Genomic DNA, 288,358 nt, shown 5'->3' on the forward strand with positions numbered 1-288,358 from the left:
TGCGGGGCACAAATCCATCTTTAGATGGCATTGCCCTATAGAAGCCTATGGGATTCTATTGCGTTTCCTCACTGAGAGAATCCAACCGGACCCCTCTCAGTACCCCCCCCCCCCCACCCGCAGCGCACACATCAGCCCACGCATGTGCAGATAGGACTTTGGGTTATAATCCCGGAAATCGTATCATCACAAAGCACAGCTCTTACCCTAACAGCTACCCTTTGGGATTTTCTTCAAGCATACGGCATTAATGAACACTGTTATGCTTACGAAGAGTGGCGGGAACATCGCAAGGAAAATGTGATGCATGATTCAACCCTTGACGCATTTTGATGGAGCGGACAACATGCCATGAAATATTCATAACATGTTTATTTGGAACCGCTACTAAATTACTATATATGCAAAGTATTATTGGTCTGATTTATCTACGAGTTTTATCATACGCAAAGAGTTTTAAACAGAAAGGGAAAAATGTAAAGAACTGCGCTATTCCTGTAAATAGCTCCTTAAACTGGTTACTGCTCTTGAACAATAGGTGGGTGTACTATAGAACCCCACTTTAGAAGATACCCAGATATGATAGCAGAGAAAATGTTCAGCGCACCCCTGGCTTAAGTTGGGCAATATATGTGTCATAATCACTATGTGTAATATATACCATTAATGATTTGCACACTAAGCAGTGTTATGGATAGAAAATAATTTTATTTAAATTTGTATTAAAAAGTTCATACACTTCATATACTTTTTGTTATACTAATCTAGTACCGGTACACACAACAAACACTGAACATATAGACTAACATACACAAAACAAAATCACAATTCTCACACCTGTGGCTACACTTATATAGCGGTTTACCCCACTTTGATATTAGTCTCTTAAACCCTGGGCTTGGGAAGAGCTTTTAGAGTAAATGTGTTACGTCTCTGCAGGGGTTAATATTGTCCCTGCTGCTCTGGTGGGAAACTGACACAATTGTAGTAAAGGTAGGACTTTTGTTCCCCCTACCATGTTCTTCCACCATGTGGAGGTGCCCATGCAGGGGGATCCTCCCACTCGTTGGCGGTGTGGTGGTGATGACTGTAGTCTGCTGGCAGACTCCCGCTGATCCGTGTCCCGCCCTTGCGGTCACTTCACGGGATTGATTATAACGCAATCAACGCGTTTCGCCTAGGTAATAGGCTTCCTTATTCATTTCATATCCTGGCTGCCTTTCTCTTGCTCTGGCGTGGTAATGATTACCATTTAATGATTACCATTTTGACTACCGTTGATTGCGGAGTAATCGATCCAGCGAAGTGGCCGCAAGGACGGGACACAGAGCGGCGGGAGTTTACCGGCAGGCTACAGTCATCACCACCACCACACCGGCAACAACCGGGAGGATCCCCCTGGACGGGCACCTCTACGGTGGAAGAACACGGTACGCGGAACTAGGGAAGCCAATCCAGGCCATTTTTTCAATCCCGGATATCAGGATTGAAAAATGGTCAATCTTGGGATTGCCTTTTAATTATGTGGCTGCCCCCTCACCCCGGGTTGGAAACTCCACATTCTCTCTCCCCCAGCGGCGACTCACGCTGAGCCGCGGGAGCTGGAAGGAGGTAGCCAGGCAGTGTCTGAGCGTCCTGTGGACGCTCAACGCTGATCCCTTAATCCCTGGGATTTGACCTTCCAATCCCGGGATTGAATCCCGGAAATTTTTGGCCCTAAATAACGGGATCCCGCCAATCTCGATCCCGTCATTGGCCTCCCTAGGCGGAATAAAAGTCCTACCTGTACTACAACTGTGTCAGTTTCCCACCGGAGCAGCAGGGAAAATATTAACCCCTGCACAGACTTAACACATTTACTCTAAAAGCTCTTCCCAAGCCCAGGGATGAGGGATTTACCCACAGGTGTGAGATTTGTGCTTTTGTTTTGTGTATGTTAGGCTATATGTTCAGTGTTTGTTGTGTGTACCGGTACTAGATTAGCATAACAAAAAAGTATATGAAGTGTATGAACAATGTGAAATATATATATATATTTTTTTTATCCATAACACTGCTTAGTGTGCAAATCATTAATCATTAGACATAGTGAATATGGCACATGTATTGCCCAACTTAAGCTAGGGGTGCGCTGAACATTTTCTCTGCTATCATGCAAAGAGTTTTAAAACTCATTGCATATGATAAATGGTGCTCCAGCCAATCAGCTGCCAACCCTTCATATATTTGAAAAATGACAGTTGGGAGTTGGGAGCTGTTTGGATGGAGTACTATTTATCAAACGCAATGAGTTCAATATGTGGGCAGTACAGATGGTGAGCAATACTGCCTCGCAGTACTGAGGTCATGGGTTCAATTCCCACCATGGCCCTAACTGTGTGGAGTTTGTATATTCTCCTCGTGCTTGCGTGTGTTTCCTTTAGCGTACTACAGTGTCCTCCCACAATCCAAAAATATATCGGAAAGTTAATTGGATCCCAACATAAATTAACCCTAGTGTGTAAGTGTGTGTGTGTGTATACATGTGTTTAGTGCAGACTAGATGGGCCAAGTGGTTCTTATCTGCTGTCAAATTCTAATGATAAAACTCATTGATAAATCAGCTCCTATATAGCTTATTTGGCAGACACAGTCTACCAAGAAGAATCTTTTTCCTTTCCACTGAAATAGGTATCAACAGTGCTGTGACTTAGGGAGATGTACTAAGCAGTGACAAGAGTGGAGAAGTGATCCAGTGGAGAAGTTGCCCATGGCAACCAATCATCTGCTCTGTCTAATTTTATAGTATGCTAATTTTGAATGTTACTTCAATGCTGATTGGTTGCCATGGGCAACTTCTCCACTGGCTCACTTCTCCACTCTTTTCACTGCTTAGTACATTTCCCCCTAGGGATGTGCGAGCGTTGCCGCCACCCAGAGGGCATAGCACTGTGGGCAGCACCGCCGCTTACCCACGGCTGCTGCATCCGGCTAACTCTCTAAGTACAAAGCATCTTTTTTGTACCACAGCTGCATACAGTATAAATCTGATAGTAGTATAGTGGGTTCTTCATATTTGTGCTTTAATTGCAATTGCAGCAGTGTAAATTCACATTCATTAAGTACTATGCTGAGTGGGGGGATGCATATAGCGGGGCTCAGTGATTTCGACCCTGGGTCTTGTACCTTTCACCCAGATTAGCGTCCATGTGACCAAATGTTGGATCAGCCAAAGACAGTAGTGAAGTCTAGGGTGCTTGTTCTCTTTGACACATTTGCAGAGCGAAATAGAGGCATATTCAGTGAAATATTGAGCAATGGGACTATCTGACGTACCAGAAACTTGTGCTTTGAGGACAGGTTAGGTCTGAATAACTGCATACAATACACAGCAGTGTAATAGGCCCTACACACCTGGCGATTTGACTGCAAAATATGAACGAGATACCGTTCATATCTTTCAGTGTGCAGGCACCAGCGATGAACGATGCGCAGCCCCACACTCGTTCATCGTTGGTGCCCCGTCGGCTGTGCATGCAGGCCAATATGGACGATCTCGTCCATATTTGCCTGCACTTCAATGGAGCCGGGTGACGGGGGGATTGAAGAAACTTCACTCCCCCCGTCACTGCCCTCCCCGCCACCGGGTCGCCCGTCGCCCGTATCCGCCGTCGGGCAGCTCGGCGGCGGATCGCCAAATGTGTAGGGCCCTTAAGAATGGACCTATGTAGGTGGTCCTTTCATGTTCTTTCTGGACAAATTTTGGAAAAGCATAATAATATGTCAGTAAAAAATACTAGCTGGCAGTAAAAATATTTTCAATGCTGACAGGCTGCAGAATTAATTATGATATGTTAGAATATGATTGCCGTCTTAGTAAAATTGTATATTTAGCAGTATTAAATCCCCTTTCTTGGAGATGCACAAATGGAAGCATTAAATTGGAAACACATTATGAAAGGACAAAGATGCAAGAGTCAGGGGTACATGGGACATTCACATAAGGAAGTCTGGACTATAACCCCCACCATCAGCAATCTTTGTGAGGTAACATCTGGAGTGTGGTGGTGTCTAGGGAGCAGACACCCCTTTCTGTGCATCCTGCTGAACCTTCCCACCATAAACCATGACCTCTGTGGTTTCCTGAGGAGAAACAGACAGAGGCACTGTTATTCTGCCTGATGTGGCCTGTAATGAGGAATCCAGGACACTTCCTTAAATAAGACTGGTGCTAGGTACACACTGTGCAATCAGCCAATTCTCCACTGGTTGGTCCAATTATTGCATGCAGCACACAGGGCCGTCGGTCGTTCGCAAACCCACTATCAGTAGTGCCGCATGACCTTCAACGGTCCTGACTAATTAATGCTGTGTAGCAAATGCAGCATGTACAGACACAGTGTCGGACTGGGGCATATAGGGCCCCCCGGGGGAATGCAGTAGTATGGGCCCATGTTAGGGGTGTGGTCAGTCTGCAGAGGGGGTGTGGCTTGCCACCTCATTGGTTTGACTAACCATTAGAGAGTGCAACGTCTGAGCCCCTTCATAAATATATACAGTAAATTCAGCTGCTGAATGCATGATAATGTACCAGATTAATGACAGCAATGCACTGTAGAAAATAAACCATAGTCCTGTATAACATAACATATGTATAATGTATAATTCAAGTGCACAGTCTGGAACCTGATCCTTACAGCATGAGGTGGGTCCCCAAGTAGTGGGGGCCCACCGGTGGATTCCCCTTACCCCTGTGGGCCAGTCCAGGCCTGTACAGACATCACCTTGAAAACTGCATGGAATATTAATATCACCTCCAGATATACATCACTCACACAGGGATGATATAACTGTGTAGTGTATATTAAATGAAATGTTCTCTAGATCATTCCTCTTATCATTAAGGTGTGCACCTAGCTTAATACTGGACAGCAGAATCCCATTTAATAGTAGTGATCACACATATATTAACACATGCTGTATGTGCTATATATGCAGGGCATGCAAAGACTTGTCGTTTTGCAAAAGCTATGTGAAGCTGACATGATATACTGTATATCTGTCTCTATTCCTAGTGAATACGAAATGTTAAGCCAACAAAATGTATTTAGCTCTGCTACAAGGCTGCAGAGGACTGACTACTACAAAGACCAGCAGCACAGCACTGTATACACTACCAGCAGTAAGTGTAACACAGACAAGCTGAACTGGGGACGTCACTCTATCATGTGACCCTGGTCATCCCGGAAGTGGGGCACACTACAGAAGTTTGCAGTGAGTGTAAGCATGCAATCAGTAATGTGACTTTATGTTGCATTTTCCCCCTGACACCGAGTACTTAGCAATGATAACCTGTGTACTTTGTATTTACTATTATGTGAGCCTGAGGGGAGATTGGCTGCCTGTCTTATATCTGGTTACATTGTGTCCTTGTGTGTCACATTGCAGGTCAGAGTCCTGGGGACAGATCTCTGCAGCTATGGCTATCAGGCTGTGCTCCCAACACGTTCTCAGAAGCATCAGGCGTGGATCCCAGTGCAGGCTCTTATCCCTGACAGCCTGTGCCAGCCATCCTTCCACCCCTGATGCTGGAAGTGCACTGTACACCCCGGAGCACAATGCAATCAGGGAGTCCCTGAGAAAGGTACAATGGCAGCTATGCACAATATTACAAACCTGACTGTGGATGCACTGGGTGTACTTGGCTCATGCATTTCATTTAGCAACTTTATATTTGCAACTGATATATTTTTTGTTTGCATCACAAGTGTGGGATAGTAGAAAGTCTGCAGTGTGTAAATAATGTGAATAACTATAGAAAGCATGTAACTAGTGTGATAACGCTGCTCTCATACCCTCCAGCATTTTACACATAAAAAGAAGTACAAATTTGAAAAGGGGGCGTGATCATGGGTAAGGGCCACGCCCATTTTCTTATAATTTCAATGGAAGTATGGAGAGGCAAAAATCGGTACAGACCATAACAAAAAGGTACAGCTGGAGGGTATGTGATCTGTGGGAGAAGTGATTTGTTAGCTTTGTATCTCCACTCTTGAGTCATTACTATAAATGTTTTATTGCGGCAATAACAAATATAGGCATACCCTTCAACTGTACTTTTTTGGCAGGTACAGTACCTTTTTTTTATGGACTGTACCGATTTTTGGCTCTCCAAACTTCCATGGAAAGTATTGGAAAAGGGGTGTGGTCACGCCACTTTTTTGAATTTGTACCGATTTTTTTGCCCAGATTTATCAAGCCTTGTAGAGCACTAAATACCACGGCGATAAAGTACCAACCAATGAGTTCATAACTCACATTTTTCAAACACAGTCTGTAACATGGCAGTTAGATCTGATTGGCTGGTACTTTATCACCGTGCAATTTATCACTCTCTCTGGCTTGATAAATGGGGGCCATATGTGTAAAATGTTGGAGGGTATGTATAGGTATGTCAAAATGTAGTAAAAAAAACATGCAGGGACAGGGGCCCAATCCTGAGATGTGTGAATGTAAACTGGTCACGTTACTTTTTGGCTTCAGGGGCTGGCTGTGTTACTGCGCATGCTCTGTTGGTAGACCATGCGTGTGCGAGCATGCACCGATTGGGGATGGATCCTATTTAATTCACCAGCATAGGGGTTCCCCTACCATAGGTCAACCTAGGAATGGCCATCGGTGTGCTCTCCATTGATGGTGAACCTGTGGGGGTCATCGATGGAAACAAACTATGGTTTCGATGGTCATTCCTGTTCTGTCAATGATTGGCCCGCTGGCCAATCACAGCCTTGGGGCAGGGCTGTGTGGGTGTCGGGGCCGAACAAAAAAAAGCCATCGGATGGTTCTCTACCATCGATGGCGGGAGACCATTTGATTCTCCCCCATTGATGGCCAAAGTATTTTATATCAGGCATAGACCATCAATGAGTTTGAATCTCGATGGTCAGTGGTCAACCAGGCCTGGCCAGTCAGGCTGTATTCCCTAAGGTTTTGCATTTATCCATGTTGAACTATTAATCCTAGCCTGCATTAGATTCCTTAAAGTGTTTGTGTATGCTGGTGCTTGTAGTACTACAAGAGCCAGCATATCCGTTTGTGGCAGTGCATGCTGACAAAACCATCAGAGCTAAACATCCACAGCCTGCCGGGTCCTTCTCCTCTTCACTCCATGTAGATATCTACAGGTTCAAAATAAAAATCAAGGAAGCAAATCACTTGACTAAATTTATGTATATAATGTAGACTGTGTATATGGGGGACATTTACTAAGCAGTGATAAGAGCGGAGAAGTGAGCCAGTGGAGGAGTTGCCCCATCAACCAATCAGCAGCTCTGTATAATTTTATAGTATGCAAATTATAGATAATACTTCAGTACTGATTGGTTGCCATGGGCAACTTCTCCACTGGCTCACTTCTCCGCTCTTATCACTGCTTAGTAAATATTCCCCTAAGACATTATTTCAGAATAATTGTAATCCTGTTTGTATAATAATAGTAGAAGTAATAATTATAATAATAATATTATTTATTGCAGTACACCCAGTATAGTTATTCATTGGGGTGTGGGTCATGGGGTCGAACACACTTAGGTCGACAGTGTCTAGGTCGACCACTATCGGTTGACAGTAACTAAGTCGACACCCAAAATAGGTCGACACAAGTATTAGGCTGTTGTGTGCAAGGTTGACATGACAGAAGATCGACATGAGTTTTTAGTTTTTTTTTAAAGTTGGTGTAGTTTTCTCCGTAGGGTGACCAGGAACCCAAATTAGTGCACCGTGTCCCCTCGCATGGCTCGCTTCGCTTGCCATGTTTCGGGCAAGGTGCTTCGCTCCAGTCCCGCTGCGCTCGGCATAGGTTACCATTCTCAATTGTAGTCCACGTGGATCGTAAAGCATGAAAAAGTTCAAAGACTGGAAAAAATTGTGAAAAACTCATATCGACCTAGTGACCTTGTCGACCTAATGATTGTCGCCCTAAGTGTGGTCAACCTAGAGACAGGATACCATTCATTGTAATCATCTTAGGGCAGCACGGATGGTGTACTGGTTAGCATTACTGCCTCATTGCACTGAGGTCATAGGTTCAATTCCCACCATTGCCCTAATTGTGGATGGCTGCCTCTGGCCAGGATGTTGGCCTATTCATAAAGGGTATATCATATTAGACAGGTGTCAGTTTTCCCATGTGTACAGCTTATCTCCCAAAGTGTAACCTTTTCTAGTGCGCCCGAAATGGCCGCCTCGCCTGGTCCGCTCGTGCATGGGAATAAAAATACATGGAGCTGACGGATTTCTTGGGACTCTCCTCCTAATGTTAGGATGCCGCAACCAACTATTTTTGTGTTATCTCTTCTAGGGGTAACCTATTCCGCCCAGGGTAATCCTACGTAGTGCGCCCAAGATGGCTGTCTCACCTGGGTGGAATATATAACCCGTGGAACTTTTTAGCCAAAATGACTGCACAAACCCTGTGTTATGCTTATTGAGCGCTCTAGGTTGGCTTTATTTTGTCTCTGTGGCTTTCTACTTGCAGTACTCTGAAATACTGTGTACTTTTATGTCTGTAAAGGGACTTTGAGTCCTGCTGGAGAAAAGCGTTGTATAAATAAAATGATTTATTATAACATAAGAAAATGGAAATAAAAATTTCTCATGGAAGTTCTTGCTCCTTTTGGAGCCTTCGACGCGAATGAGGTAGAAACTGCGTAACAGAAGACCTCACCCAAGGTCTATGGCCACACGTCACACCATGGGTAATCCCCACTCTACTACAGGTACACCACCGATTTTCCGGCAACCGATGATCTGGAACCTCTTTTAATCAGGACTATTTTGCTTTATCCGGATTAAAGGGGGTTAGGAATGATTTTTAATCCAGAACATTTTCTGCGCATGGGCGTAACACGCAGTACGCGCAAGTGTCAGTGGGTACAGCTTCCGCGGACACTGTAGGTGACGCAGCAAGCATCAGTGATGCTGTTATGGCGTCCAAGGTCACAGCAAATCCCTGATGCCTGTTTTGCTTATAAACAGTTTTGCATACACTACTGTGTTTATTCATGAATTAATATTATACTGTAGCATATATTTTAGTATTTATTGCTTTCTCTATCGTCCTAGTGGATGCTGGGGTTCCTGAAAGGACCATGGGGAACAGCGGCTCCGCAGGAGACAGGGCACAAAAAGCAAAGCTCTTTCCGATCAGGTGGTGTGCACTGGCTCCTCCCCCCATGACCCTCCTCCAGACTCCAGTTAGATTTTTGTGCCCGGCCGAGAAGGGTGCAATCTAGGTGGCTCTCCTAAAGAGCTGCTTAGAAAAAGTTTAGCTAGGTTTTTTATTTTACAGTGATGCCTGCTGGCAACAGGATCACTGCAGCGAGGGACTGAGGGGAGAAGGAGTCAACTCACCTGCGTGCAGGATGGATTGGCTTCTTGGCTACTGGACATCAAGCTCCAGAGGGACGATCACAGGTACAGCCTGGATGGTCACCGGAGCCACGCCGCCGGCCCCCTTGCAGATGCTGAAATCAGAAGAGGTCCAGAATCGGCGGCTGAAGACTCCTGCAGTCTTCAAAAGGTAGCGCACAGCACTGCAGCTGTGCGCCATTTTCCTCTCAGCACACTTCACACGGCAGTCACTGAGGGTGCAGGGCGCTGGGAGGGGGGCGCCCTGGGAGGCAAATGATTACCTATAATGGCTAAAAATACCTCACATATAGCCCTAGAGGCTATATGGAGATATTTAACCCCTGCCTAATGTTTCTAAATAGCGGGAGACGAGCCCGCCAGAAAAGGGGCGGGGCCTATCTCCTCAGCACACGGCGCCATTTCCTCTCACAGCTCCGCTGGTCAGGACGGCTCCCAAGTCTCTCCCCTGCACTGCACTACAGAAACAGGGTAAAACAGAGAGGGGGGGGCACATTTATGGCGATATTTGATATAACAAAGCAGCTATAAGGGAGCACTTATTATAAGGCTATCCCTGATATATATATAGCGCTTTTGGTGTGCTGGCAAACTCTCCCTCTGTCTCCCCAAAGGGCTAGTGGGTCCTGTCTTCGTTAGGAGCATTCCCTGTGTGTCTGCTGTGTGTCGGTACGTGTGTGTCGACATGTATGAGGACGATATTGGTGTGGAGGCGGAGCAATTGCCAAATATGAGGATGTCACCCCCTAGGGAGTCGACACCAGAATGGATGCCTTTATTTATGGAACTACGGGATAGTGTCAACACGCTAAAGCAGTCGTTTGACGACATGAGGCGGCCGGACAATCAATTAGTGCCTGTCCAGGCGACTCAAACACCGTCAGGGGCTGTGAAACGCCCTTTGCCTCAGTCGGTCGACACAGACCCAGACACAGGCGATGACTCCAGTGGTGACGGTGACGAATCAACCGTATTTTCCAGTAGGGCCACACGTTATATGATTTTGGCAATGAAGGAGGCGTTACATTTAGCTGATACTACAGGTACCACTAAACAGGGTATTATGTGGGGTATGAAAAAACTACCTATAGTTTTTCCTGAATCAGAAGAATTAAATGACGTGTGTAATGAAGCGTGGGTTGCCCCTGATAAAAAGCTGATAATTTCAAAGAAATTATTGGCATTATACCCTTTCCCGCCAGAGGTTAGGGAGCGCTGGGAAACACCTCCTAGGGTGGACAAGGCGCTAACACGCTTATCTAAACAAGTGGCGTTACCCTCTCCTGAGACGGCCGCACTTAAAGATCCATCAGATAGGAGGATGGAAAATATCCAGAAAAGTATATACACACATGCAGGTGTTATACTACGACCAGCTGTAGCGACTGCCTGGATGGGCAGTGCTGGGGTAGTTTGGTCAGAGTCCCTGATTGAAAATATTGATACCCTGGACAGGGACAATATTTTACTGTCGTTAGAACAAATAAAGGATGCATTTCTTTATATGCGTGATGCACAGAGGGATATCTGCACACTGGCATCACGGGTAAGTGCTATGTCCATTTCGGCCAGAAGAGCTTTATGGACGCGACAGTGGACAGGCGATGCGGATTCAAAACGGCATATGGAAGTTTTGCCGTATAAAGGGGAGGAGTTATTTGGAGTCGGTCTATCAGATTTGGTGGCCACGGCTACAGCCGGGAAATCCACCTTTCTACCTCAAGTCACTCCCCAACAGAAAAAGCCACCGACTTTTCAACCGCAGCCCTTTCGTTCCTTTAAAAATAAGAGAGCAAAGGGCTATTCATATCTGCCACGAGGCAAAGGTAGAGGGAAGAGACAGCAACACGCAGCTCCTTCCCAGGAACAGAAGCCCTCCCCGGCTTCTACAAAAGCCTCAGCATGACGCTGGGGCTTCTCAAGCGGACTCGGGGACGGTGGGCGGTCGTCTAAAAAATTACAGCGCGCAGTGGGCTCACTCGCAGGTAGATCCCTGGATCCTGCAGATAATATCTCAAGGGTACAGGTTGGAATTAGAGACAGATCCACCTCGCCGTTTCCTGAAGTCTGCGTTACCAACGTCCCCCCCCGAAAGGGAGACGGTTTTGGAAGCCATTCACAAGCTGTACTCTCAGCAGGTGATAGTCAAGGTACCTCTTCTACAACAAGGGAAGGGGTATTATTCCACTCTTTTTGTGGTACCGAAGCCGGATGGCTCGGTAAGGCCTATTCTAAATCTGAAGTCCTTGAACCTGTACATAAAGAAGTTCAAGTTCAAAATGGAGTCACTCAGAGCAGTGATAGCGAACCTGGAAGAGGGGGACTTTATGGTATCCTTGGACATCAAGGATGCGTATCTCCACGTTCCAATTTACCCCTCACACCAGGGGTACCTCAGGTTCGTTGTACAAAACTGTCACTATCAGTTTCAGACGCTGCCGTTCGGATTGTCCACGGCACCTCGGATCTTTACAAAGGTAATGGCCGAGATGATGATTCTTCTTCGAAGAAAGGCGTATTAATTATCCCATACTTGGACGATCTCCTAATAAGGGCGAGGTCCAGGGAACAGCTAGAGATGGGATTAGCACTGTCTCAAGAAGTGCTAAAACAGCACGGGTGGATTCTGAATATTCCAAAATCCCAGTTAATACCGACAACTCGTCTGCTGTTCCTAGGGATGATTCTGGACACGGTTCAGAAAAAGGTTTTTCTCCCGGAGGAAAAAGCCAAGGAGTTATCCGAGCTTGTCAGGAACCTCCTAAAACCAGGAAAGGTGTCTGTACATCAATGCACAAGAGTCCTGGGAAAAATGGTGGCTTCTTACGAAGCAATTCCATTCGGCAGATTCCACGCAAGAATTTTCCAAAGGGATCTGTTGGACAAATGGTCAGGGTCGCATCTTCAGATGCACCTTCGGATAACCCTGTCTCCAAGGACAAGGGTGTCTCTTCTGTGGTGGTTGCAGAGTCCTCATCTATTGGAGGGCCGCAGATTCGGCATACAGGATTGGATCCTGGTGACCACGGACGCCAGCCTGAGAGGCTGGGGAGCAGTCACACAAGGAAGAAACTTCCAGGGAGTATGGACAAGCCTGGAAACGTCTCTTCACATAAACATTCTGGAACTAAGAGCGATATACAATGCTCTAAGCCAGGCAGAACCTCTGCTTCAGGGAAAACCGGTGTTGATCCAGTCGGACAACATCACGGCAGTCGCCCATGTGAACAGACAGGGCGGCACAAGAAGCAGGAGTGCAATGGCAGAAGCTGCAAGGATTCTTCGCTGGGCAGAGAATCATGTGATAGCACTGTCAGCAGTGTTCATCCCGGGAGTGGACAACTGGGAAGCAGACTTCCTCAGCAGACACGATCTTCACCCGGGAGAGTGGGGACTTCATCCAGAAGTCTTCCACATGCTGGTAACCCGTTGGGAAAGACCAATGGTGGACATGATGGCGTCTCGCCTCAACAAAAAACTGGACAGGTATTGCGCCAGGTCAAGAGATCCGCAGGCAATAGCTGTGGACGCGCTGGTAACGCCTTGGGTGTACCAGTCGGTGTATGTGTTTCCTCCTCTGCCTCTCATACCAAAAGTATTGAGAATTATACGGCAAAGAGGCGTAAGAACGATACTAGTGGTTCCGGATTGGCCAAGAAGGACTTGGTACCCGGAACTTCAAGAGATGATCACGGAAGATCCGTGGCCTCTACCTCTAAGGAGGGACTTGCTTCAGCAGGGTCCCTGTCTGTTTCAAGACTTACCGCGGCTGCGTTTGACGGCATGGCGGTTGAACGCCGGATCCTAATGGAAAAAGGCATGCCGGAAGAAGTCATTCCTACTTTGATTAAAGCAAGGAAAGAAGTAACCGTGCAACATTATCACCGAATTTGGCGAAAATATGTTGCGTGGTGCGAAGATCGGAGTGCTCCGACGGAGGAATTTCAACTGGGTCGATTCCTACATTTCCTGCAATCAGGATTGTCTATGGGTCTCAAATTGGGATCTATTAAGGTTCAAATTTCGGCCCTGTCGATTTTCTTTCAAAAAGAATTGGCTTCAGTCCCTGAAGTCCAGACCTTTGTTAAGGGTGTGCTGCATATACAGCCCCCTGTGGTGCCTCCCGTGGCACCGTGGGATCTCAATGTAGTTTTGGATTTTCTAAAATCTCATTGGTTTGAACCACTAAATAAGGTGGATTTGAAGTATCTCACTTGGAAAGTGACCATGCTTCTAGCCCTGGCTTCTGCCAGGAGAGTGTCAGAATTGGCAGCTTTATCTTACAAAAGCCCATATCTGATTTTCCATTCGGACAGGGCAGAACTGCGGACTCGTCCGCATTTTCTCCCTAAGGTGGTGTCAGCATTTCATCTGAACCAGCCTATTGTAGTGCCTGCGGCTACAAGTGACTTGGAGGACTCCAAGTTACTGGACGTTGTTAGAGCGTTAAAAATATATATTGCAAGAACAGCTGGAGTCAGAAAATCTGACTCGTTGTTTATATTGTATGCACCCAACAAGATGGGTGCTCCTGCGTCTAAGCAGACGATTGCTCGTTGGATCTGTAGCACAATCCAACTTGCACATTCTGTGGCAGGCCTGCCACAGCCTAAATCTGTAAAGGCCCACTCCACAAGGAAGGTGGGCTCATCTTGGGCGGCTGCCCGAGGGGTCTCGGCATTACAACTTTGCCGAGCAGCTACGTGGTCAGGGGAGAACACGTTTGTAAAATTTTACAAATTTGATACTCTGGCTAAGGAGGACCTGGAGTTCTCTCATTCGGTGCTGCAGAGTCATCCGCACTCTCCCGCCCGTTTGGGAGCTTTGGTATAATCCCCATGGTCCTTTCAGGAACCCCAGCATCCACTAGGACGATAGAGAAAATAAGATTTTACTTACCGATAAATCTATTTCTCGGAGTCCGTAGTGGATGCTGGGCGCCCATCCCAAGTGCGGATTATCTGCATAAATTGTACATAGTTATTGTTAACTAATTCGGGTTATTGTTGAAGGAAGCCATCTTTCAGAGGCTCCGCTGTTATCATACTGTTAACTGGGTTTAGATCACAAGTTGTACGGTGTGATTGGTGTGGCTGGTATGAGTCTTACCCGGGATTCAAAATCCTCCCTTATTGTGTACGCTCGTCCGGGCACGGTACCTGGCTGGAGTCTGGAGGAGGGTCATGGGGGGAGGAGCCAGTGCACACCACCTGATCGGAAAGAGCTTTGCTTTTTGTGCCCTGTCTCCTGCGGAGCCGCTGTTCCCCATGGTCCTTTCAGGAACCCCAGCATCCACTACGGACTCCGAGAAATAGATTTATCGGTAAGTAAAATCTTATTTTAGAAATGTTCCAATAATGCGGGCGCAGTTCCAGATGCGATCAGAAGTCCCATGCAAACATTCGCTTTTATTTTGAATCGGACTCTTCTATAAAACGCCCCCCCCCCCCACCTCTGCTCACAAGGGGAGCCAACATCACTGTCATCCGCTGTCACGCCAAACCCGTCCCCGGTACAGGAGATCCGACCGAAATAGGGTGGAACTCGGCATACGTAAATCCCGGAATAGGGCGCAGCTTTATTCCCAGTTTATTCTACATGCAGACGCGCCATTGCCACACAGTAACATCCAGCCGCAAGTGAGACACAACCAAGATGTGGACAAATGACAATCGCTCTTAAGTACATTAAGATGCGTAAGCAGCCTGCGACATAGGCGCAGTTTGATATAAACCATGTGATGCATCCGCATTCAGATTGCATGCGTATCAGCCCCAGGCACTTAATGCGTGTGTCATGCCATTAAATGAAATAAGTACTCATTTTATCTCTGCATTTTGAACTTAAATTTCTTTTTCCACTTCCATTAATGACCCTTTGTGTACTCTGATCGTGGCAATATATTAGTTAGTGACCCCCAAAATATTTGCTAGGGTAGGCAATGCTGTAGCCGCTGTCTATTTAGAAGCGCTGGTTAGGGTAAACGTGGACTGAGACTCCAGCGTATAATCTGTAGCTTTGAAGTCTCTAAGTGATTTGGGGACATTTTTTGCCATTCTTATCACTTTCATTGGCACATCCTGAGTTTCTCTGCAGAGGAAGTTGGCAGGATAATGCTCTTCCCCATGTATATAAATCACTGCACATAATGTATACAGCTTGCCACAGCACTTATTATTACAAAATTGAGATGCAAAGCTTAGCTGGCAGATGATAAGCTGTAGGGTGCTAAGAGCTTCAAACAATAGACATGGGCCTAATTCAGACCTGATCGCAGCAGCAAATTTTCTCTTACGTCCTAGAGGATGCTGGGGACTCCGTAAGGACCATGGGGTATAGACGGGCTCCGCAGGAGACATGGGCACTATAAAGAACTGTAGAATGGGTGTGCACTGGCTCCTCCCTCTATGCCCCTCCTCCAGACCTCAGTTAGATCCTGTGCCCAGAGGAGACTGGGTGCATTACAGGGGAGCTCTCCTGAGTTTCTCTGAAAAAGAATTTTGTTAGGTTTTTTATTTTCAGGGAGCACTGCTGGCAACAGACTCCCTGCGTCGTGGGACTGAGGAGAGAGAAGCAGACCTACTTAAATGCTAGGCTCAGCTTCTTAGGCTACTGGACACCATTAGCTCCAGAGGGTCGGAATGCAGGTCTCACCCTCGCCGTTCGTCGCGGAGCCGCGCCGCCGTCCTCCTCGCAGAGCCGGAAGATAGAAGCCGGGTGAGTATAAGAAGAAAGAAGACTTCAAAGGCGACAGAAGACTTCAGATCTTCTCTGAGGTAACGCTGCGCGCCATTGCTCCCACACACAACACACACTGCAGGCACGGATGGGTGCAGGACGCAGGGGGGGCGCCCTGGGCAGCAATAAAAGACCTCTAGGACTGGCTAAAAGGCATATATAAGCTGAGGTGGCAATATATATTAAATATCCCGCCAGTATTAAACAAATTGAGCGGGACCGAAGCCCGCCGCTGAGGGGGCGGAGCTTGATCCCACAGCACTAACCAGCGCCATTTTTCTCCACAGCACATGCAGAGAAGCTGGCTCCCCGAACTCTCCCCTGCTGAACACGGTGACACAGGGCAAAAAAGAGGGGGAGGGGGGGCACTTGTAAGGCGCAGTGAGTGTATAGGTATATACAGATAATCATAAAAGCGCTGTTATCTGGGAATTTTGTTCCAGTGTCAGTTGGCGCTGGGTGTGTGCTGGCATACTCTCTCTCTGTCTCTCCAAAGGGCCTTATTGGGGAACTGTCTCCATATAAATATATCCCTGTATGTGTGGGGGTGTCGGTACACGTGTGTTGGCATGTCTGAAGCGGAAGGCTCATCTAAGGAGGAGGTGGAGCAGATGATTGTGGTGTCTCCGTCTGCAACGCCGACACCTGATTGGTTGGACATGTGGAATGTTTTAAATGCAAATGTGACTTTGTTACATAAGAGATTAGACAAAGCAGAGTCCAGGGATAATGCAGGGAGTCAATCAACGGCTTTGACGGTGTCACAGGGCCCTTCAGGGTCTCCGAAAACGTCCCCTATCCCAAATAACAGACACTGATACCGACACGGATTCTGACACCAGTGTCGACTACGATGATACGAGGTTACACCCAAGGGTGGCCAAAAGCATTCATTATATGATTATTGCAATAAAAGATGTTTTGCATATCACAGATGACCCCTCTGTCCCTGACACGAAGGTACACATGTTTAAGGAAAAGAAGCCTGAGGTAACCTTTCCCCCACCTCATGAGCTGAATGCGTTATTTGAAAAGGCTTGGGAAACTCCAGACAAGAAACTGCAGATTCCCAAAAGAATTCTTATGGTGTATCCTTTCCCTGCACAGGACAGAGTACGGTGGGAGTCCTCTCCCAAATGTGGACAAGGCTTTAACGCGCTTATCCAAGAAGGTGGCGCTACCGTCTCCAGACACGGCAGCCCTCAACGATCCTGCTGATCGCAGACAGGAAACGACTTTAAAATCAATATATACACATACGGGGGCTTTACTCAGGCCGGCGATAGCATCGGCATGGGTATGTAGCGCAGTAGCAGCATGGACAGATAACTTGTCAGCTGACATTGATACCCTAGATAGGGATACCATTTTATTGAGCTTAGGTCACATTAAAGGCGCAGTCTTATATATGTGAGACGCTCAGAGAGACGTTGGGCTGCTAGGATCGAGAGCCAACGCCATGGCCATTTCTGCTAGGCGAGCGCTGTGGACCCGCCAATGGACGGGTGATGCCGACTCAAAAAGGCATATGGAAGTTTTGCCTTACAAGGGTGAAGTTTTATTTGGGGATGGTCTCACGGACCTGATTTCCACAGCTGCCGCGGGTAAATCTACCTTTTTGCCTTATGTTCCCCCACAGCAAAAGAAAACACCACAGTATCAAATGCAGTTCTTTCGGTCGCATAAGTCCAGAAGAGGTCGGGGATCTTCCTTCCTCGTCAGAGGTAAAGGGAAAGGGAAAAGAATGCCTGCTACGGCTAGTTCCCAGGAGCAGAAGTCCTCCCCGGCTTCTACTAAATCCATTGCATGACGCTGGGGCTCCACTGAGGGAGTCCGCGCCGGTGGGGGCACGGCTTCGACTTTTCAGCCACGTCTGGGTTCAGTCGGACGTGGATCCTTGGGTGATGGAAATTATATCCCAAGGCTACAAGCTGGAATTCGAAGATGTGCCTCCTCGCCGATTCTTCAAATCGGCTTTACCAGCTTCTCCCCCAGAGAGGGAGATAGTTTTAGCTGCAATTCAAAAGCTGTGTCAACAGCAAGTGATTATCAAGGTTCCCCTAAATCAACAGGGAAAGGGGTACTATTCAACCCTGTTTGTGGTCCCGAAACCGGATGGCTCGGTCAGACCCATTCTAAACTTAAAATCCTTAAACCTGTACTTAAGAAGGTTCAAGTTCAAGATGGAATCGCTCAGGGCGGTTATCTCAAGCCTGGAAGGGGGGGATTTTATGGTGTCACTAGACATAAAGGATGCATACCTTCACGTTCCCATATATCCTCCTCATCAGGCATACCTGAGATTCGCTGTACAGGACTGTCATTACCAGTTTCAGACGTTGCCGCTTGGGCTTTCCACGGCCCGAGGGTTTTCACCAAGGTAATGGCGGAAATGATGGTGCTCCTGCGCAGGCAAGGAGTCACAATTATCCCGTACTTGAACGATCTTCTGATAAAAGCGAGATCAAAGGAACAGTTGCAGAAAAGCGTGTCGCTCTCTCTGAGAGTGCTGCAACAACATGGCTGGATTCTAAATCTACCAAAGTCACAGTTGGTTCCTACGACTCGGCTGTCGTTCTTAGGCATGATTCTGGACACAGAACAAAAGAGGGTTTTTCTCCCGATGGGAAAAGCCCGGGAACTCCAGAACATGGTCAGAGACCTGTTAAAACCGACGAGAGTGTCAGTACATCAATGCACTCGAGTACTGGGGAAAATGGTGGCGACCTACGAGACCATCCCCTTTGGCAGGTTTCATGCAAGGACTTTTCAGTGGGACCTTCTGGACAAGTGGTCTGGGTCCCATCTTCAAATACATCAGAAAATAACCCTGTCCCCCAGGGCCAGGGTGTCTCTCCTGTGGTGGCTGCAGAGTGCTCACCTTCTAGAGGGTCGCAGGTTCGGCATTCAAGACTGGGTTCTGGTGACCACGGACGCGAGCCTCCGAGGATGGGGAGGAGTCACACAGGGAAGGAATTTTCAGGGACTATGGTTAAGCCAAGAGGCTTGTCTACACATCAACATACTGGAATTAAGGGCCATATACAACGGCCTTCGACAAGCGGAAAATCTTCTTCGCGACCTACCGGTTCTGATTCAATCAGACAACGTCACAGCTGTGGCTCATGTAAACCGCCAAGGCGGGACAAGGAGCAGAGTGGCAATGGCGGAAGCCATCAGGATTCTGCGCTGGGCAGAAAATCACGTAAGCGCTCTGTCAGCGGTATTCATTCCGGGAGTGGACAACTGGGAAGCAGACTTCCTCAGCAGACACGATCTCCATCCAGGAGAGTGGGTACTTCATCAAGAAGTTTTTGCAGAGATAACAAGTCTTTGGGGACTTCCTCAAATAGACATGATGGCGTCACGCCTCAACAAGAAGCTTCGGAGGTATTGTGCCAGATCACGGGACCTAAGGCAGTAGCAGTGGACGCCCTGGTGACACCGTGGGTGTTTCAGTCGGTCTATGTGTTCCCTCCTCTTCCACTCATCTCAAAAATACTGTGAATCCTAAGACGAAAAAGAGTGCAAACAATACTCATTGTTCCAGATTGGCCTCGCAGGGCCTGGTATTCAGAGCTTCAGGAAATGCTCACAGAAGATCCGTGGCCTCTTCCTCTCAGAGAGGACCTGTTGCAACAGGGGCCCTGTCTGTTCCAAGACTTATTGCGGTTACGTTTGACGGCATGGCGGTTGAACGCCGAATCCTAGCTGGTAAAGGCATTCCGGAAGAAGTCATCCCTACTCTGATAAGGGCTAGGAAGGAGGTGACGGCGAAGCATTATCACCGTATCTGGAGAAAGTATGTATCTTGGTGTGAAGCCAAGAATGCTCCTGCGGAAGTTTTCCATCTGGGCCGTTTTCTCCACTTTCTACAGACAGGAGTGGATATGGGCCTAAAATTAGGCTCCATTAAGGTACAGATTTCGGCCCTATCGATTTTCTTTCAGAAGGAATTGGCTTCTCTCCCAGAAGTCCAGACTTTTGTAAAGGGAGTGCTACACATCCAGCCTTCTTTTGTGCCTCCAGTGGCACCATGGGACCTTAACGTGGTGTTACAGTTCCTGAAATCTCACTGGTTTGAGCCTCTTCAAATGGTGGAATTAAAATTTCTCACTTGAAAGGTGGTCATGTTGTTGTCCTTGGCATCTGCAAGGCGGGTGTCTGAATTGGCGGCTTTGTCTCACAAAAGCCCCTATCTGATTTTCCATGTGGATAGAGCAGAATTGCGGACTCGTCCTCAATTTTTGCCTAAGGTGGTTTCATCGTTTCATATGAATCAACCTATTGTGGTGCCTGTGGCTACAGGGGTCTTGGAGGATTCCAAGTCCCTTGATGTAGACAGGGCCTTAAAAATTTATGTAGCCAGGACGGCTCGGGTTAGGAAAACAGAGGCACTGTTTGTCCTGTATGCAGCCAACAAGGTTGGCGCTCCTGCTTCTAAGCAGACTATTGCTCGCTGGATCTGTAACACGATTCAGCAGGCTCATTCTACGGCTGAATTGCAGTTACCAAATTCGGTTAAGGCCCATTCCACTAGGAAGGTGGGCTCTTCTTGGGCGGCTGCCCGAGGCGTCTCGGCATTACAGCTTTGCCGAGCGGCGACTTGGTCAGGGTCAAACACTTTTGCAAAGTTCTACAAGTTTGATACCCTGGCTGATGAGGACCTACTGTTTGCTCAATCGGTACTGCAGAGTCATCCGCACTCTCCCGCCCGGTCTGGAGCTTTGGTATAATCCCCATGGTCCTTATGGAGTCCCCAGCATCCTCTAGGACGTAAGAGAAAATAAGATTTTAAACCTACCGGTAAATCTTTTTCTCCTAGTCCGTAGAGGATGCTGGGTGCCCGTCCCAGTGCGGACTATCTTCTGCAAGACTTGTATATAGTTTTTGCTTACATAAGGGTTATGTTACAGTTTTGATCAGTCTCGGGCTGATGCTGTTTTGTTTCATACTGCTAACTGGTTCGTATATTCCATGTTATACGGTGTGAATGGTGTGGGCTGGTATGAATCTCACCCTTAGATTAACAAAAATCCTTTCCTCGTACTGTCCGTCTCCTCTGGGCACAGTTTCTCTAACTGAGGTTTGGAGGAGGGGCATAGAGGGAGGAGCCAGTGCACACCCATTCTAAAGTTCTTTTTATAGTTCCCATGTCTCCTGCGGAGCCCGTCTATACCCCATGGTCCTTACGGAGTCCCCAGCATCCTCTACGGACTAGGAGAAAAAGATTTACCGGTAGGTTTAAAATCTTTTTTTTTAGCAAATGGGCAAAACCATGTGCACTGCAGGGGGGCAGATATAACGTGTGCAGAGAGAGTTAGATTTGGGTGTGTTATATTGTTTCTGTGCAGGGTAAATACTGGCTGCTTTATTTTTACACTGCAATTTAGATTTCGGTTTGAACACACCCCACCCAAATCTAACTCTCTCTGCACATGTTACATCTGCCCACCCTGCAGTGCACTTGGTTTTGCCCAACTGCTAACAAATTTGCTGCTGCGATCAACTCTGATTAAGGCCCCATGGGGGTCATTCCGAGTTGATCGCTAGCTGCCGTTGTTCGCTGCGTAGTGATCAGTGGAAAAATGGCTAATCTGCGCATCCACCGCAATGCGCACGCACGTCGTACAGGTACGAAGTCCATTGTGGTTTTGCACTGGTTCTAGCGACGATTCCAATCGCATAGCTGAACGCAAGGAGATTGACAGGAAGAGGGCGTTTCTGGGTGTCAACTGACCGTTTTCTGGTAGTGTTTGGAAAAACACAGGCGTGGCCGGGCGTTTGCTGGGCGGGTATCTGACGTCATTACCGTGTCACTCGTCGCAGCAATCATCGCACAGGATAAGTAACTACAGGGCTGGTCTTGTTTTGCACAAAATGTGTTTGCAGGCGCTCTGCTGCACAGGCGTTCCCACTCCTGCAAAGCAAATATACGCTCCCCCCGTGGGCGGCGACTATGCGTTTGCACGGCTGCTAAAAAAAACTGCTAGCGAGCGATCAACTCTGAATGACCCCCCGCCCCCATGTGCAGTGCAGGGGGGGCCGATATAACATATGCAGAGAGAGTTAGATTTGGGTGGGTTATTTTGTTTCTGTGCAGGGTAAATACTGGCTGCTTTATTTTGACACTGCAATTTAGATTTCAGTTTGAACACACCCCACCCAAATCTAACTCTCTGCACGCTATATCTGCCTCCCCTGCAGTGCACATGGTTTTGCCCATTAGCTAACAAATATGCTGCTGTGATTAAGTCTGAATAAGGCCCATGCTTTGGTACAAAAATGCATTTGTTATAGCCCGAGTTCAGGAGATGAAGAGCTAGGCATAACATTAATACTCATCCCTGTCCCTCTCTCTGCCGCCCCCCCCTTCCTTCTCTGCAACCTCCCCATCTCTCTCTCTCTCCCCTTCTGTCTGGCCAAATTCCCCTTCTATCACTCTCTTCTCTCTCACTTAGGAATGGCCATCGACCACCGATGATTCCTAATCATTGATTGTTTATGGCCGATGTCGAATGCTTTTGCCATCAATGGGAGAGAACCAGTTGGTTTCCCTCCATCGATGGCCCATCATAAATATTTATTTATTTGTGTTTGCAAGTTGCCAGGACTCGAATAATAGCCCTGCCCCCGGGCTGTGATTGGCCTGCGGGTCATTCTCTGAAATAACAGTTATGACCATCGATGAGTGAAACCATCAATGGTATCCCATAGCATGGTTGGTGACCATCGATGGCAACTATCAATGGCGAACATACCGATGGCTATCTCTACTCTCACTCTATTCACCGATGGCCATCTCTACTCTCACTGCATTCCACTGTCTCTCCAGTGACTGAGTATATTTATAATGCATTAACAATTTTATACAGGACATGTTTTTATTTCCTGTTATATAAATGTGTAATTCGCTTCATCAATCTAGTTGCCTCTTAGAGTTGTCATTTTCCTTTTGTCTTATACAAGGTGCAGGATGTGTTTTAATAGTGATAAAAATAAAAGAGCCTTGCTTAGATTTTCTAATTTGTATGTAACTGTAGCATGTTTTTTTAAAGAGGTGTTTCTTTTTTATACAGACAAACCTTTCTCTGTGACAGTGGTTCCCAAACTTTCACGGCACCCTGAGGCCAAAAGTTTGTTAGTGATTTGGAGAAAAAAATGAAATGAAGTAAATTGCACCTACCTGTCATCCTTGGGTTCGATCACGTGGTGGTGCACAGTTGAGCTTCTGATTGCCCACATGGTTTATGATGGACAGCCACTAACACTGGTTTTGCTTATTACAGCAAATGCAGATTTTGCTAGTTGTCCAATATTTTTTTTTCTTTTTACATTTGCATTGAGCAGCCCTCCGGGCTCCAGATAGATTAAGGGGCCTTCTTTGGAGCTTAGGGGTCTATTTACTAATCCGTAGCTGAAGATAAAGTACCAGCCAATCAGAATCTAACTACCATGTCACAGACTGGGTTTGAAAAATGACAGTTATGAGCTGAATGGCTGTCACTTTATCTGCATCTAGGCAGGGGTGGGGAACCTTTTTTCTACCAAGGGCCATTTGGATATTTATAAAATCCTTCGGGGGCCATACAAAAATGATCAACTTAAGAATTAGCCTGCCCCGAGTAGATATGCCTCCAGTAGTTATGCCCCCAGTCAGTAGTTATGCCCCCCCGTAGATATGCCCCAGTAGATATACCCCCAGTAGATATGCCCCCAGTCAGTTGTTATGCCCCATTAAGTATGCAACCTTATAGTTATGCCCCCTAGTAGCGCCGCTCACACACACACACACACACACACACACACACACACACACACACACACATTAAAAGAAAAAAAAAACAACACAATACTCACCAGCCCCGCTTCTGCTTCCGGACTGCTACCGTCCGCCTGGCTGCTCGCTCCTCAGAACTATGGGAGGGACGTTATGACGTCTCTCCCATAGCGACGCACACTGCCATAGCCGGAAGCCGGAGCTCAGGAGTGAGCTCCTGCCTCCGGCTGCTGCTGATGAGAAGGAGTTGGGCGCCCGGCTGGTAACATAATAACAGCGGGTGCCCGGCCTCTCCCTCGGTTAGGTGAGCCTTGCCGGGCCGGATCAAGTGGCTTTGCGGGCCTCATACGGCCCGCGGGCCTGAGGTTCCCCACCCCTGATCTAAGGCTTAGTAAATAGACCCCAAAATGTAGCGGTGTGGTACTGTAGCTTTCACGCTACTGTTTTTTCTGTACTTTGTACATTAACGATAGAACACACACAAAATTAATTTGGAAGGCAGAAATAAAAGTGTTAATTTTCATGGCTTTCATTACTTTTTTCCTCATTCAAGGGATACATGCAAATATAATCTAAAGACCCACATACATCTAACCCCTAATTCCTTGACCCAACCGGAATCCACGGCCATCGATGATTGGCGATCCGTCTGGGAATCTGGGAAATTCTTAATTTTAAAAATCCCTTATTTGACAATCAACTGTTTTCGGTCGGGATCCGGGAATCAAGATATTTTATTTAATATTTTCAATTACCCAACCCAGCCATTGAGGATCAGGACATTGCAGCGATATATCGGTAATGTATTGGGCCCTTTAGATGGAGAATCAGTGTATATTATTAACATACTGTAGCATTTTTTGTGGCATGGTTAGCCTGCAGGAAGTGGTAAGAACTTAAATTCGAAATTTAAAATATGGGCCCCGTAGGATGGCCCTCATCGTTCATGTTGGAAATTGCAGGGAGCACAGCAGAGAGCTGATTTTCACAATAACAGTGTATGCTAATAAGGTACATTTTCATTTTGTATTTAAAATCGGTGGAAATTTATCTAAAAATCGATGTTGTGTCTCAAGAGCTAAAACACATTTATTAAAAAAATAAATCTGTTAGTAAATGTGTGTTTTAGCCCCTGAAACACAGTATCGATTTAGATCGATTTCCACGGAATTGAGATTGATGAAAATTGACATTTAGTAAATATACACCTAAGTGTATATTACGTTACTGGTTATGCACATTTCTGAAGGCTGCATGATGGCTACACTTTAAACACTACATACGACAGGTTGTTTCCAGTAATAGTAATAAGACTAGGCCAGGCGTGTGCACAATGCATTGGTAGTGCTAAGTAAAAAGTGAAAGGTATGCATTCACTAAGGTGTCCACTGTGTCATCATTCATAATGGGGCAACCTTTTTGTAACCCGAGTTACACACTTAGGTGTCTATGTACTAAGCCTTGGAGCAGGGTTGTAGCGAGGGTGGCTCCAGTAGAGCACGAGCTCCGGGCGCGAAAAAAGTTAGAGGGCGCAGATGGGGCGCACACTGACTCGGACTCAGAGACTAGGTGGGAACAGGTCAGGCCAGTGGTGACAGCAGGAGACACTGACATCCAGCACATGCCGTAGCTCTGCCCACCCTTTTTACATGTCTCACTGTCTGCTTGTAGCTGTGCAGCCGGGTTACTTTTGTCCTGCAGCCTTCACTGCTGCAGCACCTCTCTCTGACCCGGATGCTGCGGCACCTCTCTCTGACCCGGATGCTGCGGCACCTCTCTCTGACCCGGATGCTGCGGCACCTCTCTCTGACCCGGATGCTGCGGCACCTCTCTCTGACCCGGATGCTGCGGCACCTCTCTCTGCTTTGGCTGCTGCAGACCTCTTTCTGCCCCGGCTGTTGCGGCACCTCTCTCTGCCCCGGATGCTGCGGCACCTCTCTCTGACCCGGATGCTGCGGCACCTCTCTCTGACCCGGATGCTGCGGCACCTCTCTCTGACCCGGATGCTGCGGCACCTCTCTCTGCCCCGGATGCTGCGGCACCTCTCTCTGCCCCGGATGCTGCGGCACCTCTCTCTGCCCCGGATGCTGCGGCACCTCTCTCTGCCCCGGATGCTGCGGCACCTCTCTCTGCCCCGGATGCTGCGGCACCTCTCTCTGTCCCGGATGCTGCAGCAGCTCTCTCTGCTTTGGCTGCTGCAGACCTCTTTCTGCCCCGGCTGTTGCAGCACCTCTCTCTGACCCGGATGCTGCGGCACCTCTCTCTGACCCGGATGCTGCGGCACCTCTCTCTGACCCGGATGCTGCGGCACCTCTCTCTGACCCGGATGCTGCAGAAACTCTCTCTGCCCCGGATGCTGCAGCACCTCTCTCTGCTTTGGCTGCTGCAGACCTCTTTCTGCCCCGGCTGTTGCAGCACCTCTCTCTGACCTGGCTGCTATAGCATCTCTCTCTACATTGATGATGCAGCATCTCACTATGCCCCAGCTGCTGCAGCACCTTTATCTGCATTATCTATGTATCTTTTGCAAGTCTGGGGACGCACTGTCTCTGTTTTATACTTTATGGGGGGGGGACTTGCCCAGGGGAAACTTTCACCCTGAGCTCTGCGAGGTCTAGAACCGGCCCTGTGACCAATTTACAATTTTTTTTATATTTTTTCTTTTCAAATATAACATGCCATCACATGTTGGTCAGGCCTCCAATTCAGTACAGGGGAGGGGGCGCTGAAACATACCCTTGCTCCGGGCACCATGGCACCTAGCTACACCTCTGCCTTGGAGAGTGATAAAGGGAAAAAAGGTAAAGTACCAACCTGCCAGCACCTGTCATTTTTCAAACACAGCCTGTAACATGGCAGGTAGAAGCTGATTGGCTGGTACTTTATCTCCGCCCACTTTATCGCTCTTCAAGGCTTAGTACATAGGGGTCTATTCATAAAGCAGTGATAAATATAGAGAATTAAGCCAATGGAGAAGTTGCACATGGCAACCAATCAGCTGCTACGTATAATTTTATAGAATACACTTTATAACTGTTACCTCAACACTGATTGGTTGCCACGGGCAACTTCTCCACTGGCTCACTTCTCCACACTTTTCACTGCTTCATGAATAGACCCCTTAGTTACAGGCCTATTTATCAAAGTAACTGGGTCTTTTGTAAAGCTGCAGATTTGGCCCACAAAATTTAAAGTGGCACTAATATTAAGTGCAAAATTTACCGGGATTTGCACCAAATATTAGTACAGTTTTACATTTTGAGGTCAACACCTGCTGGGAAGCGACAGTTTGCCCCCTGGACACTGTTCATAATAAAGGTGTAAAGCTGTATACACACTATAAGATTATCAGTCCAATCTTCCTGGTTGGAACAAAAAATGGATGTTCATACAAATTTGTTAAATCTATTTGAATTAACCAGTTTATCCATACAACAATCATTGTCCATTTTCCAGCTTTTGAGAGCAAATTGTTGATCGTCATTTGCTCCCACACATTACTAGATTTTCGTTCCAACCAAAAAGTTTGGAAATCTTCTAGTGTGTACTTGTTTGAATAGAGATAGGAATAGTGAGATAGCTATATAGGAATATTGTAAGCTATTACTAAGTTGTCTGTGATTACGTTATTGAATGAAACATTTGAAAGCACTGATGTTCTTATAAATGTTGAAATTATATTTATATATTAGTAAATAGTCACCTCAGCCCTCCCCTGTCCCACTTTATGTACCCCCTGTTCCCGGTAGAGAGGACCTCCTCTCGGGGTGGTCTGTCCCAACGTTGCATTGGGGAAGTCATTGGAGGGGTTGTCACACCTGCGTCACCTTCACCGGCTTGCACTGCGCATGTCATAAGCAGGACAGACCAATGCTGATTTATACATAGATTCTTGTGCACATAACCATGGCCAAATTGCAATTGTCGGGTTGCGGGATAAAAACACAAAAATACTTTGTCATATCCTTCAGTGCATGTTGTTTGTGTAATTTCAGCTGGGGGGAAGGTCCTTGCCTCTCTGCTGGGGAGTGGTGCCACAGCAGAACATCAAATATCCCCCTTGCATTATTGCTCTGCTGACCTGTAACCACCACCCACACACATACCCTAACCACACCAGGGTACCACATCAGCACCCATATAATTTTAATTCAGTGGGTGAGTGGGGGTGGTTATTTTCACCTTACATTCTAAATGCTTTATTATTCTGTATTTAAATATTATCACAGAATTGCACAGAGCTTTATAGAGAATATTTGTTCGGAATATGAGTGAAAAAGTGCTGACAAATCCAGGGCCGGCTCTACCGTTAGGCAGCTTTAGACAGCTGCCTAGGGGCACCGGCCCCTGGAGGGCACCTCTGAATTTATCTAGCAAAATAATGAAGGATGCCTTTCTATGCAACCTCCTCCTTTTACACTGAGCTGACCATTGCTGTGGGTCTAATCAGGTGCTGCCGCCGCTATCAGGCTGTACCACATAGCGCCACAGCGCTTCCTTCCGTGCAGACACATGTAACATCAAGTCATGTGAAGGCACATAGGAGGCATAAGTAACTATGGCTACTGAGGGGCGCCGCCACGGCCTCTTCTCATAGCCCTGATGCATCTCCTCCAGGTCCCTGGACCCCGGCTCTCCAGCAGCAAGCAGCACCTGACTACATGTCTGCACCCGCAGCGTCGCTGTAATGCTGCTGCCGCCTGTATGAGGAATCCTGCTAATGACGAGTGAAAAGCAAGAAAACAACTTAATGTAAGTAACCCATGGGGGTTTCCACGGGACCACAGACAGTACAGATCTTACAGCCCGGTGGGTGGATAGTACTTGTAACAGCATAATAAGGAAAACACAGATACTGGGGCACAATACAGTACAAATGGATGTCGGAGGGGGGTTAGTAATGAACTTACAGATGGAAGGATGGAACACAGTGAGGTGCATACAAATATATGTATGTCTCTGCGTATATATGTATGTATACACATACAATTAAAGGGATGTAGTTGGCATACCAGCGGACAGGATGCCAGCATTTACCAGTGCACTTTATAAATTTGAGTGTTGTCCCTTTCTCTGTATACGTATAATGATGCACCACTTCTCTGGAATTCCCTACCTCTCCCCCTCAGACTCTCCACCTCTCTACAAAACTTCAAACGGGCTCTCAAGACCCACTTCACCAAACCTAACCAACTCTCCTCCTAATCCTCTGTTCCACGCTCTCTATGTACCCCATCTGTGTCACCACTGTCTGTCTACCCCTCCCCTTTAGAATGTAAGCTCTCACGAGCAGGGTCCTCTTCCTTCATGTGCTTATCCTTTTTCTTACTTTAATAATCTTCAACTGCACCAATTCCATCAGTCTTCTGCCACCTGATACTTATTCCAGTGTCATCTGCTGATGTAGCTATGTTTATTTACCCTGTACTTGTCCTATATTGTCGTCAACTAAAAGTTGCTGTTTTCCTGTTTTGATTATTTGTTTATGTACTCTGTAATTGGGCGCTGCGGAACCCTTGTGGCGCTATATATATAAAGGATAATAATAATAATAATAATGCAATTCACCCCAGCCCACCTAGTTGCCACCTGTATCTCCCCTCCGGGAGGTGGTGGGGAAGAGGTTTTGCAGGTTATGGGGCGCTAGGCTGAAGCTTTGCCTAGGGTGCAGAGAGACCTTGCATCAGCCCTGGACAAATCCTTTTTTGTTGTTTTCTAAGTATTTCTATAACAGACCCTCCAACATGACCCCTTCCACCGGGCACAAAATGCTCCACTCCTGGACTTCCCTCTTCATTTATGACCACAGTTACCTGAGTTGAAACACTTTTCTCATCATTTTTAACTAGTTCATCACAAATTACTGCAGTCGTAAATGAAGAGGGAAGTCCAGGAGCGGAGCACGTTGTACCTGGTTGAAGGGGTCATTTTTGGAAGGTCAGCTGTAATATGAATACTACCACTAGTGATAACATGAATAATAGGAACTGTATAGAAATCGCAGCAGAACGCCATTATTCACATAAGCAGCAAATGATCAGACGGTTTGCAGTTCCACGCTTCTGTTAGTCACTGGCGATGTCCTTAGTGAGATTGTCGTCTTAACAGCATAGCGAGGAATGGTGAAGAGAGCAGGCTAATGTGGTTGTTTGGTGAGGTGATTTATCTGCTGCGAATAAAAGGATGTGAGTCACTATGGAGGCATAGGAGCCTGTGATCACTGAGGAATTTCCTGTCTCAGAACTTGCCATAGAAATAATAACAATAGAGATGAAGGAGAGAGAACTGTAGTTACACATCGTAAGAAAACACAGAAGTCTGTCAGGTTTAGCTGCTGTATGGAGCCCACTCTGCTGTTACCTGAAGCCGGTGCTTTATTATTCTGCTTTTGTAACTTTCTCTTTCGTTATTGGTTCTTCTAACTGGCTGGTGCAGCATATGTTATGTCAGGACCATTATTTTCCACCTTCATGTGGCTTTAGTGTATTGGCTCATATGTGCCTCACTGCCACTTTTACTAAACACGGTGGGGGACCATTCAGTTGTTAGTAGCTCTCATCTAAACGGGAAGCAGTCAATATACTAATGCTGAGATCCTGATGGAGGACAGAAAACCGGCGTCACTATACCGACACCAAATGGGATGCTGGCATCAAAATGCCGACAGTCAGCATCCCAGTCGTCCTATGAGCAGGACGCACTGCCGTCCTGCTGCGGCGGGGAGGGGGGGGTTAGGTTCAGGCTGCAGAAGGGGGGTTAAGGTTAGGCTGCAGTGCCGGAAAGGTTTTGGTTAGGCACCGGGGAGGGAGGGTTAGGGTTCAGACAATTAGAGGGGGAGGTTAGGGACAGGCACAAAGCGGGGAGGGTTAGGTTTAGGCAGCGGGGAATGGAGGGTTAGGGTTAGGCACCACGCTGGAGGGTTATACACCCCTAAGGGAGGGTTAGGGTAGGGAAAAGTGAGGGTTATGGGGCTTCCTTGGGGGCTGTCGGGATTTGGATGGACGGGATGCCGCTGTCTGTATACAGATCGCAGGCATCCCGTCCATAAGCAAATCATACTGATCCCGTCTAAAGTGCACGTTGAAAAGAGAAAGATGCACTCTGGACTGATCAGTATCTGCCTCTCTCAATTTGGAACAACAAAAATCTTTTAATAAATCAGCATTAAATATAAAAGATTTATGTTATAAAAAAAAATAGAAATAAAATATCCCCCCTCCAAAAGAATATATATTTACAGAAGGAGCCTCGCTCATCTAGCCTTCTCTGGTGCGCCATGGTGCACAAAGGATTATTAGCATAAACCTTTCGCCTAATGGGGGTAATTCCAAGTTGATCGCAGCAGGAAATTTTTTAGCAGTTGGGCAAAACCATATGCACTGCAGGGGGGGCAGATATAACATGTGTAGAGAGAGTTAGATTTGGGTGGGTTATTTTGTTTCTGTGCAGGGAAAATACTGGCTGCTTTATTTTTACACTGCAATTTAGATTGCAGATTGAACTCACCACACCCAAATCTAACTCTTTCTGCACATGTTATATCTGCCTCCCCTGCAGTGCACATGGGGGGTAATTCCAAGTTGATCGCAGCAGGAATTCTGTTAGCAATTGGGCAAAACCATGTGCACTGCAGGGGAGGCAGATATAACGTGCAGAGAGAGTTAGATTTGGGTGTGGTGTGTTCAATCTGCAATCTAATATGCAGTGTAAAAATAAAGCAGCCAGTATTTACTAGTGATGAGCGAGGTTCGGTTTTACTCGGTTTTACTCGGTTCTCAAAACGGCATCTTATTGGCTATCCAAAACACGTGACATCCGTGAGCCAATAAGATGCCGTTTTGAGAACCGAGTAAAACCGAGTAAAACCGAATCCGCTCATCACTAGTATTTACCCTGCACAGAAATAAAATAACCCACCCAAATCTAACTCTCTCTGCACATGTTATATCTGCCCCCCCTGCAGTGCACATGGTTTTGCCCAATTGCTAAAAAATTTCCTGCTGCGATCAACTTGGAATTACCCCCATTGTTCTCAGCTGCAATACAATACAGAGAGAACAATACAGCAAGGGATTAAGTCCGACAGCACTGGCTCAGTTAACCCTATTAAGGGGATAGATGAGCAGGGCTCCATCTGTATATATATGTGTGTGTGTGTGTGTGTGTGTGTATGTGTGTATATATATATATATATATATATATATATATATATATATACACACACTATGTATGTATGTATATATTTGTGTGTGTGTGTGTGTGTGTGTGACATAGGGGCCGTGGACTTAGTACCAGCCAATCAGCTTCTAACTGCCATGTCACAGGCTGTGTTTGAAAAATGACAGTTCGGAGCTGATTGGATGGTTCTTTATCACCGGCCACTTTATTTCCATCCACGGATTAGTAAATAGACCCCATAGTCCTATCATACATTGCATATACTTCTGTAATATCATTGGAGTGATTCCTAAAGAAAAGTATAATCTTATTGTACCGGCCAGTGGTGTAAAACTGACGTGTAGTAGTAATCAGGGATTAGGCATTTTTGTTGGATTTATGGTGGAGCTGTATATGGCAGATACTAAATAAAACAATTTCAGTAATCGGTGTATAATATCAAAATGTCCACTGATTAAACGGCAGTTTCTGATATTTTTCCTTTAAGGATAAGGCTTAATTGCAGTGAACAGCGACACAAATACTTATCTGTACTTTGTTGAAATGTCACATTCGTGACGACCGGCAATCAAACTTTCAATAACACAGAGTTCTGTCCTGACTGCTGTGACTGCATCAATTAGAATTCATCCATGCCTTAATGACCAGTGGAGTGAAAAGATGCAAGGACTATTGAACAGTTGTTCCTGTCACACAGTGGGGGAAGATGTATCAGTCTGTGGAGAGAGATAAAGTACCAACCAGCCAGCTCCTAACTGCTATTTTTCAAACACAGGGGCAGCTGTAGTAACCTGGAGAAGGCATAATGAAGTGATAAACCAGTGATATGTGCAAGGTGATAAAGGCACCAGCCAATCAGCTCCAATATGTAAATTAACAGTTAGGATCTGATTGGCTGGTGCGTTTATCACCTTGCGCATATCACTGGTTTATCACTTCCTTATGCCTTCTCCAGGTTAATATATCTGCCCCGCAGTCTATTACATGGCAGTTAGGAGCTGATTGGCTGGTACTTTATCTCTGTCCACTTTATCTCTCGCCAAGGCTTAATAAATAGACCCCTGAGTTTGAAAACGGACAGTTAGGAGCTGATTGTTTGGTACTTTGTCTCTCTCCACTTAGTCTCTCTTCAGGCTTTGATAAGTCTCCCACAGAGTGTCTTGGGGCCCGATTCAGAACGAGTTGTAGATGTGCAAAAAAACGCAAATCTACAACTCTTTTCTCAGACATGCGTGGGAACGCCCAGTAAAGGGCAAGTCCGCCCCGCATGCTGGGTTCTGCTCCCCCATCCCCGCAGACATGCAAAAGTATTACACAATGGCAATGCTTTTGTATGTTTAGGGTTGCCCTCTGCCTACGCAGCCTAGCTGCAAAGGCATATGGCTACCTGCCATCTTTTGGCTCGCAGCGGCTGTGTGTGATGTCACGCAGCTGCCACGGCCCACCCCGCAACTGGTCCGGACATACCTGCGTTGTCCGGACCGATGTCGCCCCGTGAACGCCTCTGCCTGTGAATTAGGCAGAGGCGTTAGCATATGCGAGATGCTGTCACATGAGCGCATGGCTTCCCATCGCATTTCACAGTGTGTGCACGCGCAGTGAGGCTTCTGCACATGCTCACACTTCAAACTGCTTCAGCATGCGAATGCTGTCGTAGCAGCGTTCCATGCTGAATCGGCCCCTTAGTTCAAACAAGCATTAGCTATAGTAAAAACAAAATCAATGGAATTCCAGGCTTGCACTCTTTTGCCTCTTAATACCACAAGGTGATCACCTTTACCCGTAGTGTATACAGTCACACAATACAGCACGGTAAAGCTCTACTAGTGGTGGGGTGATATTTAAACGAGTGTTTGCGGTCTCCGTCTAGTCAAAACCAATCAGAGCTCCACCTCCAGGCTCTGTATGACCATATGGAGTCCAAGACTGTCATTGGGGTCCATATGGTTATACAGAGCCTGGAGGTGGAGTTCTGATCGGTTTTGACTAGACCGGAGACCACAAACACTGGTTTAATTATCACCCCAGCAAATCTGGAATGCGTATCCTTCTGGAAAGCAGTCAGGATCCCGGCTGTCAGTATCCCAGCAGTCAAACTACCGACGCTGGAATACTGACGCCCTTCTTATTGCCAACACCGGGGGGGGAAGGTTAGGTTTAGCCTGCAGGATGAAGGGTTAGGTTGCGGCTGCATCCCGGGGGGTTAGGGTTAGGATGTGTGGAGGTGGAATAGGGTTAGGCAGCCCCCTCAGAGGGTTAGGGTTAGGCTGCTGCGGAGGAGAGTTAGGTTTAGGCAGCGGGGATGGGGGGTTAGGTTTGGGCACCTACAGGGGGGGGGGGGGTTCGGGTTAGGCGCATATGGGTGGGAGGTTAGGGTTATGCTGCGGGGAGGGAGGGTTAGGGGTTTGGGCAGAGGGGGGAACATCCCTTACTTAAACCTATCGGCTTATGAACACTCGGGATCCCGGCGTCAGTATTACGAGCGTCGGGATCCCAAGCACCGGCTACTCATACTGATTCCATCCTTCCACCTCACTAAGGGCGGGATTTACTAAAGGGAAAATGCGGTAAAACCCACGTTTTACCGCATTTTCATATGTACTAACTCCCGACCGCCGCGTTTTCGCCTCATAGGGTATCGCCATCTTTTTATGGTGATACCCTATAGAAGCCTATGGGATTCTTGCTGCCCACGCCGCATCCCACCGCTGCATCCCACCGCCGCCCCGCGCCGCTCACGACGACCCCCCACTCCCCCCCCCTTCCCCCGGCATACCTGAGCTGCTGCTGCCTGCTGGTGCGGCCCCCCTCCTCCTCCCCCGCATCACAGCCTTGTCTCCTTCCGGCTGCAGGGGGGAGGAGGAGGAGCCCGGGGACTCCCTGCCCACGTCACCTCCCGAGTTTGGGAGGTGATGGAGACCCCCGCTGACCCCCACCGACCCCCGCAGACCCCGGCAGACATCATCGCGGGGGGCCTCCTATACCGCATTGCAATACTAATCGCATATGTTAGTACATATGCGATTAGTATCGCTGCGAGAGGCGGCGATTGCTTATAGTAAATCCCGCCCCAAAGCCTTATGTAGCTACACCTGCTCCAGTATTGGTAGTGATACCAGGCAATGCATACAGGACATACGGGGTGAAAAAACAAATAACTGCTTACAAAGCGCCTCTGAAATAGACTAAAATGATAAAAGATAATAGGGAGCCGCCGGGCTGGTATGTTAGATTGAGACCGCGTGCTGGTCTCAATCTAACATACCAGCCCGGCGGCTCCCTCCATCTCCTCGCTGCATAGCATCAGTGGGCAATGCAGGACTCCTAACCGGGGACGCTCGGTTCTGGACCAGCCCACAGGAGAGGTATCTATTACTATTCTTCTCACCCAGCTTGGTGACGGCAAACCTGAGCTACACTTGGGACCGCTCTGCTACATATTGCTTTCAAGTGGACTTATGAGTTGAACTTTCTCTCAGTGATTGCAGACATTCACTCAGACAATTAGTACAAGTTGCTCCATTGATTGAGATACCTGTCGCATATGCAATAATCAAGGTGTGCCTATTAATGTATTCTATTGCAAACATTATTTATTGGTCTACTTTTATTCCAGTGCGTATGGTTAATAAATGAATCTTTTTTATTATACACGTCGGCTCTCATTCTTTCCCTGTTATACTGCGCAGCCGTTTCTCGTTCTAATTTAGGACATGCGGGGTCCCTGAATAACTGCGGTCCTCAATGATGACCCCGCTGATTTTGATCATACCAGTATTTGGCATGTTAGCAGACTGGTATGGAAGATGACTGCTACTGGTACGGGATGCGGTCACCTTTCAAGCGTGCATACAGACCACAGTTACTCCGGCAGCAATATATAGGCGCTCAGCTGCAATTGCTGGATATTTTCCGGTATGGCCATCCTTGCACCAGGCAGTAGAGCGAGCTTGGGGCCATCATTAAGGCTTAAGACACAGAATTTGGGAGGTTTTATTTTAGCAGTGATGTAATTGTAATGGGAAGTACAACATTCTTACTGTCTGTTAAAGTCCTTGCCCCAAACAAGAGCAGCAGTTGTGGATTCATCACTGAATATATAAATCTGTCAATTATAGTTTTAATTCTGTTCAAGGTGTGCTGTCTATGGGGTATATTCTATTAGGGTCGGATCCATTCCGACATGCATTTGTCGGAATAGATCCGACAACCCTATTCAATCCCATCTCAATTCGACTTTAAAAAAAGTCGAATTGAGATGAGACCTGCGAGCGGAGGAGAGGGGGGAGACCAGTGGGGACAGCCGCGGGCAGACGGAGGAGAGCAGCGCTGCAGAAGGATGTCTCACAGCCGCCAGATCTCACGGCAGTGTCCACCCGGCTCCAGCAAGCGTGACCTCACTTGCTGGAGCCGGGTGGATGCTGCAGTGAGCGACACGTGTGACACATCCTCCTGCAGCACTGCTCTTTAGCGCTGCTCTCCCCCGTCTCCTCCTCTAAGGTCCCTCATCTCAGTCCGACATTTTTTTATGTCGGACTGAGATGGCCGGAAACAGGGCTAAATCCTGTTGAATTTGTCCCCGTTTCCCTCAAAAGTACGTGAATCGGCAGATATACCGCCGATTCATGTACTATTCGACAAGTCGAATTCCCTGACTTGTCGAATAAAAATGCTCGGGACTGAATAGGTCGAATCACAATTCGACCTTAAAAAGTCGAAAACTGCCGTCTTTTCGACAGACGGCAGCTTTCAACCCTAATTGAATATACCCCTATGTGGTAAACGCATCACGGTGCACAGGAACACAAGTGTGTGTAAATATATATATATCAAAACAATCAGCCCGGCACTCCCACAAAAGTAACGACATGCCCCGGTGCCCTCAGCATACAATGGCATAAAACAGAAAAAACTGCGGCACTCGGGGACTGGTGAGAAAATTAATGTACTAGAAAATACATATCATACATCAACGTTTCGGGGATTTTAACCCCTTTCTCAAGATGTACCCATCTTGAGAAAGGGGTTAAAATCCCCGAAACGTTGATGTATGATATGTATTTTCTAATACATTAATTTTCTCACCAGTCCCCGAGTTTTTCTTGTTTTATATATATATATATATATATATATATAATTTATTTATTTATTTTTGTGTGTATTTGTAGCCTAAAGGTGACTATAGAGGGTGCAACGTATCTGGGCTATGGCCAGCTAGGTTATTGTGCAGTATATTGCTGCAGGTTTAGGCCCAAATAGATTGGCGCTCCCAATCTACATGAGAACACTATTATTCCAATGTTAAGCTTGTGGGCTAGGAATTGCAGTGGTACTGGCTGCATGCAGCAACATACGTGGCGGTCCTTCATCCGACCAATGTAACTCTCTATTATCTGCATACCTGGCCAGAGGGGAAAACATTGGCCACACATACATGTACATGTACAGTGAAATCTGGACAGAGGTGCAGACACCGGATGTTTGGGCTGAGATGCCGAATTATGTTGCATGTGGGCACCCAAAGCTTCTCAGCGTTCATAACCAATTTTAGGGGCTAATTGGATGTTACGGTATATCTATAGCATAGGTTCTCAAACTCGGTCCTCAGGACCCCACACAGTGCATGTTTTGTAGGTCTCTTCACAGAATCACAAGTGAAATAATTAGCGCAACCTGTGGACCTTTTAAAATGTGTCAGTGAGTAATTAATACACCTGTGCACCTGCTGGGTTACCTGCAAAACATGCACTGTGTGGGGTCCTGAGGACCGAGTTTGAGAACCTATGATCTATAGCATGGAGCCGACCACAGACATTGTATGGTAATGAGTAGTATATGATTAAATACATGTAAGAAAAAGAAATGTAATAAATAAATATATATGTTATCATTTTATATTTTGGAATTATATATAAAAGTAATGGAATAGAATGCACTGTGTTGTGAACCATAACCCACACACCAACCTCTCAGAAACTGCCCCCTTACACTTAGGTTCTATGGCTTTCATTACTCCGCTCATAACAGTCTTACTACACTCAGAAGAGTCAGTGTTCCGGACATTTGTTCTTTATGTATCCTGCCTTTATTTCAGCAGCATGGTATCACCCACTGACCACAGAAGCTGCCATGATGATTCATCTTCAAAACTTTGAAAGTATTATTTAATTTGAAGTTAGTTTTACGTTTGGTTTACTCGGCATGTTGACGGATCCTCCTGGACACTCGTTGTATACAGTTGTTGTTCTGATTGTCTACCTTGGGAACAACTCGCGGATTCCTTATGACAACATTTGACTTTTGGTTTCCAGCTATTTTCCTCTTGCCTTATGAATACTGCAGTGAGAATGGGGCAGATGCTTACGGAGTGGAAGATCACTTGTCAAAGGAGACAAGGTGAAAGACGACAAGGGAAAACATGGAAAAAAATATGCAAAATTCATTCTCTACCATCTGCATGGAATTTCTCGTACAGGGCGTTCTTCTGCTGCATCTGCCGTATCAGCACTGAGGCTTCAAATGTCTTTCATTAATCCTAAACATGCGAGAAACGCAGCATTTGTACGTGCCAGCAATTGCAGTGTCCGGACGTGTCCTGGTGGCCGCACCTGTCAGAGTTCACTTCTTGGCTCCATCAGATTTTATTCTCATTACTTAATTAAATCTTCTGCCCTTTCTGAAATATTTTTGCTGAACATTATATCCCCCTTGATTTATAGGTTACTTAAGGATTTTTGACTGCAGCCAAAACACATTTCAAATATAGGGGCAGATGTATTAACCTGGAGAAGGCATAAGGAAGTGATAAACCAGTGATAAGTGCAAGGTGATAAACGCACCAGCCAATCAGCTCCTAACTGTTAATTTACATATTGGAGCTGATTGGCTGGTGCATTTATCGCCTTGCACTTATCACTGGTTTATCACCTCCTTATGCCTTCTCCAGGTTAATACATCTGCCCCATAATGCTGTTTAGACCTTGCGGCGTCTCCCGCCGGTCTCTGTCGCCTGCGGTCTTTACGTTCAGTGCCATGAGTCCTCCAGGCGAGGGGATTCTAGATTCTTAGGAACCTTCCAGGGACTTGAAAGCTCTCCATTACACTGTCCGGATAGTCTATTTTTTTTGTATTTTGGTTTGACTCCTCTTTCCATACTAACCTCCTAGCGCCAGCTGCCCAATATGAGGTATATTTCATATCGCGCTACAATTTCTTCTGAAGAGTAGCATACATTTATAATTTTATTTATTAACAGTTTCTTATATTGCGCAGCAAATTCCGTTGCGCTTTAGAATTGGAATAAAACAAAACTGAGTAATAACAGACAGACATAGAGGTAGGAAGGCCCTGCTCTGAAGCTTACAATCTATAGGGAAATAGGCAGTGATACACAAGGATAGGTGTTATCTACTGTATTGCATAATTGTCCACCAGATTGCAAAGGTTCTGGTCTGTAGGATATGGCCACACAGCAATGCTGAACCGGGGTCAGGAGGATGGGAAAGTGAAGAAAGAGAAAATATGTTAGGTTATGTGTGGGCTTTACAGTGGGGATGTAATTGGATAGGAAAGCTTTTGAAGGTTATGTGCGCAGTTCTGGAATTTGATAAGCTTGCCTGAAGAGGTGAGTTTTCAGGGAACGTTTGGAGACCAGAGAAAAATCTTATTGTACGTGGTAGAGCATTCCACAGAGTGGGTGCAGCTTGAAGAAAGTCCTGCACTCGTGAATGGAAGCGAATATGGAGTGTGGATGAAGAGACCTAGATCTTGTGAAGAGCGGACAGGTCGGGTTGGGAGATATTTTGAGATAAGCGAAGAGACTTATGTTGGTTAATGGCCTAGGGTGTGAGTAAAAATGTTATACTGAACACGGTAGAATACAGGTAACCAATGGAGGGACTGACAGTGGATTCGCAGACGATGAACATCTAGCGAGGAAGATTAGCTTTGCAGCTGCTTTCAGAATGGATTGTAGATTGCAAGCATGGCCCTCTTACCTCTCTGTCTTATTTCCTAGTCCTCTTCTATCACTGTTTTGTTCCCTATTGTAAAGCGCAACAGAGTATGCTGGCTCTTTATAAGTGATAAAGCTAAATTATTTATCTTATTTAAAACCCTTTAAGAGGTCTAAGAACACTGTACGCTATTGACGTATGGAGTACCGTAAGGGTACGCACGTTGCGTAACAATCGCTTAGCCGTAGTCGAGACGCTCAAGCGTCACGTTCGCTTACGGCCAAGAGATCACAGGCAGGCACGCTATTGGCTGCCGGCTAACGTAATGATTCGCTACAGCGTAGCGGACGCTCGGGACCACGAGGAGATCACCAGCGGCGCAGACGCTCACAATGTTAAACCTTTATAACTATACCATAAAACAGTGTATTATGCAGTAAACCTTGGTGTAGAGATAGAGTGTGGATGCAACACAGTGTAACCTTAAAAGCGCTCTGAGAATACTTAACACTATAAGAAATACACAGATACCGTGATTAGGGTCTAACGCCTTATATGAATGTTATACTTGAAAAAGAATAATACAATACAAGTCATACACTACAATATAACATAGACTAACTAACCAGATAACTACACAGTAAATACAATACAATACAATTAAGTTTAAGGGAAAATTAGAGAAAAAGGAGAAGAGAGAGAGAGAGAGATATGGCCCATAATAACAAGAAAGACAATATGATTGCGGAGAAAACTTACGCACAAAGGGAACGATCGCATGCGCCTCTGGACATCCAGCTCCCGATTATCAGCAATGAGAACCGTTGAAGAGTGAGCTGGATGTGATCGGCTTGTCTATTTATGCCCCACACACAATACAATTCAATGGTCCCTACAATCTCATTGTTCATTGGACACAGGAATTCCTCTTCGCATTATAACAAAAGGTCATAGGTTGATTCATACAGGTGGGCTGTGACGATTTCCAACTGCTCAGGTGGGTGGGAAACTAGGTTTCCCGCCGCATGGATAAGTAAGTGCAAATAATAGTAAATGGACATAAACTTCTTATGTCCATAACTATTCGCACGAGCGATTAATCTGTTTCAAACCAACACCGGAATATTGCTAATTAAATACTCTTCCGATGGATACTAAACACCACTGTATTACTCCTGTCTGACCCTTCGTATCAAACAAAGAGGGATCTCTCTGTCCATGAACATGCTACATTAACTAAACTTTCAGATTCTATCAAAGGGACCATAATCTACAAAATACATTATATGGTGAAAATATGTTATGAACGAGTCGCCCGCTAGACGCATACAATCTCTACCGTAAATGCGCATACCGTGCGCCTGCGGGTGCCCGCAACAGCGAGTATGCGCACGCACGGGAGAGCGCACGCATGCGCAGCAGGGACACATATGAGGTGCAACTAAGGCAGTGTGCATCGTGATATTTTTCTGACTTTGACAGTCCACCCTTTGGCAGTCAATAATAACTGCCACTTCCTAAAACATTTCAAAAAGAGATAAATATATGTCAAGTGTAAATACATTTCTATGGTTGGGTAGGGGAGGAGAGGAGAAGGTAGGAAAAGGGTATGACCTAGTGAGATAGCAGAATCATGTGTGTATGAATCCGTGTTTGGGGGTCATGTATCATCGTGCCGTACGTGTTTTAAATTAAGCTTCGAGGTATTGTGAAGTATACATTGGAATTCCTTCTTATCCCGTGGTACGGGTCTGTGGATGGGCTGTCAAACTTTACCGAGCTCTCTTTGGCTGTGGTTGTAGCAAAATGGGGAGCACATTTTAGTTGATGATACATGAATGGGGGAATATGTGATTGCTGATATCTGTGCCTGTATTCCCTATCGACTATGTGTGTAATTACCTGAAGGTTGTAGAGATGAAGATAAAGAACACTTATGGTAAAATGCAGTGGTATTCTATGTCAGGTTAATGAACATTTGTCGGTTGAAGTCTTGTTCGGTGTCTGTTGAATGCAGTCTTCTTTGTGCTTTTGCCAAAAGGCGTGTGGGCAAAAAGCTTTGTCAATGTCCATAGACTTACAAAAGTGTTGGGCTAGCGTAATTTTAAAATTTCTAGGGAAACTGGGGGTCTATGGCATAGTTCATCAAATCTCTGTGTATAAGGTTGTCAAAACTTCTTCTTTAATCCATCCGTTGTCTGTATACAGGATCATCAAATTCCTCGTCAAACGTAGGTCTTGTTACCTTGGAGAAACCGGAAAAACAGGTGAAAGAAACGGACCGTATAATCGCATTTTCATCACATCATTGTTTCTACAGTTGGGTCATAAATCAAATCCATTGGAATTACAATTTCCTCACTCCTTAGACTCATTACCCTGGTACTACGTTTGCACTTCATTAAAGCCTGACCGCATCTAAATATCAAGCCAATCGTTATGACAACACCTAAGATACATAGGAGAAACTTCCCAACATCCATTATGACTCCTTGAGCCCATTCTCCTAAACCAGAGAACCAATTTCGCGGGTTCAACCAAGACACCCAACTAGTCAGCTCATTACTCACAGCAGCAAGGGTGAGATTGTGTCTCCTGCGAAATTCCCACTTCAATTGGAGAATATCGTCCATCTTTTGGTCTATGACCTCGACCGGGTCCTCGGTACTATTCGTTATATATGTGCAGCATTTCACGCCGTACTGCGTTGCCAGTGTGACACAATATCCACCTGTTACTGCTGTGAGATAATTAAGAATCATTCTATGCTGAACCAGTTCTGTTTTATAAGCTTGAAGTTCTCTTCCAGTATACCTAAACGTGTCATCATACATTTCTGTGATATTATCTAACAAATTTGCAAGCGCAGATATGTATCTATAGTTCAGCACTCATCTAGCGGTGCGAGTGATGTCTAACGCGATTAGAAACTGAATCCCGGTGGATTCATGGATCATGTCAGAGGCCGGATGCTCTGTTCTTTCTATCAGGTGCCGTTTAACTACGTGCTCGTAATGAGTATGAGTATAAGGAGCTTGGGCAACACGGTGAATATCTTTCATTTTGGCATGTGATACAGTCATTACTTCAGGCAGTACTTTTCCAATATAACATAATCCTTCTGAGTTCGGGGCAAGCCACTTATACGCCTTCCTCCCGCATATGAAATATGCATCATCGGGGAGAACATATGGGACGGAGTAGGACATAACCATATTACACATCTTCCATGTGAAATCTCCTAACCCTAATTCTCCCATCTGTCTAGTACACGTATCAGCTTGTACGATATGTGCACAGTATCCTGGTGATACCTCTCCAACTCTCGTAATCCTACTTCCTAGGGTATACCTATATCGGAAAGATTTTCCTCTACTGGCTATGTGGCGTATAAGCTCTGTATCTGTAGGCATTCTATCTGCCCTATATGAAAAGGTCATGGTTTGGTTACTCCATGACACTTCCCAATTTCCCGGCTTTCGGGGATTGGAAATGTTAAAACATATTAGGGATCTATCCACATGATATTGGTGGAGCTTCAAACTAGGAGGACTGGAGATATTAAACCTCCTGTCCACCGGCCTCCCACCACTTAGCTCAAGTACCTCCCCTATCGTTAAAGGAAATGGTACTAGTCCTGATTTGCTATGACCTTGAGGTACTTGAGAGCATACCCAACAATCTGTCTGATTTAACACATTACCCACTAAGGAGTGATAGTCACTCAAGGGATGCCGGTCCATGTGGATATTAAAACTGAATTGGCATTTCTTGATGCACCCATCCTCAACTACATTGTCACAGAGCCTACAGATACAGTTTTCTTCAGCTAACAATCCTTCACAATTCCTTCTATGGTCTATGTTATCGGATCGTTTTCTGATACTCGCCTTTACTTGTTGGTTAAGTTGTTCTTGGAAAACTACGCCTCCATCTCTGTCATCAGAACCCATTCCAGAACCTCTCTCGACCTCCATGGTACTCTCACCGGAACAGACTGCTCTGGTCAACATCATGGTCAACAGGAAAATCCGGATCACAGTCTCTTGGGGCAAGTCCATCTTATAGGAGGAAACGAAGAAGAATGAGAAGGGGGAAAAATAATTTGAGGGAGAGGGGATGGGAAGTGGAGAAAAACAATAAAAGGGAACAGGGAATCGACAACTGCTTTTGATCTTGTGATTCTCGATGCTCAGGTGCCGCCTCAGTCCTCCTGGAACAGACACTCCAGTGATACAACTTCCTCTACCGTCTGTTCCTTATCACGGGACCTCTCTGGATCAGCAACCTTCTTACAATGGGACGAATGAACCCAAGTCTCTCTCTCGGCAACTTTCAATGCTGTAGTGCTAGTCAATAAGACTTGGTATGGTCCTTCCCATCTGTCAATAAGGCAACCTGAGCGTAGAAAATTCCGTATCATTACATAATCCCCAGGTTCAATGTCATGACAATTACTATCTGGTAAATCAGGAATCACCAACTTCAGATTGTCATTTTGATTCCTTAGCTGTTTACTCATATTAACCAGGTACTTTACAGTCACTTCATTGTTACACTTCAAATCATCCTGAGGGTTAATCATAAAATGCGGTTGTCGACCAAACAAGATTTCAAAGGGAGACAGATTAAGAGGGGACCTGGGAGTGGTTCTGATGCTGTACAGTACAATGGGCAAAGCTTCTGGCCATGTCAATCCTGTGTCTGCCATAACTTTGCTCAGTTTATTTTTAATAGTGCTGTTCACTCTTTCCACCTTCGCACTCGCCTGTGGACGGTATGGAGTGTGCAGCTTGCTATCAATTCCCATCAACTTACACATTCCTTGAAAGACATCACCTGTAAAATGGGTACCCCTATCACTTTCGATAATTCTAGGGATACCATATCTACATACAAATTCCTGCACAATTTTCTTAGCAGTAAACATAGCGGTATTTGTGGCCGCCGGAAATACTTCGACCCAATTTGAGAATACATCTATACAAACAAGTACATATTTCAAATTTCGACAAGGGGGTAATTGAATAAAGTCAATCTGTATTACCTGAAAAGGACCGCCTGTAGGTGGGATATGAGATGGTTCTGTTGGTATTGCCTTTCCGATATTCTTTATCAAGCATGTAAGGCATGACATTGCTCTCTTACTTGCATGAGATGAAAATCCTGGGGCGCACCAATATGCTCTTACCAACTTGCACATTCCTTCCTTGCCCAGATGAGTCAGCCCGTGAGCTGCCTCAGCTAAACATGGGAGATATGCTCTGGGGGCCACTGGTTTACCTTGTCCATCCGTCCAGAGTCCTGAGGACTCCTGGCCATATCCCTTTGCCTTCCAGACTGCCTTCTCCTGTGTGGAACACAAATTTTGCATCTCACACAGCTTCTGTGTGTTGATGGTATTAAATACCATCAGTTGTGTGGTGTCTGTCTGTCTGGGGGTACTAGCTGCTAACTTAGCTGCTTCGTCTGCTCGGCTGTTACCAAGTGATACTGGGTCCTGGCTATATGTGTGTGCTTTACACTTGATAACAGCCACTCTGTCGGGTTCCTGTATCGCTGTTAGAAGCCTTTTTATGTGAGCTGCATGCGCTACCGGTGTACCAGCTGCCGTCATGAAGTTTCTGAGGCGCCATAGGGCTCCGAAATCATGGACTACCCCGAATGCGTATCTAGAGTCGGTGTAGATATTGGCTGATTTTTCCTTAGCCAATTCACATGCTCTGGTTAGGGCGACCAGTTCAGCAACCTGGGCTGAGTGAGGTGGGCCTAGCGGTTCTGCTTCTATGGTGCCTTGGTCATCTACGACTGCGTATCCAGTACACAAGTCTCCCGAGTCTGACTGTCTGTGACAACTACCGTCCGTGTAGAAAGTTAGATCTACATCTTCCAGTGGGTTGTCACTGATGTCAGGCCTTGCCGTGAAATTTTGGGTCAAATATTCCATACAATCATGTGTGTCTTCCTTTGTATTAAATCCTCCTTCCCCACCACTCTCATCCTCCACCCTTTGTGCCTGTCCAGGCACACCTGGGAGATATGTTGCAGGATTTAATGCACTGCATCTCCTTATGGTGATGTTTACGGGGGCCATTAGTGCCAATTCCCATCTTGTAAACCGCGCTGATGAGACGTGTCTGGTTTGGGCAGAATTTAGCAAGGCTGACACTGCATGTGGTGTATGAATTGTGAGGTTGTGACCTAGCACTACATCTTCGCTTTTCGTTACTAGCAATGCTATCGCAGCAACGCTTCGCAAGCATGTGGGGAGGGATCGCGCTACCGTATCTAGCTGAGCGCTGTTGTATGCTACTGGCCTGCTGGCATCACCGTGCTTTTGGGTTAGGACGCCTGCTGCGCAACCAGCACTTTCTGTTCCGTACAGCTCAAAGGGTTTCCATAGTCTGGCATACCTAATGCTGGTGCCTGCGTTAGGCACTGTTTAAGTCTCTCAAATGCCATCTCGGACTCGTCTGTGTGCGAAATCCGATCAGGCTTGTTTGAGGAAACCATCTCCTGCAAAGGTAATGCTAGAATGGAAAATCATGGGATCCAGTTACGGCAATACCCACACATTCCTAAAAACGTTCTGATCTGTTGCTGGGTTTGTGGCAGAGTCATGTCTCTAATTGCTTGAATTCTATCAGCGGTCAGGTGTCTCAGTCCTTGTGTTAGACAGTGTCCCAAATACTTTACCTTAGTTTGGCATAATTGCAACTTGTCTTTTGAAACCTTGTGTCCAGTGTCTGAAAGATGAAACAGGAGCTGTTTCGTATCCTTCAGGGATGCTTCCAATGAATCAGAACACAGTAGTAGATCATCCACGTACTGTATTAATACTGATCCACTCTCTGGTTGGAAAGACTGTAAACAATCATGCAAAGCCTGGGAAAATATACTTGGACTGTCTATGAAACCTTGTGGTAATCGAGTCCATGTGTATTGGACTCCTCTGTATGTAAATGCAAACAAATATTGGCTGTCAGGGTGCAGAGGTACCGAAAAGAAAGCGGAGCAGAGGTCAATAACAGTGAAAAATTTCGCAGTGGGAGGGATCTGCATAAGGATGACAGCTGGATTTGGCACTACGGGGAACTGACTCTCAACTATTTTGTTAATCCCCCTTAGATCCTGCACTAGCCTGTAACCCCTCCCCCCACTCTTTTTAACAGGGAAGATGGGACTATTGGCAGTGCTGGATGTTCTTACCAGAATGCCCTGTTGTAGCAAGCGCTCTATTACTGGGTAAACTCCTAACTCCACCTCTGGCTTCAGAGGGTACTGTGGGATTTTTGGAGCTATCCTACCATCTTTTACTTGCACAACTACTGGAGCTACGTTTGCCATCAATCCAGTGTCTTGTCCGTCTTTAGTCCACAGTGACTCTGGTATTTGGGATGTCATTTCTTCTACTTGGGATGGAGTCCTATTTGTCATAACGGTATGTGACATTAATTTTGATGGGGAGTCTAACATGTCTTGCACTTCCTGAGCGTGATTCTCAGGTATGTCCAAGAATACACCTTCAGGAGTACAATAAATGACGCACCCCATTTTACACAATAAGTCTCTTCCCAGGAGATTAGTCGGTGCCGATGCAGCCAGCAAAAAGGAATGCTTGGTATGTAAAGGCCCTACTGTAATCTCGGCTGGTTTGCTAACAGGGTAGTGCTGGACTACTCCTGTTACTCCCATGGCTGGAATTGTCTTACCAGTGGTTCTCATGCCCACTGTCGAATTTATCACTGATTTGGCCGCCCCTGTATCTACAAGGAAGTTTAATGTTTTACCAGCTACATTAATTGCAATTTCAGGTTCACTCCCAAGACTTGCAATCAATTTTACTGGCTGCAGATTACAGGTATGGCCACACCCCTATTGGGTATGGTGACCTCCCTGAATCCCGCTGGCAGCAACTACTTGTGAAGGGGTTAAATGGGAACTACCAGAGGCTTGCCAGTCTCTGTTCGGGGGGTATCTTTTTGTTTCCCCTGCATGTGGCTCATAACTCCGTTTCTGCGGACCCTGCTCCCAGTGTCGTGTGTCGTGTCGTTGTCTAGGGGGTTGATATGAGTTTTGTGAATGTTTCACTCTACAGTCTCGTGCCATGTGTCCCTGTCTATGACAAGAAAAACAAGTTACCACATTTGACTTACCCACAGGGTTTGGTGATTTATACAAAGGCTGCCTTGTGGTCAGGGCCTGTATACTTACGGCCATTAACTTATCACCTTGTGACTCCCTGTGTCGGGTGATATTCCGGTCGTGATCAATAGCAGCCTCTCTCAAAGTAGCCACCGACAGACCTCGCCAACATGGTTGCGTGGTCTGTACCCTTGTCTTTAATGTCTCTTTTAAACCATCCATTAGTACAGATACTGCTACTTCTCGATGGTTTATGTTTGTTTTAATGTCCTCTATACCTGTGTATTTTGCCATTTCTAGTAATGCCCTGTGAAAATATTCTGCAGCAGTTTCTGACTCTTTCTGTTTAATGGAGAAAATCTTGTTCCACTTAACTACCGCTGGAAAATACTCCTTTAACTGTAAATTTATTCTTTTTACATTGTCTTTGTTGTACACATCTGTAAGAGGTACATCCTGATCCAATCCACAGTCAGCTAAAAATTGAGCTGCGTCGACATTGGAGGGTAAACATGCCCTCAGCAATATCTGCCAGTCTTTGTTATTGGGCTCTAAAGTGTTCCCTAGGTCTCTGATGTATTTTTGGCTAGCAACTAAGTCTTTCCTAGGGTCAGGGAATTCAGACACTATGGTTCTTAATTCCATTTGGAAAAATGGGCTGTACATGGCAATGTTCCTAACAGGAGTGATTCCTGTGGTGTCAGTTTTCCCATTTGGCACTGCTATTACCCTAACAGGATTAAGTCTACTAACATCATTCTGTGTAGGTTCTACAGCCTGTGGTGAAATGGTTTCAGCATAGTGTATGGTGCCGTACTTACCCGTAGATACGACCTCACCTGTCCCTCCGCTAGGGGCCTTTGTTACTAATCTTATGGGTTGGGCCGTGCCTACTGTTGTTTCTGATATGGTGGCTGCTAGAGAGAGCGCCGATATTGTTGCCGATTCGTCCTCTTGATCACACTCCTGGGGAAAGTTCAAAACAGGGTACAACTTGCACGGGTTAATACTTGCATTGGTTAACTTATTAACATTTACACAGTTGCTAAGTGTTTGTTTGTTACACCCTAATGCGTCATTCTCCGCAACCAATTTCTCTCCTGATATGTATGGTGGCGGCGGGGCCGTGGCTACCAATTTCTTGATAGGATTAGATCCCACCGCCAGAGCCAATCCTCTCTGTATTTCACCCTCCTGTTGCCATAACTGCAAATAATCATAATGTTGGATTCGTCTCTTTGTTGATTTAATGAGACATATCCTCCTCCTTAAATTTTGCAACACTTCTGGGCTAAAGCTACCTACTCTTGGGAATTTCTCCCCGTCATGCACTGTCATTCTCTCCCATTCATCACATAAAACCTCTGTATGTGAACCATATTTTTCACACATTACGTACCTTGCCGACCCGACTGGTCGGTTTACTGAATCAACCCGAACCGAGGTTGATCGCCCCCTTCCTGAACAATTGGCCCCCATAACTTGCAGGCGTTGCTTTCACCACCTCTGACCTTCAATCAGGGTCTTCAGCGAACCCTTACAAAAACCAAAATGTTCACGATAGGCTGACGGTGGCGGTTTACCGAGTACCCCACTCACTCGCCCACGCCGACCAATACGACCTACACACTGCCTTAGCGCTGGCGTACTCGACCCAGGGCCCCTATGAACCTCTATTTACTGGAACATGCGAGGGATATCCGCAGAACACTTACTCTTTCCAGTAACTATTGGTTGTTGGACAATTCCTGAGTGACCAGCGAACTTCCCTTCAGAAAATAAAAAATTACACAAATCACGTCAGAATGTACAAATAGTTTTTATGACCGGGTTCGTACACAAATGGTACTGGTCAGACTAACTGATGCACACAATTACGTGCGGTACAATCGTTCAGCACATAAGCAACTAATCTTATGTGCTGAGCGACCAGTGGAATCGAAAATTTCGGCTGCGAATTCCTTCAGCCAGAGCTTTATTGGCCTATATGGGTTTTGCACCAACCCCCTGGGTTGTGCCCTTTTCTCTTATTTATAGCAGACTTCTTTGTCTGCTGTACCTGGACCTCCTGGTCTGTAGTATGACCTCCTGGTCTACTGTACTCTACTGCTCAAATTTTATATTTAACAAGGGATGCCTCCCTCGCCACCATGTACGACACTTACATGCATGTACCTCTGCGAGAACTCGACTTCTTGTGGTTCAACCTGGAAAATTGTATAAACTTATATATACAAAACACTCACTCACCACATGTACACTTTTGTTTCTATTTCTGCGCAGAAATTTTCTTTAAACCAGATGTGTTGTGAATTTGGAGAAGGATCTGTTAGTCTAAATTTCGGACACTAAAATAAACTTGCGCTATTTATCGCGTTGCCACCTTTTCGCCTGTTACGATAATACTACCGTGTGATTTGAGTTACGTGGGCGTACCCGGGCGCTCCGTTGCGTAATTTACGCTGCGTGCGTCGGCCTTTGAGTTGCGTACGCGAGTCTCACCCTTTGTTAGAGACACGTGTACGCAAAGCAAATATCCACCGTAACACAACTAACACGTTTATCAATGTAGATGATCCTCGATCGTCTACCGCGCAACACACCAATCTCTCCTTATACCTTAGGTAGAGTTGCGTGTGGGCTTTACACTTTATCCCTTTATATATTACTTTTACACTTTAACTATGAAATAGCGACAAATCTCTCTTAGCACGTTTTATCAATTATAAAATGGCAAACAGGAGAGTGATATGAAAATACACGAATGAAAAAGAAATGCAGATATGTGCGTGCATACGCAAGACAGAAATAAACAGTTTTAAAAGACACTAGCGTTTTGTTCTTACCTCCGGTTCCGGATTCCTTCAGCACCCTTTACTAAGCTAAGCAGACGCTTATCCAAACAGCACTACGAGGAATATGACCTCCCGCCTTTTGCTGCTGGATAATGTCTGCTGAAATTACCTAGCAGAGATATGTGAAGGACGGACGAGCCGCCAATTGATAAAGCTAAATTATTTATCTTATTTAAAACCCTTTAAGAGGTCTAAGAACACTGTACGCTATTGACGTATGGAGTACCGTAAGGGTACGCACGTTGCGTAACAATCGCTTAGCCGTAGTCGAGACGCTCAAGCGTCACGTTCGCTTACGGCCAAGAGATCACAGGCAGGCACGCTATTGGCTGCCGACTAACGTAATGATTCGCTACAGCGTAGCGGACGCTCGGGACCACGAGGAGATCACCAGCGGCGCAGACGCTCACAATGTTAAACCTTTATAACTATACCATAAAACAGTGTATTATGCAGTAAACCTTGGTGTAGAGATAGAGTGTGGATGCAACACAGTGTAACCTTAAAAGCGCTCTGAGAATACTTAACACTATAAGAAATACACAGATACCGTGATTAGGGTCTAACGCCTTATATGAATGTTATACTTGAAAAAGAATAATACAATACAAGTCATACACTACAATATAACATAGACTAACTAACCAGATAACTACACAGTAAATACAATACAATACAATTACGTTTAAGGGAAAATGAGAGAAAAAGGAGAAGAGAGAGAGATAGAGATATGGCCCATAATAACAAGAAAGACAATATGATTGCGGAGAAAACTTACACACAAAGGGAACGATCGCATGCGCCTCTGGACATCCAGCTCCCGATTATCAGCAATGAGAACCGTTGAAGAGTGAGCTGGATGTGATCGGCTTGTCTATTTATGCCCCACACACAATACAATTCAATGGTCCCTACAATCTCATTGTTCATTGGACACAGGAATTCCTCTTCGCATTATAACAAAAGGTCATAGGTTGATTCATACAGGTGGGCTGTGACGATTTCCAACTGCTCAGGTGGGTGGGAAACTAGGTTTCCCGCCGCATGGATAAGTAAGTGCAAATAATAGTAAATGGACATAAACTTCTTATGTCCATAACTATTCGCACGAGCGATTAATCTGTTTCAAACCAACACCGGAATATTGCTAATTAAATACTCTTCCGATGGATACTAAACACCACTGTATTACTCCTGTCTGACCCTTTGTATCAAACAAAGAGGGATCTCTCTGTCCATGAACTTGCTACATTAACTAAACTTTCAGATTCTATCAAAGGGACCATAATCTACAAAATACATTATATGGTGAAAATATATTATGAACGAGTCGCCCGCTAGACGCATACAATCTCTACCGTAAATGCGCATACCGTGCGCCTGCGGGTGCCCGCAACAGCGAGTATGCGCACGCACGGGAGAGCGCACGCATGCGCAGCAGGGACACATGAGGTGCAACTAAGGCAGTGTGCATCGTGATATTTTTCTGACTTTGACATAAGTAACTATGAATAAGTTGAATTCATAATTCTAACATCTATTTAGATATACCACGTCTGGCTCTGAGAGGCACACATGTCTGTTTGTGGCCGCATTCGGAAAGTGGGATGCTAATGCAACGCTACACACATCTTCTTGCGTGGTGATACTCCGAATGGGGCCCACTATATTTACACTAATAATGTGTGTAATACATAATCCTGATGAATACAAGGCCAGCTCTGATGCTTCAGCATAACTGGAGAGCAGGGCAATACAGTATAGCTAACCCCAAACACTCCGTCTAAGCATATACCGAGGTAGCAACCTTGCCATACAGTAATTGTCTGTAAAGGGCAGCGTGCATCATCTCAGCTGATAGCTACTTCCCATCAGATTCTGCTTTCACTCTGGACTATTGTCTATTGCAATTAGCCTTCATAGAAGGAGTAATTGAATTTCTCAGTGCAATTCAGAGATAAATGGAATTAATGTAATATGAAATTAGGGTGATTTAAAAACAATAATAATTTTAACTAGAAGTCTAAACTAGCATACCGTATGCGGCAGATTTAGTGCTTTTAGAATCAAATTGGATTGTGGCATGAACAAAAATATGCCATTACTCAAAGTATCTATTCATATAGCTATCACACTATGGATCTCCTGTAAGACCAAATCTTCGGCATGCATGCAATTCAGCTCCCTCCCACTTTGCATGTGCAGGAAAACAACGTAGACTTTAGAGTTTTGAGTGAGATACATTTGCTGCTCTATACACCTGGAGAAGTGGATTAAGCAAATGTATTTTGCAGATCTGCAGATATGCTTTTACATGGATTAAAATCTCCATATCCTCCAACTGTACCTTTTTGGCAGGTACAGAACCTTTTTTTTTTATGGTCTGTACCGATTTTTGGCTCTTCAAACTTCCATTGAAAGTATAGGAAAAGGGGCGTGACCACGCCACTTTACCTGTGGCCACGCCCCCTTTTAGAATTTGTACCGGTTTTTATGTGTAAATTGTTGGAGGGTATGTATCTCACCTAAAAACACTGATGCACTGCAGGTGGAGCAGATTTACATAGTGCCGATAGATCCTGGAAGAGGTGTGTTCTTGCTTCATTCCAATTTGCGGGGTAAACACAAAGCCACCCAGGGTAGTTTGCCACATGGAAAAGCGACCTATATTTTCCCAGCATGCACAAAAACTTCATGCATCTGCACCCCTTCCATTACAACGTGGTTTGTTCCAGGAGCAAATTACTCCTGATTGACCCCCTGTAACCATCCATGATTGGTTTTCTATCTATAATTTCATACCAACAATGGCGCCATCAATAAACCACTTTTGCAATAAGTATGTGTAAAGGTCTGCATCAGAATGCTGATCACAAGGTGTTTGGAGACACGTTATGTCGGCAGTCATAGTCTGCCGACTTCATAGGCCAAACCCTTCAAGGTAGAGGAAATTATTTCCTTTTATACCATGGAGCTGTAGTCTAGTCGTCAAGGAAAGTCCACCTGCGACCATGCCAGGCAAGTGGGTAAATGTTTTGTAACACTAAATACAGTTATGTTAACAGGAACTAATGAGATATTCTTTCCCCACCACATACAGATCATAGACACTGAAATTAACCCACACGTGGACCAATGGGAAAAGGAAGAACAATTCCCCGCTCATCACGTGTTCAAAATCCTTGGACGTGCTGGGATGCTGGGAGTGAACAAACCGACCGGTAGGATATTTTATTGAGGCAAAAGCTATTGTGTAGCGTTGCTTGGTTTTCTTTTTTACCAATTTGCCATTGATCCAATATGACCGAAACTCTGTTAACCCCAGGGCCAGGCTTCCAGTGATTTCTCCATGTTACTTCTTGGAAACTAGATGAAAGGGAATATAGAGTCCACCAAGCTCATAGATGCGTTCCGAGCTCTGGTTTGGGTCATGCTTATTATGAAACTAGTGATATGGAACGCAATTTTCAGATGTTCCACTCCTTCATCAGGTGCTATCCATTACATGTACACAAACATTATATAGGGGTGTTAAGTGGTGTCACATGATCTTTTGAAAGCCAATCACAATTGTACAGTTTAGAAGGACTCACACAGTATAACAAATGCAATTTAAAGCGCATCGAATGTGACAATCTAACTTTGAGTCACCCCCGAAGCTGACAGATGCTTTCCTCATTGCTCGTACATATACTAAATGATTTTGTGGGATTATTTTAGACGTTTTTGCTAATTTTATTTGTACACGTGAAGGCAGATTTCACCTGCTGTATCACAGATGATGATTTTATCTGATCAAACCTAATGGTGAATGGTGAAATAAATGTTTCAAAACATTTCTTATGCATATGACTGATTTGAGTGTATGTGTATCTGATATACCCGTAGCACACTGCTACAGGTGCAAAACTGGGTAATCCTTGCGGTGCATCTGGCTCAGCATATAAGGGCGAATAAGTCCCTCTGTGATTACAATCAAACAAATGTTTAGCTAGAAAGGACTTATATTTATTTTAGCACCAATGGATTGTGGTTTATCATGTTTAGAGGGAGATTTATCAAACCTTTCTATAGAGTAGGGGTGTGCACTGGGCCATTTTTCGGGTTTTGTGTTTTAGTTTTGGATCTGGATCTCCTTTGAGTTTTGGATCTGGATTGGTTTTGCCAAAACCACCTTTGCGGGTTTTAGTTTTGGATCTGTATATTTTTGGAAAAAATTATAAAAACAGCTAAAATAACAGAATTTAGGAGTCTTTTAGTTCCTACAGTTTGATTAACCTCATTAACATTCATTTCCACTCATTTCCAGTCTATTCTGAACACCTCACAGCTCACAATATTGTTTTTAGGCCAAAAGGTTGCACCGAGGTTGCTGGATGACTAAGATAAGCGACAGTAGCGGGCAGCACAAACACGTGGCCCATCTAGGAGTGGCACTGCAGTGGCAGACAGGATGGCAGTTTTCTAAACTATGCCCAAAAAATGCTCCAAAGAGCACATAATGCAAAGAAAAGGTGCAAGATGGAATTGTCCTTGGGCTCTCTCACCCACCCTTATGTTGTATATATTAAACAGGACATGCACAGTTTAACAAACCATTCATTTCAGCAACATGGACTGTCACTTGTGGCTGCAATGATTAGTTTGTTTGGACCCCCACAAAACATCCAACATCACAGGTCCCTCTGTACTTTTTGGAGGTAAATGCTGGTAAAGGTCTTCCTCGTGGAATTTGTAATTCATTTTGATGAACATCATCTTTTCCCCTTTTTGGGGAAGTAACCTCCTACGCCGATCACTGACAAGGTTCCCGGCTGCACAAAAAACTCTTTCTGAGTACAAACTGGAGGGTGGGCAACGTAAGTAAAACAAAGCCAGTTTGTGCAAGGGCCTCCAAATGTTCTCTTTTTTTTCCTGCCAGTATTGAAACGGACATTATACATATGCTTCATACAGTGTCGCACAAATGAGTCAGAAATATATATTTTGCTCTGGATCACACACAGAGGATATATCATATATAGCAGTAGTGTACTTCAGCCACAGTATTAGTAGTCACTGAGTGATGCACCAATAGAAATATATTTTTTGCTTTGGATCACACACAGAGGATGTATAGCAGTAGTGTATGGCAGCCGCAGTACTAGTTGTCAGAGTGACGCACCAACAGAAATATATTTTTTGCTTTGGGTCACACACACAGGATATATAGTAGTAGTGTACTGCAGTACACAGCACCTTATAGACAGAGAACAACACCTGGTCCCATACACAGCCACAGTATGCTATATGCAGTGAACTACTATGCAGAGCCCTAACACAGTGACAGCACACCTACACAAGCAGCACCCCAGGTTAACTCAACTCTCCAGCAACCCCTCCGCTCTCTTCTGCCCCCTTCTCTAACTACAGCACAGAAGGAACACGTCCTTACTGTGCACTCTCCAAATCCGGAGTGAAGATGGCGCCGATCACTGGGGCTATATATAGAATCCAAAACCCGCAAGATCCGACAGCGAAATGATGACGTTTTGCCTCGTTTATGGATTTGAGTCATGCACGCAAAACCAAGCCTGACTCTGACCCAGGCTCGGATCTCCAAGTTCGGTTCTAAGGGAACCAAACCCGCTCACACCTACTATAGAGGACAAGAGGAGGTGTTGTCCGTAGCAACCAATAACCTCCTAGGTATCATTTTAGAGAAAGTACATGATAAATGATGGCTAGAAGCTGGTGGGTTGCAGCATTCAAAGGCGTGTACATTTGACATTCCCAACAGAAAATGGGAAGGGGGTGGTTCGGGTGCTGGACTTGATGATAAATGTAACAGGTGTTTCCTATTTGTACAGTATAGTATGCACAATGTCATTTCCACAGCTCCCCATGAGGTCTGTCTCCTATTCTCTGTAGTGATATATCTTACTGTACCACTGTAGAAGGCAGTAAAGCAGATTGTGCACAGAGGGCAGGTCTGTATTTTATGTGGCACTGACACAAAGACCGTGTGTGATGCGTCTTCAGAACCGATTAGATCCAACGTTCGTGGTTTCATTTCTTTTCACTTACTTTGTGGCTTGAGAAGGATTTTGTTTATTTCCAGCTGCTGCTGTTCCAGGTACCTGTGTAATGAGTCTCCTGCTACCGATGTCACCCTATCAGCAAACACATTAGGCTCACAAATCCAGTTAGATCCCGAAGCCCAGCTGCTTGCAGTTGGCAGAATGCTGACAAAGCTAAGAGCGCAAAAAGATTATTAGACAAAGAGGATTACACGGAGCACAATGTTATAGGGAGAAGAGTAAACCGGCCCCCTGTCTCTCCAACATCGCACACACGTCTACTCACTCTAGTTGTATACATTTACTTTTGTATATTCACACACGTGTATCTATATATTATAGTAATGATGTCAATTTTGCTATGGCATTTCTTTAATAAAGAAAATAAAGGTCAGTTATGGTATTATTGACTGGTCCTGCAAATGTTTCAGCAGATGTTAGAATGTAATGTATGTACCAATGTAGCCACGCGCCTCTATGCTGCCATGCGTACGTATCGTGGCACGGATGGCACAGGTAGTGTGCCCACATTCATACTCATGCACGCGCCCATTCATTCCTATGGGTGAACGCCGGCTGCAAATAGTCACAGCATGGAGTTGGCAGCGTCTTGTCGCAATGCATATACCCGTACGTACGTATCGCAGCAACATCTGTACCATTACCTTTTACTTGTCCCATTTTAAAGCATTTCTCAGGATGTGCTTATTAATATGCGGAATGGGGTCATTAGGTTGACCACTATTGGTCGACATAGTCACTAGGTCAACATGAAAAAAGGTCGACATGAGTTTTTTTAACTTTTTTTGGTGTTGTTTTCTTCGTAAAGTGACGGGGAACCTCAATTAGTGCACCGTGTCCCCTCGCTTACTATTCCCAATCATAGTCCACGTGGATCGTAAAGTATGAAAAAGGTCCAAAAAAAATTATTTATTTAAAAAAAACGCATGTTGACCTAATGACTGTCGACCTAAGTGTGGTCGACCTAATGACCGTATCCCACAAAATGTGAACCCTTCCCTCTGCACTGTGCCCTTTACTGCACCCTTCCCTCTGCACTGTGCGCTTCACTGCACCCTTCCCTCTGCACTGTGCGCTTCACTGCACCCTTCCCTCTGCACTGTGCGCTTCACTGCACCCTTCCCTCTGCACTGTGCGCTTCACTGCACCCTTCCCTCTGCACTGTGCGCTTCACTGCACCCTTCCCTCTGCACTGTGCGCTTCACTGCACCCTTCCCTCTGCACTGTGCGCTTCACTGCACCCTTCCCTCTGCACTGTGCGCTTCACTGCACCCTTCCCTCTGCACTGTGCGCTTCACTGCACCCTTCCCTCTGCACTGTGCGCTTCACTGCACCCTTCCCTCTGCACTGTGCGCTTCACTGCACCCTTCCCTCTGCACTGTGCGCTTCACTGCAATAGTGTATGTATCTATCTATCTATCTATCTATCTATCTATCTATCTATCTATCTATCTATCTATCTATCTATCCTGTCTGCCGTATTGTGTAAAAAAGGAGACGCTGTTTGCCGTAATGTGTAAAACTGGGGACTGTCTGCCGTAATGTGTAAAAAAGGGGACGCTGGTTGTCGTAATGTGTAAAAAGGGGGACGATGTCTGCCATAATGGGTAAACAAGGGGACGCTGTTTGCCACAATGTGTAAAAAAGGGGACGCTGTTTGCCGCAATGTGTAAAAAAAGGGGACGCTGTTTGCCGCAATGTGTAAAAAAGGGGACGCTGTTTGCCGTAATGTGTAAAAAGGAGACGCTGTTTGCCGTAATGTGTAAAAAAGGGACGCTGTTTGCCGCAATGTGTAAAAAAGTGCACGCTGTCTGCCGTAATGTGTAAAAAGGGGACGCTGTCTGCCGTAATGTGTAAAAAAGGGGACGCTGGTTGCCGTAATGTGTAAAAAGGGGGACGATGTCTGCCATAATGTGTAGAAAGGGGGACTATGTCTGCCATAATGTGTAAAAAAGGGAACGCTGTTTGCCGCAATGTGTATAAAAGGGGACGCTGTTTGCCGCAATGTGTAAAAAAGGGGACGCTGTTTGCCGCAATGTGTAAAAAATAAAAGGGGGACGCTATTTGCCGTAATGTGTAAAAAGGAGACGCTGTTTGCCGTAATGTGTAAAAAGGGGACGCTGTTTGCCGCAATGTGTAAAAAAGGGGACGCTGTTTGCCGCAATGTGTAAAAAAGGGGACGCTGTTTGCCGTAATGTGTAAAAAAGGGGACGCTGGTTGCCGTAATGTGTAAAAAAGGGGACGCTGGTTGCCGTAATGTGTAAAAAAGGGGACGCTGTCTGCCGTAATGTGTAAAAAAGGGGACGCTGTTTGCCGCAATGTGTAAAAAAAGGGGACGCTGTTTGCCGCAATGTGTAAAAAAAGGGGACGCTGTTTGTCGCAATGTGTAAAAAAAGGGGACGCTGTTTGCCGCAATGTGTAAAAAAGGGGACGCTGTTTGCCGTAATGTGTAAAAAAAGGGGGACGCTGTCTGCCGTAATGTGTAAAAAGGGAAACGATGTCTGCCGTAATGTGTAAAAAGGGAAACGATGTCTGCCGTAATGTGTAAAAAAGGGGAAGCTGTCCGCCGTAATGTGTAAAATGGGGATGCTGTCCGCTGTAATGTGTAAAAGGGGCTCTACCTGGTGTAGTGGCGCTACTGTGCAGCGTAATTTGAATAATGGAGACTACCGTGCACCGTAGTATGAATTGGTATTATTTTGTGGCCACGCCCCTTCCACGTGAAGCCACGCCCCTATATATTTGCACTGCCCCTATCTTGCATGGGGAAGGGGGGGGCGCCAATGCCATTTCTTACACACAGAGCTAAAATGCCTAGTTATGGCACTGCAATCCTGTACCAGTGTATATAGATTTTCTATTTCTCCGTCTCTTCTCACAAATGTACACGGTATATAGGCCCTCATTCCGAGTTGTTCGCTCGCAAGCTGCTTTTAGCAGATTTACTCACGCTAAGCCGCCGCCTACTGGGAGTGAATCTTAGCTTCTTAAATTTGCGAACGACGTATTCGCAATATTGCGATTACACCTCTCTTAGCAATTTCTGAGTAGCTCCAGACTTACTCGGCATCTGCGATCAGTTCAGTGCTTGTCGTTCCTGGTTTGACGTCACAAACACACCCAGCGTTCGCCCAGACACTCCCCCGTTTCTCCGGCCACTCCCGCGTTTTTCCCAGAAACGGTAGCGTTTTTCCGCACACACCCATAAAACGGACAGTTTCCACCCAGTAACACCCACTTCCTGTCAATCACACAACAATCACCAGAACGATGAAAAAGCCGTGAGTAAAATTCCTAACTGCATAGCAAATTTACTTGGCGCAGTCGCACTGCGGACATTGCGCATGCGCACTAAGCGGAAAATCGCTGCGATGCGAAAAAATTTACAGAGCGAACAACTCTGAATGACCACCATAGTGTACCTATGTTAGTGCTCCTTTTTTTTTTTTTTTTTTTTTTTTGATGCTGCTGCTTTTAGTACTACTGTGTAATTTTCATCTGCCATTGCAGGACACTCCCCTGAGTGGCAATAAATATGCCCATAGGTAGAGCTAGACACGCCCTTTGGGCAGAGCATGACACACCCCTCAACGTCACAATCTGCTCCCACCTGGAATCTCCCTGAAACTAGTTTTCAAAAGTAGGCAAGTATGCCCCAATGGGCCTTGACCTGGCTCCATTTTTGGGACCTGCGATCTCCCAGTTGATGAGCTTTATTAATAAGGACTGCTATCACTAACATAGCAGAGGCGGCTATTTTTCCCCATTAACTAGTATAACTAGAATTGATAGACTGTATTATTTAGCCATTGTGCTGCGGACAGGGGCCACTTTAAAAAAAAAAAAAAAAACTCTGCAAAAGTACTGTTAAGTAGAGGCTAGTTGAGTCGTGCGCAGAAGTGACATTGCACGTTATTGTGCTGATACCCCTGCTCCCCCATGTATTACTGTGGAGACGTGCCGCTATGCGCCCCTGTCTGTATTGGCACTGCTGTCTACAAGATAGCACGCCGATAAGCCGGGCAATGTATGAACGGTCAGAAGCACCGACCGTTCCGACACCTGCAGCTGTTGAATTCAACAGCTGCAGGTGTCATTGCCCATTCACCAAAGCAGGGACAACTCTGTCCCTGGATGTGGCAGCTGCCTGCTTCGGGCTGTATGGGAGATCTTGTGATAATAGCGAGAACTTGCGCGTGTCCGGTTACCCGGCCAGGGATGAGACACAGCAGTGGGAGGTCTGACAGGCATCACTCTTCGGCAGTTGAGATGTTAATACATCTCGGCGCTAGTGCTTCCTGCTTTGGCTGGTAAAGCTGCACTATGCTCTGTCGCCTCCATTCTGGCCAAATACATGTGCTGCTCATCAGACTACGGGGCATATCATCTACTACACCTTGGAGAGAGAGAAAAAGTGGAAGGAGATAACACGCCAGCCAATCAGCTCCTAACTGCCATGTTACAGGCTGTGCTTGAAAAATGACAGGAGCTGATTCGTTGGTCTTTATCTCTCTCCTAGCTTTGATACATATGTCCCCTAGGCTGAACCTGTACAATGTAACATAAGACGGTGAAAGCTGGCAAAAAATAAATAAAAAAAATGCGTTTTCATTTTCAAGTGCAGATTCTGTTATGAAAGCGTATGTATAGAATACATCTTTTTGCGGTTTTGGAATGGTGGATAAATGCCACAAAGTATTTCTTTGTAATGTGTAAAAAATACGACATAACGTAGAGCAGGGCTGGACTGCCCATCTGGCAAATGCCAGAAGGGCCAGTCTGGTCCACAGAGATCCGGGAACAGCCACCGGCTCTCTGATCAGTGCGTTTGCATTGAAATGGGGGCATACCGCGAGCCAACACCCCCTGACTCGCGTATCTCATACATGCCTCGCGTATCTCATACATGTCTGTACCTGCTGTAGAGTACATATTTGTTTGAGCATACCTCCCAACATTGCAGCGCAGCAAGGAGGGACACTTTCACGCGCCCGAAATCAGGGTGTGTGGCCTATTGGAAAGGGGCGTGGCCTCGCTGCAAGTGCCGCAATCGCAAGCCACGCCCCTGTTTTCGTTATTATGGGGGCATGTACAGCGCTCAGAGAGCTGCTAGTCATGCCCCCTGTCCCTCTCTGCCGTGAATAGACACTGTGCGCATGCGCACAGCATCTATTCACCACTGCTCTGCTCAGAGCAACGAGTGACAGGGGGGATCTCCCAACTGCCCCTCCCCCACCTGCGGGACACTGCGACCCGCGGGTAGGACAGCGGGACATACCGTAAAAAACGGGACTGTCCCACCAAAATCGGGACAGTTGGGAGGTATGGTTTGAGTGCTTTTCTCAAACAAGACCCACTGTGTTCCTCAGGGACTTCACTAGTTCTTAAAGACTTGGGGCCTAATTCAGAGTTGATCGCAACAGCAAATTTGTTAGCAGTTGGGCAAAACCATGTGCACTGCAGGGGGGGGGGGGCAGATATAACATGTGCAGAGAGAGAGGGTGTGTACACACGGTGAGATTTTTTTTACGATTCTGGCTATATAGTCAAAATCGTAAGAAAAGTTAGTGCAGATCGCAAGCTGAAAGTCACCTTGCGATCCCGATTCAATGCCGATGCGCGGTCGGCATCGCAAGAATAGATAGTCAGTATCGCAAGCACATAACAGTCTATGTGCCGACCTAGCCCCTGTCGCATAGTTTGAATCGGGCATAGCCGAATCTCACCGTGTGTACGGGCCCATAGATTTGGGTTGGGTGTGTTCACACTGAAATCTAAATTGCAGTGTAAAAATAAAGCAGCCAGTATTTACCCTGCACAGAAACAATATAACCCACCCAAATCTAACTCTCTATGCACGTTATATCTGCCCTCCATGCAGTGCACATGGGGGGTAATTCCAAGTTGATCACAGCAGGACATTTTTTAGCAGTTGGGCAAAACCATGTGCACTGCAGGGGGGGGCAGATATAACATGTGCAGAAAGAGTTAGATTTGGGTGGGTTATTTTATTTCTGTGCAGGGTAAATACTGGCTGCTTTATTTTTACACTGCAAATTAGATTGCAGATTGAACACACTACACCCAAATCTAACTCTCTCTGCATCTGTTATATCTGCCACCCCTGCAGTGCACATGGTTTTGTCCAACTGCTAACAAATTTGCTGCTGCTGTGATCAACTCTGAATTACCCCCTTGGTAGGGAACCTTCTCCTAAATATTGGTTCAACCCAGAAAACGGCAACCTAATGTTGTAGGTAAACTATACAGTTCAGGTAGCACAGGTAGCCCTGCACGTTTACACCTTGAGTTCTATCATTTGACTAAGTGATCGCTTTGCTTTGTTGCAGACTATTTCTTGATAGAGATTTTAGCTTGGAACGTGGTTTCATTGTAGTAAAGAATTTCACTGGCATCCTGTGATGAGAGAAATATGTTCTCTCCTTGCTTCACATTATCAGGCCTGATATTCTTGGCTGCTGAATGTGCTCATCTTCTTGTTGTTTGTAGCTGCTATGTTCTACTGTCAGGTGTCAAAGTGTGGCAGTGTGTAGCTACCTTTTATAGTTCGGTGTCAGAAAGGTTTTTGATAAAAGGAAACATCTGTTGGCTATGTAATAAATTCTGAGAACGTCACCCCTCTTCCAAATCCGCTGTCATAATTTATTCAAATAAATAAATCTGTGAAATTATTGTAACCTCTGTCACTGGGCATGAGATGTATGGGTAGGTTGTGTGCAGGTTTGGACTGGCCCACATGCGCGCAGGGGAAAATCCCCGGTGGGCCCACCACTCCTCCGCTAGTCAGTAACTTGGTGGAGCAAGATCAAGGATGAACTTGGGTGCTTGGTTTTATTCTATTGAAACTACACCAAGATTAGCCCTCCTGCCAATCAAAGTGGGTGGTCCTGACATCCCTGTCCCCCCTCCTTTATAAAGAAGCCCGGTTCTTTGCATGTCCTCTCTAAAGGTTGACCAAGTCCCTCTGTGATGGCTAGTCACACCCCTTAAGCGTGGTCCCCTACCACTGCTTTCCCTGGTGGGCCCTTCATGCTCCAGTCCAACACTGTTTGTGTCTCTCCTTTCTGAAACTTTCCTCTGCCCTAACCAGGGTGAGGCAAAAAGTGACTAAGGTGGTCAGATATCAAACTTTGTAATGAGGACAGATGGGGTAGTTTCTTGTAGCAACCAGTCATTTTCTATTATTTTATGGCATGTACTTGATAAATATGTGTTTTTGGTATGGTTGCTATGGGCAACTTATCTATCTGTCCTTTTTAGAAGGTTTGATACGTCTCGCCCTAAGGCTCACACAGGTTTTACAGTTAAATAGTTTCACAGTCTTACACAGGTGTTGTTACGTGGTGATGCAGTGCTACAGGCTGGGCGCCTGCCCATCTCTATTGCGCAATATATTCTCTTTATTCCGACCTCTCCTCCTGCTCATATACGGTTATAAAAATCTAAAAAAATAATGTACGTTGTTCCTTCCACCTTCCTGCACAATCTTGCATTACAATATGAATTCCACCTCACTCTCCTACTCCTCCTGCACATTCTTATGATGAACACAATGTTACAGTGAAACCCATTAGCTCAGGTCTGTTTTCCTCTGTCACAGGCCCCAGGTATGCACCTTCCTCCCCCCACAGGGATTAGAATTAGGGGCTAGGAATACTCACTGACGCAAGCACTGCTGGAAGTCCCCATCACCTGACCGCCAGACTAGGAAGCCACCGCTGGAGCCGCCGGATCAGGTAAGCCACAGCTAGCCCCCCCCCCAGGGATGTTTTGATGACATTCTTATCATGTCAACATTTCATCAGTGTCAACATGATGACTATCAACAAAATATACAGACACGCCATTCCCCCTGTTCCCCCCCACCAAGATGGTGCTAGCAGCTCACTCTCCCCTCCACATAGACCTGTGTGCAGTCTGCTGCTCTTTGCACTCTTCCAGGAGTTCAGTCAACAGATGCTTTCACCCCCTCACCTACACTTACAGTAGGAAGTCGGCGGTCAACACCACAATGTCGTCATCAAATTGTCAACATAATTCTAACTGTTGACAGGCACCAAGTCAACATCATCAAACTGTTGACAGGTTCAAAATGTCTATACCTGAAATGCCGACAGTTTCAGGATGCCGACGGTTAGGCTACAGGGCAGATCTGGGTCAGGCTGCATTGGGATGGGGTGTGTGTTATGGTTAGACATTAGGAGAAGGTTTAGGGATAATGGTAGAAATACTCACCGGAACGCTGCAGCATTACAGGTCAGCGCGGGAAGTGACTGCCACAGCACCGCTGGAATCCGGAAGAAGATGCTGGAGCTGCTGCTGTCGTTGGGAAATGGTAAGAGACCAGTAGGCCACCAGGAATGGTTTGTTAACAGGTCATCATGTCAACATATCATCCAGGTAGACAAGATGAATGTCAAAATTTGACATTCTCATATTAACCTGATGCCAAGTCATACCACAGCCCATGTGTGGCCACATTATGATGTAGTGCTAAGACATACTCCCTACCAAGCACCCATTCAGTGCCACGCACATCAGTGTTGTGCAGAGCAACAGTGGACAGAAGACAATGCCATACTTTGATACTTTCCTAACCGGGAGATGCTGCAGGTTCCTGGAGAGTATGCAAGTGTAGGTAACGCCCAACTGTGTGACCCATCAGACAAATTTGTCCGAATCGGAACAGTGGGACAGGTCCCTCAAATTGGAACTGTGTTGCCTAATGGGCCCTACACACTTGCCGAGGTGCCCACGGACGACGGGGGAGGTGGGGGGGGGGGGTGGTGACAGAGGGAGTGAAGTTTCTTCACCCAGCCCAATAACCCTGCACTCTAATATGGACTTGCATGTTTAAACGAGCCGGCACAAACAATGAACGAGCGCGGGGCCGCGTATCGTTCATCGTTGATGCATACACACTGAGCGATATGAACGATATCTCGTTCATTAATGAACAAGATTGTTCATATCGCTCAGTGCAATCGGCAGGTGTGTAGGGCCCCATTAGTCAGACAGTTGGGAGGTATGCTATAGCTCCACCTATAAGATGGACTATTTTTTTTTTCTTACAACAAACCACTTCTAAATGCCCCAAATCTTCCATTTAATTGGGCACTTTCTATTACAGTGCTTTTTTCTTTCAATCTTCTGCTCTGATAAATGAATTTATTTCTACAGTACACCCAGAGATGACTCTGCACCTTCCAACCCTGGCTGAGTGTTTAAGTCTTTTGTACACTATGCAGTAGACGAAACACAAGTTAATGATGGTCACCTTCTGAACACCCAATATATTGTTATTATTATTGTTTTTCAAGTTCTACAGAATACTGATAGGACATCATGCTTGCTTTGCTGCCACGCATGATGCCCGAATCTCTTGTGATGTCCCAGCATGTGTTGACAGATTTGGTTAACGAACCCCATCTATATATGTGGATTATCAAACACTATATATATATATATATATATATATAATGTGTCTATCCTATTAAATCCTATTAAATTGAGCAGTAATTATCCTGCTGGTGTGTCATGCAATTAACTAATTTACATCTCGTTCACTTAAAGGGCACAGCATATAGTTTTCATTGCAGGCTAATTTAATGGTGATTGCGCTAATTATCTTGTCTTTACAACAATGAAAAGGGAAAGGTCACATTTTGCAAAGAAGAACTGATTCTTCAAAAACTAATCCCCTTTAATACATTTTTAATGTCAAATACAAAGTTTTGTAGATACTGCAGTTCGCCCTCATTTAAATGTAGAACACGGCTAATTTGCTTTTCTTTCAAAATTAGCTAACATTACAGGTATTGGTTTATGAAAAAAGATTTTTGTAACATTTGCAAATAGGCATGTCTCATATGAATACACATGGACAATTTATAAATATTCGATCTTTCTAAATCTTACCTGTTTACAAGTAATATTTTTAAAAATGGGGTGGGGGGGTTGGTTTATGTTATAATTAGGGAGGCCAATCCCGGGCCGTTTTTTCAATCCCGGGATTCGGGATTGAAAAACGGTCAATCCCGGGAATCCCGGGATCCCGGGTTTGCAGTAGGGATCAGAGAAAGTTGTAGGGAGCAGCGCTGGAGGGAGGGTGTAGGTAGCGGTGCGGGAGGTAGGGAGGGTGTAGGTAGCGGTGCGGGAGGTAGTGAGGGGGTGTAGGTAGCGGTGCGGGAGGTAGGGAGGGTGTAGGTAGCGGTGCGGGAGGTAGGGAAGGGTGTAGGTAGCGGTGCGGGAGGAAGGAAGAGTGTAGGTAGCGGTGCAGGACTCAGGAGGGAAGGATGTAGGTCGCGGCAGGGAGGGTTGGTAGCGGCGCGGGAGGGAGGAAGGCTGTATAGGGAGCACTGACTGCACGGAGGGAGGGTGGGTGTAAGTAATAGTACTTACTATGAGACGGGCGGCAACCATTAACACACTGAACGCGGCGGCATTTCAAATGAAGCGCCGGCCGCCAGCCAACCAGAGCTGGCGGACCGGCAGCCAATCAGGGAAGCGGCCGCAGCAGTCGCTCCTGATTGGCTGCCGCTTCCCTGATTGGCTGGCGGCCGGCGCTACAATTGAAATGCCGCCGCGTTCAACTTGTTCATGGCTGCCGCCCGCCTAATATTAGTAAGTAATATTACTTACACAACCACCCTCCCGCCGCCGCGCATGCGCAGTATAATCCCGTGAATCCCGGGATTGGATGCTCCAATCCCGGGATTCAAATCCCGGCATTTTTGGGCCCAAATCCCGGGATCCCGCCGATCCCGGTCCCGGGATTGGCCTCCCTAGTTATAATGCTTTAAAGTGCCACTGTATCCAAAATCATGAAGGAAACACATTTTGATGAAAATCCTTAGTGATAGATGTATTGTGTAGAATATACTGTAGGTGTATCTTCCTATTGGCGAGGGGTGCCATCCAGAGGTGCCACCCGCGGGCAGTAGGGTCTGTAGATTCACTTTTAGAGGCAGCAGCTATCCCCCCCACCCCTGTGAAGTTCCTCATCAGCAGGGATGCCCAGTAACGATCACAACATGCAGCAGCGGCTACTGGGAGGTGTAGTTTACAGTATGTAGAGTTTCTTGTCTGTATTGTGGTGCGGTGCTGGACTCCAGCGCCAATTACAGTGGCTGTTGCTGCATTCTTTGATCATTAATGGGCATCCCTGCTGTTGAGGAACTACATGGGGTGGGGGGATAGCTGTCGCCTCTAAAAGTGAATCTACCTAAAAGTGCTGCCTTTAATAGTAAAATCAACATAGGGGCATACGTGTATCTGGCACTGTGGGGCATAAGTGTATCTGGTACTGTGGGGGCATACCTGTATCTGGCACTGTGGGGGCATACGTGTATCTGGCACTGTGGAGGCATACGTGTATCTGGCACTGTGGGGGCATACGTGTATCTGGTACTGTGGGGGCATACGTGTATCTGGTACTGTGGGGGCATACGTGTATCTGGCACTGTGGGGGCATACGTGTATCTGGCACTGTGGAGGCGTTTGAGTGTCTGGTACTGTGGGAGCATACTGTATGTGTATCTGGCACAGTGGGGGCATATGTGTATTTGGCACTATACTCTGAGGCATTATGTGTATCTGGCACTGCACTACTGGGGTCATTATGTGTAACTGGCACTATACTGGGGGACATAATGTGCTTCTGACACTATACTCGGGACATTATGTGTAAGGAGAACTACTGTGGGTATTGTGTGTAAAGGTGGGTACACACTGGAAGATATATCTGCTGATCAATTGATCGGCAGATATATCTATGGACGGATCGGGCAGTGTGCTGTGCATACACACTGCCCGATCCGTCGGGGACTGACGTCATGAACTGGGCAGGCGTGTACACTTTCCCAGGAGCGTGTACGCCTTCCCATATATATGGGCACTTCTGTGTGGCATAATGTGTATAAGGGGTAGTACTCGGTGGCGTATCTATAATGGGTGCAGTGTGTGCAGTGCACACGGGCTCCTGAGTCCAGGGGGGTCCACACCGCACACACTGCACCCATTTCTCCTATACTTACCTTTCCAGAGTCCATCGCTGACTGTGGTCCGCCTCCTCTCCTGTAGTCGTCACCACTGCTGCTAGCGAACTGAGGACTAGAGACTCTGACACAGTGCCAGAGTCTACAGCGCATGCGTATGACTTCGAAAAAATGGCACGGTGGCCATTTTTCAGAGTCCTGCGCATGCACTGTAGACTCTGGCACTGTGCCAGAATCTACAGCGCTCACAGCGCTAGCAGCAGCGGTGGCGGCTACGAGAGAGGAGGAGGCCCAAACATGGAGTCTGCACATGGGTCCCCTCCTCTCTAGAGACGCTCCTGGTACTACTGTGTCGCATAACATGAAGAATGTACTGTACATTACTGTGCTGTGTATTTTGAATTGGGGTGCTATTGAATGGCCACGCCCCTTTTTGGCAAACGTGCCTTCCCTATTTCAAATACAGGGGGGGCACCAGTCCTTTACTTTGCCAGGGGCGCTCGGACCCCTAAATACACCCCTTGACTGTAGGTTCTCAAACTCTGTCCTCAGGAACCCAAACAGTTCATGTTTTCCAGGTCTCCTCACAGAATCACAAGTGTAATAATTAGCTCCACCTGTGGATCTTTTAAAATGTGCCAGTGATTAATGACTACTCCTGTGCTCCTGCTAGGTGACCCAACTGGAAAACGTGAGCTGTTTGGGGTAGTAAGGACAGAGTTTGAGAACCACTGGTGTAGAACTTGTGAGAGCTGCTTGTCCCCACCTACATTTCACCGTCTGATTGTTTAGAATGAGTGCTCTCCCCAGGGATTCCATAAAATAATTGGAATAAGACCACCCTGGGAACACGTCCTGAGGATTACATCCAGAGGCCAAAGTTGTGAGCGTGATTGAATATACAGTTGAACTAGCGCTAAAGAAATGAATTCAAGTGTCTCCTAGGCAGACTCCTCAAATGGGCGAGCCGGCCAAATAATGGGTGGGATGAAAGAAGTTAGTGACTGACCTCTTTGATTCACAAACAGGACAACAGAAGATTCTTTTATTTTCAAGGTCTGAAAGATGCGAGCCGGACCTTGATGACAATGGTGAAGCCTAAAAGAAATTGATTGGCCGGTGACAGTAGTGCTTGGAGATGTCGTCCTCTCCAAGCACCCACTGAATGCCAGAAGACCCAAGTCACTGGAAGACCTGGGTCTGGTGTGAAGGGTGACAGCCCGGGAGTAAACTGGGTCGTCACCCATGTGTGAAAGGGGTAGCCATGGCTTGAAGCCATGCTCTGTGTCCCCGGTCCGAGCTGAGTTGAAGCCAAGTAATTGTGTCTGAAAGGATTATTAGAAAAATGTAGAAAGGGCCACTCACATTCATAGTATGACAGAAGCTTACCCCTGGGCAGCACTGCGTGTCTGTGGTGACACTAGTTTCTAATGACTTAGTAGGATAGATTTTCATGAATATTGCACCAATCAAAAGATTTATATGTCCTCTAATGTAAAATATATTTGTATACCTGGTTCCCTAAACCTGTATTATCAGACTCAAATTACCAACATGCACATAGATTTTTCCATGTATTCCAGGCAAACCAGTTTGACTCCATGGAGCTGACCCCATTGCTTATTTTGTGTGATTTACTGCAGTCATTTTATAGTGTGGGAAAACCGCCGGTGCAGCATAACCCTTCGTCCTTATCACTCTTCTCGTTGATTTCCACTGTCACTGCGGTTATCTGTGGTCTCCAGAATGTAAAACATGAGGTGTAACATATGAAACTGCTGCGTTCTTCTAATGCTTCTCTAAGGTAGATTGGAGCTTACCTAATCACGTGGCGCTTGCACCAGGTCACCAAGAGGCTAAAAGCCGTATACATGGTTAAGCAGTTACAACTTTTTCATGCTATTGCACCTGCCTTATTTTTTGTGTTAATATGATGCTGAGATCTTTATGCAAGCAGTTGATTTCACTATTGACCTATGGAAAATGCTTAAATAAAGATACCCCCCCCCCCCCTCCTCCAAAGAACAAATCAGGTACCCCTAACCCCAAATGCCTAATACCTTAACCCTAGAGGGCAGACTAGATTGGCCATGTGGTTTTTATCTACTGTCAAATTCTGTGTTTACAAAATAGTACAGACAAGAACTTACACGGGGCATATCTCGCACTGGGGGGACATGTGTTTCTGGCACTGGGGGCATATCTGGCATATCGGACACTGGGGGGACATGTGTATCTTACACTGGGGGCATATCTGGCACTGGGGAGATGTGTATCTGGCAGTGGGGGCATATCTGGCACTTGGACATATATGTATCTGGCACTGTGGAGGACTATATGTTTCTGGCACTGTGGGGGCATATATTTATCTGGCACTGTGGAGGAATATATGTATCTGGCACTGTGAGGACATATATGTATCTGGCACTGTGGGGACATATATGTATCTGGCACTGTGGGGACATATATGTATCTGGCACTGTGGGGGCATATATGTATTTGGCACTGTGGGGGCATATGTATCTGGCACTGTGGAGGAATATATGTATCTGGCACTGTGGGGACATACATGTATCTGGCACTGTGGGGACATATGTGTATCTGGAACTGTGGGGACATATATGTATCTGGCACTGTGGGGACATATATATATTTGGCACTGTGGGGGCATATATGTATTTGGCACTGTGGGGGCATATATGTATCTGGCACTGTGGAGGAATATATGTATCTGGCACTGTGGGGGCATATATGTATTTGGCACTGTGGGGGCATATATGTATTTGGCACTGTGGGGGCATATATGTATCTGGCACTGTGGAGGAATATATGTATCTGGCACTGTGGGGACATATATGTATCTGGCACTGTGGGGACATATATGTATCTGGCACTGTGGGGACATATATGTATCTGGAACTCTGGGGGCATATATGCATTTGGCACTGTGGAGGCACCCATTTTTTGGTGTTTTTATATGTATGTGGCAAGTAGGGAATTGAGATAGGGTGACGAGTGCCTGATTTTGGAGATATTGAGAGTGTGGATGCAGCAGGATTTTAAGAGGTACAGAACGTTGGGGGAGAAAAAGAGAGGATAGCAATCTTGAGGCAGCAGGTAGTGGGATTGAGATTAAAGAGGACCCAGGCAGGGGGGTAACAAACGATGACTTCAGTTTTAGTGATAAATTTAAGGAAGTGCTGGGCCATGCAAGTGGAGATGGCCAGCAAACAGCCAAGTGACACAGGAGAGTACAGATTGCGGAAGACAAGTCCATTTAGGTTACAGGTGATACTGGAGGTCAGTGGTGCTAATGAGATCCCAGAGGGAAGAGATGTAGAGGGAGACGAGAAGGAGAGCAGAGGACAGAATATTTGGGGACCTCTCTAAGAAGGTGGGTGTAGATGTTAGACAGAGAAGGAGCAGTTAGACAAGTAGGAAGTAAGCCATGATAGCTTTATCTTAAATATTATTTCTCTAACGTCCTAGAGGATGCTGGGACTCCGTAAGGACCATGGGGATAGACGGGCTCCGCAGGAGACATGGGCACTTTAAGAAAGACTTTGACTCTGGGTGTGTACTGGCTCCTCCCTCTATGCCCCTCCTCCAGACCTCAGTTTGATACTATGCCCAGAGGAGATGGGTGCACTGCAGGGAGCTCTCCTGAGCTTCCTGTAAGAAAGTATATTTGTTAGGTTTTTTATTTTCAGGGAGCACTGCTGGCAACAGACTCCCTGCATCGAGGGACTGAGGAGAGAGAAACAGTCCTACTTCTCTGAGTTTCAAGGTCCTGTTTCTTAGGCTACTGGACACCATTAGCTCCAGAGGGAGTCGGAACATAGGTCTCACCCTGGAGTTCGTCCCAGAGCCGCGCTGCCGTCCTCCTCACAGAGCCAGAAGATAGAAGCAGGGTGAGTATGAGAAGAAAGAAGGCTTCAAAGGCGGCAGAAGACTTCATGATCTTCACTGAGGTAACGCACAGCACTGCAGCTGTGCGCCATTGCTCCCATACACCTCACATACTCCGGTCACTGTAAGGGTGCAGGGCGCAGGGGGGGGCGCCCTGGGCAGCAATATAAACCTCTTCTATGGCATAAACACGTATATACATGTACAGCTGGGCACTGTACATGTATATAAAGAGCCCCCGCCATGTTCTTCAATATTTTGAGCGGGACAGAAGCCCGCCGCCGAGGGGGCGGGGCTTCTCCCTCAGCACTCACCAGCGCCATTTTTCTCCACAGCACAGCGCTGAGAGGAAGCTCCACGGACTCTCCCCTGCTTACAGACGGTTACAGTGGGTTTTCAAAAGGGGGGGGGGGACACATAATTGGCGAAAAACAAGTATTTCAGCGCTACTGGGTAAACATACTGTGTTTTTCCTGGGTTATATAGCGCTGGGGTGTGTGCTGGCATACTCTCTCTTTGTCTCTCCAAAGGGCCTGGTGAGGAACCTGTCTTCAGAAAAAGAGCTTCCCTGTGTGTGTGGGGTGTGTCGGTACGCATGTGTCGACATGTATGAAGTTGAAGGCTCACCCAAGGAGGAGGGGGAGTGTATGAATGTCAGGTCTCCGTCGGCAGCGCTGACACCGTACTGGATGGATATGTGGAATGTCTTAAGTGCTAATGTGAATTTATTACAAAAAAGGTTAGACAAAGCTGAGGCTAGGGAACAGTCAGGTAGTCAGACCATGCCTGTCCCAATGTCACCGGGACCTTCCGGGTCTCAGAAGCGCACATTATCCCAAATCATTAACACAGATACCGACACGGATTCAGACTCCAGTGTCGACTACGAGGATGCAAAATTACAGCCAAAAGTGGCTAAGGGTATTCGATATATGATTATTGCAATAAAAGAGGTTTTGCATATCACGGAGGAACCCCCTGTCCCTGACACGAGGGTTTACATGTATAAAGGGAAAAAGCCTGAGGTCACCTTTCCGTCCTCATATGAGCTGAGCGAATTGTGCGAAAAGGCTTGGGAATCCTCAGACAAGAGACTGCAAATTCCCAAAAGGATTCTTATGGCATATCCTTTCCCGCAAAAGGACAGAATACGATGGGAATCTTCTCCTAAGGTGGACAAGGCTTTAACACGCTTATCAAAAAAGATAGCGCTGCCATCACAAGATACGGCTACCCTCAAGGATGCTGCTGATCGCAAACAGGAGGTTACCATGAAGTCCATTTACACACATTCTGGTACAATTCTTAGACCAGCAATGGCGTCGGCCTGGGTCTGTAGTGCTGTCGCAGCATGGACAGATTCCTTATCAACGGAGATTGAGACCCTAGATAAGGATACCATTTTAATGACCCTAGGGCATATAAAAGATGCTGCGTTATAAATGAGGGATGCTCAAAGAGACATTAGTTTACTAAGTTCTAGAATAAACGCTATGTCTGTTTCTGCTAGGCGACTCTTATGGACCCGGCAGTGGACGGGGGATGCCGACTCAAAACGGCATATGGAGTCGTTGCCTTACAAAGGTGAGGAGTTGTTTGGAGAAGGCCTCTCGGACCTCGTCTCTACAGCTACGGCAGGTAAATCGAATATTTTTGCCTTATGTTCCCTCGCAGCCTAAGAAAGCGCCTCATTATCAAATGCAGTCCTTTCGTTCAAATAAAAGCAAAAGAGTACGTGGATCGTCCTTTCTTGCCAGAGGTAAGGGCAGGGAGAAAAAGCTGCACGCAGCTAGTTCCCAGTAACAGAAGTCCTCCCCTGCCTCTGCAAAATCCACCGCATGACGCTGGGGCTTCCCTGAGGGAGTCCGCTCAAGTGGGGGCACGTCTTCGAATTTTCAGCCACATCTGGGTTCACTCACAGGTGGATCCCTGGGCAATAGAAATTGTTTCTCAGGGATACAAGCTGGAATTCGAAGAGGTGCCTCCTCGCCGGTTTTTCAAATCGGCTCTGCCAGCTTCTCCCTCAGAGAGGGAGTTAGTGTTAAATGCAATAAAAAAATTGTATCTTCAACAGGTGGTAGTCAAGGTTCCCCTTCTGCAACAAGGGAAGGGATATTACTCAACCCTCTTTGTGGTCCCAAAACCGGACGGTTCGGTCAGACCCATTTTGAATTTAAAATCCCTGAACCTATACTTGAAAATGTTCAAGTTCAAGATGAAATCGCTCAGAGCGGTCATCGCCAGCCTGGAAGGGGGGGATTTTATGGTTTCCCTGGACATTAAGGATGCATACCTTCATGTTCCGATATTTCCTCCTCATCGGGCGTTCCTGAGATTTGCGGTACAGGATTGTCATTACCAATTTCAGACGTTGCCGTTTGGGCTTTCCACGGCCCCGAGGATTTTCACCAAGGTAATGGCGGAAATGATGGTGCTCCTGCGCAAGCAAGGTGTCACAATTATCCCATACTTGGACGATCTCCTCATAAAGGCGAGATCTCGGGAGAAGTTACTGGACAGCGTGTCACTGTCTGTAAAGGTGTTACAGCAACACGGCTGGATTCTCAATATTCCGAAGTCACAGCTGGTTCCTACGACGCGTCTGACCTTTTTGGGCTTGATTCTGGACACAGACCAGAAAAAGGTTTTTCTTCCGATGGAAAAAGCTCAGGAGCTCATGACTCTGGTCAAGAACCTATTGAAGCCAAAACAGGTTTCAGTGCATCACTGCACTCGAGTCCTGGGGAAGATGGTGGCATCTTACGAAGCCATTCCGTTCGGCAGGTTCCATGCGAGGACTTTTCAATGGGACCTACTGGACAAGTGGTCCGGGTCTCATCTACAAATGCATCAAAGGATCACCCTGTCTCCCAGAGCCAGGGTATCTCTCCTGTGGTGGCTGCAGAGTGCTCACCTCCTAGAGGGCCGCAGGTTCGGCATTCAGGACTGGATCCTGGTGACCACGGACGCAAGCCTCCGAGGTTGGGGAACAGTCACACTGGGAAGAAATTTCCAAGGTCTTTGGTCAAGTCTAGAGACTTGTCTCCACATCAACGTCCTGGAGTTGAGGGCCATATACAACGCCCTACGTCACGCGGAGGCATTACTTCGCGACAAACCAGTTCTGATTCAGTCAGACAATGTCACCGCAGTGGCTCATGTAAACCGCCAAGGCGGCACAAAGAGCAGGGTGGCAATGGCTGAAACCACCAGGATTCTTCGCTGGGCGGAAGGTCATGTAAGCACACTGTCGGCAGTGTTCATTCCGGGAGTGGACAACTGGGAAGCAGACTTCCTTAGCAGACATGACCTGCATCCGGGAGAGTGGGGACTTCATCAGGAAGTCTTTGCGCTGATCGCGAGTCGGTGGGGACTGCCCCAAGTAGACATGATGGCGTCCCGTCTCAACAAAAAGCTAAAAAGATATTGCGCCAGGTAAAGAGATCCTCAGGCGGTAGCTGTGGACGCCCTGGTGACACCATGGGTGTTCAGGTCGTTCTATGTGTTTCCTCCTCTTCCTCTTATACCCAAGGTGTTGAGAATAATAAGACAAAGAGGAGTGAGAACAATCCTCATTGTTCCAGATTGGCCATGAAGGACTTGGTATCCGGATCTGCAGGAGTTGCTCACAGAAGATCCGTGGCCTCTTCCTCTAAGACAGGACCTGCTGCAACAGGGGCCCTGTCTGTTCCATGACTTACCTCGGCTGCGTTTGACGGCATGGCAGTTGAATGCCGGATCCTAGCGGAAAAAGGTATTCCGGATGAGGTCATTCCTACGCTAATAAAGGCTAGGAAGGACGTGACATCAAAACATTATCACCGAATATGGCGAAAGTATGTTTCTTGGTGTGAGGCCAGGAAGGCTCCTACGGAAGAATTCCATCTGGGCCGTCTCCTTCACTTCCTACAAACTGGAGTGAATTTGGGCCTAAAATTAGGATCTATAAAGGTTCAGATTTCGGCCTCATCCATTTTCTTTCAGAAAGAATTGGCTTCCCTTCCTGAAGTACAGACGTTTGTGAAGGGAGTACTGCATATTCAGCCTCCTTTTGTACCTCCGGTGGCGCCTTGGGACCTTAATGTGGTGTTAAGTTTCCTTAAGTCACATTGGTTTGAACCACTCAAAACAGTGGAGTTAAAATATCTCACTTGGAAGGTGGTCATGTTGTTGGCCTTAGCGTCAGCTAGGATAGTTTCGGAATTAGCGGCTTTATCACATAAAAGCCCTTATCTGGTTTTTCATATGGATAGGGCAGAATTGCGGACTCGTCCTCAATTCCTACCTAAAGTGTTTTCATCTTTTCATATGAACCAACCTATTGTAGTGCCTGTGGCTACGCGTGAGTTGGAGGATTCCGAGTCCCTTGATGTAGTCAGGGCTTTGAAAATTTACGTGGCCAGGACGGCTAGAGTCAGGAAGACAGAAGCATTGTTTGTCCTATATGCAGCCAACAAGGTTGGCGCTCCTGCTTAAAAGCAGACTATTGCTCGCTGGATCTGTAACACGATTCAGCAGGCACATTCTACGGCAGGATTGCCGTTGCCAAAATCGGTTAAAGCCCATTCCACTAGGAAGGTGGGCTCTTCCTGGGCGGCTGCCTGAGGGGTCTCGGCATTACAGTTGTGCCGAGCAGCTACTTGGTCGGGATCAAACACCGTTGCAAAGTTCTATAAGTTTGATACCCTGGCTGAGGAGGACCTCCTGTTTGCTCAATCGGTGCTGCAGAGTCATCCGAACTCTCCCGCCCGTTTGGGAGCTTTGGTATAATCCCCATGGTCCTTACGGAGTCCCAGCATCCTCTAGGACGTTAGAGAAAATAAGATTTTAAACCTACCGGTAAATCTTTTTCTCGTAGTCCGTAGAGGATGCTGGGCGCCCGTCCCAAGTGCGGACTACTTCTGCAAGACTTGTATATAGTTATTGCTTAAATAAGGGTTATGTTATAGTTTAATCGGTTTCGGACCGAAACTATGTTGTTTTTCATACTGTTAACTGGTTAGTTTAACACAAGTTATACGGTGTGATTGGTGTGGCTGGTATGAATCTTGCTCTTGGATTAACTAAAATCCTTTCCTCGTACTGTCCGTCTCCTCTGGGCACAGTTTCTTTAACTGAGGTCTGGAAGAGGGGCATAGAGGGAGGAGCCAGTGCACACCCAGACCTAAAGTCTTTCTTAAAGTGCCCATGTCTCCTGCGGAGCCCGTCTATCCCCATGGTCCTTACGGAGTCCCAGCATCCTCTACGGACTACGAGAAAAAGATTTACCGGTAGGTTTAAAATCTTATTTTTTACTATTGTGGATTTAGAAGGTGCCACACAGTGCTGTATAGAGGGGAATACAGAGCACATGTAGTTAATAAGTACAGCATGGAGGGTCCAGTTTGAATGTTTATTCCATTAATCGGACAAGTCTACTATTGTACATTTGAGGTCCATGCCATACGCCTCTTCCAACCAGTCCATCTTAGAGTAGCTGTCATTTACCGCCCCCCTGGCACTGCTTCCAAATTCATCGACAACTTTGCTTCCTGGCTTCCTCACTTCCTCTCTTCCGACATTCCCTCCATTATCCTAGGCGATTTCAACATCCCTATTGACATCCCCACACAATCCCCTGCCTCTAAACTCCTTAACCTCACCTCTTCACTTCTCTCCCAGTGGACCTCCTCACCCTCCCATGTTAATGGGAGCTCACTGGATCTGGTCTTCACTCACCGCTGTGATATTTCTGATTTTTCCAACTCCCCATTTCCCCTCTCTGACTACCACCTGCTCTACTTTAACCTATCTCTCTCGATTTCCCCATCTCTACCTCCTAAGGCTACCATCACTAAGCGTAACATTGAAGTTATTGACACCACATTCCTTTCCTCCCTGTTTGACTCACTTCTCTCTCCTATTCTCTCTCTCTCTCATGCCCTGAACAAGCCACTTCCACATACAATGCTTCCCTTACTTCTGCTCTTGACTCTGTTGCTCCACCAACCACTATTCACCCTCGCAAATGAACACCTCAACCCTGGCACACCAAATGCACCAGATATCTGCAAAAATGCTCACGTACTGCTGAGCGACACTGGAGGGAATCACGCTCTAAGGCAGACTTCCTCCATTTCAAACTTATGCTCTCATCCTTCAGTGCTGCCCTTTCTCTTACTAAACAGTCATACTTCAAGAACCTCATCTCCTCCCAGTCTTCCAACCCCTGGCGCCTCTTTGCCACTCTCAACTCACTCCTCTGCCCACCTCCACCTCGTCTCCCTTCCTCACTCTCTGCTCTTGACTTTGCCACTTACTTCACATCCAAAATTGACTCCATACGTCAGGACATCACATCACACCAGACCATCAGTAACCAGCTTTCTCCCATCCCTTACCAACCCTCCCCATCCCTCGCACCTACTCTGACATCTTTCTCCCATGCATCTGGAGAGGAAGTCATGGCCCTCATTCGTTCCTGTCCCCTCACCACCTCCCCACTTGACCCTATCCCCTCCCGCCTCCTCCGCTACCTCTCTCCTTCTGCTTGTTCCCATCTTTCCCACCTTCTCAATCTATCCCTCTCATCAGGCACTGTCCCCTCTGCCTTCAAGCATGCAGTCATCTCTTCTATTCTTAAAAAACCTACCCTTGATCCAAACACTCTCTCCAACTACCGACCCATCTCTCTCCTCCCTTTTGCCTCCAAACTCCTTGAGCGTATTGTCTACAACTGCCTTACTTCCTTTCTTTCCTCAAACTCACTGCTTGACCCATTCCAGTCTGGCTTCCGTCCTCTCCACTCCACTGAAACTGCCCTTACAAAAGTATGCAATGACCTCCATGCTGCTAAATCTAAGGGACACTACTCTATACTTATTCTACTTGATCTCTCTGCTGCTTTTGACACTGTGGACCATTCTCTCCTACTGCAAATTCTTCACTCCATTGGTCTGCGTGACACTGCCCTCTCTTGGCTGTCCTCCTACCTTTCTGACCGTTCTTTTTCTGTCTCCTCTCATGACTCCACCTCCCCCTCACTTCCACTAACTGTAGGGGTACCCCAAGGTTCTGTCCTTGGTCCTCTTCTCTTCTCTCTCTATACGTCCTCACTAGGTAAGCTCATTAGTTCTTTTGGTTTCCAATATCATCTCTATGCTGATGACACCCAAATCTATCTTTCCTCTCCAGACCTCTCCCCTGCTCTCCTCACTCGTATCTCCAACTGTCTCTCTGCTACCTCTTCCTGGATGTACCAGCGCTTTCTTAAACTTAACATGTCTAAGACCGAGCTGATCATCTTCCCTCCCTCCCGCATAACCTCACCTCCTACAATCTCATTATCTATTGATGGCACTACTATCTCCTCTAGCCCCCAAGTGCGCTGTCTTGGAGTAATCCTTGACTCCTCCCTCTCCTTCAAACCACACATTCAGCACCTCTCACAAACCTGCTATTTTCATCTAAAAAATATTTCCAGGATCAGACCCTTTCTGACCCAGGATGCTACTAAGACTCTTATCCACTCACTGGTCATCTCCAGACTTGACTACTGTAATCTGCTCCTGATTGGCATTCCTGACAGATACCTCTCTCCACTCCAATCTATCCTCAATGCTGCTGCCCGGCTCATCTTCCTCACCAAACGCACTACGTCCACCTCTCCTCTCTTACTAGACCTTCACTGGCTCCCCTTCCCTTTCAGAATCCATTTCAAGCTTCTCACACTCTCTTACAAAGCCCTCACCCACTCCTCTCCCGTCTACATCTCTGACCTTATCTCCCTTTACACTCCCACCCGTCCTCTTCGCTCTGCTAATGCACGCCGACTCTCCTGCCTACGGATTACTTCCTCCCACTCCTACCTCCAAGATTTTTCACGTGCTGCACCACTTCTCTGGAATTCCCTACCTCTCCCCCTCAGACTCTCCACCTCTCTACAAAACTTCAAACGGGCTCTCAAGACCCACTTCTTCACCAAACCCAGCCAAATCTCATCCTAACCCTCTGTTCTACGCTCTCTGTGTACCAGATCTGTGTCACCCCTGTCTGTCTACCCCACCCCTTTAGAATGTAAGCTTTCACGGGCAGGGCCCTCTTCCCTCATGTGCTTATCCTTTCTTACTTTAATAATCTTCAACTGCACCAAATCCATCAGTCTTCTGCCACCTGATACTTATTCCAGTGTCATCTGCTGATGTAACTATGTTTATTTACCCTGTACTTGTCCTATACTGTCATCAACTGTAAGTTGCTGTTTTCCTGTTTGATTATTTGTTTATGTACTCTGTAATTGGGCGCTGCGGAACCCTTGTGGCACCATATAAATAAAGGATAATAATAATAATTGTTCCCAGCAAGCACAGAGGCTGTTTGTAGATAGTTTGCTCTAAATTTTCCAACACAATTGCCATGCGTATCCCTAGCTTTCTAATACCACATTGGTCACATTTAAAATCCACAATAGTATATTACGCCATGCTCCTATTTTTGGCTCTGTAGTTCCTAGTTATATAATTTATCATCATAACTTCATGGCAGCAAGATGGTGATGAATGATGTGGTGCATAATGTTCCTGACCCTGGTACGATGAGCTAAGCAGATTGGCAAATGATGATATTTTAATAGGCGCCTCTGCTCTGCGTGTCGGCATAGCTTTCAGTTACTGACTTTAGTAGTCCTCGCTTAAATGTATCAGTCTGTTTAGAGTCACACTTTACAATGTAGTTTTATATTAGTTAGATGATTGTCTAACTGATTATTGTTAGATTGCGTTCTAAGCAAAGGATGTTTGCTAGTGATTGTAATATTCAGTATATTCACAGATGCACTTTGAAGGAATTCAGTATGATTTACCGGCGGGCAGGATGCCCACTGTCAATATCCCGTCAGCGGCATCCCGTCCACCAGATTGCCGGCAACGGGGCGAGCGCAAACAGTCCCCTTTTGGGCTCGCTGTGCTCGCCGCAGGATCTATTCCCACTCTATGGGTGTCGTGGACAACCACGAATGGGAATAGTCCTGTTGCTCCGGGATTCTGGCCGGCCGCACAGTCGGCTGTCTGGATTCCGGCGTCGGTATCCTGACCACCGAGATCCCGACAGCCAGCAAATTAAACGCATCCCCTTTGAAGCTACAAAGCTGGACATTAGATAATTGATTCCCTTAGGGGGTCTATTTACTAAGCCGTGGACGGAGATAAAGTACCAGCCAATCAGCTCCTGTCATTTTTCAAACAAAGCCTATAACATAGCAGTTAGAAGCTGATTGGCTGGTACTTTATCTCCAGCCAAGGCTTAATAAATACACCCCTTAATGACACTGATCATTTACAGACTGGGATAAATTTGTTGGTACTACCTTACAAAAAAAAAAAAAAGAACAACCCATATTTTTCTCTGAAATAACTTGAAAGTGACCAAGAAATTGGCATCCGTCATTGCTTATTCCATATTTAATATAATTCATACTTTGCATTTGATTCAAAACAATATTTTAAATAATAAAATAGATTAAAACGGTATAAACAAAAATGATGGAACCCTTAACCTAATATATTGCTGCATAACCTTATAAGCAATCGCTGCAATCAAGCGATTTCTATAACTCTCAACGGGACCTACTCTGCACATGTCACCAGGTATGTTTGGTTTAATCTTCCTGAGCAAGCTCCAGCTGTCTCAGATGTGGTGGGTGCCTTCTCCAGACTCCATGTCTCAGCTCTTTCCATAGATGTTCAATAGGGGATGCGGTCAAGATGCCGCTGGCCGGAATCCCGGCGGTCGAAATACCGACGCCGGAATCCCGACCGCCACAATCCCGACATATTCTCCCTCCGTGGGTGTCCACGACACCCATAGAGGGAGAATATAATAGTGCCCGCAGCGTGGCGAGCGAAGCAAGCCCGCAAGGGGCTGCGTTCCGCTCGCCACCCCTGTCGGGATTGTGTGGTCGGGATTCCGGCGTCGGTATTTCGACCGCCCGGATTCCGGCCGGTGGCATTTAGTACTGATCCCGTTCAATAGGATTCAAATCAGTGCTCATAGAAGGCCACTTCCGAATTGTCCACTCTTATGTTATTAAACATTTTTGGGTGCTTTTTGGAGTGTGTTTAGGGTAATTTAGTTTGTTGGAGGACCCATGACCTGCAACTGAAACAGCGTTTTCTGACACTGGGCACTGTGTTTCACTCCAGAATGCCTGCATAGTCATGAGATTTCACTGTGCCCTGCACATATTCAAGGCATCTAATGTCGGTATCCAGTCTTTAGGTAGACCAATATTGGTCGACATGCATTAGGTCGACATGGTCTATATGTCGACACGGTCACTAGGTCAACATGGAAAAACGTTGACATGAGTTTTTCACATTTTTATTTCTTCATTTTTTTTAAACTATTTCATACTTTACGATCCACGTGGACTACAATTGGGAACGGTAACCTGTGCCGAGCGCAGCGTTAGCGGCGAGTGGACACGTTGCACTAATTGGGGTCACTTTGCGACACACAAAAAACATTAAAAACCCATGTAGACCATACCCATGTTGACATAATGACCATGTCGACATAGTCACTGTTGACCCTATGATCCACACCCCTAGTGTCAGATGCAGCAAGATAGGCACAAAACATAACCGAGCCTCCTCCGTGGTGTTTTTGAAAACGTAATTTTGTTTTAATTTTGTTACCATAGAGCATATGTTTTGACTCGGCTGTTTAAATGACATTGTCCCAGAAGCATTGTCAATATGCATTTTAGCAAAAGACAGTGTGTTGTTTTTAGGTTGTTTTCTTCAAAAAGTGGGATCCTCTTGGGTCTTCTTCCATTGAGCCCACTGTCTTTTCTTGGAGCCCACTGATCGTTGGTGGTGTGATCAGACAATGACGTACCTTGACCTTGGAGTTCAGCTTGTATCTCTGGAAGTTCACCTAAGCACTTTTTTTTTTTTTTAACCATTCTCATTATCCTTCTGTTTAATCTTGCTGATTTTCTTATTGCAGCCATGTCCTGAGAGGTTGGCTACAGTCCCGTGGACTTTAAACTTCTTAATAATATTTGCCACTGCAGCCACAGGGACATCAGGCTGCTTGGGTATGGTCTTATATCCTTTGCCTTTAATATGCTTTATATACTTTTCTTTCTGATCTCCTTAGACAGCGCTCTTTTTTGCTCTCTCTGGCCCATGTTCGTTGTGGTGCCCACGATAATACCAAACAGCAGAGTTGCTATTTTCTCAATTTTTAAATAGGCTGAATGACTGGTTAGAAGATAAAAGATGTGTGTTGCTAGTTCAAGAAAGCAGTTAGTTTGAAATATCAAAAAGCAGTTAGTTTGAAATATCACTATAATTCAATTACTATTATATTTTCTAAGGGGTACTAACAAATCTGTCCAGGTCATTTGAGAATACCTTTCATAGAATAAGTAATAATGTATCTATTTTTGCAGTTTCTTTGCTTTAGTCTATGACATAGCAAAGGAATGCAGGTATACATGAGACAATAGCTTCTAATATCATCACGTTTAAGGAGGAATGAAGCATTAATCCATGAGCTGTTAGGGTACCAACAAATTGGTCCACGTCTGTATGTTTTTTACCAGTAACGGGACTTTACATGTGACATTATGTACGCGTAAACATGATTACCTAACTTTTATTAGGTTTAATTATATATATATATATATATATATATATATATATAAAATGTATGAATTTCAAATCTTATTTTGCATACTTTTTGTTCTTTTCTTTTTATATAACAGTTTTTCTCAGAAGAGATCAGAACACAGATGTCATTTACTGCACTTTAGTCTTAGGCTAATTACATATTATTCATTTGTAATGCAAACGAACCCTCGCGAGGCACTAATTGTAGTGTGAATAATACATTTTTGATTATTGTTAAACTCTAGGAATTTCTACCCTAATTCATAATCTGAAGGGAGATATTGGATGTGAATACGTGCTTGTCGTTGTTAATGTTTTGCCTTTGACTATATATAAAACTGCCTATAAATCATGTTTGCTGTTCCTTTCTGAAATTACTACCTTTTTTTCCTTTTTGAACTTGCCTTCTGCCTTTCCTCTTGGCATTTCCTGCAAATGAAGGGAAGAGACAGAATCAACAGTTTGCTACTGGTCCAAAATGAAGGATGATCTTTGCGCTTTTAGGAGAGAATTTCCAAAAAGTTCCTTTCTCCCAATGAAACAAATTGTTTTGTTTGATAGTTTTTTTTGTTTTGTTTTTTAAGTGCAAGTGCGTGTCTTTTTGTAATGCACGTGGGGAGTGATTCAGACCAATCGTAGCACATCTACGATCAGCTTCCCTGACATGCGGGGGGACGCCCAGCACAGGGCTCTGCCCCGTTACACAAGTACAAAAGCAATTTTGTACTGTAGGAGTAGCTCCCCACCAGCGCAGCTCCTGCGCGCTGACAAGGAGCTACACGTTGCTGCTCTGGTCGCAACGGCCCGACCACCAACGGTCCGGGCACCCCTGAGTTGGCTGGACCGCGCCCTTTAAATGGCGGCCAAGCACCGCCAGCCCACCCAGCGACCGCCTCTGCCTGTCAAACACGCAGTGGTGATCGCTGGGCTAAGACAGGCGTCGGCTGACTGGCATGCACCGGCGCACTGCGACGCCGGCACATGCGCAGTTCAGATCTGACCGCTGCTGTGCAAAAACTTAAATGCGTAAATAGACCCCTAAGGGAATCAATTATCTAATGTCCAGCTTTGTAGCTTCAAAGGGGATGCGTTTAATTTGCTGGCTGTCGGGATCTCGGTGGTCAGGATACCGACGCCAGAATCCCGACAGCCGACTGTGCGGCCGGCCAGAATCCCGGAGCAACAGGACTATTCCCACTCCTGGTTGTCCACGACACCCATAGAGTGGGAATAAATCCTATGGCGAGCACAGCGAGCCCGCAAGGGGACTGTTTGCGCTCGCCCCGTCGCCGGCAATCTGGCGGATGGGATGCCGCTGACGGGATATTGACAGTGGGCATCCTGCCCGCCGGTAAATCATGCTGAATTCCTTCAAAGTGCATCTGTGAATATACTGAATATTACAATCACTAGCAAACATCCTTTGCTTAAAACGCAATCTAACAGTAATCAGTTAGACCAGAGGTTCCCAAACTGTGTGCCGTGGCTCCCTGGGGTGCCTCGGGACACTTGCAGGGGTGCCCTGTGTTGGTGGTCCAGGACCAATTGAAATTATTCATGTTCAATATAATAGGCAAAACCAGTGCTGGTGGCTGCCAGTCATAAAATATGTGGCCAAACAGAAGCAAATCTTGTCCCTCACCACACAACTGACCCTAAGGATGACATATAAACGCAATCTACTTAATGTAATATTTCTTTCTAAATTTCTCAATAAGAAATTTTTGGCCTAGGGGTGCCGTGAAAAAAATTCTGATATTCTAGGGCGCCGTGATTCAAAAAAGTTTGGAAACCACTGAGTTAGACAATCATCTAACTAATATAAAACTACATTGTAAAGTGTGACTCTAAACAAACTGATACATTTAAGCGAGGACTATAAAAGTCAGTAACTGAAAGCTATGCCGACACGCAGAGCAGAGGCGCCTATTAAAATATCATCATTTGCCAATCTGCTTAGCTCATCGTACCACAGGGTCAGGAACATTATGCACCACATCATTCATCACCATCTTGCTGCCATGAAGTTATGATGATAAATCATATAACTAGGAACTACAGAGCCAAAAATAGGAGCATGGCGTAATATACTATTGTGGATTTTAAATGTGACCAATGTGGTATTAGTAAGCTGGGCATACGCATGGCAATTGTGTTGGAAAATTTGGAGCAAACTATCCACAAACAGCCTGTGCCCCTTGATACGGGAATATGCTGGGAGGCTGTGTAATTGTGGGTTACAGTTTTGTATACGGCACCCCATAATGATTTTACATACAGTACCTCTTTTGATTTGCCATCGAGGCCAAACATTTCATTTTTAAAACACTTATTTGTCTTGACTGTGATTTCTAAGTGAGGAACATCTCAGATCAGGGAATTATTCTTCCCACCATTATTTTAGAACTATTGTGAAACAAAGTTTCTAATTTTAAATTACTAATCAAAACATTATATTTCTCTTACGTCCTAGAGGATGCTGGGGACTCCGTAAGGACCATGTGGATAGACGGGCTCCGCAGGAGACATGGGCACTAAGAAAGAACTTTAGGTATGGGTGTGCACTGGCTCCTCCCTCTATGCCCCTCCTCCAGACCTCAGTTTATTACTGTGCCCAGAGGAGACTGGGTGCATTACAGGGAGCTCTCCTGAGTTTTCCTGAAAAGAAAGTATTTGTTAGGTTTTTTATTTTCAGGGAGCACTGCTGGCAACAGACTCCCTGCAGCGAGGGACTGAGGGGAGAGAAACAGACCTACTTTAATGTTAGGCTCTGTTTCTTAGGCTACTGGACACCATTAGCTCCAGAGGGAACGGAACGCAGGTCTCACCCCGCAGTTCATCCCAGAGCCGCGCCGCCGTCCTCCTTGCAGAGCCGGAAGACAGAAGCCGGGTGAGTATGTGAAGAAAGAAGACTTCAAAGGCGGCAGAAGACTTCAGATCTTCACTGAGGTAACGCACAGCGGTAGTGCTGTGCCCCATTGCTCCCACACAGCATACACAAACGGCAGTCACTGTAAGGGTGCAGGGCACAGGGGGGGGGGGGCGCCCTGGGCAGCAATATGGACCTCCAAAGGTGGCAATGAACTTATATACAGGCTGGGCACTGTATATAAGAGAGATCCCCCGCCATATTTTTTATTTTTAAGCGGGACCGAAGCCCGCCGCTGAGGGGGCGGAGCTTGTTCCTCAGCTCTCACCAGCGCCATTTTCTCCACAGCACACCGCTGAGAGGAAGCTCCCCGGACTCTCCCCTGCTTACACGGTGAAAGAGGGTTTTAAAGAAGGGGGGGGGGCACATAATTTGGCGCAAATAGATAATTACAGCGCTACCTGGGTAAACATATCGTGTGTTTTTTCCTGAGTCATTAGCGCTGGGTGTGTGCTGGCATACTCTCTCTCTGTCTCTCCAAAGGGCCTTTGTGGGGGAACTGTCTTCAGATGAGAGGTTTCCCTGAGTGTGTGGTGTCGGTACGCGTGTGTCGGCATGTCTGAGGTAGAAGGCTTTCCTAGTGAGGAGGTGGAGCAAATTAATGTGGTGTCTCCGTCGGCAACGCCGACACCTGATTGGGTGGATATGTGGAATGTTTTAAGTGCTAATGTAAATTTATTGCACAAAAGGTTGGACAAAGCCGAGTCCAGGAATTATGCAGAGAGTCAGGCCCTGCCTGCCCCTATGTCGCAGGGACCCTCTGGGTTTCAAAAGCGCCCACTATCCCAAATAGTAGACACTAATACCGACACGGATTCTGACTCCAGTGTCGACTACGATGATGCAAAGTTACAGCCAAAATTGGCTAAAAGTATTCAATATATGATTATTGCAATAAAGGATGTTTTGCATATCACAGAGGAACCCCCTGTCCCTGACACGAGGGTACACATGTATAGGGAAAAGAAACCGGAGGTAACCTTTACCCCTTCTCATGAGCTGAACGAGTTATTTGAAAAGGCTTGGGAATCTCCAGACAAGAAACTGCAGTTTCCCAAAAGGATTCTTATGGCGTATCCTTTCCCGACTAAGGACAGGATACGGTGGGAATCCTCCCCGAGGGTAGACGAAGCGTTGACACGCTTATCCAAAAAGGTAGCGCTGCCATCCCAAGATACGGCTACCCTCAGGGATCCTGCTGATCGCAAGCAGGAGACTACATTAAAGTCCATTTACACACACTCTGGTACCTTACTCAGACCGCCGATAGCGTCGGATTGGGTTTGTAGCGCTGTAGCAGCGTGGACAGATACCTTATCTGCGGAATTGGATACCCTGGATAAGGATACCATTTTTTTAACCCAGGGTCATATTAAAGATGCTGCCTAATATATGAGGGATGCTCAAAGAGACATTGGCCTACTGGGTTCTAGAGTCAACGCTATGTCGATTTCTGCTAGACGAGTCCTATGGACCCGGCAATGGACAGGTGATGCCGACTCAAAGAGGCATATGGAGGTTTTACCTTACAGGGGTGAGGAATTGTTTGGGGAAAGTCTCTCGGACCTGGTCTCCACTGCTACGGCAGGTAAATCAAATTTTTTGCCTTATATTCCCTCACAGCCTAAGAAAGCGCCACATTATCAAATGCAGTCCTTTCGGTCACATAAAAACAAGAGAGCACGAGGATCGTCCTTTCTTGCCAGAGGTAAGGGCAGAGGGAAAAAGCTGCCATCCACAGCTAGTTCCCAGGAGCAGAAGTCCTCCCCGACCTCTACAAAATCCACCGCATGACGCTGGGGCTCCGCTGAGGGAGTCCGCCCCAGTGGGGGCACGTCTTCGACTTTTCAGCCACATCTGGGTTCACTCACAGGTGGATACCTGGGCAATAGAGATTGTTTCCCAGGGTTAAAAGCTGGAATTCGAAGAGGTGTCTCCTCGCCGGTTTTTCAAATCGGCCTTACCAGCTTCTCCCCCAGAAAGGGAAATAGTCTTAAATGCAATTCAAAAATTGTGTCTTCAACAGGTGGTGATCAAAGTTCCCCTGCTTCAACAAGGGAGGGGGTATTACTCAACCCTATTTGTAGTCCCGAAACCGGATGGTTCGGTCAGACCCATTTTAAATTTAAAATCCTTGAACCTATACTTGAAAAGGTTCAAGTTCAAGATAGAATCGCTCAGAGCGGTCATCGCCAGCCTAGAAGGGGGGGATTTTATGGTGTCCCTGGACATAAAGGATGCATACCTTCATGTTCCCATATATCCACCTCATCAGGCGTACCTGAGATTTACGGTACAGGATTGTCATTACCAATTTCAGACGTTGCCGTTTGGGCTTTCCACGGCCCCGAGGATTTTCACCAAGGTAATGGCGGAAATGATGGTGCTCCTGCGCAAGCAGGGGGTCACAATTATCCCATACTTGGACGATCTCCTAATAAAAGCGAGATCACGAGAGCAGTTGTTGAACAGCGTGTCACTTTTACTGGAGGTGTTACAGCAACACGGCTGGATTCTCAATATCCCGAAGTCACAATTAGTTCCTACGACCCGTTTGACTTTCTTAGGCATGATTCTGGATACGGACCAGAAAAGGGTTTATCTTCCGATAGAAAAGGCCCAGGAACTCATGACTCTGGTCAGGGACCTATTGAAGCCAAAACAGGTGTCGGTGCATCACTGCACTCGAGTCCTGGGAAAGATGGTGGCATCTTACGAGGCCATTCCTTTTGGCAGGTTCCATGCGAGGACCTTCCAATGGGACCTACTAGACAAGTGGTCCGGGTCACATCTACAGATTCATCAGTTGATCACCCTGTCCCCCAGGCCAGGGTATCTCTCCTGTGGTGGCTGCAGAGTGCTCACCTTCTGGAGGGGCGCAGATTCAGCATTCAGGACTGGGTTCTGGTGACCACGGACGCGAGCCTCCGGGGTTGGGGAGCAGTCACACAGGGAAGACACTTCCAAGGTCTTTGGTCAAGTCAAGAGACTTGTCTCCACATCAACGTCCTGGAACTAAGGGCCATATACAACGCCCTTCGTCAAGCGGAGACTTTGCTTCGCGACCTACCGGTTCTGATCCAGTCAGACAACATCACCGCAGTAGCTCATGTAAACCGCCAAGGCGGCACAAGGAGCAGAGTGGCTATGGCGGAAGCCACCAGGATTCTTCGCTGGGCGGAAAATCATGTAGGCGCACTGTCAGCAGTGTTTATTCCGGGAGTGGACAACCGGGAAGCAGACTTCCTCAGCAGACACGATCTACATCCAGGAGAGTGGGGACTTCATCAGGAAGTCTTCGCACAGATTGCAAGTCAGTGGGGCCTGCCCCAGATAGACATGATGGCGTCCCGCCTAAACAAAAAACTACAGAAGCATTGCGCCAGGTCAAGAGACCCTCAGGCGGTGGCAGTGGACGCCCTAGTGACACCTTGGGTGTTCCAGTCGGTCTATGTGTTTCCTCCTCTTCCTCTCATCCCCAAGGTGTTGAGAATAATCAGAAAAAGAGGAGTACAGACAATTCTCATTGTTCCAGATTGGCCACGAAGGGCCTGGTATCTGGATCTGCAGGAAATGCTCACGGAAGATCCGTGGCCTCTTCCTCTAAGACAGGACCTGCTACAACAGGGGCCCTGTCTGTTCCAAGACTTACCGCGGCTGCGTTTGACGGCATGGCGGTTGAACGCCGGATCCTAGCGGAAAAGGGCATTCCGGATGAGGTCATTCCTACTCTGATAAAGGCTAGGAAGGACGTGACAGCTAAACATTATCACCGTATATGGTGAAAGTATGTTTCTTGGTGTGAGGCCAGGAATGCTTCTACGGAGGAATTCCATCTGGGCCGTTTTCTTCACTTCCTACAAACTGGAGTGAATTTGGGCCTAAAATTAGGCTCCATTAAGGTTCAGATTTCGGCCTTATCCATTTTCTTTCAGAAAGAATTAGCTACTCTCCCAGAAGTACAGACTTTTGTGAAGGGAGTGCTGCATATTCAGCCTCCTTTTGTACCTCTGGTGGCGCCTTGGGACCTTAACGTGGTGTTGAGTTTCCTTAAGTCGCACTGGTTTGAACCACTTCAAACAGTGGAATTAAAATTTCTCACTTGGAAAGTGGTCATGTTGTTAGCCTTGGCTTCGGCTAGGCGAGTGTCGGAATTGGCGGCTTTGTCTCATAAAAGCCCCTATCTGGTTTTCCATATGGATAGAGCGGAATTGCGGACCCGTCCTAAATTCTTGCCTAAGGTGGTTTCCTCTTTTCATATGAACCAACCTATTGTGGTGCCTGTGGCTACGCGAGACTTGGAGGATTCCGAGTCCCTTGATGTGGTCAGGGCTTTGAAAATTTACGTAGCCAGAACGGCTAGGGTCAAGGAAACAGAGGCGCTGTTTGTACTGTATGCTGCCAACAAGGTTGGCGCTTCTGCTTCAAAGCAGACTATTGCTCGCTGGATCTGTAACACAATTCAGCAGGCTCATTCAACGGCTGAATTGCCGTTACCAAGATCGGTTAAGGCCCATTCCACTAGGAAGGTGGGCTCTTCTTGGGCGGCTGCCCGAGGGGTCTCGGCGTTGCAATAGTGCCGAGCTGCTACTTGGTCGGGTTCAAACACCTTTGCAAAGTTCTACAAGTTTGATACCCTGGCTGAGGAGGATCTCCTGTTTGCTCAGTCGGTGCTGCAGAGTCATCCGCACTCTCCCGCTCGTTTAGGAGCTTTGGTATAATCCCCATGGTCCTTATGGAGTCCCCAGCATCCTCTAGGACGTAAGAGAAAATAAGATTTTAAACCTACCAGTAAATCTTTTTCTCCTAGTCCGTAGAGGATGCTGGGCGCCCGTCCCAAGTGCGGACTACTTCTGCAAGACTTGTATATAGTTTTTGCTTACATAAGGGTTGTGTTACAGTTTTCATCAGTCTCAGTCTGATGCTGTGTTGTTTCATACTGTTAACTGGTTCGTATATACCCTAGTTATACGGTGTGAATGGTGTGGGCTGGTATGAATCTTGCCCTTGGATTAACAAATCCTTTCCTCGTACTGTCCGTCTCCTCTGGGCACAGTTGCTCTAACTGAGGTCTGGAGGAGGGGCATAGAGGGAGGAGCCAGTGAACACCCTTACCTAAAGTTCTTTCTTAGTGCCCATGTCTCCTGCGGAGCCCGTCTATCCCCATGGTCCTTACGGAGTCCCCAGCATCCTCTACGGACTAGGAGAAAAAGATTTACCGGTAGGTTTAAAATCTTATTATTACACATACATACATACGTAAGTAAGTGTGTCCCCAATAAGAGTTTTATCCCTATAAAATTATAGATTGTAAGCTTGCAAGCAGGGCCTTCCTACCTCTTTGTCTGTCTGTTTTTACCCAGTTTAGTTCTATGACTACTGTTCTAATTGTAAAGCACAAAAAAAAAATAATGCCTATTTTTTGTTGTTGTTGTTGCCCCTTGCAAAAACTCCCTGTGTACTTAGTATACTAAAACCCTGGGGATCACCGCCAGCACATGTTATAAAAGTAACATTTGAAAATATTAATAAATTGTAGGCTTTAGTACATTCTGTACGTCAATTCTACTTCCATACGAAACCCTCTCCGAGAGTATATCCTGTGCAGTACCCTCCTTCCTACAGACTGCCAATGATTTCTCCTTTTTACCAGTCTACTGTGAATTGTGCTGCTGGTGGTTATTGCGCTGCATGATAATATATTTGTTTTATTGACACGCACAAGGCAGGCGATGTGCATCTCATCCATGCGTGCCATATACATATAACTGATTTGTCTGGCCTTCGTAAGAGGAAACAGCTCATTTGTGTGTGTGATATAAAACATGGAAGGAGGTCATGAAATTACATTATTTCGAGTCCATCTCACATGCTAAAATAGGGCAAGAAACCAATTTATATGCTGAGTGCAAATAATCATTGGATTTATATGTAAGCTACAGGCCATCTTGTTTTTATCCTGTAATGTGGATAAAAGTATAACAGCCCCCAAAACTATAAATGTGTTAAATTAAAATAAAAAACAAAAATCTGGTTTTACCTATATTCTCAACCTTAACTGCATCTCGTAGGTTATTACATGACCAGTGGGCCTAGGGTTGCACCTAGTTGTGCTCTATAAAAGAAAGGGAGCGGAGGTGGAAGAAGACTGAATGAGCCGTGCGATAAGTAGTATGAGATCCATAAAAGTACACTGTGCCGGTAACATGAAGAATGCAGCAGTGGTATAAGTAAACCGTGTTGAATGCAGCAGTGAGATCCAGGAGAATTAGAAGTAATGACCATCTACCTGAGGGCTCTACACTCCTCCGTGTACCTGAGGGCACTGTGTTCTCCCGTGTACCTGATGGCTCTACACTCTCCTGTGTATCTGAGAGCTGTGCGTTCTCCCGTGTACCTGAGGGCTCTGCGTTCTCCTGTGTACCCGAAGGCTCTACGTTCTCCCATGTACCTGAGGGCTCTGCGTTCTCCCGTATACCTGAGAGCTCTACACTCTCCCGTGTATCTTAAGATCTCTGCGTTCTCCTGTGTGCCTGAGGGCTCGGCACACTCCTGTATACCTGAGAGCTCTGCATTCTGCCGTGTACCTGAGAGCTCTGCATTCTCCCGTGTACCTGTGGGCTCTGCACTCTCCCGTGTACCTGAGAGCTCTGCATTCTGCCGTGTACCTGAGAGCTCTGCATTCTCCCGTGTACCTGTGGGCTCTGCACTCTCCCGTGTACCTAAGAGCTCTGCTTTCTCCCGTGTACCTGAGAGCTCTGCATTCTGCCGTGTACCTGAGGGCACTACACTCTCCCGTGTACCTGAGAGCTCTGCATTCTCCCGTGTACCTGAGAGCTCTGCATTCTGCCGTGTACCTGAGGGCACTACACTCTCCCGTGTACCTGAGGGCTCTACACTCTCCTGTGTACCTGAGAGCTCTGCGTTCTCCCGTGTACCTGAGAGCTCTGCGTTCTCCTGTGTGCCTGAGGGCTCTGCATTCTCTTATGTACCTGAGAGCTCGGCACTCTCCCGTATACCTGAGAGCTCTGCATTCTCCCGTGTACCTGTGGGCTCTGCACTCTCCCGTGTACCTGCGAGCTCTGCATTCTGCCGTGTACCTGAGAGCTCTGCATTCTCCCGTGTACCTGAGGGCTCTGCACTCTCCCGTGTACCTGAGGGCTCTGCACTCTCCCGTGTACCTGAGGGCTCTGCACTCTCCCGTGTACCTGAGGGCTCTGCACTCTCCCGTGTACCTGAGAGCTCTGCACTCTCCCGTGTACCTGAGAGCTCTGCATTCTGCCGTGTACCTGAGAGCTCTGCGTTCTCCCGTGTACCTGAGGGCTCTGCTCTCTCGCGTGTACCTGAGGGCTCTGCTCTCTCGCGTGTACCTGAGGGCTCTGCTCTCTCGCGTGTACCTGAGGGCTCTGCTCTCTCGCGTGTACCTGAGGGCTCTGCTCTCTCGCGTGTACCTGAGGGCCCTGCGCTCTCTCCTCTACCTCAGGGCCCTGCGCTCTCTCCTCTACCTCAGGGCCCTGCGCTCTCTCATCTACCTCAGGGTCCTGCGCTCTCTCCTCTACCTCAGGGCCCTGCGCTTTCTCCTCTACCTCAGGGCCCTGCGCTCCCTCCTCTACCTCAGGGCCCTGCGCTCTCTCCTCTACCACAGGGCCCTGCGCTCTCTCCTCTACCTCAGGGCCCTGCGCTCCCTCCTCTACCTCAGGGCCCTGCGCTCTCTCCTCTACCTCAGGGCCCTGCGCTCTCTCCTCTACCTCAGGGCCCTGCGCTCTCTCCTCTACCTCAGGGCCCTGCGCACTCCCCTCTACCTCAGGGCCCTGCGCTCTGTCCTCTACCTCAGGGCCCTGCGCTCTGTCCTCTACCTCAGGGCCCTGCGCTCTATGTAACTGAGGGGTCTGGACTTTCTCATGAATGTAAACTAATGTCATATCTGAAATTAAAGATTGTTAATTAGCAAAATACTGTGAATGCTCTCTATTCCTTTATCTCATTGGTGGGGAGATGTATCAAGCCGAAAGAGATAAAGCAGAGAAGTTGCTAAAAACAATCAGTCTCCTTATGTAATTTCAAAGACTTTGCTAGATAGATGACTATTAGAATCTGATTTGTCGAAGTTTTATTTAAAATGTATGCATTTTTAATGAATTAATTAAGTTAATAATAACTGTTTAAAAAATGAACTAACAATATTTTACTATCTAGCAAAAAAATAAAGTAAAAGTCCCAGGTTTGGAGAGAACTGTGACAAGATGCGGTAATTGGGTAGAGCAGCCTGAGAAGTTTGCTCTGAGCACTTCTGTGTGTAACGCTTCAGAATGCCGATTACAAAGCAATCACGTGCACAAAAGAGCAGGAAGAATCAATAAATTCTGCACATGTTCAGTATGGATTGTTTCATTATAATTCTTAGGAAGGGAGGCTGCAGTTGCATGACACGCCACCTAGTCAACAGATTCCCATCTGGCTGCAGTCATACAACTGGGCCAGTAAAGTGATTAAATACTTTTCTCTAACGTCCTAGTGGATGCTGGGGACTCCGTAAGGACCATGGGGAATAGACGGGCTCCGCAGGAGACATGGGCACCTTAAGAAAGAATTTAGATTCTGGTGTCCTCTGGCTCCTCCCTCCATGTCCCTCCTCCAGACCTCAGTTTGAATCTGTGCCCGGACAAGCTGGGTGCTGTTCAGTGAGCTCTCCTGAGCTTGCTGTAAGTAAGTATTTTGTTAGGTTTTTTATTTTCAGGGAGCTCTGCTGGCAACAGACTCCCTGCATCGTGGGACAGAGGGGAGAGAAGCAGCCCTACTCTCTGAAGCTAGGTCCTGCTTCTTAGGCTACTGGACACCATTAGCTCCAGAGGGATCGTACACAGGATCTCACCCTCGTTGTCCGATCCCAGAGCCGCGCCGCTGTCCCCCTCGCAGAGCCGGAAGACAGAAGCCGGTTGAGTATGAGAAGCAAGAAGACTTCGAAATCGGCGGCAGAAGACTCCGTTCTTCACGTGAGGTAACGCACAGCACTGCAGCTGTGCACCATTGCTCCAAACAAACCTCACATACTCCGGTCACTGTAAGGGTGCAGGGCGCAGGGGGGGGCGCCCTGGGCAGCATATGGCCCCTCTGTTGGCAAAAGTACTCATATATACAGTTGGGCACTGTATATATGTATGAGCCCCCGCCAAAAAGATATGTATTTTAGCGGGACAGAAGCCCGCTGTTGAGGGGGCGGGGCTTCTCCCTCAGCACTCACCAGCGCCATTTTTTCTCCACAGCTCCGCTGAGAAGAAGCTCCCCAGGCTCTCCCCTGCAGATCACGGTAGAAAAGGGTAAAAGGAAAGGGGGGGCACATAATTAGGCGCTAAAAACGGGTGTGGTTCGTTTTATCAACAGTGTCTAGGTCGACAATGTTTAGCTCGACCACTATATGTCGACAGTCACTAGGTCGACATGGATGGAAGGTCGACAGGGTTTCTAGGTCGACATGTGCTAGGTCGACAGGTCTAAAGGTCGACATGAGGATTTATTTATTTTTTGCTGTCGTTTTCTTCGTAAAGTGACGGGGATCCCAAATTAGTGCACCGCGTCCCCTCGCATGGCTCGCTTCGCTCGCCATGCTTCGGGCATGGTGCCTTCGCTCCGCTACCGCTTCGCTCGGCACACTTTACCGTTCCAATCGTAGTCCACGTGGATCGTTAAGTATGAAAAAATCCACAAAAAAAAAAAATGTGAAAAACTCATGTCGACCTTTAGACCTGTCGACCTAGCACATGTCGACCTAGAAACCCTGTCGACCTTCCATCCATGTCGACCTAGTGACTGTCGACCTATAGTGGTCGACCTAAACATTGTCGACCTAGACACTGTCGATCTTCAGACCGGATCCCGCTAAAAACACAATGGTGGTCATTCCGAGTTGTTCGCTCGGTAATTTTCTAAGCATCGCAGCGATTTTCCGCTAATTGCGCATGCGCAATGTTCGCACTGCGACTGCGCCAAGTAAATTTGCTATGAAGTTTGGTATTTTACTCACGGCATTACAAGGTTTTTTCTTCGTTCTGGTGATCGTAATGTGATTGACAGGAAGTGGGTGTTTCTGGGCGGAAACTGGCCGTTTTATGGGTGTGTGTGAAAAAACGCTACCGTTTCTGGAAAAAACGCGGGAGTGGCTGGAGAAACGGAGGAGTGTCTGGGCGAACGCTGGGTGTGTTTTTGTGACGTCAAACCAGGAACGGCAAGCACTGAACTGATCGCACTGGAAGAGTAAGTCTCGAGCTACTCAGAAACTGCACAGAGAAGTCTTTTCGCAATTTTGAGAATCTTTCGTTCGCAATTTTGCTAAGCTAAGATTCACTCCCAGTAGGCGGCGGCTTAGCGTGTGCAATGCTGCTAAAAGCAGCTTGCGAGCGAACAACTCGGAATGAGGGCCAATATACAGCAGCTACTGGGTTAACATTAAGTTACTGTGTTATTCCTGGGTTATATATCGCTGGGGTGTGTGCTGGCATACTCTCTCTCTGTCTCACCAAAGGGCCTTGTGGGGGAACTGTCTTCAAAAAGGGCATTCCCTGTGTGTGTGGTGTGTCGGTACGCTTGTGTCGACATGTCTGATGAGGAAGGCTATGTGGAAGCAGAGCGGGAGCAAATGAATGTGGTGTCTCTGCAGACGGCACCGACACCTGATTGGATGGATATGTGGAAGGTTTTAAATGATAATGTTAATTCCTTGCATAAAAGGTTAGACAAAGCTGAAACCTCAGGACAGTCAGGGTCCCAACCCATGCCTGATCCTATGTCGCAGAGGCCGACAGGGTCTCAGAAGCGCCCACTATCCCAAATTATTGACACGGATACCGACATGGATTCTGACTCCAGTGGCGATTACGATGATGCAAAGTTACAGCCAAAATTGGCTAAATCCATTCGTTATATGATTATAGCTATTAAGGATGTGTTGCACATCACAGAGGAAACCCCAGTCCCTGACAGGAGGGTTCATATGTATGGGGAAAAGAAGCCACAGGTAACTTTTCCCCCCTCACAGGAGCTCATTGAGTTATGTGAAAAGGCTTGGGAATCTCCAGATAAAAAACTGCAGAAAAAGATTCTTATGGCGTATCCTTTCCCGCCAACGGACAGGTTACGCTGGGAATCCTCCCCTAGAGTGGTCAAAGCTTTGACACGCTTATCCAAGAAGGTAGCCCTGCCGTCACAGGATACGGCTACCCTCAAAGATGCTGCGGATCGCAAACAGGAGGTTACCCTGAAGTCCATTTATACACATTCAGGTACCTTACTGAGGCCGGCAATCGCGTCGGCTTGGGTGTGTAGTGCTGCAGCAGCATGGACGGATACCTTATCTGAGGAACTTGATACCTTAGCCAAGGATACTATATTAATGACCCTGGGGCATATTAAAGACGCTGTCCTTTATATGAGAGATGCTCAGAGAGACATTAGCCTACTAGGTTCTAGAATAAATGCTAAGTCGATTTCTGCCAGAAGGGTCCTGTGGACTCGGCAATGGACAGGTAATGCCGACTCAAAAAGGCACATAAAGGTTCTAATGGAGCGTCACTCTGAACTGGCAAAACCGCTATCTTTGATCTTTGAGGATTCAGTTATATCAGGTATGGTTCCCAAAGACTGGCGTATAGCGGAAGTAGTGCCTATATTCAAAAAGGGAAGTAAAGCTGAACCAGGTAATTATAGACCAGTTAGTCTTACATCTATAGTGGGGAAAGTATTGGAAGGTATTCTAAGAGATAGTATTCAGAAGTTCCTTGAAACCAATAAGGTCATTAAAAGGAATCAACATGGGTTTATGAAGGACAGATCCTGTCAAAACCAACTTACTTGGCTTTTATGAAACAGTAAGCGCAAACCTAGATCAGGGTAAAGACGTGGATGTAATCTTTTTAGACTTTGCCAAAGCGTTCGATACTGTACCACACATGAGACTTATATACAAGCTACAAGAATCAGGGCTAGGAAGCACAATATGCACTTGGGTCAAAAACTGGTTAGATAATAGGAAGCAGCGCGTTGTGGTTAATGGATCTTTTTCAACTTGGACTGAAGTGCTAAGTGGTGTGCCGCAAGGCTCAGTATTAGGACCGCTATTGTTCAATATTTTCATTAACGACCTAACAGAAGGTCTAGAGAGCATGGTGTCAATTTTTGCAGATGATACCAAATTGTGTAAGGCTATAAATACAGAGGAGGATGCCGAGTCTCTTCAGAACGACTTAGTTAAATTAGAAGCATGGGCAGTCAAATGGAGAATGCGCTTCAACACAGACAAGTGTAAGGTAATGCACTGTGGTAACAAGAACAAAAATTACACCTACCTACTAAATGGGGTAAAATTAGGGGATTCTGTACTGGAAAAGGACTTAGGTGTCCTCATAGATAGCAAGCTAAGCAGTAGTACCCAAAGTAGGACTGCAGCAAAGAAGGCTAATAAGATATTAGCATGCATAAAACGGGGTATTGATGCTAGGGACGAGAGTATTATACTCCCGTTATATAAATCACTAGTGAGGCCACACCTTGAATACTGTGTACAGTTCTGGGCACCGTACTACAAAAAGGATATCCTGGAGCTTGAAAAGGTACAGAGGAGGGCGACCAAACTAATTAAGGGCATGGAGACGATGGAATACAAGGAAAGGCTTGAAAGACTAGGCATGTTTACATTGGAAAAGCGGAGACTAAGAGGGGATATGATCAACATCTACAAATATATAAGGGGACAATACACAGAGCTTGCGCGGGACCTGTTTTTGGTTAGATCAACACAGAGGACTCGTGGACACTCGCTCAGGTTAGAGGAAAGGAGATTCCGCACAATACGGCGTAAAGGCTTTTTCACGGTAAGGACAATACGTGTTTGGAATTCCCTGCCCGAGGGAGTTGTAATGGCGGAATCTGTCAACACCTTTAAGAATGGGTTAGATAAATTCCTATTGGATAAGGATATCCAGGGGTATGGTGCATAGTCATGCATTATAGTTACTATAAATAGGGATAAAATGCAATGGCTGACAGCAGCATCAGTCAGAAATTTTAGTCAAATCATCATGCATAGGACACCACAAATAGGTTGAACTCGATGGACAATTGTCTTTTTTCAACCTCAGATACTATGTTACTATGTTACTATGTTTTACCTTACAAGGGTAAGGAATTGTTTGGGGAGGGTCTCTCGGACCTGGTCTCCACAGCTACGGCTGGAAAGTAAAATTTTTTGCCATAGGTTTCCTCACAACCTAAGAAAGCACTGTATTACCAAATGCAGTCCTTTCGATCACAGAAAAACAAGAAAGTCCGAGGTGCGTCCTTTCTTGCCAGGGGCAGGGGCAGAGGAAAGAAGCTGCACAACACAGCTAGTTCCCAGGAACAGAAGTCCTCCCCGGCTTACACTAAATCCACCTCATGACGCTGGGGCTCCACAGGCGGAGCTAGGCCCGGTGGGGGCGCGTCTCCGAAATTTCAGCCACAAGTGGGTTCACTCCCAGTTGGATCCCTGGGCAATAGATATTGTGTCTCAGGGATACAAGCTGGAATTCGAAGAGATGCCCCCTCACCGATACCTCAAGTCGGCCCTGCCAGCTTCCCCCTTAGAGAGGGAAATAGTGTTAACTGCAATTCACAAATTGTATCTTCAACAGGTGGTGGTCAAGGTTCCCCTCCTTCAACAAGGAAAGGGTTATTATTCGACCATGTTTGTGGTACCGAAACCGGACGGTTCGGTCAGACCCATATTGAATTTAAAATCCCTGAACATGTACCTAAAAAGGTTCCGGTTCAATATGGAATCGCTGAGAGCAGTCATTGCAAGCCTGGAAGGGGGGGATTTTATGGTGTCTCTGGACATAAAGGATGCATACCTTCATGTCCCCATTTATCCACCTCATCAGGCGTACCTCAGATTTGTGGTACAGGATTGTCATTACCAATTTCAGACATTGCTGTTTGGTCTCTCCACGGCTCCGAGAATATTTACCAAGGTAATGGCGGAAATGATGGTACTCCTGCGGAAGCAAGGGGTCACAATTATCCCATACTTGGACGATCTCATAAAAGCGAGGTCAAGAGAGCAGTTGCTGATCAGCGTAGCACGTTCTCTGGACGTGTTACGGCAACACGGCTGGATTCTGAATATTCCAAAGTCGCAGTTGGTTCCTACGACTCGTCTGCCTTTCCTGGGCATGATTCTGGACACAGACCAGAAAAGGGTTTATCTCCCGATAGAGAAGGTTCAGGAACTCATGACACTGGTCAGGGACCTATTAAAACCAAAACAGGTGTCAGTGCATCACTGCACTCGAGTCCTAGGAAAGATGGTGGCATCATACGAGGCCATTCCCTTCGGCAGGTTCCATGCAAGGACTTTTCAATGGGACTTACTGGACAAATGGTCCGGATCACATCTTCAGATGCATCGGTTATTCACCCTATTTCCCAGGGCCGGGGTGTCTCTCCTGTGGTGGCTGCAGAGTGCTCACCTTCTCGAGGGCCGCAGATTCGGCATTCAGGACTGGGTCCTGGTGACCACGGATGCAAGCCTCCGAGGGTGGGGAGCAGTCACACAGGGAAGAAATTTCCAAGGTCTGTGGTCAAGTCAGGAGACTTGCCTTCACATCAACATCCTGGAACTAAGGGCCATTTACAACGCCCTACGTCAAGCAGAGACCCTGCTTCGCGGTCAACCAGTTCTGATTCAGTCAGACAACATCACCGCTGTGGCTCATGTAAACCAACAAGGCGGCACAAGGAGCAGGGTGGCGATGGCGGAAGCCACCAGAATTCTTCGCTGGGCGGAGAATCATGTAAGCGCACTGTCAGCAGTGTTCATCCCAGGGGTAGACAACTGGGAAGCAGACTTCCTCAGCAGGCACGACCTCCACCCGGGGGAGTGGGGACTTCATCAAGAAGTCTTCGCACAGGTTGCAAGTCGGTGGGAACTGCCACAGGTGGACATGATGGCATCCCGCCTCAACAAGAAACTACAGAGGTATTGCGCCAGGTCAAGAGACCCTCAGGCGATAGCTGTAGACGCCCTGGTGACACCGTGGGTGTTCCAATCGGTCTATGTATTTCCTCCTCTTCCTCTCATACCCAAGGTGTTGAGAATCATAAGAAAAAGAGGAGTGAGAACAATACTCATTGTTCCGGATTGGCCAAGAAGGACTTGGTATCCAGATCTGCAAGAAATGCTCACAGAGGACCCGTGGCCTCTTCCTCTAAGACAGGACTTGTTGCAACAAGGGCCCTGTCTGTTCCAAAACTTACCGCGGCTGCGTTTGACGGCATGGCAGTTGAACGCCGGATCCTAGCGGAAAAAGGCATTCCAGATGAGGTCATTCCTACGCTGATAAAGGCTACGAAGGACGTGACAGCTCAACATTATCACCGTATATGGCGAAAATATGTTGCTTGGTGTGAGGCCAGGAATGCCCCTACGGAGGAATTCCAGCTGGGCCGTTTCCTTCACTTCCTACAGTCAGGAGTGACTTTGGGCCTAAAATTGGGTTCCTTTAAGGTCCAGATTTCGGCCCTATCCATTTTCTTTCAAAAAGAGCTGGCTTCTCTACCTGAAGTTCAGACGTTTGTGAAGGGAGTGCTGCGTATTCAGCCCCCTTTTGTGCCCCCGGTGGCACCTTGGGATCTTAACGTGGTGTTGAGTTTCCTGAAATCCCACTGGTTTGAACCACTCAAAACGGTGGAATTGAAATATCTCACGTGGAAGGTGGTCATGCTACTAGCATTGGCCTCGGCTAGGCGTGTGTCAGAATTAGCGGCTATGTCACATAAAAGCCCCTATCTGGTTTTCCATGCGGATAGAGCAGAGTTGCGGACCCGTCCACAATTTCTGCCAAAAGTGGTTTCATCCTTTCATATAAACCAACCTATTGTGGTGCCTGTGGCTACTACTGACTTGGAGGATTCCGAGTTACTTGATGTGGTCAGGGCTTTGAAGGTTTATGTAGCCAAAACGGCTAGGGTCAGGAAAACAGAATCTTTGTTTATCCTGTATGCTTCCAACAAGCTTGGTGCTCCTGCTTCAAAGCAAACTATTGCTCGCTGGATCTGTAACACGATTCAGCAGGCTCATTCTGCGGCTGGATTGCCGCTGCCAAAATCAGTTAAGGCCCATTCCACTAGGAAGGTGGACTCTTCTTGGGCGGCTGCCCGAGGGGTCTCGGCATTACAGCTGTGCCGAGCGGCTACTTGGTCAGGTTCAAACACTTTTGCAAAGTTCTACAAGTTTGATACACTGGCTGAGGAGGACCTTGTGTTTGCCCATTCGGTGCTGCAGAGTCATCCGCACTCTCCCGCCCGTTTGGGAGCTTTGGTATAATCCCCATGGTCCTTACGGAGTCCCCAGCATCCACTAGGACGTTAGAGAAAATAAGATTTTACTTACCGGTAAATCTATTTCTCGTAGTCCGTAGTGGATGCTGGGCGCCCGTCCCAAATGCGGACTTCTTCTGCAATACTTGTATATAGTTATTGCTGCAATAAGGGCTATGTTATTGTTGCATCAGGGTTGAACTGATGCTCTGTTGTTGTTCATACTGTTGACTGGGTAAGTTTATCACAAGTTATTCGGTGTGGCTGGTGTGAGTCTTGCCCTGGATTTCCAAAATCCTTTCCTTGTACTGTCAGCTCTTCCGGGCACAGTTTCTCTAACTGAGGTCTGGAGGAGGGACATGGAGGGAGGAGCCAGAGCACACCAGAATCTGAATTCTTTCTTAAGGTGCCCATGTCTCCTCCGGAGCCCGTCTATTCCCCATGGTCCTTACGGAGTCCCCAGCATCCACTACGGACTACGAGAAATAGATTTACCGGTAAGTAAAATCTTATTTTGTCCCCCCAAATCAAACTCTTGGTATTCCATATTGTTAGACTTCAACAATTAATCCATACTTGGAAAAGATCATCCATAGTCCACCTGACGTCTTCAATTAGCAGGTGCAACTTTTACACCCACACAGACGCTGACATTTTTTGCCTGGAAATGTGCTGAGTACCTAGTAAAATCATCGGCAGTTATGCAGAATCAAGTACACTGCATCACATAAGAATACTTGTGCTGTGGCACATAAAATAAGTGAGAAAAATCCCTCAAAGACACTAAAATGCTCAATCAACATCACCAGCAGATCATGGCAGCTGCTCTTCCCACAATAGTATTATGCAACAGATAAAAAAGAGCAATAAATGTCAATATATTACACACTTCAGCAAATTAGTTTACATAGAAATAATTGAATTTGACTATAAATCTATTAATCACTGTATAAAATTATGTTTTATTTAACCCACTAATTAGGGTGTAAACATAAAAATCAATAACTCTAAGAACAACGTGAATCTAAAAGCAGACACTGCATACATAAGATCTTTCCTGTATGCTGTAATGGGACGCTCAATGATAAAACTCCTTACCACAATTCTGGGCACGTAATCAGAAGAAATATAGTAATAATCTTTAAAAGGGATAATACATTTCAGGTATTCCCCCATAACGGGAAAGGAACAAATTTTCCCAGATGGTAGATAAAAAAGTCAGTACATCCACAAGTTAAGGTAAATTGTATGTAAAATAATATCTTATCTGGAATTTGGGAAAAGACAAGTAATTGACAAAACACTAAAAACAACCCTTTATCCTAGTGTGACCTGCACTAGCCAAATAATGACCTCCTTGCTTCTCTTGATGTAATAAGAACCGGGATTCCAAAGAGAGAGGTCCTTCATCAGGACTGAGCAGTTCTTATTGTTCTAAATACAGAAAAGAAGTGTCACACTATATCCTTTATCCATTGTTCTTGAATTCATGTAGGTTTTCTTAGTAGTTCTCTGATGAAGTGAACAGTGGTTTCACGTAACGCGTCGTAATTGGTGTTTTAGAAGAGGGCACTCTAAGGACAGAGATAGATTGTGTATGGTCCCATTCTGATGCTGCAGATCATGATGATGGAACTGTACCTATGAGTATTATCATTTATATTGAGACGGAGCCCCTGAGAATTTACTGAGTAATGAAAGGGAGAATGCAGAACTTTAGCGCAGGTAATAAGGTGACTATTGGACTTTAGTGCTGGTAATGAGAAGGACACTGCAAGACTTTGGCAGCCTTGATCTCATACCCGTGCCAGTCTTTAGCATGGCAAATGAGACAGAGATCGCAAGTACTTTAGAATGGGTAGGGATAGGGAAATTGCTAGACCTTAGCATTGGTAATGAGAGGGAAAAGAAAAAAACTTGCAATGCTTAGTGCAGTTTAGTGTTTTTATATTTTTCTAAGTATAACATTATTACGCTTTTTGTGATGAAGATCTTTACTCTAATGAAGGCCTAAGGAGATCTCAATGCTTGCAATTGTGAAAGATTTAAAGGCGAACATAGAACCACTACTTAATACTTTGACCCAAGTGAAAGACTAACTCCAATGCTCTCAGGAGTACAACACTTTTTCTGCTGTGATCCAGTTCCCTCTAGTGTTCAGTCCATGGATGCTTTTCTTATATTTGATGGGCTATCATTTTGCTTAATATGACTGAAGCCTTTGGCAGACTAGATAGGCCAACTGTTTCTTATCCGCCGTCAAATTCTAAGTTTCTATGTTTAGCCACGATCTGCTCAAAGGATGGAAGTTCAGATGACCATAGGAGGTTAAAAAAAAACTGTCTTTGCATCTAGGTACCCTAAAAAAACCCAACATAAATTGGACCCCGTAAATGCCACTCAAAGGGTTTTACTAGATGAATAGTAGCTCTGAGTAATTACAGTGGTCTTAGCCATCTTGGGGGATGTACTGTAGCAATATTCATGAGAGCCAGAAACTTGTCACAGTCTACTAAAAATAAAACTATCAAGGGAGACATTTTGTGGCCTTCCCGATGTCAGTAGTTAGGTGTTCAGCCAACAAAATGGCCGCCTCCTCAGCATGTAGGTAAGTGGTACAGTTTAATACTGAAAAAATCACGCAAGAAGGCTCTCAGCAACAGGCTGTAATTTCTATTACAAATATGATTTCTGGACTATTTTTAAGAAAGGGTTTTCATTAAACAAGATAAATACAATGTACCATAACATTTACTCTGACGCTACATAAAGACAAGTAATGCGTGATCTGATCTTCCTGCTCCCTCCAGTAAAATAGAAACACATGGACATAAAAAATCTGGATAATTGATCCCTATGGGAGGAATATAATTTATAAAAGTTGTTTCTGATTTAACCTGAATGCATCCTGCTCTATTTTCTTGGGTCAGCTGTTTCATAGTAGCGCTTTATGTATACTTTGTGCTCCCCATAAACCTACTTTTATCGCCTTCCAAGTTCCAATTGTGTACAACTCACAGCAGAGCAGACACAGCGGATTCCACTGGTCGGAATTTGTACTTCGCCTGAAGATAACATTTCCACATCCTGCGCTGTAACCCTGTGGATGATATATGAAAGGGTTTTCTTTCTTATAACTTTTCCCTCCTACATTTTTCTTCAAGGTTTTTCATAGTTTTCCAAATACTGCTGTACAAATGTATTCACTCGATTCATGCATGGGCACGGTGATATGTCGTTTTTCAAATTCATGTTAATTAGCCGTAATTTACATGTCAAAAAGTTATTACAAAGACTGTAATTAATATAATAACGTGGCAGTGTTTCAGATTGTTGTAGCAGTTTGTTCAGACCTAGATGACAGATGCGCAGAGGAATTTGAACAAAGTGTATGAAAACTAGAAGCGCGTTAGACACAAATTAGTGATGTTTTTACTGTATTGTCCATAGCATGCTCTCTGCAGGCGCTATGCATTTTACCCTGCGCGTGTCTTCTGATGGTACTCAACGTTCTAGAGTCCCGGCACTTTATTTTTCTGGGAATGAAAAGGTCTTTTTACCGTTGTTGCTAGCTAGTATATTTTATCACTCCTTCCTGGGACTTGTATCATCAGGCTAATACATCCCAGCTTCTTAATAGGCGACACAGACCCTAACCTGACGGGTATGGGTCATTAGGTCAGCCACTATTGGTCGACATGCATTAGGTCGACATAAGTTTTTTTTTTACTTTTTTGGTGTCTTTTTCTTGGTAAAGTGACTGGGAACCCCAATTAGTGCACGTGTTCGCTCGCCATGCTTCAGGCAAGGTTCCTCGCTGCGCTCGGCACAGGTTACTATTCCCAATCGTAGTCCACGTGGATCGTAAAGTATGAAAAAGTTCAAAAATGTGAAAAACGCGTGTTGACCTTTTTCCATGTCAAAATAGTATCCACGTTGACCTACTGCATGTCGACCAATAGTGGTTGACCTAATGACCGTATCCTCAACCTGACCACAGGACCTTCAGCAGTTCAGAAGGGGAAATAATTCTTGTTGCACCATTCAAATGTTAGAACACAATGGCAGGAATAAACCTATAGACTAACAACAGTCATATTTTTCGTGCAGTTATTGGGTGTTAATGAAAAGCTGTTAGGGGTGAACAAGCCCTCAGAGGATTTAATATTCTGAAGTGGCACTTGTCATATTTAGGGACAGATGTACTAAGCCTTGGAGATTTGATAAAGTGGAGAGAGATAAACCATCATCCAAGCAACTCTTAACGGTTCCGGTATGAATGGTCGACCATGTTATGGTCGACAGTCATTAGGTCGACCACTATTGGTCGACATTGACATGGACACATGGTCGACACATGAAAATGGTCGACACATGAAAAGGTCGACATGTTTTTTTTTAACCTTTTTTTGTGTTGTTTTTTGCGTAAAGTGACTGGGAACCCCAATTAGTGCACCGCGTCCCCTCGCATGGATCGCTTCGCTCGCCATGCTTCGGGAATGGTGCATTCGCTCCGCTACCGCTTCGCTCGGCACAGATTACCGTTCTAATCGTAGTCTACGTGGATCGTAAAGTATGGAAAAGTTCCCCAAAAGAGAAAAAAGTTAAAAAACTCACGTCGACCTTTTCATGTGTCGACCTTTCATGTGTCGACCATGTGTCCATGTCGACCATGTCAATGTCGCCCAATAGTGGTCGACCTAATGACTGTCGACCATAACATGGTCGACCATGTGAACGGATACCCTCTTAACTGCCCTTTTTTTAAACACAGCGTGTAACACGGCAGTTACGAGCTGATTGGCTGCCACTTTGGGGTCTGTGGAGAAAGATAAAGTGGATAGAGATAAAATGGCAACCTACCAGCTCCTAACCGTCATTTTCACCAATCATACTAAGTTACACTTTAAATAATTCTGAGAAGTTATCAGCTCTGAAATGACTTACCTTCTATGTTGTTTCAGTTAAATTACAGACGGAAGAGTAAATGATTCATTGTGAAGTGCCACTGTATCTGTAGATCAGGGACGTGCAGTCAGGGGAGGCAGTGCCTCCCCTGTCATTAATGATTAAGTTAATACAAAGAAGATGCATATGACACATATTCTGTGTCATATGTATCTTCTTAATATTATTCTTTGCATTGCTCCCCTCTGTATGTGTTTGGGAGGCACCGATCGTGGTGCCTCCCGTTGTCACTGGGGAAAGTATGGGGAGCGGGGGGCGGGCACGGGCGGGGACTAGCCATGGGCTGTAAAAGCCCATTGAAAATATATGGGAAAGCGGCACCATTAGAGGTGCCGCTTTCCTACAGGGACGTGCTTTCAACCTATGAAAGCACGTCCCTGTCAGTGAGGCCACAGTGATTGGCCAGCGGATCCGTCACTGGATCCGCTGTCAATCACTGTGTCGGCGACGCTGGCGGAGGAGGTGCGGGCGGCTGGATGCGGCGATGGTGCGGGCGGCGGGATGCGGCGGTGGTGTGGGCGGCGGCGGAAATTTACCTTTATCTGCAGAGTTTGGCAGCGGAGCGGTTCCAGTTTCAAAAATGGCGCCTCAGCGACATTTTTTAAATTAAAGATGGCCGCCGCGAGCCAATTACGGCTCGCCGCGTCATCGCCCCGCCCCCTCCGGCTGACTTATATAAGTCAGCGCGAGGCGGAGGAGAGTCAGTCCGACGGCGGAGGAGGAGCAGTGAAGAGCTCCTGAAGAAAGAAGACGCCGGAAGTCCTGGCTGGGCGGCGGCTCCGCCGCCCACCAGGTGAAGACGCCGGAAGCCCTGGGAAGGCGGCGGCCACGCAAAAGAGCTTAAAGGCCGCCGCCCCCAGGTGAAGACCCAGTTTAATAAAGCTTATTTTTGTGTGGTGTTTTATTTTAATATTTTCTTTACAGGTGGACTACAGGTGCCAGCGGGCCCTTTATGTCCGGGCATGCTGGCACTTGTGGTTCTCCAAGTGCCAGCATGCTGGGGCAGGCTTGCTGGGACCTGTAGGCCACCTGTAAAGAACAATATTAACACACAATGAACCCCGCACCCACCGCCACCAGGGGTGCGGGGCATAGCACTGGGCTATCAGCCCAGTGCTGGTTATTGCTCGGGAGGGGGGACCCCATTTTTATTTTTTGGGGTTCCCACTTTCCGAAGAATTCCAACCCTGGGCTGACTGGCTGGGGGGGCAGATTAATGTTATGGCAGGGGGACACCACACTGAGTGTCTCCCCTGCTATGGCATTACTCCCCCTGGCTGGTTCTGCCTGATGTGTTGGGGGACCACACTATTTTTTTCCTTTTTTCGGGGGGGGGGGGGGGGGGGGGGGGAGGGCTTGTTAGCTGCCAGTGCCTCCCCAACCAGTGACCTCACCGCACGTCATTGCTGTAGATGGAGTTGAGCCTATTGACAGGCATACATTCTGTGCACTAGCTCTCCTAGGATATGCACCATGCTCAATAGGGGTTTCATTGTAGAAGTCGACAGTCAGTAGGCCGCCCCATATGGTCGACAGGTACACAAGGTTGTCAGGTCAAAAGGTAGACAGTGCTTAAGACTGACCGATGCAAAAGGTCAACATGATAATGCACACAGATTAACATTATTTTTATTAAATTGTATAAATTAATTCCTGAGCGCTGTAATATTTTTTTTTTCTCAACATGATAAGGGTCGACATAAGTTTTTGGGGTTTTCTCATGTTTTTTCAAGTTTTGCTTGATTTACTATTCACGTGGACTATGATTGAAAATAGTAACCTAGAGTGGGTTCAGCAAGCCACCATGCCAGAAGCGGGCCTGTGGGGGTACATATGTCCACTGATTGGATATGGTTAAACATATAAAATGACTCACAGAAAAACTAGAAAACGAAATAAAAACCCAGTGTTGACCTTTTTTTGTGTCAACCATTATCATGCTGACCATTGGACCTTGTTGACCTTTGTACCTGTCAACCTTACCCAATGTCTACCTTTTCACTGCCAACTTTTTTTTTTACCGTCGACTGTATGGGGTTGACCTAATGACTGTCTATCTAGACACTGTACAGTAGATTTTCTATACCATGGTTCTTCAAACTGCGTTACTCCAGCTGCTGAGGAACTCCACATTTCAGCATGCCCTGCCTCCGTTTAAGCATGCCTTGATAGTTCCACAGCAATCATCACTGATATATTTAAATTCTCCTGCCTAGAACGTGTATCGACTTATCCCAACCAAATAATATATACCGTATATACTCGAGTATAAGTCGACCCGAGTATAAGCCGAGGCACCTAATTTTACCACAAAAACCTTGGAAAACTTATTGACTCGAGTATAAGCCTAGGGTGGGAAATGCAGCTCTACCCGTACACAGAACTCAAAGTGCCAGATATGCCCCACAGTGCCAGTTATGCCAGATGTGCCCCACAGTGCCAGATATGCCCCACAGTGCCAGATATGCCCCACAGTGCCAGATGTGCCCCACAATGCCAGGTGTGCCCCACAGTGCCAGGTGTGCCAGATATGCCCCACAGTGCCATGTGTGCCATATATGCCCCACAGTGCCAGATATGCCCCACAGTGCTAGATACTTACCCTCCGTCGCTCCCGCGCTGTCTTCTGAAGGAGGGACACGGAGAGCGCAGCGCGCGGCTCTCCTGTGTCCCTCCTGCGTCTTCGGCGGCAGTGGCGTGTGTTAAAGGAAGTGCCGGTTCGTGCACTTCATTTACCAGACGCCGCTGCCGCCGGAGATGCAGGAGGGACACAGGAGAGCCGCGCGCTGTGCTCTTATTGTCCCTCTTAAAGCTGACTTGAGTATAAGCCGAGGTGGCTTTTTCAGCACAAAAAAAAAAGTGCTGAAAAAGTCGGCTTATACTCGAGTATATACGGTATATTATTTTCCTTCGAAAAGCATTTGTCTCGCATCTTCTTTAAGAGTTTCAAGGACACCCACTGTTCACGCTTGATGTCATTGTTAAATCAGTGTTTTTGGACCGCCGAAATTTGTTCATGCAACCTGATTGAAAACTTATCTTGTTTTTATCCAACATTTGGGAAGTCATGCAGCTGTTACAATAAGAAGCAAAATACATTTCCTAGGGATTAAACAACAGGAGATGTACACATGCATCTAAACAGGTGGCTTATCTAGCCGTACAAAGCAGTAGAGGCTGGATGGTTCTATACCAACATGTTAGATTACAAATACTTTTACTTTGATAAACTAAACTACTTTCCAGTTGTCACAGACCTGTCTTACTGAAGGTCCGGTTGGAGACTCCTGTGGCATTATTTATCTAGAGTTTTTTTTATTTTTAACTCATCAATGTTTTCCATGTTTTATAACAGGTTTTAAAACTTCCATTTTATTAAATGTAACACCTGGCGTGTTATGTTTTACATAAAATAGCCATTTTAAAGCCCAGCAAAAAAAATTATGAAAATCCTCAATTTTAAAAGAAAGGCACATGATCAAAAAATGTCCAGATTGTTAGAGGATAACTTTAGCTTAAAGGCAAAGTATTGCTTGAGAAGCTATACTGGAGGGGGACAGTAGGTGGAGCTGTATCTTAAGTGATCACTGTGTATTCTTTCTTTGCTATGATAATATACTCTCCTGTGTAGTCTTTTTTGGTAATTCTTCATGTCATCTCGTGAAATTGACATGTTGTGTTGGTAGGAATCACATTATCTTTCCATTCGTGTTCCATGCCTCCCAGGCGGTGGGTGTTTGCACAAAAACCCAACAACAAACTAGCCTGTAGGTGGAAGGTATGTAAATATGCTTGACATAATATCCCATTAATCTGGGAAACATGATTTACACAGGTTCTGTAGTCGGCTAAATTCAAACCTGCATTTCACCTGGTTTTAATTAGAGATGTGCGGCTGGCACTTTTCGTGCTTTGGTTCTAGTTCCCCGCTCGTGTTTTGGTTTTGCCAAAACCACCCTTCTGTGTTTTGGATCTGGATGATTTTTGAAAACAAACAAACATAAAAACTGCTAAAATCACAACGTTGGGACAGAGAGAGAGAGGCAACAAGGAAGTAGGGACCGTAGGGCCAGAGTGTAACTGCAGGGACAGAGAGAGTGGCAGCAGGGACCCAGAGAGAGAGAGTGTGGCAGCAGGGACCCAGAGAGAGAGAGTGTGGCAGCAGGGACCCAGAGAGAGAGAGAGAGTGTGGCAGCAGGGACCCAGAGAGAGAGAGAGAGAGAGTGTGGCAGCAGGGACCCAGAGAGAGAGAGTGTGGCAGCAGGGACCCAGAGAGAGAAAGAGAGTGGCAGCAGGCACCCAGACACAGAGGAGTAAGTTTACTAAGGTGGGAGGTTTTTTTTTAGAACTTGTGATGTTGCCCATAGCAACCAATCAGGTTCTACTTAACATTTTTCTAGCTGCTTCTAGAAGATAAAATATAGAATCCGATTGGTTGCTATGGGCAACATCACCTGTTCTAAAAAAAAACCAATCTAACTCTCTCTGCAAATGTTATATCTGCCCCCTCTGCAGTGCACATGGTTTTGCCCAATTGCTAACAAACTTGCTGCTGCGATCAACTCAGTATTACCCCCTGAGGCAGCAGGAACATACAGTAGGGACAGAGGCAGCTGGGGCATAGGGACAGAGAGAGAGAGAGAGACAGTAGGGGAGAGAGAGAGGTAGCAGAGACATAGGGACAGAGAGAGAGGCAGCAGGGAAGTAGGGACAGAGAGAGGTAGGAGGGGAACATACAGTAGAGACAGAGAGAGGTAACAGGGATGTAGGGAGAGAGAGGCAGCAGGGACATACAGTAGGGACAGAGAGGCAGCAGGTAAGTAGGGACTGAGAGGGAGAGGCATCAAGGAAGTAGGGACAGAGAGGCAGCAGGGACGTAGGGACAGAGAGGTAGCAGGGGGACATACAGTAGAGAGAGAGGCAGCAGGGACGTAGGGGGAGAGAGGCAGCAGGGACATACAGTAGGGACAGAGAGAGGTAGCAGGGACATACAGTAGGGACAGAGAGAGGCAGCAGGGACGTACAGTAGGGACAGAGAGATAGAGGCATCATGGACGTAGGGACAAAGAGAGATAGCAGAGTAAGATTACCAAACTTCTAAGTAAGGAACTGTGGTGCTGCTGATTGCTGAAGTCTCCTAGTTACAGCCGAGCATGGCAGACGCCGTAAAGAAGCAGGACCCACAGACTGCTTCCAAGTTCCACTGCACTGTGTCGAGGAGGAAGAGTCAACCGTGAGGGAAGGGACATGCGCAGTGTGCTGTGGTCCCTGCTGCATGAACCAGAAACATCCCTGGCCCAACTCGGAGGGGGGTCACTGTCACTAGGACTGTGTGGTCAGCTGCACCGCTTGTGGATCTACTATCATTCTCGTGAGATGATGACATCTTCTCACAAGTGTTTCTCTACAACAGGCGGCTCCGGGCACACAGTGAGGCTCTGTACAGTGACTCTCCCTCTCCTACCAGGAAGTAAACTGCCAGCCTGGAACACGAGGGTGGCTCAATACTAATTAAAACAAAAAAAAACACGGTGCAGTGGGATTGGTTGCTGGGCTGGCGTAACCCCAAGTGGCTGGGCCCCATAGCATTTGCATGCTCTATAGTTAACGTCACTGGTGTGCTGTGACAGGCTGTGAGTCCCAAGGGGGGGTAGTGAGTGTGGGGTGACAGGCTGTAAGTGGGGGTAGCGGGTGTGTGGTGACAGGCTGTGAGTGGAGTGATGCTGTGAAAAGGGAGAGTAGTGGATGTGGGGTGACAGGCTGTAAGTTGGGGTAGCGGGTGTGGGGTGATAGGCAGTGAGTGAGGTGAGAGGTTGTGAGCGAGTAGCGGATGTGGGGTGACAGGCTGTAAGTGGGGGTAGCGGGTGTGGGGTGATAGGCAGTGAGTGAGGTGAGAGGTTGTGAGCGAGTAGCGGATGTGGGGTGACAGGCTGTAAGTGGGGGTAGCGGGTGTGGGGTGATAGGCAGTGAGTGAGGTGAGAGGTTGTGAGCGAGTAGCGGATGTGGGGTGACAGGCTGTAAGTTGGGGTAGCGGGTGTGGGGTGACCAGTAACAGGGCAAAGGACATGGGTGGAGAGAAGGAGAGCAGAGAAAAAAACATTAAAAAGCCGGATGAAAAAATATACTCACCTGAAATCTAAAGGCCCGTACACACTGGCCGATATATATCGGCCGTTCTCTTGAACGGCCGATATATCGCGGGTCCGTCGGCCAGTGTGTACGGCCGATACGTCTGTGAACTCCGTCGTTCAGACATATCGCGTCGGCCCCGCAGCACAGCCGACGGCCAATATATCTACCAATATATTGGCGCGTCGCTGTGTGTGTACGGGCGGTCGTACACATGCTGCGGCGGCCAGCGGTGATTGACAGCTGAACTGAGCGGGCGTGTGTACACGCCCGCCCAGTTAATGAAGTCAGTCCCCGACGGATCGGGCAGTGTGTATGCTCAACACACTGTCCGATCCGTCCATAAATATATCTGCAGATCAATTGATCTGCAGATTTATCTATCAGTGTGTACCCACCTTAAGGCTTCTATGATTGGATCGCTCTCCACTGCCAGGGCCAGGCAGCTGTCAGCAGTTCCTCTGTCGGTGTGGTGACCTCCGTTCTCTTGTGTGGGTCCGCAGCTCCACTGAAGTTCTTCCACTGACACAGCGGGGCGCGCGCGGGTGACTTCATCAGAAGGGGCGGATTTAATCCTTTAGAAGACAGTGGAGGCTGCTGAGGAGTCTATAGGTCTTGCCGGTCCTTTGGGCGCAATCAGGGCGGGTGAATCCTGACTGGGTGAACATGACGGATAAGCGATGGGTGTTCCCGCCAGCTGCGCCCCACCTCTGTTGGACCTGCCATGGCACCCAGGGCACATGCGCTGCTCGCCCCACCCTATTTACGCCTCTGCTAGGGACAGAGACAGAAAGAGAGGCAATGGGGACAGAGAGACAGCAGAGATATAGGGGTATATGCAATAGCGGGCGAATTGCCAAAAAAGGCGAATTCCGGAACGTTTTCGCCTCAAAAAATCAATTTGCCTATGCAGTGCAGTACTTTTTCGCAAAAAAACGGCCCGTCAAAATTCGCCTTTTCTCAATTCGCCTTTTTCCGCATTCGCCTTTTCTGCAATGGTACAGATGCTGCAATTCGCCTCCAGCATATTCAATTCAAGTTTGGAAATTCGCCTGCAGTGCTTTTAGACAGCAAATTCGCGATTTTCACTCCGCCACACTTTGGAGGGTGAAAACAAATAAAAAAATTTTAAACATGTTTTTTTTTGTGTTTTTTTTTTTTTGGAATAGCAGATCTATTTATATTAGAAGGGATTAGGTACTTTTTTTTTTTTGGGGGGAGGCACAAATATTATTTATATATTTTTTAAAATATTTTTTTTTATTTTTTTATTGCTGGAACGGTAAAATCAGGTAAAAAAATGGCGTGGGGTCCCCCCTCCAAAGCATAACCAGCCTCGGGCTCATTGAGCTGGTCCTGGTTCTAAAAATGCAGGGGAAAAATCGGCCAGGGATCCCCCGTATTTTTAAAACCAGCACCGGGCTCTGCGCCTGATGCTGGTGCCAAAAATACGGGGGACAAAACGAGTAGGGGTCCCCCGTATTTTTAACACCAGCATCGGGCTCCACTAGCTGGACAGATAATGCCACAGCCGGGGGTCACTTTTGTGCCGTGCCCTGCGGCCGTGGCATCAAATATCCAACTAGTCACCCCTGGCCGGGGTACCCTGGGGGAGTGGGGACCCCTTCAATCAAGGGGTCCCCCCCCCCCAGCCACCCAAGGGCCAGGGGTGAAGCCCGAGGCTGTCCCCCCCCCATCCAATGGGCTGCGGATGGGGGGGCTGATAGCCTTTGTGATAACAAAAGATATTGTTTTTTCCATTAGTACTACAAGTCCCAGCAAGCCTCCCCCGCAAGCTGGTACTTGGAGAACCACAAGTACCAGCATGCGGGAGAAAAACGGGCCCGCTGGTACCTGTAGTACTACTGGAAAAAAAATACCCAAATAAAAACAGGACACACACACCGTCGACAGTAAAACTTTATTTCACACTACCGACACACACATACTTACCTATGTTCACACGCCGACATCGGTCCTCTTCTCCCTGTAGAATCCACGGATACCTGAAAAGCAAAGTTCAATATACTCACCTTAACCAGGGTCCAGAGATAAATCCACGTACTTGGCAAAAAAATAAAACGCATTTACCCGCACCAAAAACGGACTGAAAGGGGTCCCATGCTGACACATGGGACACCTTTCCACGAATAAGACCTGTCAGTGACAGCTGTCACTGACAGGTCTCTAAGCCAATCAGGAAGCGCAACTTCGTTGCGCTCACCTGATTGGCTGATCGCTGTGACAGCGCATCGCACAGCTCCCTCCATTATATTCAATGGTGGGAACTTAGCGGCTAGCGGTGAGGTCACCCGCCGGTCAGCGGTGACCGGCGGGTGACCCCACCGCTAGCCGCTAAGTTCCCACCATTGAAAGTAATGGAGCGGCTTTGCGAGGCGCTGTCAGAGTACAGACGGCGTCCAGCCAATCAGGTGAGCGCCACGGCAGTAGCGCTTCCTGATTGGCTGAAGGGACATCAGTGACAGGAGTCACGTGATGTCCCGGCATTCGGGGGAAGGGGTCTGATGTGAAAACATTGGACCCCTTTCAGTCCGGTATGGCTCGGTGTTCGGTTTGTTTTTTTACAAAGTACGTGGATTTACCTCTGGACCTGGACCTCTGGACGCTGGAAGGTGAGTATAATTTTTTGACAGGTACCCTCGGATCGTCGGAGATCGTTGCAGTCGGCGTGTCAACACAGGTAAGTATGTGTGTGTCGGCGTATGAAATAAAGTTTTACTATCAAGGTGTGTGTGTCCTGTTTTTATTTGGGTATTTTTTTTCCAGTAGTACTACAGGTACCAGCGGGCCCGTTTTTCTCCCGCATGCTGGTACTTGTGGTTCTCCAAGTACCAGCTTGCGGGGGAGGCTTGCTGGGACTTGTAGTACTAATGGAAAAAACAATATCTTTTTTTTTAACACAAAGGCTATCAGCCCCCCCATCCGCAGCCCATTGGATGGGGGGGGACAGCCTCGGGCTTCACCCCTGGCCCTTGGGTGGCTGGGGGGGGGGACCCCTTGATTGAAGGGGTCCCCACTCCCCCAGGGTACCCCGGCCAGGGGTGACTAGTTGGATATTTGATGCCACGGCCGCAGGGCACGGCATAAAAGTGACCCCCGGCTGTGGCATTATCTGTCCAGCTAGTGGAGCCCGATGCTGGTGTTAAAAATACGGGGGACCCCTACTCGTTTTGTCCCCCGTATTTTTGGCACCAGCATCAGGCGCAGAGCCCGGTGCTGGTTTTAAAAATACGGGGGATCCCTGCCCGATTTTTCCCCTGCATTTTTAGAACCAGGACCAGCTCGATGAGCCCGAGGCTGGTTATGCTTTGGAGGGGGGACCCCACGCCATTTTTTTTTCGGGTTTTTCCCCGTTTTTTCCCGTTTTTAAAAATCGCGGCAAAATCCGCCAAATCGGCCGATTTTCGCCCGCGACTCTGGCGAATCCGTTTTTCATTGCATATGGTGAATTCCGGAAGCCACCTTCCGGAATTCACCTGGCGAATTTGGTCGAATTGAAAAAACGGCGATAATTGCCGCGATTTCGCCCGCTATTGCATATACCCCATAGAGTGGCAGGGATACAGAGTGAGGGTTCCGCATCACATTGCTGAAGAAGCCCCATAGGCTTCTACAGGCGTTACCCTGTGTGACGGAGGCCCTGCGGATGTAGGTAAGTACATACGAAAATGCTGTCAAAACCCAGAAAACTGTTTTTTTTTACCGCATTTTCACTTTAGTACATCCCGCCCAGAGACAGCAGGGACAGAGAGACGGCAAGGATAGAGAGAGACAGCAGGGACAGGGAGACAGCAAGGATAGAGAGAGACAGCAGGGACAGGGAGACAGCAAGGATAGAGACAGCAGGGACAGGGAGAGAGACGGCAAGGATAGAGAGAGACAGCAGGGACAGGGAGAGAGACGGCAAGGATAGAGAGAGACATGAGGGACAGGGAGAGACAGCAGGGACAATGTAACATTACTGAACTTCTAGATAAAGCCCCATACACACTGGATGAGAAAGTGAAAGATGGCCCTTCTGAGCGAGATCTTTTACAATCTTGTCCAGTGTGTACACTCAATGTCGTTAAGGATGCGCGCTACCGTGCATCGTTAACGACCCCCTCCTTCATTTGAACATGTATAGATGAGGGAGGTCCTTGTTAACGACAGCCATGCAGCATGGGTGATGTTCCCCCCGCTGCCTTTCTCCTACCCCGCACCGTCGCTCCCTTCCCTGCTGGCATCGTTAAGTGTGTATGCACTTGCCGATGCCGCTACCCCGCCAGGTTCCTGCTGCCGCCAATATTGGCGTCGACGAGAGCTCGGCTAGTGTGTACTGGGCTTACGGTTATGCTCCTTGCTCAAGTCTACACACACACAGCCTGTTCTTTCCCAGTCCCTATTCTCACACACAGCCTGTTCCCCCTACTTCCGATATATATATATATATATATATATATATATATATATATAGATATACACACACACACACACACAAACACCGTTTCCCCTAGTTCCTATATACACACTCACACAGCCTGTTCCCTAGTTCCTATATATATATATATACACACACACACAGTTCCTATATACACCCCCTCCCTCCTTCTCCAACCTGCCTCTACTCTCTCCACCCCAGTTCCTGTGCACACACAAAATACACTTTACTTCCAGGACGAGTGACTGCAGGTGTCAGACTTGATGCACAGTCTACCCGGGCCCAGGCAAAGTTGGAGGCGTGGCCTAATTATGCCCTTCCTTGACCACGCCCCTTTTTGTAGAGAAGTAAAATAAATAAATACAAAAAACACAGAACGAGCGGGCATTTCCAGCTGACACGGCCGGGAGAGGAGATCCGGGAAACAGGCAAGTACCTGCCCAGCAGAGGATCAGTCCAGGTGCCCTTGTCAAGTCGAGCCGGCCCTAGGCTTGACAAGCATGCCCCTCATTTACCTGTGCCTGGGGCCGGCTCTGCATCGGAGGCGGAGCAGTAGGAGGCTGGAAGAGGGCGGTGTGCTGAGCTCCGGGAGCTTTGCATTACAGGGCGGCGGAACAGCCGGGCTATGTGGCTGCATGCTGGATGGACGGAGAGCCGGCTCCCTGTGCCCCCCAGCAGTTGGAGAGAGGGAGCACAGTAAGAATTGCCTCCAGCCTGAACTGAGCTCCGTGGCTTCAGCACTCAGGAGGCGGAGCCGCTGTATAGGCGGCGGCTGCAGCTGATGCCCTGCCCCGAAAGAACAAGCAGCAGCAGCATTCTCCAACGTTCCAGGGTGTAGTACCAGCAGCTGCCGATAGGTGGCCGCGGGGCGCAGTGTGAGTGACGTCACCGCAGTGTAGGTTGGAGTCTCACGGAGCTTCGCTCTCTGAGTGGCCGGCACGGTGGCGCGTGCTGTAGGTCCTGCAGCTGGGACGGCCCAGGCCGCGGGCTCGAGTCCCGCCCCTCTGCCAGAGCTTAGATAGGGCAAGCACAAACCTTAGTTAGGGAATACAGCTCGCAGGGGTGCAGGGAGTATGCTTGGACTTGGAGCAGCCTGTTTTTTGGTGTCCACAATACTTGAAGAGATTTATTATTTATAATCCCCCCCCATATAACTCTCACCAGCATCAGTATATAGCGGGAGGGAATTGTCCTACATCAGCTTTGTATCTGATATGATGGCAGTGGGGGTCTACAAAGATTGTGCATGAGAGTATGAATATCTGTCACATGTTCCTTTTATATTAAGAATGCACAGTTATAACATTTTTATATTATATTTTTATTGTCTCTTCTCACACTTGTATCTTCTTAACATTTATAAATGTGTTGGAGTCACAGTTTGTCACACTATTCATATTATTTACACCTGGATGTTTATACACCATTGCTGTCACCATTTAATAATAATAATTAGCAGGGTGTAGGGACAGAGTGTGTGGCAGCAGGGACATAGGGACAGAGAGGCAGCAGGAACATACAGTAGGGACAGGGAGAGAGGCAGCGGGGACGTAGGGACACAGAGAGGCAGTAGGGGCAGAGAGTGAGGCAGCAGGGACAGAGAGAGAGGCAGCAGGGACATACAGTAGGGACAGAGAGAGAGAGGCAGCAGGGACATACAGTAGGGACAGAGAGAGGCAGCAGGGACATACAGTAGGGACAGAGAGGCAGCAGGGACATACAGTAGGGACAGAGAGAGAGGCAGTAGGGACACAGAGAGGCAGTAGAGTAAGATTACCAAGCGTCTAAGTAAGGAACTGTGGTGCTTCTGATTGCTGGGGCCTCCCGGTCACAGCTGAGCATGGCAGATACCGTAGGGGAGCAGGACCCGCAGACTGCTTCCAAGTTACACTGCACTGTGTGGAGGAGAAAGAGTCAACAGTGAGGGAAGGGACATGCGCAGTGTGCTGTGGCAATACAGACTGTGTCCCTGCTGCTGCTGTATGACCCAGAAACCTCCCTGGCCCAACTTGGAGGGGGGGGTCACTGTCAATGGGACTGTGTGGTCAGCTGCACCACTGTGGATCTACTATCATTCACGTGAGATGATGACTTCATCCCAGATGAAAAAACTATCCACACTAACCCCAAAATGCAAGAAAAGTGTTGACAAATTTTTGTTATCCTTTTCCAGTGTCAACATTTTGTTCATGTCGACCTAGTATCTGCCGACTATACGGGGTCAGCCTAATGACTGTAGACCTACTGAATGTAGATCTTCTTCTGTACCACACCCAGGGAACATACCCGAAAATAAATGAACCTGGGCTCAGTTTCACCCATATTGCACATGTTACCAGCTGTGTGGCATTACTGATGCCATGTACTGTTTTACTACATAACAGAAAGACGTTTGTTGTCCGTGCTACCACGTCAAATGCTGGCATGGGCATTGTCTTCAAGCCTGCAGTCCTGAGTCATGGGTTCCTTGTTTTCTACTGGTTGGGTACGAAATCCCATCAATCAGGATCCTGATGGATCCCTTTAAGTATTTAAACCTTACCCTAAACCCGGCCCTCCCTTATACCCCTTTTCCACCTGAGTACCGGGTCCGATCCAGGATGTTTAAGCCGGCTACAACCCGTGTCGGCCACGCCGTTTCCACTGCACTTCGTCACGGGTTATTCCCGGGTCGGATTTGTTTCCACTCTAACCCGGGTAAGCTCTGTAAAAGCTATTGCTGTCACTTGTTACGCGGGTCTGAAAACACGGGCAATGACCGTTTCCACTGCACAATTACCCGGGTCATTACCGTGTTTCCATGTTCAACCCAGGTAATATTCCAGGGTCACTCAACCCGTGTTGAGCCGTTTCCACTTACTAAAAACCTGCGTTGATGCGCGGCCCCGTGCAAAAACACGGGTACATTTAGCTAGTGGAAAAGGGGTATTAGTCTAACCCTAACCATCCCCTTCCTCAGACTAACCCTCCCCTCCCCAACCCCTGCAGCCTAATCCTCCCTCGTACCCCACCCCACACCAGTACTTACCAGCAGAATTGTGACCATCATGATCCCGCTTCATCCACCACTCTCTTTCTATTGCATTATTTTAAAGCACTGAAGTTCTTAGAATCTAATTTTGCCATTGCCCATTTTATTAAATATAAACTTCAATATTTAATGGTGAACTAACGCTTCCTAACATTGTATACATTTAGCATCACTTACCATTAGAGATATTCCATATCCTACAAAGTTTATAACACTATTTAGGCAACGCAATGGGCGGCTGTCAAACACTTTAAATGTCTCTCTATAGCCACACTTGCCAATATCCTGGCTGCTTCGGGAGAGAGCAGCCAGGCCGGCTCAGAAGGGGAAGGGGGGGGGATATGATGCACAGAGGGGGTGGGGCGGAGGCGAGGTTATTGTGACGCGTTATTTAAGCCTTGGCCCCCGCTCTGTAATGCCGATATTACCGGCATTATACTGCAGGGGGCGTGGCTATGATGATGCGCTTCAGCAACAATCGCGTCATCGACTGCCCGGACCTCCCACTTTACTCACTAAGTGGGCGGCCAGGCAGGGAGGACCTTAAAAATCGGGAGACTTGCCTGCTATTTCGCTGGGGTGAGAGGGTCACCCGATTTTCAGGAGCCTCCCAGCCATTCCGGGAGAGTAGGCAAGTACCTATAGCGGGGCCTGGCCAACCTGTAGCTCTCCAGCTGTTGTGAAACTATAAGTTCCAGCATGCTCTGCCACAGTTTTGATATTAGGAAATGTTAAAACTGCGGTACAGCATGCTGGGATGTGTAGTTTCACTGCAGCTGGGGCGCTACAGGTTGTCCAGGCCTGCCCTATACCCTGACCCCTCCAGTATTCTGGATCTATATCTCTTGTCTCTGCGTCGGTTTCAGAATAATGAGGTAGAATGTCAGAATCAGAGCCGGCGCAAACCACTCAGCAAAGGGATGCAGTGCAGGGAGGCGCCAGGAATGGAGAGGCGCTCTCCCTGCTCTGCATCCCTGTACTAAGCTGATGTTCCCCTGCTGCTGCGCCTGTCACACTCTATGACAGGCAGCAGGGCAAGCGCCAGCAGCATTAAGCCTCCAAGTCCTCTCCCCCTCCCCTGTGTCAGTGCAGTGTGCTGACCTAAAAAGGGGCGGAGCTACACGGGACCAGCCTGAACAGTAGGATGATTTACTCCAGCTTCGGCCTGCAGACTTCCTTAGGTAAGAGGATTGAAAGAGAGTGAGTGAGTGAAAGTGTGTGTGTGTATGAATGTGTAATATATGTGTTACTGTGTGTGTAATGTATGTACAGTATGTATGTATATGTGTGTGTATGTGACTGTGCGGCATATTGTGTGTATGCGTCACTGGTACAGGGGGCCTTGCGTGTGTAAGCGTCACTGGTAAAGGGGGCGTTGCATGTTTGTAAGCGTCACTGCTACAGGGGGTGTTGCGTGTGTAAGCGTCACTGCTACAGGGGGCATTATGCTTGTAAGCATCACTGGTACAGCGTCACACGTACAGGGAGCGTTACATGTGTATGCTGTGTTACGTGTGTAAGCGTAACTAATACAGGGGGCGTTACATGTGGAAGCGTTACTGGTACTTGGATGTTACGTGTGTAAGCAACACTACTATAAGGGGCGTTATGTGTGTAAGCGTCACTGGCACAGGGGGTGTTACGTGTGTAAGCGTCACTGGTACAAGGGCGTTACGTGTGTATGCGTCACTGGTACAGGGTGGCGTTGCGTGTGTAGGCGTTACCTCATTGGTAAAGTGGGCATTACGTGTGTAAGCATCACTGGTACAGGGGGCATTGCGTGTTTGTAAGCGTCACTGCTACAGGGGGTGTTGCGTGTGAAAGCGTCACTGGTACAGGGGGTGTTGCGTGTATAAGCATCACTGGTACAGGGGGTGTTGCGTGTGAAAGCGTCACTGGTACAGGGGCGTTACGTGTGTAAGCGGCACTACTACAGGGAGCATTATGTGTATACGTGTCACTGCTTTGTAAAGTATGGGAGGGCGCAAATTTATAGTTTGCAGGAGGGCGCCGAACACCCTAGCACCGGCCCTGGTCAGAATTGATACCTTTTAATAATGTTCTGTGCAGAATTATTTACTGTTTTACACTTTAGACTTTTGCAGAGAGTAAAATGAGAAGAAATCCTACTTACGTACAGGACACATTTCCCCTCAGAAATTGTCTCACTTGTGCATGTGCCAAACTAGTTAATCACATTAGTTTCTCAGTCAGTCCTTGCAATGAAACTACTCCCTCACATCTAATAATCTTTAACTGGGTGTCACTTGGTAATTGAGAACAAAGTCTCGTCTATTGAGAGCTGTATTAAACAGTACTAATTAAGTATACTGGCACTTCATAATCTGTCATCTCTACTCTTGTCCAGATCTGAGGGCAGCAGGTGCCCTGCTGATTCCTGCAGGAAATGCAGAGTTGGGGGCTGCTTGACCTGACCTCGGTCTGAGAGCGGATGATTAGATATAAAAGGGAGTCACACCGTCTCATACTCGCATGTTTTTCCTCACAGTGTATTTTCAAAAATGTCACGACCTGTTCAGTTTTTGCTTTCACCCGAAAGGCAATTACAGCATTTTTACAGTGTGGTTATGAATACACTACGGGTGAGGGAAAATAACGGCTCATTTAAAGTTAGGTAAGCGGACAATAAGTTTCACGTGTGTTATGAAAAGTATAATCTGCGTAGTTTACGAATAACGTCACAGCCCTTGGCACTTGGAAATGTACAACTTTCGTTGTTTGGTTCAAAGTCTTTATTGAGTTATGGAAATGCCTAATTCAAAAGAAAATTAAATAATTGTTAAGGAACGCACAAAGTAAATAAAAACACATCTGAATTCTAAATAAAATCAAACTTTTTGCATGTTTATAGGACAGGGGTAGTAGAAGTTTTTACAAGGACAAGTGGACTCTGGTAATCTGATTGGAGGATGAAAAATCCTGGCACCTACACTGATGAAGGGCATTTGCGCATCAACACGAAACGCGTTTAGGCTTTCCCAGAAGTGGGGAATAGGTTTATGGACCAAGATGTTGCTCACAATGCACAGAGCAGGCACACCAATGTGCTTAGTTTGTCAGCGTAGTTAAATTAGGGTTAAAATGAGATAAAAGGATGATAAAGGCGCATTTCTGGGGGTTCCATGCAGTGTAGAGGGGAGCACAGACATTTCCCCTTAACAGAGTGCTGGAGATTGACCCCACCTATGAACTGGTGGAGATCATGTATTGTCCTGTATTAATGGGATGTTGAATTTTACCAGAGAAGCTTATTTCTAAGCGGAAGATTTTATTTAATTTTTTTGTATCTGCCCATTGGACAAATCTTCAAAAACATTCTTTTTACAGATGAGATTTCTAGCAGAGGAACGATCTTGACCTGGATCTCTTCGAGTGAAATGGGCATAACTGTCTGGCGTCCATGGAAAATCACGCAAGAGATCTGTCTCATGTGAATGCCGTGGCGGTATTGCTAGAGTTGCGTGCATACAGGGACTGAAGCAGGTTTCTGACTGGTCTCTTGAACCTAGCATGGGGCAAGTGCAAGAGCAGATACTACGGCTGACAGGTTTCGGCTGTGTACAGAAAAATGGGTGGAGCGTTTTCCTACTTGAAACCGTGCGGATCCTGGCATTAGCCCTATGGAAGCCTGCATTGGCATAAGGCTATAAATATGACTTCTGTGGCGGATACCAAAAACAGCCACTTTGCGTCCAATTCAGAATTATCCCAGGGTGTCTAATATAATAAAGACTGCCATGATCAAGGTTGTACTGTCCCACAAGGTTACAGGAGAAACACCTGGTGGGCCCCACTGCCTGAGGACCCAACCCCTCCTCTAGGGATCAGGTTCCAGACTGCACATATACATATGTTACCTTGTACTGTAGCGGACTATGGTGTATTGTCTATAGGGCATTCCGGTTATTAATCTGGTACATTAGTGGTCACTCCGAGTTGATCGCTCGCTAGCTGCCGTGCAAACGCTATGCTGCCGCCCACTGGGAGTGTATTTTAGCTTAGCAGAAGTGCAAACGGTTGTTTCGCAGAGCGTCTGCAAAAATTTTTGTGTAGTTTCAGAGTAGCTCAAAACCTACTCAGCGCTTGCGATCACTTCAGACTATTCAGTTCCGGATTTGACGTCACACACCCGCCCAGCGTTTGCCCGGCCACGCCTGCGTTTTTCCTAACACTCTCTGAAAACGGTCAGTTGCCACCCAGAAACGCTCACTTCCTGTCAATCACTCTGCGGCAACCAGTGCGACTGAAATGCATTGCTAGACCCTGTGCAAAACTGCATCGTTCGTTGTGCGCGTGCGCATTGCGCCGCACTGTCGTTTTTAGCCTGATCGCTATGCTGCGAACAAATGCAGCTAGCGATCAACTCTGAATGACCCCCATTGTCATGCATGCATTAGCCGTATTTACGTGTTTAGCGAGAGCCCATACTATGAACTCTCCGATGTTTAGCCAACCAAGCTTATGTGTTGGCTGGACACCCCCCCTCTGGAGACTGGCGAAACCCATAAGCATAGGCCTTTACCACTGCATTCCTCTGGTGGGCCCTCCATGCCCCAGTCCAACACTGGCCACGATGCCCCCTTACCCTTATGATTAATATATACCATAAGTGAGGCTTACACATTCAGTTTTTTTACGGAAACAACATACATCTCATGCAGATTGTGATAAAAGGATACATGAAAGTAGTCTGAGAGATGGAAAAGAGCTCAAGTGAACAGGTACTCACACCAATTGTATCTTAACTGTAGCAGCCAGCAACTCTCCCCAACCTGCAGTGGTCAGCAGCTGGCAGAAGTAGTCAGTACATACTAGCATGCCGGTAATCTTTCTTCCTGCTCTACTTAATCACCCCGCTGCAAATCAAGTTCCACTTCTAACACACAGTTGGGAATCTTACCCAGAACATCTGTACACTTGTTGGGGCAAGTTGGGCCATAAAGTCTCGTTAAACTGCAGACTTATATCTGCAATTAAAATTTCTACATCCCCTATGCAATACTGAAACTGAGATCATTCTAGGTGGCAGGATTGTTTCTGCACTGCACCAAGGTCAGGTAAGGGGTTCGGTACCAAATTACAGGTTCATGCAGGGGGTCAGGGCTGGTAGAGTGCAATCCGGTCATTGTCAAAGAGTCAGGTTGTCCATACATGGAAACGGCAAGAACAGTGGGATGCAAAATCTTTGCAGTTAGTGACTTAAGACACTAGGGCAGGGATCCGGTCATGTGACCGGCACTCGGGATACCGGCGGCCACCATACGCCTGAATCCCGCCGGCTTACTAGCCCTACACTTGGCATGCTGACTGACAGGGACTATTCTCACTCATGGGTGTCCGTGGGAATAGAACCTGTGGTGAGCGCAGCAAGCCACCGAGCCCGCAGCGTGGCGAGCGCAGCCCCAGTGCCGGTCTCCCAGCCCCAACCCGCGGGGCATTTTGCATTGTGTTTCAACTGCATTTCCTAAGTGTCCTCCAGTATACTAGTTTGCCACTTGCACAAATGCAGCCTATGCACTCACCCAGGCCCAGTGCCTCATACATACAGGTATTAGTTGTCATGCACTCACCCAGGCCCAGTGCCTCATACATACAGGTATTAGTCAGTTGTCATGCACTGACCCAGTGCCTCATACATACAGGTATTAGTCAGGTGTCATGCACTCACCCAGACCCAGTGCCTCATACATACAGGTATTAGTCAGTTGCCATGCACTCATCCAGACCCAGTGCCTCATACATACAGGTATTAGTCAGTTGTCATGCACTCACCCAGACCCAGTGCCTCATACATACAGGTATTAGTCAGTTGTCATGCGCTCACCCAGACCCAGTGCCTCATACATATAGGTATTAGTCAGGTGTCATGCACTCACCCAGACCCAGTGCCTCATACATACAGGTATTAGTCAGTTGTCATGCACTCACCCAGTGCCTCATACATACAGGTATTAGTCAGTTGTCATGCACTCACTCAGAAACGGTGCCTCATACATACAGGTATTGGTCAGGAAGTGCCCCAGTAATATTAGTGGCCTGCATTCTCTTAATACTCGTTCAGCGCACATAGGGGTATATGCAATTGCGGTCGAATTCCGGCTGGAATTCGACCGTTTTTAAATTCGACTCAATTCGACAGTCACATACCCTCCCGCCGGGACCCGAATTCGACATATTCAATAAAAAATAGATTCGACAGTCCTGCTGTTGAAAAACGGACCAAATGTGCGTCCTGGATTTGACTTTTTGGACGGCACAAAAATGATTAAAAAACCCAGAAAAAAATTGCGTGGGGTACCCCCTTCTAAGCATAACCAGCCTCGGGCTCTTTGAGCCGGTCCTGGTTGTAAAAATACGGGGGGAAAATTGACAGGGGATCCCCCGTATTTTCACAACCAGCACCGGGCTCTGCGTCCGGTCCTGGTGCCAAAAATACGGGGGACAAAAAGCGTAGGGGTCCCCCGTATTTTTAACACCAGCACCGGGCTCCACTAGTCAGAGAGATAATGCCGCAGCCGGGGGACACTTTTATATCGGTCCCTGCGGCCCTGGCATTAAATCACTAACTAGTCACCCCTGGCCGGGGTACCCTGGAGGAGTGGGGACCCCTTAAATCAAGGGGTCCCCTCCCTCCAGCCACCCAAGGGCCAGGGGTGAAGTCCGAGGCTGTCCCCCCCATCCAAGGGCTGCGGATGGGGGGCTGATAGCCAAGTGACAAAATAAAGAATATTGTTTTTTTGTAGCAGAACTACAAGTCCCAGCAAGCCTCCCGCGCAAGCTGGTACTTGGAGAACCACAATGCCAGGGCCGCAGGGACCGATATAAGTGTCCCCCGGCTGTGGCATTATCTCTCTGACTAGTGGAGCCCGGTGCTGGTTATGCATAGGAGGGGGGACCCCACGCATTTTTTTTTCTTGATTTTAACCCATTCCCACCCCTTCCCACTGAAAACCATGCTCTGATCTCTTCATATTATTTTAGTCAGTTTAAAAAAAATATTCTTTAAAAAAATATATAAATAATACTTGTGTCTCCTAATAGACAAACCAAGTACATAATCCCTTCTAATATAAATAGATATGCTATTAGCAATAAAAAAAACACAAAAAAAAACATGTTTTTTAAAATTTTTATTAGATTCCGTCAGCAAAGTGAGGCGAATCAACATTTTTCATTTGAATATACTTTTGTCGAAAAGCCGCATTTTACCATTGCAGACATGTCGAATTTGACAACTGTCGAATTTCAAAAAGTCGAATCTGAAACGTCCGTTTTTTTGGCGAAAAGTACTGTATTGCATTGTCGAATTTTTTTTTTTTTTTTGTGTCGAAAATGCCCAGTTTTTAGACATTTGCGGCAATTCGACCGCAATTGCATATACCCCATAATGGCTTATGTACTGTAGGTGATCAGTGACTTTATTTCTTATTAAATAGTACATGAACAACTGCTTACACATCATATTAGGTTAATTTTGTAGGTGTTTGGTTAATCTTTTAATTTTGCCTCAATTTAATTGACTTTCCTTCCCTAATTCTAATTCAATTTGAATGGATTAAAAAATGTCTTCTTCATTTGGAAGAATTAATTAATTGAAATTAACAAACTCACTAATAAACAACTGAATCAGTCCTTATTGGTTTTATTACAAAGACATCAGTCTTTAATTACAGTATGATGTGTTAATGTGTAAATAAGCATTAGTAATATTGTAATTGCATTGTCTGTTATCAGAATACGGGGGAATGGGCTTGGATTTCTCGTATAGCATGGCTATTGCAGAAGAACTTGGCAACATTAACTGCGGTGGCATACCGATGGCTATAGGCGTTCAGTCTGACATGGCTACACCGGCCCTTACACGGTAAGTCATCATCATCATCATCATCATCATCATCCTTTTATCCCCTTATTTTGTCATCTTTAGAATAAATCCTATGAGATCGGATTTAGGTCTAAACAGTGTGGGGAGGAGAAGAAGGGGCTGCTCGGGGAACGCTGGGCACGCCCTCAAAGTAAAAAAATTGGGTTGTAGCGTGATGCCCCGCCCCTTAGCACGAGGCTCCACCCATTTATGATAGGCTCAACCCCCTTTCCGGTCACGAACGCGTCTTTGGCACGGCACGTCCCGCTCTACACATTACAAAAGTTGGGAGGTATGGCTTTAGTATTATGCTAGTCTAACATTTGTGGGCTACATGCAAAAGCAGCCAGTATTTACCCTGCACAGAAAAAATGTAAATGTATTTGTTCCCCTTGCATGGCAACATGGTTTATTCCGGACTCAAAGTTACTTGCTTTTTTTTTAACTTTACTTCCAAATCATAATCAGGCCCACTGCAATTGGGTACACAGCAACCATTTAAAAATAAGCTTTTATCCTGTACAGCAAAAGATAGCAATGCGAGTGTCTGATTAATTGTGGTTTAGTGCAAATCTTGTACCCAGTTGCTGTGATCTGGAATGAACACTACTGCTTAATGGACTATTGTTTTTTCTGAATGTTCACTATAGATTGAAAAGTGTTTATTTGGTCCTCTGCATACAGCATTTGCACAAGATGAACTTTTTAAATTGTGGCAGATTGCAGAGAACGACTTCTGAATTATGTTATTATTGTAGTACTCAAAGCTGTTCTGACTTCCAAGAAATGTCATTTCTCTGACGTCCTAGTGGATGCTGGGAACTCCGTAAGGACCATGGGGAATAGCGGGCTCCGAAGGAGGCTGGGCACTCTAGAAAGATCTTAGACTACCTGGTGTGCACTGGCTCCTCCCACTATGACCCTCCTCCAAGCCCCAGTTAGATTTCGTGCCCGGCCGAGGTTGGATGCACACTAGGGGCTCTCCTGAGCTCTTAGAAAGTTATAGTCTTAGAATTTGTTATTTTCAGTGAGACCTGCTGGCAACAGGCTCACTGCAGCGAGGGACTAAGGGGAGAAGAAGCGAACTCGCCTGCTTGCAGCCGGATTGGGCTTCTTAGGCTACTGGACACCATTAGCTCCAGAGGGATCGACCGCAGGCCCAGCCTTGATGTTCGGTCCCGGAGCCGCGCCGCCGTCCCCCTTACAGAGCCAGAAGCAAGAAGATGGTCCGGAAAATCGGCGGCATGAAGACATCCTGTCTTCACCAAGGTAGCGCACAGCACTGCAGCTGTGCGCCATTGCTCCTCATACACACTTCACACTCCGGTCACTGAGGGTGCAGGGCGCTGGGGGGGGGCGCCCTGAGGCAGCAATAAAAACACCTTGGCTGGCTAAAATACCTCAATATATAGCCCCTGGGGCTATATATGAGGTAAATACCCCTGCCAGAATCCCATAAAAAGCGGGAGAAAAAGGGGCGGAGCCTATCTCCTCAGCACACTGGCGCCATTTTTCCCTCACAGCTCCGCTGGACGGAAGCTCCCTGGCTCTTCCCTGCAATTCTACAGTACAGTAAGAGGGAAAAGAGAGGGGGGGCATTAAAATTGGCACTGTATACAGTATATTATATTTGAAAAGCAGCTATTAGGGACATAACTCAGTTAGTCCCTGTATATATATAGCGCTCTGGTGTGTGCTGGCATACTCTTACTCTGTCCCCCCAAAGGGCTTTTGTGGGTCCTGTCCTCTGAGCATTCCCTGTGTGTGTGGAGTGTGTCGGTACGGCTGTGTCGACATGTTTGAGGAGGATAATGATGTGGAGGGGGAGCAGATGCCTTTAGCAGGGATGTCACCCCCTGGGGGTCAGACACCTGAGTGGATGGTATTATGGCAGGAAATGAGTGCACGTATAGACTCCTTACATAAAAAATTTGACGACATGCCGACTGTGGGACAGCCGAGTCTTCAGCTCGTGCCTGTCCAGGTGTCTCAAAAGTCATCAGGGGCTCTGAAACGCCCGCTATCTCAGGTGGCACAAGTAGATGTCGACACGGATACTGACACCAGTGTCGACGACGATGAGTCAAATTTAATGCCCGTTAAGGCCATTCACTGCATGATTGAGGCAATGAAAGAGGTGTTAAATATTTCTGATTTACATCCAGGTACCACAAAAAAGGGTATTATGTTTGGGGAGAAAAAACTACCTGTAGTTTTTCCCCGTCAGATGAATTAAATGAAGTGTGTGAAGAAGCGTGGGCTTCCCCTGATAAGAAATTGGTAATTCCTAAGAAGCTACTAATGGCGTTCCCTTTCCCGCCAGAGGATAGGTTACGTTGGGAAACACCCCCGAGGGTGGATAAAGCGCTCACACGTTTGTCTAAAAAGGTGGCACTACCGTCCCAGGATACAGCCGCCCTTAAGGAACCTGCTGATAGAAAGCAGGAGGCGATCCTGAAGTCTGTATATACACACTCAGGCATTATACTCAGACCAGCTATTGCGTCAGCATGGATGTGCAGTGCTGCCGCTGCGTGGTCAGATAAACTGTCAGAAAATATTGACACGTTAGACAGAGACACGATCCTGCTAACAATTGACCATATCAAAGACTCAGTCTTATACATGAGAGACAGAGGGAAATCTGCCGGCTGGCATCTAAAGTAAGTGCATTATCCATCTCTGCTAGGAGATGCTTATGGACTCGCCAGTGGACTGTAGATGCAGATTCCAAAAGGCACATGGAAGTTTTGCCTTATAAGGGGGAGGAATTATTTGGGGATGGTCTCTCCGACCTAGTTTCCACAGCAACGTCTGGGAAGTCAGCATTTTTACCCCATGTCCCCTCACAGCCTAAGAAGGCGCCATTTTATCAGGTTCAGTCCTTTCGGTCCCAGAAAAACAAGCGGGGAAAAGGAGGGTCTTTTCTGTCAAGAGGCAGAGGCAGGGGAAAAAGGCTGCAGCAAACAGCAGGTTCCCAGGAACAAAAGTCCTCCCCCGCTTCCTCTTCCAAGTCCGCCGCATGACGGTGGGGCTCCACAGGCGGAGCCAGGTACGGTGGGGGCCCGCCTCAGAAATTTCAGCGATCAGTGGGCTCGCTCACAGGTGGATCCCTGGATCCTTCAAATAGTATCTCAGGGATACAGGCTGGAATTCGAGGCGACTCCACCCCGCCGTTTCCTAAAATCCGCCTTGCCGATTGCTCCCTCAGACAGGGAGGCGGTGCTAGCAGCGATTCACAAGCTGTATTCCCAGCAGGTGATAATCAAGGTACCCCTACTTCAACAAGGCCGGGGTTACTATTCCACACTATTTGTGGTGCCGAAACCGGACGGTTCGGTGAGACCCATTTTAAATTTGAAATCCTTGAACACATACATAAAAAAATTCAAGTTCAAGATGGAATCGCTCAGGGCGGTTATTGCAAGCCTGGACGAGGGGGATTACATGGTATCCCTGGACATCAAGGATGCTTACCTGCATGTCCCCATTTACAATTCTCACCAGGAGTACCTCAGATTTGTGGTACAGGATTGCCATTACCAATTCCAGACGCTGCCGTTTGGACTCTCCACGGCACCGAGGGTATTTACCAAGGTTATGGCGGAAATGATGATACTCCTTCGAAAAAAGGGAGTTTTAATTATCCCATACTTGGACGATCTCCTAATAAAGGCACGATCCAAGGAACAGTTGTTAGTGGGAGTAGCACTATCTCAGGAAGTGCTGAGCCAGCACGGCTGGATTCTGAATATCCCAAAGTCACAGCTGGTCCCCACGACACGTCTAATGTTCCTGGGAATGATTCTGGACACGGCACAGAAAAAAGTGTTTCTCCCGGAGGAGAAAGCCAGGGAGTTGTCTTCTCTAGTCAGAGACCTCCTAAAACCAAAACAGGTATCGGTGCATCACTGCACGCGGGTCCTGGGAAAGATGGTAGCTTCTTACGAAGCAATTTCATTCGGCTGGTTCCATGCCAGAATTTTTCAGTGGGACCTGTTGGACAAGTGGTCCGGATCGCATCTTCAGATGCATCGTTTAATAACCCTGTCTCCACGAACCAGGGTGTCTCTTCTGTGGTGGCTGCACAGTGCTCATCTTCTGGAGGGCCGCAGATTCGGCATACAGGACTGGGTCCTGGTGACCACGGATGCCAGCCTACGAGGCTGGGGGCAGTCACAAAGGGAAGAAATTTCCAAGGACTATGGTCAAGTCAGGAGACTGCCCATCACATAAATATTCTGGAACTAAGGGCCATTTACAATGCCCTAAGTCAAGCAAAATCCCTGCTCCTACACCAGCCGGTGCTGATCCAGTCAGACAACATCACGGCAGTCGCCCATGTGAATCGACAGGGCGGCACAAGAAGCAGGACGGCGATGGCAGAAGCCACAAAAATTCTCCGATGGGTGGAGAATCATGTACTAGCACTGTCAGCAGTGTTCATCCCGGGAGTGGACAACTGGGAGGCAGACTTTCTCAGCAGGCACGACCTCCACCCGGGAGAGTGGGGACTTCATCCAGAAGTCTTCCAAATGATTGTAAATCAATGGGGTCGTCCACAGGTGGACATGATGGCGTCCCGCCTATACAAAAAACTAGAGAAGTATTGCGCCAGGTCAAGAGACCCTCAGGCGATAGCTATGGACGCTCTAGTGACACCGTGGGTGTACCGGTCAGTTTATGTGTTCCCTCCTCTACCTCTCATACCAAAGGTATTGAGAATAATAAGAAAGCGAGGAGTAAACACAATTCTCGTCGTTCCGGATTGGCCGAGAAGAGCGTGGTACCCGGAACTTCAAGAGATGATCTCAGAGGACCCGTGGTCTCTGCCGCTCAGACAAGACCTGCTGCAGCAGGGCCCCTGTCTGTTCCAAGACTTACCGCGGCTGCGTTTGACGGCATGGCGGTTGAACGCCGGATCCTGAAGGAAAAGGGCATTCCGGAGGAAGTCATTCCTACGCTTATTAAAGCCAGGAAAGAGGTCACAGAAACTCATTATCACCGCATATGGCGGAGGTATGTTGCATGGTGCGAGGCCGAAAAGGCCCCTACGGAGGAATTTCAACTAGGTCGATTTCTGCATTTCCTGCAAGCAGGAGTGAATATGGGCCTAAAACTGGGCTCCATTAAGGTACAGATCTCGGCTCTGTCAATTTTCTTTCAAAAAGAACTAGCTTCAGTACCTGAAGTTCAGACATTTGTTAAAGGAGTGCTGCATATTCAGCCCCCGTTTGTGCCCCCCGTGGCACCTTGGGATCTCAACGTGGTGTTGAGTTTCTTAAAATCACATTGGTTTGAACCACTAAAAACCGTGGATCTGAAATATCTCACGTGGAAGGTGGTTATGTTATTGGCCTTGGCTTCTGCCAGGCGAGTATCAGAATTGGCGGCTTTGTCTTGTAAAAGCCCTTATTTGATTTTCCATATGGATAGGGCAGAATTGAGGACTCGTCCCCAGTTTCTCCCAAAGGTGGTGTCAGCGTTTCACCTGAACCAGCCTATTGTGGTGCCTGCGGCTACTAGGGACTTGGAGGACTCCAAGTTGCTAGACGTTGTCAGGGCACTGAAAATATATGTTTCCAGAACGGCTGGAGTCAGAAAATCTGACTCGCTGTTTATCCTGTATGCACCCAACAAGCTGGGTGCTCCTGCTTCTAAGCAGACTATTGCTCGTTGGATTTGTAGTACAATTCAGCTTGCACATACTGTGGCAGGCCTGCCACAGCCAAAATCTGTCAATGCCCATTCCACAAGGAAGGTGGGCTCATCTTGGGCGGCTGCCCGAGGGGTCTCGGCTTTACAACTTTGCCGAGCTGCTACTTGGTCAGGGGCAAACACGTTTGCAAAATTCTATAAATTTGATACCCTGGCTGAGGAGGACCTGGAGTTCTCTCATTCGGTGCTGCAGAGTCATCCGCACTCTCCCGCCCGTTTGGGAGCTTTGGTATAATCCCCATGGTCCTTACGGAGTTCCCAGCATCCACTAGGACGTCAGAGAAAATAAGAATTTACTCACCGGTAATTCTATTTCTCGTAGTCCGTAGTGGATGCTGGGCGCCCATCCCAAGTGCGGTTTATCTGCAATACTTGTACATAGTTATGGTTAACTAAATCGGGTTATTGTTGAGCCATCTGTTGAGAGGCTCTATTGTTTCATACTGTTAACTGTGTTTCATATCACGAGTTGTACGGTGTGATTGGTGTGGCTGGTATGAGTCTTACCCGGGATTCAAAATCCTTCCTTATTGTGTACGCTCGTCCGGGCACAGTACCTAACTGAGGCTTGGAGGAGGGTCATAGTGGGAGGAGCCAGTGCACACCAGGTAGTCTAAGATCTTTCTAGAGTGCCCAGCCTCCTTCGGAGCCCGCTATTCCCCATGGTCCTTACGGAGTTCCCAGCATCCACTACGGGCTACGAGAAATAGAATTACCGGTGAGTAAATTCTTATTTTTAGGGTTTGGTTCAGTTCTAAAACCACCAGTAGATGCCAGATGCTGTCCCCTTTCCTCTTTCATTAAATAATTGAAGCTGTTGCTGTATACCAGTTTGCTGTCGGGTTTTTGGAATTAAATCAATCACCGGAATGGCTTGGGAGTCACGCCAAGGAGCTGGCCTCTGAGGATGCCCAACTTTCTAGTAATGATCTCCCATAAAGCGTGCCCACAGAAGACAGCCAACACAGCCTACTGACTAATGACACAACATAAGGGATTGCTTGCTTTCATTAAGGGGATTGCTCAGCTCCTGTGTTGCTGAGACCTCGTACAATTCAGCCTATATGGCGATGTGGTTGACGGTTTCCTATTCTCATTTAACGTGAGTGCATATACTGCGACTACAACAAAGTGTGACCGCTCTCCTTCAAAAGTTTTGCACATTAGAGAAACATTTTATTTTCCTCCCCCAAACAAAATCATTACACGTCCCAGCATGCATATTGTTGTAAAGTGACATCATAGGTTTCAGACTTGTTAATAGGCTTCACAAAATATGATGGTGAAATAAAGCGTGCTCCTTTGTTTGAATGAGCAGCTAATTCACGCACCGCAAAGAACTTGAAGTGTGAAAATAAATGATAGATATTTGAATATGATATACAAACTGACATTCTCCGTCCTCTTCGGCTGTATAATGCAGCGCCGCGGAAAGGGGCTGACAAGTTTAATTCTCTAATTCACACGTTATCCATCCATTCACTTACTTTAAAGGTCAAATCTGCAATGCAATTTGCATAATACCAATGTCACTGCGCAGTAAGTGAAAATTACTTTTTCTCCGGTTTTCCCTTCTGCCAAAAAAATAATCACAGGACATTTTTAATCCAAGGCGAGTATAGTTCGTTATAATGTACGTATGTCTCTTTTTTTGCTTAACTCCTAAGAGATCTTAGAATTATCACCTGCACTTTATATATCACAGTTAAATATAATGACAGAATAGCGCCAGCTAAATTCACATTTTACCCATTATGCTCCTCTCCAAATAGTATTAGATTGGCGATTGTACATGTCTGGGACGTTGGGTTAGATAAGATTAGCAGATTAACTATATTAGTGGTATTATTTTATTTATCTATAATCAGTTATTTATTAAGATCAAGGAGCTCTGTACGGGGAATATCAGATCCTGCTCCAGTGGAGCTTACAGTCTTCGGAGCTGATTCACAAGTAGACACATGCAGATCACTTACCACTGGCGCACTGCACAAAAATTAAAATACTGCCCACCTCTAAATCAGCCTTGTTGCAATCCAAATGTTCTACTGGTATGTTTTTAGCGTGTGTTAGGAAACTGGAGTACCCAGAAGAAACCCACTCAAGCATGAGAGAACATATAGGGGTATATGCAATTAGCGGCAAATTATCGGCCGTTTTTCAACTCGACACAATTCGACAGGCTAATTTCGGCAAGTGGGTGCCGAAATTGACCATATGCAATAAAAAAACGGATTCGACAGTCCCGCGGCCGAAAAACGGCCGATTTGACGGATTTTGATCCGGTTTTTTAAAAACGGGAAAAAACGGGAAAAACCCGAAAAAAAATGGCGTGGGGTCCCCCCTCCAAAGCATAACCAGCCTCGGGCTCTTCGAGCTGGTCCTGGTTCTAAAAATCCGGGGGGAAAATTGACAGGGATCCCCCGTATTTTTAAAATCAGCACCGGGCTCTGCGCCTGGTGCTGGTGCAAAAAATACGGGGGACAAAAAGAGTAGGGGTCCCCCGTATTTTATACACCAGCATTGGGCTCCACTAGCTGGACAGATAATGCCACAGCCGGGGGTCACTTTTATACAGTGCCCTGCGGCCGTGGCATTAAATATCCAACTAGTCACCCCTGGCCGGGGTACCCTGGGGGAGTGGGGACCCCTTCAATCAAGGGGTCCCCCCCAGCCACCCAAGGGCCAGGGGTGAAGCCCGAGGCTGTCCCCCCCATCCAAGGGCTGCGGATGGGAGGCTGATAGCCTTGAGAAATGTGAAAGAATATTGTTTTTTCCAGTAGTACTACAAGTCCCAGCAAGCCTCCCCCGCAAGCTGGTACTTGGAGAACCACAAGTACCAGCATGCGGGAGAAAAACGGGCCCGCTGGTACCTGTAGTTCTACTGGAAAAAAAATATCCAAATAAAAACAGGAGACACACACCTTGATAGTAAAACTTTATTACACAACTGCCGACACACATACTTACCTATGTTGACACGCCGACTGCCACAGTCTCTGACGATCCGGGGTACCTGTGAAAAAAATTAGACTCACCTCAATCCAGTGTCCGGGAGATAATCCACGTACTTGTTAAAAAAAGAAAACGCATACCCGACCATGCCGGACTGAAAGGGGTCCCATGTTGACACATGGGACCCCTTTCCCCGAATGTGCCGGGACCCCACGTGACTCCTGTCACTGAGGTCCCTTCAGCCAATCAGGAAGCGCTACTTCCGTGGCGCTCACCTGATTGGCTGTGCGCGTGTGACCTCAGACAGCGCATCGCACAGCTCCCTCCATTACTTTCAATGGTGGGAACTTTGCCGTCAGCGGTGGGGTTACCCGCGGTCAGCCGCTGACCGCGGGTGACCTCACCGCTGACGCAAAGTTCCCACCATTGAGTATAATGGAGAGGCTTTGCGAGGCGCTGTGTGACAGCTCAGACGTCCAGCCAATCAGCAGAGTGCCAGGACGTTGCGCTCGCTGATTGGCTGAAGGGACCTCGGTGACAGCAGTCACGTGGTGTCCCGGCATTCGGGGAAAGGGGTCTGATGTGTAAACATGGGACCCCTTTCAGTCCGTGGTTCGGGTAAATGCGGTTTGTTTTTTTGCCAAGTACGTGGATTTATATCTGGACACTGGATTGAGGTGAGTATAATTTTATTCACAGGTACCCCGGATCGTCGGATCAGGAGACATGGCAGTCGGCGTGTCAACATAGGTAAGTATGTGTGTGTCGGCAGGTGTGTAATAAAGTTTTACTCTCAAGGTGTGTGTCTCCTGTTTTTATTTGGGTATTTTTTTTCCAGTAGTACTACAGGTATCAGCGGGCCCGTTTTTCTCCCGCATGCTGGTACTTGTGGTTCTCCAAGTACCAGCTTGCGGGGGAGGCTTGCTGGGACTTGTAGTACTACAGGAAAAAACAATATTCTTTACATTTTCCACAGCCCTTGGATGGGGGGGACAGCCTCGGGCTTCACCCCTGGCTCTTGGGTGGCTGGGGGGGGGTCCCCACTCCCCCAGGGTACCCCGGCCAGGGGTGAGTAGTTGGATATTTAATGCCACGGCCGCAGGGCACTGTATAAAAGTGACCCCCGGCTGTGGCATTATCTGTCCAGCTAGTGGAGCCCGATCCTGGTGTATAAAATACGGGGGACCCCTACTCTTTTTGTCCCCCGTATTTTTTGCACCAGCACCAGGCGCAGAGCCCGGTGCTGGTTTTAAAAATACGGGGGATCCCCTGTCATTTTTCCCCCCCGGAGGGGGGACCCCACGCCATTTTTTACCGGATTTTACCATTCCATCTAAAAAATAAATAAAAAATATTATTTTTAAAAATATATAAAAAAGACTTGTGCCTCCAAAAAAGACAAACCAAGTACCTAATCCCTTCTAATATAAATAGATATGCTATTACCAATAAAAAAAACATGTTTTAATTTTTTTTTATTAGTTTCACCCACCAAAGTGTGGCGGATTGAAAATGACGAATTTACTGTCTAAAAGCACTGTTGTCGAATTTCCAAACTTCAATTGAATATACTTTGGTCGAATTGCAGCACTTGTATCATTGCAGAGAAGTCGAATTTGACAAAAGTCGAATTTCAAAAAGTCGAATTTTGAAAGTACGTTTTTTTTGACGGAAAGTACTGAATTGCATTGACGATTTTTTTTTTTTGGCGAAAAAGTCCAGTTTTTCGCCAATTTCGGGAATTCGACCGCAATTGCATATACCCCTTAGACATTTAACATGAGAATTCAATTGCTGGAGAAAAGTGCAAATTGCCATTGCCACTGGATTTAAATGGCGGCAAGGGCAGCCCCTCTTGCACCCTTTGCGCCGCCATCTGAATGCCCGATAGGTACGAAAGTGCTCGCTACCCTATGGGGTAGCTAACACTTTGTGCAAGATCCCTCTATCATGCAAATTCACCCTTAATTAAATTCCCCTGATGAACTCTACACAGGTCCCAATATGTCATAGGTCTGCAAACTTGGTCCTCATTACCCCACACCAGTGGTTCCCAAACTGTGTGCCGTGGCACCCTGGGGTGCCTCGGGACACTTGCAGGGGTGCCTTGGATTGGTGGTACAGGACCCATTCAAATTATTTATGGTCAATGTAATAGGAAAAACTAGTGCTAGTAGCTGTCAGTCATAAAATATGGGGACAAACAGAAGCAAATCTTGTCCCTCACTACACAATTGAGCCTAAGGAGGACATATAAAACCAGTCTACTTAATTTAATATTTCTTTCTAAATTTCTCAATAAGAAATTTTTGGCCTAGGGGTGCCGTGAAAAAAATTCTGATACTCTAGGGCGCCATGATTCAAAAAAGTTTGGAAACCACTGCCCCACACAGTGCATGTTTTGCAGGTCTCCTCACAGTGAAAGTGAAATAATTAACTCCACCTGACCTTTTAAAATGTGTCTGTTAGATTACAAAGAAGCTATGAGCATAGCTTAAGCAACTTTTTGTATATATTTCAGATAATTATTATTTAATCGTCCACATTCAATTGTGCTGTGCTATCAGTGGGAAAAAAATATTAATTGCCATGAAAAACAGATGAAAGGTCCTTGATTGCTAGAGTTTACAATGTTAAGGGGGGTACTGACGGGAGAGATGTGTGCTGAGCGATCTTAACACAGACCACTCAGCACACATCTGCCCCCCCCCCCCCCCGCCCAGCACAGCGCGATGTGCTGAGTGAGGGGGGGGGGGGGCGATGACGGGGGGGGGGGGGGGGGCGCTCACTTCACACAGCGCTGAAGTGAGCGACCCGTTAGATTGAGCCAGCATGCAGGCTCAATCTAGCACCGGTGATAGCAATGCGCGGGGCCGCGCATCGCTATCGCTGGGAGGCATACAGACGACAGATCCATGCTTAAAATCTAAGCAATGCAGACAGATTGCTTAGATTTTAAACACTGATCTCTCCGTGTGTACCCCCCTTAAATGAGATTAGAGTATGAGGTGCAAGTGCTTGTTTTATACATGGACCAGCATCATGCAATAAGCGGATACAAATTGCGTTAGGAACCGGTTGCCCGGCTTGTCTTTATGAAAGAGCAGGAATAAAGGGCCTAACTCAGATCTGAGCGCAGCAGCAAATTTGTTGGCTAATGGGCAAAACCATGTGCACTGCGGGGGGGGGGGCAGATATAACATGTGCAGAGAGAGTTAGATTTGGGTGGGTTATTTTGTTTCTGTGCATGGTAAATAGTGGTTGCTTCATTTTAACACTGCAATTTAGATTTCAGTTTGAACACCCCCCACCAAAATCTAACTCTCTCTGCACATGTTACATCTGCCCCCCCCCCCCCCCCGCAGTGCACATGGTTTTGTCCATTAGCTAGCAAATTTGCTGCTGCGTTCAGGTCTGAATTAGGCCCAAAGTGTGCTGAGGAGATAGCAGCAGGGGTTGGAGGATATTATGTTAAATGAAGAGTAAATCATTTGTGGTTGGCAGGTGATAGAGGAAGGACTGATCTACTACTTTAATACCAGGATATTTGATAAACATCCCTGAACAGATGTGGTTTCAGAGCCCGCTTACGGTTCTGAAGGCTGGAGATTAGCCTGCTTGGACGCGGCATGGCAGTGTATGGAGGCAGCACGGGAGAAGTCTCTGAAATATTAGTGACATGCTTAGTAAAGGAAATCAATCTGGCAACTGCATTCAGGATGGATTGAAGTTTGGTTAATGGAAGGATGGTTACATGGGAAGGCTTAAGAATGTTACGTGAGCCATGTTTCTTTGTATGGTGGCCACTGAGCCGTATACTAGAGTACAGGTTTGTTTTTTTTACAATGTATTCTAAATGCAATTCCTTTATCATAGTGCACATGCTAAGTATTCACTATAATTTCTCTAACGTCCTAGAGGATGCTGGGGACTCCGTAAGGACCATGGGGATAGACGGGCTCCGTAGGAGACATGGGCACTTTAAGAAAGAATTTAGTTCCTGGTGTGCACTGGCTCCTCCCTCTATGCCCCTCCTCCAGACCTCAGTTTGATACTGTGCCCAGACGAGCTGGGTGCTTTTCAGTGAGCTCTCCTGAGTTTGCTGAGAGAAAGTATTTTGTTAGGTTTTTTATTTTCAGGGAGCTCTGCTGGCAACAGACTCTTTGCATCGTGGGACTGAGGGGAGAGAAGCAGCCCTATTCTCTGAAGCTAGGTCCTGCTTCTTAGGCTACTGGACACCATTAGCTCCAGAGGGATTGGTACGCAGGATCTCACCCTCGCCGTCCGTCCCAGAGCTGCGCCGCTGTCCCCCTCGCAGAGCCGGAAGATGGAAGCCGGGTGAGTATGAGAAGAAAATAAGACTTCACAGGCGGCAGAAGACTTCATGATCTTCACTAGAGGTAACGCACAGCACTGCAGCTGTGCGCCATTGCTCCACACACCTCACATACTCCGGTCACTGTAAGGGTGCAGGGCGCAGGGGGGGCGCCCTGGGCAGCATTTGGGACCTCATGTTGGCAAAAGTACACATATATACAGCTGGGCACTATATATATGTATGAGCCCCCGCCAAAATTACTGTATAAGCGGGACAGAAGCCCGCCGTCGAGGGGGCGGGGCTTCTCCCTCAGCACTCACCAGCGCCATTTTTTCTCCACAGCTCCGCTGAGAGGAAGCTCCCCGGACTCTCCCCTGCTGATGCACGGTAGAAGAGGGTTGAAAAGAGAGGGGGGGGGCACATAATTAGGCGCAAAAACTATACATACAGCAGCTACTGGGTTAACATTAAGTTACTGTGTTATTCCTGGGATATTATAGCGCTGGGATGTGTGCTGGCATACTCTCTCTCTCTGTCTCTCCAAAGGGCCTTGTGGGGGAACTGTCTTCAGAAAGGACATTCCCTGTGTGTGTGTGGTGTGTCGGTACGCTTGTGTCGACATGTCTGATGAGGAAGGCTATGTGGGAGAGGAGCGGGAGCAAATGAATGTAGTGTCTCCGCCGACGGCGCCGACACCTGATTGGATGGATATGTGGAAGGTTTTAAATGATAATGTTAATTCCTTGCATAAAAGATTTGACAAGGCTGATGCATTGGGACAGTCAGGGTCTCAACCCGTGCCTGACCCTCTGTCGCAGGGACTGTCAGGGTCTCATAAGCAATTGTACTCTAGGTACCAAAGACAGCGCTTTACACAAATTGAAAATAAAAATTAAGAATTAAAAATGAAAAGTAAAACAGATGTATGCAGACAGGTGGAAAGGATCAATCTTTATTTATTCAATTTCTATTTGGTCGGTTTAAAATACTTTGTTACACATATAAGGGCATTTATGTGAACAAGTTAAAACATGACTGACTTGAAGCAAGCTGGGTGATCGTGTGCAGGGCACTAATAAATAACCAGTGGTTGGTGGACCTATGTTTCCTGGGCATGCTTGTTCTGAAGAAGGTCCACCGTCCAAATGTCCTGGATAGTAGTGCCACACGGTCCACTAGTATGGTCCTGTAGGACGGTGGACCTTCTTCAGAACAAGCCTGGGACTCTCTCTGACGACCTTTCCATTGCTAAACGGAGAACCTATTTCCCCCAACCGGTGTGTTGAAATCTCTTCATGCTGAGACATCACCAGGGAATGTGACATTTGGTTCCACCAGGATCGGTAACTATTAATGGGGAGACTTACCATTCATGCCCAGGAAACATAGGTCCACCAACCACTGGTTATTTATTAGTCCTTTCGTTCACAAAGAAACAAGAAAGTCCGAGGTGCGTCCTTTCTTGCCAGAGGTAGGGGCAGAGGAAAGAAGCTGCACAACACAGCTAGTTCCCAGGAACAGAAGTCCTCACCGGCCTCTGCAAAATCCACCGCATGACGCTGGGGCTCCACTGGCGGAGTCGGGCCCGGTGGGGGCACGTCTTCGGAATTTCAGCCACATGTGGGTTCACTCCCAGGTGGATCCTTGGGCAATAGAAATTGTGTCTCAGGGTTACAAGCTGGAATTCGAAGAGGTGCCTCCTCGCCGGTATTTCAAATCGCCTTACCATCTTCCCCCCAAGAGAGGGAAATAGTGTTATACGCAATACAAAAATTGTATCTTCAGCAGGTGGTGGTCAAGGTTCCCCTCCTTCAACAGGGAAGGGGTTATTATTCGACCATGTTTGTAGCCCCGAAACCGGACGGTTCGGTCAGACCCATAGTGACAGGTGGAAAGGATCAATCAATATTTATTCAATTTCTATTTGGTCGGTTTAAAATACTTTGTTACACATATAAGGGCATTTATGTGAACAAGTTAAAACATGACTGACTTGAAGCAAGCTGGGTGATCGTGTGCAGGGCACTAATAAATAACCAGTGGTTGGTGGACCTATGTTTCCTGGGCATGCTTGTTCTGAAGAAGGTCCACCGTCCAAATGTCCTGGATAGTAGTGCCACACGGTCCACTAGTATGGTCCTGTAGGACGGTGGACCTTCTTCAGAAAAAGCCTGGGACTCTCTCTGACGACCTTTCCATTGCTAAACGGAGAACCTATTTCCCCCAACCGGTGTGTTGAAATCTCTTCATGCTGAGACATCACCAGGGAATGTGACATTTGGTTCCACCAGGATCGGTAACTATTAATGGGGAGACTTACCATTCATGCCCAGGAAACATAGGTCCACCAACCACTGGTTATTTATTAGTTCTTTCGTTCACAAAGAAACAAGAAAGTCCGAGGTGCGTCCTTTCTTGCCAGAGGTAGGGGCAGAGGAAAGAAGCTGCACAACACAGCTAGTTCCCAGGAACAGAAGTCCTCACCGGCCTCTGCAAAATCCACCGCATGACGCTGGGGCTCCACTGGCGGAGTCGGGCCCGGTGGGGGCACGTCTTCGGAATTTCAGCCACATGTGGGTTCACTCCCAGGTGGATCCTTGGGCAATAGAAATTGTGTCTCAGGGTTACAAGCTGGAATTCGAAGAGGTGCCTCCTCGCCGGTATTTCAAATCGCCTTACCATCTTCCCCCCAAGAGAGGGAAATAGTGTTATACGCAATACAAAAATTGTATCTTCAGCAGGTGGTGGTCAAGGTTCCCCTCCTTCAACAGGGAAGGGGTTATTATTCGACCATGTTTGTAGCCCCGAAACCGGACGGTTCGGTCAGACCCATAGTGACAGGTGGAAAGGATCAATCAATATTTATTCAATTTCTATTTGGTCGGTTTAAAATACTTTGTTACACATATAAGGGCATTTATGTGAACAAGTTAAAACATGACTGACTTGAAGCAAGCTGGGTGATCGTGTGCAGGGCACTAATAAATAACCAGTGGTTGGTGGACCTATGTTTCCTGGGCATGCTTGTTCTGAAGAAGGTCCACCGTCCAAATGTCCTGGATAGTAGTGCCACACGGTCCACTAGTATGGTCCTGTAGGACGGTGGACCTTCTTCAGAAAAAGCCTGGGACTCTCTCTGACGACCTTTCCATTGCTAAACGGAGAACCTATTTCCCCCAACCGGTGTGTTGAAATCTCTTCATGCTGAGACATCACCAGGGAATGTGACATTTGGTTCCACCAGGATCGGTAACTATTAATGGGGAGACTTACCATTCATGCCCAGGAAACATAGGTCCACCAACCACTGGTTATTTATTAGTTCTTTCGTTCACAAAGAAACAAGAAAGTCCGAGGTGCGTCCTTTCTTGCCAGAGGTAGGGGCAGAGGAAAGAAGCTGCACAACACAGCTAGTTCCCAGGAACAGAAGTCCTCACCGGCCTCTGCAAAATCCACCGCATGACGCTGGGGCTCCACTGGCGGAGTCGGGCCCGGTGGGGGCACGTCTTCGGAATTTCAGCCACATGTGGGTTCACTCCCAGGTGGATCCTTGGGCAATAGAAATTGTGTCTCAGGGTTACAAGCTGGAATTCGAAGAGGTGCCTCCTCGCCGGTATTTCAAATCGGCCTTACCATCTTCCCCCCAAGAGAGGGAAATAGTGTTATACGCAATACAAAAATTGTATCTTCAGCAGGTGGTGGTCAAGGTTCCCCTCCTTCAACAGGGAAGGGGTTATTATTCGACCATGTTTGTAGCCCCGAAACCGGACGGTTCGGTCAGACCCATAGTGAATTTAAAATCTCTGAACCTCTACTTGAAAAGGTTCAAGTTCAAGATGGAATCGCTAAGAGCGGTCATCGCAAGCCTGAAAGGGGGGGATTTTATGGTGTCACTGGACATAAAGGATGCGTACCTTCATGTCCCCATTTATCCACCTCATCAGGCGTACCTAAGATTTGCGGTACAGGATTGTCATTACCAATTTCAGACGTTGCCGTTTGGTCTCTCAACGGCCCCGAGGATTTTCACCAAGGTAATGGCTGAAATGATGGTGCTCCTGCGGAAGCAAGGTGTCACAATTATCCCGTACTTGGACGATCTCCTCATAAAAGCGAGATCAAGAGAGCAGTTGCTGAACAGCGTATCTCTTTCACTGAAAGTGTTAGAGCAACACGGCTGGATTCTCAATATTCCAAAGTCGCAGTTGGTTCCTACGACTCGTCTACCCTTCTTGGGCATGATTCTGGACACGGACCAGAAGAGGGTTTATCTCCCGATAGAGAAGGCCCAGGAACTCATGACTCTGGTCAAGAACCTATTGAAACCAAAACAGGTGTCAGTGCATCATTGCACTCGAGTCCTGGGAAAGATGGTGGCGTCATACGAGGCCATTCCCTTTGGCAGGTTCCATGCGAGGACTTTCCAATGGGACCTACTGGACAAGTGGTCCGGGTCACATCTTCAGATGCATCGGTTGATCACCCTGTCCCCCAGGGCCAGGGTGTCACTACTGTGGGGGCTGCAGAGTGCTCACCTTCTCGAGGGCCGCAGATTCGGCATTCAGGACTGGATCCTGGTGACCACGGACGCAAGCCTCCGAGGTTGGGGAGCAGTCACACAGGGAAGAAATTTCCAGGGTCTTTGGTCAAGTCAAGAGACTCGTCTTCACATCAACATCCTGGAGCTAAGGGCCATATACAACGCCCTACGTCAAGCGGAGACCTTACTTCGCGACCAACCAGTTCTGATCCAGTCAGACAACATCACCGCAGTGGCTCATGTAAACCACCAAGGCGGCACAAGGAGCAGAGTGGCAATGGCGGAAGCCACCAGAATTCTTCGCTGGGCGGAGAATCATGTAAGCGCACTGTCAGCAGTGTTCATTCCAGGAGTGGACAACTGGGAAGCAGACTTCCTCAGAAGACACGACCTACACCCGGGAGAGTGAGGACTTCATCCAGAAGTCTTCGCACAGATTGTGAGTCGGTGGGAACTGCCACAGATAGACATGATGGCGTCCCGCCTCAACAAAAAGCTACAGAGGTATTGCGCCAGGTCAAGAGACCCTCAGGCAGTAGCGGTAGACGCCCTAGTGACACCGTGGGTGTTCCGGTCAGTCTATTTATTTCCTCCTCTTCCTCTCATACCAAAGGTGTTGAGGATAATAAGAAGAAAAGGAGTGAGAACAATCCTCATTGTTCCAGATTGGCCAAGACGTACCTGGTATCCAGATCTGCAGGAACTGCTCACAGAAGATCCGTGGCCTCTTACTCTAAGACAGGTCCTGTTGCAACAGGGACCCTGTCTGTTCCAAGACTTACCGCGGCTGCGTTTGACGGCATGGCGGTTGAACGCCGGATCCTAGCAGAAAAAGGCATTCCGGTTGAGGTTATCCCTACGCTGATAAAGGCTAGGAAGGAAGTAACAGCAAAACATTATCACCGTATATGGCGAAAATATGTTTCTTGGTGTGAGACCAAGAATGCTCCTACGGAAGAATTCCATCTGGGCCGTTTCCTTCACTTCCTACAAACTGGAGTGAATTTGGGCCTTAAATTAGGTTCCATTAAGGTCCAGATTTCGGCCCTATCCATTTACTTTCAAAAAGAATTGGCTTCTCTCCCAGAAGTTCAGACTTTTGTAAAGGGAGTGCTGCATATGCAGCCTCCGTTTGTGCCTCCGGTGGCACCTTGGGATCTTAACGTGGTGTTAAGTTTCCTAAAGTCACACTGGTTTGAACCACTTAAAGTGGTGGAGTTGAAATATCTCACGTGGAAGGTGGTCATGTTATTAGCCTTGGCTTCGGCTAGGCGAGTGTCTGAATTAGCGGCTTTGTCACATAAAAGCCCCTATTTGGTTTTCCATTTGGATAGAGCAGAATTGCGGACCCATTCGCAATTTCTGCCAAAAGTGGTTTCATCTTTTCATATGAACCAACCTATTGTGGTGCCTGTGGCTACACGTGACTTGGAGGATTCCGAGTTACTTGATGTGGTCAGGGCTTTCAAAATTTACGTAGCCAGAACGGCTAGAGTCAGGAAAACTGAAGCGCTGTTTGTCCTGTATGCATCCAACAAGATTGGTGCCCCTGCTTCAAAGCAAACTATTGCTCACTGGATTTGTAACACGATTCAGCAAGCGCATTCTACGGCTGGTTTGCCGTTACCAAAATCGGTCAAGGCCCATTCCACTAGGGAGGTGGGCTCTTCTTGGGCGGCTGCCCGAGGGGTCTCTGCACTACAGCTGTGACAAGCTGCTACTTGGTCGGGTTCAAACACTTTTGCAAAATTCTACAAGTTTGATACCCTGGCTGAGAAGGACCTCATGTTTGCTCAATCGGTGCTGCAGAGTCATCCGCACTCTCCCGCCCGTTTGGGAGCTTTGGTATAATCCCCATGGTCCTTACGGAGTCCCCAGCATCCTCTAGGACGTTAGAGAAAATAAGATTTTACTTACTGGTAAATCTATTTCTCGTAGTCCGTAGAGGATGCTGGGCGCCCGTCCCAAGTGCGGACTACTTCTGCAAGACTTGTATATAGTTATTGCTTACATAAGGGTTATGTTATAGTTGCATCGGTATTGAACTGATGATATGTTGTTATCATACTGTTGACTGGGTAGTCATCACAAGTTATACGGTGTGATTGGTGTGGCTGGTATGAGTCTTACCCTGGATTAACAAAATCCTTTCCTTGTACTGTCCATCTCCTCTGGGCACAGTTTCTCTAACTGAGGTCTGGAGGAGGGGCATAGAGGGAGGAGCCAGTGCACTAACTAAATTCTTTCTTAAAGTGCCCATGTCTCCTGCGGAGCCCGTCTATCCCCATGGTCCTTACGGAGTCCCCAGCATCCTCTACGGACTACGAGAAATAGATTTACCGGTAAGTAAAATCTTATTTTTACAATACTTGTGACCTGGTTCTTTGTCTCAGGCAGTGCACACTGGCGCTACATACACATTATGATCAATATGCCAATTCTGCAGCCTGAGCCATTTGTATCTCTGTGTATTTAACCCCACAGCTGCTCTGTCTGCATATGCAGCACTCAGAACTATTGTCTGCAATGACACCTACCCTATGCTGAGTGAAACTCTCAATCAGGACTGTGTGTTACTCTTGTTTCATTGTATTTACATTTATATTGTATATGGGTCGTCATAGAGTGCTTAACAGTTCCTTGTTGAAACAAGCTCTGCAGACCTTAATTTTGTGTATCAAAAATTTCTTGGCCCCCACAGCTGTTAAAAGTCAGATAATTCCAGACTGGGAGACACTTACTAGAGAATGTCAGAAAACACTTGTGCCATAAGGAACTGCTCTTTCAGTGTTTTCGCACTAATATAAAAAATTCAGGGGGAGAGACTGGCTACCTCTCACTGGTGATTTCTAATTGTTTAGCGAGATACGTCATATTTTATAAAGGACTCCTATCCCTCACGGAGCCATATCACGCTGTGTTTTACCATACCAGCTATAGCCTGGTGTCATGTCCATATAAACTGGTTTAAATAGATTGTTATTAAAGTTTTCTCCACTTCAATCTTGTGAGCATTCGATTGAGCACCCGTGATGAAGTCCCGTTGAGGGACGAAACGCGTTGGGTTGATCTATTGTTCCACAGTATATGGAAGACTAACAAAAGAAACTGAATGTTAAAAGAGATTACATCTGAAGACATCTCCATGTGAAAACACACAGAGATTGTATATGCTTTTATTCTGTATTTTCAGGAATACATTTTTTACGATTCTTGTAATTAAGAACTGTTTTTAATAATTACTGAAACAGTACCATAACCCGCCCTCAGATCTGTTTTATATATATATATATATATATATATATATATATATATATACTATAATAGAAGAGCTTGATATTTTCTAAGAAATAAAAAGGCCAAAAAGATGATAAATTCGATCTGAATAAATATAAACAATTTATGGAATCAATGAAGAAAGAATGTAATTGAGTAACGAGGTGTATACGCTTAGGGGTCTATTTACTAAACCTTGGATGGAGATAAAGTTCCAGTCAATCAGCTCCTAACTGTCATTTCTCTGACGTCCTAGTGGATGCTGGGAACTCCGTAAGGACCATGGGGAATAGCGGCTCCGCAGGAGACTGGGCACAAATAGAAATCTTTAGTACTACCTGGTGTGCACTGGCTCCTCCCCCTATGACCCCCCTCCAAGCCTCAGTTAGATTTTTGTGCCCGAACGAGAAGGGTGCACACTAGGGGCTCTCCTGAGTTGCTTAGTGAAAGTTTTAGTTTAGGTTTTTTATTTTCAGTGAGACCTGCTGGCAACAGGCTCACTGCATCGAGGTACTAAGGGGAGAAGAAGCGAACTCACCTGCGTGCAGAGTGGATTGGGCTTCTTGGCTACTGGACACCATTAGCTCCAGAGGGACCGATCACAGGCCCAGCCTTGGAGCTCGGTCCCAGAGCCGCGCCGCCGGCCCCCTTACAGAGCCAGAAGCAAGAAGAGTCCGGCAAATCGGCGGCAGAAGACATCCTGTCTTCCACAAGGTAGCGCACAGCACTGCAGCTGTGCGCCATTGCTTCTCAACACACTTCACACTCCGGTCACTGAGGGTGCAGGGCGCTAGGGGGGGGCGCCCTGAGCAGCAATAGAAACACCTTGGCTGGCTAAAAATACATCAGATATAGCTCCTGGGCTATATGGATGAATTTTAACCCCTGCCAGATTTTCACAAAAAGCGGGAGAAAGGCCGCCGAGAAGGGGGCGGAGCCTATCTCCTCAGCACACAGGCGCCATTTTCCCTCACAGCTCCGCTGGAAGGACGTCTCCCTGACTCTCCCCTGCAGTCCTGCACTACAGAAACAGGGTAAAAAAGAGAGGGGGGCACTAATTGGCGGGTTATTAACAATACAGCAGCTATAAGGGAGAAACACTTATATAAGGTTGTCCCTATATCTATATATAGCGCTCTGGTGTGTGCTGGCATACTCTCCCTCTGTCTCCCCAAAGGGCTAGTGGGGTCCTGTCCTCTATCAGAGCATTCCCTGTGCGTGTGCTGTGTGTCGGTACGTTTGTGTCGACATGTATGAGGAGGAAAATGATATGGAGGCGGGGCAATTGCCTATAATAGAGATGTCACCCCCTAAGGAGTCGACACCTGAGTGGATGGCTTTATGGAAGGATTTACGTGACAGTGTCAGCTCCTTACAAAAGACGGTTGATGACATGAGACAGCCGACTAATCAGCTAGTCCCTGTCCAGGCGTCTCAGAAACCATCAGGGGCTCTAAAAAGGCCGTTACCTCAGGTGGTGGATACTGACGTCGACACGGATACTGACTCCAGTGTCGACGGTGAGGAGACAAACGTGACTTCCAGTAGGGCCACACGTTACATGATCACGGCAATGAGAGAGGTGTTAAACATTTCTGATACTGCAAGTACCACTAAAAAGGGTATTATGTGGGGTGTGAAAAAACTACCTGTAGTTTTTCCTGAATCAGACGAATTAAATGAGGTGTGTGATGAAGCGTGGGTTTCCCCCGATAAAAAACTGATAATTTCTAAAAAGTTATTGGCATTATACCCTTTCCCGCCAGAGGTTAGGGCGCGTTGGGAAACACCCCCTAGAGTGGATAAAGCGCTCACACGCTTATCAAAACAAGTGGTGTTACCGTCTCCTGATACGGCCGCCCTCAAGGAACCAGGTGACAGAAAACTGGAGAATATCCTAAAAAGTATATACACACATACTGGTGTTATACTGCGGCCAGCAATCGCCTCAGCCTGGATGTGCAGCGCTGGGGTGGCTTGGTCGGATTCCCTGACTGAAAATATTGATACCCTGGATAGGGACAGTATATTGTTGACTATAGAGCATTTAAAAGATGCATTTCTATATATGCGAGATGCACAGAGGGATATTTCCACTCTGGCTTCAAGAGTGAGTGCGCTGTCCATTTCTGCCAGAAGAGGATTATGGACGCGACAGTGGTCAGGTGATGCGGACTCTAAACGGCATATGGAAATATTGCCTTATAAAGGGGAGGAGTTATTTGGGGTCGGTCTATCGGACCTGGTGGCCACGGCAACTGCTGGGAAATCCACATTTTTACCCCAGGTAGCCTCTCAACATAAAAAGACGCCGTCTTATCCGGCTCAGTCCTTTCGTCCCCATAAGGGCAAGCGGGCAAAAGGTTCCTCTTTTCTGCCCCGGGGCAGAGGAAGGGGAAAAAGACTGCAACAGACAGCCACTTCCCAGGAACAAAAGCCCTCCCCCGCTTCTGCCAAGTCCTCAGCTTGACGCTGGGGCCTTACAAGCGGACTCAGGCACGGTGGGGGCCCGTCTCAAGAATTTCAGCGCGCAGTGGGCTCACTCGCAAGTGGACCCCTGGATCCTGCAAGTAGTATCTCAGGGGTACAAATTGGAGTTCGAGACGTCTCCCCCTCGCCGGTTCCTGAAGTCTGCTTTACCAACGTCTCCCTCCGACAGGGAGGCAGTATTGGAGGCAGTTCACAAGCTGTATTCCCAGCAGGTGATAATCAAGGTACCCCTCCTGCAACAAGGGAAGGGGTATTATTCCACGCTGTTTGTGGTACCGAAGCCGGACGGCTCGGTGAGACCAATTTTAAATCTGAAGTCTTTGAACACTTACATACAGAGGTTCAAATTCAAGATGGAGTCACTCAGGGCAGTGATCGCGAACCTGGAAGAGGGGGACTATATGGTGTCTCTGGACATCAAAGATGCCTACCTCCATGTCCCCATTTACCCTTCTCATCAAGGGTACCTCAGGTTTGTGGTACAAAACTGTCACTATCAGTTTCAGACGCTGCCGTTTGGATTATCCACGGCACCTCGGGTCTTTACCAAGGTAATGGCCGAAATGATGATTCTTCTTCGAAGAAAAGGCGTTTTAATTATCCCTTACTTGGACGATCTCCTGATAAGAGCAAGATCCAGAGAACAGTTAGTAGTCGGAGTAGCCCTATCTCAAGTAGTGCTACGGCAGCACGGCTGGATTCTAAATATCCCAAAATCGCAGCTGATTCCGACAACACGTCTTCTGTTCCTAGGGATGATTCTGGACACAGTCCAGAAAAAGGTGTTCCTTCCGGAAGAAAAAGCCAGGGAGTTATCCGACCTAGTCAGAAACCTCCTGAAACCAGGGCAAGTCTCAGTGCATCAATGCACAAGAGTCCTGGGAAAGATGGTAGCTTCCTACGAAGCGATTCCATTCGGCAGATTCCACGCAAGAACGTTCCAGTGGGATCTGCTGGACAAATGGTCCGGATCGCATCTTCAGATGCATCAGCGGATAACCCTGTCCCCAAGGACAAGGGTGTCTCTTCTGTGGTGGTTGCAGAGTGCTCTTCTTCTAGAGGGCCGCAGATTCGGCATTCAGGACTGGGTCCTGGTGACCACGGATGCCAGCCTGAGAGGCTGGGGAGCAGTCACACAAGGAAGAAATTTCCAGGGCTTGTGGTCAAGCCTGGAGACATCACTTCACATAAATATCCTGGAGCTAAGGGCCATCTACAATGCTCTAAGCCTAGCACGACCTCTGCTTCAAGGTCAGCCGGTGCTGATTCAGTCAGACAACATCACGGCAGTCGCCCACGTAAACAGACAGGGTGGCACAAGAAGCAGGAGGGCAATGGCAGAAGTTGCAAGGATTCTTCGCTGGGCGGAAAATCATGTGATAGCACTGTCAGCAGTGTTCATTCCGGGAGTGGACAACTGGGAAGCAGACTTCCTCAGCAGGCACGACCTCCACCCGGGAGAGTGGGGACTTCACCCAGAAGTCTTCCACATGATTGTGAACCGTTGGGAAAAACCAAAGGTGGACATGATGGCGTCACGCCTCAACAAAAAACTAGACAGGTATTGCGCCAGGTCACGGGACCCTCAGGCAATAGCTGTGGACGCTCTGGTAACACCGTGGGTGTACCAGTCAGTGTATGTGTTCCCTCCTCTGCCTCTCATACCCAAGGTACTGAGAATCATAAGAAGGAGAGGAGTAAGGAGTATGCTCGTGGCTCCGGATTGGCCAAGAAGGACTTGGTACCCGGAACTTCAAGAGATGCTCACGGAGGACCCGTGGCCTCTACCTCTACGAAGGGACCTGCTCCAGCAGGGACCCTGTCTGTTCCAAGACTTACCGCGGCTGAGTTTGACGGCATGGCGGTTGAACGCCGGATCCTGAAGGAAAAAGGCATTCCGGATGAAGTCATCCCTACCCTGATCAAAGCCAGGAAGGATGTAACCGTGCAGCATTATCACCGTATTTGGCGTAAATATGTTGCGTGGTGCGAGGCCAGGAAGGCCCCTACAGAGGAATTTCAACTGGGTCGTTTCCTGCATTTCCTGCAAACAGGACTGTCTATGGGCCTAAAATTAGGGTCCATTAAGGTTCAAATTTCGGCCCTGTCGATCTTCTTCCAAAAAGAACTGGCTTCAGTTCCTGAAGTTCAGACGTTTGTCAAAGGGGTGCTGCATATACAGCCTCCTTTTGTGCCTCCAGTGGCACCTTGGGATCTCAATATGGTTTTGGGGTTCCTAAAATCACATTGGTTTGAACCACTCACCACTGTGGACTTAAAATATCTCACATGGAAAGTGGTAATGCTATTGGCCCTGGCTTCAGCCAGGCGCGTGTCAGAATTGGCGGCTTTATCCTATAAAAGCCCTTACCTAATTTTTCATACGGATAGGGCAGAATTGAGGACTCGTCCTCAATTTCTCCCTAAGGTGGTTTCAGCGTTTCACCTGAACCAGCCTATTGTGGTACCTGCAGCTACTAGGGACTTGGAGGACTCCAAGTTGCTGGACGTAGTCAGGGCCCTGAAAATATACGTTTCCAGGACGGCTGGAGTCAGAAAATCTGACTCGCTGTTTATCCTGTATGCACCCAACAAGCTGGGTGCTCCTGCTTCTAAGCAGACTATTGCTCGTTGGATTTGTAGTACAATTCAGCTTGCACATTCTGTGGCAGGCCTGCCACAGCCAAAATCTGTAAAAGCCCATTCCACACGGAAAGTGGGCTCATCTTGGGCGGCCGCCCGAGGGGTCTCGGCTTTACAACTTTGCCGAGCAGCTACTTGGTCAGGGGCAAACACGTTTGCTAAATTCTACAAATTTGATACCCTGGCTGAGGAGGACCTGGAGTTCTCTCATTCGGTGCTGCAGAGTCATCCGCACTCTCCCGCCCGTTTGGGAGCTTTGGTATAATCCCCATGGTCCTTACGGAGTTCCCAGCATCCACTAGGACGTCAGAGAAAATAAGAATTTACTTACCGATAATTCTATTTCTCATAGTCCGTAGTAAATGCTGGGCGCCCATCCCAAGTGCGGATTGTCTGCAATACTTGTACATAGTTATTGTTAACTAAATCGGGTTATTGTTGTAGTGAGCCATCTTTTCTAGAGGCTCCTCTGTTTATCATACTGTTAACTGGGTTCAGATCACAAGTTATACGTTGTGATTGGTGTGGCTGGTATGAGTCTTACCCGGGATTCAAAATCCTTCCTTATTGTGTACGCTCGTCCGGGCACAGTATCCTAACTGAGGCTTGGAGGGGGGGTCATAGGGGGAGGAGCCAGTGCACACCAGGTAGTACTAAAGCTTTCTATTTGTGCCCAGTCTCCTGCGGAGCCGCTATTCCCCATGGTCCTTACGGAGTTCCCAGCATCCACTACGGACTATGAGAAATAGAATTATCGGTAAGTAAATTCTTATTTTTTCAAACCCAGCCTGTGACATGGCAGTTAGAAGCTGATTGGCTGGTACTTTATCTCCATCCAAGGTTTAGTAAATAGACCCTTTAATGTGGTAATGAGCTTGGCAAGTCTTTTTAAATTCCAAAATATTGCTTAGGTGCTGGGGGTGATGCATTTTTTTTATTATTAAAACAATCATGAAACTGTGTAATAATTGAGAAAGAAATAGGTTACAATAGTGAAAAAGAAATAATGAGATATGTTATCTAGGCTACATAGTCCGTAATGAAATACAGGGAATGGAAAGATCACTATAAAGAATTCAATAGCCATAATAATGAATTATAAATGGTAATAAATGGTAGTTCCCTGTGGAAGTTCTGACGCGTTTCACCACGTGTTTCTATTCAGGCGAAATCTCATAGGGTATGGAATAATTTCCCAGACCAATGTGTTTTCACAAAGAAACGATCTTGATAAGGCTGGTTATTGGAGATTTATATTTGCCTGTTGGCAGTTATCAGAGACAATTGAATATCCCAGGGGTTGGGTTAATTAGATGTGTAAAATGACAGCGGCTAATTGAGTATCCCCCATAATCTCCTTACAATTATACTGTCTAATGTGGGGCTGTAGAAGTTATGCAAGTAATAAGTATTGAGAGTTGCTGATTGTCTTAATTCTTGTTGTATGTTTGAAGGTTTGGCAGCGATGAATTGAAGCGCCAGTTCCTTGTACCAACGATAGCTGGAGATGTAGTCGCATGTCTGGGAATCAGTGAGGCCGGAGGTGGATCTGATGTGGCAAGTAGGTAAAGCGTGTAAGCCTGGAAGTCTGGATCACAGTAACCTAGTAGGTTATAACAGGGCATGTACCACCTACACACCTTGAAGGATGGCATTTTGTGGCCTAATCAAGGCCCAGATTTATCAAGAATTTGGGAGGGATAATTTGCACGGTGATAACGAACCAGCCAGTCAGCTCCTAATTGTCATGTGACAGGCTGTGTTTGAAAAATGACAGGAGTTGATTGGCTGGTAATTTATCACTCTCCAAGGCTTGATAAATGGGGGCCCAAGTCTATAATTTTTCATAGCAATATCACTGTACATAGGCCCTCATTCCGAGTTGTTCGCTCGCAAGCTGCTTTTAGCAGCTTTGCACATGCTAAGCCGCCGCCTACTGGGAGTGAATCTTAGCTTATCAAAATTGCGACCGACAGATTCGCAATATTGCGATTAGACCTCTCTTAGCAGTTTCTGAGTAGCTCCACACTTACTCGGCATCTGCGATCAGTTCAGTGCTTGTCGTTCCTGGTTTGACGTCACAAACACACCCAGCGTTCGCCCAGACACTCCTCCGTTTCTCCGGCCACTCCCGCGTTTTTCCCAGAAACGGTAGCGTTTTTTCGCACACACCCATAAAACGGCCTGTTTCCGCCCAGAAACACCCACTTCCTGTCAATCACATTACGATCACCAGAACGAAGAAAAAAACCTCGTAATGCCGTGAGTAAAATACCTAACTGCATAGCAAATTTACTTGGCGCAGTCGCACTGCGGACATTGCGCATGCGCAGTAAGCGGTAAATCGCAAAATAACGAAAATCGGCAACGAGCGAACAACTCGGAATGACCACCATAGTTCTTCACTTGTCTTTGAGGGTCAGTTCAGTTATGGGTCAAAATGCTTCGCGTCTATATAGTTGCCATATAGGGTACCCCAAGAATCACATCAAAATCATGGATTTTTTTACACAGCTCCGTGGAGGTGGAAAAAAAAAAATGTAACCTAGTAGCCATGCTGGGCCACTTTCCAGAACACGATCCTCACTTAATTGAGTTGGCCTCTTATTGTCATTTCATGCTCCAATCTTGAGAGAAGGGTTTATGTGGGTTTGTTTGGTCCAGTTATAAACGTGTGTAGTACAGTAGAAAGAGAAAAGACTTTGACACTTGTCATAATTTTCAATGTTTTTCTAGAATATCACTCATCTTAGGGGTCTATTTATTAAGCCTTGAGTGGAATTAAAGTGGACGGAGATAAGGTACCAGCCAATCAGTTCCTAACTGCCATGCCACAGGCTGTGTTTGTAAAATGACAGTTAGGAGCTGATTAGCTGTTACTTTACCTCCATCCAAAGCTTAGTGAATAGACCCCTTAGTCTGGATGATTTTAAATAGGTCATAAGGGAGAGGATCGTAGCACTGTGTTATGTGTGTCACTATTGTACTCTTAAATGTTTTTATTACATTTATAGAAATGTATACAGACAGTGCCCATGGAAGGTTTAGACAGCATCTCTTTGAATGTGTTTTGAAAATAATTAACTTTCTCTTACATCCTAGAGGATACTGGGGTCCACATTAGCACCATGGGGTATAGACGGGTCCCAAGGAGCCTTGGGCACTTTAAGAAATCAATAGTGTGCACTTGCTCCTCCCTCTATGCCCCTCCTGCCAGACTCCATTTAGAAAATGTGCCCGGAGGAACCGGTCACACTTAGGGAAGCTCCTGAAGAGTTTTCTGCATTTATTTTCTGTTTATTGTTTTCAGGCAGGACTGATTGGCACCAGACTGACTGCTTCGTGGGACTTAGGGGGGAGAACGGCCCAACTTCCTAAAGAGTTAATGGTCCTGTTTCTCCGCTGATAGGACACTGAGCTCCGGAGGGAGTCATTTGCGAGCTCCGCCACGGCGAGCGTACCCTCCCGCAGCATGCCGCCACCCCTAACAGTGGCAGAAGATAGAAGAGTGGTGAGTACAGCGCCGGCGTCCCGGTTAGCGGGTCGCCGGCGGGTATGGCAGCACAAGGGTAGGAGCGCAGCTATGAGTGCAGGCTGCGCTCCAGGGGGCTCAGAGGAAATACAGAGACGTGTGTCCCGCTGTGAGGGGCGCGCTGAGCCACCAATGCATACCCATACTGGCTATCATACCTAACAGGGGTTTAACCCTCTGTTAGACATAAAAATTACCTCAGGCCAGTATAAAAAAGCGGGAAGTCGAGCGCCATTAAGGGGGCGGGGCTTCACTATGAGCGGATCCAGCAGCTCACCAGCGCCATTTTCCCTCTGCAGCTTACACTAACAGGAATCACAGGGAAGCGCAGCTCTTCCACAAAGACTCCACGTCTCCTCAGCGGTACCAGGGGGTCTTAGAAGGGGGGGGGAGTGTTGTAGTATACTAAGTCCTATTAAGAGACTTAGTGTGGCGACCCAGACAAGTTTTACTTGGTTACAGGGGCGCTGTGTGGCTGGCTCCAATTTCTGTGTCTCCCTGAGGGCTCTGTGTGGTTTAAACTGTGTTTTCACCTTCTGTCTGTGTGTGTGTGTGTGTGTGTGTGTGTGTGTGTGTGTGTGTGTGTGTGTGTGTGTGTGTGTGTGTGTGTGTCCCTCCCTTCACGTTACCATTTCCAGGGACGGTGTTTTCTGCACAGCTGAATGTCTTTCCTCCCCCGAAGACTCACTACCCTGTACTCAGGATAGTGCACATTCTCAAGCTAGTGGGGCAGAACCCCCATGGTTAGCTTCCATTAAAGGGATGATATCTAATATTTCTACTAAATTATCCCATAATGAGAAAGAGGAATACAGACCCTGATAGAGGCTATCAAAAATGTCCTGCACATTCCTGACAAGATGGCGGAGATAGAGGAGGAATCTTATTTTAATGTAAAAAATAAATCCTCAGCTACTTTTCCTGCATCAAAGGATTTTAATGCCCTGTTTGAAGAAACTTGGGCTAACCCTGACAAAAAATTTCAGATTCCTAAAAGATTAATTACTTCCTTTCCCTTTCCTCTGGAAGATAGAAAGAAATGGGAAAACCCGCCAATTGTGGACGCATCGGTATCTAGGTTGTCACGTAAGATAGTCTTACCTGTTCCTGGGGCAGCATCCTTAAAGGACACAGCTGACCGCAAGAATGAGAACACTCTCAAACATTGTTGCTGGGGTGGCCCAGAGACCCACTATTGCTTGTGCATGGATCACTATAGCCATTGCAAAGTGGTCAGGTAACCTAATTGACGGATTGGATACCTTACTCAGGGGGGAGATAGTTTTACTCCTGCAGCATATTCAAGACTGCTAACCTTATGGTGGAGGCCATAAAGGAAATTGGTTTGCTCAACGCACGCACCACTGCCATGGCAGTGTCAGCACGCAGGGGCCTGTGGCTACGCCAGTGGACTGCGGATGCTGATTCCAGGAAAGGCGTGGAAAACCTACCATTCACAGGTGAGGCCCTTTTTGGAGATGAACTGGATAAGTTGATATCCAAGGTTACGGCGGGTAAGTCTACGTACTTTCCTTCCGCAGCACCCCAAGCTAGGAAAACCTACTCTGCTCCAACCTTGCTGTCCTTTCGGACAGCGAAATTCAAAGGCAAATCCAAAGGTTCTTCTACAGCCTTCAAAAGGTAATAGAGGTAAACACAGAAAACCAGCAGCTGCAGGTTCTCAGGAATAGACCTCCGGGTCTGCTTCCTCAAAGCCTTCAGCATGACTGTGGTCCGCACTGCCTGGAAGACAGGCAGGTGGGAGCTCGGTTACGTTATTTCAGTCACGTTTGGGCAACATCTTGCCAGGATCCCTGGGTCACAGACCTTATCACCCAGGGATACAGACTGGAGTTTCAGGAACTCCCACCTCACAGATTCTTCAAATCAGGCTCCGGAAGCAAGTACGACTTTACAGGCAGAAATTCAAAAACTGATGCAGACTCAGGTCATTGTCCCAGTTCCACTACACAACAAGGGTTACTACTCCAACCTGTTTGTGGTACCGAAACTGGACGGTTCGGTAAGGCCCATTTTAAACCTCAAATCACTGAACCCGTATTTAAGGGTGTTCAAGTTTAAGATGGAGTCTCTGAGAGCAGTGATCTCAGGTCTGGAGGAGAGGGAATTCCTGGTGTCTGTGGACATCAAGGATGCGTACCTTCATATTCCGATTTGGCCGCCTTATCAGGCTTATCTAAGGTGTGCATTACCAGTTTCAGGCCCTGCCATTTGACCTCTCCATGGCACCGAGGGTATTCACCAAGGTAATGGCAGAGATGATTTTTCTCCTCCGCAAGCAGGGAGTGAACATAATACCGTACCTAGACGACCTGCTGATAAAAGCACCTTCCAGGGAGAGGTTGTTGGACAGCATTGCCCTCTCAACCCGACTACTTCAGGATCACGGATGGATTCTGAACCTACCAAAATTCCACCTGGAACCAACACGGAGGCTTCCGTTACTGGGGATTATACTGGATATGTAGGAACAGAAGGTATTCCTTCCGTTGGGAAAGGCATTGGTAATCCAGTCGATGGTGCAGGATGTTCTAAAACCAGCCTAGACATCGGTACATCTATGCATTCGCCTCCTGGGGAAGATGGTCGCCTCTTACGAGGCTCTGCAATATGGAAGGTTTCATGCAAGGCCCTTCCAGCTGGATCTGTTGCACAAATGGTCCGGATCGCATCTTCACATGCACCAGAGGATACGTCTGTCGCCAAAAGCCAGGATTTCTTTTCTGTGGTGACTTCAGACTTCTCACCTGACCGAGGGTTGAAGGTTCGGGATTCAAAATTGGATTCTGCTAACCACAGATGCAAGCCTCAGAGGTTGGGGTGCAGTCACCCAGGGGGAACAGTTCCAAGGAAAATGGTCAAGTCAGGAAGCCATTCTTCCAATCAACATTCTGGAATTTAGGGCCCTTCTACAGGCATCGCATCTTCTTCAAGATCAAGCCATTCAGGTTCAGTCGAACAATATGACAGCAGTAACGTACAGAAACCGACAGGGCGGAACGAAAAGCAGAGCAGCAATGTCAAAGGTAACAAGAATTCTCCTCTGGGCAGAAAGACGCGGTGGCGCTGTCGGCAATCTTCATTCCGGGAGTAGACAACTGGGAAGCGGACTTCCTCAGCAGATGCGACCTCCACCCAGGAGAGTGGGGCCTTCACCCGCAGGTTAAAAGAATTTTTGTGAAGAAGTCCTTTGTGGCACTTCTAGTTGGACGGTTGCTGCCTTCTCAGTCCACAAATAAACCTAACCGAGAGGGTTCGAAGATTATAGAGAAAAAATCTGTGGTTGTGTGTACTAGATGGCGCTACCGTTCAAGTGGTCAAGGTGGTACGGAGGTAAAAAAACGTTATACTTAGCTTATAGTTGGTGTCTGGAGAGTTCCGCTTCTGGCGATCGGACAGGATGCTCCACCGTGCGTAAAAAATATATATAGAATATAATGTGTAGTAGAGTCTTTTTATCAAGTGATAAATAGATCAATGCGTAAATGTCCACAGGTACTATGGTGATGTTAGTGACTTTACACTCGTGATATAATTTGGGACATAAATCTCAAACAATAGAAAAGCTGGCATAAACACACCTTACTTACACAAGCAAGGGTATGAGAAAACCCATAAAGGTATCTTTCTGGATCCTGGCCAAACTATGTGGACATATAGTGCAGGAATTTCAAGGACAAGATATTCTTGATATATAGTGGGTAGGTAATTGCGTACCTAACACTCACAATAAAAGCTGATATGATCCTCATGTAGTGGTTTCTTTGAACGACGATCAAACTGCATTGATCCTCTCACACTGGTGCAATGGTTCAATCGGACATTGGGTTGCAGATTGCTGGCAAGTCTCGGCATGCAGGCAAGCTGGTCCTTCTGACTGGCAGGCTAGCCCAGAACTACTGGCTGCTCAGTGAGACGCTGAGCCCTCAAGCTGTTCTGTACCTTGTGCTGCTGTGCGCAATGTACTGCATCTCGCTGCTGGACATCTAGTGCATCCGGTGGCAACTGCTGCTCACCCTCTGATCCAGGCTCTCTCTTGGGGCAGTGCAGCAGGGGTGGTATTGTTCCAGGTCGAGGGACCCGCAAGCAGTGGCGGTGGATGCTCTGGTGACTCCATGGGTCTACCAGATGGTTTATTTGTTTCCACCTCTTCCACTGATCCCAAGAATTCTCAAAAGAATAAAAAGGGAAAAGGTTCAAGCAATTCTCATTGCTACGGATTGGCCAAGAAGGGCCTGGTACGCGGATACTGGAGATGCTTCTAGAGGACCCGTGGCCTCTACCTCTTCGAGAGAATCTTCTACAACTGAGGCCATTTGTTTATCAAGACTTACCATGGCTACGTTTGACAGCATGGCGGTTGAGCGTCAAATTTTAGCCCGGAAAGGCATTCCAGGCAAGGTTATTCCAACCCTGATCCAAGCCAGGAAAGGGGTAACGTCTAAATATTACCACTGTATTTGGAAAAAATATGTCTCGTGGTGTGAAAATAGGAAATTTCCTGCAGTGGAATTTCAGCTGGGATGTTTTCTCCTTTTTCTACAGTCGGGTGTGGATGTGGGCCTACGTTTGTGCTCCTTGAATGTCCAGATTTCGGCCTTATCCATTTTCGTCCAGAAACAATCGACTTCCCTCCCTGAGGTTCAGATGTTCTTGAAGGGGGTTCTGCACATCCAACCGCCCTTTGTGACTCCTACGGCTCCTTGGGATCTGAACGTGGTGTTGCAGTTCCTACAATCGGAATGGTTTGAGTCTTTACAGGAGGTTGACTTAAAGTTTCTTACATGGAATACTGTTACACTGTTGCAAGACGCGTGTCGGAACTGGGGGCGTTGTCTCACAAAAGCCCCTATTTGATTTCACATGAAGATAGAGCTGAACTCAGAACTCGTCAGCAATTTCTTCCTAAGGTGGTGTCTGCGTTTCATATCAACCAACCTTTTGTGCTTACGGTGCTTACTGACACATCTGCTACCTCAAAGTCCTTGGATGTTATGAGGGCTTTGAAGATCTATGTGAAGCAGACAGCTCATCACAGGAAATCTGACTCACTGTTTGTTCTCTATGATCCCAAGAAAAAGGGGTGTCCTGCTTCAAAGCAGTCTGTTGCTCACTGGATCATGCTTACTGTCCAGCATGCTTATTCTTTGACAGGATTGCCGGTTCCTAAAGTACAGGCCCACTCTACTAGGTCGGTGTGTTCTTCCTGGGCGGCTGCCCGGGGTGTCTCAGCTGTACAGCTCTGCCGAGCAGCTACTTGGTCAGGTTCGAACACATTTGCTAAGTTCTACAAGTTTGATACTTTGACCAAACTTCAGGTCCTCAGAGGCCAATCAGTTCTGCAGGAACCTCAGCACTCTCCCACCTGGTTTGGGAGCTTTGGTACCATCCCCATGGTGCTAATGTGGACCCCAGTATCCTCTAGGACGTAAGAGAAAATAGGATTTTAAGTACCTACCGGTAAATCCTTTTCTCATAGTCCGTAGAGGATACTGGGCGTGCGCCCAGTGCTTCGTTTTTCTTGCACTGTTAATTTAAGTAATGTTGTTGTTTCAGCTGTTGCCGTTCCTGTTCAAGTTTGGTTAACATGGCTTTCCTCTTGTTTGTGTGTGCTGGTTCGAATCTCACCACTGTTCTGTTACATCCTTCCTCAGGATATGTCCGTCTCTTTGGGCACAGTTTCTAGACTGAGTCTGGTAAAAGGGGCATAGAGGGAGGAGCCACTGCACACTATTGATTTCTTAACGTGCCCAAGGCTCCTATTGGACCCGTCTATACCCCATGGTGCTAATGTGGACCCCAGTATCCTCTACAGACTACGAGAAAAGGATTTACCGGTAAGTAATTAAAATCCTATTTTCTGGGGAAGAAAAGGCATTGCAGACCAGAGAACACCCACGTGAGCCTTCTCCAGCCCACATCCTATATAAACATATTGCCCCATAATATTGTATCTTGTTCTTGCATGTCGGCATAAAATTAGGCCCCATCTACTCCTAAGGTTAACCTTCCCAGATACAGCCAATGTAATGCACTAATTCCATGATGGTTACCCAAAAATAGACACTAACTGCATATCACAAAGTTATTATTTTTTATTTTATTTTTTTCATTTTATTAAGTAATTCATTCATTTATGTTATTAATTCATGTATTTTTTTTTGGCACATCCTTGTGCATTTGTTTTTAGAATTATGAACACAAGTCATCTCTATAACTCCCTGCAATGTTAACACCATTTAAAAACAAATTTGAAAAGCCATTTGCTGCTGAGACGTTAATTGTTTTTTTTTTTTTAGTGAGTGGCAAGTGTCACAACGCAGCAATAATGTGGAGTGGGTTTTCCATTGTAAAGCAGAAACACATTTTAATTAAGTCCTGTCATTCGTTTCTCTAGTCACTGCTTGTTTAGTTGATGGTAATTTGCATGCAAATCGATGAGAGAACGGTGTCAAATGAAGGATTTCTGTTCTGTCACAGTAAAAAGGATTCTAACGAACATATTCCTGAAGTACTTGTAACTACAACAGGTTTCAGACATGGAGTCAGTCATGTTATAGAATAGGGATCCGGTCGGGTTCCCGGCTGTCAAAATACCACCAGCGGAATCCCAGCCCAGATCAGAATACCGGCGCCGGCATCCCGCAAAGGATGAAATGCTGGCACCGGGATCCCGATTAACGGACTACCGGACTGCCGGAGAGGTAAGTCGCAGGGGGATTTAGGTTTAGGCTGCGGGAAGGGGGGGGTAAGGTTTACTTTAGGCACCACTGGGGAGGGTTGGAGCTAGGATGCAGGGTGAGGGTTAGGTTTAGGCTGCAGGAAGGGGGGGGGGGGGGGGGGGTTGGGTTAGGCACCACCGGGTGGGGGCTAGATTTAGGCTGAAAGAAGGGAGTGTTAGAGGGGGTAAGTTAGAATTGTTTCCCACTTGTCGGTAAATTGATGCCGGTCGGTATTTTGACCAACGGCATTTCAGCCACAACCCATAGAATACACTTCTCTGTTCAATCATCAAACTTGCAGGTAAGTATTATAGGGTAAACTTTACTGTGAGCCCAGTGATAACACTTCATAACTTAACATGGAGGATTAACAAACATGATGGTTCTTATTTCCCGTCAAATTCTATGTTTCTATGTTTGTTTCTATGTTTATTTCTATGATTCAAGAGGACAGTACAAACTACAGCAAAGAGAGACTACAGATGTGGCAATTTAAGATACAGCACCACCTACTGTCCCTTCAGTATAACTTCTTGCTGTTAGCAAATTGTATATTTAGGGTCTGCGGACCCACTATCTCACTGCAGTTCTGTCGCTGGGTGTTCTGTATTTCCCTCACTGTTCCTTTGATTAGTTGTTTACTTTATAACTCACCCCATGTTTACTGGCAAATGTCATTCTTGTTGTATAATGTATTGTCATTCCTTTTTAAGGTATTAAGACTAATGCTGTGAAAAAAGGGGACGATTATGTTATTAATGGCAGCAAGATGTGGATCACAAGTGGCTGCCAGGCTGACTGGATGTGCCTTCTCACCAATACAAACACAGGACCCCCTCACAAAAATAAGTCGCTCTTCTGTGTCCCCATGAAGTCACCCGGTAAGTATCTCATTTTAAAATCAGCTATGGACCGTCGTAGTTACCAGGTTACACAGTGCCTCATATAGACCCTCACCAGCCTCTGTACTGAACAGAATTATACCAGGCATGGGTCAGGAAGCGAGTGGATAAAATGGTGGCAGATATGCAGCACCCAGGTATGAACCGCTTCCATCAGGCATACGCTACAGGTTGACAATGCTAAATTCCTTTGTCGTATAAACAACCCTTTATGAAGTCTAAGAACACTGTACGCTGTTTGCTTAAGAAGTACCGTAAGGGTACGCTATCTGCGTAACGATCGCTCAGCCGTAGGCGAGACGCTCAAGCGTCACGTTCGCTCGCGGCCCAGTGATCACAGGACACGTTATTGGTTATGACTAGAGTAATGATTCGCTATGGCGTAGCATACGCTCGAGACCACGAGGAGGTCACCAGCGGCGCAGACGCTCACAATGCTATACCTTTATGTCTAAACCTTATACCAATGAAATACACAGAATACCTTAATGTGAATACAGGGTGTAAGTGCAACCTTGTGTAACCTGACTAACTACAAAGCTGCTTGAGCGTCACCGACGCTCAAGTGAACACTTAACACTATAGAAAATACACAGATACTGGTTTAGGGTCCGAAGCCTATTAACTGTATTATATCTAATATACTTGTAAAAAGGGGATAACAGTACAAATGATACACTACAATATAACAGAGACTTCCTAACCAAAATACAATACTATCTAATACAATTCAATACTAGTCTAGGGGAGATGTGAGAGAAAAGAGAAAGGAGAGAGAGAGAGAGAAATGGAGAGAGATGAGAGAAATTGGCTCACAGTAAGACAATGATTACGGAGAGAAACTTACGCACAAGGGTAAACGATCGCATGCGCCTGGACATCCAGCACCCGATTTTCAGCAATGAGAACCGTTGAAGAGTGAGAGCTGGATGTGGTCGGCCTGCCTATTTATGCCCCACACACAATGCAATCTTACAGTCCCTACAATCCCATTGTCCATTGGACGTCGGAATTCGGCCCTGCATCATAACAAAAGGTCATAGGTTGATTCATACAGGTGGGCTGTGACGATTTCAAACAGCTCAGGTGGGTGGGAAACTAGGTTTCCCGCCGCATACCTGAGTATGAGTAAATAATAGAAATGGACATAAACTTCTTATGTTCATAACTATTCGCACGAGCGATTAATACGCTCCAAACCAACACCGGAATATTGCTAATTAAATACTCTTCCGATGGGTACCAAACACTGCTGTATGACTCTTGTTAGACCCTTCGTATAACACAAAGAGGGATTCCTCAGCTCATGGACATTCTATATTAACCAAACTTTCAGAAACTATCAAAGGGACCATGATCTACAAACTACATTAATTATGAAAATATGTAACGAATGAGTCGCACGCTACGACTACATAAACTCTACCGTAAATACGCATACCGCGCCTGCGAGTGCACGCTATTGCGGGTATGCGCCTTCACGGGAGAGCGTACGCATGCGCAGCGCGGACCAGTGTGCGGTGCAAATATGGCAACGTGCATAGAGACATTTTTCTGACTTTGACAGTCCACCCTTTGGCAGTCAATAATAACTGCCACCTTCTAAAATATTTAAGGAGAAAAATGTAAGTCAGGGGTTAATTGATTTCCATGGTGGGGTAAGGAAGAAGAGAGGAGTAGGTGTGAAAAGGGTATGACCTAGTGAGAAAGTAGAAGCATGTGTGTACGAGTCCATGTTTGGAGGGTCATGTATCATCGTGCCGTACGTGTGGTAAATCAAGCTTCGAGGTATTGCGAAGTATACATTTGAATTCCTTCTTATCCCGTATTAAGGGTCTGTGGATGGGCTGTCAAACTCTACCGAGCTCATTTCGGCTTTCAGTTGTAACAAAATGGGGATGCACATTTTAGTTGATGATACATGAATGGGGGAGGTATGTGGTTGCTGATATCTGTGCCTGTATTCCCTATCGTCTATGTGTGTCATTACCTGAGGGTTGTAGAGATGAAGATAAAGAACACTTATGGAAAATGCAATGATATTCTATGTCAGGGAAATGTACATCTGTCGTTGAAGTTGTGTTCGGTATCTGTTGAGAGTCGTCTTCTTTGCGCTGTATTGCTCCTTGGGCATGAGCAAATAGCTTTGTCAGAGCCATCGGATTTACAAAAAAATGTTGGGCTAGCGTGAGTTTAAAAGTACTAGGGAAACTGGGGATCCATGGCAAAGTTCATCAAGTGTCCATTTCTCAAGTGGTCAAAATCCTTCTTTGGTGCTTGTCTGTTGTCTGTATAGCGTCTCGTCAACTTCCTCGTCCTAGGGGGTCTTTGTATCTTGGAGAAAAGCAGAAAAACAGGTGAAAGAAACGGACCGTATAATCGCATTTTCATCACATTCTGGTTTCTATCATTGGGTCATAAATCAAATCCAGGTTAATTACGGTTTCCTCACTCCTCAAGCTCATCACTTTTGTACTTTGTTTGCACCTCATTAAAGCCTGCCCGCATCTAAATATCAATCCAATCGATATAATGACACCCAAGATACATAGTAGAAACTTTCCAACATCCATTATGACTCCTTGAGCCCAGTCTCCTAAACCGGAGAACCAATTTCGCGGGTTCAACCATGACACCCAACCAGTCAGCTCATTACCTACAGCAGCAAGGGTGAGATTGTGTTTTCGACGAAATTCCCACTTCAATTGGAGAATATCATCCATCTTTTGGTCTATGACCTCTACCGGATCCTCGGTGCTATTCGTGATATAAGTGCAACACTTTATGCCGTACTGTGTTGCCAGTGTAACACAATATCCGCCTGTTACTGCTGTAAGATAATTAAGAACCATCCTATGCTGAACTAGTTCTGTTTTGTAAGCTTGAAGTTCTCTTCCAGTGTATCTAAACGTGTCATCATACATTTCAGTGATATTATCTAACAAATTGGCGAGTGCGGAAATGTATCTATAATTCATCACTCCTCGAGCGGTGCGAGTGAAATCTAACGCTACCAGAACCTGGATCCCGGTGGATTCATGGATAAGATCGGAGGCCGGATGCTCTAACCTTTCTGACAGTTGTCTTTTAACTCGGTGCTCGTAATGAGTGTGAGTATAAGGAGCTTGGGCACCACGGTGTATGTCCTTCATTTTGTCATGTGTAACAGTCATCACTTCAGGCAATACTTTTCCAATATAACACAATCCTTCAGAGTTTGGGGCAAGCCATTTGTACGCCTTTCTCCCGCATATGAAATATGCATCATCGGGGAGAACATAAGGGACGGAGAAGGACATGACCATGTTACAAACCTTCCAGGTGAAATCTCCTGACCCTAATTCTTCCATCTGCTTAATGCACGTATCAGTTTGTACGATATGTGCACAGTATCCTGGTGATACCTCTCCAACTCTAGTAATCCTATTTCCTAAGGTATATCGATACCGAAAAGATTTTCCTCTACTGGCTATGTGGCGTACCAGCTCTGTATCTGTAGGCATTCTATCTGCTCTGTGTGAAAAGGTCATGGTAAGGTTGCTCCATGACACTTCCCAATTTCCCGGTTTTCTGGGATTGGAGATATTGAAACATAAGAGGGACCTATCCACATGGTATTGGTGGAGCTTCAAACTAGGAGGGCTGGAGATGTTAAACCTCCGGTCCACCGGTCTCCCACCACTTAGCTCAAGTACCTCCCCTAGCGTTAAAGGAAATGGTACTAGCCCTGATTTGCTATGACCCTGAGGTACTTGAGAGCATACCCAACAATCTGTTTGGTTTAGCACGTTACCCACTAAGGAGTGATAGTCACTCAATGGATGCCGGTCCATATGGATATTAAAACTGGATTGGCATTTCTTTATGCATCCATCTTCAACCAGATTATCACAGAGCCTACAGATACAATTTTCTTCAGCTAACAATCCATCACAATTTCTTCTATCGGATCGTTTTCTGATACTCGCCTTTGCTTGTTGGTTTGGTTGATCTTGGAAAACTACGCCTCCATCATCATAATCGGAACCCATTCCAGAACCTCTCTCGACCTCTATGGTACTCTCGCCGGAACAGACTGCTCTGGTCAATATCATGGTTAACATCAAAATCCGGATCACAGTCTCTTGGGGCAAGTCCATCTTTGAGGAGGAAATGGAGAAGAATGAGAAGGGGGAAGAAGAAATTTTAAGGGAGAGGGGATGGGAAGTGGAGAAAAACAATAAAAGGGAGAGGGAAGTCGACAGCTGCTTTTGGTCTTCAAGGCTCAGGTGCCGCCTCAGTCCTCCTGGAACAGACACTCCAGTGATACAACCTCTACCGTCTGTTCCTTATCACGGGACTTCTCTGGATCAGCAACCTTCTTGCAGTGGGATGAATGGACCCAAGTCTCTCTCTCAGCAACCTTCAATGCTGTGGTGCTAGTCAATAAGACCTGGTATGGTCCTTCCCATCTATCAATAAGACAACCTGAGCGTAGAAAATTTCGTATCATTACATAATCCCCAGGTTCAATGTCATGACAATTACTATCTGGTAAATCAGGAATCACCAACTTCAGATTATCATTTTGATTCCTCAACTGTTTACTCATGTTAATCAAGTACTTTACAGTTACTTCATTGTTACATTTCAAATCTTCCTGAGGGTTAATCATGACATGCGGTTGTCGACCAAACAGAATTTCAAAAGGGGACAGATTAAGAGGGGACCTGGGAGTGGTTCTGATGCTATACAAAACAATGGGTAAAGCTTCTGGCCACGTCAATCCTGTCTCTGCCATTACTTTACTCAATTTATTTTTAATAGTGCTGTTCACTCTTTCGACCTTCGCGCTCGCCTGTGGACGGTACGGAGTGTGCAGCTTACTATCAATTCCCATCAACTTACACATTCCTTGAAAGACATCACCGGTAAAATGGGTACCCCTATCACTTTCAATGATTCTAGGGATACCATATCTACATACAAATTCCTGCACAATTTTCTTAGCTGTAAACATAGCGGTATTTGTAGCTGCTGGAAAAGCTTCGACCCAATTCGAGAAAACATCTATACAAACAAGTACATATTTCAAATTTCGACATGGGGGTAATTGAATGAAGTCGATTTGTATTACCTGGAAAGGGCCGCCGGCAGGTGGGATATGGGATGGTTCTGTAGGTATTGCCTTTCCAATATTCTTTCTCAGACAGGTAAGGCATGACATTGCTCTTTTACTCGCATGAGAGGAGAATCCTGGGGCGCACCAGTATGCTCTTACCAATTTGCACATCCCCTCCTTGCCTAGATGAGTCAGCCCATGAGCTGCTTCAGCCAGACATGGAAGGTATGCCCTGGGGGCCACTGGTTTACCATGTCCATCCGTCCAGAGCCCTGAGGACTCCTGGCCATATCCCTTTGCCTTCCAGACTGCTCTTTCCTGTGTGGAACACAAATTCTGCATCTCACACAACTTTTGTGTGTTGATGGTATTAAATACCATCAGTTGTGTGGTGTCTGTCTGTATGGGGGTAGCAGCTGCAAGCTTTGCGGCTTCGTCTGCTCGGCTGTTACCAAGGGATACTGGGTCTTGGCTATATGTATGTGCTTTACATTTGATAACAGCCACTCTGTCGGGTTCCTGTATCGCTGTTAGAAGCCTTTTTATATATGCTGCATGCGCTATCGGTGTACCAGCTGCCGTCATGAAATTTCTGAGGCGCCATAGGGCTCCGAAATCATGTACTACCCCGAAGGCGTATCTAGAGTCGGTGTAGATATTGGCTGACTTACCCTTAGCCAATTCACATGCTCTGGTTAGGGCGACCAGTTCAGCAACCTGGGCTGAGTGAGGTGGGCCTAGCGGTTCCGCTTCTATGGTGTCTTGGTCATCTACGACTGCGTATCCAGTACACAAGTCTCCCGAGTCTGACTGTCTATGACAACTACCGTCAGTGTAGAACGTGAGTTCTGCATCTTCCAGTGGATTGTCACTGATGTCAGGCCTTGCGGTAAAATTTTGGGTCAAATATTCCATACAATCATGTGTATCTTCCTTTGCATTAAATCCTCCTTCCCCATCACTCTCACCTTCCACCCTTTGTGTCTGACCAGGCACACCTGGTAGAAATGTTGCAGGATTTAATGCGCTGCATCTCCTTATGGTGATGTTTACTGGGGCCATTAATGCCAATTCCCATCTTGTAAACCTTGCTGATGAGACGTGTCTGGTTTGGGCAGAATTCAATAAGGCAGATACCGCATGTGGTGTATGGATTGTGAGGTTGTGGCCTAGCACGACATCTTCGCTTTTTGTCACTAGCAATGCTATCGCCGCCACGCTACGCAAGCATGTGGGGAGGGATCGCGCTACCGTGTCTAGCTGGGCGCTGTAGTATGCAACTGGCCTGCTGGCGTCACCGTGTTTTTGGGTTAGTACACCTGCTGCGCACCCAGCACTTTCTGTTCCGTATAGTTCAAAGGGTTTCCCATAGTCTGGCATACCTAGTGCTGGTGCCTGCGTTAGGCACTGTTTGAGTCTCTCAAATGCTGTTTCGGATTCGTCTGTATGCGAAATCCGATCAGGTTTGTTTGAAGAGACCATTTCCTGCAAAGGTAACGCCAATATGGAAAACCCTGGGATCCAATTACGGCAATACCCACACATTCCTAAAAACGTCCTGATCTGTTGCTGGGTTTGTGGCAGTGTCATGTCTCTAATGGCTTGGATTCTATCAGCGGTCAGGTGTCTCAGTCCTTGTGTTAGACAGTGTCCCAAATATTTTACCTTAGTTTGGCATAATTGTAACTTGTCTTTGGAAACCTTGTGACCTGTGTCTGAAAGATGAAACAGGAGCTGTTTCGTATCCTTCAGAGATGCTTCCAGTGAATCTGAACACAGTAATAAATCGTCCACATACTGTATCAATACTGATCCACTGTCTGGTTGGAAAGACTGTAAACAATCATGCAAAGCCTGAGAAAATATACTTGGACTATCTATGAAACCTTGGGGTAACCGAGTCCACGTGTATTGGACTCCTCTGTATGTGAATGCAAACAAATATTGGCTGTCAGGGTGCAGAGGTACCGAAAAGAAAGCGGAGCAGAGGTCAATAACAGTGAAAAATTTGGCAGTGGGAGGAATTTGCATTAGGATGACAGCTGGATTAGGCACTACGGGGAACTGACTCTCAACTATTTTGTTAATCCCCCTTAGATCCTGCACTAGCCTGTAACCCCTCCCCCCACTCTTTTTAACAGGGAAGATGGGACTATTGGCTGTGCTGGACGTTCTTACCAGAATGCCCTGTTGCAGCAAGCGTTCTATTACTGGGAAAACTCCTAACTCCACCTCTGGCTTCAGAGGATACTGTGGGATTTTTGGAGCTATCCTACCATCTTTTACTTGTACAACTACTGGAGCTACGTTTGCCATTAATCCAGTGTCCTGTCCATCTTTTGTCCAAAGTGACTCTGGTATCTGAGATGTCATCTCTTCTACTTGGGATGGATTCCTATTTGTCATAATGGAATGTGACATTAATTTTGATGGGGAGTCTAACATGTCTCGTACCTCCTGAGCGTGATTCTCAGGTATGTCCAAGAATACACCTTCAGGAGTACAATAAATGACGCAACCCATTTTACATAGTAAGTCTCTACCCAGGAGATTAGTTGGTGCCGATGCAGCCAGCAAAAAGGAATGCTTGGTATGCAAAGGCCCTATTGTAATCTCGGCTGGTTTGCTAACAGGGTAGTGCTGGACTACCCCTGTTACTCCCATGGCTGGAATTGTCCTACCAGTGGTTCTCATGCCCACTGTCGAATTTATCACTGACTTGGCCGCCCCTGTGTCTACAAGAAAGTTTAAAGTTTTACCAGATACATTGATTGCAATCTCTGGTTCGCTTCCAAGACTGGCAATCAATTTAACTGGGTGCAGATTACAGGTATGGCCACACCCCTATTGGGTATGCTGACCTCCCTGAATCCCGCTGGCAGCGACTACTTGTGAGGGGGTTAGCTGGGAACTACCAGAGGCATGCCAATCTCTGTTCGGGGGATATCTTTTTGTTTCCCCTGTATGTGGCTCAAAACTCCGCCTCTGTGGACCCTGCTCCCAATGTCGTGTGTCGTGTCGTTGTCTAGGGGGTTGAAAAGATCTTTGTACACTCTTTGTTTTACATTCTCGTGCATAGTGTCCCGGTCTGTTACAAGAAAAACATGTTATTACACTTGCCTTACCCACAGGATTCGGTGGTACATACGCCGGCTGCCTTGTGGTCAGCGCCTGTATACTTACGGACATCAACTTATCACTTTGCGACTCCCTGTGCCTAGTGATGTTTCTGTCGTGATCAATAGCAGCCTCTCTCAATGTGGACACTGACAGACCTCGCCAGCATGGTTGCGTGGTCTGTACCCTAGCTTTTAATGTTTCTTTTAAACCATCCATCAGTACAGATACTGCTACTTCTCGGTGGTTTGGGTTGGTCTTAATGTCTTCTATACCAGTGTACTTTGCCATTTCTAATAGTGCCCGGTGAAAATATTCTGTTGCCGTTTCGGACTCCTTTTGCTTAATGGAGAATATCTTGTTCCATTTAACAACGGCTGGGAAATACTCTTTTAGCTGTAAATTTATCCTTTTTACATTATCCTTGTTGTACACGTCTGTAAGCGGTACATCTTTATCCAATGCACAGTCAGCTAAGAATTGAGTTGCGTCGACATTGGAAGGTAAACAAGCTCTTAGCAGTATCTGCCAATCCTTGTTGTTGGGTTCTACAGTGTTGCCTAGATCCCTGATGTATTTTTGGCTAGCAACTAAGTCCTTCCTGGGGTCAGGAAATTCGGACACTATTGTTCTTAATTCCATTCGGGAAAATGGAGTGTACATGGCAATGTTCCTTATGGGAGTGGCTCCCGACACATCTGTTTTTCCATTGGGAACTGCTATTACCCTTACAGGAGCAATTCTAACAGCCTCTTTCTGTGTAGATTCTACAGCTTGTTGTGGTACAATTGTTTCAGTGTAGTGCATGGTGCCGTACTTACCCGTTGACACGACCTCACCTATCCCTCCGCTAGGGGCTTTCGCTAATCTCGTGGGTGTCGCTGTGCCTACTGTGGTCTCTGCTATGGTGGCCGCAAGAGAGAGAGCTGAAATTGTTGCTGAATCGTCTTCTTGATCACACTCCTGAGGAAAGTTCAAAACAGGGTACAACTTGCACGGGTTAATAATTGCATGAGTTACTTGGTTAACATCATTTACATTTACAGGGTTACTAAGTGTTTGTGTTTTACAACCCAGTGCGTTTCTCTCCGCAATCAACTTCTCTCCTGCAATGTATGGTGGAGGAGGAGCTGTGGCTATCAGCTTCCTGACTGCCCCAGATCCTGCCGCCAGAGCCAAACCTCTCTGTATCTCACCTTCCTGGTGCCATAACTGTAAATAATCATGATGTTGAATTCGTCTCTTTGTTGATTTTACGAGACATATCCTCCTCCTTAAATTTTGTAACACTTCTGGACTGAAGCTACCTATTCTTGGGAATTTGTCCCTGTCTTGTACAGTCATTCTCTCCCATTCATCACATAAAACCTCTGTGTGACTACCGTATTTTTCACACATGATGTATCTTGCCGACCCGACTGGTCGGTTCTCTGAATCAACCCGAACCGAGGTTGATCGCCCCCTACCTGAACAACTGGCCCCCATAATCTGCAGGTGTTGCTTATTCCTCCTGGATCTTTATATCAAGGTTTTCAGCGAACCCTTACAGCAAACCAAATTATTCAAAAATAGGCCGGCGGTGGCGGTTTACCGAGTACCCCACTCACTCGACCACCTCGACCAATACGACCTGATCACACCGACGTGGTGCTGGCGTACTCGATACAGGGCCCTACCAAAAGAACCTTCGGTTTACTGGAACATATGAGGGTTACCCGCAGGACACTTACTCTTTCCAGTAAAGGTGGGGTTGTTAGATAGTTCCTGAGTGACCAGCGAACTTCCCTTTAAAAATAAAAAATTACACAAATCACGTCAGAATGTACAAATAGCGTTTGTGACCACTTTACTCTAATGGTATTAGGTCAGATTACTAACTACTGCACACAATTACGTGCGGTCCAATCGTTCAGTACATAAGCACTACCTGTTATGTACCGAGAGATTTAATGGAATCGATGTTTCCGGCCGCGATTCCTTCAGCAAGAGCTTATGGCCTATATGGGTTCTGCACCAACACCCCAGGCGTTGTGCCTCTTGTACCTTTATAGCGGACCTCTTTGTCTATTTTACCTGTTACCTTATGACCTCCTGGTCTGTTACCGTCTGTTAATGACCTCCTGGTCTGTTACCTTATGACCTCCTGGTCTGTTACCTTATGGTCCGCTATACTCTAATGCTCAAATATTATTTAACCAGGGATGCCTCCCTAGCCACCGTATATGTCACTTACACGTATGTCCTTTGACGAGTACCCGACTTTCCTTTTGGTTCAACCTCTAAGTTATATAAACTTATGTGATAAAAACACACTCACTCAACACATGTACACTTTGTTTCTATATCTATTTCTGCGCAGAAATTGTCTTCAGTCCAACTGTGTTACCAATTAGGAGCAGGATCTGTTAAACTAAATTTCAGATTTTTCCAAAAATAGATTTGCGTTATTTAACGCGTTGCGTTATTTACCGCTGTGCGTTACTTATCGCCTTTGCGCTAATTATCGCTTTGCGCTAATTCAACTTTTCGTGACTTGAGCTACATGGGCGTAACCAGACGCTACGTTGCGTAATGTACGCTGCGTGCGTCTGCCGTTTGGATTGCGTACGCAAGTCTTTTGTTAGGGACACGTGTACGCAAAACAAAGATCCACCGTAACACAATTTCTATTTTTATCAATGTAGATGATCCCTGATCATCTACCGCACACCACACTGACTGCCTTGTCTCCCAGACAAGCCGTGTGTTGGTCTATACTTTAACTATTACCTCTACTATGAAATAACAGCAAATCTCTTTTAGCACTTTCTATCAACTATAAAACTTGGCAAACAGGAATAGTGATATACGAAATTTGAAAAAGAAATGCAGATAAATGTATGCGTGCGTGTATACGCAAGACAGAAGAGAAATAAAACAGTTTTAAAAGACACAAGCGTTTTGTTCTTACTTCCGGTTCCCGGATTCCTTCAGCACTCTTTGTCTAAGCGAAGCAGACGCTTATCCCGTCAGCACAGCACTGCGAGACAACCTCCCACCCTTTGCTGGGGGGATAATGTCTGCTGATCTACCTAGTGCAGATATGAGAAGGATAGGACGAGTCCCCAATTGACAATGCTAAATTCCTTTGTCGTATAAACAACCCTTTATGAAGTCTAAGAACACTGTACGCTGTTTGCTTAAGAAGTACCGTAAGGGTACGCTATCTGCGTAACGATCGCTCAGCCGTAGGCGAGACGCTCAAGCGTCACGTTCGCTCGCGGCCCAGTGATCACAGGACACGTTATTGGTTATGACTAGAGTAATGATTCGCTATGGCGTAGCATACGCTCGAGACCACGAGGAGGTCACCAGCGGCGCAGACGCTCACAATGCTATACCTTTATGTCTAAACCTTATACCAATGAAATACACAGAATACCTTAATGTGAATACAGGGTGTAAGTGCAACCTTGTGTAACCTGACTAACTACAAAGCTGCTTGAGCGTCACCGACGCTCAAGTGAACACTTAACACTATAGAAAATACACAGATACTGGTTTAGGGTCCGAAGCCTATTAACTGTATTATATCTAATATACTTGTAAAAAGGGGATAACAGTACAAATGATACACTACAATATAACAGAGACTTCCTAACCAAAATACAATACTATCTAATACAATTCAATACTAGTCTAGGGGAGATGTGAGAGAAAAGAGAAAGGAGAGAGAGAGAGAGAGAAATGGAGAGAGATGAGAGAAATTGGCTCACAGTAAGACAATGATTACGGAGAGAAACTTACGCACAAGGGTAAACGATCGCATGCGCCTGGACATCCAGCACCCGATTTTCAGCAATGAGAACCGTTGAAGAGTGAGAGCTGGATGTGGTCGGCCTGCCTATTTATGCCCCACACACAATGCAATCTTACAGTCCCTACAATCCCATTGTCCATTGGACGTCGGAATTCGGCCCTGCATCATAACAAAAGGTCATAGGTTGATTCATACAGGTGGGCTGTGACGATTTCAAACAGCTCAGGTGGGTGGGAAACTAGGTTTCCCGCCGCATACCTGAGTATGAGTAAATAATAGAAATGGACATAAACTTCTTATGTTCATAACTATTCGCACGAGCGATTAATACGCTCCAAACCAACACCGGAATATTGCTAATTAAATACTCTTCCGATGGGTACCAAACACTGCTGTATGACTCTTGTTAGACCCTTCGTATAACACAAAGAGGGATTCCTCAGCTCATGGACATTCTATATTAACCAAACTTTCAGAAACTATCAAAGGGACCATGATCTACAAACTACATTAATTATGAAAATATGTAACGAATGAGTCGCACGCTACGACTACATAAACTCTACCGTAAATACGCATACCGCGCCTGCGAGTGCACGCTATTGCGGGTATGCGCCTTCACGGGAGAGCGTACGCATGCGCAGCGCGGACCAGTGTGCGGTGCAAATATGGCAACGTGCATAGAGACATTTTTCTGACTTTGACAAGGTCTATTCCCGCAAAGTCGACCAGATCCATTAAAAACTTCCCACTAGCTGTTCACCAGCTGAACAATATATAAAAAGTCTTACATGTATAATATGTTGAGTCTATAGTATAGTTGCAATGTGCAGTATGAACTCATACGTGTAATGTATAATACGTTTCCCCCTTCTTATGCTATGTATTCCCCCTTCATGTTGCTGCTTGGCGATGTACTGTACCGCAAAAAAATCCTAGTGTACGTGAATACACCTAGCCAATAAAGCTGATTCTGATAGGTCCTCGCCCTCATATTATCTTGACTACTGTATATTGATTTGAACTCTCCTGGTGATGTAGGATATATGACAAGAGGCGGGACCACATATACACAGAAGGCCGCACAGCCAGTCAGCCAGTGCACCAAGCGTATCTAGAATGAGTGTTGCATAATAGATCATTGATTCTATGTTAATGGGATTTTTCCATAGAGAAGATGGATCATGATTACAAAAGAAAATATAGAATGGTCTGCCCTGTAGTCTATAGTATTTATAGAATAGTGGTAGTAAAGTTTCTGTCTGATAACCGATTAAGCAGGTATTACCCATATAGATTAAAATTAGTGACGCTAACCTGATAAAAAGCCCATGCGTGTTTACAACACCACTTGGAATCCCGGTGCCAGAACACTGATAGCCTACATCCAGAGGGTAAGTATCGGGGTTAGGGCCTGGTGAGGTAGGGGGGGATTTAGGGTTAAGGACTGAACCTGGTCATCAAGGAACACTCACAGCCCAGGTTTTATAGATATCCATGCCTAATTACAGGTGGTTTGATAACTATCCATGCTTAATTACAGGTGGTTAAATCAAACTGGTAATAATTAAGGCACCTAGAAACCTGGAGTGCTAGGGTGCTGTGAGGACTGAGTTTTTGGGAAACTTTGCTATGGACGAGAACTGGACTCTCAATCGCCCACGTATAAAATAAACTGCAGAGGATGAGTCCCACTCATTGTCTGCAGCAACAGGAGGCATTAAACTGAAAAAAAGAAAATGACTCTCCCCACCAGGTCCAATAAACAAATTGTCTGATCACCTGTGATCACCAGACAATATCACCCTGCACTATGGTAAAAGTACATGCTGGTCTGAATACATGTAGGGGCATGCTGGTTTTAAAAGTGGGCGGGGGCTTTCTCAAACAATGTGCCCCCTTGGTAGTTATTGTTTTATGATCCATCACACAGGTTTCCTTAGGCTTGTCGACAAGCAGTGTGTAGACTCTGGAAAACAGGTGCTGGAATGTCGGCAAGTGTAAAATACTAGTTTTACGAGCACCAGCAGTACAACTGGCATTTTACACTTGCTGACATCGTGGCACCTGCCTTTTGGGGTCCAGATACTGCTTGTTGACAAGCACACTACAGTCACGCTAGACAGTGACTAAGGGGGACATTTACTAAGCAGTGATAAGAGCGTAGAAGTGAGCCAGTGGAGAAGTTGCCCCATCAACCAATCAGCAGCTCTGTATAATTTTATAGTATGCAAATTATAGATGTTAAATCAGTGCTGATTGGTTGCCATGGGCAACTTCTCCACTGGCTCACTTCTCCACTCTTCACTGCTTAGTAAATGTCCTTCTAAAACAGTACACAACATTTTTATTTTCTACTGGTGGAGGGGATCTAGTGCCCAGATTATCCTTCTGTCAAAAAAAATGGTCTTGTAATTTAATGCATTTGGTTTTCTAGCTTAAAAGATTGAATGCCTTATTGAATATCCTATTCTTCCTACTCATTGTAAATGCATTTAGAGGAAGATGGGAAAACTAACCAACAAAAAAAAATACATTATCACTTCCAAGCGGACAGTTTATTATAAAGTCCTCCCCATAGAGTCCTGCTGTTTTCTGTTTTGGAACGGTGGATTAATTCTGACGCAAAAACCAGAATCTGTTTAAAACATAGAAACATAGAATTTGTCGGCAGATAAGAACCACTTGGCCCATCTAGTCTGCCCCTTTTTTTTTTTTTTTTAATATTATTTTTATCTCTAACCTTATTTGATCCTTATTTCTTTGTAAGGATATCCTTATGTCTATCCCATGCATGTTTAAATTGCTCTACTGTCTTAGCCTCTACCACCTCTGATGGGAGGCTATTCCACTTGTCCACTACCCTTTCTGTGAAATAATGTTTCCGCAAATTTCCCCTGAACCTCCCCCCCTCCAGTCTCAGTGCATGTCCTCATGTCCTATTGATTCTCTTCATTTGGAGAATGTTTCCCTCCTGGACTTTGTTAAAACCCTTGATATATTTGAAAGTTTCTATCATGTCCCCCCTTTCCCTTCTCTGCTCCAAACTATACATATTGAGATTTCTTAGTCTTTCTGGGTATGTTTTGTGATGTAGGCCATGCACCATTTTAGTTGCCCTCCTTTGTACAGTTTCTAATGTATTAATATCCTTTTGAAGATATGGCCTCCAGAACTGAATACAGTATTCTAGATGAGGCCGTACCAATGACCTATACAGTGGCATTATTACGTCTTCCTTTCTGCTGCTGATTCCTCTCCCAATGCAGCCAAGCATCTGACTAGCCTTCCTCATTGCCTTGTTACATTGCTTACCTGCCTTTAAGTCATCTGAAATAGTGACTCCTAGATCCCTTTCCTCCTCAGTAGTTTCCAGTATAGTGCCATTAATACTGTATTTAGCTTTAGGATTTTTGAGACCCAAGTGCATGATTTTGCATTTTTTGGCATTAAACTGTAATTGCCAGACTCTTGACCATTCCTCTAGTCTACCTAGATCCTCAATCATTTGTTTTACCCCACCTGGTGTGTCTACCCTGTTGCATACCTTTGTGTCATCTGCAAAAAGGCATACTTTCCCTTTAATGCCATTTGCAATGTCACCAATAAAGATATTAAAAAGCACTGGTCCAAGTACAGATCCCTGGGGTACTCCACTGGTAACATTTCCCTCCTGTGAATGCACTCCATTTACCACAACTCTCTGTTTTCTATCCTTCAACCAAGATCTTATCCATTCAATAATCCTAATATCCAATCCCAAACTTTCAAGTTTATTTAGCAGTCTGCGATGTGGAACTGTGTCAAAAGCCTTACTAAAGTCTAGATAAGCTATATCCATGGCTCCACCTTTATCCATCACTTTAGTCACACAATCAAAAAAGTCAATAAGATTTGTTTGACATGATCTCCCCCCAGTGAATCCATGCTGTTTGGGATCCAGAAAATTGCCGGATTTGAGATAATCTACAACTCTTTCTTTTATGAGTGTTTTCATCAATTTCCCTACTACTGATGTAAGACTCACTGGTCTGTAGTTGTTTGCCTCTTCCTTGCTTCCACTTTTGTGCAGTGGGACTACGTTTGCTCTTTTCCAGTCCCCTGGAATTACTCCTGTAGCTAATGACTGGTTGAATAAGTCTGTCAATGGTGCTACCAGCACCTCTTTAAGTTCTTTTAGTATCCTTGGATGTATCCCATCTGGCCCCATAGATTTGTCCACTTTCAGCTTTGAGAGTTCTGTTAGGACCTTCTCCTCTGTAAATGTACTTGTTTCATTTTCCTGAATATCCCTGCAACTTAACTGTGGCCCCTTCCCCTCTCTTTCAGTAGTAAATACTGAGCAAAAATAATCATTAAGATGATCTGCTATTAAATTGTCTCCTTCAACAAGACTCCCAGTGTCCGTCTTTAGTTTTATAATTCCGCCTTTTGTTTTTCTCCTTTCTTGTGGTTTCTATTAAAGACAGAACATACACCTTTTGCTTTTAGATACTTTTTTGCAATATCATAAAAAAAAACTTGCTTTCCAATTTTTGGTTACTTTTTACATGAGGTGTTAAGGTGGGTACACACTGGCCGATATATCGGCCGTTCTATTGAATGGTCGATATATCGCGGGTACATCGGCTAGTGTGTACGGCCGATATGTCTGAACTCCATCGATCACAGACCTATCGCGTCGGCCCCGCAGCACAGCCGACGGCCAATATATCTACAGATATATTGGCGCATCGCTGTGTGTGTTCAGGCAACCAGCCGGCCGCCCGTACACATACTGCGGCGGCTGGCGGTGATTGACAGCTGAACTGGACAGGCGTGTGTACACGCCCGCCCAGTTCATGACGTCAGTCCCCGACGGATCGGGCAGTGTGTCTGCTCAACACACTGCCTGATCCATCCATAGATATATCTGCAGATCAATTGATCTGCAGATATATCTATCAGTGTGTACCCACCTTTAGAAGAAGCAAAAAGATGATCAGCGTGCGCTTACAAAGGAAAGCCTTCTGAAAAGTATAAATTGTATCAAAACTGCATTTATAAAATGATAGTGATGTTGCAATGTGACAAATGTAAAGGCAAAAATATGGCTCCTCATCTATGGAGCTAAAGCGTACCAGTCACCTACACAAAGTGCACAGAACTAATATTCAGTCATTCAATTCACTAGCAACTAGTGCCGTTGCTGAGTTATGAGGCACAAGGTGCCTCAAGCATCAGAGTTGTCGGAAGTTTATAGTTCTTCTGCGTCCACTGAGTGTTGGCAATGGGGTATTCTATACTTTACAGCAGAGTTACATGCCCTTTGTCTCATAAAGACATTTTCGGCTGAAGCAGTTCCCTTTTGTTTTGTATATAGAACATAAACCATTTATGTCTATCCAGAGGCATCCTGCAGGTGTAAAAGGATGATTATTAACGGCAGTTAACAAGAGAAGGTTATTGTAAGGACAGTACTGCATTGTGTTCTTTGGTCTAACCTGACACTTTCAATTACATAACGTGATGACCAATTGTCTAAGGTGACTCTTATTTAAAGGGTTTCTCCATTTAAGATGTTAAATGGAGTTGCTTATTGTTCCGTATCGCTGAATTCCAGAGTTCTAGCTTTCCCAGGATCTCCTGGCTTACAGCAATAAGCTATACTGTGCAGACAAAATCCTCTATACAAAGTACTGCATTATATTATCACAATATATTATGTGAGTCAGACATTTTACAGTGAGCGGTGAGCAATTTGTAAACACAAGTACGGTCAGATTCATACCATGCTCCAACCACAAATAACATTTTGTCAAGTTTTTGCTCCACAGAGATTCCTAACCAGCAGATGCATTTAGCTTGGTTTGTGTGTACCCTTATGCAACTTGTATTGCTTTATATGTCCAGATTCATTATATCCTTCTCTGTTAAGTATTTATGTCATCAGGCCAAATGGTGAATTTTAATTACCCTAAAATACTGAACAATACATTTCTATTGCGTTTTCTGCCTTGAATACAATTATATACAGATAATCTTTGTGTGTTCTCTGACAACTCGTATTGATAATATAAAGGCTTGGCTGAAAGGTTCAGGTGGGTACTAAGTCTCACTAATGCTTCATCGCTGTAGAATGAAAATGGGTATTCATAGATTTCTCAGATTTAGAGAGAGCTAAAGTTAGAGAAGTTCAATCAGCTTCTAGCTGTCATTTTATAGACTATGGGCAGTATCCAATTAGCTTCGAAATTGCATCTCTCGCACGGAACTTGTTGCAAAAATGGCTTTTCCTGTTTTTTGCCCTATCCTATTCCAGACGTGCAAAACTGGGACTTGGGTGAAAAAAATAATAAGTGAAAATGGGGAAATCGGCATGTACCTCAAAAAATGCTAAACTAACATAGGACAACTGTATAGAAGTGTATTATAGGTCATATTAAATATATTTGGGGTACTTAAATTGGGTCAAATGGCTGTTAAATGCATTTTTTTTTTTAAAAAAGGTAAAATATTATAAAAGCACATTTTTTCAGCAAACTAAGGGTTAAATTTACTAAGATGATAGGTTCTATTTAAGATGGGATGTTGCCCATAGCAACCAAGCAGATTCTACTTCTCATTTATCTAGCACCTTCTATCAGATAATACCTGGAATCTGATTGGTTGCTATGTGCAACATCCCATCTTAAATATAACTTATCATCTTAGTAAATTTACCCCTAAGTGCTCAAATTGAATTTGGGGTACATAAAAATTGATATAAGTATAAATTGGGTCATTCCATGGACTTTAAAAAAACAAAAGTGTAAGAAGACCGACTACTTCCGCCTGCAATCCTAAATACACTTGTCCCACTCACAAAGCACCTCCATATACCTATCCTATACCTTGAACCCCAAATTCTATCACTTTGCACTTTTTCACCCCAAAACTGACATGTCATTATTGGCCCATTAAAAATTATTAAAAACTTCTAAGTGTCTAATTAGTCATGGAGGGGGCAGGGCCGGCTCTACCATTAGGCAGCTTTAGGCGGCTGCCTAGGGGCGCCAGCTCCTGAAGGGCGCCACTGAATTCATCTAGCAAAAAACTGAAGGATGTCCCTGTATGCGGCCTCCTCCTTTTACTCTGTGCTGGCTGCTGCTGCGGGGCTAATCAGGTGTAGCTACCACTATCAGGCTGTATCACATAATGTCTCAGCGCTTCCTCTGTGCCGACATGAGTTACATCAAGTGAAGGCACATAGGAGGCGGATGTAAATATGGCTCCCGAGGGGCACCCCAACGGCCGCTCCTCATAGCCCTGATGCACCTCCTGCAGGGGGTTGCAGGTTAGGGGGCACCAGGTTGAAGCTTTGCCTAGGGTGCATAGAGACCTTCCACTGGCCCTGGGAGGGGTTAGGAGGGGGTGGGGGGGGGGGTGGAGTCCCAGCAGTTCTGAACCAAATTCGGACATTTTTACCTTTAAAATAGGGTAACATTTTGCATGAAAACCGGTTATCGCAGCTAATAGGATATACAGTATGTAGATAAATCTATATGATAGATAAATGGAAGCTAGAAGCTGTTGCCAGGGGAAACGTCTCTCTTTATTTTTCTCTAAAGTGTGAGGCATCTCCCCCTTATTCTGTTAATAGATTAGTATTTTCTTTTACCAGTAGTTTTCGTTCTGTTTTTTAGGTGTCCAGGTTGCAAAGAAAATCGACAAAATGGGTATGAAGTCGTCTGATACCGCTCAGATATTTTTTGAGGATGTCCGAGTTCCCAGTAAATATTTGATTGGCGAGGAGGGAATGGGGTTCATCTATCAGATGTTGCAGTTTCAGGAGGAGCGAATGTGGGGCGTAGCCAATGGTAAGTAGAAATTATTGAATGGTTATATATGTTTTACTTTTTTTTCCTGTCCACGGATGAATATCTTGTAACTTTCTGTATTAATGCGGCTGGCATTTTATTTTTAAATATAATAATGGGAATTAGACATATCCTCTTCCAGGTGGGTTATAAATAGGATTTCTGCAGTGACGTTGAATGACTGGCGTTCCACTGAGCTGTCAGTGACCAGGGAATAGCTGTCTGATTACGCAGGAAAAATATTAACTAGTAAAGTATTTAAAGACCTCATCGTGTCGCAGATTTAGCCAGAAGGGCTGAGCCTGTACTGCTAGCCGTCCTGTGAGAGCTGTGCGTAAGCTCTTCAGCCCTGCCCCTGCATCTAGATCTTCTTATTTCCGTGGGAATAGCACACCCACATATTGCATTAGCAGATGTGATTGTGAGTAATAACACTTTTGCTGCCAGAGGTGTCAGCTGGATTTGCATACCCTTCTAATTTTATTCTGGGAATTCTACCTTTTATATTTATGCCAAATAATTGCACTATTGGAGGTTTGATGTATGAATGTGTATTAGACGGGCCAAAGTAACATGTATGCAACAGTCCTAGAATGTTTGTGAACCGTTTAGTTTTCCGACTTTTTTTGCGTTTATGTGGACGGAACTGTTTTTAGATCTTCCTTAAAGGCATAAATTAGACAGAGAACCCATCAATCAAATAACACATACTAGGATATAATGCTTCATTAATATATTGATCAAACACTCATTTATTACACTAATGAATAAAATTAGACGCTCAGGAAAAGTATGTGAACCTCTAAAATCCAGTAAAGAGTGATTCTTTCCCCCCACCCCCCCTCCCCTCCTTGAACAATAATGACATCAATCAATTGTTTGTGATAATTGCTGATCAGTCCCACACATCAGCTGCTGGGGGGAATTTGAGACCATTCCTCCTTAGAGAATGACTTCCTCTCACAGATGTTGCTAGGTGGTGTTACATGAATATTCTTTGCCACAACATTACGATTGGATTTAGGTTTGGACTTTGGTCCGGTCATTCCAAAATGCAGAATCTTCTGCTTTTTTTTTTTTTTGTAGACTGACTTGTGTGTTTTAGGTCATTGTGTTGTTCCAAGACCCACCGTTTATTGAGCTTGGGTAGAGTGAGAGCTGCGAGTCGGTCTACATAGAGAGAGGGTGCAAAATATTTTAGGAAAATATAAATCAGGTAGACAGTGCAGCTGTACTGTTTGCACAGATATGCAGCAAGTCCATTGTGCATAGTACTTGCAGTACTGTGGGCTGCTAGAGTTGAAAATATGTGTGTAGAGGTTTCAGGATGTAGGATAGTGTCTGTACACACCTGCGGATGCCTTACAACTATGAACAGCCCAGTTAACCAGTGGAATGGTTTTATTGAAGATAATGCAGGTACAGCTGTACTCACTGTTATACACACTGGTAGATGGAGCAGAGCAGGGTGTCGCACTGTACAGCTTACCAGCCTGTAAGTGTATGTAGGTAGTGGGCGTCGTGCAGTAACATCGTCCAAAACAGCAGGTAATTGCAGGTCTCACTGAAGCTAAGAGGAAGACTACCGTCTCCCAACGTGGCACTTTAGCACAAAGATATACAAGTGTCACATACAATAAAGACGGAAGAAAGCCCTAGCAGAGTATCACAGGACCTTGCCGCGACTGCAGCAGTGATGTATGCGGACACATGTCTATTATAGTGCTAGAAAAGTGACTATCACGTTCTGGACATTAAAAAGACATCTGTATAGACAAGCACAGTTATAAAGTTTCTTCTGGCTGCATCAAATTAACATGCCTCAGCACTGGTAATTGGAAGACGGGGAGTGTGGCCATGCTACACTGGCAATGTGGCCCATGGCCATCTTAATGTTTGGACACATTAGGCATCTGCCCAGGGCCCCATAATTCTAGGGGCCTTTGAGCAGGGGTGGGTTGGGCCAAGAGGCATCTGCCCCCTGGGCTGTTGCCTCCAGAGCTTCTTGGGAGGCAGGTAGAGAATGCTGCCCTGCAGCTCTATGTGTGAGCTACACACAAGTCAAAGTTTTCTACCAGCCTGCAGCCATCATGCTGATTGGTGGATGGCTTGAGGTATCTACCAGTCAGAGTGCAGACAGCAATTCGCTGTATGGAAGCATGTGGAGCGACAGCGCGGGACAGTAGGAGGGTTGTTAGGTTGATTCTTTAAATAATGTATTCTCGTGAATGGGTGAGTAGGGCCCCCAGATCATTGCTTTTCCCAGGGCCTACAATGCTGTTGTGCTTTTGAAGCACTAGGCTGCACTGCATCACCTCTCCCCTCAGTCCTAACACCCACTCATTGATGCGTATGCCACTTGCTTATAGTAAAACTGCAGTGGATGAGAGCTACCTCCCAACATTCTGATGCAATGGACATAACTATCCCGATAATGATGGTGGAGCAGAGACATCAAATCAGGACTGTAGAGCCTATCTCCGAACAGTTTGAATGTCTGACATAGTCTTCTTCTGAGCAGCTATACATATTCATGTGTATTAACAAGTGAACAACCCGTATACTGGCAGGAGCATGCTTAGTGTGATCATGAGAAACACCATGTGATCCTTGTAATGGGAACTATTGCCCACACTAGGGATGGCCATCAGTGGATTAACCATCAGTGGTCTACTGAGCCTAAATTACTATTGGTATATGGTAGTACTACGGTAAGTCAGACTCAGGTTGTAACGCATTCTCAGCCTACTGAGCCTAGAGTACTAATGATATATGGGATCACTACAGTAAGTCATACTCAGTATGTAACACATCCTCAGACTACTGAGCCTAGATTACTAATGGCATATGGGAGTACTATGGTAAATCAGACTTGGGTTGTAACACATTCTCAGCCTACTGAGCCTAGCTTACTAATGATATATGGGATCACTACAGTAAGTCATACTCAGTATGTAACACATCCTCAGACTACTGAGCCTAGATTACTAATGGTATATGGGAGTACTACGGTAAATCAGACTCAGGTTGCAACACATTCTCACCCTACTGAGCCTAGATTACTAACGATATATGGGAGCACTATGGTAAGTCAGACTCAGTATGTAACACATCCTCTGACTACTGAGCCTAGATTACTAATGGCATATGGGAGTACAATGGTAAGTCAGACTCAGGTTGTAACACATTCTCAGCCTACTGAGCCTAGAGTACTAATGATATATGGAATCACTACAGTAAGTCATACTCAGTATGTAACACATCCTCAGACTACTGAGCCTAGATTACTAATGGCATATGGGAGTACTATGGTAAGTCAGACTCGGGTTGTAACACATTCTCAGCCTACTGAGCCTAGATTACTAATGATATATGGGAGCACTGCGGTAAATCCGACTCAGTATGGAACACATTCTCAGCCTACTGAGTCCAGATACTAAACACATGAAGGTATGCAAACTTCTTAAGGGAATTTTAGAGAAACATTCTTCAGCAAAATCCATTACAGTATCATTAAACTGTTTGAAAAAGTTATGACCAAAACATTGACTAAAATTAGACTAATGGTGTGTACACACGGTGAGATAAATCTGTAAGATTTTCACTATATAGTCAAAATCTTAAGGAAAGAGATCATATCTCAAGGTGTTAGGCAGCTTGCGATACAGATTCGATCCTGATGCACACTCCCGTGGGGTCGGTATCGCAAGGCTAGATAGACTGTGCAGGCAAGTCAATCTTGACTATCTAGTGTACAAAGTACAGGTTGAGTATTCCATATCCAAATATTCCGAAATACGGAATATTCCGAAATACGGAATTTTGTGAGTGAGACTGAGATAGTGAAACCTTTGTTTTCTGATGGCTCAGTGTACACAAACTTTGTTTAATACACAAAGTTATTAAAAATATTGTATGAAATGACCTTCAGGCTGTGTGTATAAGGAGTATATGAAACATACATGAATTGTCTGAATGTACACACACTTTGTTTAATGCACAAAGTTATTAAAAATATTGGCTAAATGACCTTCAGGCTGTGTGTATAAGGTGTATATGAAACATAAATGCATTCTGTGCTTAGACTTAGGTCCCATCACCATGATATCTCATTATGGTATCTATTTATTCCAAAATACGGAATAATCCGATATCCAAAATACTTCTGGTCCCAAGCATTTTGGATAAGGGAGACTCAACCTGTATAGTCAAAATTGGCACTTAGTCAAAATCGTACATAGACAAAATCGAAAGTACAGATAGTCAAAATCTGTACTATCTGTGCTATCTGGGCTCTGGGGGAGTTCAAGGGAAATCGCATATCAAAATCAGGCATAGCAAGGATCTCACCGTGTGTACACACCTTAAAATGAAAACTGAGATCCACTGACTAAATATTGACTAAAACAAAGCAAATAAAGAGGACTAAAATGTGACTATAAACCAACTACAATTTTAAGTAAGCGACTAATACTAAAACTAAATTGAAAATCCTTGCCAAAATGAACAGTGTAGTTTAGTGTACTGCAGACTAACGGTCCATTGAACCCTCTGAAGTAACACATGTGCTGTTCACATGGTAACTAATACGAAGGTGGCAAGGATAAAATGTGCACGTCTAATGTGCTCTCTATGAAGCTTTGCTGAGTTGTTCTGTTATTCCCCACCGAGGATCAGTGGACTAATTTCTCTACATCCACCGGTGACGGATGCGGCTTCTAAGGCACTAGGGGGCAACTTTGACAGACAGGTGTAACACAAAAAGATCACCGGTGCTCAGGAACCTCCTGAGCCCATGAAACTTGTCAAACTTCCAAATATTTTGTTGAGCAGACACAGAGTAGAGATGACATTCATCAAAAACCTTTGGTCACTTTGCAGTGTTAAGAAATTGATCCTTGACTATTATCTTTGTTCGCCCAGTTTACAGAAGCCTTTAAAACTAGAACAGTCAAAATGAAAAAGTGCCTAAACTATCCCCAGCACCCACTGGTTATAGACACTCCTGACTCCTTTCTGTTACAGAGAATTGCATCTAGATAAAAGGCTTAAAAAAATAATGAATTTATTTTAAATCCTGTGTAATCTATGTTACTGATTAAACAGTGAATGATATGGGGTTCCCCTTATTTTATAATAACCAGCATTAGGCTGAATCAACCAGGGCTGCTTACAATATAGAAGGGGGGCACACAGCATGGTGTCCCCCTGCCATAACTGCAACAAGCCCCAAACTGGTCAGTCTAGAGCTGCAATATCTAGGGTAGTGGTGACCCCCTAAAAATTGGGTCCCCTTTCACCAAGGACAACCAGCCTTAAGCTAAAAGCCCAGGGCTATTCTCCACACCACCATGATTTTATGTTCAGAGGAAATAGTAAAATTAAATGGTTGATTATTATTATTATTTACATGTGGACTACGGGTTACAGCATGTTCATTGGAATTTATATTCCACCTGTAAAAAAAAATGGAAATAAAAGATAGGAGACATAAACCAAGTATTGAATTATTTTAGTAAATAAAAACACCCAGACACCAACCTTGTTGACCTATGTGTTACTCACAAAATGTGGGTCTTGCTCTTTGGTCCATGAAGTATCCCTGAATCTTGGCAAATAAGAAGTCACAAGTAAGAGGTCACCCAGGGACCCTCCACATAGGAATGAATGGGGACACGCTGATTGGTCAGTTTGCGGCAGTTCTCACTCTGATAGGCTATAAAGGTGGAGGTATGAGGACTTGTCTTTATCTTGTCCCTTTCCTTACTCTGTATTCAATAACCTTACACTATCATTGGTTCTGCTACTTTCACTGCTCCATGTGTGAGATGTATCAAACCTTCTAAAGAGTGGAGATGTTGCCCATAGAACCCATCAGCTTCTACCTATCATTTTATAGAATGTACTTGATAAATAATAGCTAGGAGCTGATTAGTTTATTCTCACAAGAGGTACATTCCCCCCTATGTGCTAAGCAACAGATGGGTGTGGCTTAGTTAATACCACAATAAAATTGTCACCTTTTATAACATATAAGCGAGTATAGTATTAGTATTATGCATTATTTTTCTGAACTAATTAAACTTTAATAAATTAAGCTGGAATTAATCTTGTCTGCAGAGAATAAAACTGTAAAAAAAACTAGTTAAAAGGACATTTTACAATTTAAGTAAAATATATTTTTGGAATGGAATATGGTATAAAACTGGATAGTTTCTACATCAAAGCCATTTTTAGAACATATTTAAATTCCTAAATTTTTAGAGCCTCACCTGTTGAGTATAATGACCAAATAGATCAGTACTGAAGGTTACACAGGATTGATATTGCTGGTTATAATATATTTATGCCCAGAGAGCTGCTTTCTAATACTTAATAAATTCCCACTGTGGATTGTACAACTGCTAGAAACTACTGTAGCAAGGTCATGAAGAGAGTCATTTATAAGCCACTAAAAATGTGTATGAATACGGTTTCTGTATTGGTATCCAGGCTCTATGTCGACCATCTAAAAGTCAACAGTCATTAGGTCGACCACTAATGGTCGACATGGACAATAGATCAACATGTAAAAGGTCGACAGTGAATACATGGTTTTGTTTGTTTTTTAGCATTTTAATCAACTTTTTCATACTTTACCATCCACGTGGACTACTGTTGGGAATAGTAACCTGTGCAGAGTTCAGCAGAAGCGGAGCAAAGCAGCTTGCCCGAAGCATGGCAGGCAAAGCGAGCCATGTGAGGAGAAGTGTTACACTAATTGGGGTTCCACACGTTCGACGTCAAAAACAACACAAAAAAGTAAAAAATAACAAAAAAATAGCTGTGTCAACCTTTTTCTCGTGTTGACCTTTTCACCCTGTCAAACTTTCCTACTGTCTACCTTTTGTCAGGTAAACCTTTTCATGTGTGGACCTTTTCACCCTGTCGACCTAAAGCATGTCGACCAATGGTGGTTGACCTAATGACTGTAGACCTTTCTTATATAGATCTCATGATCCATACCCCCTGTATTTGTGCAAATGCACCAGAGTCTCCACCCAGCACCTAGTTGCACACCCAATTCCAAGTCTTTGGTACCTCCCCTGCAAATGGGAAAAGTGCCTGTCTTTGCCGGTTTCCGTATCCTCTGGAAATGGAGAATAGTGAAAAGGTAATTATCAATATATTTTATTATTTTATATTAATAAGGTGTCAGCAGGATTCCATGGTACCGTAGAAAGGGGACAGAACAAACAACATGTAGCTTGAGTACAAATTGATGCAAACATTTCCACAACGCTACATAAATTCATAGTTACAGTATGGGTTCGCATAATTATGAAGAGAAAACAAATAGGAGATAAGCTCATTCTATTTCTTCTTTAGTGCCACCCCATTCATTAGATTGATGAGATTCAACTTTTACATTTTTCTTCTAGAATGCTACACCATTAAACCTCATTTAAATCTTATATTTATCGTGAAATTGAGGAGACAGCTGGAGGAATGGGGTCACTGATGAGCAGGGGAGGAGAGTGGACACTATTTGCACGTCCCAACCTGCGCAGATGCCAACCACAATCCTTTATATTGTGATTGGACCACCAACCTTTGGCATTGTTTTAAATTCCCTACAGTTGCCCTGTGTCGCTTTTGCATCCAGTTTGGGAGCAACTGCTCCCAGTGATGGGGGTAGAGAGCATCCAAGATCCAAGCATGAAAGGAGATAGTTCAGAGGTAGGGGTTTCCATAGTGAGAGACAGCAGTGGAAGGAAACCTCGAACATCGCATCGTGCATGGGGCAGGCTGGCAGGTTAGGAGTCAGAGAGAAGGGGTGGGGTGGTGCCAACAAGAGAAAGCTAAGGAACCCAGACCTGAGCAAACATGTGGCCCCTTGTCATGCAGGTAATAGGTAATTTTCTCCAATTTGCCAAAGGACAATAAGGCTTTTTGATGTGACTACAATGTGGGAAGTCAGCTTTATAGAAAGTTTTCGGAGGTCTTAGGCAGAGTAGCATAAAAAAAGACATACGGTTCCTCCAGTATTGGGGTCAAAATAGGCTATTCAGAAGGCCATGAACGTCAAGTAGGGGGCAAATACAGGTTAAGTCCACCAGATATGGTTAAAGTGCCCCCGATTATCCACAGTTTTTCCAGCAAGTGGGTGAGGCAGAAGGAAACATTTGGGTAAGTCTCACGGGGTATGATACCAACAATAGTACAATTTATAGGATGTTCCTTGAGTCAGGTGGAAATGGATCTTTTAGCTATGCCTGATCTTATCAAGCCTCCTCATCAGTGGGGGACAAAAGTCTACTTCCTATTATTATTATTGTTTATTTATATGGCAAGGGTTGAGCAGCGCCCAACAAAGTACATAAACAAATGAGTAAAACAAGAATACAATGACATACAGTACAAGACAATCCCATGCTATTTTGTGATAGTTTCAGGAGGAGCAGGGTCTGGGGGAGAGGAGTTTACAAGTGTCTCCTTTAGAAGTATTTAAATGGGATGAGAGTGTGGGTAGCGGATTTATTTCTGGAGGTACAAGAGAGGTAGCCAGTGGCCTCGTTTACAAAAATCCAAGATCCACGATCCACTTATTAATAGTTTGTAGATGAAGTCTGTTGATGCCTTGAGAGAACCAAACCCCAGTAACTTGGGTTACTACTATAGTTGCTGAAGAGTCATCAGGAAGCGTAAGACGGTTTTTGGTTGTTTAAAGCTGTTGCATGAGGTGGCCAATATCATGGGTAATGTGGATGTATGCTTTTCTGTTCCTGCCTCCACTAATCATTACACCATGGTGGAAGGGAGAAATGTTGACTTTTATATCCTTTACTTGTGCCATGAGTGGCCCTCATCCGAGCAGTCAGAGGGCATTAGGGTTGCAGTGCTAATCTGCCATAGAGGGCTAGAAGACTGCTGGAAATGTTGGAAGTACTGGGTTACTGTCCTTCTAGCCACAGTAATAATTGCGCAGGATAATTGCGGTGCATGTTTTGGGAGACCTGCACAGGAATGCGTGACCACACACAGATATGCCTCATGCATGTGTTTAGTATTTTTGTAACATTGGGTGGTATCAATTCTTTTCACCCCCTTCCACACCCGTTCTGTTTCTGCCCTCGGGGGGGGGGGGGGGGGGGGGGGGTTTAATCATTTCAACTTGCTACTCCTAGGGTAGTGAGGCACTCAACCCTTTAGACAGCTCACACAAACAAACAACAGAGAGCAGTCCTAAAGCGCTGCTAGATTTTCCCAAACTAGTCCCATAGACAGCGACCTGCACTGTTGGTATATGTGGAAGAAGATCAAAGGGACACAGTTTCATAAAAAAATTCTGATTCTGGAACCATTGCAGAGATTATATTCCATATCCGGTCCGTTTGGAGTCACTGTGGAGGATATTAGTGACAGTAAGAAACCTTTTGATGCACATAGGGTCATATGACCTAGGTGAGTGTTACTCCATATGAGATTATTATATTTGGAAGAAGTTGAATACCTACCAATGTAAGAAACCTTTATGTGAACGCATCTCATTGTGTTAAGGTGAGTTTGAAGGTTCCTTTCTACAGTGGCCATGATTGATGTCTGCTATTGGATAAATTGTGTCCTCTTCTTCCACATATACCAACAGTGCAGGTCGCTGTCTATGGGACTAGTTTGGGAAAATCTAGCAGCGTTTGAGGACCGTTCTGTGTTGGTTGTTTGTTTGTTTGTTTGTGTATGCCGATCAAGACTTGGTGCTCTTGTGAGCAGGGACTGAGCTGCAGCTAGGAAGACGCAAGTTACTACATTCTACAGTTACTACTCTTTACACCGCTAAATCTGATTACTATGGGCGCAATATGCACGATAACGGGGATCATTTTAGAAAGGAGTTTGGGCGTGATATATCATTTGAATACCGCCCATTGTGTTTGTGATTTATAAATGTTGGTACTGGCCTATTTATCGAAATGTTCATGCTTATTCCATTTTCAGTCTTGACGCCCATGGAAAACCTCATTCAAGACACAATTAACTACACAAACCAGAGGAAAATCTTCAATCAGCCCCTGTTGAACAACCAGATCGTCCACTTCCGCCTGGCAGAACTGAGCACTGAGGTTGAGCTCCTGCGATCTCTGCTGCATCGTACGGTCGGTGAGTGTCCAGGTCACGCAGTGCACACACCCACCCACATATGTAGTGTTATGTTCTTTTCTGTTATACAGGTTTATTACACAATGTTCCGTGTGCTCAGACAAATCACAGATACTCCCACACTGTGCTCCCTTTTATCAGATAGAAATCGCAACAAGTTCCCACTACGTGGTAAAATGGATATTGTGCATTATGTATTTTCCGGAAATACTGTACTGGAGATAACAAGGAACCTAACAAGTATCCACCTACTGTACTAATGTGTGGGCACATAGAGGTGTGACCTGCTTGTACTGTGTCCCTTATTCATAGTGCTAGATGGAGGAGAGGCCATGCATAGTGCTTGGAGGAGAGATCATGCATATTGCTAGGTGGATTAGAGACCATGCATAGTGTTAGATGGAGGAAAGACCATGCATATTGCTAGATGGTGGAGAGAGCGTGCATATTGCTAGATGGTGGAGAGACCGTGCATATTGCTAGATGGAGGAGAGACCATGCATATTGCTAGATGGTGGAGAGACCGTGCATATTGCTAGATGGTGGAGAGACCATGTATATTGCTAGATGGTGGAGAGACCGTGCATATTGCTAGATGGAGGAGAGACCGTGCATATTGCTAGATGGTGGAGAGACCGTGCATATTGCTAGATGGTGGAGAGACCGTGCATATTGCTAGATGGTGGAGAGAGCGTGCATATTGCTAGATGGTGGAGAGAGCGTGCATATTGCTAGATGGAGGAGAGACCATGCATATTGCTAGATGGTGGAGAGACCGTGCATATTGCTAGATGGTGGAGAGACCGTGCATATTGCTAGATGGTGGAGAGACCGTGCATATTGCTAGATGGTGGAGAGACCGTGCATATTGCTAGATGGTGGAGAGACCGTGCATATTGCTAGATGGTGAAGAGACCGTGCATATTGCTAGATGGTGGAGAGAGCGTGCATATTGCTAGATGGTGGAGAGACCGTGCATATTGCTAGATGGAGGAGAGACCATGCATATTGCTAGATGGTGGAGAGACCGTGCATATTGCTAGATGGTGGAGAGACCGTGCATATTGCTAGATGGTGGAGAGACCGTGCATATTGCTAGATGGTGGAGAGACCGTGCATATTGCTAGATGGTGGAGAGACCGTGCATATTGCTAGATGGTGAAGAGACCGTGCATATTGCTAGATGGTGGAGAGAGCGTGCATATTGCTAGATGGTGGAGAGACCGTGCATATTGCTAGATGGTGGAGAGACCGTGCATATTGCTAGATGGTGGAGAGACCGTGCATATTGCTAGATGGTGGAGAGAGCGTGCATATTGCTAGATGGTGGAGAGACCGTGCATATTGCTAGATGGAGGAGAGACCATGCATATTGCTAGATGGTGGAGAGACCGTGCATATTGCTAGATGGTGGAGAGACCGTGCATATTGCTAGATGGTGGAGAGACCGTGCATATTGCTAGATGGTGGAGAGACCGTGCATATTGCTAGATGGTGAAGAGACCGTGCATATTGCTAGATGGTGGAGAGACCGTGCATAGTGCTAGATGGTGGAGAGACCGTGCATATTGCTAGATGGTGAAGAGACCGTGCATATTGCTAGATGGTGGAGAGACCGTGCATATTGCTAGATGGAGGAGAGACCATGCATATTGCTAGATGGTGGAGAGACCGTGCATATTGCTAGATGGTGGAGAGACCGTGCATATTGCTAGATGGTGGAGAGACCGTGCATATTGCTAGATGGTGGAGAGACCGTGCATATTGCTAGATGGTGGAGAGACCGTGCATATTGCTAGATAATGGAGAGAGCGTGCATATTGCTAGATGGTGGAGAGAGCGTGCATATTGCTAGATGGTGGAGAGGCCGTGCATATTGCTAGGTGGATTAGAGACCATGCATAATGCTAGATGGTGGAGAGACCGTGCATAATGCTAGATGGTGGAGAGACCGTGCATATTGCTAGATGGTGGAGAGATCGTGCATATTGCTAGATGGTGGAGAGACCGTGCATATTGCTAGATGGTGGAGAGACCGTGCATATTGCCAGATGGTGGAGAGACCGTGCATATTGCTAGATGGTGACGAGACCGTGCATATTGCTAGATGGTGGAGAGGCCGTGCATATTGCTAAATGGTGACGAGACCGTGCATATTGCTAGATGGTGGAGAGACCGTGCATATTGCTAAATGGTGACGAGACCGTGCATATTGCTAGATGGTGGAGAGACTGTGCATATTGCTAGATGGTGGAGAGACCATGCATATTGCTAGATGGTGGAGAGACCATGTATATTGCTAGATGGTGGAGAGTCCGTGCATAGTGCTAGATGGAGGAGAGACCGTGCATATTGCTAGATGGTGGAGAGACCGTGCATATTGCTAGATGGTGGAGAGACCGTGCATATTGCTAGATGGTGGAGAGACCGTGCATATTGCTAGATGGTGGAGAGACCGTGCATATTGCTAGATGGAGGAGAGACCGTGCATATTGCTAGATGGTGGAGAGACCGTGCATATTGCTAGATGGTGGAGAGTCCGTGCATAGTGCTAGATGGAGGAGAGACCATGAATAGTGTTATATGCAGGAGAGAAAATGCACTAATAATGATCCCAATTAAAAAAAATAAAGCACAGCCCATGCACACAGACATCTTCAAAGAACTGACTGACATGTTTATAGTGACGCTAGGATTTTTTGGGCAGGGTACTGATCTCTCCACTACAATTAACACAAAAGAATTATACAGGAATCGGACAAATACTGTACAGTACATAAAATAATTAGAACTGTCATTAACATAATTTCTCAAATATTTTGCAGATCACAAAGATTACAGGTTGTTAATTGCCATTTGTTATTTGTTATATATAGGATTATATATTGAAGGGAATGATGTCACTAAATTTGCCTCCATGGCCAAGTTAAAGGCCGGTCGTCTAGCAAGAGAGTTAAGTGACAGTTGTCTCCAGTTCTGGGGAGGAATGGGCTTCACTAATGAGGTTCTCATCAGCAGGTTTTATAGGTAAGTCAAACATTACATTATCACATTATTTAATTTATTTTTGCTGTCTTTGTTCCATTGCAAAGAAACAGTGGAGACATTACTGAGTCAGTGCTTTGCTTGTTATTAGCTGCAGGGTTATAGTTGTTGTTGTTGTTGTTGTTGTTGTTGTTGTTTGCTCGCTACATGCCAGAGTGACCTTTTACTTTGACCATTGTGTAACTCAGAGGTTCTCAAACTCGGTCCTCGGGGGCCCACACAGTGCATGTTTTGCAGGTAACCTAGCAGGTGCACAGGTGTATTAATTACTCACTGACACATTTTAAAAGGTCCACAGGTGGAGCTAATTATTTCACTTGCGATTCTGTGAGGAGACCTGCAAAACATGCACTGTGTGGGCCCCCGAGGACCGAGTTTGAGAACCTCTGGTGTAACTGGTTTGTGCAGCTTGCCCTGGCCTGATCACACACACACACACATTGGCAACATCACTGCACTCTAGGATTTCTCGTGCCTGTCATCGTTCCCTGTCTAATCATTACTTACCATGCACATCCCTGGTATAGACGTGTGGCATTGAGAGGATAAATGTCTCATTGACTCCCCTGTGCTCAGACAAAAGAACTCCAAGTGGTTTAATCCTATCAAAGCATCATATTCAGGGGTCATTTAAGGTAATCAAAACAACTGCGATAGAGCAGGGACCACCAGATTCCCACCAAAGCGCATTGATTTACAGAGCGAGACGCCGGAGTCTGTGGAGGGGCTGTAATGGGATGGCAGGGGCCGGACAGCAAGTTCCTTGCAGAGTGTGAGGGCACTTGGCTGTGTCCAGCAGTGTGAGTATCATTGTGCAGTCAGAGTATTGAAATCACTGGAGATAAAAGATGGTTTATGTTTAAGGATGTCACATTCGGTATGGTATTGGGATCCTGGTACTTTGGATGTCGGCAGTCAGAATACCGACAGTGGTGTCCTGGCGCTCGGGGTCCCAACACCTGCTAGGTAACTATGGTCCCCCTAATCCCTAACCACTATAATCTTAACCCTCCCCGCTACCTTATCCCTAACCCTTCCTCCACAGCCCAAACCTAACTTCCCCCCCACAGTTTACCTCTCAGCAGTCCCGGCATACTTACGTTTTGAATCCCGGCGCAGGCTTTGCGATCCATGTTGGGATCCCTGCATCGGGATTCTGATGGCTGGGATCTCGAACGCCGGAATCTTTGCCGAATCTAGTCCCATTCTCATTGTGAATTATGCTGACTGTCTCTAATAGCTCTCGGCTTCTACAATGTTCTTCTTATAGTGAGGGATGTAGTCAGAAGGTCGACAATAACAGTGTTGACATTCGTATTGTCGACAGGATGGCGACATTGTTAGATTGTCAACAGAAAATGTGTCAACATTCTGAGAACGCGAACAGGTGAAATGTTGACATTGTAACTATTATCAGAATGTTGACATTAGGGTTAGGCTGCAAGCGGGAGGGTAAGGGTCAGGTGACGGGGGAGGGGGGTTAGGCACTAGAGGGAGGGTTAGGGTTGGGTGTGAGGATCAGCGGTCAGGATCTATATGGTCCTGGAATACGCTGCTGCAGCCGCCAGGAGATGATAAGTGAGCACTGTGCCATGAGGGACAATATGTTGATATTTCATCAGTCTACTTGATAAATATCGACACAGTCAGCATCGACATTATGACAGTGTTGATATTCTCATGTCGTGATGATGAACTCTGACATAGTGACTGTTACCATAATACCCGCCTAAAGCTGCCCTATATTCCATGTGTGGTCTAACTAGTGACTTACACGTGTCCTGTTAAATCTGGCGCCCATATGACACGTAGTGCGCCTTGCTGCTTGCGCTCTGCTGTGTTACAACTTGGTGTATTGAGTCGCATCATAACGCACTGAGACGCCCGGAAAAGTTGGAGAGTGTAATACAAATTTCTGTCCACCAGATGTCGCTTCTCTTAAACTACACTGCGCATACGTCAGATAGTCAATGTAGTTTCTGTGGCACTGCCTGCTGACAGATTCATGCAGGAACGGTTATTCGGGACGCTATAGTACAACGAGTCCGTTGTGGACAGTTTATTAGACAGCTGCAGTTTATTGTTTTCTGAAGACTGGAAGGGAACTGAGCACCGGCAAGGACTAGGTGTATGTACAATATAGTAGTGTGAGTGTGTAATAAAGGATTAATCATTCAGGGTGTGAGTTCTGTATTTTGTAAATATTTTCTTTGTAGTGGTAGTATGGGTGCCAGCCGCCAATTACTGTCACACCCTGGCACTTGTGTTGGCTAGGATCTGTACTTCCACTGCACCGGATAATTCAGTATGACTCTTTCGGAGGTATTCAATTGTTTGAAAAGTCAGTTTGGTGTCTATTTATTCCTATCTAACAGGAAAAACAGACACCCAACCAACTTTTGAAACAATTGAATTCCCGCCCTTTATGTTATACTATCAATCCCGCACCCGCCACCAGCAGTGGTTGTTGCATAAGTTTGCGTCTCAAGCGCATGTACAGTATGTGAACACAAAGCAGACACGTGTTGTACACGTCTAAGACACGCTACATGGACTTGCCCTTTTTAATTCCCATTCTGCTATGTATATAATGGTAATACTTTATTTACATGACATACATTTATGCCTCCTTTTTATACATCGTAGGAGTTTATTCACTTTGGGGGTAACTGAGGTATGGTTGTACCCGCACTATAATGCACAAGATACCAATATCCGGTGCTTTGGGCATGTGCAGGGCCCGTTCTGTGCGCGCGTGAACGGCTCCTGCGACGCCGGAAGCAGGGCGGCAGCAGACGGTCAGTGATTGACAGTCTGCTGGGGGGCGGTGGCGGACTCAGTTTGTGAAAACAAAAGTGTGCTGTTTAGGGGGAGGGAAGAGGTCGGGGATCTCTGTTGTTGGACAGAGATTTCCCGGCCTCTGCAACGGGTGCTTTGCGCGTCCCCCTGGGTGCCGCAGGCCGCCTGATATTGGGAGAGAGATCCGATGCTGCATTCTAGGACATAGGTTGGATCACTAATGCAGCAGGAGGTGTCTGCTTGTAATAAATGCCGCCTGCTGCATCACCATACAGCGCTATCACTGCTGCCTGTAATAGATGCCGCATGCTGCATCACCATACAGCGCTATCACTGCTCCCTGTAATAGACGCCGCCTGCTGCATCACCATACAGCGCTATCACTGCTCCCTGTAATAGACGCCGCCTGCTGCATCACCATACAGCGCTATCACTGCTCCCTGTAATAGACGCCACCTGCTGCATCACCATACAGCGCTATCACTGCTGCCTGTAATAGACGCCGCCTGCTGCATCACCATACAGCGCTATCACTGCTGCCTGTAATAGACGCCGCCTGCTGCATCACCATACAGCGCTATCACTGCTGCCTGTAATAGACGCCGCCTGCTGCATCACCATACAGCGCTATCACTGCTGCCTGTAATAGACGCCGCCTGCTGCATCACCATACAGCGCTATCACTGCTGCCTGTAATAGACGCCGCCTGCTGCATCACCATACAGCGCTATCACTGCTGCCTGTAATAGACGCCTTCTGCTGCATCACCATACAGCGCTATCACTGCTGCCTGTAAAAGACGCCTTCTGCTGCATCACCATACAGCGCTATCACTGCTGCCTGTAATAGACGCCGCCTGCTGCATCACCATACAGCGCTATCACTGCTGCCTGTAATAGTCGCCTCCTGCTGCATCACCATACAGCGCTATCACTGCTGCCTGTAATAGACGCCTCCTGCTGCATCACCATACAGCGCTATCACTGCTGCCTGTAATAGACGCCGCCTGCTGCATCACCGTACAGCGCTATCACTGCTGCCTGTAATAGACGCCTCCTGCTGCATCACCATACAGCGCTATCACTGCTCCCTGTAATAGACGCCGCCTGCTGCATCACCATACAGCGCTATCACTGCTGCCTGTAATAGACGCCGCCTGCTGCATCACCATACAGCGCTATCACTGCTGCCTGTAATAGACGCCGCCTGCTGCATCACCATACAGCGCTATCACTGCTGCCTGTAATAGACGCCGCCTGCTGCATCACCATACAGCGCTATCACTGCTGCCTGTAATAGACGCCTCCTGCTGCATCACCATACAGCGCTATCACTGCTGCCTGTAATAGCCGCCTGCTGCATCACCATACAGCGCTATCACTGCTGCCTGTAATAGACGCCGCCTGCTGCATCACCATACAGCGCTATCACTGCTGCCTGTAATAGACGCCGCCTGCTGCATCACCATACAGCGCTATCACTGCTGCCTGTAATAGACGCCTCCTGCTGCATCACCATACAGCGCTATCACTGCTGCCTGTAATAGACGCCGCCTGCTGCATCACCATACAGCGCTATCACTGCTGCCTGTAATAGACGTCTCCTGCTGCATCACCATACAGCGCTATCACTGCTGCCTGTAATAGACGCCGCCTGCTGCATCACCATACAGCGCTATCACTGCTGCCTGTAATAGACGCCTCCTGCTGCATCACCATACAGCGCTATCACTGCTGCCTGTAAAAGACGCCGCCTGCTGCATCACCATACAGCGCTATCACTGCTGCCTGTAATAGATGCCTCCTGCTGCATCACCATACAGCGCTATCACTGCTGCCTGTAATAGACGCCTCCTGCTGCATCACCATACAGCGCTATCACTGCTCCCTGTAATAGACGCCGCCTGCTGCATCACCATACAGCGCTATCACTGCTCCCTGTAATAGACGCCGCATGCTGCATCACCATACAGCGCTATCACTGCTGCCTGTAATAGACGTCTCCTGCCGCATCACCATACAGCGCTATCACTGCTGCCTGTAATAGACGCCGCCTGCTGCATCACCATACAGCGCTATCACTGCTGCCTGTAATAGACGCCTCCTGCTGCATCACCATACAGCGCTATCACTGCTGCCTGTAATAGACGCCGCCTGCTGCATCACCATACAGCGCTATCACTGCTGCCTGTAATAGACGCCGCCTGCTGCATCACCATACAGCGCTATCACTGCTGCCTGTAATAGACGCCGCCTGCTGCATCACCATACAGCGCTATCACTGCTGCCTGTAATAGACGCCGCCTGCTGCATCACCATACAGCGCTATCACTGCTGCCTGTAATAGACGCCGCCTGCTGCATCACCATACAGCGCTATCACTGCTGCCTGTAATAGACGCCGCCTGCTGCATCACCATACAGCGCTATCACTGCTGCCTGTAATAGACGCCGCCTGCTGCATCACCATACAGCGCTATCACTGCTGCCTGTAATAGACGCCGCCTGCTGCATCACCATACAGCGCTATCACTGCTGCCTGTAATAGACGCCGCCTGCTGCATCACCATACAGCGCTATCACTGCTGCCTGTAATAGACGCCGCCTGCTGCATCACCATACAGCGCTATCACTGCTGCCTGTAATAGACGCCGCCTGCTGCATCACCATACAGCGCTATCACTGCTGCCTGTAAAAGACGCCTTCTGCTGCATCACCATACAGCGCTATCACTGCTGCCTGTAATAGACGCCGCCTGCTGCATCACCATACAGCGCTATCACTGCTGCCTGTAATAGACGCCTCCTGCTGCATCACCATACAGCGCTATCACTGCTCCCTGTAATAGATGCCTCCTGCTGCATCACCATACAGCGCTATCACTGCTGCCTGTAATAGACGCCTCCTGCTGCATCACCATACAGCGCTATCACTGCTGCCTGTAATAGACGCCGCCTGCTGCATCACCATACAGCGCTATCACTGCTCCCTGTAATAGACGCCTCCTGCTGCATCACCATACAGCGCTATCACTGCTGCCTGTAATAGACACCTCCTGCTGCATCACCATACAGCGCTATCACTGCTGCCTGTAATAGACGCCTCCTGCTGCATCACCATACAGCGCTATCACTGCTGCCTGTAATAGACGCCTCCTGCTGCATCACCATACAGCGCTATCACTGCTGCCTGTAATAGACGCCTCCTGCTGCATCACCATACAGCGCTATCACTGCTGCCTGTAATAGACGCCGCCTGCTGCATCACCATACAGCGCTATCACTGTTGCCCGTAATAGACGCCGCCTGCTGCATCACCATACAGCGCTATCACTGCTGCCCGTAATAGACGCCGCCTGCTGCATCACCATACAGCGCTATCACTGCTACCTGTAATAGACGCGGCCTGCTGCATCACCATACAGCGCTATCACTGCTGCCTGTAATAGACGCCTCCTGCTGCATCACCATACAGCGCTATCACTGCTGCCTGTAATAGACGCCTCCTGCTGCATCACCATAAAGCGCTATCACTGCTGCCTGTAATAGACGCCGCCTGCTGCATCACCATACAGCGCTATCACTGCTCCCTGTAATAGACGCTGCATGCTGCATCACCATACAGCGCTATCACTGCTCCCTGTAATAGACGCCTCCTGCTGCATCACCATACAGCACTATCACTGCTGCCTGTAATAGACGCCTCCTGCTGCATCACCATACAGCGCTGTCACTGCTGCCTGTAATAGACGCCTCCTGCTGCATCACCATACAGCGCTATCACTGCTGCCTGTAATAGACGCCTCCTGCTGCATCACCATACAGCGCTATCACTGCTCCCTGTAATAGACGCCGCATGCTGCATCACCATACAGCGCTATCACTGCTCCCTGTAATAGACGCCTCCTGCTGCATCACCATACAGCGCTATCACTGCTCCCTGTAATAGACGCCTCCTGCTGCATCACCATACAGCACTATCACTGCTGCCTGTAATAGACGCCTCCTGCTGCATCACCATACAGCGCTATCACTGCTGCCTGTAATAGACGCCTCCTGCTGCATCACCATACAGCGCTATCACTGCTCCCTGTAATAGACGCCGCCTGCTGCATCACCATACAGCGCTATCACTGCTGCCTGTAATAGACGCCGCCTGCTGTATCACCATACAGCGCTATCACTGCTGCCTGTTATAGACGCCGCCTGCTGCATCACCATACAGCGCTATCACTGCTGCCTGTAATAGACGCCACCTGCTGCATCACCATACAGCGCTATCACTACTGCCTGTAATAGACGCCGCCTGCTGCATCACCATACAGCGCTATCACTGCTGCCTGTAATAGACGCCGCCTGCTGCATCACCATACAGCGCTATCACTGCTGCCTGTAATAGACGCCGCCTGCTGCATCACCATACAGCGCTATCACTGCTGCCTGTAATAGACGCCTCCTGCTGCATCACCATACAGCGCTATCACTGCTGCCTGTAATAGACGCCGCCTGCTGCATCACCATACAGCGCTATCACTGCTGCCTGTAATAGACGCCGCCTGCTGCATCACCATACAGCGCTATCACTGCTGCCTGTAATAGACGCCTTCTGCTGCATCACCATACAGCGCTATCACTGCTGCCTGTAATAGATGCCGCCTGCTGCATCACCATACAGCGCTATCACTGCTGCCTGTAATAGATGCCACCTGCTGCATCACCATACAGCGCTATCACTGCTGCCTGTAATAGACGCCGCCTGCTGCATCACCATACAGCGCTGTCACTGCTGCCTGTAATAGACGCCTCCTGCTGCATCACCATACAGCGCTATCACTGCTGCCTGTAATAGACGCCTCCTGCTGCATCACCATACAGCGCTATCACTGCTGCCTGTAATAGACGCCGCCTGCTGCATCACCATACAGCGCTATCACTGCTGCCTGTAATAGACGCCGCCTGCTGCATCACCATACAGCGCTATCACTGCTGCCTGTAATAGACGCCGCCTGCTGCATCACCATACAGCGCTATCACTGCTCCCTGTAATAGACGCCGCCTGCTGCATCACCATACAGCGCTATCACTGCTCCCTGTAATAGACGCCTCCTGCTGCATCACCAAACAGCGCTATCACTGCTGCCTGTAATAGACGCCGCCTGCTGCATCACCATACAGCGCTGTCACTGCTGCCTGTAATAGACGCCGCCTGCTGCATCACCATACAGCGCTATCACTGCTGCCTGTAATAGACGCCGCCTGATGCATCACCATACAGCGCTATCACTGCTGCCTGTAATAGATGCCGCCTGCTGCATCACCATACAGCGCTATCACTGCTGCCTGTAATAGATGCCGCCTGCTGCATCACCATACAGCGCTATCACTGCTGCCTGTAATAGACGCCGCCTGCTGCATCACCATACAGCGCTGTCACTGCTGCCTGTAATAGACGCCGCCTGCTGCATCACCATACAGCGCTGTCACTGCTGCCTGTAATAGACGCCTCCTGCTGCATCACCATACAGCGCTATCACTGCTGCCTGTAATAGACGCCTCCTGCTGCATCACCATACAGCGCTATCACTGCTCCCTGTAATAGACGCCGCATGCTGCATCACCATACAGCGCTATCACTGCTGCCTGTAATAGACGCCTCCTGCTGCATCACCATACAGCACTATCACTGCTGCCTGTAATAGACGCCTCCTGCTGCATCACCATACAGCGCTATCACTGCTGCCTGTAATAGACGCCGCCTGCTGCATCACCATACAGCGCTATCACTGCTGCCTGTAATAGATGCCGCCTGCTGCATCACCATACAGCGCTATCACTGCTGCCTGTAATAGATGCCGCCTGCTGCATCACCATACAGCGCTATCACTGCTGCCTGTAATAGACGCCTCCTGCTGCATCACCATACAGCGCTATCACTGCTGCCTGTAATAGACGCCTCCTGCTGCATCACCATACAGCGCTATCACTGCTCCCTGTAATAGACGCCTCCTGCTGCATCACCATACAGCGCTATCACTGCTGCCTGTAATAGATGCCGCCTGCTGCATCACCATACAGCGCTATCACTGCTCCCTGTAATAGACGCCTCCTGCTGCATCACCATACAGCGCTATCACTGCTGCCTGTAATAGACGCCTCCTGCTGCATCACCATACAGCGCTATCACTGCTGCCTGTAATAGACGCCTCCTGCTGCATCACCATACAGCGCTATCACTGCTCCCTGTAATAGACGCCTCCTGCTGCATCACCGTACAGCGCTATCACTGCTGCCTGTAATAGACGCCGCCTGCTGCATCACCGTACAGCGCTATCACTGCTCCCTGTAATAGACGCCGCCTGCTGCATCACCATACAGCGCTATCACTGCTGCCTGTAATAGACGCCGCCTGCTGCATCACCATACAGCGCTATCACTGCTGCCTGTAATAGACGCCTCCTGCTGCATCACCATACAGCGCTATCACTGCTGCCTGTAATAGACGCCGCCTGCTGCATCACCATACAGCGCTATCACTGCTGCCTGTAATAGACGCCTCCTGCTGCATCACCATACAGCGCTATCACTGCTGCCTGTAATAGACGCCTCCTGCTGCATCACCATACAGCGCTATCACTGCTGCCTGTAATAGACGCCTCCTGCTGCATCACCATACAGCGCTATCACTGCTGCCTGTAATAGACGCCGCCTGCTGCATCACCATACAGCGCTATCACTGCTGCCTGTAAAAGACGCCGCCTGCTGCATCACCATACAGCGCTATCACTGCTGCCTGTAATAGACGCCTCCTGCTGCATCACCATACAGCGCTATCACTGCTGCCTGTAATAGACGCCTCCTGCTGCATCACCATACAGCGCTATTACTTCTGCCTGTAATAGACGCCTTCTGCTGCATCACCATACAGCGCTATCACTGCTGCCTGTAATAGACGTCTCCTGCTGCATCACCATACAGCGCTATCACTGCTGCCTGTAAAAGACGCCGCCTGCTGCATCACCATACAGCGCTATCACTGCTGCCTGTAATAGACGCCTCCTGCTGCATCACCATACAGCGCTATCACTGCTGCCTGTAATAGACGCCTCCTGCTGCATCACCATACAGCGCTATCACTGCTCCCTGTAATAGACGCCGCCTGCTGCATCACCATACAGCGCTATCACTGCTGCCTGTAATAGACGCCGCCTGCTGCATCACCATACAGCGCTATCACTGCTGCCTGTAATAGACGCCTCCTGCTGCATCACCATACAGCGCTATCACTGCTGCCTGTAATAGACGCCGCCTGCTGCATCACCATACAGCGCTATCACTGCTGCCTGTAAAAGACGCCGCCTGCTGCATCACCATACAGCGCTATCACTGCTGCCTGTAATAGACGCCTCCTGCTGCATCACCATACAGCGCTATCACTGCTGCCTGTAATAGACGCCTCCTGCTGCATCACCATACAGCGCTATCACTTCTGCCTGTAATAGACGCCTTCTGCTGCATCACCATACAGCGCTATCACTGCTGCCTGTAATAGACGTCTCCTGCTGCATCACCATACAGCGCTATCACTGCTGCCTGTAAAAGACGCCGCCTGCTGCATCACCATACAGCGCTATCACTGCTGCCTGTAATAGACGCCTCCTGCTGCATCACCATACAGCGCTATCACTGCTGCCTGTAATAGACGCCTCCTGCTGCATCACCATACAGCGCTATCACTGCTCCCTGTAATAGACGCCGCCTGCTGCATCACCATACAGCGCTATCACTGCTGCCTGTAATAGACGCCGCCTGCTGCATCACCATACAGCGCTATCACTGCTGCCTGTAATAGACGCCGCCTGCTGCATCACCATACAGCGCTATCACTGCTGCCTGTAATAGACGCCGCCTGCTGCATCACCATACAGCGCTATCACTTCTGCCTGTAATAGACGCCGCCTGCTGCATCACCATACAGCGCTATCACTGCTGCTTCTAAGGAAGCGATAACTCCAACCGCACCTGAATGAGCCTCTCTCTACAGATACTGCTGCCTGGCACTGTGCCCGGCTAATTACTATTCCCAAGTCCATCTGAGATTTTCCTAACATTAACCTGTAATTAGCATCTTAATTGCTATGGCCTAAAAAGTAAAAACATAACCCTACATTAACAAGTTTGCCATGCCACAGCCCAGTTTGCAATTTATCCTATGTACATCTCTCTGTAGCTACTATTCTGCCTCTTGTTACTAATCCTACATAGCGCAGTGTCCTGAGAATAGCGCACATCTGATGGTCACTCTAGAAGTAAAGCTGATCCTTCTGGTCCTTTACCCCCAGTGTTATGTTCCATCCATGTCTACATTTGTGACTTCCTGCCTTGTGTACACTTTATTTCCCTATTCCGAGGATTCTCATTTTATGTACCAGACTGTACTGTGGGACAGTATTGCACACGGTAACAAAATCTGAATATATATCACACAAATACAGAGATGACCAAATAAACCTGCACGCAAATCGCGCCAAATAGCGTCATTTATAGCGCCATGAGCTTTGCTGTGCCAAAACATTCATCCTAAGTTATTAGGGGGTAATTCGGACCTGGTCGCTGGGCAGTGATTTTTGCTGTCTTGCGATCAGACAGTCGCCGCCTACAGGGATAGTGTGTTTTCGCTGTGCAAGTGTTTGCGTCCGCATGTGTAGCAGAGCTGCTGAAACTGCTTTTGGCCCTCATTCCGAGTTGATCGGTCGCAAGGCGAATTTAGCAGAGTTACACACGCTAAGCCGCCGCCTACTGGGAGTGAATCTTAGCTTCTTAAAATTGCGACCGATGTATTCGCAATATTGCGATTACTAACTACTTAGCAGTTTCAGAGTAGCTCCAGACTTACTCTGCCTGTGCGATCAGTTCAGTGCTTGTCGTTCCTGGTTGACGTCACAAACACACCCAGCGTTCGCCCAGGCACTCCCACCGTTTCTCCGGCCACTCCTGCGTTTTTTCCGGAAACGGTAGCGTTTTCAGCCACACGCCCCTGAAACGCCGTGTTTCCGCCCAGTAACACCCATTTCCTGTCAATCACATTACGATCGCCGGAGCGAAGAAAAAGCCGTGAGTAAAAATACTTTCTTCATAGTAAAGTTACTTGGCGCAGTCGCAGTGCGAACTTTGCGCATGCGTACTAAGCGGATTTTCACTGCGATGCGATGAAAAAGAACGAGCGAACAACTCGGAATGAGGGCCTTTGTTCAGTGTGTGCGCAGCCCAGGACTTACTCAGCCGCTGCGATCACATCCGGAGCTGACGTCAGACACCCGCCCTGAAAACGCTTGATCCCGCCTGCGTTTTCCCTGACACAGATCGCCTGTGCAAATGGAGTTTTCGCACCATCCCGCCGATAGCCGTTGCAGCCATGCGACGCGCAGTGCGGTGCATGCGCAGTTCAGATCTGATCGCCGGCTGTGCGAAAACGCACAGCAGCAATCAGATCTGAATAACCCCCTTATAGATGCAAAATTCAGGAAACAGCACACAATGCAGGATAAAAAGGCAAAAACCAGGTCAGATAGGAGTGACCTGCGCCATGAATACTTATGCTTAATCTATAGTGCTGCATGGTTTTGTCCAGGTGCACAGCTGAAAATCAGGCCCCCAGTTGCACACAGATGTACAGATGTGGCACGTCAGATTGACCAGTGTAGGCTAGCAATGTCGTTTTGACGCTCCTAGGCGGTCATTCCGAGTTGTTCGCTCGCAAGCTGCTTTTAGCAGCTTTGCACACGCTAAGCCGCCGCCTACTGGGAGTGAATCTTAGCTTATCAAAATTGCGAACGAAAGATTCGCAATATTGCGATAAGACTTCTCTGTGCAGTTTCTGAGTAGCTCGAGACTTACTCTGCCAGTGCGATCAGTTCAGTGCTTGTCGTTCCTGGTTTGACGTCACAAACACACCCAGCGTTCGCCCAGACACTCCCCCGTTTCTCCAGCCACTCCCGCGTTTTTTCCAGAAACGGCAGCGTTTTTTCACACACTCCCAGAAAACGGCCAGTTTCCGCCCAGAAACACCCACTTCCTGTCAATCACACTCCGATCTCCAGAACGAAGAAAAAACCTCGTAATGCCGTGAGTAAAATACCAATCTTCATAGCAAATTTACTTGGCGCAGCCGCAGTGTGAACATTGCGCATGCGCAATTAGCGGAAAATCGCTGCGATGCGAAGAAAATTACAGAGTGAACAACTGGGAATGACCACCCTAGTTGTTTTATTCATGCAAATGAGGTGCACGTTTTAATAATAATAATAATTTTATTTATATAGCGCTCTTTCTCCAATAGGACTCAAGGCGCTTAACAGATACATAGCATAATAGTACAGAATATAATGAAGTACAGAACAGATTTTCATAAAATACAGAAGCATGAAGATACTAAAAGGGACATTATGGAAATTCTTGAGTAAACAGGAAAGTCTTGAGTCTACTTTTGAAGGATTCTATAATTGGGGCCTCTCGCACTGTGCGGGGAAGTGAGTTCCATAGAGTCGGAGCCGCATGACTAAAAGCTCGACCCCCAGATGAATTACGGGAGATTCTAGGTACTGCTAAAAGTCCTTCATCTACAGATCGCAGTAATCGAGTGGGGCAGTATGGGGTCAGTAGCTGCTTCAGGTACCTTGGGCCCTGGTCATGTAGTGCTTTGAAACTCAGTAAGCCAATCTGGAAGATGATTCGCCATCTTACAGGCAGCCAGTGAAGGGAGTAGAGGATGTGTGTTATGTGGCTAGAATGGGGCTGGTTGGTTAACAGCCTGGCAGCTGTGTTTTGCACCAGCTGTAAGTGGTGCACTTCTTTTGCTGGGAGACCAAGGTAGAGGTCATTACAGTAGTCTAATCGAGATGATACAAATGTTTGGATGACTATTGGCAGATCATCTGAGGGAATTAAGTGCTTGATTCTGGCTATGTTCCTCAGGTGAAAGAATGAGGATTTGATTGTGGCTCATATCTGATGTTTAAGTGTCAAGCCACCATCCAGGACAACGCCAAGATTCAGTACACGATCAGTGGTTTGTAATTCTGAATCCCCGAGTTTAAGTCCAGTTGGTTGGCTATGCTGCAGTCTTGTCCTTTGATGTTGCGGTCCTATCATAAGGACCTCTGGTTTTTTCCGGGTTCAGTCGCAGCCAACTAGCACTCATCCACTCCTGGAGTTCAGCTAGACAGCCATGTAGGGTTGCTATTGGGTTATCAGTGCCCGGAGCAAAGGACAAGTACAGTTGTGTATCATCTGCATAGCAGTGGTAGACTAGCCCATGGCGCCTGATTATTTCACCCAGCAGGAGCATGTATACTGCAAAAAGCATGGGGATTAGTATAGAACCTTGTGGGACACCACATGGCAATGGCACTGGTGGTGATGAGTATAATCCAGACGATACTCTCTGTGACCTGCCTGTGAGAAATGATTTGAACCAATTTAGGGCTGTGCCATCCAGTCCACAAAAATGTATCAGACGCTCAATCAGAAGCCCATGGTCCACGGTATCAAATGCTGCAGAGAGATCCAGAAGGATTAATATTGAACAGTCGCCTCTGTCTCTAGCCATCAGAAGATCATTTAACATACACGCCAGGGCTGTTTCAGTGCTATGTCTTCTCCTGAATCCTGATTGGAATGGATCATAAATATCATGGGTTGTCAGGCGGGTTTCCAGTTTATTTGCAACGACTTTCTCAATAACCTTTCCTAGAAAAGGAAGGTTTGATACCGGTCTATAGTTGGTCATGCAGTCGGGATCTAAATTAGGTTTTTTAAGAAGAGGTCTAACAATTGCTTCCTTTAGGGGTCCAGGAAATATGCCTGTCTGCAAAGAGCACTGAACAATTTTTGCAAAGACAGGACCAATTATATCCATACAACCTATTAGAAGCTTGGTTGAGTTTTGAGCCATAGAGAACTGCATTAGCTTTGTGATATATGTGCGTGTATTACCCCAATATGAAATGCACCCAGTGGTGGATCCAGAGGGGAGGGGTGGTTAGCTCTCAGCCAGCTCCGCATCCATCTTGGCAAGGGGGAGGAAAGAGCTGCCCAAAGTACAAGGGTGTGTGCTATGCAGGGCAATTGTCCTGATAGCCTCCCTCCCTTGATCAGTCACTGAATTCACGATTGGACAAGGGGGTCATTCCGAGTTCATCGCTCGCTACCAGTTTTTAGCAGCCATGCAAACGCATTGTCACCGCCCACCGGGAAGTGTATTTTCACTTTGCAGAAGTGCGAACACCTGTGCAGCAGAGCGCCTGCAAAATCTTTTTGTGCAAAACAAGACCAGCCCTGTAGTTACTCTTTGTGTGCTTTGATTCTAATGACGGAGGGACGGCTTTTGACGTCACACACCCGCCCAGCGTTCGCCCATCCACGCCTTTGTTTTTCCAGACACTCTTGCGTTTTTCTAAGCACTCCCTGAAAACGGTCGGTTGACACCCAGAAACGCCCACTTCATGTCAATCTTCCTGCGTTCTGCTGTGCGACTGAAAGCTTCGCTAGAACCTGTGCAAAACCACGATGCTCTTTGTACCCGTACGTTGCGCGTACGCATTGCGGTGCATACGCATGCGCAGATTAGCTATTTTTTTCGCTGCGCTGCGAACAACGGCAGCTAGCGATCAACTCGGAATGACCCCCAAGTTGTCCTATTAAAAGTTAGATTTATTTTCTATGACGTCCACTACAGAGGAAATGCCTCCAATGCCCTTTATTGGAACATCTCAGTTTTGTACTCACGGACAGAAGCTGGCACATTATTATGGCTAATCCTCATTCTCTATACACTGATCTAATCTTTGTCCTTTCATCACCATTAGAAAGTGCAAACCTTTGCTCCTCTTGCAATATGTGCTAATACTAACCAGATGGCACGTATAGAAAAAATCAGATAAAGCGTACGGGCAAGTAATAGACGTGTGGTGTCACAAAGTGCTCTGCTCCTCCTGTGTAGTTCTTCAAGAGTTTCACTGCAAAACACTGTTTGTGTTTGAAAGCCCCTTTAAAGAGACGCATGTCTATTCATGAAGCAGTGAAAAGAGTGGAGAAGTGAGCCTGTGGAGAGGTTGTCCGTGGCAACCAATCAGCTGCTCCGTACAATTGATTAGTATGCAAATTATACATTTTACTTCAATACTGATTGGTTGCCATGGGCAACTTCTCCACCGTCTCACTTCTCCACACTTTTCACTGCTTCATGAATAAACCATACTTGCCTACTCTCCCGGAATGGCCGGGAGGCTCCCGAAAATCGGGTGACCCTCCCGGCCCCCCCGGAAAAGCAGGCAAGTCTCCCGATCCCTGCGCTCCCCCCTGCCCAGCCGCCCACTTAGTAAGTAAAGTGGGCGGTCCAGGCAGTCGATGACGCGATTCTTGTTGAATCGCGTCATCATAGCCACGCCCCCTACAGTATAATGCCTATAATAGCGGCATTATGCGGTGGGGGCGTGGCTTAAATGACGAAATACCTCTGCCACACACCCACCCCGCCTCGACCACGCCCCCGTTCAGCCTCTGCTCCGCCCCCTCTCCTCGTCACTACCCTTCCCCACCCCCTGCTGAGCAGACCTGGCTGCTCTCTCCCGGAGAGAGCAGCAGAAGAGTCGGTAAGTATGGAATAAACCCCTCAGTTCTCTTGCTCCTATTTAAATGAAATGAATGTAAGATTTGCACTGTTTAGGGGTACATTTACTAAGCAGTGATAAGAGCGGAGAAGCGAGTCAGTGGAGATATTTCCCCATCAACCAATCAGCAGCTCTGTATCATTTTATAGTATGCAAATTATAGATGTTAGTTCAGTGCTGATTGGTTGCCATGGGCAACTTCTCCACTGGCTCACTTCTCCACTCTTATCACTGCTTAGTAAATGTACCCCTTAGTTACATAATCCTGTTGGCTGCAGTTTCTCCTGTTGATACAGATGGGATTTTCTTACAGCGTAAACTATCCTGGCATTTTTACATACTCCTTAATATAGACTGTGTGCCTGGTACTGCCTTGCTTCCTCAATGTCTTAATCTATTACTTTCTCTTTGCTTGCGTCTGGATAAAACGTTTCTATCCATTAACAGTAAATGACTGAAGTTGTACAGGTGTATTTTCATTACACGCAAGAAAGAATCAGTGACTCTTTTACAACAACAGAAATGATTTAGAGTTTGCTATTGTGCCACGATTAATGTAATGCTATTTTAGGCTTGCGCTAGAAACTCTTACGGAAAAGCTTTCACTTTCCCCTCCTTCGGCTGTTTTTCTTTTTGCTTAATGTTATTTTTTATCTGTTTTTCTTATTTTGCAACATAAGAAGATGAACGTAAAAACTAGCATTACAGATTTCCGCTGTTGTCACTTCTTGTAAGCGTGTTGTCTCATCCTTTCTGCAAGTAAAAATCAATATTTGCGAATGGATAGCTTGCGGCGTTCTTGTAGAACCCATGGATAAGGTCAGGAATTTGGATCTACTTTTTTCCAATTACTAAATGTTCTTTTTTTGCGTGTATGTTTCCAGAAAGCTGAGACCTCAAGCAGGAACCTCTCCTCTGTGTTTTGGCATTTGTACCTTGTATAGCAATAGGAAAACAAATGAACACCCGCGGATTTCACACTGGATCGGTTTGTTTTTTAGGGGAGCGTCTGTTGCTTATGTTGGCCCGAGGAAAAAACTGAGACTGTATCATACAGCGCTGTGTGGGAACAGACAACTGGGGGTGTCCTTACAACTAGCAGACAGGACTGTGCAATGCTGAAAAGTATTTTTTTTTTTTGTATTTAGCAAACATTTGGAAACATATACAGTATACACTGTGGCCATAGGTAAACTTCCCCTATTCAGAGCTGTCTGTGGCTTAATCTAGCAATCAGTGGTTGGCGCAGAATCGCCTGCAGCTGGGTGTATTGGCGGTCGCCTGTCTGCAACTGCAAAGTCCATCCGTGCATCCGAATGTGCAAGGCCCACTGATGGCCTGTGTACACGCAATAATACTGATTGCTGTGTCCTAATCAGAGGCGGATTGGCCATAGGGTTTACAGGGAAGATTCCCGGTGGGCCGACGCACCTGTGGGGCCTGTTTTGTTTGAGGACATATGGTCCTTTTTATAGACATAATGAATAAGATGCAAAATAATTTGCATATATGAAAATTACTTTGCCACTTAGCCTGTGATTGCAGATGATCTAGTGTATGCTCTGTCTGCCTGCTTGGCTGATATATAACATTGAGTGAATAGTGATTTGGATACGGTTGGTGTAATAAGCAAGAAAATATCTTTCTAAAGAATTATATAGTTTCCTAAATTCTGAAGGTGTATCATATAATGTGCTCATAATATTTAATTTTATTTCTTTTTAACTTCCCCCTTGATGCTGGACATGCCCACTATCTGGAAAGTCTTGGGGTGAGGGTGCTGCTGCCATGGCCCATGGCTAGACCTTACACCTCTGGTGCTGCCAATGTGGGGCCACTAGTACAAATTTTTCCAGGGCCGCTTTTTGTTCCCAATCCGCCCCTGGTCCTAATGCACCACCAACCGTAGAAATTTGCACTAGTCCAATTCAGTGACATCACTTTGGGGGAGTGGGCCGCTCCTGGTTATCACTCTCCGTGTGGTGTGTAAAGTTTGATTATTTTACAAGGAAAAGCAATACCGTATCACACTGTGGTTCGGGCCGCTGCGGCCGTTAAACATGAGCAAATAACCGTTAAGATATGTATGCACATTGCGTATACACGCCGACACGCTATGCGCACAATGCAGCGACACGTGTGGCTGAATACACCTTATACCCCAAACAAGAATGGAATGCGACACTAGTAGTTAAATGTTATGTTGTGGTCCAACGCATCAACAATATTTACTCAGAAGATACAGGTAAAAGATACAATATTACAGAGAAGAGCTACAACCAATAGTACATACGTTTGTTCGCGAGCGCTCACGGATCCAGGACTCAGTCAGTCTTAGCAAGATGACCTTCAGAGAATAGACTGAGCCTGGTCAGGAAGACTCTCTTTATACAATGTGTCCAAATACAGTACAATGGGAAATGTAAGCTCTTCTTTCATAGGTCAAGGGGCAGGTCATTTACAGTACATGAGGGGTCATAGGTTGGTTTAAATGAATTGGTGATGCTTGGTCCAGGTATACTTGCAGCTGTTCGCCACTGGGTTCCCGTCGGAATATCAAGAGTACAGTACAATATTACAATTCTGCGCATATCTATGCACAGAAACATGCGATAAGCTGCAAATAGGGACCGGAATGTGGCTCTCAAAATACTGCACATCTGGATACCAAACACTAAGTCCTAACCTTGCTCCATCCCCTCACATCCTGTAACCCTGAATAACTCTGTTGTTCTATCTTTTGAGTATATGTAACTTGCTGGAAAAATGTGTGGAGACGATGTGTAAATTATGCACTATATAAATAGAATATTGAATATGACTTTGTGGCTTTTCTATGCGTATGCTACCGTATTCACTCATACCACGCGCCAATACGCAAGGCTCATGAACCAGTGTACGTAGCATGCGTCTATGCGTACGCATGGCGAAAACGCATACGCACAGAGGCCACTCTGGTGTTTGCATGTGGTGTGTATGTAATATTTTCGACTTCGACAGGTGACACCAACATGCCAGCTCCTGTCACGGTGTAGGAGCCGACACTGCAGGCAACCAGTTTCTGGGGACAGCTCAGCATCTCCAGGACCCCTGGAGTGATGAAAATGGGGGTTGGGTTATGATGCCACACCCCCTTCCCTGCAATGCCACACCCCCTTGTGGCAGTTTCTCCATGTGTGTATGGTCTCTTGCGTTAGCAGTTGAGCTTCTTTGTATGCAAACACTTTTAGAGACACGCCCACGACACTCCCATAACATGCAAATAAGATGGACCATTTGCGTGGTTCCATTTAGCCACATCCCTTTCACCGCCCAGTAACACCCACTACATTTTAAAAAGACTTCTCTGTGCATGTAAGAAAGAGAATGGGGATTAACCCCTGGTGTCCCCCAGCACACCAAGTTGTACTTGTAACATGACTTGAACAACTATATACAATAGAAATCCAGAGGTCTTAGTTACATACATTTGCAAATATATGATAAGCCAACAGGCCTAATACTGATGTTCCCTAATACTAGGTTTAAGCCTGGGGTGCAGAACCCCACAAGTCGGCAAAGGCCAGTCACCCCAGGGCAGCACACATGCGAGAAGGTAAAGTGTTAATAAAAAGAAAACTAAATCTATATACAAAATCTGATATACTAGTGAAGGTGTACTTTAAAGACCTGAAGGATTAATGAAAGTGTTAAGGGGGTGCTAAATAAGATCTCACAGTGTGCTACCCCAAAGCAGGCCGGCCACACCAATCCAGGGGGGACGCCACCTCAGACTCACCCCACATACTAATAACAATAACAACCCAGATTGATATTAGTTCAGGAGATTATCGAATCAATATCTTTTCTATATTGCAGTTATTATTATATTCTTACATTCATTCACTACACCACAGGCTCCCAAAATAGCTTGTGTGGTTAATTAGTGTTAGATTTACAGCTTGATGTCACTTTGTGTGTCTAATACATATTAATTATACTGAATTTATTCAGTACATTCCTTCTCATTATTATCTCATACTCCTGTATATAGGCCCTCATTCCGAGTTGATCGCTCGCAAGGCGAATTTAGCAGAGTTGCTCACGCTAAGCCTACGCCTACTGGGAGTGTATCTTAGCTTCTTAAAATTGCGACCGATGTATTCGCAATATTGCGATTACAAACTACTTAGCAGTTTCAGAGTAGCTTCAGACTTACTCGGCATCTGCGTTCAGTTCAGTGCTTGTCGTTCCTGGTTTGACGTCATAAACACACCCTGCGTTCGCCCAGACACTCCCCCGTTTCTTCGGCCACTCCTGCGTTTTTTCCGGAAACGGTAGCGTTTTTATCCACACGCCCCGAAAACGCCGTGTTTCCGCCCAGTAACACCCATTTCCTGTCAATCACATTACGTTCGCCAGAGCGAAGAAAAAGCCGTGAGTAAAAATACTATCTTCATTGTAAAATTACTTGGCGCAGTCGCAGTGCGAAAATTGCGCATGCGTACTAAGCGGAATTTCACTGCGATGCGAAGAAAATTACCGAGCGAACGACTCGGAATGAGGGCCATAAACTCATTATTAATGAATTATCATTTTTTATTTATCCTGTATTTATTCACCTCCACCGGTCCCTAAAATATTGTTTATGACAGGTTTGGGTAAAACATAGCAGCATGCTATCACTCTATAATTTGGATTGTTTACTAAAGCATTTGTTATATTTAATATTAATATCTATTTCTTCATCACTGTATTATGCATTAGCTTTTATTATTAATCATCATTCTTTTATTTCTTCACCATCACTCATTAACATCTTCCAGACTAGAGTAATAGAGAGAGGCTGCACCAACCACACCGAGCCTCACACTAACCACACCTAGCCCCACACCAATCACACCGAGCCTCACACCAATCACACCGAGCCCCACACCAACCACACTGAGCTTCATACAACCATCACTCTTGCACTGCTTTAATATATTCCAGACTAGAGTAATAGAGACAGAGGCTGCACCTATTACACACAGCCTCACACCAGCTACACCAAGCCTCACTCCAATCACACAAGCCTCACTCCAACCATACCGAGCATCACACCAATTACACCCAGCCCCACACCAACCACACCAAGCCTCACACCAACCACACTGAGCTTCATACAACCATCACTCTTGCACTGCTTTAATATATTCCAGACTAGAGTAATAGAGACAGAGGCTGCACCTATTACACAGAGCCTCACAACAACTACACAGAGCCTCACACCAGCTACACCAAACCTAACTCCAACCACACTGAGCCTCACACCAGCTACACCGAGCCTCACACCAACCACACCGAGCCTCACACCAAGCCCCACATGAATTACACCGAGCCTCATGCCAACTACACTGAGCCCCTCACCAACCACATTGGGCCCCTCACCAACCACACCGATTCCCACACCAACCACACTGAGCCTCACACAAAGTACACCGAGGCCAAACACCGAGCCTCACACCAACCACTCCGAGCCTCACACCAACCACACTGAGCCTCACACCAACCACTCCGAGCCTCACACCAACCACACCAAGCCCCACACCATCTACACCAAGCCTACACAAGTGTGGGAAAAGCTAATGCATCTGACTTAAGGAAAGCTGCACATGACTGATAGTATTATTATGGAGAGGAATACTGTACTTTCAGTGCAGTGGCAATGATCTTCTTGGTCTTGCGTCCTGAGCAGCAATACTAATCGCACCCCCTCACTACAGTCCTGACTGTCACTTGGACATCGTAGTGGTTACCAGGCCACCAGTACCACAGACACTAACATACATCTTTATTTTAAATAAAAATGCTGCTAATATGATGTTAAAGAGAGGTGTCTCTTTCTCTGATTAAATGCATTTTTTTTTTAATTTTCAGATATGTCCTCATACATTTGTTTTGGGCATTTGTTAGAATTCATTTGATGTTTGGGTGCACATGCATATCGTGCATGTCATGCCCAGACAGACAGGGTTTAGCCGTGTAAAATGGCTAAACACCACCTAAAGTCCTACTGTGGGCGGCATCTTGTGGCAGCCGCGATAAAAAACAGCTGAAACCCTTCCCCCCCATCCCCATTGACTGGCGCCACTGAGACTCTCCCAGAGGTGTAACATACCATCTTTTTACTTAGATTTTATTTCTTTTTCGCATCGCAGATTCAGTGAGACCCCACTCACAATGTACTACAGACACCAGGCTGCAACTTTTACCTCACAGGAATTAGTTGTGAACTCCTACAAAGTCACAGACAAAGCACAACGGAATATCAAATATCACACATCCAACTGATCAGTGCAAGCTAGCAATGTAGTTATGTCACTCCCAGTTGTTTTATTTATGCAAATAAAATGCACATGTTGAGTGATAAAGGCAACCTGCGCAGCGGAACCTGGCATGCTGTGAGGGGTTATTTGCTGCTACTAAAACAACAGTGTATGAGGTCACATCTGTATTACTGAGATTTAGGGTGCAGTGCAGCCCTTTGGAAGGTTATAGGGCTGCAAGTTCAAACTCTGAAGTGTATCAGGATGCCCATCAATGTTCTATTTACTTATTGTAGCAGGGTTAGGGGAACGGGTACCATCTCACGGAGTAGATGGTAATGCACAGCAGCCTAGAGATCACACAAGTCCAAGGTTTCTGGTGCAAATGGCCTTAGCCAGTTTTATTTAGCAGAAATAAAAAAAACCATTAAAATAAACACCTTGCCTCTCCGGCACTAGCTTAACAGAAACATACCTGGCTTTCCACTACAAAACATTCAAAGGTTTCAGCAAAGTGTGGCTCACTTATAGTAAGTTGCGGGTTTCTCTCACAGAGAGACTCTGTTTCCACAGGCATTGAGAGACAGAATGACAAGCACAGTGGGAGGCAGTGCAAGGGGCATTTGGGGCGGTGTGTGGGGTGTGACACAGCAAGGGAGTTGCGTGAGGGTGTAGCTGCATCACTGTGGCCATGGCCACACCCCCCACTGCATTGCTGAGATGACTGGCGTTGTACAGCGGGAGGAATGGGAGGATGTGGCTATGATGACGCGTTTCAGCACGGATTGCATTATCACCCTGTGGGTCAACTCATTTCACCACCCGGCTCCGGGAGACTTGCATACTCTTCCGTGGCTCAAGGAGCGTCACCTGATTTTCGGGAGCCTCCCAGCCATTCCAGAAGTGTAGGCAAGTATGTGTTAATAAACATTTTTCTGGGGTTTAAAAATATGTAGGTCAGTAACCTGGGACACATATACTTGCCCTCAATCACTATTCCAGTGTTCTTGTTACATTATTTATTAACATTTACCTACTGTATATAGCACCAGCATATTGCATTTTGCTTTACAATTGGGAGCAAAATAAAAAGACTGGTAACGACAGAAAGAGGTAAGAGACAAGGGCTCTTTAAGAGAGGAGGAGGCCCATTTGCTGCCTCCTCCATTCGAGCCTCCTCCTCTCTGCTGGCAGCGCTGGAGAGTCTGAGCACTAAAGGGCTCAGAATCTACTGCGCATGCGCAGATCACCATGAAAATGGCGTAGCGGACATTTTTCCAGTGATTTCTCTACTGCACCATATTCACGGTGATTCCACAGTGTTGCTGATATCTGTGCGGGACTCTGGAGGGGTAAGTATTAAAAAATTGGTGCAGTTTGGAGGCCCCCTCTAGACTCAGGGGCCCATGTGCACAGCACACACTGCACCCATTATAGCTACACCAGTGGTAAGATGGTCCCGTTCGCAAGCTTACAGTTTGTAGCTTACAGGGTGTTTAGTCGTCTTTTCTCCATTCATATTGTCACCAGGGCCTATTTTATTTATAGAACGTGAAATTGCTAAGTATAACTTTTTTAATGTTCTTATTTTGTTATCATTGATTCCTTCATGAAAGAGAGAAATGTAAATATTCCATGTTGGCTAAATAGTTTTTATATCTATTTCAGGCATGTCCAAACTGCGGCCCTCCAGCTGTTGTGAAACTACATATCCCAGCATGCCCTGGCACAGTTTTGCTGTCAGAGAATGCTAAAGCTGTGTCAGGTCATGCTGGGGTGTGTAGTTTCTCAACAGTTGGTGGGCCGCAGTTTGAACATGCCTTATCTATTTTATAAGTAACTACATGTAAATTTAAAGTTGTTTCTTATTTAGTGAGACGGGGTAGCTAATTTTGGCCAACAGTACGTACTGAGCCTTAATCCCGCCTCAGCACAGCGTTCATTGGATTATTTACTGCAAACAAAAATTTACATGTATCACAGTTAAAGTAATCCCAGTATATTATTCCTGTCTGCTTTCATTGCAATATCAAAAGTACTTACATATTAAATTAGTATATATATTATATTTTTATATATATATATATATATATATGGTACCAGGAGAGAAGAACAAGCGCCTTATGGTGCAGTAATTTCGTTAATAGTGTATTGCAGACACAACAAATGGAAAGATCCGTACCAGATAGCAACTTGTGTCAGGGCCTATCAATTCCTTATCCAGTGGCTGTACTCCACCGGGGACTTTTGGGTATCTGGATTCTAGGATGCCGCTGTCAGTCTTCTGACCACCAGCATTCTCCCGTACCCAAAGAAATGGGTTTGATTTTTTTTTTCTGTTGCAGGTATGTGACTGAACTTATGGGAGGAGAGCCATAAATTGCTGTCTTGTAATTACTGCACCATAAGGCGCTTGTTCTTCTCTCCTAGTACCATAGAATTTCCATGACTGAGTATACCCGGGTTATTTACTGAGGAACTGAGCTGCCGCCAGGAAGTCTGGAGTGTGCCCATAGGATTTAGACGATCCTGCCAATTCACTGAGGACAGTGACGGTTTTGAGACTTGATAAACTGCTAGTGACTGACCCTTAGAGGGGATTCACGATTGTTGGATAAGCGCACTGATCTATAAAAACATTTATATAATAAATATAATATTTAAATAGAATGTCCATTGGCTTAGTGTGGGGAAGGTACACATAGGCAAATTGCATGCGGTGATAATGTAATGTTATAGTAATGCAGCAGAAATAGTTTTTATCATATAAAAAGTACCCAGGGTGAGAGTAGCATCAGCATACAGAATAACTATACTGTGAATCTGGTCAATATTAAAAAAACAAAAAACATTTTTGAAACGTGGAACCTTACAGTATTTAGGTCCAGATTTATCAAGCTTTAGAGAGTGATAAATTCCATGGTGATAAAGTACCAGCCAATTGGCTCCTAACTGCCATGTTACAGGCTGCGTTTGAAAAAATGACAGAAGCTGATTGGTTGGCAATTTATCACCGTGCAATCTATCACTCTCCAAGGCTTGATAAATCTGGACCTTATATTGAGTTACGTTTTATAGTGACCTTGTTGAAAACACCACATGAGTTCTGACATAGGGTGACCAGCCTGTAATTATGCTCAATTATTAAGCATTACTTTCTGATTTTAATTGGTGCATTCCATCTGGTACCTCAACATTACTTTTATGTTTCAGTATATGATACATAATGTTTCGGTATGTGAGAAATAATATTTTGGTTAATGATCCATAATGACATTTTGGGTGGACTGTGGTGGGGGTGCAGAAATATAAATCCGGGAGGGGGTACTGCATCTTGCTACCGGTCGCGGCCCAATCTCGCCCTGGACTCATATTTGTGTGCGCAGCACTGTGGGGCTGTGAAGAAAATTAATTGAGCCATGAGGTACCGTAAGTGCGTGGGGGCTCAACCCCTAAATCCCTGTGATACAGTACAGTGCTGAAATGGCATTTTCCTATCAGGAGCATATACATAAAATGAACATCATCTTATGGTTCAAACTATACACAGAAAGCCTCATTAAGAGCTCTCTCCCCTCTCTCTGCAGGGACTCCAGGCTTCTCTCCATCGGCGCTGGTGCAGATGAAGTCATGCTTTCCATCATATGCAAATACATGGGAACGCTGCCAAGTAAAAAATAATCTACCTGCATTGTTCTAGTGGAAGAGATCACCATTCCACAATCCCAAGGACACAGCGAGAATCCAGTACTAATGGGATTGTGCCATGTGAAAGAAGGAAATCCATACAAGAGACATAAGTAATGTGTGGTACTGTGTGTCGCCTGCTCACTATTGTAATAATGTTTTGATAATGTGTGAATAAATACCTCAGAGATTTCACTTCTTGGTTTAAGGGATTTATTTGGAATAAATGAACTAAGCGATATCTGTATGTGTATACAGTGTGTGTGTGTGTGTGTGTGTGTGTGTGTATATATATATATATATATATATATGGAAATGGAGGAGTTATTGCGCCACTTGTGTTTGACAATTATTTAATAAATAGGAAATATATATATAAAAAAGTGAAGTTTAAAATAGACACTCCCTAAAAATTCAAAAGGGTGTCAGCTGACCCCCAGACAGGGATGGTAATTCCCTGCGATGTACAAGGATTTATAAGAAATGGGGGGGAGGGGGAAATAGCGACCAGCGGTGTCTTTAAAAACTCACAATAAAGGTATAAAATATAAAAACAATTTATTCACATAAAATAAAGTTTTCACATAAAGATTTTCATATAAAAATATCTTAATAACAGGTCTCTTTAAAAAATGGGATAAAAACAATTAACACAATTCTAAGTATGTTACCAGTTAAAAATAGATAAAAGGATTATAACTTAACTGGGTATAGGTCACTGCCAGGTTGCCCAACGCGTTTCGTCACACAGACTTCATCAAGGGGTGTCTTGATGAAGTCTGTGTGACGAAACGCGTTGGGCAACCTGGCAGTGACCTATACCCAGTTAAGTTATAATCCTTTTATCTATTTTAACTGGTAACATCCCATTTTTTAAAGAGACCTGTTATTAAGATATTTTTATATGAAAATCTTTATGTGAAAACTTTATTTTATGTGAATAAATTGTTTTTATATTTTATACCTTTATTGTGAGTTTTTAAAGACACCGCTGGTCGCTATTTCCCCCTCCCCCCCATTTCTTATATATATATATATATATATATATATATATATATATACACACTGTATATATGTGTGTGTGTGTGTGTGTGTGTGTGTATATACGGTATGTATATATATATATATATATATATAGGAATGCAGTTAGCATCCCAATGTTCATGATGTAGGCGGTCAGATCACCGGCGCCGGAACTTTCGGCATGCTGTCTGTCAGGATCCCGTACCCTAACCTTATTATACAAAGATATATAATAATGACACACACACATATGTAGAAATATTCAATCCTCTGTGTGTGACATTTTTATTTATGACCTACAGTACCAGCAGGGGCGTTTTAAGAGAGGGGGGAACCCGCGTGCAGTCTCCGTCGCGAGCCCCCTCCTCTCAGGCAGCTGGTAGACTTTGGCATAGTGCCAGAGTCTACTGAGCATGTGCAGGTCTCCGGAAACATGGCACTTGCGCGTTGTTCCTGGGGACATCTCCAGTATGCATGCGCAAATCACTCGGAAATGGCCGCAGCGGCCGTTTTCCAAATGATTTGTGAATGCGCACTGCAGGGCTGCCGCCACATCATAGGTACACAATATAGTGTATACAGCAGGGGCCATTTTCCGCGAGATTTGTTACCGCACTGCAGGGTCGCCACCACAGCACGCCAGAGGGGTGAGTATACTGTATGGGTGCAGTGTGGGCCCCCCAGACCTAGGGGCCCATGTCCACACACACACTGCACCCATTATAGAAACGCCTATGCCTACCAGCCACATACAGATTCTGCTATACATTCTCACACTATATATGTATACCCATATATGCTTAAATACACATAACACATCATAGGGGCACAACATAGTGTATACAGTGGAGCATAGTTTGAAACAATACGTTAATCATTTTTTTTCCTCTAAAGTCACAGGTCTGATCCAGGATTTGAAACACTGTTCCAAACCAAGTCAGACAGACCCCTTTACACCACAGTGCCGATCTGGGTTATTCCCGGGTTTGGCTCCATTCACACTGCACCCATGCCGACACTTGGAGATGACATCATCTCCTTGTGACCGGAAAGCGGCTTTCCCCATGCTGTGAATGGGTCCTGGGTCGGAAGACCCGGGTTACCCGTTTCCACTGCAGCTCACCCAGGTCCTTCCCGTGTAAAACCCTGCTAGGTACCACGGTAGGATTCCCGGGTGATTGGACCCAGGTGACTGAACCTGTGTAGAGCCATTTCCACTGACAAAAATCTCAGGTTGTTGCGCGTTCTTGTGCAGTAACCGGGTATTTCAATACAGTGGTAAAGGGGTATAAGTTTCCTACATTCTGGGACTCTGCACAGCTATAGCCAAGGAATTTATTTGTACAGAACAAAGGGCCGTAAATCTTCCAGTGTATACACAGCATTGTAAATAGAACAACATCTCTAACAGCCAATGTGGGTCTTTATGGTGTCAGGCTGGACAGCAGCTACTGATCTGTCAGAGTTATAACCTGAGGTGTTTTTCTGTAGTGCACTCCAGGGTGTACTTACTGGTAACATTCAATCAGCAGTTAACGGCACCTCAGCACTTGTATATAAATAAAGTGGCTCCGATCCAGAAAATAACGTGTGTTACAAATACTGCACATTCTTTACATTAACCTTGGATTTTAAAGTTTCAGAGCCTTCTACTTAGCCTGTGTCAGCGGGAGGGCAGCTGTACAGTAGGTCGTATACTGTAAGTCACACTATTTAACCCCATCAGAACTGTCCTATACATTCTACACTAACATGACTCATAACTTTGGTCTACCCTGTGTTATCATCGTGGCAGAGCTCCAGTACCTAACCACTCCATGGTTAGGCATGTTGGCTAGTCACCAGGACCAGGTCGGGTATCAAAAGGCAGTTCCTTTCTCTCAGTAGTATTGCTGGGGCCAGGGGCGTATCTAGAGAGGAGGGGACCCGTGTGCAGTCTCCGGGTGTGGGCCCCCTCCTCTAACGTCCTGTATTCAGGAGCAGCGCTGTTAGTGCTCTGTTTGAGCGCTAGAGACTCTGGCACAGTGCCAGAGTCTACAGCGCATGCGCAAGTCTCCGAAAAAATGGCGCGGTGGCCATTTTTTCGGAGACCTGCGCATGCGCTGTAGACTCTGGCACTGTGCCAGAGTCTCTAGTGCTCAGACAGAGCACGGGACTCGGGAGAGGAGAGGACCCGGACACCAGAAAGGTTAAGTATATAGAAGAAACGGGTGCGGTGTGGGCCCCCTCTGGGCCCATGTGCACAGCACACACTGCACCCATTATAGATACGCCAGTGGCTGGGGCCTTGTGATACAATACAATAGGCAGGTGACACCAGGCTTGTGTGCAATAAATTCTACAATGTTAAAAAAAAAACTTTGGGGAGGGGAAAGGATTCCGCCATGCACTACTGCCGACACTCCTACAGCCATGGCTTTATATCATCAGGGAAAGTTGTTTATTATTGTATTTAATACTCTCAGGTTGCAAAGTATCATAGCCAGGAGTAATCAAAATAAAAACACTGTTGGATGATACAGAAAAAAACATGACCTACATAAACAAAAACAGGGCAAACATACACAGAAAAGGGTACGTAATATAAACAAGTAGATTCTTTAGGTGGGTACATACTAGGCGACGTGCTCTATGAGCGCCATCGCCTAGTGTTTCCCCCTCCCGGGCATGGTGGTTGGCGGCACTGCATACACACTGAGCGACATGATGACCATATCGCTCAGTGACGTCATGCAGCGGCCGGGCCGTGCAGGCAGCTCTTGGACAACAGGTCAGATTGAGCTATCTGCACGGTCAACAGCGAGGATCGTTAATGACCCGCAGGGCCACACTTTGATGGTCGCCAGCGGCAAACACACTTGCAGAGAAAATGAGCGACGTCGCTCAGGAATGGTGACAATGAGCAACGTCGCTCATTTTCTCGGCAAGTGTGTATGCACCTTTTGCTGCATGAAATTCTATTATTTCTCTTTTACAAATATATGATACCACACCATCGGCCATACTGTTATTCTATCTTCTAATGCATAAATATTCCCCAAACTGCTGTACCCTGTGGACTTATTAATGTTAGGGAACTGAAGTTACAGGTGGAATCCATGTTTCAAGTGGAAAATAGAATATCATCCAGATTGGCGCCAAGACTCTCTGCCTACTTACTTTTTGATTGTTTAAATGATGTCTTTAATTAACCCATTTTATAGAGTTCGCAAATGCTGTCCTCAAGGCACCCCAATGGCCAGGTTTTAGGTATATCGATGGCTCAGCACAGATGGTTAAGTCAAATTGATTGAGGCGCTTACTAAGTCACCTGTGGCCAAGAATGGATAAACTTAAAACCTAGACCGTTGGGTGCCTTGAGGACCGTGTTTGAGAACCTCAGCTATATCCTATTTAGGTCAACTGTACGGGTTCCAGATTACTGGACATTTACGTCCTACTGAATTGATATTTATAAAAGCCATGGTGGGAAAATAGAGGCACTTCTGTCACTGGGGCAGATGTATTAACCTGTAGAAGGCATAAGAAAGTGATAAACCAGTGATAAAGCAGTGTTAAGTGCAAGGTGATAATGCACCAGCCAATCAGCTCCTAACTGTTAATTTACATATGGGAGCTGATTTGCTGGTATGTTTATCACCTTGCATTTATCACTGGTTTATCACTCTGCTGTCTGGACCGCGCCCCTAAAACGCGGCATTGACGCCCCCAAAATGCAAAGTTGATGCCCCATTCCCATCCCCCTCCAGGTATTAGACTGCATTCTCAAGAGAACGCAGTTTAGGAACTTGCACGTACCGGCGTACGCATATTCGCAGATGTGCAGAAATCGCTTGATATCGATTTTTGCACATCAGCGTCGGTCTTAATTGGCTCCGAAGTCCCCAAACACCCCTCCTATTGCCTGGCCAGCTACTTCAGCTACAGGAACAGTTGCCCAGTGTCTGCTGCTTCTTTTACCAGGCTCACACAGGTGATTGTAATCATGCCTGCTGCTCAGGTTTGCACACAGAATACCTGGCCTGGATCTGACATCCTGCATTTTACATTTCCGTGCTATCCCAGCCACACAAAAAAAAAAAAAATATATATATATATATATATATATATATATATATATATAAAACAGAAAAAAACTGACAGTTGGAACTTTAGGTTACTCCAAATTCCTCATTTTTTATTATTTTGCCCTGAAATTTGGCACGCAGCACCGGGTGACGATTCTACGCATCCATGCCAAATTTCAGCTCAGTACGTCCATTCACTTTTGAGGTGTAGCCCCTCAAATACCATGCCCCCATCTCAGAAGTTCCCTATGGGAGAATTCCGTTTGTTCGATTCAGCCTTAATATAAGGGCACGACCGTGCCCTTATAATATATATATATATATATATATATATATATATATATATGTATGTATGTATGTATGTATATATATATATTCTTACTGCTTTTACGTTTTGGAAAAAAAAGGTTACTAGATTTTTTAATTGTTTTTAACTGAAGCTGGAGACGGTCTTCCAGTTGATCCATCGCACCAGGTAACTGAGCACCAGGTAACTGAGCACCAGCCAGCTGCCTCAGTAACTTTTTTTTTGTTTTTCTTGTAAATTACTGATAAAAAGTTTTCTTGTGATCACTGATGAACAGCGATAGACCATCTTCTTTTTGTAGGGGTCCTATTAAATAGACCCCATAGTTGTTTCTGGCACTAAATGTTTTAAACATTTAATTTTAACCTGTGTACATCTTTCTATTAGTATACACCATTACAGCAATACTAGAGAATTGCCTTTAGCCGCCACCTGCTCATGTGTTAAGATAACTGCTCCTTTTGTATCCTCTTGATACGGTCTTCAAGCGTTCACTTGGCCTTTATCTTAATGTGATGTGTATCTTGTGTTCCTCCAATTAGGGACACCAAGCACTTAGTGACTCATCGGAAGGCGCACGTGTGTACCCACCTTCGTCTACTGTACCTCTGTTATCTCATCGATCTTTCCGCAAGCCATTCATGTTCTATAAGGAGACCATGATCTAATAAAGTGGTGGCGTCACATTGCTGGATTTACTGACACGTCTGTGCTGTAACTGTGTGCCTAACAGTAATACTGCAGTTACACCTTTTATATGTGTATAATAGCCTGTGAATTATAATTTACTTAAATAGTGTGTTCTGAGTCTGCTAGGAAACCTGGCAGTACTTTTAGTGTGAACCTATAGGCTCTTGAAGTAAATGTTCAAACTCATAATTCATTATTTGTCTGCAGATTTTATTTTAAACAATACTACTAAGTATTCAACCCCATCCGACTAGTACTTGGCAGAACCACCTTTTGTTGCAATAACAGCTTTGTCAGTTTTGCTACGTTTCTATCAGGTTTGCACATTGGCCCTCATTCCGAGTTGTTCGCTCGTTATTTTCCTTCGCATCGGTGCGATTTTCCGCTAACTGCGCATGCGCAATATTCGCACTGTGGCTGCGCCAAGTAAATTTGCTAAGAAGTTTGGTATTTTACTCACGGCATTACGAGGTTTTTTTCTTCGTTCTGGTGATCGTAGTGTGATTGACAGGAAGTGGGTGTTTCTGGGCGGAAACTGGCCGTTTTATGGGAGTGTGTGAAAAAACGCTGCCGTTTCTGGGAAAAACGCGGGAGTGGCTGGAGAAACGGAGGAGTGTCTGGGCGAACGCTGGGAGTGTTTGTGACGTCAAACCAGGAACGACAAGCACTGAACTGATCGCACTGGAAGAGTAAGTCTCGAGCTACTCAGAAACTGCAAAGAAAAATCTTTTCGCAATATTGTGAATACTTCGTTCACAATTCTGCTAAGCTAAGATTCACTCCCAGAGGGCGGCGGCTTAGCGTGTGCACTGCTGCGAAAAGCGGCTAGCGAGCGAACAACTCGGAATGAGGGCCATAGAGAGTGATTTTTGCCCGTTCTTCCTTGCAGGTTTTTCTCGGGTTGTTCAGGTAGGTTGGATGCTGCTTCTGAACTGCAGTAGTGGCATAGATTCTCAGTTGGGTTGAGATTTGGACTTTGACTTGGCCATTGTAGAACACTGGCCTTTCTGTTGTTGACACATGCCAGTGTTGCTTGGTTTTCCAGCAGTATCTCCCTGTATTTTATACCTTCCATCTGTACTTGTATTTTAACAAGATTCCCAGAGGAAAGCGTCCCCCCAGCATCACACTGTCACCCCCATACTTCACTGCTAGGATGAGGTTTGCTGAGGGGAGTGGGAGTGTTAGGTTTATGCCACACAGAGGGGTATATTCATGAAACAGTGAAAAGAGTGGAGAAGTGAGCCTGTGGAGAAGTTGCCCATGGCAACCAATCAGCTTCTTCGTACAATTGTATAGTATGCAAATTATAAATGTTACTTCAATGCTGATTGGTTGCCATGGTGACACCAGGCTTGTGTGCAGTAAATGCTACAATGTTAAAAAAAAACTTTGGGGAGGGGAAAGGATTCCGCCATTTACTACTGCCTACACTCCTACAGCCATGGCTATATATCATCAGGGAAATTTGTTTATTATTGTTTTCAATACTCTCAGGTTACAAAGTATCATAGCCAGGAGTAATCAAAATAAAAACACTGTTGGATGATACAGAAAAAAAACATGACCTACATAAACAAAAACAGGGCAAACATATACAGAAAAGGGTACGTAATATAAACAAGTAGATTCTTTAGGTGGGTACATACTAGGCGACGTGCTCTATGAGCGACATCGCCTAGTCTTTCCCCCTCCCGGGCATGGTGGTTGGCGGCACTGCATACACACTGAGCGACATGACGACCATATCGCTCAGTGACGTCAAGCAGCGGCCGGGCCGTGCAGCTCTTGGACAACAGTCCAGATTGAGCTACCTGCACGGTCAACAGTGAGGGTCGTTAATGACCCGCAGGGCCACACTTTGATGGTCGCCAGCGGCATACACACTTGCAGAGAAAATGAGCGATGTCGCTCAGGAATGGTGACAATGAGCAACGTCGCTCATTTTCTCGGCAAGTGTGTATGCACATTTTGCTGCATGAAATTCTATTATTTCTCTTTTACAAATATGATACCACACCATCGGCCATACTGTTATTCTATCTTCTTCTAATGCATAAATATTCCCCAAACTGCTGTACCCTGTGGACTTATTAATGTTAGGGAACTGAAGTTACAGGTGGAATCCATGTTTCAAGTGGAAAATAGAATATCATCCAGATTGGCGCCAAGACTCTCTGCCTACTTACTATTTCATTGTTTAAATGATGTCTTCCATGAGGAAGGTGCCTCTGAGCACCGAAACAGCTGTCGACCTACCTGTTTGTTGCTGGAGGCTTGCACTACTTACCACGTTGAAATGGTGATATGATATTATGCAGTTTTTTGACACCCCATGTGCTTCTACTAATGTTTCTTGCCTCTGGTGCTTTTAAGATCTTATTTTTTTATAAAGATTTTATTATGCAGTAATTTGGAGGTGCTGGTTTCTTTTCTTCTGGGACTATTGTAACATATTATGTATCCAGCACTCCTAACATGGACAATACTGTGTGCGGCAGGCTATACCACTAATCTATATATATATATATATATATATATATATATATATGTACATCCACCAGATCCGGCACTCCTATTGTCCCAGTGTAGAAGCTTGCCAGGTGCCCTCCGTGACGGCCGTGTTGCAACGGCCCACAATATCCACACACCACTCGGCGGCACTCCGGACAAATAAAATGAAGACTACAAAGTCATCTTGGATTAAATCGACGTTTCAGTGCTCGGCGGCACTTTTATCAAGATTATCAGACAGCATAAGAAACCATTGTGTATACACCATATATATAGCATCAGTGAAACCACACATTGCACGTCAGGTCCCACCCCACTACCAATCAATGTGGTGTCGGGCGTGGCGTGCAGGCAGCTGAATCAAGTTCACAATTACAAGAAATGCACATTATAAACATCACAGTGATCAAAAATGTATAAATCACAGAACTCACACATACATGTGAAAAAACATCTAGATAAAAAAGGTGAAAAAATGACCATATTAAAAACCAACAACAAGCACTAGACTTTTTAGAACAAGTATTTCCTCATGTAGCTATATACAAAAGTAGCTACATATCCAACAGAACGGAATGCCTGTGCTAATAAACACTCCATAGTCTAAGACAATTCCTTACCTGGAGATAGCTTATAAAGTAACATGCTGTGTGTCCATCTATAATAATGTATTAAAGATGCAACAATCTTATTATCACAAGAAACAGTGTAACCCTAGTGATTCATTTAACCCTCGAGGGGAAAGTGTACCAAGCCTTTCAATCCACTGTGTCTCCCGCTGTAACAGCAGTTTTTTTCTATCACCTCCTCTACTAAGGACAGGAATATGATCGATCATTCTATATTTAATTGCTGTTAAGCTATGTTTAGCAGTAGCATAGTGGCGAGCTAAAGGCTGATCACTAGTGCCTTTGAGAATTGCGGCTTTAATCGCCGATCTATGAAGTGCCATTCTCTCTTTAAATTGGCGCTCCGTTTTCCCCACATATTGTAAAGAGCAAGGGCAAGTGATCACATAAATCACATATTGGCTTGAACAGGTAAGGTGGTGTCTAATAAAAAACTTTTTTCCAGAATAGGGATGATTGAATACAGCACCTGTTTGTAAAAAAACACACGTCGTGCAGTTCGGGCAACGAAAACAGCCATGTTTAGGGGATCCCCAAAAGGTTGTGCCCCGTACTGTATCACCTCCCATACCTGTAATATCCGTCCGAACCAGAAAGTTTTTAAGATTCTTGCCCCTGCGATAACAAGGCATTAATGAAGAATCAGACAGATTTAAATCCCTGTCAGTCTGGACAAGAGGCCAAAGTTTCTTGGCAGTTTTAGTCACAAAAGGACTTAAATGAGTATATGTGTTGGGCCACGCAAAGGGTTTAGTGGCCTTAGTTGCCTTCTTATTGCCCACTAGTAGCTTATCAATAGGTACTGCTAAAGCTTTACGTTTCATTAACTCAAGGTTCTTGGGACAATAACCTCTCTCCAAGAATTTTTTATACATTAGATCAACCTGCATCAGAGCTTCAGTTCTATTGCTGGAAATACGTAACACCCTTAAAAATTGACTATAAGGCAAAGAATCTTTTAACGCCTTAGGGTGTGCACTAGAAGCCAACAAAAGATTATTTCTGTCAGTAGATTTAGTAAATAATGACGTATCCAAAACGTCACCCTTTCTTGTGATGGTTACATCAAGATAATTGACTGTATCTCTGCTAATCTGGTAAGTAAATTTAACAGGGCTGTTAGACTGGTTATGTTCTTCAATTAAAGCCACAAATTCACATTCCAAACCCTGCCACAAAATGAGCACGTCATCTATATAGCGAAAATATGCAAATATTTTACTAGCAACTGTGGGGTTGGTGAAAAATACATCCTGCTCGATCATAAACATAAAAGAATTTGCTAGCGACGGAGCCACTGAGGACCCCATCGCCACACCGGATGTCTGCAGGTAATATTTCCCATCAAAATAGAAATAATTTTTGGATAAAATCATTTCTAACAAAGACATAAATAACTCTATATCTGGACCCACATATTTCACATTATTAGCCAGCAGCAACCTCACAGCCAACAGCCCCTGTGTATGGGGAATACATGTGTATAAATTACATACATCAACAGAAATAAGCAACAAATCAGTAGGTAATGAGGGTAACTTTCTCAACGACATAAGCAATGACGTGGTATCTTTCAGAAAAGTAGGTTTAGATTGAATTAGTGGCTGCAGAAAACCATCTAAATAAACTGATACCGGCTGGAAGATCGATCCCCGTGCAGATATAATAGGTCGCCCCGGTGGTCTAGTGGGGTGCTTATGCACCTTAGGCAGCGTGTATAGAATCGGTTTAATGGGACAGGTAGTCACTAAACAATTCCTAACTTGGTCAGAAATTAAATTCTCTTTTACAGCATTGTCCAAGACAGAATCCAGTTCTTTCTTGAATATAGCCGTCGGGTCCTGCGTCAACAATTTGTAAGTGTCAGTGTCCGACAATTGTCGGTAGATCTCAGCCCGATATGACGAAAGGTCCTGTATGACAATAGAACCACCTTTGTCCGACTGACGAATGATGATGTCATCATAGGAGGAAAGTGTTTTTAGAGCCAATTTTTCATTTTTATGTAAATTCCAATAATTAGGTTTAAACGCTCCTGGATTACTCATTACCTCATGGTTAAGTAACCTGGTAAATGTCTTTAAAGATGGATTATTACTGATGGGGTCAAATTTAGAGCGTGTTCTGAATGTCATAAGGTGGGGTGGTAACATACTTGCTTCAGAAGAAGGAGTCATTTTACCAAAGTGTTCTTTAAGTTTAATATTTCTGTTAAGTTTAAACAGATCAACCTTCCATTGCAAATTGTCAAAAGGAGTAGTGGGGACGAAGGATAAACCTTTCTGCAGAACGTTCATTTCATCTTCAGAAAATGAACGTGACGATAAATTAAAAATTAAGTCCTGCGTTTGACTGGTGGCTTTTTGTTGTTTGTTCTTCCCCTGCCGCGTGTTTTGCCTGCCGCGGCGGGTGTATCCCCATTTGGGTTTTGGAGTTGAGCTCTCGTCTGCATCCCTAAAGGGAGACGTCTGGAAAAAGCCCCTTCATTATAGGAATCACTATCGCTCCCAGTCGTGGCTAAATCTGACTGGAATTTATTACCCCTTTTGGTGAAGCGTTTTCTAAAATGTGGTTTGCTTCGCTCATCCCCATAAGACCCTGTTAGCCAACCATAGACCCTCTGTTAATCATAGTCCAAATCGACTTTAACACGTTTCTCCTTTTTATATTTAATAAGATCTTGTTTATAATTCTCAACATCTTTCTCCAATTTATCGATTAAAGCCGCAATTCTCAAAGGCACTAGTGATCAGCCTTTAGCTCGCCACTATGCTACTGCTAAACATAGCTTAACAGCAATTAAATATAGAATGATCGATCATATTCCTGTCCTTAGTAGAGGAGGTGATAGAAAAAAACTGCTGTTACAGCGGGAGACACAGTGGATTGAAAGGCTTGGTACACTTTCCCCTCGAGGGTTAAATGAATCACTAGGGTTACACTGTTTCTTGTGATAATAAGATTGTTGCATCTTTAATACATTATTATAGATGGACACACAGCATGTTACTTTATAAGCTATCTCCAGGTAAGGAATTGTCTTAGACTATGGAGTGTTTATTAGCACAGGCATTCCGTTCTGTTGGATATGTAGCTACTTTTGTATATAGCTACATGAGGAAATACTTGTTCTAAAAAGTCTAGTGCTTGTTGTTGGTTTTTAATATGGTCATTTTTTCACCTTTTTTATCTAGATGTTTTTTCACATGTATGTGTGAGTTCTGTGATTTATACATTTTTGATCACTGTGATGTTTATAATGTGCATTTCTTGTAATTGTGAACTTGATTCAGCTGCCTGCACGCCACGCCCGACACCACATTGATTGGTAGTGGGGTGGGACCTGACGTGCAATGTGTGGTTTCACTGATGCTATATATATGGTGTATACACAATGGTTTCTTATGCTGTCTGATAATCTTGATAAAAGTGCCGTCGAGCACTGAAACGTCGATTTAATCCAAGATGACTTTGTAGTCTTCATTTTATTTGTCCGGAGTGCCGCCGAGTGGTGTATGTATGTATGTATATATATATATATATATATATATATAATCTTACTGCTTTTACGTTTTGGAAAAAAAGAGGTTACTAGATTTTTTTATTTTTTTTAACTGAAGCTGGAGACGGGCTTCCAGTTGATCCATCGCACCAGGTAACTGAGCACCAGGTAACTGAGCACCAGCCAGCTGCCTCAGTAACTTTTTTTTGTTTTTCTTGTAAATTACTGATAAAAAGTTTTCCTGTGGTCACTGATGAACAGCGATAGACCATCTTCTTTTTGTAGGGGTCCTATTAAATAGATCCCATAGTTGTTTCTGGCACTAAATGTTTTAAACATTTCATTTTAACCTGTGTACATCTTTCTATTAGTATACACCATTACAGCAATACTAGAGAATTGCCTTTAGCGGCCACCTGCTCATGTGTTAAGATAAACTGCTCCTTTTGTATCCTCTTGATACGGTCTTCAAGCGTTCACTTGGCCTTTATCTTAATGTGATGTGTATCTTGTGTTCCTCCAATTAGGGACACCAAGCACTTAGTGACTCATCGGAAGGCGCACGTGTGTACCCACCTTCGTCTACTGTACCTCTGTTATCTCATCGATCTTTCCGCAAGCGATTCATGTTCTATAAGCAGACCATGATCTAATAAAGTGGTGGCGTCACATTGCTGGATTTACTGACACGTCTGTGCTGTAACTGTGTGCCTAACAGTAATACTGCAGTTACACCTTTTATATGTGTATAATAGCCTGTGAATTATAATTTACTTAAATAGTGTGTTCTGAGTCTGCTAGGAAACCTGGCAGTACTTTTAGTGTGAATCTATAGGGGTATATTCAGTTAGGGTCGAAAACTGCCGTCTGTCGAATAGACGGCAGTTTTCAACTTTTTAAGGTCAAATCATGATTCGACCTATTCAGTCCCAGCAGTTTTTATTCGACAAGTCGTGGAATTTGACTTGTCGAATAGTACGTGAATCGGAGGTATAGCTGCCGATTCACGTACTTTTGAGTGAAACGGGGCCAAATTCGACAGGATTTGGCCCCGTTTCCGACCATCTCAGTCCGACATAAAAAAATGTCAGACTGAGATGTGGGACCCAGAGGAGGAGAGGGGGGGGGGAGCCGCGGGCATACAGGGGAGAGCAGCGCTGCAGCAGGATGTCTCACAGCCGCGCCGCTCACGGCAGCGTTCACCTGGCTCCAGCAAGTGAGGTCACACTTGCTGGAGCCGGGTGGACACTACCGTGATGTCGGAATGGATCCGACCCTAATTGAATATACCCCATAGGCTCTTGAAGTAAATTTTCAAACTCCTAATTCATTATTTGTCTGCAGATTTTATTTTAAACAATACTAAGTATTCAACCCCATCCGACTAGTACTTGTCAGAACCACCTTTTGTTGCAATAACAGCTTTGTCAGTTTTGCTACGTTTCTATCAGGTTTGCACATTGGCCCTCATTCCGAGTTGTTCGCTCGTTCTTTTCCTTCGCATCGGTGCGATTTTCCGCTAACTGCGCATGCGCAATATTCGCACTGCGGCTGCGCCAAGTAAATTTGCTAAGAAGTTTGGTATTTTACACACGGCATTACGAGGTTTTTTCTTCGTTCTGGTGATCGTAGTGTGATTGACAGGAAGTGGGTGTTTCTGGGCGGAAACTGGCCGTTTTCTGGGAGTGTGTGAAAAAACGCTGCCGTTTCTGGGAAAAACGCGGGAGTGGCTGGAGAAACGGGGGAGTGTCTGGGCGAACGCTGGGTGTGTTTGTGACGTCAAACCAGGAACGACAAGCGCTGAACTGATCGCACTGGAAGAGTAAGTCTCGAGCTACTCAGAAACTGCAAAGAAAAATCTTTTCGCAATATTGCGAATACTTCGTTTACGATTCTGCTAAGCTAAGATTCACTCCCAGAGGGCGGCGGCTTAGCGTGTGCACTGCTGCGAAAAGCGGCTAGCGAGCGAACAACTCGGAATGAGGGCCATAGAGAGTGATTTTTGCCCGTTCTTCCTTGCAGGTTTTTCTCGGGTTGTTCAGGTAGGTTGGATGCTGCTTCTGAACTGCAGTAGTGGCATAGATTCTCAGTTGGGTTGAGATTTGGACTTTGACTTGGCCATTGTAGAACACTGGCCTTTCTGTTGTTGACACATGCCAGTGTTGCTTGGTTTTCCAGCAGTATCTCCCTGTATTTTATACCTTCCATCTGTACTTGTATTTTAACAAGATTCCCAGAGGAAAGCGTCCCCCCAGCATCACACTGTCACCCCCATACTTCACTGCTAGGATGAGGTTTGCTGAGGGGAGTGGGAGTGTTAAGTTTATGCCACACAGAGGGGTATATTCATGAAACAGTGAAAAGAGTGGAGAAGTGAGCCTGTGGAGAAGTTGCCCATGGCAACCAATCAGCTTCTTCGTACAATTGTATAGTATGCAAATTATAAATGTTACTTCAATGCTGATTGGTTGCCATGGTGACACCAGGCTTGTGTGCAGTAAATGCTACAATGTTAAAAAAAAACTTTGGGGAGGGGAAAGGATTCCGCCATTTACTACTGCCTACACTCCTACAGCCATGGCTATATATCATCAGGGAAATTTGTTTATTATTGTTTTCAATACTCTCAGGTTACAAAGTATCATAGCCAGGAGTAATCAAAATAAAAACACTGTTGGATGATACAGAAAAAAAACATGACCTACATAAACAAAAACAGGGCAAACATATACAGAAAAGGGTACGTAATATAAACAAGTAGATTCTTTAGGTGGGTACATACTAGGCGACGTGCTCTATGAGCGACATCGCCTAGTCTTTCCCCCTCCCGGGCATGGTGGTTGGCGGCACTGCATACACACTGAGCGACATGACGACCATATCGCTCAGTGACGTCAAGCAGCGGCCGGGCCGTGCAGCTCTTGGACAACAGTCCAGATTGAGCTACCTGCACGGTCAACAGTGAGGGTCGTTAATGACCCGCAGGGCCACACTTTGATGGTCGCCAGCGGCATACACACTTGCAGAGAAAATGAGCGATGTCGCTCAGGAATGGTGACAATGAGCAACGTCGCTCATTTTCTCGGCAAGTGTGTATGCACATTTTGCTGCATGAAATTCTATTATTTCTCTTTTACAAATATGATACCACACCATCGGCCATACTGTTATTCTATCTTCTTCTAATGCATAAATATTCCCCAAACTGCTGTACCCTGTGGACTTATTAATGTTAGGGAACTGAAGTTACAGGTGGAATCCATGTTTCAAGTGGAAAATAGAATATCATCCAGATTGGCGCCAAGACTCTCTGCCTACTTACTATTTCATTGTTTAAATGATGTCTTCCATGAGGAAGGTGCCTCTGAGCACCGAAACAGCTGTCGACCTACCTGTTTGTTGCTGGAGGCTTGCACTACTTACCACGTTGAAATGGTGATATGATATTATGCAGTTTTTTGACACCCCATGTGCTTCTACTAATGTTTCTTGCCTCTGGTGCTTTTAAGATCTTATTTTTTTATAAAGATTTTATTATGCAGTAATTTGGAGGTGCTGGTTTCTTTTCTTCTGGGACTATTGTAACATATTATGTATCCAGCACTCCTAACATGGACAATACTGTGTGCGGCAGGCTATACCACTAATCTATATATATATATATATATATATATATATATATGTACATCCACCAGATCCGGCACTCCTATTGTCCCAGTGTAGAAGCTTGCCAGGTGCCCTCCGTGACGGCCGTGTTGCAACGGCCCACAATATCCACACACCACTCGGCGGCACTCCGGACAAATAAAATGAAGACTACAAAGTCATCTTGGATTAAATCGACGTTTCAGTGCTCGGCGGCACTTTTATCAAGATTATCAGACAGCATAAGAAACCATTGTGTATACACCATATATATAGCATCAGTGAAACCACACATTGCACGTCAGGTCCCACCCCACTACCAATCAATGTGGTGTCGGGCGTGGCGTGCAGGCAGCTGAATCAAGTTCACAATTACAAGAAATGCACATTATAAACATCACAGTGATCAAAAATGTATAAATCACAGAACTCACACATACATGTGAAAAAACATCTAGATAAAAAAGGTGAAAAAATGACCATATTAAAAACCAACAACAAGCACTAGACTTTTTAGAACAAGTATTTCCTCATGTAGCTATATACAAAAGTAGCTACATATCCAACAGAACGGAATGCCTGTGCTAATAAACACTCCATAGTCTAAGACAATTCCTTACCTGGAGATAGCTTATAAAGTAACATGCTGTGTGTCCATCTATAATAATGTATTAAAGATGCAACAATCTTATTATCACAAGAAACAGTGTAACCCTAGTGATTCATTTAACCCTCGAGGGGAAAGTGTACCAAGCCTTTCAATCCACTGTGTCTCCCGCTGTAACAGCAGTTTTTTTCTATCACCTCCTCTACTAAGGACAGGAATATGATCGATCATTCTATATTTAATTGCTGTTAAGCTATGTTTAGCAGTAGCATAGTGGCGAGCTAAAGGCTGATCACTAGTGCCTTTGAGAATTGCGGCTTTAATCGCCGATCTATGAAGTGCCATTCTCTCTTTAAATTGGCGCTCCGTTTTCCCCACATATTGTAAAGAGCAAGGGCAAGTGATCACATAAATCACATATTGGCTTGAACAGGTAAGGTGGTGTCTAATAAAAAACTTTTTTCCAGAATAGGGATGATTGAATACAGCACCTGTTTGTAAAAAAACACACGTCGTGCAGTTCGGGCAACGAAAACAGCCATGTTTAGGGGATCCCCAAAAGGTTGTGCCCCGTACTGTATCACCTCCCATACCTGTAATATCCGTCCGAACCAGAAAGTTTTTAAGATTCTTGCCCCTGCGATAACAAGGCATTAATGAAGAATCAGACAGATTTAAATCCCTGTCAGTCTGGACAAGAGGCCAAAGTTTCTTGGCAGTTTTAGTCACAAAAGGACTTAAATGAGTATATGTGTTGGGCCACGCAAAGGGTTTAGTGGCCTTAGTTGCCTTCTTATTGCCCACTAGTAGCTTATCAATAGGTACTGCTAAAGCTTTACGTTTCATTAACTCAAGGTTCTTGGGACAATAACCTCTCTCCAAGAATTTTTTATACATTAGATCAACCTGCATCAGAGCTTCAGTTCTATTGCTGGAAATACGTAACACCCTTAAAAATTGACTATAAGGCAAAGAATCTTTTAACGCCTTAGGGTGTGCACTAGAAGCCAACAAAAGATTATTTCTGTCAGTAGATTTAGTAAATAATGACGTATCCAAAACGTCACCCTTTCTTGTGATGGTTACATCAAGATAATTGACTGTATCTCTGCTAATCTGGTAAGTAAATTTAACAGGGCTGTTAGACTGGTTATGTTCTTCAATTAAAGCCACAAATTCACATTCCAAACCCTGCCACAAAATGAGCACGTCATCTATATAGCGAAAATATGCAAATATTTTACTAGCAACTGTGGGGTTGGTGAAAAATACATCCTGCTCGATCATAAACATAAAAGAATTTGCTAGCGACGGAGCCACTGAGGACCCCATCGCCACACCGGATGTCTGCAGGTAATATTTCCCATCAAAATAGAAATAATTTTTGGATAAAATCATTTCTAACAAAGACATAAATAACTCTATATCTGGACCCACATATTTCACATTATTAGCCAGCAGCAACCTCACAGCCAACAGCCCCTGTGTATGGGGAATACATGTGTATAAATTACATACATCAACAGAAATAAGCAACAAATCAGTAGGTAATGAGGGTAACTTTCTCAACGACATAAGCAATGACGTGGTATCTTTCAGAAAAGTAGGTTTAGATTGAATTAGTGGCTGCAGAAAACCATCTAAATAAACTGATACCGGCTGGAAGATCGATCCCCGTGCAGATATAATAGGTCGCCCCGGTGGTCTAGTGGGGTGCTTATGCACCTTAGGCAGCGTGTATAGAATCGGTTTAATGGGACAGGTAGTCACTAAACAATTCCTAACTTGGTCAGAAATTAAATTCTCTTTTACAGCATTGTCCAAGACAGAATCCAGTTCTTTCTTGAATATAGCCGTCGGGTCCTGCGTCAACAATTTGTAAGTGTCAGTGTCCGACAATTGTCGGTAGATCTCAGCCCGATATGACGAAAGGTCCTGTATGACAATAGAACCACCTTTGTCCGACTGACGAATGATGATGTCATCATAGGAGGAAAGTGTTTTTAGAGCCAATTTTTCATTTTTATGTAAATTCCAATAATTAGGTTTAAACGCTCCTGGATTACTCATTACCTCATGGTTAAGTAACCTGGTAAATGTCTTTAAAGATGGATTATTACTGATGGGGTCAAATTTAGAGCGTGTTCTGAATGTCATAAGGTGGGGTGGTAACATACTTGCTTCAGAAGAAGGAGTCATTTTACCAAAGTGTTCTTTAAGTTTAATATTTCTGTTAAGTTTAAACAGATCAACCTTCCATTGCAAATTGTCAAAAGGAGTAGTGGGGACGAAGGATAAACCTTTCTGCAGAACGTTCATTTCATCTTCAGAAAATGAACGTGACGATAAATTAAAAATTAAGTCCTGCGTTTGACTGGTGGCTTTTTGTTGTTTGTTCTTCCCCTGCCGCGTGTTTTGCCTGCCGCGGCGGGTGTATCCCCATTTGGGTTTTGGAGTTGAGCTCTCGTCTGCATCCCTAAAGGGAGACGTCTGGAAAAAGCCCCTTCATTATAGGAATCACTATCGCTCCCAGTCGTGGCTAAATCTGACTGGAATTTATTACCCCTTTTGGTGAAGCGTTTTCTAAAATGTGGTTTGCTTCGCTCATCCCCATAAGACCCTGTTAGCCAACCATAGACCCTCTGTTAATCATAGTCCAAATCGACTTTAACACGTTTCTCCTTTTTATATTTAATAAGATCTTGTTTATAATTCTCAACATCTTTCTCCAATTTATCGATTAAAGCCGCAATTCTCAAAGGCACTAGTGATCAGCCTTTAGCTCGCCACTATGCTACTGCTAAACATAGCTTAACAGCAATTAAATATAGAATGATCGATCATATTCCTGTCCTTAGTAGAGGAGGTGATAGAAAAAAACTGCTGTTACAGCGGGAGACACAGTGGATTGAAAGGCTTGGTACACTTTCCCCTCGAGGGTTAAATGAATCACTAGGGTTACACTGTTTCTTGTGATAATAAGATTGTTGCATCTTTAATACATTATTATAGATGGACACACAGCATGTTACTTTATAAGCTATCTCCAGGTAAGGAATTGTCTTAGACTATGGAGTGTTTATTAGCACAGGCATTCCGTTCTGTTGGATATGTAGCTACTTTTGTATATAGCTACATGAGGAAATACTTGTTCTAAAAAGTCTAGTGCTTGTTGTTGGTTTTTAATATGGTCATTTTTTCACCTTTTTTATCTAGATGTTTTTTCACATGTATGTGTGAGTTCTGTGATTTATACATTTTTGATCACTGTGATGTTTATAATGTGCATTTCTTGTAATTGTGAACTTGATTCAGCTGCCTGCACGCCACGCCCGACACCACATTGATTGGTAGTGGGGTGGGACCTGACGTGCAATGTGTGGTTTCACTGATGCTATATATATGGTGTATACACAATGGTTTCTTATGCTGTCTGATAATCTTGATAAAAGTGCCGTCGAGCACTGAAACGTCGATTTAATCCAAGATGACTTTGTAGTCTTCATTTTATTTGTCCGGAGTGCCGCCGAGTGGTGTATGTATGTATGTATATATATATATATATATATATATAATCTTACTGCTTTTACGTTTTGGAAAAAAAGAGGTTACTAGATTTTTTTATTTTTTTTAACTGAAGCTGGAGACGGGCTTCCAGTTGATCCATCGCACCAGGTAACTGAGCACCAGGTAACTGAGCACCAGCCAGCTGCCTCAGTAACTTTTTTTTGTTTTTCTTGTAAATTACTGATAAAAAGTTTTCCTGTGGTCACTGATGAACAGCGATAGACCATCTTCTTTTTGTAGGGGTCCTATTAAATAGATCCCATAGTTGTTTCTGGCACTAAATGTTTTAAACATTTCATTTTAACCTGTGTACATCTTTCTATTAGTATACACCATTACAGCAATACTAGAGAATTGCCTTTAGCGGCCACCTGCTCATGTGTTAAGATAAACTGCTCCTTTTGTATCCTCTTGATACGGTCTTCAAGCGTTCACTTGGCCTTTATCTTAATGTGATGTGTATCTTGTGTTCCTCCAATTAGGGACACCAAGCACTTAGTGACTCATCGGAAGGCGCACGTGTGTACCCACCTTCGTCTACTGTACCTCTGTTATCTCATCGATCTTTCCGCAAGCGATTCATGTTCTATAAGCAGACCATGATCTAATAAAGTGGTGGCGTCACATTGCTGGATTTACTGACACGTCTGTGCTGTAACTGTGTGCCTAACAGTAATACTGCAGTTACACCTTTTATATGTGTATAATAGCCTGTGAATTATAATTTACTTAAATAGTGTGTTCTGAGTCTGCTAGGAAACCTGGCAGTACTTTTAGTGTGAATCTATAGGGGTATATTCAGTTAGGGTCGAAAACTGCCGTCTGTCGAATAGACGGCAGTTTTCAACTTTTTAAGGTCAAATCATGATTCGACCTATTCAGTCCCAGCAGTTTTTATTCGACAAGTCGTGGAATTTGACTTGTCGAATAGTACGTGAATCGGAGGTATAGCTGCCGATTCACGTACTTTTGAGTGAAACGGGGCCAAATTCGACAGGATTTGGCCCCGTTTCCGACCATCTCAGTCCGACATAAAAAAATGTCAGACTGAGATGTGGGACCCAGAGGAGGAGAGGGGGGGGGGAGCCGCGGGCATACAGGGGAGAGCAGCGCTGCAGCAGGATGTCTCACAGCCGCGCCGCTCACGGCAGCGTTCACCTGGCTCCAGCAAGTGAGGTCACACTTGCTGGAGCCGGGTGGACACTACCGTGATGTCGGAATGGATCCGACCCTAATTGAATATACCCCATAGGCTCTTGAAGTAAATTTTCAAACTCCTAATTCATTATTTGTCTGCAGATTTTATTTTAAACAATACTACTAAGTATTCAACCCCATCCGACTAGTACTTGTCAGAACCACCTTTTGTTGCAATAACAGCTTTGTCAGTTTTGCTACGTTTCTATCAGGTTTGCACATTGGCCCTCATTCCGAGTTGTTCGCTCGTTCTTTTCCTTCGCATCGGTGCGATTTTCCGCTAACTGCGCATGCGCAATATTCGCACTGCGGCTGCGCCAAGTAAATTTGCTAAGAAGTTTGGTATTTTACACACGGCATTACGAGGTTTTTTCTTCGTTCTGGTGATCGTAGTGTGATTGACAGGAAGTGGGTGTTTCTGGGCGGAAACTGGCCGTTTTCTGGGAGTGTGTGAAAAAACGCTGCCGTTTCTGGGAAAAACGCGGGAGTGGCTGGAGAAACGGGGGAGTGTCTGGGCGAACGCTGGGTGTGTTTGTGACGTCAAACCAGGAACGACAAGCGCTGAACTGATCGCACTGGAAGAGTAAGTCTCGAGCTACTCAGAAACTGCAAAGAAAAATCTTTTCGCAATATTGCGAATACTTCGTTTACGATTCTGCTAAGCTAAGATTCACTCCCAGAGGGCGGCGGCTTAGCGTGTGCACTGCTGCGAAAAGCGGCTAGCGAGCGAACAACTCGGAATGAGGGCCATAGAGAGTGATTTTTGCCCGTTCTTCCTTGCAGGTTTTTCTCGGGTTGTTCAGGTAGGTTGGATGCTGCTTCTGAACTGCAGTAGTGGCATAGATTCTCAGTTGGGTTGAGATTTGGACTTGACTTGGCCATTGTAGAACACTGGCCTTTCTGTTGTTGACACATGCCAGTGTTGCTTGGTTTTCCAGCAGTATCTCCCTGTATTTTATACCTTCCATCTGTACTTGTATTTTAACAAGATTCCCAGAGGAAAGCGTCCCCCCAGCATCACACTGTCACCCCCATACTTCACTGCTAGGATGAGGTTTGCTGAGGGGAGTGGGAGTGTTAGGTTTATGCCACACAGAGGGGTATATTCATGAAACAGTGAAAAGAGTGGAGAAGTGAGCCTGTGGAGAAGTTGCCCATGGCCCTACACACTGGCAGATCTCACTGCACGATATGAACGTTCTCGTTCATTAATGAACAAGAGAACTCGTTCATATCGTGCAGTTTGTAGGCACCAACGATTAACGATGCGCGGCCCCGAAACTGCAAAGAATTATTTAGTAGCAGTTCTGCTAATCTTTAGTTCGCAATTCTGCTAAGCTAAGATACACTCCCAGAGGGCGGCGGCCTAGCGTGTGCAATGCTGCTAAAAGCAGCTAGCGAGCGAACAACTCGGAATGAGGGCCATTAGAGAAAGATTTTGGTTTTGCAATCAACCCTGAATTAAGCCTTTAATCTATTGTGTTTTTGATTTCCATTTTCACAACTTTCCTTCAGATTCACAGTATGAAAAGAGTTATCTGAATTAGCGGGTCTTTTAACCATAAAAGATTACCTATTTCAATTATTCGCACAAAGGTTAAAGGCCGCTGAAACACCTGTTGTCAGAGCTATAGCTTTCATATCTGTAAACTTGATGCTTCCACAGCACGTGGGGTTGAACACTTAGGAGAGCAAGCAACTTTTTTTTTCTTTAAGAAAATCTGTAATGAATTATGAGTTTGAAAAATGAGATTTATGGTAAGAACTTACTGTTGTTAAATCTCTTTCTGCGAGGTACACTGGGCTCCACAGGGAGTGACATTGGGGTGTAGAGTAGGATCTTGATCCGAGGCACCAACAGGCTCAAAGCTTTGACCTTCTTCCCAGAATGCAAAGCCCCGCCTCCTCTATAACCCCGTGCACAGGAGCTCAGTTTTTGTTTAGCAGTCCAATGCAGTAGCAGGCAAAAGAGACGACAACTGTTAGTAGCCACATACACCACACTCTCATGACAGGAGAAAGTGTCAGCGGCTAATGCCATACCAACCCAAAGAAGCTAAGTGCGTTCCTTGAGGGAGTGGACGCACTGGCATCCAAAGGAAGCATCCTCGGAGGCAAATGTATCGAAGGCATAGAACCTTATGAACGTGTTCACTGAGGACCATGTAGCCGCCTTGCACAATTGTTCAAGGGTCGCACCATGACGGGCCGCCCAAGAAGGTCCAACAGACCGAGTAGAATGGGCCTTAATAGTAGCAGGAGCTGGGCGACCAGCCTGTACATAAGCATTTGCAATCACCATTCTAATCCATCTGGCCAAGGTCTGCTTGTGAGCAGGCCAGCCACGTTTGTGAAAACCAAACAGTACAAAGAGAGAATCAGATTTCCTGATGGGAGCTGTCCTCTTCACATAAATACGGAAAGCCCGTACCACATACAAAGACCGCTCTTTGGAAGACAATTCAGGAAGGCAAAGGCCGGAACCACAATCTCCTGAGTAAGGTGGAAAGAAGACACCACCTTAGGTAGATACCCGGGACGTGTTCTAAGAACCGCCCGGTCACGGTGAAAAATCAGATATGGTGATTTACAGGACAAAGCACCCAAATCCAACACCCATCTGGCAGAGGCAACAGCCAGCAGAAACAACACCTTAAGAGAAAGCCACTTAAGGTCTGCCGATTCAAGAGGCTCAAACGGAGACCCTTGCAACGCCTCCAGAACCACCGACAAGTCCCAAGGAGCCACCGGCGGGACGTAAGGAGGTTGAATCCACAACACACCCTGAGTAAATGTATGAACATCAGGTAAAGTTGCAATTTTTCTCTGGAACCAAACCGACAAGGCAGAAATATGAACCTTGATGGAGGCCAGACGAAGGTCCAAGTCCAGAAAGGCCAAAAGTTGGGCCGTACTAAACTTGTAAGCGTCATGGTTGTTAGATGCGCACCAAGCAAAGTAAGAATTCCAGACCCTATAGTAAATCCGAGCAGAAGCCGGTTTCCGGGCCTTCAGCATGGTTTGCATGACCACCTCAGAAAATCCTCTAGCTCTCAAGACGGAAGCTTCAAGAGCCACGCCATCAAAGCCAACCGGGCTAAATCCTGATATACACAGGTGCCCTGAATGAGGAGATCTGGGCACTGCGGAAGTAGAAGGGGAAGCTCTATCGAGAGACCCTGAAGGTATGAGAACCAATGCCGTCTGGGCCACGCGGGAGCGATCAGAAGTAGGAATCCTCCTTCTTGCTTGAACTTCCTTATTACTCTGGGCAGGAGTGACACCGGAGGGAACACGTATGGCAGCTGAAAGTTCCATGGAATTGCCAGTGCGTCCACGAACGCTGCTAGAGGATCCCTTGTACTTGCTCCGAAGACTGGAACCTTGTGATTGTGTCGAGATGCCATCAGGTCCACATCTGGAAGGCCCCACCTGTCCACGAGGAGCTGAAACACTTCTGGATGGAGGCTCCACTCTCCGGTGTGTACGTCCTGACGACTGAGAAAGTCTGCTTCCCAGTTTAGGACCCCCGGAATGAATACTGCCGATATGGCTGGCAGATGGCGTTCCGCCCACTGAAGAATCCTTGATACTTCCCTCATTGCCATGCGGCTTCGAGTGCCGCCTTGATGATTGATGTATGCCACCTTGGTTGCGTTGTCCGACTGTACTTGAACAGGTCTGTTCTATATTAAATGCTGGGCCAAGTTCAGAGTATTGAACACCGCCCGCAGTTCCAGAATGTTTATCGGGATGAGAGACTCCTCCTTGGTCCACCAACCCTGAAGGGAGTGTTGCTCTAACACCGTGCCCCAACCTCTCAGACTGGCATCCGTCATCAGAAGGACCCAGTTGGAGATCCAGAAGGGACAACCCCTGCTCAATCTTTGGTCCTGAAGCCACCAGCTCAGTGACAGACGGACCTCCGGAGACAAGGAGATCATTTGAGACCTGATCCGGTGAGGCAGGCCGTCCCACTTGGCAAGAATCAGCTTCTGCAGAGGGCGGGAATGGAATTGAGCGTACTCCACCATGTCGAAAGCCGACACCATGAGACCTAGCACTTGCATTGCCAAATGTATCGACACTTGCGGACGAGATAGGAAGCATCGAATCCTGTCCTGAAGCTTCAGGACTTTCTCTTGAGACAAGAACAACCGCTGGTTGTGAGTGTCCAACAATGCCCCCAGGTGCACCATGCTCTGAGCAGAGACCAGGTAAGATTTCTTCCAGTTGAGGAGCCACCCGTGGGCTTGCAGAAACTGGATAGAGTACAGCCGTCATAACTGCCATGACCTTGGTGAAGACTCGCGGAGCCGTGGTCAAACCAAAGGGTAACGCCCGAAATTGGTAATGGAGGTTGCCAACCGCAAACCTCAGGTACTGCTGATGCGACATTGCAATGGGAATATGCAGGTAAGCATCCTGTATGTCCAGGGAGACCATATAATCCCCAGGTTCCAAGGCCAGAACAATAGAGCGAAAAGTTTCCATACGAAACTTGGAAACCCTCACAAATTTATTCAAGGACTTGAGGTTGAGAATGGGCCGGGATGACCCATTCAGTTTCGGGACTAGGAACAGCGGTGAATAGTACCCCTTGCCTCTCTGAGCCAGAGGCACCTGTACTACCACTCCTGTGTCCAGGAGGGACTGTACCACCGAATGAAGAGTTTTTGCCTTCACCTGATCCTAAGGGGCATCTGTCAGGCAAAATCGATGAGGGGGACGATTCTTGAAGGATACAGCGTAATCTTGAGTGACGACTTCCCGTTCCCAGGCATCGGAAGTGGTCCTCAACCATTCCTGGGTATACCCTAGAAGTCGGCCCCCCACCCTGGGATCCCCCAGAGGGAGGCCCGCCCCGTCATGCGGCAGGCTGGTCAGTTTTGGAAGCAGGCTGACTGGCAACCCAGGCCCTTTTGGGTTTGGGCTTATTGGGTTTGGGGGTGCGAACCTGTTTCGGATACGCCTGACCTTTTGCCTTCCCTGAAGGACGAAAGGAGCGAAATGGAGTACTTTTAGCCTTTGGCACCGAAGGAGCAGTACTAGGTAGAAATGCTGTTTTAGCAGAGGCTAAGTCAGCCACTATCTTGTTGCGGTCTTCTCCGAAAAGAATGTCTACCTTAAAAGGGAGTACCTCCAAGGTTTTCTTAGAGTCCAGATCCACAGACCGGGCCCGTAACCAGAGAATCCGGCAAGCCAAAATGGATGTAGTTGAAGCCTTGGCCGCCAGAATACCGGCATCAGAAGCCGCCTCCTTAATGTAATGAGACGCTGTGACAATATATGACAAGCAGTGTCTAGCATGATCAGAAGCGTTGGAAGGCAACTCCGCCTCCAGCTCCTGCGTTCACTCTTCCACAGCTTCTGCAGCCCATGTCGCTGCAATGGTGGGCCTATGCGCAGCATCGGTTAGGGTATAAATTGCCTTTACACAACCCTCCACACGCTTATCCGTCGGCTCTCTCAGGGACGTGACGGTAGTTACAGGCAGATGATACCACCTGCCGCGCCACCTGCGAATCCACTGGTGGGGGTGTTTCCCAATTTTTACTTAGCTCCGCAGCGAGGAGGTAGCGAGCCAGCATCTTCTTGTGAGGCATGAATTTCTTTCCTGGATTTCCCCAGGACTCCTGACGTATGTCGACTAAATGGTCAGAGTGAGGTAAAACTTGTTTAACCACTTTCTGATGTTTAAACCTGTCCGGTTTCTTAGGGGCAGCATCAGGCTCCGGGTCATCATCAACTTGAAGAATGAGCCTGATAGCCTCCAACAAGTCAGGAACATCCACCTGTGAAACAGCTTCCCCATTAGAAGTATCGGGATCAGAATCTGTGGGGTCAATATACACGCCATCCTCATCAGACGAGGTGTCTGGGATATTGGTGGATTGTGAGGAAGTAATTGCCCGCTTAGAGGACCCCTTGGTCTTAGGCGGGCGAGGGTTAGACTTCTTAGTAGTCAGTGATTGGTTCAATTGCTGTAACTGATTGGACAGTTGATCTGCCCACAGTGGGTTAACCGCGGGGACCATGAGCGGTTGTACCGTTACAGGAGGTCCCATAGGGGGCGGTAGTCTAGTTACCAGCGTATTCAATAGCGTGGAGAAGGTAGCCCAAGGTGGGTCATTTTGAACCCCCGTTGCTACAGTCCCACTGGGGGGTAAGGAACCCCCAGAACCTGAACCCTCAGCTGCTATGTTATCCTCAAATGTGTCTGCAGCGTCACTAGCGCACGCAGGGGGGGGTTTCCAAGTACCTAGAAACCCCCCCTGCCGCCGATCCATCGACATGAGTGATCGATTTTTCTTAATGTAGTTACCTCTCGCTGTATACAGCGCTCCCAGTCCTGCGGCTCCGCCCCCAGCGTGTCCCGATCACTGCTGCCCACAGTGATCAGGCAACCCGCTGCATCCCCAACACACACGGCGACTAGGCTGCATGGGCTGGCGTAGAGAGGCACCATCCTGGCTCTGCTGCACCGGCCATGATGCGCACCGCAGAGACAGAATCTGATTCTGCACTGCAGCTACGGGCAGGCGGATGAGAAGCGCCTGTTCCTACAGTTGGCCTGTACTCCTCTGAATCCAGCTCAGGCATCATAACGTGTGACACTGCTGCGGACTAAGAAGTGCTGCTGCTCCCTGTACAATATGCCAGAGGCAGGTCAGTTGAAACGTTACGGAGGGCTTATCTCTCCTCTCATGGTGCCCCCACCCTCAATCCTGTCACCTGTCAGCTGTCATTTTGTTCTGGATCCGCCTCTGGGCTTAAGGATCTCACTGTGACTATAAGTTTTATACACATATATGTAAAAGACAAAACACAGGTAGATTCTGTCAACGTTTCTGTGTTGTCGTTAGTGGCAACACTGAGACATTGACAGAATCTACCTGTGTTATGTCTTTATTATGCTGAGTGCTGCACCTTTGACGTATAATTTTGTGGACTGTGCGGGCACCGGCTATTATTGAAGTGCCGGACTGTGGGGAGAGAGTGTGTTTATATATATATATATATATATATATATATATACAGTATAGAATTGGTGGCACTCACAGATTCTTTGTCGAACAGAATCTGTGAGTGCCACCATTTCTATACTGCATATTACATTACTGTTGAGAGACACCACAGCAGGTTACAGAGTGCATACTACCGCAGTCTCTGACCTCTTGATAGATGCTAGATTCAAGTGGGCTAAGGGAACTTTTCCGTCAAGGGGAGGAGCCACAACACAAGGGGGAGGAGCAAGGCCAGCGGGATAGTTCCTCTACTATCCACGCCACCACCTATTACCTTTAGTAATCACCGAGCCCAAAGCGTGGCAAGCGAAGCGAGCCCGCGATGGTACTTTTCGGGTACCCTGTTCGGCCGTAGCTCCTCCTCCTGGTGATGTGTCTCCTCCCCTAGGTACGTCAGAAGGTCCCTTCTCCCACTCCGATACAGCACCAACCCTGACCCCTTATGCTTGGCTCCACCGCCTCTTTGGAAACCCCCCTTCACAAATCCTGCGTTTGCCCCTGAGCGTCAACACCACACAATGTGGGATCAGCCCCAGCACCGTTGCCCTTTGTAGCTGGCATAATCAAAAGCTCAATTCAAGGCAACACAGTACAATATCAGCAGCACAATACCTGACAAGAACCCCCTGTGCAGTGTATTTCAGCACAAACAGGGAATTCTATAGGTATATGGTGATTAGAAATCACAGAGAAAAATACACACACAGAGTCACAGTTTCTACAATGCAGAAATCATGACATGCAATAAAACTGCACTGGACTAGCAATACATAGTAGTACTATGAATAGCTATACACAGTGGCGTAAGTTCGTCCCAGTTGCACGGAGGCATATATATATATATATATATATATATACACATATACTGTATGTGTGTGGAGTGTTCTGAGAAAAAAAATGTATATACTGCGTATATACATTTCATTGTCTTTTATTTTAAATCACACATTTCTTAGCAATCATACCCGGGATTAGAACCCATGACCTGTTACACTGACAGCAGACGATTTACTGATGGAGCTATTTGCTCCTGTAAAGGAAGCATAAGAATTCTAACTATATGAAGTTATGTGTAATTGTAATTTCCTATACAGGAGCTTCATAAGTAAGGTGTCCGCTTCCAGTGTAATAGGTCGTGGTTTCTAATCCTGGGTATGACAAAATGTGTATCTACAGTATAATAAAAAGGGTGGGATTTGTAAGGTGCAAGGACCAGGGAGTAAGGGTGTGTACACACGGTGAGATATTTTCTTGAGATTTTGACTATATAGTCAAAATCTCAAGAAAAGTTAGTGCAGATCGCAAGGGGAAAGTCACCTTGCGATCCCGATGCGCGGCCCCGCCAGGTCGGCATCGCAAGAAAAGATAGACTGTGCAGGCAAGTCAATACCTGCTAGATCGGTGTACTATCTAGTGCATCTCACATGTCAATGACATCTCACATAAGCCAAAATCGTAAACACACATAGTCCATATCTCAAGAAAAGTTACTCAAAATCTGTGCTATCTGGGCTCTGGGGAGTTCAGGGGAAATCGCAAGTAAAAATGGGGCATAGCAAGGATCTTACTGTGTGTACACACCCTAAGTCGCCCACTGAAGAGATGGCGGCAATTAACTTAATTGAATGGTGTCACAGAATGGGAGGAGAGGTGCCCCCCTTCAGAGCAGGAGCCCGGCGGCAGATGACTCCGTTGCCTCCCAGAGTTACGCCTCTGGCTATACACTTAATAGATATAACAATGCACAGTAAAGACTGGATGTATATCACAGGGTACTTGTACTATATAACCCTGACTAAATGCACTTTTTCTTAACTAACACTGTCAGCAGACATTTAGAATACTTAAGTGTCCGGTAAAATGCACAGCGCTGACAGGCAGGCGGCTTTCCAGAGTAGGATTTGCCCAAACAGTCGCAGGATCAGCTCAGCTTGTCCTTATGGCGCCCAAACGCTGAAAGGGAGTTAGGGAGAGAGAGATATGCAGCTCCAGGGTGGGAACATTTACTCTAAATGGCGCCCTTGGGCTGGGGGAGGGGCTACAGGTTTAAGCCTTATCCCCCTGCTGAACTTCACCACCGGGTACTGGGGGCTTAAATAAACGGTTTTATGAGAGAAAACCGACCTGTGCCCATGCCCTGGCGGTCTAGTGGGGTCCCTGTAATGCCACAGTGTCCACGCCAGCGCGCGCGTCTCGCCTTCCACCGGCCGCGCGGGATCACGTTTTACAGCGGGTCCCGTCGGGGGGACCCACTTACCTCCTTCCTGAGTGTGGCCACGTGATCCAGAAGAGCAGCGGTCGTGTGTGTCTAACAGGAAGAAAACCGGAGCCTCCGCTGTAGGTACCCGGCAACCAGAGCGCAGGAGTGTACAGCGCCACTGGGGGAGGTGATGGAAGTCTTAATTTCTCTTTAAAAAGCTTTTTCCTAGGGCTGCAGCCTCCCTGTTGTATGCCTGCTTACTGCATGGCACCAACTGCAAAACTGAGCTCCTGTACATGGAGGCGGGGTTATAGAGGAGGCGGCGCTATGCATTCTGGGAAGGTCAAAGCTTTGAGCCTGTTGGTGCCTCGGATCAAGATCCTACTCTATACCCCAATGTCATTCCCTGTGGAGGCCAGTGTACCCCGCAGCAGAAATTTATTTTAATAACCTACTGGTTAACAGTACAGGTTGAGTCTCCCTTATCCAAAATGCTTGGGACCAGAGGTATTTTGGATATGGGATTTTTCCGTATTTTGGAATAATTGCATACCATAATGAGATATCATGGTGATGGGACCTAAATCTAAGCACAGAATGCATTTATGTTACATATACACCTTATACACACAGCCTGAAGGTCATTTTAGCCAATATTTTTTATAACTTTGTGCATTAAACAAAGTGTGTGTACATTCACACAATTCATTTATGTTTCATATACACCTTATACACACAGCCTGAAGGTCATTTAATACAATATTTTTAATAACTTTATGTATTAAACAAAGTTTGTGTACATTGAGCCATCAAAAAACAAAGGTTTCACTATCTCAATCTCACTCAAAAAAATTCCGTATTTCGGAATATTCCGTATTTCGGAATATTTGGATATGGGATACTCAACCTGTATAAACATATAAGTAAGTGTCATTTGTAATACATACATATCTATTTACTGTATTTCTAGGGGCAGAATACTTTTGTAAGTAAGTGTGTGTGTGTGTGTGTGTGTGTGTGTGTGTGTGTGTGTGTGTGTGTGTGTGGCTATTATCATATTTGTTTTACACATTGTTCTATAATTTATTCACTTAGATGTTCCCATAGCTGTTTTTACAGTCCGGTACCCAGTGCCCTATACTAGCTGAATATTTAACAAATTACACCAAGAGAAAACTATTTATAATACAAAGCTGTCTATTTATACAGGTGTGATATTTAAGTTCTGCCTTTCTTCTGATGAAAGTATTGTTATTATCCCTTTTGGCTATTTCTACATCTTTGCTTGAGTCTCTTATTTTGGATAATGCCAGACCTTTATTCCACCCTTCGTTTCCATCCAAAACAGATGGTGAAAATAAAATACTCCATAACATTTATCTTATTTCTAAAAGTGCACATAGCTTTCAGCGCTGAATTAAAGCAGAATAGAGTACAGATAATAGTCACCTGCCCAGAGCAGTTGATGGGGAACGTACTGTCATCAACGTAATAGAAAGAACGGACACTGAATTAAAGGGAGCGAGGAAAATAATTTCCAGTACAATGTCTTTAAACAGTTACAATTTGTATTCCATATTTTTCAGTCCAATTTTGTTTTTGTATAGATATTTTCTTGTCTATTTTAACTACTCAGCAGCACAAATTTTTTTTTTTAAATGTTTAATTGCCAAGGATATGAATTTAGGGTATTTTGGGGTGGTGGGGGGGGGGGGGGGGGTATGTTAGTTAGATTAAACTTAGGTCGACAGTGTCTAGGTCGACCACTATTGGTCGACATGGTTTCTAGGTCGACGGGGACTCTAGGTCGAAGTGAGAAAAGGTCGACATGAGGGGTTTTTTTTACTTTATTTTTGGTGTCGTTTTCTCTGTACAGTGACCGGGAACCCCAATTAGTGCACTGTGTCCGCTCGCTTCGGGCAAGGTGCCTCGCTCCGCTACCGCTGCGCTCGGCACAGGTTACCGTTCCCAATTGAAGTCCACGTGGATAGTAAAGTATGAAAAAGTTCCAAAAATGAAAAAAAAAATTTTTGAAAAATGTCCATGTTGACCTACTTAATGTCGACCAATAGTGGTCGACCTAAGGACCAGATCCCATTTTGGGGTTGCTGAGTTCAAAAATGTTAAGTTGTTTTTTTTAATTTGCCTCTAGTTCTTGAGATAATGGATACCCTCAATTAATAGGGAACTAAGCCAAAATGTGTGCATATGGGAATCTACCGGAACATTCTGGAAGGTGAGACACGCAAATATTCTAGGTGTTCACTCTGGGATCATTCTAGAACACAGGTTCTCAAACTCGGTCCTCAGGACCCCACGCGGTTCATGTTTTGCAGGTCACCTGTAGATTTTTAAAATGTGGCAGTTGGTCATACACAGTGCGCCTGCTGGGGGGACATGGAAAATGTGAACCGTGTGGGGTCCTGAGGACCGAATTTGAGAACCACTGTTCTAGAATATTCCCCCTCCGTACATACAGTAAGATATCAGCCACTGTCAGGTGACAGATGGCAGTTGAGCAGTTTGTAAATAGCTGCAGAAGCTCCGCTATTTAATAGACCCCTATACCTGAAATGCAAAGGGAATATTTTCTAAAGTGAAATGTGCATTACTGTAGCAAGAGTCCCTAGCGTAGGCATTACACCCTATTTACATCTCTATTCAATCTATATGATAATCGGCAGTGACTGGTTCCGTCTCCATCATACACAGTAGGAGCTGGACCACAGTAGCAAGAGTTACGGGGCATACCAGGAGAAGGAGATGATCCCTGTTGCATCAGGCCCAGCCCAGGGCAATTATAGAGGGTCGGGGATCAAACATATTACAAGTGCTAGAAATCACACCATGGGGTCTATCCTATTACCCACGGGCTGATTTTGGGCTCAATTCACACCAAAGTGCTCGGAGCCCTATGGGGCAGCAAGCATTTTTGTGCAAATTCGGGCTGTTGTAAAGTGCGGTATCATCGTGGCTAAAAGGATAGACCCCCTATAAAAAAAAAAGTGAAATATTCAGTTTATCACACTATGTTTCATTTTAATTTTAGATTGGGCCTTAGCTAGGGGCTGCGGGGTAGGCCCCCACCCTTCCCTCTCCAGCAAGAGTAAGATTTGCCACACTCTGTGGTACTCCGCCTAGCAGTGACAGAGACTAACCATTGGAAGCGCTCCCTGCTAATCACAGCCAGTCTCAGAGGGAGGTGTCTCCTCTCTGTAGGACTGCCAATCCACATTGCAATTAGCAGAGAGAGAGCTTCCCGTGGCAAGCCACTCCCCTGCTATCAGGGCAGCCACACCCAGCTGCTAGGGACTGCAGCAACACTGTCCGTAGAAGCTGTCCGGCTTCCTAATGTGTGCGCATGAGGAAAAAGTGTTAATAAAACTCTCCCATATTTCAGTGTTAATGTCTGTAGCTGTTTATTTGTGTAAAGATGTTTCTATCCAATCCAGTCTGAAAATGGAAAATCATTTATTTATAAAAGGGGGTACTGTTAGATGTCGGCTAGAGATCAATAAGTGTCCACATTTGAATAATATATGTGCTGATATGATTTATCTCCCTTAGTCATGCACAAGGACATAATGATCACGGATGAAATCACCCTTTCGAGGAATAATGGCACAAAGTTCAGTCAGTGAATAGAAGCATTCTGCTGAGTCTGCTTCCAAAGTCACTCAATGCAAGGTCATTCCCACACGAACCCAACAGAGACAAACCAATGCCTGATTCTGTTTGTTCAATGTAATTGATAACCTCTCCGGTATATATTGTAAAACAGTGCTCAATACTGTACGTACTTGCCGGTGGTGTGGAAATACTGGGTGATAGGAAATATAACTCCTGACCAGAGGTACGCAGTAATTTATAGTGAGCACAGATAGTTTGCGCCAGTGTCTACAGCTATTACATTTGGGCCACTTAGGGTCTGATTCAGAGATGTATGGAAACGGCTGGTTTATGTACATCTCTGAAGTTTTTTGCGGGGACGTCTCTAGAGGTGGGGCTGCAGCACAGTTCAAAATTCAAATAAGGGAGCTACACCAACTGCCACCCCAAACATCTCCAAACATCACCGGCGAGGACTCACTGGCGGCTTGTGTGGCTCCCCGATTTGAATATTGGACTGTGCTGCAGCACCATCTCAGGAGCTGCCACTGGTTTCTGCACTGCACATTGCAGGACCCTCTCAGCGTACAGTATGTGCAGGACAGGTCTTGAGGGAGCCACAAAGTTCTGACCGGCGCATTCTGCCAAGAGATCCGGCTGACTCCATCCCCATAGTCTTCTGGGATCCAATGTTACCACTCTGGGAAGTTTTCTTCCAAATTAATCCAGTGGAAGGCCCAGAATAGGCTCCATGGGTCAAAGTTCTGCTTGGCGCATTTCACCATGAGGTCCAACTGGGACACTAACCCCCCCAAAAAAAACCTGGACAGGATCCAATGGGACCACCTCACATTGGTTTTATCCCAACTGATGCAGTTTTCTTCCAAATCCATCCAATGGAAGGCCCAGAACAGGCTCCCTGGATCAAAGTTCCGTACGATGCATTCCGTAATGATGGCCGACCGTCCCCATCCCCCTAGTGTGTCTTCTGAGATCCAATGTTACCACTCTGTGAAGCTTTCTTCTAAATCCATCCAGTGGAAGGCACAGAACAGGCTCCCTGGGCCAAAGTTCTTCCCGGCACATTTCGCTGTGAGGTCTGACTGGGGACCTTAATCCCCCTAAAACCTGTCCAGGCTACAACTGGATTACTTCGCATTGGTTTCAACATAATCATCGGTGCAGGGGTGTCTGAATGCATAACCTGAGAGACGAACAGAGCTCGTATAATATATCTATATAATATGGCCCCGGCCCTGAAAGGGGTGTTTCTCTAACGTCCTAGAGGATGCTGGGGACTCCGAAAGGACCATGGGATAGACGGGCTCCGCAGGAGACATGGGCACTTTAAGAAAGACTTTAGGTCTGGGTGTGCACTGGCTCCTCCCTCTATGCCCCTCCTCTAGACCTCAGTTTGATACTGTGCCCAGAGGAGATGGGTGCACTTCAGGGAGCTCTCCTGAGCTTCCTGACAGAAAGTATATTTGTTAGGTTTTTTATTTTCAGGGAGCCTGCTGGCAACAGACTCCCTGCATCGAGGGACTGAAGGGAGAGAAGCAGACCTACTTCTGTGAGTTTCAAGGCTCTGCTTCTTAGGCTACTGGACACCATTAGCTCCAGAGGGATCGGTACGCAGGTCTCACCCTCGCCGTCCGTCCCAGAGCCGCGCCGCCGTCCCCCTCGCAAAGCCGGAAGCCGGGTGAGTATGAGAAGAAAAGAAGACTTCAGAGGCGGCAGAAGACTTCATGATCTTCACTGAGGTAACGCACAGCAGTAAAGCTGTGCGCCATTGCTCCCATACACTTCACACACGGCAGTCACTGTAAGGGCGCAGGTTGGGCGCCCTGGGCAGCATATAGACCTCTTTTTTGGCACAAATAAGTATATATACAGCTGGGCACTGTGTATATATAAGAGCCCCCGCCAAATTTTACTGTTTTAAGCGGGACAGAAGCCTGCCGCCGAGGGGGCGGGGCTTCTCCCTCAGCATCACCAGCGCCATTTTTCTCCACAGCACCGCTGAGAGGAAGCTCCCCGGACTCTCCCCTGCTTACACCATGGTAGAAAGAGGGTTTAAAAGAAGAGGGGGGGGGGGGCACAAAATTAGGCGCATATTGTATATGTAAACAGCGCTATCTGGGTAAACATAAAATTATTGTGTTTTTTTTCCTGGGTCATATAGCGCTGGGTTGTGTGCTGGCATACTCTCTCTCTGTCTCTCCAAAGGGCCTGGTGGGGAAACTGTCTTCAGATAAGAGGTTCCCTGTATGTATTGTGTGTCGGTACGCGTGTGTCGACATGTCTGAGGTAGAAGGCTCACATAGGGAGGAGGGGGAGCGTATGAATGTGAGGTCTCCGTCGGCGGTGCCGACACCTGACTGGATGGATATGTGGAATGTTTTAAGTGCTAGTGTGAACTTATTGCACAAGAGATTACACAAAGCTGAAGCTAAGGAACAGTCAGGGAGTGAACCCACGTCTGTCCCTATGTCGCCGGGACCTTCAGGGTCTCAGAAGCGCCCACTATCCCAAATAGCAGACACTGATACCGACACGGATTCGGACTCCAGTGTCGACTACGATGATGCAAAGTTACAGCCAAAAGTGGCTAAATGTATTCGATATATGATTATTGCAATAAAAGAAGTGTTGCATATCACAGAGGAACCCCCTGTCCCTGACACGAGGGTACACTTGTATAAGGGAAAGAAGCCTGAGATAACTTTTCCCTCCTCACATGAGTTGAACGAATTATGTGAAAAAGCTTGAGAATCTCCAGACAAAAAACTGCAGATTCCCAAAAGGATTCTTATGGTGTATCCTTTCCCGCCAACGGACAGGATACGGTGGGAATCCTCCCCTAAGGTGGACAAAGCGTTTGCACGCTTGTCAAAAAAGATAGCGCTGCCATCCCAAGATACAGCTACCCTCAAGGATCCTGCTGACCGCAAGCAGGAGATTACCTTGAAATCCATTTACACACATTCTGGTACATTACTGAGACCGGCAATTGCGTCGGCCTGGGTTTGTAGCGCGGTAGCAGCATGCACAGATTCCTTATCGGCGGAGATTGAGACCCTAGATAAGGATACCATCTTATTGACCCTAGGCCATATAAAGGATGCTGTCTTATATATGAGAGATGCTCAAAGAGACATTAGTTGACTGGGTTCCAGAATAAACGCTATGTCAATCTCTGCTAGACGAGTCCTCTGGACCTGGCAGTGGACAGGTGATGCCGACTCAAAAAGACATATGGAGGTTTTACCTTACAAGGGTGAGGAATTGTTTGGAGAAGGTCTCTCGGACCTGGTCTCCACAGCTACGACAGGTAAATCAAATTTTTTGCCTTATGTTCCCTCACAACCTAAGAAAGCGCCACATTATCAAATGCAGTCCTTTCGTTCAAATAAAAGCAAAAGAATGCGTGGATCGTCCTTTCTTGCCAGAGGTAAGGGCAGAGGTAAAAAGCTGCACAACACAGCTAGTTCCCAGGAACAGAAGTCCTCCCCAGCCTCTACAAAATCCACCGCATGACGCTGGGGCTCCGCTGAGGGAGTCCGCCCCTGTGGGGGCACGTCTTCGACTTTTCACCCACATCTGGGTTCACTCACAGGTGGATCCCTGGGCAATAGAAATTGTTTCTCAGGGATACAAGCTGGAATTCGAAGAGGTGCCTCCTCGCCGGTTTTTCAAATCGGCTCTTCCGACTTCTCCCCTAGAAAGGGAGATAGTGTTAAATGCTATTCACAAATTGTGTCTTCAACAAGTGGTGGTCGAAGGTCCCCTGCTTCAGAGAGGAAAGGGATACTACTCCACCCTGTTTGTAGTTCCGAAACTGGACGGTTCGGTCAGACCCATATTGAATTTAAAATCCCTGAACCTATACTTAAAACGGTTCAAGTTCAAGATGGAATCGCTCAGAGCGGTCATCGCCAGCCTGGAAGGGGGGGATTTTATGGTATCCCTGGACATAAAGGATGCATACCTTCATGTTCCCATATATCCACCTCATCAGGCGTACCTGAGATTTGCGGTACACGATTGTCATTACCAATTACAGACGTTGCCGTTTGGGCTTTCCACGGCCCCGAGGATTTTCACCAAGGTAATGGCGGAAATGATGGTGCTCCTGGGCAAGCAGGGTGTCACAATTATCCCGTACTTGGACGATCTCCTCATAAAAGCGAGATCACGAGAGAAGTTACTGAACAGCGTGTCACTTTCATTGAAGGTGTTACAGCAACACGGCTGGATTCTCAATATCCCGAAGTCACAGCTGGTTCCTACGACTCGTCTGACCTTCTTGGGCATGATTCTGGACACAGACCAGAAAAAGGTTTTTTTCCCGATAGAAAAAGCTCAGGAACTCATGACTCTAGTCAAGAACCTATTGAAGCCAAAACAAGTGTCTGTGCATCATTGCACTCAAGTCCTGGGAAAAATGGTGGCAACATACGAGGCCATTCCCTTCGGCAGGTTCCATGCAAGGACTTTCCAATGGGACCTATTGGACAAGTGGTCCGGGTCACATCTACAAATTCATCAGCTGGTCACCCTGTCCCCCAGGGCCAGGGTATCTCTCCTGTGGTGGCTGCAGAGTGCTCACGTTTTGGAAGGACGCAGGTTCGGCATTCAGGATTGGATCCTGGTGACCACGGACGCGAGCCTCAGAGGGTGGGGAGCAGTCGCACAGGGAAGTCAAGAGACTTGTCTTCACATCAACATCCTGGAACTGAGGGCCATATACAACGCCCTACGTCAAGCGGAGAACTTGCTTCGCCACCAACCAGTTCTGATCCAGTCAGACAACATCACCGCAGTGGCTCATATAAACCGCCAAGGCGGCACAAGGAGCAGGGTGGCAATGGCGGAAGCCACCAAGATTCTTCGCTGGGTGGAAAATCATGTAAGCGCACTATCAGCAGTGTTCATTCCGGGAGTGGACAACTGGGAAGCAGACTTCCTCAGCAGACACGACCTGCATCCAGGGGAGTGGGGACTTCATCGGGAATTCTTCGTACAGATTGCAAGTCAGTGGGGACTGCCCCAGATAGACAAGATGGCATCCCGCCTCAACAAAAAGCTATAGAGGTATTGCGCCAGATTAAAAGATCCTCAGGCGGTAGCAGTATACGCCCTAGTGACACCGTGGGTGTTCCAGTCAGTCTATGTGTTTCCTCCTCTTCCTCTCATACCCAAGGTGTTGAGAATAATAAGAAAAAGAGGAGTGAGAACAATTCTCATTGTTCCAGATTGGCCACGAAGGACCTGGTATCCGGATCTGCTGGAAATGCTCACAGAAGATCCGTGGCCTCTTCCTCTACGACAGGACCTGTTACAACAGGGGCCATGTCTGTTCCAAGACTTACCGCGGCTGCGTTTGACGGCATGGCGGTTGAACGCCGGATTCTAGCGGAAAAGGGAATTCCGAATGAGGTCATTCCTACTCTGATAAAGGCTAGGAAGGACGTGACAGCTAAACATTATCACCGTATATGGCGAAAATATGTTTCTTGGTGTGAGGCCAGGAATGCTCCTACGGAAGAATTCCATCTGGGCTGTTTCCTTCACTTCCTACAGACTGGAGTGAATTTGGGCCTAAAGTTAGGATCCATTAAGGTTCAGATTTCGGCCTTATCCATTTTCTTTCAAAAAGAATTGGCTTCTCTCCCAGAAGTACAGACTTTTGTAAAGGGAGTGCTGCATATTCAGCCTCCTTTTATACGTCCGGTGGCGCCGTGGGACCTTAACGTGGTGTTGAGTTTCCTTAAGTCGCACTGGTTTGAACCACTTCAAACGGTGGAGTTAAAATATCTCACTTGGAAGGTGGTCATGTTATTAGCCTTGGCTTCGGCTAGGCGAGTGTCGGAATTGGCGGCGTTGTCTCATAAAAGCCCTATCTGGTTTTCCATATGGATAGGGCGGAATTGCGGACTCGCCCTCAATTCTTGCCTAAGGTGGTGTCCTCTTTTTATATGAACCAACCTATTGTGGTGCCTGTGGCTACACGAGATTTGGAGGATTCCGAGTCCCTTGATGTAGTCAGGGCTTTGAAAATTTATGTGGCCAGAACGGCTAGAGTCAGGAAAACGGAAGCACTGTTTGTATTATATGCAGCCAACAAGGTTGGCGCCCCTGCTTCGAAGCAGACTATTGCTCGCTGGATCTGTAATACGATTCAGCAGGTGCATTCTACGGCTGGATTGCCGTTACCAAAATCGATCAAGGCCCATTCCACTAGGAAGGTGGGCTCGTCTTGGGCGGCTGCCCGAGGGGTCTCGGCACTACAACTGTGCCGAGCTGCTACTTGGTCGGGTTCAAACACCTTTGCAAAGTTCTATAAGTTTGATACCCTGGCTGAGGAGGACCTAAGGTTTGCTCATTCGGTGCTGCAGAGTCATCCGCACTCTCCCGCCCGTTTGGGAGCTTTGGTATAATCCCCATGGTCCTTTCGGAGTCCCCAGCATCCTCTAGGACGTTAGAGAAAATAAGATTTTAAACCTACCGGTAAATCTTTTTCTCGTAGTCCGTAGAGGATGCTGGGCGACCGTCCCAAGTGCGGACTTGTTCTGCGAGACTTGTATATAGTTTTGCTTACATAAGGGTTATGTTATAGTTTCATCAGGTTGGACTGATGCTACGTTATTTTTTCATACTGTTAACTGTTTAATTGATACACAAGTTATACGGTGTAATTAGTGTGGCTGGTATGACTCTTGCCCTTGGATTAACAAAATTCCTTTCCTCGTACTGTCCATCTCCTCTGGGCACAGTTTCTCTAACTGAGGTCTAGAGGAGGGGCATAGAGGGAGGAGCCAGTGCACACCCAGACCTAAAGTCTTTCTTAAAGAGCCCATGTCTCCTGCGGAGCCCGTCTATCCCATGGTCCTTTCGGAGTCCCCAGCATCCTCTACGGACTACGAGAAAAAGATTTACCGGTAGGTTTAAAATCTTATTTTTTTTTGTGTTTGTTTAAAACTTGTTTAAGTTGGATAATGAAGGGTATGCGTACCCAGTTTGGTCCAGATCCATCAAGCCATGTAGGAGCCTATGAAGAACAAACACATATACATATTTTCGATAGATAAGATAGATTAGATAGATCTGGCTGACACTTATACTCAATAAAAGAGCCACTGCCAACCCTTGCAAAAGACTGAGTCGATCAACAATAAAGTGCAAATTGGTGCCTAGATAATGTCCCACAATAATCAAATGGGCTTCAAGAAGTTCACATATGTTCTGCTTGTAGTTTGCTTGGAGTTCTCACAATGTCTAAGAGAATATACTGTAAAAAAAAAACAACGCACAGGATATGTATCACCCAGGTGTCGAAGAATGGTTTTGGTGAAACAGAACCCAACAAAGATGTATATCGGTATAGCAGTGGTACCCACACGCAGTCCTGAAGGCACCCCAACAGTCCAGGTTTTAGGGATACTCCTGCTTGTGCACATCAAACTGTCTGAGGTACTAATTAAGTCACCTTTGCCTATGCACAGATATCTTTAAAACCTGGACTGTTGGGGTGCCTTGAGGACCACTGCTAACAGCCTAGCACTACCAATCGGATTGTTGTTCAACAACGCTGCTGAGCTCAGTGATTACTGACTCTAAGCTCCTCTCAGCTGTGCCTGTCAGGTGACTAGCCAAATCGCATGCAGTGTCAGCCTGCACAGGCTGCAGGGAAGAGAAGGGGCGGGCATAGCAGCATGTGTGGTGATGCCTGAGTGAGATAGTGTATAATCGCAACAGGGAGTCTATACCCTGCACGTGAACCAATAAGTAAGCACTACATACATAAATACATTGTGTAGAATATGACAAAAGAAGGTGGGTACACATAGTGTAGAATAGGGGGGAACAAAGTCGGTATATACCTAGCATTAGAAATACATATGTATTGTGCTTTTAAAGTAACATCCTAGTGGAGAGGTTCTCAAACTCGGTCCTCGTGGGCCCACACAGTGCATGTTTTGCAGGTAACCCAGCAGGTGCACAGGTGTATTAATTACTCACTGACACATTTTAAAAGGTCCACAGGTGGAGCTAATTATTTCACTTGCGAATCTGTGAGGAGACCTGCAAAACATGCACTGTGTGGGCCCACGAGGACCGAGTTTGAGAACCTCTGTCCTAGAGCTCTGCCTTGGACATACCTGTGGGCTGTGTATTGGAGATACCTTTGTGATGTACGTTTGAGCTCCCTGCATGGACACTGCTATGAGCGGCCACTTTGCTTGCTGCTATTTATTATTGCTTTTGTTTGAGACACCGTGGGGCATGCCCCAAGTTTGGTGCAGTCCCGGAGGGTCTGGGATGTGAGGCTCTGATGCTGACACCCTGGCGGCCCTCAATCTTGATCCTGGTCTCAAACCTCATCCTGGCCATGGCCCCTAGCCCTGACATCTTTCCTGGTATCCTAGCCTGGCCTACTGAGCCATCCCTGGAACCTTTATCCCTTTTGACCTAGCCCAAAGCACTAAACAAACCCTTTTGCTCTGTCTCTAGTGCCCTACCCCTAAAACAAACACTTAAACTGGTCCTGTTACCCTGGTCAAAGCTGCTGAACCAAGCCTAATACTTTATCACTAGTGCCCTAACCCAAGCCCCTAGCACTAATACCCAAACCACTAGTCCAGACCCCTAAATTAGCCCTAATACCCTAACCCAAACCGCTAAAAAAACAACCCTATTACCCTATCCCAGACCACAATACTAATATGTAAGTATGTGTGTGTATATGCTGTGTTTACTGTATGTATGCGGTGTGTGTTTGTAAGTATGTCATGTGAATGTCTGCTTGTGCGTATATATGCTAGAGTATGTGTGTGTGTATGCTATGTGTGTATGCTATATGCATGTGTGTGTCTGTGTATATATAACATATACACACATGCATGTATGGAGACCCCCATGAAAATCCTGTGTTTGCCCCTGGACATATCTGTTACACGAGAGGGCATGTGTGTTTCATTGCAGATGATGTATGCTGCATTACAGGGGATATGTATGTAATGATGTTACCAATGGAGGCTACAAGATCTGAGGCCAAGCATTGGAACAAGAAGTACCTGACATGACATTTTAGAGATCAGGTCCCCATCTTGGGAGGAGATAGTGTGATATGTATTTACTACTCCCTGGCTGTGGCATGTCTGAATGAAGATTTTAACTTTTCAACAATCCAATCTAGATGTGAAGATCTAAAGAAATGTGTTTTTCTTGTAGTAATTTGAAAAATATGAATTTGATGGTAAAACTGAATATAAACTAACAATAGAATGCAGAAACAATGTGAAACTGACATTATGCAATGCGTACATAAAACATAACAAGATGACCTCAAATGTAATGGAAACAGATTTAGGTGATCCTTACAATCAATACTGTGCTGAGTGGAGGATACAATTTATATGCTCCTGTTTACAGCAGACATGTGAAATACTGAGAAGGAAACGTGCCGTATCAAGACCTACTCAGGATACACTGGGAAACTTTAGAAGGAAGCATGAGAGGTGAGCTGATTCTACACTGGCCACTTGATGGAGCTAACAGAGAAAGTGGGTTTGGTTCCGCACAGGAGAATAGATATGATGAAGAACATGAGTTTGTACAAAAATTGTAAACAACTGTTCAGAAATTACCAACAATACTGAGCTTAAAGATACCTCGAAAAGAGGGTATCTAACAATTATTTTAGGTTGGTGGTGCTCCCAGAGTCAGTAACAGTAAAGCAAGAGGAAGAAAAAAGAAAGACTCTGTGTTGGGGCACACTTAGAAAAATATAATAGATTTATTAAAACTTAACTTTTAATTGAATAGAATAAAAATGAAAAAAAATTTTGATACAGAAAAATGTTCAAATGCACAAAGTATACATGACAAATGATGACAATCAAACTAATAAAAATCAGGATAAGCCTGATACACCATTAGATGCACCTAAGGTGAAAAATATATGGAAAAACAACAATTTAGTGCCTGCGGTGATCAAAAAGAATTTTTTTAATTTAAAGGTACAGATAAAAGATATAAATGATAGGAAAATATTAATCAAAATGTATCATAAATATAGATGAAAGGCACAAAAATTGTAATTCATAATTGAAAATGTCCAATGACTGATGGTAAACTCCTGGTAGGGTCTTTGTTTGCTAACAAAAAGTAAAATCTAAATATGAAAGAAGTATTTATGAAAATTTAAATGCCAATAGGCATTAATACAAAAACAATTTATTTTTTGCAAAGAATTGGTCAGAATATGAAGTTGAGAGGTTCAGAAGTTGCCCTAACACTTCTGCTGTTTGCGATCAAAGGTCACATCATTACTGCACCTGATATTCCCAAGAGGTCACCCCGCTGGGTACTAATCAGGCTTATCAACGCTTAGCTTCCAAGATTGGATGAGATTGGGCGTTGCCGCTGAAATATGGCAGTAAATGGAACACTAAGACACAAATGAGAGAGTGTATCAAATAGTGAGCAACAAGGGTACTTCTGCTGTCCAGTATCTAGCGCAGATTCTCTGTTACCATTGGCATTGCAGAGAGTGGTCTCGCATCTGGATGAGAGTGTACTGAAATATGAGTGAGATAAGTAAAGAATAGGGAGGGTACCCCGCCTTCTGCTGTCCACTGTCTTATAGATTTATAGCGGACAGTGAATGAGAGAGGTAGGTTTAGGCTCGCCTATTGAAAAGTAAAGGGGATTAAGAAGGTGATACAATGTAATCACCCAGAGGTCAAGGGTAGACAGACTATTAAACTGTATCAACAGGGACCATAAAGATAATCAGAATCAAACTGCATGGTAATAACCCTGAAATACTCAAATAAATGCAGGGTTCTGTTAAGCAGAAAAAACTGCTGGAGACATATACATTTTATGAGAAAAGGACATATAAACAAAACCAAAAACAAAAATTGGTTTAAGAGCAAATTTACAAATTAGGAATCAAGTTAGCAAGTAATAAAGAAGCAATATAAGTTATATCAATAACATAATAATTAGAGGCCTAATAGGCACATACAATACCAGGAGATACCAATAAGGTGATCTGAACTAAGGAAAGTTCAGCATCACTGAGCACAGACGGACCGTTTCACCAGGGTGGCTTGTTCACTGTGGAGCTTACAGAGAAATGAGATGGATTTAACAAATGTATTATGCTTAAAGACATGACACTCCCCAAAAGGTATCACTGATACCATAATTTAAAGTCTAAGAAGGTAACAATTGGATCAGTTCAGATATTATTATTATTATTAGTAGTAGTAGTAGTAGTAGTAGTAGTAGTTTCATTATTATTATCATCCTTTATTTATATGGCACCACAAGGGTTCCACAGTGCCTAACAAAGTACATAAACAATTGAACAAAACAAGAGAAACTGTGAATTACATTACAAGACAATGTAGGACAAGTACATGGTATATAAGCATTTTTGCTTCAACGTACATGACACTGAAGTAAGCATCAGGGTGGCAAACACTGAGGGCTAGGTGCCGCTTTTCATAGTAATAGACGTATTAGAACTCGAGGACATACACTGAAACTGGAGGGAGGCAGGTTCATGCAAAATTTAAGGTACAATTACTTCACAGAAAGGGTAGTGGATAAGTGGAATAGCCTCCCATCAGAGGTGGTAGAGGCTAAGACTGTAGAGCAGGGGTTCTCAAACTCGGTCCTCAGGACCCCACACAGTGCATGTTTTGCAGGTAACCCAGCAAGTGCACAGGTGTATTAATTACTCACAGACACATTTTAAAAGGTCCACAGGTGGAGCTAATTATTTCACTTGCGATTCTGCGAGGAGACCTGGAAAACATGCACTGTGTGGGGTCCTGAGGACCGGGTTTGAGAACCTGTGCTGTAGAGCAATTTAAACATGCTTGGGATAGGCATATGAATATCCTTACAATGAATAAAGGTTCAAAAAGGGTTGAGATTACCTAAAGGAGAAAAAAAAGGGGCAGACTAGATGGGCCAAGTGGTTCTTATCTGCCGTCAAATTCTATGTTTCTATACCTATATGCATCTGTCATTTCTGCCATTGAAAAAAAAAAAAAACATTTCCATGCACTGCAGTTACAGACTGATGGACTAGTAGTACGAAATACATACTCTGTAAATGCATCCCAGAATTACAGCTAGAGAGGAGTTTGTACCAGTAAAGCAAAACATTTTGTTTAATTATAATGTCCTAAATGAGAACCTCCTGCTGCTTTGCTCTACCCACTGCTCACTAAACTGATATTAAACATATTTCCTTGAATTTATCTTACTTCTTAGGCACAAAGCAATTGCTGTAGACACTTATCTGTGCTATTTTGGGCAACTTGCCTGGAATCATAAAAGTACCGTTATACAGAAAGAAGGTTTTGCCATTTCGGAACACAACAATGATGATTGTGCTATAAATCCTGTACTGTTATTGTCCTTTTTTTATGTTCTACACCAGAAAACTTTTTTACTTACTTATTAAGTGCTGAAGTTTTTTTGCTTTTATGTTTTCACTTTTTTGCACAGATTTTTCCTGTTAACACTGTGACATCTGAAGTAATCTTTTACGATAATGATGTAGCTCTCCTTTATCACCGGTAAGACATATTGGCCAGTTCACAACATCTAACCCAGGCTGCGGAACATTTATTTTTGCCCCAAGATTACGTATTTCTATCATAAATATAACAACATTTCATTAACTTGTTATTTTTTATGGGCAATCTACTTATAATGGACAGTTATTACTTTATATGGAAATATCGTCAATTATTTATTGATTGGTTTACCATCCCTTTCTCTCTGGTTCCTAGCAGCTCTGAGACTTGGGTATGATGTCAACCAAGGGTGCTACCTGCATGGAACCTGTATGTTCTGCCCATGTTCCTGTGACTTTACTCTCATGGTCCAAATACGTACTGATAAGCTAACAGATCTCTGACTAATATTTTCCATGCTGTGTGTTGATGTCCCCGGGGGTAACGAAATTAATATTAAAAGCTCCACTGTAGCAGAGACAGATGTGGCGACAATTTATGTGCACCGCGTTCCAAAATTTGATCAAGTTTAATAATAAATAAACAACTGACTTACATCACTGGGTCTATTACATTATCTGTGACATTATGAGTCTGATTGCACTTAACTCTTCTGCTATTTTTGAATCACGTATATGGAAAAGTCAAACCTAGATTTCTTATAAAAGTAACCAACTGATAATCTAGACTACCATACAGGGGCGGATCCAGAAGAAAATGAAAGGGGGGGCATCATGATATGGGAACGGTAATAGTTATATTTACATGCACCTAAGGCACGCATGCTCCCAGATAAGGGGTGTGGTATAACAGGGGGTATGGCCTCACAGAATACGCCATCAGGTAATGATTGGCTGTAGGAGCGCATCCTGGTTTATTGCCAATGTTGCACCCTGATGAAAAGGCTGATTGGGCCTTGAAATGTTGGTCACCTGTTCCATTAGTTATGGGAGCCTGGAAGGCACCCCAGCACAATATAATTATTATAGTTTTTAGTTGGTGGTGGCAGGTGCAGCATACCTTGTTTTGGGCACTGCACTGAGACTCAGACTGCAGGACACGAACTGCCCATCTTTGATTAGCAGAAGCAGCCAGCTGGATCTCCAACAAGCACACATAAGACATCTGCAGGACAGCCCTGTCACAATCACACGGGCCGCCTTCTCAAAGCTGAAGCTGAGTGTGACTGCACCTAGCATGGTGGTAAAGGAAGTGGAGGAGGAAGTGCTGGGAAACTGTGTGGTGCAGTGAGGGCTAATGAAACCTTCTGCGCCGTCATAAGTAAGTCTTACTCAATGCTGGCACTTGAACCCCGCGCCTGGGCTGGACTCTGGCCGGCTGACGGTGGGGGAGGTAGGTTGCGGTGTGAGCACACGGACTTGTTGTTAGAGCCGCGTGGGTCCTAGTGCCTGCCGGCTCTTTAATCAAATCTGACTGACAGAAATAGTAGTAGTGCTGCTGCTGTTCTCCTTTTAAGAAAAAAAGAAGTCAGAAACGACAGGAGGGGGGGGCACGGGCCCAAGTGCCCCCCCTCCCCTGGATCCACCTATCCTACCATATATGGAATTGCTATTTATTATTTGAACCTTCATTCGCAGCGTCGCTGGCATGCAAGCTTTTCCGTTTCTCCCTCCTATAGTAAAATGGTACCCAAGCCAATAATATATATATTAGTAAGGAACCCAGCATATGCCAAGTCTCCTCAATCTACCCCTGACTGCAGCTCTGTTAATCTGTATGCCGCCCAACCCCCTGGTCTGTGGGCCTGATTCAGCAGTAGACGGATTTGCTAAGCCGCACACAAGCGGCTTTGCGAGTCTGTCCACGGAAAATGCAAATGCAGGTGTCAGACATCTCCTTGACGCACTTGCAATCCCAGCGCGGTGACCACCAACGTTACAGTGTTTCCCACAGATGGCCAGCTGAGTAGGTCTCAGCTTACACAGGCTGGCCGGCGCAGAAGCGCCTTGGTGGGAGGCCAGGAAGTATGCGTCTTGAGAAGCAAACCCTAGCCTTGCCACTCCCAGAGAATGGGGGCGACCCGCCCCATTTCCGGAAATGCCCCACACTGCCCCCTTCCCGAACGCGCCTCTGCCTGTCAATCAGGCAGAGGCAGAAGGGGACAAGGAGAAAAAGAAAAGTACTGTATCATGGGCGCACTAGGGAATAATTGGTTAAAACTTAGCTTTTAATATCCTCGTATGGATGAGACATTGTGATAATCACTATGAAGTCAAGTATGACAGTGAAAATTAGAGGTTAAAATCTGACTCACAAGAACACATGTGTATTAATGAAATGAAAGGGTGCTAATAAAGATTAAAAAGGAGAAAGCAGTGTCCACCTGTTGTCTCTGAGGCAGAAGGGGGACTGTGTGAGATCACTCAGGGCAGATTCCCAATAATCGGAAATCTGCGTGGGCATTTGGATCAGTTTGTATTGCTTACACAGGCCCTATGGCCCTAATATGCATTAAATGGACATATGATAATCTTAGTCTGGAACGATATCGCCCCTATAGTGCTATAATTAATGTTCCTCTAACTGATACATCCGAAATCCGAGCTAGAGATTACATTTCTAGCAAACTTGTTGACAAAATAAATAATACTTTCTTACTTACACCCAGACATTAAATAGATGATCTGCCACTGTGTATACAGGACTCAAGTTAATGGTTCTCTATGCACACTGACAGCCAGCGCTTATTTCTCTCCCCCAAGCATAACTTCCACCCTTCAGTCCTGTCTCATAACAGGTTTTTATCTTATATGCGAGTTTACTAATGTAGTTAGTAATGAACTACGATGTAGCCTCGCTCATTATAAAGTACATACTGTGCATCTTCTATAATTACATGGAGACCAATTGTGCACGCCATTCATGCTTATTATTTATGGTCCCTAATGAAATAAAAGTAAGGAAAGGTACCAGCTGTGCACCCTGCCAGCACCTGGAGCAGTGTGAGACACAAGAGAAATATGTGGTTTCATTGGCTGTAAAAGCTAGATGGTCTCCTGGCAGAATTTGTTTTATGTGTGCTGCTGAGACCTTCTCAGAATCACCAGAGCAGCCATTTTGTTTCATTGTTCAGGTCACAATCTTAGGTCTCTGGTGGGAAGTGGTACAGAAGTCCAATTTCTCCCAAGCAGACTCTGTGGATTTTCTAGTTTCACACACAGAATCCAAAGGTCTTGGTTGTAAACAAATCTAACTCAGCTGAGGCATTGTAGACCTCTACCTACAGTATACAGCGAAAGCACCGTGACTAACCGTTGATATTGCTATCATAAAAACTAATACAGCTGTGTTGGCACATTCCATTTTAATTAGGACAGGTTAACTAGAGTAGAAAGTGCAAAATAATAAGAATTTACTCACCGGTAATTCTATTTCTCGTAGTCCGTAGTGGATGCTGGGACTCCGTAAGGACCATGGGGAATAGCGGCTCCGCAGGAGACTGGGCACAACTAAAAGAAAGCTTTAGACTACTGGTGTGCACTGGCTCCTCCCACTATGACCTTCCTCCAGACCTCAGTTAGGATACTGTGCCCGGAAGAGCTGACACAATAAGGAAGGATTTTGAATCCCGGGTAAGACTCATACCAGCCATACCAATCACACCGTATAACTCGTGATACAATACCCAGTTAACAGTATGATAACAACTGAGCCTCTCAACAGATGGCTCAACAATAACCCTTTAGTTAGGCAATAACTATATACAAGTATTGCAGACAATCCGCACTTGGGATGGGCGCCCAGCATCCACTACGGACTACGAGAAATAGAATTACCGGTGAGTAAATTCTTATTTTCTCTAACGTCCTAAGTGGATGCTGGGACTCCGTAAGGACCATGGGGATTATAACAAAGCTCCCAAACGGGCGGGAGAGTGCGGATGACTCTGCAGTACCGAATGGGCAAACTCTAGGTCCTCCTCAGCCAGGGTGTCAAACTTATAGAATTTAGCAAACGTGTTTGACCCCGACCAAGTAGCTGCTCGGCAAAGTTGTAGAGCCGAGACCCCTCGGGCAGCCGCCCAAGAAGAGCCCACCTTCCTTGTGGAATGGGCTTTTACTGATTTAGGATGCGGCAGTCCAGCCGCAGAATGTGCAAGCTGAATCGTACTACAGATCCAGCGAGCAATAGTCTGCTTTGAAGCATGTGCACCCAACTTGTTGGGCGCATACAGGATAAATAGCGAGTCAGTCTTTCTGACTCCAGCTGTCCTGGAAACATAGATTTTCAGGGCCCTGACTACGTCCAACAACTTGGAAGCCTCCAAGTCTGTAGTAGCCGCAGGCACCACGATAGGTTGGTTCAGATGAAAAGCTGATACCACTTTAGGAAGAAACTGGGGACGAGTCCTAAATTCTGCCCTATCCATATGGAAAATCAGATAAGGGCTTTTACATGACAAAGCCGCCAATTCTGATACACGCCTGGCCGAAGCCAAGGCCAACAACATGACCACTTTCCACGTGAGATACTTCAATTCCACGGTTTCAAGTGGCTCAAACCAATGTGACTTTAGGAAATCCAACACCACGTTGAGATCCCAAGGTGCCACTGGAGGCACAAAAGGGGGCTGAATATGCAGCACTCCCTTAACAAAAGTCTGAACTTCAGGTAGTGAAGCCAGTTCTCTCTGGAAGAAAATCGATAGAGCCGAAATCTGGACCTTAATGGAACCCAATTTTAGGCCCATAGTCACCCCTGACTGTAGGAAGTGCAGGAAACGGCCCAGCTAAAATTCCTCCGTTGGGGCCTTCCTGGCCTCACACCACGCAACATATTTTCGCCATATGCGGTGATAATGATTTGCGGTTACTTCTTTCCTAGCTTTAATCAGCGTAGGAATGACTTCCTCCGGAATGCCCTTTTCCTTCAGGATCCAGTGTTCAACCGCCATGCCGTCAAACGCAGCCGCGGTAAGCCTTGGAACAGACAGGGCCCCTGCAGCAGCAGGTCCTGTCTGAGCGGCAGAGGCCATGGGTCCTCTGACATCATTTCTTGAAGTTCTGGGTACCAAGCTCTTCTTGGCCAATCCGGAACAATGAGTATAGTTCTTACTCCTCTTCTCCTTATTATCCTCAGTACCTTTGGTATGAGAGGAAGAGGAAGGAACACATAAACCGACCGGTACACCCACGGTGTCACTAGAGCGTCCACAGCTATCGCCTGCGGGTCTCTTGACCTGGCGCAATATCTTTCTAGCTTTTTGTTTAGGCGGGACGCCATCATGTCCACCTGTGGCCTTTCCCAACGGTTTACAATCAGTTGGAAGACTTCTGGATGAAGTCCCCACTCTCCCGGGTGGAGGTCGTGCCTGCTGAGGAAGTCTGCTTCCCAGTTGTCCACTCCCGGAATGAACACTGCTGACAGTGCTAACATGTGATTTTCCGCCCATCGGAGAATCCTTGTGGCTTCTGCCATCGCCGTCCTGCTTCTCGTGCCGCCCTGTCGGTTTACATGGGCGACCGCCGTGATGTTGTCTGACTGGATCAGTACCGGCTGGTTTTGAAGCAGGGGTTTTGCCTGACTTAGGGCATTGTAAATGGCCCTCAGTTCCAGAATATTCATGTGCAGGGAAGTCTCCTGACTTGACCATAGTCCTTGGAAGTTTCTTCCCTGTGTGACTGCCCCCAGCCTCGAAGGCTGGCATCCGTTATCACCAGGACCCAGTCCTGTATGCCGAATCTGCGGCCCTCTTGAAGATGAGCACTCTGCAGCCACCACAGCAGAGACACCCTGGTCCTTGGAGACAGGGTTATCAGCCGATGCATCTGAAGATGCGATCCGGACCACTTGTCCAACAGGTCCCACTGAAAGGTTCTTGCATGGAACCTGCCGAATGGAATTGCTTCGTAGGAAGCTACCATCTTTCCCAGGATCCACGTGCAGTGATGCACCGACACCTGTTCTGGTTTTAGGAGGCCTCTGACTAGAGATGACAGCTCCTTGGCCTTCTCCTCCGGGAGAAACACTTTTTTCTGTTCTGTGTCCAGAACCATCCCCAGGAACAGTAGACGTGTCGTAGGGACCAGCTGTGACTTTGGAATATTTAGAATCCAGCCGTGCTGTTGTAGCACCTCCCGAGATAGTGCTACCCCGACCAACAACTGCTCCCTGGACCTCGCCTTTATCAGGAGATCGTCCAAGTACGGGATAATTAAAACTCCCTTCTTTCGAAGGAGTATCATCATTTCGGCCATTACCTTGGTAAAGACCCTCGGAGCCGTGGATAGACCGAACGGCAACGTCTGGAATTGGTAATGACAATCCTGTACCACAAATCTGAGGTACTCCTGGTGAGGATGGTAAATGGGGACATGCAGGTAAGCATCCTTGATGTCCAGTGATACCATGTAATCCTCCTCGTCCAGGCTTGCAATAACCGCCCTGAGCGATTCCATCTTGAACTTGAATTTTTTTTATATATGTGTTCAAGGATTTCAAATTTAAAATGGGTCTCACCGAACCGTCCGGTTTCGGTACCACAAACATTGTGGAATAGTAACCCCGTCCTTGTTGAAGTAGGGGCACCTTTACGATCACCTGTTGTGAATACAGCTTGTGAATTGCCTGTAACACTGCCTCCCTGCCTGAGGGAGTGGTTGGTAAGGCAGATTTGAGGAAACGGCGGGGGGGAGACGTCTCGAATTCCAGCTTGTACCCCTGAGATACCACTTGAAGGATCCAGGGATCCACCCGTGAGCAAGCCCACTGATTGCTGAAATATTTGAGACGGGCCCCCACCGTACCTGGCTCCGCCTGTGGAGCCCCAGCGTCATGCTGTGGACTTAGAGGAAGCGGGGGAGGACTTTTGCTCATGGGAACTGGCTGTATGCTGCAGCTTTTTCCCTCTACCTCTGCCTCTGGGCAGAAAGGACGCGCCCCTAACCCGCTTGCCCCTTTTGGGCCGAAAGGACTGTACCTGATAATACGGTGCTTTCTTTGGCTGTGAGGGAACATGGGGTAAAAATGTAGACTTCCCAGCTGTTGCTGTGGAAACGAGGTCCGAGAGACCATCCCTGAACAACTCCTCACCCTTATAAGGCAGAACTTCCATGTGCCTTTTATAATCTGCATCTCCTGTCCACTGCCGAGTCCATAACCCTCTCCTGGCAGAAATGGACATTGCACTTATTTTAGATGCCAGCCGGCAAATATCCCTCTGTGCATCCCTCATGTATAAAAGTGCGTCTTTAATATGCTCTACGGTTAGCAATATAGTGTCCCTGTCTAGGGTATCAATATTTTCCGACAGGGAATCTGACCACGCAGCTGCAGCACTGCACATCCATGCTGAAGCAATAGCTGGTCTCAGTATAACACCTGTGTGTGTGTATATAGACTTCAGGATAGCCTCCTGCTTTCTATCAGCAGATTCCTTCAGGGCGGCCGTATCCGGAGACGGTAGTGCCACCTTCTTTGACAAGCGTGTGAGCGCTTTATCCACCCTAGGGGATGTTTCCCAACGTGACCTATCCTCTGGCGGGAAAGGGTACGCCATTAGTAACCTCTTAGAAATTACCAGTTTCTTATCAGGGGAAGCCCACGCTTCTTCACACACTTCATTTAACTCTTCAGATGGAGGAAAAGCTACTGGTAGTTTTTTCTCTCCAAACATAATACCCTTTTTTGTGGTACTGGGGGTAACATCAGAAATGTGCAACACATTTTTCATTGCCTCAATCATGTAACGTGTGGCCCTACTGGAAGTTACATTAGTCTCATCGTCGTCGACACTGGAGTCAGTATCCGTGTCGACATCTGTGTCTGCCATCTGAGGTAGCGGGCGTTTTAGAGCCCCTGATGGCTTTTGAGACGCCTGGGCAGGCACAGGCTGAGAAGCTGGCTGTCCCACATTTGGTATGTCGTCAAACCTTTTATGCAAGGAGTCGACACTGTCGCGTAATTCCTTCCACAGCACCATCCACTCAGGTGTCGACCCCGCAGGGGGTGACATCACATTTATCGGCATCTGCTCCGCCTCCACATAAGCCTCCTCATCAAACATGTCGACACAGTCGTACCGACACACCGCATACACACAGGGAATGCTCTGACAGAGGACAGGACCCCACAAAGCCCTTTGGGGAGACAGAGAGAGAGTATGCCAGCACACACCAGAGCGCTATATAATAAGATTTTACTCACCGGTAAATCTATTTCTCGTAGTCCGTAGTGGATGCTGGGAACTCCGTAAGGACCATGGGGAATAGCGGCTCCGCAGGAGACTGGGCACAATTAAAGAAAGCTTTAGGTCACCTGGTGTGCACTGGCTCCTCCCACTATGACCCTCCTCCAAGCCTCAGTTAGGACACTGTGCCCGGACGAGCTGACATAATAAGGAAGGATTTTGAATCCCGGGTAAGACTCTTACCAGCCACACCAATCACACTGTATAACTCGTGATACAATACCCAGTTTAACAGTATGATAACAACTGAGCCTCTCAACAGATGGCTCAACAATAACCCTTTAGTTAACAGTAACTATGTACAAGTATTGCAGACAATCCGCACTTGGGACGGGCGCCCAGCATCCACTACGGACTACGAGAAATAGATTTACCGGTGAGTAAAATCTTATTTTCTCTGACGTCCTAGTGGATGCTGGGAACTCCGTAAGGACCATGGGGATTATACCAAAGCTCCCAAACGGGCGGGAGAGTGCGGATGACTCTGCAGCACCGAATGAGAGAACTCCAGGTCCTCCTCAGCCAGGGTATCAAATCTGTAGAATTTTGCAAACTTGTTTGCCCCTGACCAAGTAGCAGCTCGGCAAAGTTGTAAAGCCGAGATCCCTCGGGCAGCCGCCCAAGATGAGCCCACCTTCCTTGTGGAATGGGCTTTTACTGATTTAGGATGCGGCAGTCCAGCCGCAGAATGCGCCTGCTGAATTGTGCTACAAATCCAGCAAGCAATAGTCTGCTTAGAAGCAGGAGCACCCAGCTTGTTGGGTGCATACAGGATAAATAGCGAGTCAGTTTTCCTGACTCCAGCCGTCCTGGAAACATAAATTTTCAAGGCCCTGACAACGTCCAGCAACTTGGAATCCTCCAAGTCCCGAGTAGCCGCAGGCACCACAATAGGTTGGTTCAAGTGAAAAGCTGATACCACCTTAGGGAGAAACTGAGGACGAGTCCTCCATTCTGCCCTATCCATATGGAAAATCAGATAAGGGCTTTTACATGACAAAGCCGCCAATTCTGACACACGCCTGGCCGAAGCCAAGGCCAATAACATGACCACTTTCCACGTGAGATATTTTAGATCCACGGTTTTAAGTGGCTCAAACCAATGTGATTTTAAGAAACTCAACACCACGTTGAGATCCCAAGGTGCCACTGGAGGCACAAACGGGGGCTGAATATGCAGCACTCCCTTCACAAACGTCTGAACTTCAGGCAATGAAGCCAGTTCTTTCTGGAAGAAAATCGACAGAGCCGAGATCTGTACCTTAATGGAGCCTAATTTCAGGCCCATAGTCACTCCTGTTTGTAGGAAATGCAGAAATCGACCTAGTTGAAATTCCTCTGTTGGGGCCTTTTCGGCCTCACACCAAGCAACATATTTCCGCCATATGCGGTGATAATGCTTTGCAGTTACATCTTTCCTGGCTTTAATCAGCGTAGGAATGACTTCCTCCGGAATGCCCTTTTCCTTTAGGATCCGGCGTTCAACCGCCATGCCGTCAAACGCAGCCGCGGTAAGTCTTGGAACAGACAGGGCCCCTGCTGCAGCAGGTCCTGTCTGAGCGGCAGAGGCCATGGGTCCTCTGAGATCATCTCTTGAAGTTCCGGGTACCACGCTCGTCTTGGCCAATCCGGAACCACGAGTATTGTTCTTACTCCTCGTTTTCTTATTATTCTCAGTACCCTTGGTATGAGAGGCAGAGGAGGGAACACATAAACTGACTGGTACACCCACGGTGTCACCAGAGCGTCCACAGCTATCGCCTGAGGGTCCCTTGACCTGGCGCAATATCTCTCTAGTTTTTTGTTTAGGCGGGACGCCATCATGTCCACTTGTGGACGTTCCCATCGATTTACAATCAGCGTGAAGACTTCTGGATGAAGTCCCCACTCTCCCGGGTGGAGGTCGTGCCTGCTGAGAAAGTCTGCTTCCCAGTTGTCCACTCCCGGAATGAACACTGCTGACAGTGCTAGTACGTGATTTTCCGCCCATCGGAGAATCCTTGTGGCTTCTGCCATTGCCATCCTGCTTCTTGTGCCGCCCTGTCGATTTACATGGGCGACTGCCGTGATGTTGTCTGACTGGATCAGTACCGGCTGGTTTTGAAGCAGAGGCCTTGCCTGACTTAGGGCATTGTAAATGGCCCTTAGTTCCAGAATATTTATGTGTAGGGAAGTCTCCTGACTCGACCATAGTCCTTGGAAGTTTCTTCCCTGTGTGACTGCCCCCCAGCCCCGAAGGCTGGCATCCGTGGTTACCAGGACCCAGTCCTGTATGCCGAATCTGCGGCCCTCTAGAAGATGGGCACTCTGCAGCCACCACAGCAGACACACCCTGGTTCTTGGAGACAGGGTTATCAGGCGATGCATCTAAAGATGCGATCCGGACCACTGGTCCAACAGGTCCCACTGAAAGATTCTGGCATGGAACCTGCCGAAAGGAATTGCTTCGTAAGAAGCCACCATCTTTCCCAGGACCCGCGTGCAGTGATGCACCGATACCTGTTTCGGTTTCAGGAGGTCTCTGACTAGAGATGACAGCTCCTTGGCTTTCTCCTCCGGGAGAAACACTTTTTTCTGGACTGTGTCCAGGATCATACCCAGGAACAGTAGACGTGTCGTCGGAACCAGCTGTGATTTTGGAATATTCAGAATCCAACCGTGCTGGTGTAGCACCTCCTGAGATAGTGCTACTCCCACCAACAACTGCTCCTTGGACCTCGCCTTTATTAGGAGATCGTCCAAGTACGGGATAATTAAAACTCCCTTTCTTCGAAGGAGTATCATCATTTCCGCCATTACTTTGGTAAACACCCTCGGTGCCGTGGAGAGTCCAAACGGCAGCGTCTGGAATTGGTAAAGGCAATCCTGTACCACAAATCTGAGGTACTCCTGGTGAGGATAGTAAATGGGGACATGCAGGTAAGCATCCTTGATGCCCAGGGATATCATGTAATCCCCCTCGTCCAGGCTTGCAATAACCGCCCTGAGCGATTCCATCTTGAACTTGAATTTTTTTATGTATGTGTTCAAGGATTTCAAATTTAAAATGGGTCTCACCGAACCGTCCGGTTTCGGTACCACAAACAGTGTGGAATAGTAACCCCGTCCTTGTTGAAGTAGGGGCACCTTGACTATCACCTGCTGGGAATACAGCTTGTGAATTGCCTCTAGCACAGCCTCCCTGCCTGAGGGAGTTGTCGGCAAGGCAGATTTGAGGAAACGGCGGGGGGGAGACGCCTCGAATTCCAGCTTGTACCCCTGAAATACTACTTGAAGGATCTAGGGATCCACCTGTGAGCGAGCCCAGTGATCGCTGAAATTTTTGAGGCGGCCCCCCACCGTACCTGGCTACGCCTGTGGAGCCCCCCCGTCATGCGGTGGACTCAGAGGAAGCGGGGGAAGAATTTTGATTCTGGGAACTGGCTGACTGGTGCAGCTTTTTCCATCTTCCCTCGTTTTACACGCTTGCATTTCTGAAGCCGAAAGGACTGTACCTGATAATACAGTGCTTTCTGAGGCTGTGAGGAAACCTGAGGTAAAAAATTTTCCTTCCCAGCTGTTGCTGTGGATACGAGGTCCCAGAGACCATCCCCAAACAATTCCTCACCCTTATAAGGCTCTATGTGCCTTTTAAAGTTAGCATCACCTGTCCAGTGTCGGGTCTCTTGACCGAATGGACATTGCATTAATTCTGGATGCCAGCCGGCAAAATATCCCTCTGTGCATCCCTCATATATAAGACGACGTCTTATGTTCGCAAAATAGTATCCCTGTTTGACAGGGTTACAGACCACGCTGCAGCAGCACTATCTGCAGGTCTCAGTCTAGTACCCGAGTGTGTAAATACAGACTTCAGGATAGCCTCCTGCTTTTTATCAGCAGATACCTTCAAAGTGGCCGTATCCTAAGACGGCAGTGCCACCTTTTTTGACAAACGTGTGAGCGCCTTATCCACCCTAGGGGATATCTCCCAGCGTAACTTATCCTCTGGCGGGAAAGGGTACGCCATCAGTAACTTTTTAGAAATTACCAGTTTCTTATCGGGGGAACCCACGCTTTTTTACACTTCATTCACTCATTTGATGGGGGAACAAAACACTGCCTGCTTTTTCTCCCCAAACATAAAACCCTTTTTTAGTGGTACTTGGGTTAATGTCAGAAATGTGTAACACATTTTTTATTGCCGGGATCATGTAACGGATGTTCCTAGTGGATTGTGTATATGTCTCAACCTCGTCGACACTGGAGTCAGACTCCGTGTCAACATCTGTGTCTGCCATCTGAGGGAGCGGGCGTTTTTGAGCCCCTGATGGCCTTTGAGACGCCTGGGCAGGCGCGGGCTGAGAAGCCGGCTGTCCCACAGCTGTTACGTCATCCAGCCTTTTATGTAAGGAGTTGACACTGTCGGTTTATACCTTCCACCTATCCATCCACTCTGGTGTCGGCCCCACAGGGAGCGACATCCCATTTATCGGCATCTGCTCTGTCATCACATAAGCCTCCTCATCAAACGTGTCGACACAGCCGTACCGACACACCGCACACACACAGGGAATGCTCTGAGGACAGGACCCCACACAGCCCTTTGGGGAGACAGAGAGAGAGTATGCCAGCACACACCAGAGCGCTATATAATTTAGGGATTTTTTCCCAATAGCTGCTTGTATATACAATATTGCGCCTAAATTTAGTGCCCCCCCTCTCTTTTTAACCCTTTGAGCCTGAAAACTACAGGGGAGAGCTTGGGGAGCTGTCTTCCAGTTGCACTGTGAAGAGGAAATGGCGCCAGTGTGCTGAGAGAGATAGCTCCGCCCCTTTTTCGCGGACTTTTCTCCCGCATTTTTATGGATTCTGGCAGGGGTATTTTAGAGATGAGCGGGTTCGGTTTCTCTGAATCCGAACCCGCCAGAACTTCATGTTTTTTTTCACGGGTCCGAGCGACTCGGATCTTCCCGCCTTGCTCGGTTAACCCGAGCGCGCCCGAACGTCATCATGACGCTGTCGGATTCTCGCGAGGCTCGGATTCTATCGCGAGACTCGGATTCTATATAAGGAGCCGCGCGTCGCCGCCATTTTCACACGTGCATTGAGATTGATAGGGAGAGGACGTGGCTGGCGTCCTCTCCGTTTAGAATAGATTAGAGAGACACTTGATTTACTAATATTGGGGAGCATTAGGAGTACTCAGTACAGTGCAGAGTTTTGCTGATAGTGACCAGTGACCACCAGTTTTATTTATAATCCGTTCTCTGCCTGAAAAAAGCGATACACAGCACACAGTGACTCAGTCACATACCATATCTGTGTGCACTGCTCAGGCTCAGGCCAGTGTGCTGCATCATCTATTATCTATATATAATATTATATATATCTGTCTGACTGCTCAGCTCACACAGCTTATAATTGTGGGGGAGACTGGGGAGCACTACTGCAGTGCCAGTTATAGGTTATAGCAGGAGCCAGGAGTACATAATATATTATATAGTGAGTGACCACCAGACACACAGTGCAGTTTATTTAATATATCCGTTCTCTGCCTGAAAAAAGCGATACACACAGTGACTCAGTCAGTCACATACCATATCTGTGTGCACTGCTCAGGCTCAGGCCAGTGTGCTGCATCATCTATATATATTATATATCTGTCTGACTGCTCAGCTCACACAGCTTATAATTGTGGGGGAGACTGGGGAGCACTACTGCAGTGCCAGTTATAGGTTATAGCAGGAGCCAGGAGTACATAATATTATATTAAAATTAAACAGTGCACACTTTTGCTGCAGGAGTGCCACTGCCAGTGTGACTAGTGACCAGTGACCTGACCACCAGTATATATAATATTAGTAGTATACTATCTCTTTATCAACCAGTCTATATATTAGCAGCAGACACAGTACAGTGCGGTAGTTCACGGCTGTGGCTACCTCTGTGTCGGCACTCGGCAGCCCGTCCATAATTGTATATACCACCTAACCGTGG

The 288,358-nt window shown here is 46.1% G+C and overlaps 1 protein-coding gene and 1 pseudogene across 2 annotated transcripts; one reads left to right on the forward strand and one right to left on the reverse strand.

Annotated features, from left to right (window-relative positions):
- The first annotated feature begins 5,169 nt into the window (after window positions 1-5,169).
- Window positions 5,170-227,235, forward strand: LOC134927227 (probable acyl-CoA dehydrogenase 6). 2 transcript variants are annotated; one of them, XM_063921394.1, is made up of 10 exons: window positions 5,170-5,253; window positions 5,428-5,623; window positions 54,160-54,280; window positions 130,320-130,449; window positions 157,844-157,950; window positions 167,378-167,545; window positions 187,248-187,421; window positions 197,397-197,558; window positions 200,435-200,585; window positions 226,941-227,235. In XM_063921394.1, the coding sequence occupies exons 2-10, from the start codon at window positions 5,459-5,461 to the stop codon at window positions 227,032-227,034; spliced, it is 1,272 nt and encodes a 423-aa protein (XP_063777464.1). In that variant the 5' UTR covers window positions 5,170-5,253; window positions 5,428-5,458; the 3' UTR covers window positions 227,035-227,235. The 2 variants fall into 2 exon arrangements, with proteins under 2 accessions (XP_063777464.1, XP_063777465.1); XM_063921395.1 differs by having other exon boundaries at window positions 5,179-5,259.
- Window positions 227,236-271,953: 44,718 nt separating this feature from the next.
- LOC134931418 (5S ribosomal RNA) lies at window positions 271,954-272,072 on the reverse strand (annotated as a pseudogene).
- Window positions 272,073-288,358: the final 16,286 nt, after the last annotated feature.

This window comes from Pseudophryne corroboree, chromosome 5 (genome assembly GCF_028390025.1).
Source record: "Pseudophryne corroboree isolate aPseCor3 chromosome 5, aPseCor3.hap2, whole genome shotgun sequence".
NCBI classification, from domain to species: Eukaryota; Metazoa; Chordata; class Amphibia; order Anura; family Myobatrachidae; genus Pseudophryne; species Pseudophryne corroboree.

Excerpts from the sequence above, each read along its gene's own strand:
- LOC134927227 (XM_063921394.1), top strand. The coding sequence starts at position 5,459 with ATGGCTATCAGGCTGTGCTCCCAACACGTTCTCAGAAGCATCAGGCGT. Across the intron at positions 187,422-197,396 it reads AATGTGGGGCGTAGCCAATG|TCTTGACGCCCATGGAAAAC; the intron begins GTAAGTAGAAAT and ends TTCCATTTTCAG. Across the intron at positions 197,559-200,434 it reads TCTGCTGCATCGTACGGTCG|GATTATATATTGAAGGGAAT; the intron begins GTGAGTGTCCAG and ends TGTTATATATAG.